Consider the following 288,358-nt stretch of genomic DNA (forward strand, 5'->3'; position numbering starts at 1 on the left):
ATTCCTCCATTTCCCCCACTGCTCATGTCTAATTCATTGACAAGTCCTGTTAATATTACCTCCTAAATAATTTTTTATTTCATTCATTCTCTTCTCTCCATCATCTCCACTGCCAAATACACAAGCCACTTTCCTTTCTTGCCTGGACTTGGGCAGTAGCCCCCTTGGTGGTCTTCCTGCTTTCAATCTTGTGTCCCTTTAACCTGTTCTCCATGTAGAAGCCAAAGTTACTTTTCAAAACATATAAATTGCACAATCTTGTCCCTGGCTTAAAACAAGGAACTTCAATGATTTCTCCTTGTACTTGGAAAAAACCCAAACTCCTTGACATACTGTAGAAGACCCTGAATGATATAGCCCTTGCCTATATAAAACCCATCTTTTCTCCTTGCCCCAACCACGTAGACCAGCTGCATCCTCCTCTTCTTTATTCCTTACTTAGGCCGAGCTGTTTCCTTTCTTCTGCCTGGAACACTTTCCCCAGCTCCTGGCCTCTTCTTTTATGCCAAGTGTCAGCGCAGAGGTCACCCTCTCAGGCCATCCACCATCACCTCCTCTCCTGTTATTCTCTGCCATTGTACATTGTTTGTTCACAGGACTTACACAAGTTGTAATTTTACATGTAGACATTTATTTGTTTTCTTCCTTATTGTCTTTTTCTTTGAACTCTAAGCTCAAAGAAGACAGGAAGAGAGAGTGCCCTGTTCTCCAGAAGGCCCAGCATAGTGTCTGGCAGATATAAGGCACTCAATAAATACATGTGGGAAGAAAGAATGGAGAGAAATACAGGGAAAAAGGAAAAAAAGAAAAGAGGGAGAAGGAATGAAAGTGGGGGTTAGGGAGGGAGAGGAAGAAGAGGAGAAGGAAAAGGCAGGAATGAAGGAAGGAAGGAAGGAGGGAGGGAGGGAAAGGAGGGAGAGAGGGAGGGAGAAGGTCTCTTAGACCAGCATCATCATTAAAATACCAGCTGCTTAGAGTAAGGGAGCAAAAGAGGAAGCAAGACGGAAGCACCTAAAGTTTTCCTCCTTCCCTCCCCCTGTTTCTTCCTCTACCCTATGTGGGGTGCTTTATAAATTATTTCAGCTACTCATCTCTCATAGCCTTATGAGAAAGGTGTTAAAACTTCATTTTATTGATGAGAAAAAGAGGCTCAGCAAAGTTAAAGGCTTTGCCTGAGATCTCATAGCGGGTTCTGAATGTGAGGGGCAGACGCTGTTTCCTTACCTCCTTCGTGGTGTCTTGGGGACTGGCGATTGTTTTTTAACATTTTCGTATTTTTTAATCAAATGCTGTTCCAGAAGAACCTGTTAAAGACCCCTCTTGGACTACAGAAGCAGAATGCAATTGCTGAACCACATCCAGGCAAGCAGAAGAGCAGTCCCCGCCCCTAGACGGTCCCCACCTTGTGAGGCTGACGTTGATTGGCAGGCTTTAATGAGGCGGGCGGGATCAGTTTCCATGGTGTGAACACAACAAGACAGGCAGCTAGGACTCCCTTGGAACACTGAGCGCCGCAGATTTCAACAGACAGTAAGTATTTTTACATTACCTCTGTCTTTAGATCTTTACTGCAGTTATTATAGATCATTCATACTTATTACAACTTATATTTACTGGCCAGTTTTTACACTGAGACACCTGTCATGAGAAAGATGGAAATTCAAGTTCACTTAATCAAATTTACATGGATTCTAGTGTAGGAAATTTTGCTAAATTTTTGTAGTTAGTGGTAGGCTAGTGAATTGTATCTGTTTTCTACAAACAAATTTTTGGCTTTCTGTAAGAAAGCTTCTAATTAATAGTAGCATTGATTTTTAAACAGGTTTATTGAGATATAATTCACATACCATAAAATTCATCTCTTTAAAGTACACAGTTCAGTGGTTTTTAATATATTCAAAGTCGTGAAAGCATCACCCTCCACTACCTAATTTTAGAACATTTCATTGCACCAGAAAGAAATCCCATGCTCCTTAGCTCACTTCCCACCCCCAACTCATCCCAGTCCTAGACCACCAATAAGTTACATTCTATCTCTATAGCTTTGCCTATTCTGGACATTTCACATAAATGGAATCTTTCAATATGTGGTCTTTTGTGACTGGTTTCTTTCACCTAGCATGTTTTCAAGGTTCATGCATGTTGTAGCATGTATCAGTTCCTCATTTTTTTACTGTCAAATACTATTCCATTGTATGAATATCCTGTATTTTATTTATGCATTCATCTGTTAATGGACATTTGAGTTGTTTCCAATTCTTTGCTATTGAGTAATGTGCTGCTATAAACATTTGTGTATAAGTTTTTGTGTGGACATATGTTTTCACTTCTTTTAGGTTTACTCCTAGGAGTGGGGTTACTGGTCATATGATAACTCCATGTTTAACCTTTTGAAGAATTATCAAACTGCTTTCCAAAGTGGCTGCACCATTTTATATTCCCACCACAGTGTATGAGGGTCCCAGTTTCTCCACATCCTCACACTTGTTATTATTTGGCTTTTAAATTATAGTTATCCTAATGATTGTGAAATGGTGTCTCACTGTGGTTTTGATTTGCATTTCCCTAATGACTAATGATGCTGGGCATCTTTTTGTATTCTTATTGGTCCCGTACATATTTTTTTTTGGAAAAATCTTCTATTTGTATTCCATTGAAAACTTCTACTTGAATTGCAACTTCCCCATGAGAACGTGTGGAATATCCTCGATATGAACTCAGTTGCAAAACAAATGGGGTTGATTTCTGCATAAACCTGACTAAAGGTTTGTGTGAAAGGCAAGCAAAGAGACTCCCAGACACATTGTGACTTTTTGTGACTCCTGCAGGTTGGAAATCCTCTAGCACTTCTGTTTACCATTTTCTTTTATCACTGATCAAATGCTCCAGTGTCAAGATTTTCTACTAAAACAAACAAGCCAAAAAGATAAAACACAACCCATGTCATCTTTGGTTACTCAACATATGTACTGAGTACCCACTTCATGCAAAAGACATGTCCTGCACACTCAGAGATTCAGAACCTCTTTGGGCTGAGATCCAAGCATCTATTGTTTTAAACCTACCAGTGATTCTCACGTAGTCCTTCTGTGGAGAACAACATCCTCACTGCCTCTATCTGACTTCAGGTTTCCAATCTTGCTCTCTCCCCTGCCTGTAGAGAGACAATGCTACTCAGAGTGTGGCCGATGCACTAGTAGTTGCCGTGGGGACTTGTTACAAAGGCAGGATCTCAGGCCCATCCCAGACCTACTGAATCAGAATCTGCATTTCAGCAAGATCCCAGCTACTTTATGTACATCAGAGATTGGTAAACTATGGTCTATGGGTCCAATCTGACTCCTGGCCCACACCCTGTTTTTGTAGGCCCATGGGTACCTCCAATGGTGGTGGGCCTCAAGGGGGCAAGGACTTTGAGCCTCGGAGAGCCAGCTGAGGTGACTTTCTCTGCCCCTGTTCCCTCCTCTGCCTCCAGTACTTCCCTCCCAAGCCCAAGGCTGGGCCTAGCCACTGCCCAGGGTCCTACTGGTCACCATCTACACTTTGGGAACTCTGTTGTTGGAACTTCCGGCCACTGAGCTGTGGGATCTCACACAAGGCAAGTCACCTTGTCTCCCGCCAGCTGTCGACCTGAGGTGGTAGGGCTTTTGGAGAGGAGAGAGGGCGTGCTGGGATCTGGGCATCAGTGGGGCAGAGCAAAAGTGACCAACCCATGGACCAGGCCCCTCGCCCTCAAGCTTTTTGCCCTGAGAATGTCTCCAGCTGAGGGCTTCTCGACACAAATCATGCTCACCCACCACCACCAACGCTTCCTCCCCCATGATGGTCCACAACTGGTAAACAGGGCGGGAGTTTTTCTCTTGTTACATAAGAGTCTTGATTTTGCCTCTTGACCTACAGAACATAAAACATTTCCTATCTGGCCCTTTACAGGAAAAGTGTGTGGACTCTTGGTCTACACACTAAAGTTGGAGTTCCTTGCACTTTCCAGAATGTGCCTCCCCGCTGTGTGCCTGAGTTGGGATCCTCTGCCAACATTGGTCCCTAAGATGACTCTTATTTATCCTTTTGGGACCCAGCTTAGGACACTTTGGGAGAAAAGTGCCTTTCACTTCCTAGTCTTGGTGACTGGTCCTTTCCCTTTGTACCAGGAAATCACCGCCATCATAACAACTAGGGCATTTCAGGTTAACTGCATTATTTACTTCTCTTCCAATCTAGAACTCTACTTGCTTTTCTTTTTCTTTTTTTTTTTTAACATCTTTATTGGAGTATAATTGCCTTACAATGGTGTGTTGGTTTCTGCTTTATAACAAATTTAATCAGCTATACATATACATATATCACCATATCTCCTCCCTCTTGCGTCTCCCTCCCTCCCTCCCAATCCCACCCCTCTAGGTGATCACAAAGCACAGAGCTGATCTCCCTGTGTTATGCAGCTGCTTCTCACTAGCTAGCTATTTTTTTTTAAGATTCCATATATATGTGTTAGCATACGATATTTGTTTTTCTCTTTCTGACTTACTTCACTCTGTGTGACAGACTCTAGTTTCATCCACCTCACTACAAATAACTCAATTTTGTTTCTTTTTATGGCTGAATAATATTCCATTGTATATATGTACCACATCTTCTTTATCCATTCATCTGTCGATGGACACTTAGGTTGCTTCCATGTCCTGGCTATTGTAAAAAGAGCTGCAATGGACATTGTGGTACATGACTCTTTTTGAATTATGGTTTTCTCAGGGTATATGCCCAGTAGTGGGATTTCTGGGTCGTATGGTAATTCTATTTTTAGTTTTTTAAGGAACCTCCTTACTGTTCTCCATAGTGGCTGTATCAATTTACATTCCCACCAACAGTGCAGGAGGGTTCCCTTTTCTGCACACCCTCTCCAGCATTTCTTGTTTGTAGATTTTTTGATGATGGCCATTCTGACCAGTGTGAGGTGATACCTCATTGTAGTTTTGATTTGTATTTCTCCAATGATTAGTGATGCTGAGCATCCTTTCATGTGTTTGTTGGCAGTCTGTATATCTTCTTTGGAGAAATGCCTATTTAGGTCTTCTGCCCATTTTTGGATTGGGTTGTTTGGTTTTTTTGATATTGAGCTGCATGAGCTGCTTGTAAATTTTGGAGATTAATCCTTTGTCTTGCTTCATTTGTAAATATTTTCTCCCATTCTGAGGGTTGTCTTTTCGTCTTGTTTATTGTTTCCTTTGTTATGCAAAAGCTTTTAAGTTCCATTAGGTCCCATTTGTTTATTTTTGTTTTTATTCCCATTTCTCTAAGGGGTGGGTCAAAAAGGATCTTGTTGTGATTTATGTCATGGAGTGTTCTGCCTATGTTTTCCTCTAAGAGTTTTATAGTGCCTGGCCTTACATTTAGGTCTTTAATCCATTTTGAGTTTATTTTTGCGTATGGTGTTAGGGAGTGTTCTAATTTCATTCTTTTACATGTAGCTGTCCAATTTTCCCAGCACCACTTGTTGAAGAGGCTGTCTCTTCTCCATGGTATAGTGTTGCCTCCTTTATCAAAAATAAGGTGACCATATGTGTGTGGGTTTATCTCTGGGCTTTTTATCCTGTTCCATTGATCTATATTTCTGTTTTTGTGCCAGTACCATACTGTCTTTTTCTTTTACATCTTTATTGGAGTATAATTGCTTTACAATGGTGTGTTAGTTTCTACTTTATAAAAAGTGAATCAGTTATACATATACATATGTTCCCATATCTCTTCCCTCTTGTGTCCCATACTGTCTTGATTACTGTAGCTTTGTAGTATAGTCTGAAGTCAGGGAGCCTGATTCCTCCAGCTCTGTTTTTCTTTCTCAAGATAGCTTTGGCTATTCAGGATCTTTTGTGCTTCCATACAAATTGTGAAATTTTTTGTTCTAGTTCTGTGAAAACTGCCATTGGTAGTTTGATTAGGATTGCATTGAAACTGTAGAGTGCTTTGGGGAGTATAGTCATTTTTACAATGCTGATTCTTCCAATCCAAGAACATGGTATATCTCTCCATCTGTTTGTATCATCTTTCATTTCTTTCTTCAGTGTCTTATAGTTTTCTGCATACAGGTCTTTTGTCTCCTTAGGTAGGTTTATTCCTAGGTATTTTATTCTTTATTCTTTTTGTTGCAGTGATAAATGGGAGTGTTTCCTTAATTACTCTTTCAGATTTTTCATCATAAGTGTATAGGAATGCAAGAGATTTCTGTGCATTAATTTTGTATCCTGCTACTTTACCAAATTCATTGATTAGCTCTAGGAGTTTTCTGGTAGCATTTTTAGGATTCTCTATGTATAGTAGCATGTCGTCTGCAAACAGTGACAGCTTTACTTCTTCTTCTCCGATTTGGATTCCTTTTATTTCTTTTTTTTCTCTGATTGCTGTGGCTAAAACTTCCAATAGTATGTTGAATAATAGTGGTGAGAGTGGACAACCTTGTCTTGTTCCTGATCTTAGTGGAAATGGTTTCAGTTTTTCACCATGAGAACGATGTTGGCTGTGGGTTTGTCATATATGCCCTTGATTATGTTGACGTAAGTTCCCTCTATGCCTACTTTCTGGAGGGTTTTTTTCATAAATGCATGTTGAATTTTGTCAAAAGCTTTTTCTGCATCTATTGAGATGATCATATGGTTTTTCTCCTTCAATTTGTTTACATGGTTTATCACATTGGTTGATTTGCATATATTGAGGAATCTTTGCATTCCTGGGATAAACCCCAGTTGATCATGTTGTATGATCCTTTAAATATGCTGTTGGATTCTGTTTGCTAGTATTTTGTTGAGGATTTTTGCATCTATGTACATCAGCGATATTGGCCTGTAGTTTTGGTTCTTTGTGACATCTTTGTCTGGTTTTGGTATCAGGGTGATAGTGACCTCGTAGAATGAGTTTGGGAGTGTTTCTCCCTCTGTTATATTTTGGAAGAGTTTGAGAAGAATAGGTGTTAGCTCTTCTCTAAATGTTTAATAGAATTCCCTTGTGAAGCCATCTGGTCCTGGGCTTATTTGTTGGAAGATTTTTAATCACAGTCTCAATTTCATTGCTTGTGATTGGTCTGTTTATATTTTCTATTTCTTCCTGGTTCAGTCTCAAAAGGTTGTGCTTTTCTAAGAATCTGTCCATTTCTTCCAGTTTGTCCATTTTATTGGCATATAATTTCTTGTAGAATCTCTCATGATCCTCTGTATTTCTGCACTGTCAGTTGTTACTTCTCCTTTTTCATTTCGAAATCTAGTGATTTGAGTCTTCTTCCTTTTTTTCTTGATGAGTCTGACTAATGGTTTATCAGTTTGGTTTATCTTTTCAAAGAACCAGGTTTTAGTTCTATTGATCTTTGCTACTGTTTCCTCCATTTCTTTTTCATTTATTTCTGATCTGATCTTTATGATTTCTTTCCTTCTGCTAACTTTGGCATTTTGTTGTTGTTGTTGTTCTTTCTCTGATTGCTTTAGGTGTAACGTTAGGTTGTTTATTTGAGATGTTTCTTATTTCTTGAGGTAGGATTGTATTTCTATAACCTTCCCTCTTAAACCTGCTTTTGCTGCATCCCATAGGTTTTGGGTCATCCTGTTTTCATTGTCATTTGTTTCTAGGTTTTTTGTTTTTGTTTTTGTTTTTGTTTTTTGCGGTACACGGGCCTCTCACTGCTGTGGCCTCTCCTGCTGTGGAGCACAGGCTCCAGACGTGCAGGCCCAGCGGCCACAGCTCACGGGCCCAGCCGCTCCACAGCATGCAGGATCCTCCCGGACTGGGGCATGAATCTGCATCCCCTGGATCAGCAGGCGGACTCCCAACCACTGTGCCACCAGGGAAGCCGTTTCTAGGTATTTTTTGATTTCCTCTTTGGTTTCTTCAGTCATCTCTTGGTTTTTAGTAATGTATTGTTTAGCCTCCATGTGTTTGTATTTTTTACAGATTTTTTTCCTGTAATTGGTATCTAGTCTCATAGAGTTGTGGTCAGAAAAGATACTTGATATGATTTCAATTTTCTTAAATTTACCAAGGCTTGTTTGTGACCCAAGATATGATCTATCCTGGAGAATGTTCCATGAGCACTTGAGAAGAGAGTGTTTTCTGTTGTTTTTGGGTGGAGTACGAGCCTCAGCTCCCAGCCCCCGCCCGCCCCGGCGGGTGAGCAGACAAGCCTCTAGGGCTGGTGAGTGCTGGTCGGCACCAATCCTCTGTGCAGGAATCTCTCCGCTTTGCCCTCTGCACCCCTGTTGCTGTGCTCTCCTCCGCTACTCCGAAGCTTTCCCCCTCTGCCACCCGCAGTCTCCACCCGTGAAGGGGCTTCTAGTGTGTGGAGACCTTTCCTCCTTCACGGCTCCCTCCCACTGGTGCAGGTCCTGTCCCTATTCTTTTGCCTCTGACTTTTATTTTTTCTTTTGCCCTACCCAGGTATGTGGGGAGTTTCTTGCCTTTGGGGAGGTCTGGGGTTTTCTGCCAGTGTTCAGTATGTGTTCTGTAGGAGTTGCTCCACATCTAGATGTATTTCTGATGTACTTGTGGGGAGGAAGGTGATCTCCACGCCTTACTCCTCTGTCATCTTGAAGGTCTCTCTCTCCTTGCTTTTCCCATACATCAGACTCACCTTGAAGGCTTACCATGACACTGACTGCTCCCTCCCCACCCCAGTTTCTAATACTGGAGGTCCGAGTTGGGGCCCAATAATTTGCATTTCTAACAAATTTCTGGTTGCTTCTGCTGCTCAGCCACAGTTTGTATGGTTGACTCCAACCTCTTCTTTTTTTTTTTTTTTGTGGTAGTGAACTACTATAGGTGGCCCACTTTATATTTTAGCTTTTATTGAGGCACGACATCCATAGAGCAAAGCATACAAATCTGAAGATATAATATACAATATTCTTAGCACCCCAAAACTGCATTCTGAAGGATCAGAATGATTTATCCAACCAAAGATCTGGGCAGAGGGAAGCATTCCCGGCAGAAGGGAAAGCAAGTGCAAGATCCTGCAGCAGTAAAAGACCTGGCATTTTCCAGGAACAGAAAATGCTTCCACGTGACTGGCCAGCAGTGAGCTTGGAAAAGAGTGAGATGTGTGGGTGGAGGAAAATCCTACAGACTTTACAGGCCGTTGTGAACATTTTGTATTTTATTCTCAATGTAATGAGAGAGCAGTGGAGGGTTTTAAATAGAACGACATGATCTGACTGAAGTTTTAAGATGATATGTGAGCCAATTTCTTGTCTTACTTCTTGTCTTTTCTTTTTTTTTCTGCTTTATAACAAATTTAATCAGCTATACATATACATATGTTCCCATATCCCCTCCCTTTTGTGTCTCCTTCCCACCCTCACTATCCTACCCCTCCAGGCGGTCACAAAGCACCGAGCTGATCTCCCTGCGGTATGCGGCTGCTTCCCACTAGCTATCTACCTTACGTTCGGTAGTGTATATGTGTCCATGCCACTCTTTCGCTTTGTCACAGCTTACCCTTCCCCCTCCCCATATCCTCAAGTCCATTCTCAAGTAGTCTGTGTCTTTATTCCTGTCTTACCCCTATGTTCTTCATGACATTTTTTTCTTAAATTCCATATATATGTGTCAGCATACAGTATTTGTCTTTCTCTTTCTCACTTACTTCACTCTGTATGACAGACTCTAGGTCTATCCACCTCATTACAAATAGCTCAATTTCATTTCTTTTTATGGCTGAGTAATATTCCATTGTATATATGTGCCACATCTTCTTTATCCATTCATCGGATGATGGACACTTAGGTTGCTTCCATGCCCTGGCTATTGTAAATAGAGCTGCAATGAACATTTTGGTACATGACTCTTTTTGAATTATGGTTTTCTCAGGGTATATGCCCAGTGGTGGGATTGCTGGGTCATATGGTAGTTCTATTTGTAGTTTTTTAAGGAACCTCCATACCGTTCTCCAGAGTGGCTGTACCAATTCACATTCCCACCAGCAGTGCAAGAGTGTTCCCTTTTTTCCACACCCACTCCAGCATTTATTGTTTCTAGACTTTTTGATGATGGCCATTCTGACTGGTGTGAGATGATATCTCATTGTAGTTTTGATTTGCATTTCTCTAATGAGTAAAGATGTTGAGCATCCTTTCATGTGTTTGTTGGCAGTCCGTATATCTTCTGTGGAGAAATGTCTATTTAGGTCTTCTACCCATTTTTGGATTGGGTTGTTTGTTTTTTTGTTATTGAGCTGCATGAGCTGCTTATAAATTTTGGAGATTAATCCTTTGTCAGTTGCTTCATTTGCAAATATTTTCTCTCATTCTGAGGGTTGTCTTTTGGTCTTGTTTATGGTTTCCTATGCTGTGCAAAAGCTTTGAAGTTTCATTAGGTCCCATGTGTTTATTTTTGTCTTTATTTCCATTTCTCTAGGAGGTGGCTCAAAAAGGATCTTGCTGTGATTTATGTCATAGAGTGTTCTGCCTATGTTTTCCTCTAAGAGTTTGATAGTGTCTGGCCTTACAAGTAGGTCTTTAATCCATTTTGAGCTTATTTTTGTGTATGGTGTTAGGGAGTGATCTAATCTCATACTTTTACTTGTCCCTGTCCAGTTTTCCCAGCACCACTTATTGAAGAGACTGTCCTTTCTCCACTGTACATTCCTGCCTCCTTTATCAAAGATAAGGTGACCATATGTGCGTGGGTTTATCTCTGGGCTTTCTATCCTGTTCCATTGATCTATCTTTCTGTTTTTGTGCCAGTACCATACTGTCTTGATTACTGTAGCTTTGTAGTATAGTCTGAAGTCAGGGAGCCTGATTCCTCCAGCTCCATTTTTCGTTCTCAAGATTGCTTTGGCTATTCGGGGTCTTTTGTGTTTCCATACAAATTGTGAAATTTTTTGTTCTAGTTCTGTGAAAAATGCCATTGATAGTTTGATGGGGATTGCATTGAATCTGTAGATTGCTTTGGGTAGTAGAGTCATTTTCACAATGTTGATTCTTCCAATCCAAGAACATGGTACATCTCTCCATCTATTTGTATCATCTTTAATTTCTTTCATCAGTGTCTTATAATTTTCTGCATACAGGTCTTTTGTCTCCTTAGGTAGGTTTATTCCTAGATATTTTATTCTTTTTGTTGCAATGGTAAATGGGAGTGTTTCCTTGATTTCACTTTCAGATTTTTCATCATTAGTATATAGGAATGCCAGAGATTTCTGTGCATTAATTTTGTATCCTGCTACTTTACCAAATTCATTGATTAGCTCTAGTAGTTTTCTGGTAGCATGTTTAGGATTCTCTTTGTATAGTATCATGTCATCTGCAAACAGTGACAGCTTTACTTCTTCTTTTCCGATTTGGATTCCTTTTATTTCCTTTTCTTCTCTGATTGCTGTGGCTAAAACTTCCAAATCTATGTTGAATAAGAGTGGTGAGAGTGGGCAACCTTGTCTTGTTCCTGATCTTAGTGGAAATGGTTTCAGTTTTTCACCATTGAGGACGATGCTGGCTGTGGGTTTGTCATATATGGCCTTTATTATGTTGAGGAAAGTTCCCTCTATGCCTACTTTCTGCAGGGTTTTTATCATAAATGGGTGTTGAATTTTGTCAAAAGCTTTCTCTGCATCTATTGAGATGATCATATGGTTTTTCTCCTTCAATTTGTTAATCTGGTGTATCACGTTGATTGATTTGCGTATATTGAAGAATCCTTGCATTCCTGGAATGAACCCCACTTGATCATGGTGTATGATCCTTTTAATGTGCTGTTGGATTCTGTTTGCTAGTATTTTGTTGAGGATTTTTGCATCTATGTTCATCAGTGATATTGGCCTGTAGTTTTCTTTCTTTGTGACATCCTTGTCTGGTTTTGGTATCAAGGTGATGGTGGCCTCGTAGAATGAGTTTGGGAGTGTTCCTCCCTCTGCTATATTTTGGAAGAGTTTGAGAAGGATAAGTGTTAGCTCTTCTCTAAATGCTTGATAGAATTCACCTGTGAAGCCATCTGGTCCTGGGCTTTTGTTTGTTGGAAGATTTTTTATCACAGTTTCAATTTCAGTGCTTGTGATTGGTCTGTTCATATTTTCTATTTCTTCCTGCTTCAGTTTTGGCAGGTTGTGCATTTCTAAGAATTTGTCCATTTCTTCCAGGTTGTCCATTTTATTGGCATAGAGTTGCTTGTAGTAATCTCTCATGATCTTTTGTATTTCTGCAGTGTCAGTTGTTACTTCTCCTTTTTCATTTCTAATTCTATTGATTTGAGTCTTCTCCCTTTTTTTCTTGATGAGTCTGGCTAATGGTTTATCAATTTTGTTTATCTTCTCAAAGAACCAGCTTTTAGTTTTATTGATCTTTGCTATTGTTTCCTTCATTTCTTTTTCATTTATTCCTGATCTGATTTTTATGATTTCTTTCCTTCTGCTAACTTTGGGATGTTTTTGTTCTTCTTTTCTAATTGCTTTAGGTGCAAGGTTAGGTTGTTTATTCGAGATGTTTCCTAAGGTAGGATTTCTTAAGGTAGGATTGTATTGCTATAAACTTCCCTATTAGAATTGCTTTTGCTGCATCCCATAGGTTTTGGGTCGTCGTGTCTCCATTGTCATTTGTTTCTAGGTATTTTTTAATTTCCTTTTTGATTTCTTCAGTGATCACTTCATTATTAAGTAGTGTATTGTTTAGCCTCCATGTGTTTGTATTTTTTACAGCTCTTTTCCTGTAATTGATATCTAGTCTCATAGCATTGTGGTCAGAAAAGATACTTGATACAATTTCAATTTTCTTAAATTTACCAAGGCTTGATTTGTGACCCAAGATATGATCTATCCTGGAGAATGTTCCATGAGCACTTGAGAAAAATGTGTATTCTGTTGTTTTTGGATGGAATGTCCTATAAATATCAATTAAGTCCATCTTGTTTAATGTATCATTTAAAGCTTGTGTTTCCTTACTTATTTTCATTTTGGATGATCTGTCCATTGGTGAAAGTGGGGTGTTAAAGTCCCCTACTATGACTGTGTTACTGTCGATTTCTCCTTTTATGGCTGTTAGTATTTGCCTTATGTATCGAGGTGCTCCTATGTTGGGTGCATAAATACTTACAATTGTTATATCTTCTTCTTGGATCAATCCCTTAATCATTATGTAGTGTCCTTCTTTGTCTCTTCTAGTAGTCTTTATTTTAAAGTCTATTTTGTCTGATATGAGAATTGCTACTCCAGCTTTCTTCTGATTTCCATTTGCATGGAATATCTTAATCCATCCCCTCACTTTCAGTCTGTATGTGTCTCTAGGTCTGAAGTGGGTCTCTTGTAGACAGCATATATACGGGCCTTGTTTTTGTATCCATTCAGCCAGTCTGTGTCTTTTGGTGGGAGCATTTAATCCATTTACATTTAAGGTAATTAGTGATATGTATGTTCCTATTCCCATTTTCTTAATTGTTTTGGGTTTGTTATTGTAGGTATTTTCCTTCTGTTGTGTTTCTTGCCTAGAGAAGTTCCTTTAGCATTTGTTGTAAAGCTGGTTTGGTGGTGCTGAACTCTCTCAGCTTTTGCTTGTCTGTAAAGGTTTTAATTTCTCCATCAAATCTGAATGAGATCCTTGCTGGGTAGAGTAATCTTGGTTGCAGGTTTTTCTCCTTCATCACTTTAATTATGTCCTGCCACTCCCTTCTGGCTTGTAGAGTTTCTGCTGAGAGATCAGCTGTTATCCTGATGGGGATTCCCTTGTGTGTTATTTGTTGTTTTTGCCTTGCTGCTTTTAATATGATTTCTTTGTGTTTAATTTTTGACAGTTTGATTAGTATGTGTCTTGGCGTATTTCTCCTTGGATTTATTCTGTATGGGACTCTCTGTGCCTCCTGGACTTGATTAACTATTTCCTTTCCCGTATTAGGGAAGTTTTCAACTATAATCTCTTCAAATATTTTCTCAGTCCCTTTCTTTTTCCCTTCTTCTTCTGGAACCCCTATAATTCGAATGTTGGTGCGTTTAATGTTGTCCCAGAGGTCTCTGAGACTGTCCTCTGTTCTTTTCATTCTTTTTTCTTTATTTTGCTCTGCAGCAGTTATTTCCACTATTTTATCTTCCACCTCACCTATCCGTTCTTCTGCCTCAGTTATTCTGCTATTGATCCCATCTAGAGTATTTTTCATTTCATTTGTTGTGTTTTTAATCGATGCTTAATTCATCTTTAGTTCTTCTAGGTCCTTGTTAACTGTTTCTTGCATTTTGTCTATTCTATTTCCAAGATTTTGTATCTTGGAAATAGAATCTTGGATCATCTTTACTATCATTATTCTGAATTCTTTTTCAGGTAGACTGCCTATTACCTCTTCATTTGTTAGGTCTGGTGGGTTTTTTTCTTGCTCCTTCTCCTGCTGTGTGTTTTTCTGTCTTCTCATTTTGCTTATGTTACTGTGTTTGGGGTCTCCTTTTTGCAGGCTGCAGGTTCGTAGTTCCCGTTGTTTTTGGTGTCTGTCCCCAGTGGCTAAGGTTGCTTTAGTTGGTAGTGTAGGCTTCCTAGTGGAGGGGACTAGTGCCTGTGTTCTGGTGGATGAGGCTGGATCTTGTCTTTCTGGTGGGCAGGTCCACGTCTGGTGGTGTGTTTTGGGGTGTCTGAGGACTTTTTATGATTTTAGGCAGCCTCTCTGCTAATGGGTGGCGTTGTGTTCCTGTCTTGCTAGTTGTTTGGCATAGGGTGTCCAGCACTGTAGCTTGCTGGTCGTTGAGTGAAGCTGGGTGCTGGTGTTGAGATGGAGATCTCTGGAAGATTTTCGCCGTTTGATATTATGTGGAGCTGGGAGGTCTCTTGTGGCCCAGTGTCCTGAAGTTGGCTCTCCCACCTCAGAGGCACAGCACTGACTCCTGGCTCCTCAATTTGGGATGATTTGTTGTCCATTCATGTATTCCACAGATGCAGGGTACATCAAGTTGATTGTGGAGCTTTAATCCGCTGCTTCTGAGGCTGCTGGGAGAGATTTCCCTTTCTTTTCTTTGTTCTCACAGCTCCCGGGTCTCAGCTTTAGATTTGGCCCTGCCTCTGCGTGTAGGTCGCCAGAGGGCATCTGTTCTTCGCTCAGACAGGACAGGGTTAAAGGAGCAGCCACTTCGGGGACTCTGACTCACTCAGGCCGGGGGGGAGGGAGGGGCACGGAGTGCGGGGCGAGCCTGCAGCGGCAGAGGTCGGCGTGACGTTGCACCAGCCCGAGGCGCGCCGTGTGTTCTCCCAGGGAAGCCGTCCCTGGATCCCGGGACCCTGGCAGTGACGGGCTGCACAGGCTCCCCGGAAAGGGGGCGTGGACAGTGACCTGCGCTGGCACACAGGCCTCTTGGCGGTGGCAGCAGCAGCCTCAGCGTCCCACGTCCATCTCTGGGCTCCGCGCTTTCAGCCACAGCTTGCGCCCATCTGTGGAGCTCCTTTAAGCAGCGCTCTTAATCCCCTCTCCTCGCGCACCAGGAAACCAAGAGGGAAGAAAAAGTCTCTTGCCTCTTTGGCAGCTCCAGAGTTTTCCCTGACTCCCTCCCGGCTAGCTGTGGCGCATTAGCCCCCTTCAGGCTGAGTTCTCGCCGCCAGCCCCAGTCCTCTCCCTGCGCTCTGACCGAAGCCCAAGCCTCAGCTTCCAGCGCCGCCCGCCCCAGCGGGCGAGCAGACAAGCCTCTCGGGCTGGTGAGTGCCGGTCGGCACCAATCCTCTCTGCGGGAATCTCTCCGCTTTGCCCTACCCAGGTACGTGGGGAGTTTCTTGACTTTTGGGAGGTCTGAGGTCTTCTGCCAGCGTTCAGTAGGTGTTCTGTAGGAGTTGTCCAACCTCTTCTTGAGACCTCGCATGTTGAGATCAGAGAGACGTTCCCCATGGCCTCACCTGAAGTGACTCTCTCTTTGTTCTTTTATTTTCTGTCTCAGCCCCTTATTTGTTTATATCAATAAGTCTCAAACTTTTGAGTCTCGGGACTTCTTTACTCTTAAAACTTACTGTGAACCCCAGAGAGAATTTTTTGATGTGGATTATAGCTATCAGTATTTACCCTATTTGATATTAAAACTGAGAAAAATTTTAAATGTTTCTTGATTCATTTACAAAAGTTGTAATAAACCTAATACACAATAACATAAATAATAGTTTTATGAAAATAAGTATATTTTCTAAAACAAAATATGTGAGAAGAGTGGCATTGTTTTAGTTTTTTTTTTTTTTTTTTTGGTCAAATCCCTTTAATATTTTGCTTAAAAGACGACAGCTGGATTCTTACATCTGCTTCTGCATTCAGTTTGTTGTTTTGGTTGAAGTATATAAAGAGAATCTAGGTTTACCCATATATAAAGTTGGAAAAAAGAAGAATATTTTATAGACTTTTCAGATAATTGTGGATGTTCTTCTTTGATGCTACACCAGAATTGGACATGTGGTAGGGTTTTAAATTATAGTTAGAATCTGAAACGATCGCAATGTACTTTTCATACTCTGTTTCACTAAAACTCATTGGCCTGTCTTGAATAGATCTCTTTACCCACGCATGATTTGGTAACATCATACACTTGTCATATAAAAAATATTGATTCATGAAGTTATGCAGACTTTCCAAATGTTGACACATTTCATTATATAATATGATAAAAGCACTTTTACAAAGTCATGTAATCAGGGGTCAGAATTTAATATAAATAATTCTTACTGCTTTAATTTCTTTACTAAAATTAGCCTTAAAACAAAAACAAAAACTCTGTGTGTGGGGTGGTGAAGAATACCTTGACTGCTAGGTGTTTGGTGTCATTGCCTTGCTTTGTGCTAAGGCACCAGAGGTTTTCTACATCATTGTTTTTGAACCATCAGACCAATTATCAGCACAGGGAACAGGACCAATCACATTTTAATATTATAATGAAAATAGCTTTGACCTCATGGATCCCCCAAAAGCATCCCAGGGAGTTCTAAATGTCTATAGACTGTAGTTTGAGAACTGTTGGTTTGTGTCTTAATGTTGTAAACAATTTTTAGCTATTTTATTTTTAAGTTTTCATCTTGTCCATCTCCTGAATTGGTGTAGCGATAATATTTAATTTCCATGGGGCACCTGCTCTGTATCCAGTATAAACTGCTCACATGAATTGTCCTTGTATTCTCAAAAGACCCTGGCTAATTATACCCATTCTTTTTTTTTTTGTTTTGCGGTACACGGGCCTCTCACTGTTGTGGCCTCTCCCACTGCGGAGCACAGGCTCCGGACACGCAGGCTCAGTGGCCATGGCTCACGGGCCCAGCCGCTCCATGGCATGTGGGATCTTCCTGGACCGGGGCACGAACCCATGTCCCCTGCATGGTCAGGCGGACTCTCAACCACTGCGCCACCAGGGAAGCCCATTATACCCATTCTTTAGATGAGAAAGATAAGGCACAGAATTACACAACTGAGAGTCACACTGCTAGCACTTTTGAGTAGGAGTGGGAAGTAGTACTGGGAAGAGGTTTGAGGCCAATGAGCAAATGTCAGCCCATGAACTTAGCCTATAATCCTATAGGCAGAAAGGAACCATTGGTCATTTTTGGATAGGGGTTGGCAAGCACTAACCATAGGAGCTAAGGTCCAAATACACACTCAGCAGGGCATGCACAGGAAGCAGCCCTGGATGCAAAGGTATAAGGTAGAAAGAAAGTAAACAATCAGGAACCCTATGGAATCACTCCCTAGGAAGAAAGTGTTGCAGAGAATTTCCTAAGTGGCATGCTTTTCCCACAGTTGTTTTTTTTGGTCATGGAATTGACCAAACTGGCCGACATGACAAAACTCCACCAAGCTGTAGCTGCTGGGGATTACAATTCAGTGAAAAAGATTTTGAAGAAAGGTTTCTGTGACCCAAACTACAAGGATGTGGACTGGAATGACCGAACCCCACTTCACTGGGCTGCAATCAAGGGTGAGTAGGCAATGCCTATGTAGATCCATCCCTTTGAGACCACTGTTCATGAGGTTCCCAGTTAGTAGTCGGTGTGGGGTAGTAGAAAGAACATTTCTTGGGAGCCAGATGAATGAATGGGGCCCATTACAATCCTGGCACCTCCACTTATTAGTTGTAGCACCTTAGGCAAGTTATTTAACATCTCCAGGACTTAGTCTATTCATCTGTATGAAGAGAGCAGTAATGCTGCCTTGGAATCTTGTGGTGAGGAGTCAGTAAGATAGCGAATGTGCACTGCCGAGCACGTAGAGACTCTCAATTAAAGTTAGCCTTCTGCCCTCTTGAGGGCAGAACAGGAACTTTGTCCTGTTCATGGCTGGGGCACGCCAAACAAGGCTCAGTTATAGAACTGGAGGAGGATCGTGGCAAAAACTCAGCCAAGGGGCTTGTCAAGACCTTCAGCCATAGAACACCATTGAAGAATGTTAGGAAAGTATTACAGTCAACTTTGCTTTTTAAAAATTTGTTTTGACTCCCGTATGGCGAATGGGTTGGTGGGAAGCAAGCCTGGCTGCAGAGAAATCCGTTGGGAGAATTTTCCAGTACAAAGTGATGGGAGCTATGCTAAAGCACCTGTCAGTGAACATTTGCTATATGCTGGGCTGTGTACTTTACGCCTGTGATTCTTTTGTGCTTCACAAGAACTCAGTAAGGTAAGTGAATATATCCTTAACTGGCAAATGAGGAAACTGAACCTCGGATGTTTGTTTCTCATCTGGGTTGCCATGATTAGCAAGCAGTATTTATTGTCAGGTATAAACCCACATCTCTCTGACGAGAAAACCTGTGCTCTTAATCTGTGCTAGCTTTCATGTAAGTGGGACTTGATGTATTTTTTATTGAGATGTAATTGACATACAACATAATATCAGTTTTAGGTATATAGCATAATGATTCAATTTTTATATATATTGTGAAATACCACAATAAGTCTAGTTAACATCTGCCACCATACATAGTTACAAATTGTTTTCCTTGTGATAACTTTTAAGATCTACTCTCCTAGCAACTTTCAAATATGCAATACAGTATTATTAGCAATAGTCACCATGCCGTACATTACATCCTCATGACGTTTATTTTATAACTAGAAGTTTGTACCTTTTGTACCTTCACCCATCTTGCACCCACCCACAGCAACCACGAATCTGTTCTCTGTATCTGTGAGCTCAGTTTTTTTGTTTTTAGATTCTATATATAGTGAGATCATATGATATTTGTCTTTCTCTGTCTGACTTATTTCACTTAGGATAAAGCCCTCAAAGTGCATCCATGTCGTTGCCAAATATTTGGTTTTGCAGTTGGCATTGAGACTGCCGAAAGCAGAGTGAGCCTTAGGGGTGTTAGCACAGGTCAAGGTAGAGTGACTTGGAAGAAAAAGCAAGATTCCTGGGCAGGGTCTGCAAGAATGGACAGGAGAGGGGGGTGTCCTGGAAGGAACAGAGGGAATCCTTGGAGGGCTCAGACCAAGAGTGGGAGCCACAGGGTAAGAGTGGGGTGCTGAGTGCCTGGTAAGAAGAGGGAGAAGAGAGGAGGGGTTGATGCTTGGAAGCTGGAGGGACCTCAAGGGCAAACGTCTCCCCCTCTTTTGTGCCACCTAGGCTAGCTCTGGCCTTGGTCCAGCAGAGACACTTTCATCCTAACCTTTTGTTTCTTCTTGGGACATCTAAGGACACATGGAGGTGCTGAAGCTCCTGATAGAGCACGGGGCCAGGCCCTGCCTGGTAACTGATGTGGGCTGGACCCCCGCTCATTTCGCAGCTGAATCGGGCCATCTGAACGTGCTCAAAACTCTCCATGCCCTGCACGCCGCCATCGACGCCCCTGACTTCTTTGGAGACACACCAAAGAGGATTGCACAGATCTATGGGCAGAAAGCCTGTGTAGCATTCCTGGAGCAGTAAGTTTCCTTTATTTCCAGCTATAAAGGGCAGAGAAATAGGAGCCAGTGACCAAGGTCTTTGCCAACTCAGTGGTCTCAGGTTGATGAAAATGAAACGAGGAAATCCAACCAATTGTTGTTTGACTTGTTTTTACCAATTCTTCACTGAAATGGCTAGTTTGGGGTGGAAACTATATTGTTTTAGATTATTTAGATTATTAAAATCTATTGTTTGAGAGTAACAGAGACACACTACTATAAATAAAATAGATAGGGCTTCCCTGGTGGCACAGTGGTTGAGAGTCTGCCTGCCGATGCAGGGGACACAGGTTCGTGTCTGGTCCGGGAGGATCCCACATGCCGCGGAGTGGCTGGGCCCGTGAGCCATGGCCGCTGAGCCTGTGCGTCCGGAGCCTGTGCTCTGCAACGGTAGAGGCCACAACAGTGAGACGCCCGCATACCGCAAAAAAAAAAAAAGATAAACAACAAGGTCCTACTGTATAACACAGTACTATATTCAGTATCCTATAATAACCTATAAGGGGAAAAGAACCTGAAAAAGAATATATATATTCTTATATGTAATATAAAACTGAATCACCTTGCTGTATACCAGAAACTGATACAACATTGTAAATCAACTATACTTCAATTTTTAAAAAGTCCTCATTACCTTACAGAAAATAAAAATTAGAGAGGCATTGAACTAGATACTGGAAAGGATTTAAAGATACTTCAGGTACAGTGCTGAACACTAAGAATCTCCCTGTCTGGGAGAAGAGAGAACTTGTTTACATAAATAAAACTAATACAAGATAGAAAGTGACAAGGTCAAAAGAGCAGGTCAGAGGAGGGAGGCTTTGTGGTCTGAATATGGAGAAGTCACTTGCAGCTTGTTGGGGGCACAAGGGCTGAGCAACAAGCAGGTTTGCTGTCCTCTGAGTGAATTGTGCTTTTTATCATGTTTTGTACTTACAATACTGTTTGCCCTGCCTGTATGATCATTTATCCTGTCAAATTTCATTTGTCCTCATACTGGCTCAAATCTTATCTCCATGAATGGGCTTTCACCAGTGTCCATAAGCAAGTCACATACTCACCTTTGGCCTCATATACAAAACAGTGTTTTTGTATGCTTCCCATCGTCCGTGTGTGTATGACGATTGATTCATCTACTTCTCCATCTATCACCTGTTCTAAGATTCTGTAGCTATCATCTACCTATATATATCATCTAACTATTCTTTACATAAATCCATCTATACATACAATACATACGTGATTATAATTTTTATTTTCTTCCCTACCTGTTTCTGTACTTTAAATTTTTCTACAATGAACAGACATAGCTTTTATAATTAGGAAAAAATGAAATTAAAAAATAAATGAAGGAAAACAGCCTCCCCATACTATGCAGGTTGCTCTGTTGATGTGAGCACTTTAAAAATGAGTAAGGGGGCTTAGTGGTGCAGCCACTAAGTGGCTTCAAACTAAGTGCTTGTCTTTGATGCTATGGACATCCCACCCGGGCACCCTGTTTTTCTCCACCTCAGAGTAGTTTCTTTAGTGTCTGAGACCTCCCTAAGTGTATACTTGGAAATGCTTGAACTTGGCCGCCTTTCTCCTCGACTGGACGGCGGAGGTGCCCATGCCGCATGTAGAGGGCAGAGGAGACGCCCCTCTGCAGGCCGGGCAGGCTGTCCAGTCCACGGGCGTTGGGGAGTTGAGAGCTGGTTCCCCTCTCCTAGGGCTGAGCCCCAGTGCCGGGACCACCGCGAGGCCACCAAGCAGAAGGGGTTGCAGCTTGATCAGCGGGATGAAGACTGGGATTCCAAGAAGAGGGAGTTGGAGTTGTCACTTCCTTCCTCAAAGCAAAACACTAATAAGAAAAAGAATAAGACTCGAGGCCCCACCAGGCTCAGCAATACCAAGGAGAGGAGAGTGTGAGAAGGCTGGCATCCCAGGACCTGGAGCTGGGTTTTCTGGCAGGAGACTTTCCTTGGCACCAGACTAGGTGTTGTTTGGTGTGTGTTGTCCTGACATGATTTTACTCCTAGACCATTAATTACCCACATGGCTTCTACCGATAGCTCCTGACCTGTTGTTCAATCTGGAAGTCTGGCCTGGGGACTCACTACATGGGCTGTCTCCTCCTTGCCCATACCTGCTGTCCCTAAGTACTACCAAGAGGGGACAAATGTCAGCTACTTGCATTTTTTCACCAGTGATTTGCACCGTCAGCATCTCCTGAACCCCTAGATGCAATTATAGCATTTCAGGGGCCAAGAAAAATCTCCTAAGGAAACTTGGTTGTTTCAATGAAAAAAAAAAAAGTATTGTAACAGCAATATCTCAAAAATGTCCAACATTCTCAGGTCAGTTAATCTATGAAAAAAAAATTATTTGTTGTCACATAGACCAAGCAAAGTGGTGAAGAGATATAGCTCTGAGTTTCCAGCTATTTTTTTTTTTTTTTTTTTTTTTTTGCTTGGGGTAGAAACCCACAGTCTCAGCAGGGCCATTTTTACCAATGATCCTTTCTACACAGGAGAAACAATTTGGACAATAGATTAGCTCAGTGAGAAATAAAAACCTTAATTTTTTTCCACTTAATAATGGGAGCTAGCATAAAATACTGGAACATGTAATTACAACTCTACTTGGTCAACTGTATATTTTAGGAAATCTAAATACAGATCAGATATTTCCAATGAAAATATTGCATCTAAATTGAGATACGCTATAAATACAAAATGCATATCATATTTTGAAGACTTAGAACAAAAAATGTAAAATACCTCATTAATAATATTGATTACATATTGAAATGATAATATTTTAGATATTGGGTTAAATAAAATATATTACTAACATGAATTCTACCTTTTTCCTTTCAGTGTTTTTAAAAATGTGGCTAGTAGAGTTTTTAAAATTATATAGGTGGCTTGCTTTTTTTCCCCCATCAGACAGCACTACACTAGAAACCAGACAATAGTTAGAGCCTCTACCAGGCAGCTGGCCTAGTGTACTTGAAATGGCACTTTCTAGGTTTACTAATTTTTCTGCCTAAATCAACGTGTTTAGGCACCAAACATCATCTTAATTACACACTCCTCAATGCTTATGTTAATACAGGTCATGTTTAGTTGAATTTTCTGAAATAAATAAATGCTTGAGCATCTTATAGGAAAGCAGTATAGGTGTGCAGGATGCCTTGTCTAGTGTTTATCCATCCCGAGCATCAATTTCATTTCTCTAGTCCCTGCAATCCACAGGGATAGTTCCTGCTTGCCATCCTTCAGTCAGTCCTCAACCAGTGGCCAACAACTCCAGCTGGACCAATAAACATCTTCTCCTGGGAGTATGAAGGAGGAGACCCTGGGCCCGCCGGTTCTGGGGGATGAGGCTAAACTCAGGGGACATGGGGGTCTCTGACTTCCATCCTGACTCACCCTCACACACACATTGCCCTTGACCTCTGTGCAGAGTTTCCATCCTCTCTGCAAGTTCACACTTCTCCCCCACCACCGACCATAGCCCATGCAGAGGCTTGTGGGCCAAGGGAGAAGGGAAAGGGGAAAGGGGGAAGGAGAAGGGGGGGGGAGGGAGAAGGAGGGAAAGGAGGGAGGGGGGGGAGTGTGTGGAAAAGGGCCCAGGCTGCACCACTGAGCCCCCCACATTGGCAAAAAAAAAAAAAAGTCCTATAGTTTTCCCCTTCATCACTCATATTGAGTCTTGTCTTCTCATGGGGCCCCCTCACTGATGGCCCGCCCACAGATAAGCCTCCTCCCTCACTGGGTCCCCATTCCCCTCACTGAGCCCTCTGCCAATTCAGAGACCTCCGCCTGCTCAAGGAGCCCCCTTTTCACAATTTCCCTTCCACCCTCGGCTCTGGCCACATGCCCTCAGAAAGGCCATCTCAGGACCTGTGACTCTGAGCTGGGTCCAGAGGGAGAGGAAGCTGTAGGTTCTGCATCTGCCATCTCAGCTGGGACGCTCCTGGGGTCCTTATGCATCTTCACTCGCACTTCCCCCTTCATCATTGTCTTTGTCCCCTGAGTGACCCCCGGTGGCTCTTCCTCTGGGGCAATCTGTCCTTCCAGGCACTGGCCCCCAGGTGCTGGGCTGACCAAAAGGCACTGAAATCTGGCCTGGAGGTCAGACATGGAGGGTGGCCAGATCTGGTCTGGATCTGGTCTGGGTGTCCATTTTCAGAGTAGCATTGATGACTAGAGCTCGTGGGCCAGAGGCTGGGATGGGAGGGACAGGGAGACACTGGGGCCTGTTCTGCTCCCTCAGCCAGCGGGGGACCCATGGAGGGGAATTAATAGAGGTGGGAGTAGTAAAAGGGAGGGTATTTTAACAGCCAGGACTCCCACAGTAAAGCCGGCTGCCCTGAGGTGTCTAAACAGTCGCCTAAGCAACTTCCAGGGGTACACAAGACTCCGACGTAAGAGTAGGCTGAACTCAGGAATTTCTGTGGCCCTTCATCAGCTTTCACACCCCACATGGATAATAAAAGAAGAAAAAGAATTAAAAAAAATATTCTTCTCCTGGGAACTTGAAGTCTTCATGAGAGCAGGGACAAATAGCGTATAACCTCAGAAGTGTGGAGTAGCTAGTTCTGTAATAGGGCTGAGGACGGGTTGAGGGGTGTTCTAGAAAGAGAAGGAAAAGATGAGGAGAGAGAGAGAGAGATTGGGACGGAGGGAGGGAGGGAGGGAGAGAGCTCGCAAGCCCACAACTTTCTAGTTTCCAGTTCTGGCTCCTTTCTCAGGAAATCTGTGAGATACCACTTTCATAATGAGATTTCCCCTTTTGCTTGCAGCACGTTGAACTGGTTGTTTTTCCCTTACAACCAGTCATTCTTCATAAACACAGTATTTTAAGATCATGGGCTTATGAGTCAAATAGACTTGGGTTTGTATCCTCACCTATGAAATAAGCAAAATAATCCTTACTTCCTGGTTTCTGTGTGGATGACACAATGTGTAACATGCTGGCATCAGCACTGTGTACCTGGTCCATGTAATGGCTGTTGTATTACTATAGGCGTGAGCTCAGTTTTTCCCTGAGAATCCCAAAGGCATCCAGGAAGGATGCCTTTTATAGGTTGAGTGAGGCTCTCCAGTGTTCAGTCCATAAATACCCCCTCTGCCTAGTGTCATGGCACAGAGAATAGCCCATCTTCCATTGGCTGGACAGACCTGGGCCAAACTGCAGTAAGTGTTCTTAGGCTCCTTCACGTGGTCCATAACCCACGGCCTCCCAGTGTCCTCACTGAGTCCCCCTTTCACTGTTATCTTCATCGAGGCATTAGGAGAAGGAATATATTTCTTGTCCCATTAGTTTTTGTATAGATTATATGAACAACAGAAAGAGGACACCAAAATAACTTCCTTGTACGAAGAATTTGTTGCGATGCAGATTCTGTGCTAAGCACTTTACACGTACCATATTATATCTAATCTGTACGACACACCTGCAAGGCAGGTATCATTGTACCCAGCTGACATCACAAACTAAAATTCTGAGAGGTTGAGTGAGTTGCCCTAAACCACATGGCTGATGCTCATAAAACCTTTAAAGCCTGCCTGGATTGAATGGAGCTTTAACCCTTCAGGGTTAGAGATGTTGGACAGGTTGCTTAACTTCTCTGGATTCCCCGTTCGTAACTTGGGGGAGGATAGAGTGTCTATACCATAGCATCGTGGGGAGAATTAAATGCGATAACTCACGTCAAGCGCTTAGTACAATGCTTTCCACGTTTAAGGGTCTTTAAATTACGTGGAAATCTTTTCTTGGCCGTGGAAAATTTTTATATCTTATTTTTAAAAATCAGTATTTACTGAACAGATTCCAAGAACTGTACCACAGAACAGAGCACTTAGGGTGTATCTTCATGAAAGAAAACAGGAAAAATGCAGTCAACAATCCTATTGTTTGGTAGTTATGATATCAAAGAGGTTTGTGGGATTTATTTTTCTTTATAACATCAATTATTTGGCATTGCTTGAGAGAGAAGGTCCCAAACAGCTTGGGTTCAGCCAAAAACATTGCTAAAGTTTTTTCTTACCGGTGTTCTGACTTTCATCCTTGACCTTATGAATTCAGGCCAACACTTTGTTTTCTGTTTCTGTCCTGTATACTCTGTTGGCAGGCAACGTTCACTTAAAAGCCCTGAAAAGAGGAACTTCGTGGGTGAAGACCAAAACATCCAACAACAAAAAAATGAGTTAACCAGATCCCATATTTCACACTGAATCATCCCATAATACTTAAAATGATCATTCAGTTCCTCTTCTTTGATTATTGCAATATTGCCTTAGGAGACAATAATATCTTGACTCCTAAATCCCTCCCCCCACAAACGTTTTTGTAATTAAGTAAAGAGATGGCAAATTCAGAAGGTAAAGTGACTAAACTGTGGATTAAAAAAATCTCTCAATAAGGAGACTCTTAAAGTCACTTGATCAAGAATAATACTATTTATATGGGGCTACCATACTGAGAGAAAAGACAGACTTTTAAAATGAAGTTAATACAGAAATCAAAATTATGAAGAAGAATAGAATGTTTGTTATCTGATCCCAAGCCTGTAATCTAAGCTCACTTCTGAATTCTCATCCTTAGAGACCCCTGGTGCCTGTCAACCTGGGCTGCTCACTGCCTGGTAATATATACCGCATGTGCCAGGCATGTTACTATGTCCCAGTCAATAATTCTGTGAGGCAGATGTTGCTATAAGTGAGAACATAGGGGTTGGGGGGGGTTAGGTAATTTGCCCAAGTCATATAACTAGCAGAGGCCAGAGCTGGGCCTTGGACTTAATCCAGGTCCACAGCCTGGCCACACATCCATGGTGCTACCCTGCCTCTGCACACTGGGCCCTGGTACCTGCTGCCTCTGCTAGACACCCTCCACTTCTGTGAGTTGGGCTGTTTTATAAATGGAATATAAATGGAATCATGCAGTATTTGTCCTTCTGTGACTGGCTTATTTCACATAGCATCATGTCACCCCACTACTCAATCAGGTTGGCAACAGAATTTGTGTACTTGTTTGAGCTGAGCTGATAGGTTGAGGATAATAAGCTTGGGTCTTGAGAGCCACGCTGAGTAATCTGAACAATCCCATATCACACCAGTGCTGACACTTACCCTGATGCACCCTGATGAAACTTCTTTTTCCATTTCGAGAGCATGATGAGCAAACAAAAAGAAATAAAAAAGAAACAGCCAAGCTTGTGAACTGAGTTCCAAAGGCATTGGTTTGTAAAAGCAACAGCTATTACGGAATACACACAAGTACACACACACATACACACACACACACAAAACCAAACTATAAATAGTAAACTTTATGAGAGAAGGGCCACATAATTTATTATTCTCTTTTAAGATACCATGTTTGAATATCATGTCATAACTGAGTGAATGAACCCTGAGTTGTTTTTGTTTTGTCTCGTTTGGCTATAAAAGCTGTTAATTGCCTATGGAGAAAATCCCCAGTGGAAAAAAATGAAGTTTGCTTAAAGTGAAAGCATAATGCCTATGTTTTGGAAAAGTGCCATGTCAGAGGGTATGAGAGCATAAGGGTAAGAGTCAAGGCTTTAGCCCCAGAGAGGCTTGGGCTCCAGTGCTTCCCAACTAAGTGACACTCAGCCAGCTGCTAACTTTTATGAGCCTGTTTCTTCATCTGTAAGGCAGGATAAAGGAACCCAGAGCCACATGATCATGGGAATCCCAGTACAAAACATTAAAAAGGAAATCTTTGTGGCTTAGTTTGCTCGAAGACTAGCATGATGTGCAGAAACAGGAAGATGATGTAGAGAATAGAAGCTGTTCTCTCCAATTTCTTTTGCATTAGCTCTTGTAATGATTAAATGGTATATGACCAGGAAGAAAGAACTGAGAAAACTTGACAGGAGCAACCTTTCTCAAAATTAATCAAAACCAAAGGATTCCACAAAAAATAAGATGGAAGGACAGAGGGATGACTAGATGGCTGGAGAGGTGACAAAGTGAGCAGTAAGAACTAGCAGGAAATAGGTATAACAGTGTTCTCTGTAAATTTCTTTTAATTTTCTGTATATTAAAAGTTTTCTAGATATAACACTGGGGGGAAAAACTACAGCTTTTCTGTAGCAGCGAGTGGCCTCTGGAAGTGTCTGTGGTGCCCCCAAGCCAGGGAATGAGGAACATTCCCTCACACTCTGCCGTGTAGTTGGGGTTTAGGACCCAGTGTAGACAGAGCTGGGCAAGTCCAAGCAATTCAGCTTCCAAGCACTTTGAACTCGAGCAATTCCGTTAGCCTGCCTTATCCCTAGTTTCCTTATTCATAAACAGTGAAAACTATGCCTGCCTCTTAGGAATAAATGCAAGTATCCCTGGCACCATGATTAAGAAATTCGAGTCATTAATATTCTTAGTATCAGAGGCAAAAGGACCTTCAAATCCATCTAACCCAAACCCCTCATTTTACAGATGGACAATCAGGTGCTCAGAGAGGAAAACTCATTTTCCCAGGGTCACACAGCTGATTAGTTGTAGCACTAGCCTTTGAATTCAGGTCTTCCGTGTTCCAGTCTAGTACTCTGTCATTGCATCAATATTCCTCCCGAGAAGGCTTGTTTCTTCCATCTTATAAAATGATGCAGACCAACTACATGGCCATCAGGTATCACCAATGATTCCAGGGCAAAAGAGCAAACACCCAGCAAGAGACACCCAGAGCTGGAGCAGTGGAACTTTCTCCCCCGCTGGCTTTGCTGCTCTGACCCCCACCCTCAGGCAGCCCTAGATTCCATAGGATCAAGGGGCTTTGAGGCAGCCAGCCTTGAGCTCTCCAAGGACCTTGAGCCTGAGAAGTACTGTGATTTTTCTGTTTGGGGACCAGAGCATGGCGTGTGGCAACCCCAGGTCCAGCCGCAGCCCCTGGGCAAGCTATCTTTTGCCCTATCTCATTTGACCAGATCAGGGCAAAGAAGCGGCTCCTTCCTGGAATATGACTGGGGTCCAGGCCCGCCTATTTCCACCTATGTTCTTCCATGTTAGCCTACCAAACTCCAAACTCTTGCTAAATTTGCAGAAGAGAAATCAGAGACCTTCTACCCTCTTAAGAACCATGTGACTGTTTAGCAACTTGGTCCCAAGGGCTCAGAAATCGGAGAAACAACTTCTACTCTCATCTTCCTACTTCTGCACGTCGTGCTGCTTTTCGAGCAAACTAAGCCACAAAGATTTCTTTTTCAATGTTCAGTCCCGCACTTCTCATGATCATGTGACTGTGGGCTTCTTTATCTGTCACCATGAAACTTGATCACAGACCCTGAAGAATCCAAAGCAGTGAGATACCTTCCACTGAGAAGTTAAGGTTTCCTATGAAAGAGTGAACTTTGATGCTGCATATTGCTTTTACAAAAATGTTAAGCTGCATACAATTTGGGGGTATCTTTCCTGCCATCAGAGAAATCTCTGGAACTGGCTGATTCTTTGCTAGCCAACACTAGGTGTTTTTGTTGTTATCGTTAACAATTTTATTGAGGTATAAAGTACATGTCATAACGTGCTCTCACTGTAAATGTAAAATTCAATGCTTTTAGGAATTTTAGAACATTTAGAATATTTTCATCACACCCAAGAGATCCCTCCTACTCAATAGGCTGTCACTCCACATTCCCACTCCCAGCAAACATGACCCTCTTTCTCTATAGATTTACCTTTTCTAGACATTTCATAGAAAATAGATAGATGGATTCTTCACAGTAGATAATCATATCTTTATTACTCATAGATTGGATCCATCATTTAATGATCAACATGGCCCAGGCACTATGCGAGGTGCTGGCCTTAAATGAGCAAAACAGTCTAGATCCTGTCCAGCTGGGAAGGCAGGAAGTTAACCCAAAACAATCACAAGTGAAGATGGGCTGTGAAAGGGGTGACCACGGGGTGGGGAAGGGGGTTCCCTGGAGGGTAAATGAAGGCAGCTCACAGTTGGCCGTGGGATGGCACCTGGATGATGTCAAGAAGCCTCAGAGGGACTTCAGGCCAGGGTGGGGTGGCCTAGTGGCACTGCAAATGGATTGGAGCAGGGCAAGAACACAGACAGGAAGGCCAGCTGGGAAAGTGCTGGCCTAGCCCAGGGGAGAGGAGCCCAGGGGATAAGAACTTGGATTCCCGGTCAGATGGATCTGTGAGGTGTTTAACCTTGGAAACTTAACGTCTCTAAACTTCTCATCTGTGAGTTGAGAAGAATAATATTCTGTCTTCAAAAGAGTGTTACTGTGACAATTAAGTGCCAGAGGCGTGGGCAGCGTTTCACAGGGCGTCTGGCGCAAAGGCCGTGCTCAGCCACTGTGAACTGCTGGGCTCACCCAGGAGCCCCATCCCTCCCTCTGCTCAATAAATATGTATTGAGTCTCTGAACTGTGTTAAGTGCTGTGACTGATGAGGAAGATGTCATTCCTGCGCTCAAGCCATTTTCCTTGAGCAGGGTAAGTTCTTAACCTTTTCGTACCGTGGACTCCTTTGGTTGCCTGGTGATGCTTACAGACCTCTTCTCAAAATCATATTTTAAAAGCACAACATCAAATCTCTAAAAGGTCCCTATGGATTCTCATGAGTAACAAAAGTGGAGGAGCCCCACTGTAGTTGTCTGGTGTTGAGAGAAAAAGCCTTTTGCGTATTCTTAGACAGCCTTTCAAATAGAACAATTTGTTCAGCGTTTACTGAGCACCTACTATGTGCTGGGCAGTAGAAATACAGCAGAGAATAAAACAAAGTTCCTGCCCTCATGAACTTACATGAGGGGGATAGGCAATAAACAAATAAACTCAGAAATAGACAGTGTATCAGATGGTGATAGGTGCTGTGGGAAAAACTAAGCAAGTTGTATTAGTCAGGGTTTTCCGCAGAAACAGAACTGATAGAAGATTTCTCTTTCCCTCTCCCTTTCTCTCCCTCTCTCTCCCTCTCTCTCTGTCAATAGGCATGAGAATCCTCTCTTACCTGGCAGAGACTCAGCCTTTTAATCTGTTCAGGCCTTCAACTGATTGGATGATGCCCACCCATATTAGGGAGGGCAGTCTGCTTTACTCAATATAGGGATTTAAATGTCAATCTCATCCCAAAACACCCTCACAGAAAGACCCAGAACAATGCTTGACCAAATCTCTCAGCACCCCCTTGGCCTAAACAAGTTGACACATAAAATGAGTCATCATCTGGGTTAATAGGAAAGGTGGTAACTGGAGGTGTCATTTTGTAAAGGGGAGTCAGGGAAGGTACCTCCAAGTAGAGGCCATCAGAACAGCGACCTCAGTGAAGTCAAAGCAAAGAGCTATGGAGAAGGATCATTCCAGGCACAACTAGAAAACCCTGTGCCTGGGACAAGATGAGAATGTCGAAGCTATGGTAAGAAGCCACTGTGTCTGGAGCATGGAGTGGGGTGGGGGGCCCCCAGGCAAGGAGCTGTGGTTGGAGAGGTGCGCAGCAGCAGGTTCACATAGACCTTGGAGGCCAAGGTGAGAATCGGGCACTTCTCTTAAAGGATCATGGAAAACCACTGGGGAGTGTGAACCACGTCTCTCTGGCTACTGTGCTGAGAACAGGCTGCAGAGGGGGAGGGTGGAAGCTGGGACACATTAACTGAGCTTATTGTCATAACCAGCTAGAGAGGATGGTGGCTTGGGTTGCAGTGGCCACAGCAAAGGCCATGAAAAGTGGGCAGATTGTGGACATACTTTGCAGGGCGAGCAGAGGACCTTGTTGCAGGGTGAATAGACAAGTTAATAGACACTTTAATAGAAAATACACAGATTCTCAGGATGTGCCCCTCCAACCCTTTTCACAGACCTTGATTATGCCTGATGACAATTCAGCTGTCACAGAGGGAAGCCTTTGCCGGGTGGCGTCTATCCGCTGATTATTTTTCTGAATGGCTTTGCATGTGACTGCTCTTCTGGAAAGTTGCTCTAGCTTTATTCATCGCTCTCTGCTTCTGTCTCTTTGCCAGGGAAGCTATCTCTGTGTGTGCGGTCTCCACTATATCTTGGTAGCTTGGCTTTGTTTTGTGAGCTCATTTGGGCGCGTTAAATATCATAGTCTTGTTTGTTTTGATTTGTTTTGTCTTATTTTTCCAAAGAACTAAAATGTTATTGGGGTTTAATTTACATACATCTAATGCACAAAGCTGACAAGAGCACTTTAACGTGTATACCTGTGAAATGTCCACCCCAAATAGGACTAGAATATTCCTATAACCTAAGATAGTTCCCCCAGACCCCTTTCCAGTCAATCTCTACCATCCCCTTCCCCCCACCCCCCCCCGACCTCTGTTCTGACTCCTGTTTACCATGAATTAGTTTGGCCTATTCCTGAACTTCATCTAAGTAAATCATTAGTATTCATTCCTTAGTGTCTGGCTTCTTTCATTCAGTACAATGTGCTTGAGGTTCATCTATGTTATTGATTGCATCTGTAGTTTGTTCCCTGGATGAACATAGCACAATTTTTAAATTAATTCACCACTTGATGGACATTTGAGTTGCTTCCAGTTTGAGACCATTATGATTAAAACTGCAGTGCACCATTATTCACAATAACTAAAGATATGGAAACAACCTAAATGTCCATCGACAGATGAATGGATAAAGAAACTGTAGTGTATACACACAGTGGAATATTACTCAGCCTTAAACAGGAAGGAAATCCTGCAATATTCACCAAAATGGATGAAACTGGAGCACATAATGCTATATGAAATAAACCCATCACAGAAGGACAAATAATGCATGATTACACTTATATGAGGTATATAAAATAGTCAAACTCGTAGAAGTGGAAAGTGGATTGGTAGTTGTCAGGAACCGGGGGAAGGGGGAAATCAGAAGTTGCTATTTGATGGGAATTAAATTTTATTTATGCAAGATGATTAAGTTCCAGAGATCTACTGCATAACATCATGCCTGTGGTTAACAATACTGTTTTGTGCACTTAAAATTTTGTGAAAAGGATAGACCTAATGTTAAATGTTCCTACTACAAAAAAAAAAAAGGCAAAAAGAAAAACAAACCTGCAATAAATATTGGGTACATGACTTTTTATTTACTCATATTTTCATTTCTTTTTGGTAAATAAGAGTAGAATTGCTTGGCCACAGGGTTGGTGTATGTTATTGTACTTTACCAGAGTTTTGGTTTTAATTTTGTTTTCATGCATGGGACGGCATATAAGCCTTAACTAGGTACATCTACCTCAGGGCTTCCATCATCAAGCCTTAGAAGAAAAACTGTGATGACAATGATACTGATGGTAATGATAGTGATAATGATGAATATAAAAATGATGATGAAGAGAAGGTAGGAGCATCCTGATGATGCTTTTGTAGTACTTACCATGTGTGGCTTTCTCTGTATTAATTCATTAAATCCTTACAGCAACACTGAGAGGTAGGAATCATTATCCTCATTTTACAGTTGAAGAAACAGCCTCAGAGACATTAATTCATGTTCTCAAAGTCACTCAAACCCATACGGAAGAAGTCCATGTTCTTTCTACTAATTCTACAACCTCATATAAGAAGTCCTTGTGAATGTCCTCTCTCACATCTTCTCCTGATGCCCTGACCAGCCTCCTGAGTGGCTGCTTTGCCTTTGATGAGATATTTTAAGTCCTTCTCATGTCTGGTTTGCCTGGCAGCTGCTTTTTGGTGTCTGGGGTGCCGACCTAATGTCTGCCTGCCTGCAGGGTCCCTTTGACTATCAATTTGTCCATCCTCTGCCCAACCCCCTCCACTAAATCCCCCAACTTCTTTCTCTTCCCCTGCCTTTTCCCTGTCAGTTTTACCCCTCCCCCTTCATCATCACCACTCTCCATCACCAAACCCCATTATAATTTACCTAAACTCCATAAGTGAGCATCTTTGAATCAACTTCTCTAAATGTTTGAAAGAGTCTTCCTTCAAAACTACTTAGTTGCTCTCCAAACGATTGTGCTGTTTTTATAAAGAATTTTGCCTTGAATCATTTTTACAATGAGAATGTTTGACCCAATGGCCTTATATTGATAATCACCATAAAAAGCATAAAAAGGATGATGTTGTTGACAGCTAACATGTTATTTACGTGAGCATCTTTCTTCTATTTGATGAGAATTTCAAATAAATACATTTCAAGAAGAAAAACTGGATCTTTTATGATATCATTTGGCCTTTTTTCTCCTACAAATATTGAATTATAATTAAGATAATTAACACACATCCCAAGTCCTGATTTTTCAGCAATAAACTCCTGTCTAAAAACAGTAGCCTACATTTAGGTACTAGTTCAAGTTATTTTCACATGCTTTTTTTTTTTATTGTTAAAATAGGCCAAAGTTTATTAATCACTGTTACTATTGCTGGACATACAGTTTTCTCTAGTTTGGGGCTATTATGATTAAAGATGCTATATACATCTTGGTGCTTTTTTTTTTGCTGATTTTCTTTTTTTTTATTAGTTTCTGCTTTATAACAAAGTGAATCAGTTATACATATACATCTGTTCCCACATCCCTTCCCTCATGCATCTCCCTCCCTCCCACCCTCCCTATCCCACCCCTCCAGGCGGTCACAAAGCACCGAGCTGATCTCCCTGTGCTCTGCGGCTGCTTCCCACTATCTATCTACCTTACGTTTGGTACTGTATATATGTCCATGCCTCTCTTTCGCTTTGTCACAGCTTACCCTTCCCCCTCCCCATATCCTCAAGTCCATTCTCAAGTAAGTCTGTGTCTTTATTCCCGTTTTACTCCTAGGTTCTTCATGACATTTTTTTTTAAATTCCATATATATGTGTTAGCATACGGTATTTGTCTTTCTCTTTCTGACTTACTTCACTCTGCTTTGAGTTAATCTCCACAACAACCCTCTGAGGTAGATCAAGCAAAAGTAACTGGGAGGCACGACGATTGAGTAAGAAGTTGGTAAGTTAAGGAACTGGGGATTCTCTATAGCGTTGAATAGAACTTCAAGCCTGGCTTCATACGAATTTTACATGTTTCATCACTCCAACATCATGGGTAAAATCACAAATTCATCCCATTTGTGAGGACATTCATTTTTTTAAATTGAAATCTATTTGTACTAACAATTATCATTTGAAATATCTAAATAAGTTACCAGTGCATTGTAAATTGCTTATCATCTTGTGCTTGCTGGAATTTCTGTGAGATTTAAGAGAAAGATTTCTGTGAAACCAAGGCTATAATGTCCAATTTGCTAGAAAGTGGGCGCCCTCTTGTGGACCATGTAATACCAAAGAGACAGATTTCAGTCAGGAAGTATAAAACAGTCTAAATACACTAGCCCAGCGGTCCCCAACATTTTTGGCACCAGGGATCAGTTTCGTGGAAGACAATGTTTCCATGGATGGGGGCTGGGGGGCCGGGGGGGGATGGTTCAGGCGGTGATGCCAGCGATGGGGAGCGGCAGATGAAGCTTCACTCACTCGCCCACCGCTCACCTCCTGCTGTGCGGCCCTGTTCCTAACAGGAACCGGTCCCTGGGGGTTGGGGACCCTGCACTAGCCCCACAAATGTACACACTGAATCCCTATGAAAGCAAAAAACATCTTAGAAGTGGATAGTAAGTTTCTTCAAGACATCATAGAACCTTAGAATTTGAGATGTTAATCCTCAAGGTGTGACATCATATTACAGATAGGGAAACCAAAGCTCCAAGAAGTTAGTGACTTGTCCTCAAATCATAAAGCATCACAAATCTGAGGTCCTACTAAGAATTTAAGACACTCCATGAAGACAGCATTAACATAAAAGACCACATAGAGAAACTTGTAGTATGGCAAATATAAAAACAGAAAATTTTTAGTAATGTCTTACTGTTCTGCACTCCTTAAACATTCTTGAAGTTTCTCACCCTAGATTAAGTGAATTGGGTTTGGTGGGGGGGACTTAGGAGGCTGATCCAGTTTTAAAGGGGTTAGTGATGCTGACCTGTGGTGGGGTGGGGATAATTGGGAAGAGTGTGAAGTGGATGGTTTCGAGTGTTGGTTATGAGGCTGAATCCACAGAACTTACTGAAATTGATTGCTATAAGGGAGAAGAGGCAAAGATGGTTCCCAAGTTTCTACTTTGGGGCAGTTGGGTGTATTGTAACTGAGGTAGGGGTTTCTTTGAGTAAAGAATGGCTGAAAAAGTTAATAGATGAGTTGTCTACATGTTTTTAGGACCAGGACGCATAGTCTGAAATCTTTTGTGAGTGTGTATGTCCGCATGGATATTTAATTGACAACAAGGGCATTTGAGAAGGTCTGTGCCTGACTTGCTAGTGTTGATGAGACTCAAAGAAGAAAAAGTCAAGGACATGATGGAGACTTTGTTCTTTGTTTTATCTTTGTTAGTAAACTTTCATCATGCCTGTAATGACAACAGAATTTTAAGATGTAATTACAGGGCCTCCCTGGTGGCGCAGTGGTTGAGAGTCCGCCTGCCGATGCAGGGGATACGGGTTCGTGCCCCGGTCTGGGAGGATCCCATATGCCGCGGAGCGGCTGGGCCCGTGAGCCATGGCCGCTGGGCCTGCGCATCCGGAGCCTGTGCTCCGCAACGGGGGAGGCCACAACAGTGAGAGGCCCGCATACCGCAAAAAAAAAAAAAAAAAAAAAGATGTAATTACAACAGAATTAAGTAGCTCTAAATTATATAATAATTACATTTAGTTTTAATGATGACGACTTATTGATTCAAGCCTCCTTGTTTGATGTTTGTTTGTAATACAATTGCATTGGTGGGCAAACTGATCAGGCCTGGTTGGTCTCCTTATTGAGTCTAGATAATTGGATGCATGTTCTAAATTTCAGGTGGGCTGTACCTTTGGAGAGGGGGCTACACGTCAGATTCCTTGGCTAAAATATTATTCTATTTAGGCGTTTCAGAATTTCATAGGAGGGGGGCAAAAAAGAGAGGAGACTTTGGAACAATGGTGGCTTTTCAGGAACGGAAACAGATGATTAAAGATGTGTTTTGGATCCTAAAAGGGCTGAATAGAGTGTCTCAAATCACACTTGAAGGATAGTCACCAATTTTTCCTACTGGAGAGTCAAAGGGGTAAAGCAGATAGAACATGGGCATCAGACAGAGGTGAATTTAAAAGCTGGTTACTGCTTACTGTGTGACCTTGTACAACTTATTAATTTTTCTCGAAGTTTTCTCGTCTATAACATAGGTGCTGATGATAGTCTCCATGGGGTACTAGCCTACTTGGGCTGCTATAGTAAAATACCACAGACCGGGTGGCTTAAAGAACAGAAATTTATTTTCTCACAGTAATGGAGGCTGGAAAGTCTAAGATCACTGTTCTAACAAATTTCATTTCTGGTGAGAGGCCTCTTCCTGGCTTGTAGATGGCTGTCTTCCTGCTCTCTCCTCACCTGGCCTTCCCTTAATGCATGCATACAGAGAGCAAGAAGGTGGGCTCCGTGGTGTTTCTTCTTATAGGATCAGGGCCCCACTCCTAGGACCTTATTTAACCTTAATGACTTCTATAGTGACCCCATCCTCAAATACAGCCACACTGGAGGTTAGGGCTTCACCACATGAATTTGATGGGGGGGCCAGGCACAGTCAACCCTAACATACATCAAAGAGCTTGAGTGAAGATTAAGTGATTTAATGATGCTAAAAACTGGCTTTGTTCTGGTTGCAGCTACAGGTAACACAAAGTGAATTTCTTTGTCCCTTAAGATACCTGCCGTGTCTATTGTGTTCATAGCCATTATCTCATTGGAATGGTCTACTACAGGAAACACATTTTCTGCTCTTGGTAAATGTATTATTACTTGTATCACAGCATTTAACAAAGAATAAGAATGGACATTGCTTTTCCCATGTTATGAGTCCTAATATCCCTCACTTTCGTGTTGCCTTTTGTTAAGCCTCCAAACCATAGCACAATTACTTTGCTTCCCTCTTAAAGAGTTAACTCCTGCATTCTCAGAGTCTTTGTCTAAAGGAGTTCAAACTACCTTCACGTTTCTGTGACATGCTTTTAGAGGGTGGGAAAATTGGAGATCTTTAGTAATTACATTCCTTTAAAAACGTAAAACTATTCAGTACACTTTGACTCAGCAATTCTACTTATTGGAATTTGTTCTAAGGCAATAGCTGAAAGTACATGCAATCGCAAATGCAAGGATATTTATTGCCACATTGCCTGTGATAAGAATAATCAACTGAAAATAACCTCCACACAAAGCACAGGCTTGGCTGGTTACATCCTATCCATTCATTCAATGGAATTATAAGGAGCCACTGAGAAGTGTGTTGTTGTGGAATATCTATTGACATGGGGAAACATTTATAAGCCAGTCTATAAACCTAATGTAACTAACATTCTTATAAAGAAAAATAAGCATGGGGGAAAATCTAAGACATATACCAAGATGCTGGCAGTGGTTATATTTGGTAGTGGGATTAAAGTTAGCATTATCCTACCGTGTCTTTCAACTTTCTGCATTGAATAAGTATTAATTATGAATATAGAAAAACTTAATAGTCATGATCCTTTAAAAAGCTGAGGCATCCAAGGACCCCCATGTTTTTGGTGGAGCTCCGCATTGGTGAATATCTGCTGGGGGAGGATTGAGCACAAATGAACATTCTAGAGAAGAATAATTTAGAAAAGATCAATGTCATTCCAACTCAGTGACTCCTTGAGATCCCTGGTGGCCAATATTTCAGTGGATAAAATTTTATGTTATTATAAAATATGCATATATAAATAGTAAGAAACTGGAAGGAAACAGACTATATGTCAAGAGTGCGATCAGTGGTGATTTTTTTTCTTTTTCATATTTTAAAATAGTTTAATTATTAAATGTTTCATAATGGACATCTTTTCATGTTACAAATGTTTTTGTTTTCCTTACCCACTAAATGAAGAGGCTTAACTGTCAGGAAAAGTTACATTTAAAGGCCTTGAGGACAAGGAATATGCAATATTATTCTTGTTTTCTCCTCAGCATCCAGCATGAGACCAAGAGAATTTTGGTAACTGGATTGAATACCAGCTGGATGGGTCCTATGCCAAAGCTGGATGTTCTGTGCTACTCATGTTCCTTCTTAGTGTGAATAGTGTAAACCAAAATAAAGTAAAATAAAATAAAATAAAAATTGGTGGCATGAGAGCTGCATTCAGAATTGGAAAGAGAATGTTTCTGCTTCTTAGGAAAATAGCACTAAAGATATAAATCCCTGGATGACGATCAAGGAGCTTTTCTGACCATACAGCCAACCATCAACTGCTTGTTTTGTTCTGTGACCAGGCTCCATGGATCCACCCTCAGCATTTGTCTCTCATCTAGCTAGGCAGGGGACATGGATTTTCTCATGATGTAGGGATGTGTGGTCATTGGCAAGAAGCTTCAGAAGATTTCCATCAGCTCAGCCACTTGATGGTCCAAATCCAAAACAGATGGCTGGTTCTCCACTGAAACATGCTGACCCAGGACTCTAAAGCCCTGTCACAGCCTCCGAGGCTTCCCTTCTTATAAGAAGATGAAAACCCAAAATGTCATGAAACCTATCAAATTAAACTTACTCTAGGCCTCTGAGAATCCAGATAGAATAGTTTTCAGTGAGGGAACAAGAACAATTAAATTTCATACTTACATGGGATTTGATACACCGTAAAGCCTTTCTCCTGCACATTTGAAATTCTCTTGACTTAGTAATAAAAGAGGCAGAACAGCTCTTATGAGCCCCATATTATAAAAGAATAAACCGAACACAGTTTCAGTGTTTTGCCTGATGTCTTCTGGTATGTAAGTGGAAGGGGTGGGAAGAGGACCCATGTCCCTGATTGTTTTAAGTCAGCTTTACTGAGATGTAACTTGTCTGCAATAAAATTCACCAATTTTAGAGCACAATTTCTTGAGTATTGACAAATTTATAAAGCTGCATAACCACCAACATAATCAAGATATAGAATATTTTTGTTACCCCCAAATGTTCCCTTTTGCCCTTTGTAGTCAGTCTCTTTCTATTCCCAACCTTTGGCCCCTGGCAACTGCTGATTTGGATTCTTTTATGATAGTTTTGCCTTTTCTAGTATTTTATATAAGTGGAATCCCACAGCATATGATTCATATCTGACATCTTTCTCTTAGCATAATGCTTTGGAGATTTATTCATGTTGCTGTATGCACCCGTAGTACAATTCTTTTTTTTTTTTTTTTAAATAAATTTATTTATTTATTTATTTGTGGCTGTGTTGGGTCTTTGTTGCTGCCCGAGGGCTTTCTCTAGTTGTGGTGAGCGGGGGCTACTCTTTGTTGCGGTGCGCGAGCTTCTCACTGCGGTGGCTTCTCTTGTTATGGAGCACAGGCTCCAGTAGTTGCAGTGTGTTGGCTCAGTAGTTGTGGCTCATGGGCTCTAGAGCACAGGCTCAGTAGTTGTGGTGCACGGGCTTAGTTGCTCCATGGCATGTGGGATCTTCCCAGACCAGGGCTCAAACCTGTGTCCCCTGCATTGGCAGGTGGATTCTTAACCACTGTGCCACCAGGGAAGTCCCTACAATTCTTTTTAATTGTGCAGCAACATTCCTTGGTGACAGTGTCCTATTGTGATCTGTGAATATGTCACAATTTGTTTATCTGCTTACCCGTTAATCCATCTTTACTTGGGGATCTAGTAAAATGCTGGTAAATGCTTGCCTCCCCAGGGTGTTCACCTGTGTCTAAGCTCCTTGAGGGTAAGGACAGTGTCTGTCTGGTTCACAACTGTTTCCTCAATGCCTGACACAATGCCTGGCACAGAGGATGCACCCAGTAATAACTTCATGGATGAATGCATAGATGAACAAATGAATGAATGAACACAATATGTTGGTGTTTAACTAAGCAACTGAGAATAGAAACTGCCCTAGAAAGAGAAACACATCATTAAACTAATTTCTCTATTTTGAGGTTTTTCAGGTTCTGGGTACTATATATAACCTCTCTGAACTCAACCTTTTATAAAATGAGGGCAACAATTCTTTCCTTATGGGATAGTTATGATAATTAAATGAAATAGCCTGTGTAAAGCATTTTACACAGTGCCTGCCAGGTAATAAGTGTGTAAAAAGTCATCTGGTTGTTATCATAATCATCGGTATTACTTGAATAACAAGAAATGCCATTCAAGGTGGGGAACTTTGTAGGGTATTACAAATTCCTCTTCCCAGAAATTCAACTGTAAAACCGAGGTGTGGCTAGTTATCTTCCTTTCCTGGTGTGTGATCCTTTAGCCCACTTAATTACAGGGCATCAGTGGCTGACATTCTTGCTGGCGTGTCTATGCAAAGCTGTTCTCATTAGTTGGCATTGCTTTGGGAAATGGCTGCCACTGTAATCTTCCCCATTAGTAATGAGAATATAAACTTATGTTTAAAATTTTGATTCAGCCCATGAATATAAACAGACCTGTTCCTAATTCAGGAAGCCTCCTGATTGACTTTGACCAATCATCCTTGGAGTTTCCAATGACGCCTCCCACACAGGCCCTCCTCTTACCTTCCCCTGGTGCTAAATCAGATTCCAGTTGAAGTGGCAGATAATGCAGTTGGGCCTGAATGGACCTGCTGGCCACTTGCATAAAGGAATCAGCTGTACCGAAAACAATTTTGCGGTTTTCAAAGGGAAATGGAATTACAATTCCCATTTGCTTTCTCACAGGGCTGAGCCCCTTGTTCTCTGGATCAAGTTAAACATAAGACTTACCATCATCTTGCTTCCATTAGATGACCTCAAAACGGAATGACTTCCCAGGACAAAGAAAAATCCCCAAGGCAGGCGCCACCTATTTCTTCTCCAACATCATCTCTTTCTGACTAATTTCATCTGTCCACACTTGCCTCCCCCCTAGCTTGTAGCTCTGGCATTATTCTCTGTGACTAACACTGTCTGCCTCCTTGAAACACTTCGGAATCCTCAGATGATCAGGAAGGACTTTGCATCCGACAATTGTGCCCTTTTTTGCAATTTTAGCCTGTTTTCTTGTACCCTAACTTCAGGGACAGTGGCGTTGAAATAAATTTCTAGGCTCAGGACGGAGCCGTTGCTGCCCAGGGTGACATGTCAGCAAACCAAACTTCTGTGTTCTTGTAAGTTCTCTGCTTGATCATAAACGCAGAAAATCCACTCAGCCAAAGCCCAAATGACAAGCCAACTCTGGGGTCTACACTTATTTGTTCGTCCCTTGATCTTTCTAAATTAGGTCAGATATGCAACCCCAGCCAGTCATGCGCTGTTTCCTAACTGCTTCTTCGAACTCTTTATAAAACTTGCTCCTGCCCCAAATCCCTTGGGAAAAGTGCCTCACTGCTTGTGAGGCTTTCTACTCCCACAGCCCAGGGATTATTTCCCCTTCAATAAAGGGCATCAAACTCATTACATATTGTTTTAGTTTTGTCTTTTGACAGTAGATAACGGCTAGACCTCTTCCTCTTTAGAATCATGTCTCCTTTCAGAGAAAAGCCCATCCCAATTGCGCCTTCCCTTTATTTTTATTAAAATAAATTTTTTTTGGAGTGTAGTTGATTTACAGTGTTTTGTTACTTTCTGCTGTACAGCAAAGTGAATCAGTTATACATATACATATATCCACTCCTTTTTAGATTCTTTTCCCATATAGGTCATTACAGAGTATTGAATAGGGTTCCCTGTGTGGTACAGTAGGTTCTGATTAGTTATCTGTTTTATATATAGTAGTGTGTATATGTCCATTCCAATCTCCCGATTTATCCCTCCCTGCTTTGTATCTTCCCTTGAATTAACAATTCAAGGGAATTGTTGATTAAACAATTCAGTGTTTAGTCTCTCCTCCCAGATGCCATGGTCCAACTTGGCATCTTGGATGGTGATAACCCTTGTAATTGGCAGAGGTTAGAGACTTTTCCTGAAATCAGCGGGCACTCTTGGAGCTCTCATCTGAGTCTGCTTCAGTTTCAAGTACTCTATGAGGGCTCAAAAAAATAAGAAGAGAATTGGGGAAAAAATGGAGTAAGCCTCTTGTCTGATTCTTCCCCACCCCATAAAAGATGGGTGACGATCCATCCTTTAGATCCTATAGAGGAGAAAAAGCTGAAATCAAAGCCCAATGAATGTCCACCTAGACGTGGAGAGTAACTTATCAGGGATCTCAGTGCCCAGGAGAGGAAGAAGTCTCTGCTTGGTTCTCCAAAGAGGTCCGCTCGGATTGGTCTCCATACAGCCCCAAACAGAGCTGCTGTAAACGTCAGTGGGTCTCACATTTTCCATACAGGGTTCACCTTCATGCTTGTTAAAAATGTGGGTTCTTGGGCTTCCCTGGTGGCGCAGTGGTTGAGAGTCCGCCTGCCGATGCAAGGGACAGGGGTTCGTGCCCCGGTCAGGGAAGATCCCACATGCCGGGGAGCGGCTGGGCCTGTGAGCCATGGCCGCTGAGCCTGCGTGTCCGGAGCCTGTGCTCCGCAACGGGAGAGGCCGCAACAGTGAGAGGCCCGCGTACCGCAAAAAAAAAAAAAAAAATGTGGGTTCTTGAGCTATACCCCAGAGAGGTTGTCCCTGTGGGTGTTCTTGAAGTGGATTTCTTTCTGCTTTGAAAATCTCTAAATCTTAATATCTGATATGTCCCCACTAGAAAATTGGAGGCTGCTATGATCTTTTGATTTTTCTTATATGAAGGGAACCAGGGGAAGCTACCTAATAACCACACTCTGAGTGGAAGCATCCGGTTAACAGAAATTCCCTAGACCCCTGTTTATCAAAGTGTATTCCACAGACTACCTGCATCAGAATCATGGAAGTGCATAATAACAATGCAGATTCCTGCTTCTCACCCTCTGACCTGCATCAGAATTTCCCTATCCCAGGAATCTGTACTTTAACGAGCTTTCCAGGGGATTTCTGAAAAACTCTATAGCTTGGGAACTGCTTCCCTAAAAAGCAAAGTCTTCTTAATAAACTGTTGGAGATGGAGCTCTGGGGTATATGGGGCTGGGGCTGCTACAACTTGATGGTGAAGGCCTCAACCCTGAGCTGCCAGGGCCCAGGCCGAGGTAGGGAAAGCTCTCTAAAAAATTCAGGTGGAATTTCAGGAGCATCTCTAGGAGGTGTGTGATGTTGGGCAGATTTCTTAATTTTTTTTCATTGAAGTATAGTTGATTTACAATGTTGTGTTCGTTTCAGGTATACAGTAGAGTGATTCAGTTATACATATACATATATTCTTTTTCAGATTCTTTTCCCTTATAGGTTATTACAAAATATTGAGTATAGTTCCCTGTGCTATACAGTAGGTCCTTGTAGTTTATTTTATATATAGTAGTGTATATCTGTTAATCCCAAACTCCTAATTTATGCCTCCCAACCCCTTTTCCCTTTGGTAACCGTAAGTCTATTTTCTATGTCTGTGGGTCTACTTCTGTTTTGTAAATAAGTTCATTTGTATCTTTGTTTTTCTTAGATTTCACATATGAGCAATATCATATGGTATTTGTCTTTCTCTGTCTGGCTTACTTCCCTTAGTATGATAATCTCTAGGTCCATCCATGTTGCTGAAAATGGCAATATTTCATTCTTTTTGTGGCTGAGTAATATTCTATTGTGTATATATATAGTTTCTCAATCTATAAAATGGGATACATACTGCCTACTTCATAGAATTACTGTCAAGATTAAGTGAGTAATTGCACTTTAGATCCTTGGAAGGGTACCCGGCCCACGGTAAAAACTTGTGTGCATGTCAGCTGCTGCTACTGATGCTTCTTTTATAAGTGTTATCACCGTCTGCATCTCCACCATCTTGGGGGGGCAATCAATTCTCTAAAACTCAGGGGTCAGTAAGTTATGCCCCTTTACCTGTTTTTGTCAATAAATTTTATTGGGTTGCAGCCAGGCTCATTCCTTTATGCTAATGTCTGCTGCAGCAGCAGAGTTCAATAGTCACTACAGAGACCACTTGGCCTGCAAAGGCTAAAATATTTATTCTTTGACCTTTTCAGAAAAAAATTTGCAAACTCTTCCTCTTCTTTGAGACCCGGTGAATAGGCTGATTGCCTGGAGGAAGAGCAAAGGCAGTTGTGTTAGAGGTTAGCAGCCGAGGGCAGAGTTCTGTAAGTGAAGCAGAAGGAACTGGCATCTAGAAAGAGGGTAGAAAGTGGAGGAAGCAGAGGGCAGAGGACACTCCTGAGAAGGGGTTGGGGTGAGAGGACGCTGCCAGCCTCCTACCTCAGTCCCGAGCAAGTCTGGCCTGGACTTCAGGAGGCTGGAGTGAGTCTGACAACGCTTAGGGGAGGGTTTTCCCTCTTTCCACCTGCCGATGGCTTTCTTCTTCCAGTCTTCACTCTGCTTTCCCAACTGGTCAATTTGTAAAATGCCCTCACTGAGCTCAAAACCCATCACTACATACAATACCTTCGAAAAGTGCTATTTTACTGTATTTCACCCAATGCAATCACCAATTGTCTACTATATGCCAGGCACCAGGGCAGATACAGAAAATAAAACATGGACCTTGCCCCCGTGGAATGCATAATCTATTTTTTAACTGCAAAGCCATAAGCCCTTTAAACCTAAGGCTTGAGGCTCCAGCCTTGCTCACTTGACACCCTGGGGCAAGAAGTGCCTGGGGTTGCAGGTAACTGGTAACTAATTAACACCTCCAATCAAGATCATAAAAAGAAACTTACCAGGGACAAATATATCTGCTGAAGACCTATGCTCCCACTCCGAGGTTCCACTGAACAAAGCAGGTGTTGAGCTGTGTCCTTACTGACTGAGTTTTGCCAGGAGGCTGTGTATGTGGATAGAAAGAGCTATAGTTTACTAAGTGTTTCCTATGTTTCTGGTACCTGTGGTTTACACTTGTTGTCTCATTGAATCCCTACATTCGACCTGTGAAGTAGGTACCACTCTTTTTTTTTTTACACATGGAAAGTGGATGCTCAAAATGCCACACCTGGTTGGTGGTAGATGTGGAACTATTTCTTATCCATCAGATTCCAAAGTCACCATTAGAGTATATTGTGCAGATAAGACTAAGAAGGAAGGGAAAGATAAAAGCTCATCTGGATGGAAGCAACCTAAATATCCATCGACAGATGAATGGATAAAGAAGATGTGGTATGTACGTGTGTGTGTGTGCGTGTATAATGGAATATTACTCAGCCATAAAAAAGAATGAAACAATGCTATTTGCAGCAACATGGATGCACCTAGAGATTATCATACTAAGTGAAATAAGCCAGACAGAGAAAGACAAATATCATATGATATTGCTTATATGTGGAATCTAAAACAAAAAAAGATACATTGAACTTATTTACAAAACAGAAAGAGACTCACAGACATAGAAAACAAACTTACGGTTACCAAAGGGGAAAGGGGAAGGAGGGAAAGTTAGGAGGTTGGGATTTACATATACACATTACTATATATAAAATAGATAAGCAACAAGGATCTACTGTATAGCATAGGGTCTATACTCAATATTTTGTAATAACCTATATCGGAAAAGAATCTAAAAAAATATATATGTGTGTAACTGAATCACTGTGCTGTACACTTGAAACTAACATGACATTGTAAATCAACTATATGCCAATTAAAAATTTTTAAAAAGATTTTTATTAGAATAACATTGAATATATAGACTAATATCAAAATAATGACCATCTTTATTATACTGTCTTCCCATCAAAATATCTCATATATATAAATATATATGTATATGTGTGTATAGATAGCTCTTTTATTTTTTGTTGATTGCTTTATAACATTTACCTATAACTCTAGTTCATTTTTATTAGATTTAAGTAATTTATGATCATTTTATAGATTATTTTAATTTCTATTGTGAAATGGATCTTTTACCTAATATATTGTATGAACAGTTATTGCTAGTGTATAGGAATGTCATTTATTTTTAAATGCTTATTTCAATATTAACTTTTTCAAACTTTTCCCTGGTCTCTGGAACCTGAGCTTTTCTGTTAAACTTAGTACCTGTCCTCAAGTGGGGCAAAGACATTTTCTTTGACGACTTCAGTGCTACAGAACATATGTAAGGGTCAAAGTTTCTAATATAACAGCCAGAGCAAGGTCCAAGTATTTATCACAAGGTGTCTTTGCTAAAATCTGTTCACTTGCAAAAATGATTTGGAAGAGATCTGCTTGCATTCTCTCTTTCATCTTGTTTTTTGCCCACATAGCAGCTGTATCGGTAAGTAGGTTCTGCTCTTCATGGTATTTAGAAATATTCATTGTAGTATATGTTATCCATTTACTGTATCTTTATTTCTTTTCAGATTAAGCATCTTTCTAAGGGAAATGGTAAGAACTAATTGAAATGTATAGAGTGTTTTCTGAACTTTCTCTCATTTTTCAGCAAGACTGGTAACAATTTTTTCCCCCACTTTTAACAGTACATGATGGAGAGTTTGATGAACAGAAGGATATTTCAGAAATCAATTTAGGTGGGTGTAATTTCTGCCATCATTAATGCCTTTAAGTAATTTAAAATCCTGTGATAGAATTGCTGAAAATCTCTTAACCTTCATAGTATGGTATTGGGTAACTTTAGGAGAGAACTGTTCATTCGTGCCTCATTAGAATTTGCAGAGTTTCTGAAAATAGAAATGTGGGAAGAGAATAATGGTTAGACCAAATTTTCTAGAACTAGTGAGTGCTCAGTGGATCTAGAAATATATAACAAGATTTTTGTTGGTAAAAAATTTATTCTTCCAGTTTTCATTTTGAAAAAAGAAGGGAAAATGGATGATTATTTTGCTTGCTAAAGAAAAATGTAAGGAATATGCCTTTGGTTATATTTAGTGGGAAAAAAACCCCAGTCCCTTTACTGGCCCGTCATATTCACTAACAACTGTTTGCTTTGGACTTGGAGAAGAGTGTAAAGTGTCTCTGTTTCAACATCTTGTCCACAAAAACATTCCTTGAAGAAATCCATTGGTCTCATCCATTACTGAGAGGAGAGAGATGCCAAGTAATCGTCTCTCTTTTCTTTCTCGTCCTGTCTCTAAAATGAGGGAGAAGCCGTGATATTCTGGGTACTTTTGGTTAGAATTGGTGGGAAACAGAGGTTCCATATTCATGATCATAAACCTTATAGTTTACAAAAGCTTTCATATCCAATTGCATATTTATTTGTCAAATTCTCTAATGGGGGGCTTCCCTGGTGGCGCAGTGGTTGAGAGTCCACCTGACGATGCAGGGGACACGGGTTTGTGCCCTAGTCTGGGAGGATCCCACGTGCCGCAGAGCTGCTGGGCCCGTGAGCCATGGCTGCTGAGCCTGCGCGTCCGGAGCCTGTGCTCCGCAGCGGGAGAGGCCACAGCAGTGAGAGGCCCGCGTACCAAAAAAAAAAAAAAAAAAAAAAAAAAAAAAAATTCTGTAATGGGGTGAGTGCTATTTTCATTTTGCAGGAAGGAACAGGAGGCTCCTTTGGGTCAAGTTGACTCACCAAAGATCACAGATGGCAGTGATAGAGCTCACCTCCAGGTCTTTTGACTCAGCTTAATAGCTCAGTCCTATATGAAGAATGTAAAACTAAAAAATTCCATACCTTAGGGGTAAATTCCTCTGGCTTTGTCCCATTTACAGAGAAGCCAGTCTAGGTGATATTTAGTTGGAAAACCTTGAGAATGATTGCAGGGGCAAAGTAGAAATCACTTAGGAAAGTAAATGGGTGAATGGGTCTCAAGACTTCAGAGCCAGGCATCAAGCGACCTCTCTTTAAAGTCAGGCAGTCAAGGTGTATGTAATTCAGAGGATCTGCTGTATCTTAAAGGTCCTGAGGCAGGAAAGCCTTGAGGTTTTAGAACAGTGCTTCTCAAACTTTAGCATCAGAATCCCCCAGAGGATTCAATACCAATGAGATTAGATTTATTTCGCACTTATTAAGGCTGCTCTAACCGTCAAGGCTTTCCTGCCTCAGGATGTTTCTATTTGCTGTTACCTCTGCCTTCAATTCCCTTCCTTCACTCCCCACTCCACTAGATTTCTGCTTAAATGCCACCTCCTCAGGCAGGCCTTCCCTGACCACCATTTATGAATATCAACCCTCCTTCACCTCAGCACTCTTTTCCTTCTTACTCTGTTTTACGGGTTTTTTTTTTTCAATTATGCTTTTCATCATCAGCCATACTTTACATTTATTTATTTATTTGTATCCCCTTCCTCTCCAATCAAGAATGTCATCTCCCTGAGTGCTTTGTTTTGTTCTCCACTATATCCCCAGCATCTATAACAAGGTGTAGGACACATTAGGCACTTAATAAGTATATGCTACATGAACAAGTTGGGTAGTGAACAGGCTGGGGCTTGCTTTCAATGGATCTGTACTTCTTGGTGAAATTCTCCTACTGCACTCCCTCACTCCTCTGTGACCCCATCCATGCTGACCAGCCCTTGGAGCCAAGGTCCCAGTAGGCTTCTTCACATTGCTCTGGGAGAGCCCTACCCTCATCCAGGCCAGGGGTCAAGAAATGCATAATTTTGCCCAGGACCAGCCTAGGCAAGAGTATGGATGGACCAGCCCATAGTAGCCCTACTGAAAAGGCAATTCAAAACCTGGGTCCTGCTGCCTGTGAGGCAGTGGCATCACTGCTGTTTGTTGCTGTTTAATTAAGCTGTTATATGACTAGGTTAGGGTCCTGAGGTTAAGCAAATCTAGGAAATATGTGCGTGAGGAAGGGAGTGATTCAGGGACAGCCTTAGTTGTCATTAACAAGCACAACCAGGAAGCCTCATCATAATAACACCTCCACAGTGTCATTACAGAGCCTGAACCCAGCTCCCGAATGAGCTGTAAGCTTTGCCAAATGAGATCCCTGTTTCCATGTGAAGTTGTGGTGACTGTCCTCTAGTTTGATTTTCCAGCTGTAAATCAGGGGCTGTTCTCAGAATGAAGTATGATCTGACGATTCTGTCTGAAGTAGTCTGTGTTTTCAAGGGAAGGCTGCTTGTCAAATTTTAGGGCTGTAATAAGAAGTGACATTCTTTTAAATGACCTTAGTTATCCCACCAGGATCTTCCCTTTTAAGGATCTTACTTTCAGAAACACTCTGAGGCCAATGCCATCAGGGAGAAAGTGTATTCTGCTAAGGTCCTGACAGCAGATGTTTGGAGCCATGGTTTTGAATGGATCTACCCATATTTGCCAGGTCTTCTTTATTATCAGGGCAGCACCCTGAGCTTGGCTTTGGAGGGCACCATTGTTTTTTCATGGGGAAGAGCAAAATCAACCCATTTAGCTAGGGTGGGGAAGAAGGATAGTACAATAGCAGAAAGGACCCTGGACGGGAAGTCAGAAATTCTATAGCTCACTCAGCTGCTGACCACCTGGTACCTCATTTCCTGTCTCAGGAAGTCCCATTTTGACCCCCAACGTGTGAGAGTTTTGAAGTCAATGAAGTCAATGAACAAAAACATTCCTTCTAACTTGTCTCTTACTTTTAAGATTCTTGGACAAGATTTCTTTTCTTTTTTTATTGAAGTATAGTTGATTTACACCATAATATTAGTTTCAGTTGTACAACAGAGTGATTCAATATTTTCAAAGATATACTCCATTTACAGTTATTATAAAATATTGACTATATTCTCTGTGCTGTATAATATATCCTAGTAGTTTATTTATTTTATACATAGTAGCTTGTACCTCTTAATCTTTCTACCCCTATCTTGCCCTTCCCAACCCCCTTCCCTATTGCCACTGGTAACCACTAGTTTGTTCTCTATATCTATTTCTGTTTTGTTATATTCACTCGTTTGTTTTATTTTTTAGATTCCACATATAAGTGATAGCATAGAGTACTTGTCTTTCTCTGTCTGACTTATTTCACTAAGCATAATGCCCTCTAGGTTTCTTGTTCCAAAAATGACGATAGAGAATGTGACTATATCTGATATTTATTGGCTATTTACATTTGTTCAATTAGAAGAAATTTTTGCATTGTTTCAAAAGAGTTTCACCACATAAAGATTAACAACTAAAGACGTACAATAGAAAAGATTCATTTTATTTTGAGAGATCCCTTTTAGTAATTCTCATTCAAATATTTCTTTTTTTAAAATCCATGTCTAGCTGCAGGCTTGGACCTCTTTCAGGGGGACATTTTTCTACAGGTGAGTACCTGCTAGGAACACAATAACATTCCCCCCAGGACTGGCTGTGTCATAGGATGGTGAGCTTCTGCTCTGTGTCCAGCCACTGAGATGAAAGAATCTCATCTATAATCTGTACCCACAAAGACTTCCACTGTGGTTGCTGGTAAACAAAAACTGATGAAAACATTAGCAAACAGTACAAAAGAGTCTATAATTATTAAATTGCTTGTCCATCCAATTTTCCTAATAAGTGAAACATGAGAGAGAAGGAAATCCACCACCATATTGAAAGTGGCTATTTCAGTTTTGAGGAATTGTAGGTCACCTTTATTTGGTTCTTAAAAAATTTCTCTGGAATTTTCTAAAATGTCTATAATGAACTTCTATTGTTTTTACAATATGATCCGAAGACAAATCGACTAAACCGTTTGAATTGTGTGACAGATTGTTTGTGGTGTGAGAGTTTAGAGAAGGGGGAAGCCAAGGGGACCAGCTGTCCAGTCACCTTTGCCTTTGTTTCTGCAGAATTCCAGAAATGGCCTGAGAGACCCCAACACCAGGTGGAAGTTCCCTATCCCTTACATCCTGGCCGACAATCTGGGTAAGATTAATTGTTCTTCATTAGGAGTTTTGAGTTGAATTCTTCTCTCTCACCTCTCCTCCTGATCGTCAGCTTCAGACTTGGGGTAACTGCCAACGTATAAGAGGGTTTCTAAGCTCTGACAGTTCTTTACCTCATGGTATGAGAGGCATGACATTACATCTGAACCCATGCTGCTTGACCAGTCTGAGATACAGAGTATCAAATAATGATTTTTAAAATGCAGAACACACTAACATGTTAATCAGACCAGGAGCAACACAAAGAACAAAAATGAAATATAATTTGACATCATAGCAATGAAAAATGTGCACTTGCAATAACAGTTTGTTTAGGTGAATCTAAATATGGTACCAGGATACTAGTTTCAACATGTTGATTTCTTCCCTTTCTGTTGCAAGACAAACATGTCACACTTTTGAGAAATAGAAAAGACTATATTTCATATGTTCATTGTCCTTGTTCCTCTGTATTAAAATTTTCTATTCTTTTCTCTCTCTTAATATAAAGGACTGAAATCAGTTGCATTTTGTTCATTGTTGAAAATAGTAATTGGTGGAAATAAATAAATATTAGAAGCCACGCGTGGACACTGGCTGACATCAAGCAGCTGACTGACAGCTCAGCAGCCACCATGATGCAATGCCTGTCTGGGAGGCCCGTCCTCTGTGGATGGGGAAGATTCAAGAGGAGAGGGGAAGCTAGGACAATGTTGCTCAGTTTTAATGAGCTGCTGCACTGCTCCCCTTCTCAGGAGACATAGATTATGTTTCAAGAATTTTCCATCACTCTTTATCAGTGCTGCCTCCCATGCCTTTTCTGGAGAAAAGCTACATAGTAACAAGTGCTGTTGTTCTCAGTTATTTTATGGAAAATTGAGCTGAGTTGTTTTTCCCCAGTGTTTGACAGTGCACTTGGAAATTCAAGGAGCATCCATATTTACATGGACATGATTTAAGAAACATTAATTTTAAAATGGATTTTCTTCCCCATGATGATTTTTCTTCCTATTTGTCTCACCCGTGCCACCACCTTCCCATTAAGACATAAGCGTACTTACTGAATCTCTTCCGTGCCAGATTCAGCTACTCAAGGTGTGTCCCCTGGTCACACCTTGAGTAGCAAGGTCTCCTTAGCTGCAAGGTAGGTGACAGATGAATAGACACAAAAACTGAAGACAGGTGGCCTGAAATAAGGTAGCAGCTGTGAGGATAGAGTGGTGACTCTCAAGTAGCATCACATGAGAATCACCTTCAAGTTAAAAAAGGAGTTCAGGTGCCTGGGCTCATACCATTGCGAAAAGCAAAACATTCTAATTAGAGTTTGACATTTGTATAAATTCCTTTATTAAAGTTAAATTTACATAGGGTGAAATACACAAACCAGGCTTTTGAGAAATGCATAGACTTATGCAACCCACACTTCCAATACTCTAGAAAGTTCCCCTGTGCTCTTTTCCAGCCAATCCCCACCTCCACTCCCCAAGAGACAACTACCATTCTAATTTTTTCCCCTATAGATTAGATTTACCTGATTTACAACTGATTTGCAGATAACTGGAATCTCATAGTATGTCCTCTTTTGTATCTGGCTTATTTTGCTTACCATGTTTAAATATTTCTGTATTGTGGTGGGCCAGTAGTTAATTCTTTTTCATTACTCATTAGTATTCCTTTGTCTGAATATATTGCAACTGTTTATCCATTTTTCTGTTGATGGATGTGGGGCTGTTTCAAGTTTGGAGTCTATTGTGAAGAAAGCTGCTGTGATCATTCTTGTACAAGTCTGCGTGGATATGTGTTTTTTATTTATCTTGGGTAAATAAATGTCTAGGAATAGCATTGCTTGATCCTATGGTAAATATATGTTTAACTTTATAGGATAATGCCAAACAACCTTTCAAATTGGCTGTGACATTTTTCATTCTCAGCAGCAATGTCTGTGTCCCATTTGGTCCACCTTATCACTAACATAGGTGGAGTTAATCTTTTTAACTGTTGCCATTCTAGTGGTTGTGAAATGGTATCTCACTGTGATTTTAAGTTGAGTTTCCCTAATGACTAATAATATTTAGCACATTTTCATGTGCTACTGACTCTTTACCTATCTTCTTTTATGAAGTGTCTGTCCAACTCTTTCATGATTTTTAAAATTATATTGTGGGTCTTTTCATTATTTGTAGAGCTTATATATTTTATGGATAAATTATGTCAGGTATATATGATGAATATTTTCTCCCAGTCTGTGACTTGCCTTCTTTTTAAAAAGCAGTGTATTGATTTTCTTAATCCTTTCAAAGAACCAACTTTTGACTTATTAATTTTCTCTTGCTTCTCTACTCTTTATTTTCTTGCTTTCTGCTCTTGTCTTTATGATTTCCTTTCTTCTACTTTTTTCAGGTTTAATTTGCCCTTCTTTTTTTACATTTAAGGTGGAAATTTGTATCATATTTTTAAGTCTTTGTTTTCCTCATAAAATACAATGCTATAATATGACATCTAAAGCCATAAATTTTATTTGAAGCATTGTTTTGACTACTTTCTTCATATTTTGATATGTTGTATCTTTATTCAAATTTAGTTTAGATATTTTCTAATTTCAGTTGTGATTTTTTAAAACCATGGGTCAATTAAAAGTGTGTTTAAAATTTTCCAAATATTTGGAATTTTTCTAGATATTCTATTATTGATTTCAAGTTTATTTTTTTGAGGTCAGAGAACCAGTTCCCTAAGATTTCAGTCTTTTGAAATTTACTGAGATATGTTTTGTGATCTACTTTATGATCTAGCTTGGTGATATTGCATGTGCACTTGAAAAGAACCTGTATTCTACAGTTTTAGGTCATATTAGCCTATCAGTGTCAAATAGGTCAAGGTGATTGTTGGTGTTGTTCAAATACTTATGTATGTATATTTATAAATATTTATATTAAGCTGTGCTCTCATGTACAAAGTTGTATCAATGGGAATCTTAACCAATGACATTTCCTTCTTTCAAAAATAAACCCTCCTTCAGTTTCTGCCCATTTTAGGCATTTTCCAGTGCCTAAAGTGTATCCTTTCAAAGAGTTTCCTTTCTTAATTTTTCCTAAATTTAATAATTGTTAACTGTGGGAGGGTTAGTCAGATTCAAATTCCTCCCCTATTATCAGAATGAAAAACTCTCTCAAAGCATTCTTTTTTAAAATTTTTATTTATTTTTATTGAAGTACAGTTGATTTACAATGTTGTGTTAGTTTCAGTTGTACAGAAAAGTGATTTCATTTTATATTTTATGTAAAAAGAATCTTTTTCAGATTCTTTTCCCCTATAGGTTATTACAAAATATTGAGTATAGTTCCCTGTGCTATACAGTAGGTCCTTGTTGTTTATTTTTATTTACAGTAGTGTGTATATGTTACTCCCAAATTCCTAATTTATTCCTTTGCCCCACTTTTCCCCTCTCAAAGGATTCTTAAACCAAATATAGTTAGCTTTCCTATGCTAATCTTCCAATATGTAGTCATTGGTATCTGAAATGAACTCTTCTCATATTATTTGATCCAGGTATAAAAAAGACTAGTGGTGGGCCTCCCTGGTGGCGCAGTGGTTGAGAGTCCGCCTGCCGATGCAGGGGATACGGGTTCGTGCCCCGGTCTGGGAGGATCCCATATGCCGCGGAGCGGCTGGGCCCGTGAGCCATGGCCGCTGGGCCTGCGCATCCGGAGCCTGTGCTCCGCAACGGGAGAGGCCACAACAGTGAGAGGCCCGCATACCGCAAAAAAAAAAAAAAAAAAAAAAAAAAAAAAAAAAAAAAAAAAAAAAAAAAAAAAAGACTAGTGGTTTTCAAAACTAACATGATTGTTCAAGACAGATCCATGTAAAACCTACCATGTCAGGGCAGAGTAAAGAACTGGGAACTAGGAAACAATGAGGCAAAAGATAAGGTCGGGCCTCCCTGGTGGCGCAGTGGTTGAGAGTCCGCCTGCCGATGCAGGGGATACGGGTTCGTGCCCCGGTCTGGGAGGATCCCATGTGCCGCGGAGCGGCTGGGCCCGTGAGCCATGGCCGCTGGGCCCGCGCGTCCGGAGCCTGTGCTCCGCAACGGGAGAGGCCACAACAGTGAGAGGCCCGCATACCGCAAAAAAAAAAAAAAAAAAAAAAAAGATAAGGTCCTTTCTCTCAAGGAGTTAACAGAGTCCTAAGGAGAGGAAACCACCTATGTAAAGACAACACACAAAACATCAAGTGTGGTTTTCAGAGGACGTGCACTCAGGGTTGGCTTTATGGTGAAGAAGGAGACTTCAAGTGGGCGTTATTTCCGTTTTTTTCTTTTGAATGATGTCAGGACAGTTTTTACAAAATTATTACAGAGTTGCTTAATTCCCCTTTCACAACCTACCCAGGTGTAGGGAAGGCAGAAGAGATGTGATTTTTAAATCAACCACTCTCAGTGTTTCCACTATTTGGCTTGAAGATAACAAAAGCAACACAATCTTATAGAAAGTGTGACTTTCATTATAATTAAACTTTTTTCCTTATATTTTTGTAACAACCAAGCTGTCTTAGGTACATATCTTCAAATTATAGATGTTTCTCAGTAAGAATAGGTAAAAGTCCGTGAACATTGTCCAATAGTTTTAATGCATGCTCTTGCTATTGCTGTGTGTGCTGTTTCCACAATTAATTTACTAATTATTCCAATGACTTTCTTTAATGACCTGAATATGATTTTATGACATCTGAGTGGTGGAGTCTCCAACTCAGTAGTTTATTAAATAAGGGCCAGAAAAATATGAGATAAGTATATGGTAAACTGCCAAGAATTATAAACTCTTTGAAAGAATGCTGAAAATCAAATGTGCAAGAATATAATTTAATTTTATAGAACTTAGCTTAAGTTGTAACTTAGAGACCTACCTCCAACAAGTTGATGGGATTAAAAACTACACACACACACACACACACACACATGGTAAGAAACAATCTCCTTTCCTTTGGAGTATCTTTCTACCCCACCCATCCTTGTCTTATGCAATACCAAGGTATGTACACGTGCAGATTAGGGAAAAGGAATGATATTTGATCTTTGGTCATTGATCCACAAAGGTTACTAACAGACATCTATAGGTCCATAAGGCTTCTGCTGCTTTGGTTCCAAACTTGGGTTACAGAAATCTTTTCTAAGGCTGCCTGCGGAGCTGCCTGTCTAGGCTTGCCATCTATTGGGGGTCCTACAGGGAAGCAGCATAAATATTACATGTACTTCTTATGCTTTCAGAAGCCATAAACCTCTGTAAGCTCTGCTCTCTTCCTCTAGCAAGAGGGGGTGACTTTTTAGATTGGGGGAAGGAATCCCTTTCTCAATGCTCTCCAAAGCACTTTATCCAGAAGACAGAAATGGCTTGAATTACTTCTGTCTTGTGCTCTGCCATGCAGCTGTCCTGAGGGAAGGTACTCAGAACTTCTGCTTAAATGGGGGATAAGGAAAGGGAGAAAGTGGGGAAGCTATGATTTTGTTCAGCCACACATACGTAACTGTATTCTTATTTTGTAGATATATATATACATTATATATTTAACATATGCACTTAGTGTTTATATCCACAAATAATCTGTCAGTTTTAGTTTTCAAGGAATTTATTTACTATAAAAAAACTGTCATGGACCCCGGTGGATTTCATGTGGTGGCATGATTTTCTATATTTATAGGTTATATATATTATCCAAGAGCTAGCTAAGGCTCATTGATATTTTTATTGCTTTCTGCAGCACTGAATGCCAAAGGAGCTATTCTCTATGCCTTTGAAATGTTCCGCCTCAAGTCCTGTGTGGATTTCAAGCCCTATGAAGGAGAGAGCTCATACATCATCTTTCAGAAGTTTGATGGGTTAGTATGAAATTTTACAGAGTGTGAAAATCACACATCCTTTGATTATAAAAAGTGACACATCTTTTTCAAAGGCTAAAAGAATAAATTGGAAAGAAACTAAAAGCAAAATCAAATCTTTCACTGTGAATTTTTTAAAGTGGCATCACATTTTTAATGAGCTCTGTAGAGAATGAATTGTTTGGATACCATGGGGAACCAGGGAGACTCATCTCAGTTCTTTTCCTGAGTTGAGGTTATGCTTTAAATTATAGTCCTTTTTTTTTAAGTCAGGTTTATTAAAGTATAAAATGCATCCTTTTGATGGCTCTGTTTTAAATTATAGTACTCTGATGACTGGACCTCTTTGAAAAGTTCTAGATGTAGATTTGCTTTTCAGAGTTACTTATTTCTAAGAAGAAATAAATGGTATATCAAGAAAGAAGACCTTTGTCTTCAGCGGTGTTTATGTCAACCAGTCTGAGCTAGATGAAGTTGGGAAGCAAAGCCACCATCTGCCATGACTCTGTAGGTCTGTGTCTTCAAGACCCAGCTGGAGGTATCTCTTCACACTGCAGTTCTCAACATGGCCTCTAGGTGTTGCCTGGATTTCGTTATCTAGTTCCGAAGGTGGGGATTTTGTTAATCATGGATGGATAACAGACGTAAAGAAAGAAGTTAGCACGTTTTAGCTTCTCGAGAAGAGTCTTAGACCTCAAAATGTGTAAGCTTGGCAAGTAGGGGTGGTGGAGTAATAACAAGTGAATAGTTCTAGTATGCTATGGTGACCGCAGAAGCAGGACCTCTAACATAGTGTGAAGTGAAGCATCAGGCAGAGCCAAGCTGAGTGTCAGAGAGATGAAGAAAGGAGAAGGATGTAGAGGCAGAGGAGAGGGAAGGACAAATGGGAGGTGGAAAGAGAGGGAAAACCCGAACTTGAGGGACTCATTGACTGTGGTCGGGAGATGTCTCTATTACATTTAAGTTAGGGGAGAGGAAAGGGGAGGAAGAGGGTCCAGGAAAGGGGCTGGCCCAAAGTGCCCCAAACCCTTCAGGATCCTGGTCCTCTGAAGCTGGAGGTTAACTGGGCTCTTTCAGAAGGACAAGGTCAAAGATTTACAGAGTGGTAGAGTTATGGTATTTTGCAACTTACACCTTTCTTTTGGGGAGGGATGTTAAAAAAAGATAAATAATAGATGCTTCCTCTGGATTGTGGATATTTTGCAGAGTAAGCTCTGAATTGGCAATAAAATGCTACCGTCAGGCAATGTGATAATGGTGATGTTTGAGCAACTCAGTACATTAACTAAAGATCATTGAATTGTACACTTAAGATTGGTGAATTTTATGGTATGTAAAGTATACCTTAATAAAGTTGTTAGAAAATAACTAAGGTTTATCTCTGAGTAGAAATCAAGCCTATTAGCCTTTGAACTTTTATGATGTTAGCAATCTTGGGAAAACAGTGGCAGGTAATTTAATGTGATTGTCACCAAAGAACTCACAATTCACTGGTAGCATTTAAACTATTGTCAGATCTCTTATTCTGTTGAGCATTGGTTAAGGTATAGATCCTTGTTGAGGTGGAAAATCAGATTTACGAGAAAAGACAAAAATAATTGGGAAAAAGAGGGAAAGAGGCTGCACACGAGGAATTTAGAGTATCTGCTAGCAGTTCCTGAGTCCACCATTTTCTGAGGGAATTTATGGGTCCTTCTTGCCTGGAGCTCTTCAGACATAAGTTAGGCCACCTGCTGTGTGTTGTCATAATGCTGCAGATTGGGTAATACTCCAAGAAATGAACTTGATTAACTTGCATTTTTAATGAGGTTCTTTTTTATGATCATAAAATATATGCCTGCTGATTATAGGAAATTTGAAAAGTCATGAAAATGTAAAGAAGAAGATGTAAATCAACCACAGCCACTGCTCAGAGACAGCTTTGTGGTATAAAAGCAATAGTGTTGTCCTTTGGAATGCCCCATGGGTTTGTGAAGGTGAAGAAAAATGCCAATTTTTACTTCTTTTTACCTGATGCATTATTAGGATTGATTTGCCTCTGAGTATGTAGGCATACTTTTATAATGGCCTATCACTTTAAAAAATGGCCACTTTTATAATGGCCTATCACTTTTAAAGCCTGCATAATATTCTCTCCAGGGAATGTTGCTTTTTTCACCAGTGCCCTATGTTGATGAGAATGCTATTAATAGTTTCTTTTGGAAATCAAACCTAAATTTCTGCAAACCTAACCTAATTTGTGTTTTGGAATCCTATGAATTACAGCTGTTTAAGAATTCTCTAGAAGAAAATTTCTTTCTTCTCTTTAAAGGTGCTGGTCTGAGGTTGGCGACCAACACGTAGGACAGAACCTTTCCATTGGCCAGGGATGCGACTATAAGGCCATCATTGAACATGAGATCCTGCATGCTCTGGGGTTCTACCATGAGCAGTCAAGGACGGACCGGGATGATTATGTGACCATCTGGTGGGATGAAATTCTTCCAGGTGTGTATGAACCCAAGGTACTATTATCTTTATCACTTGCTCAGCCCAACCCTGGGATGACCAAGCCAAACCTATGTATGAATGGGAGCTTCAATTTCTCCAGAAGGAACACAAAATATGACCTCTCCTGTAGGCTGTGCTCATCTGGTCACAACTGATCCCATGTAAGTGTCTCAGGGAAAGGTGAATGGTGGTTAACTAAATGTAGGGTTAACTGATAATCAAAAGCTCTTGCTTTGTTTCAATGTTTTTGTTGAAAATCTATCTAAAATTCTATTCTCCTGTCTGAGTGAGTAAAATGAATTAGGTCTCTGAGGATGGCAGGGTCCTTTTTCTGCATGTGAAATCTTGTGTAGCTCTAGAAAACTACATGAGGTCTAGTTGACTGTATGATAATCCTAAGACATGCTCCAGAATTTTTTTTTGGTGCTTTACCAAATCAACAATAGGTGCTTAAAAACAAAACAACAACTACAGCAAAAAACATAACAAAACCAACTTTTATCTGAATTTGCACTCCCAATTGTGTTAATTCTAGCTAATAGTTTTTCTGATTAATCAAAATGTACAAGTCTTTTCTTTCTCCTTTCTAAGCACCTCTTTCCTTCTGCCCCCAGCTCATAAAGGATAACACAGTAAAGGATAACACAGTTTTATTTCACATATTATTATGCAGTTATTCTAACAATTCTGATGAAAATGTTATAACTCAGTTTCCCAATGGGTGAGGGAGAAAATTCCATGCTGTGTTTCTGAAAACACCTAGTTTTTTTAAAAAGATTCTTTTGATTTTAAAGTCTTTATTGAATTTGTTACAATATTGCCTCTCTTTTATGTTTTGGTTTTTTTTGGCCGTGAGGCATGTGGGGTCTTAGCTCCCTGACCAGGGATCAAACCTGCACCCCCTGCATTGGAAGGTGAAATCTTAACCACAGGACCACCAGGGAAGTCCCAACACCTCATTTTTGATTAGGAATTAGTTCAGGAAGTGGAAAAGCATTATTTTGGGCAGTGATAGCTTAATGAAACTTTAATGTATTGGAAGTGCCTTAACTATGACCACACATGGTTTTCATGAAGCAAATCATTGCCTTGTAATTATGTTTCATTTAGATCCCAATTTAACATATGAGTTCACAGATTGCAGTGCATCTCTAATAATTTTAGGGACTTGGAGGAACTGGCCATACTTTAACATTAAATATCTGTCTCCAAAAGACTTCTGCCAGAACTAGCTCATTTTGGAGTAAGCTGTAACCATGGATCTCACAGGAGGCGGGGGTACAGATGGCTAATCCCATCAAAATCACCTCTGGGGTTTCTAAATCTGTGTCCCTCCCGGCACCTCCTATTCTGATATTTCATGAATGTGGAGTAGTGGTGGGAGGAGGGGAAACTATGTGGTTTGTAAAAGCCTAATCTGTTACCAGGATTGGACCCACACATATACTCCCACTCATCCTACCATTCAACCACTGAGCTAGAGGCCAAGTAATATTCTTCTTTGTCCCCCGGTACAATCTAGAGAAGTTCTAGACAGTATTCACCCAAGTATGAAATAATAGATCAAAGACAGTACATTTGTCTCCCAGGGGTAATTGCCTTATATCTGGGTCTGTGTAGATGCGACAGGAGAATGAAGATCAAAGGACCGAATCTCTGCTTGGGAGGCTCCGGGCACTATTAGACTTTGTCTGAATTTGCTAGAGGCCTGAATTTCTTACTTTCTCTTATATACTTAACTCTGCTGAAAATGACATGAGGAAGCAGAAAACATTCGCATTTTTAAGTCTTGAAGAACACAATGCTAGGTGCTTCTAAGATAGTTTTAGGCCATATGAGGTCTCCTTTCACTTTCATATGAGGTCTCCTGTACACTTACAAGGATAATTTGCAGACATGCTCAGCTTTGGGTTGAGCATGAATGACTCACCATCTTTGCTCATCTCCTGTCTGTGTTTTCATTAGGTGTAATTTCATATATCTAAACTGCTTGCAATCACTGGAGAACTCTTCTCAAATGAGACATCAAATCCAATTTAGATCATAAGCAAGGGCAGTATTATTGTTCAGGGTAATTTATGACTTTATTGCATCTCATCTTCAGTTGATGGCAATCTTATTATTTAATCTAGGAAGATACTCTATTGGCAATATAGTTCTCTCCCCAAATCCATCTCTGTTTCTAAAGTCAGAATTGTGTTTTCTGGATCTGTTTCCTTTTATTAAGCAAAACATTTCTGAGGTCTAGCAGGGGTCTACAAATTACAGTCTGTGGGCCATATCTGTTTGTTTTTGTAAATAAAGTTTTATTGGAACATAGCCATGCCCATTTGTTTACATACTGCCTATGGCTGGTTTTGTGCTATAACAGCAGAGTTGAGTAGTTGTGACAGAGACCATACATCTTGCAAAGCCAAAAGTATTTTCTATCTGACCGTTTACACAAAAGGTTTGCCCATGAGCTCTGGTTTACAAGATCACTTCCTCTTCAAGCTCTCGGCTGTGAGTTCCCTGAAGGACCATGCCTGTCCTAGTCACTGCCAGGGGCTACCACTCACCTAGCACACATCCCAGTAAATAGTAGGCATGACAAAAATGTGTTGAGTTAAATTTTAAAATGTATTAAAAACATTTATTTGGTAAAGCATTCTGATAAGTATCGTTGGATAATAAAGAATAAAACGATCTATTCTAACCTGATGATTTTATTGCAAGTTAAGGAAAACAGCCAGTGAATTGAAAGTGCCTTGCTTAAGATACCACTGAGAGTTACCAGGAGATCCCAGACCCACGCCCAAGTCCTCACACTACCTTGATGCTTTTTATAATTTTGCCCCCTTAACGGCCATCCCTGGACCACGTGCTCTGGAAGGAATGAGTTTCCTCCTTCCCTGTTGGGGTTATTTATTTCTTGCAGTTCTATCCCACCTTTGAAAATGCTTTGATCCCTCTTGGATTTAGTCCCCATAAAACCCCTGTGAGTTCGGAGGATGTAACATCAGTATTGTCGTTTTATAGTTAAAACAAGTTTTTTTTTTTGATGTTCAAAATTTTATTTAATAGTTCTATGGATATTGGAATATAAACTTGAGACTACACATTTATTAGAATACAGTGGAAATTTTTGTTAGCTCATTATGTTTATCTTAGGAGACTGATTTTTTTTACATCTTTATTGGAGTATAATTGCTTTACAACGGTGTGTTGATTTCTGCTTTATAACAAAGTGAATCAGTTATACATACACTTATGTTCCCATATCTCTTCCCTCTTGCGTCTCCCTCCCTCCCACGCTCCCTATCCCACCCCTCTAGGTGGTCACAAAGCACCGAGCTGATCTCCCTGTGCTATGCAGCTGCTTGATCAAAGGGGTTCATGGGCTTTTCCAAAAGCATCTGGGGACCACTGCCAGGCTGTACCACACTTCTCCAGTCCTGAGTGTACCTGAGTTGATGTCTTTGAAAGTTGGTCACATTTTCTTCTAATTATTAAAAACAGTTGGATGGGAAGCTAGAAAGGGAGAAAGAGATGATGAAGGTGGGAAGTTTTGACTGGGAGAGTTATGAGTATTCTCATTCAGTTTTTCTATCACTCCCTAAGAAGGGAATTAAAAACCTGTGAACTTCCCATTATTGCAGCTGAACCAGTAAATTCCTGATGGCTGCTGGATTAAAAGAGTATCTGGGTGGTTTCTCATTTCAGCATTTCACATTGCAGGGCATATTCTCTTACTTATGCTAATCTCATTTAAAATATTTTCATTTTCTATTTTGAAAGGAAAATCAGTTTTCTTCCTATTTTGTTTTTCTCACCATGGGGCAATTTCTAGAACAGGAGAGTGTGAGCCTTGATTGACAGGATGCCACTTTCTCTCCAGGTGCTAAACTTTCCTTCTGCCCTTAGATTTCTTTTTCCTAAATTGTTGGAGAGCTGGCCAGGTACAGCTCTTGGTGGATGAGGTACTTGGCTGTTAGCAAGATGCATCAGCCCTGAATATTTTCCTGAGTTCAAAAATTCCTTTTCCTACCATGAGGAATACCTGTCTCCACTTTGATATCTTCTCTTCTCTTTCTTAAATCCTCATACATACACACACACATTTATTTATTTATTTATATGTATAAAAATGAATCTTTGATTTAAATATACATTTAATAACATGCATTGCATATTTGCATTACATTTGCATTATAATATATGTATATATTATGCACATATTTAATAATATGTATATATTTATTATTAATTATAACATGTATTTTTTTTTCTCTTTGGGAGTATTTACCCATTTATTTAATTACTATGCCAGTTTCAAGCTACCACACAATTTTACTGAACAAGGAGTTAGGGAAAGATTCTCAGAATCAGTTCTCCTGACCTGGGGAAAGGTGGTCCCAGCTCATGACTCTTTCCCACTCAAACCAGCTTCCTGTTACTTTTTAAAAAATTTATTTATTTTTGGCCGTGTTGAGTCTTTGTTGCTGCACACAGGCTTTCTCTATTTAATATCCATTAAAATAATTGTATGTACTATTATATAATATATTAGTACATTACAATGTTATTAGTAAAAATTAATATATATTAATTTTATATGCATTGTGCAAATTATAAAATATGTTAAATATGTATATATATTTAAATCAAAGATGAATTATTCTGCCCCCCTCCCTTATTTTGGTCTCTGCTTGAGTATCTAGTCAAAGAGGGTAGGATGGGGAAATGACATGACTGATCAGGACCTGTGGATTCCCTCCCTGACAGGTTATCAGCACAACTTTAACACCTATGATGACAACTTCATCACAGACCTCAACACACCCTATGATTATGAGTCTTTGATGCACTACGAGCCTTTCTCATTTAACAAGAATGCTAGTGTCCCCACCATCACAGCCAAGATCCCTGAGTTTAACTCCATCATTGGGCAGCGCCTGGATTTCAGTGCTATCGATTTGGAGAGGCTGAACCGAATGTACAACTGCAGTGAGTACCTCTGGGTCTGAGGACTGGGTAAACACCCTGACCTTACGGGTTTCCTGTACATTTTCCTTTGTGTTAATTTGTTAATTTTGTTAATTTGTCCATTTCATTAAGGACATTAGTTTCCCTATCCTTAGAAAAAATTGTAACACCTACCTCACAAGATGGTCATGAAAATCAATTATGTGTTTGTGTTCTGTAAAGTGAAAATATTGGGCCAATGTAAGGAGCTGGAATTGTCCAACTTCTTCAGCTTCCCTTTGAAGAGTGCCTCCTTATGTAAAGCCCAAGATAGTTATAGGCTTGAAAGTATTTTGTATCTTAAATTCTTTGTCCAGGTTAGTGGTTCCTGGAGTCCTCTAATGCTCAGAGATGGGATGTTTTCTAAAATGGCCCCACTGGTCTTCAAAGACACATTCTTTAATCCTGTTCAATATGTATGTAGAGAAGATCTACTAAGAACAAAGCCTAGCATAATAGGTACCTCATTCTTGATCTAAAGGAGTCGACGGTTGGCATTTACAGAAAAGCATGATGGTAAGCCTTTTTATAGTCTGACTCTGTGAAGTGTGTAGGGCTGCATCTGTGTTGGCAGGTTCTGCTCTCTAATGCATGACGGTAGGACTTACAATTGAGAAAAATCAAGACAACGAAAGGCTCATAATCTTGCTAAAACAATGACATCTTAGTAGACTAAGTCATTAGGTATTTGACATGAGAGGCCTTAAATTTTTAACCAGGTGACAAAAATATCATTTGCAGCCACAACTCACACCTTTTTGGACCACTGTGATTTTGAGAAGGCAAACATCTGTGGGATGATTCAGAGTACCAGAGATGATGCTGACTGGGTCCATGAGGACAGCATTCCACCTGGACAAGTGGATCACACCTTGGAGGGAAAATGCACAGGTCAGTGAAGGCAGCAGGGAAGTACATTAAGGAGGTTCTCCAGGTTCAAAGGGAAATGGCAGCCGGCATGTTTGGCCTCAGCTGGAATGCTAGTTATAAAACCTGGAACTCTGAATGAGGACAAAAACCATTTCTCATATATTTATTTCATTTTATTATTATTATTTTTTTTTTGGTACGCGGGCCTCTCACTGTTGTGGCCTCTCCTGTTGCGGAGCACAGACTCCAGACACGCAGGCTTAGCGGCCATGGCTCACGGGCCCAGCCGCTCCACGGCATGTAGGATCTTCCCGGACCGGGGCACGAACCCGTGTCCCCTGCATCGACAGGTGGACTCTCAACCCCTGCGCCACCAGGGAAGCCCAACATATCTTTATTATTAACGCAATAAAAAGCATCCACATTTGGGCATGCAAAAGAAAGTTTCATTTAAGCGATGACAAATCTGATACAGACATAATGGTTGATATGACTTTGTACTTGTTGGTTATCTAGTTTATAAAGAGTGTGTGTAACACAGGAAACTGTACTCAATATTTTTTAATAACCTATAAGGGAAAAGAGTCTGAAAAGGAATATCTATATCTATCTATCTATCTATCTATCTACCTGTCTGAATCTCTGTGCTGTATACCTAAAACTAACAACGACACTGTAAATCAACTATACTTCAATAAAATTTTTTTTTAATTTTAAAAAATATATGACTTTGTGGGACTTCCCTGGTGGTGCAGTGGTTAGGAATCAGTCTGCCAATGCAGGGGACACGGGTTCGATCCCTGGTCTGGGGAAATTTCACATGCCATGGAGCAACTAAGCCCGTGTGCCACAACTACTGAGCCTGCGCTCTAGAGCCCACGAGCCACAACTACTGAAGTCCGCATGCATAGAGCCCTTGCTCTTCAACAAGAGGGGCCACTGCAATGAGAAGCCTGCACACTGTAACAAAGAATAATCCCCACTCGCCACAACTAGAGAAAGTCTGCGGGCATCAACGCAGACCCAGTGCAGCCAAATATATATATATATGACTTTGTAAATTAGGGCAATGTCTCTAACAGCAGTGTCCTCCGGTGGAACTACAGTGTGCACCACATACGTAATGTAAAAATTTCTAACAGTCACATAAAAAAGAAACAAGAGAGGGCTTCCCTGGTGGCGCAGTGGTTGAGAGTCCACCTGCCGATGCAGGGGACATGGGTTCGTGCCCCAGTCCGGGAAGATCCCACATGCCATGGAGCGGCTGGGCCCGTGAGCCATGGCTACTGAGCCTGCGCGTCCGGAGCCTGTGCTCCGCAAAGCAGAGGCCACAACGGTGAGAGGCCCGCGTACCGCAAAAAAAAAAAAAAAAAAGAAACAAGGGAAATTCTCTTTAGTAATATACTTAACCCAATATATCCAAAATCTTAACATTTCAATGTGCAATCAATATAAAAACTATTAATGAGATACTTCGCACTTTTTTACAGTCGGTATTTGAAATCTGGTGTATATTTTATCCTTACAGCAAATCTCACTTTGGACTGGCCACAGTTCAAGTGCTCAATCACCATATATGTTTGGTAGCTGCCATATTGGATAACAGCTTCAGATAGTTCCTGTACATGGTTTGTGCAGTGAAAAAGCCATAAAGTCAGGAGAGACCCGGGTTTAAAATCTGGCTCCATCACTTGCTAATTGTGACTCCAGGAAATTGTTTTTGTTGTTGCTGCTGTTTAAGTCTTTTGGCTTTTTGTAAGCCTCTCTGACCATCAAGCTATTGATCCTTCACAGCGAGCTTGGAAAGAGATAATGCATATAGAATCTTCAAAGGCAGACCAGCAGCCTTACTCCCTACTTATTTCCCCCATCATCCCTTTCTCTCCAGAGGTTGTATTTATTTTTCAATTCCTATCTTAACACCCTTTTATTATGTGCTTGTCATTGAAATTGTACCAACCCTATTTGGAAGCAGGTGGGGTTATAGATTATAATAGCCTTTTAAAGATTGAACTATCATCAAGTCCCTTAGTCTCTGCCTGTGGGAGAGTTGGTAGGAGTTCCTTCACAGAAGAGACCCAGCTTATCACCCAGATGCCAGGCCACCAGGGAGAATGTCAGAGGTTGTCAACAATTGCCACTCTTTCTCACGCCTTGGCAAAGAGCGAAAGTCTCTGTTACACATCAGATTATTAAACATATAATCTCCAGTGTCCAAAGGGTGATCTATGCCTGAAGCTCTCTTTAAATTTCCATCATAGCCTCTAATCTAATCTCTCCTGTGGGTTTGCTGCTAGGCTAATGTGCAAGTTCCAGCTAAACAGAAAGGTGATCTCTGTGTGAGAGGAATCTGCTGAAAGAATATTCTAGCATTTTAGTAGGAAAGGAAAGGACCACAGCCCAGAGAGGTAACTAGAAATGCTTTCTCAGGTTAACTTGACCAGCCATTATGCTTCTTCCACAGGAGGCACATAATGGGACGGGGTTTCCTCTGCTAGAGAGCACTGCCTTATTCAGGTAGGTGCATAGACTCAAAGAGCTCGAAGGTTAGAAGCCACTTCCCACTTGAATCCCAGAGAGATGAATGAATACCCAGTTAGTGGCAGCTCTAGGGCAAGAATTCAGGTCTCCTGACTCCTCAGCTTGAGTTATTGGACTTGCACTTCATACTTCTGACCTCAACTGGTGGAATTCCTGAGCAAAAATAACCAGGAGAGCTGCTTAGCCCTGTGAGCTCTTGTTTACCTTAACCGAAGCCCTCAGCAATTCACGACACAAAAGTCTAAGGCTAGTAAGATAAAGTATTGAGAAGAACATACCGGCAAATATAATTTATCCTGATGATATATTAAAGACATATGGTATTTTTCAGCTTTGTGGAAAGCTTATTTAAACATCCTTCCTCATGCCCCATATGTGAGGCAGGATGAGGCAAGGACTCATATTGTCAAAGGACCTGGAACTGTAGATGCTCACTTCATTTTTACTTGATGAAATGTTTTGAGTGGAGCATTTGGTAAGAGGTTGAGTATTGGAGTAAGTTTAGATTACTTCTTTATATGCAAGAATTGTTCATTGCCCTTGCCTTTGAAAAAGTGTGCTGGCTTTCCAAGTGATGTATTTGTTTAGCCACCTGCTCTTGTTTTGGGGGAGAGAATTTTGAGATACATGAGTTGGGCAAACCCAGCTTCGGGCATAAATGTAGACCCTTTATCCCCTCTTTCTTAGTGTTCTTCCAAGGCTTTCTTTACATCCAAGAGAAATCCTCAGTTGGTCCCTAATATGCCTTGAATGCCCCTTCTTAGAACACAGTAAAGGTGATTCTTTACCACTGATAGTACACCCAGTTATTAGGCTACAAAAGGGTGAAACTGAACCCTTCTCATTGTGAATATTTAAAATCCAATTCCTAAAACTTTGAATCCCACAGTTTCTTATACAGCTAGGAGGCCAGCTCTTTTCCTTGGAATGAATCTCTAAACAACAAAGTTAATGTAGAAAATGGAATTCGTCTCACAGACATTAGATTCCATCCACTTTGCTTAAAGCCTGTATTTCCTTAAGTCAGAGGTATACATTTCACAACCTTGGGAACAAAGGCAATCAAAAGAGGCAGTGGAGAGCTGTGACTTTGACCAGCATTTCTGTCCGTGGAGACAGACAGAATATTTACTGACAAACAACCTTTTTATTTTCCCCAGAAGAGTTCTAGCCTTTGTTGCCTGGAGGATGGCTGTTGCTCACTGTTTCACTTTGCCTGGGCTGAGGGCACCCTGGGGTATTTGTGGCCAGAGGTGGGAATTTAAGTTCCTCTCTCCGTAGGTGCCGGCTACTCCATGTACTTCAGTACCAGCTTGGGGATAGCAGAGGAGGCAGCCCTGTTGGAGTCTCGGATTCTTTACCCAAAGAGGAAGCAGCAATGCCTGCAGTTTTTCTATAAAATGACAGGAAGCCCTTCAGACAGACTCGTCGTCTGGGTCAGGAGGGATGACAGTACGGGCACCGTTCGCAAGCTGGTCAAGGTGAAGACCTTTCAAGGTACTTAAAGGCATCCTGCGAGGACTGATTGGGCTTCATATTTGGGATTGTGCTGTTTCTCCTCCTTCCCCTCCCTCTCCCTTTTCGCCGTCCTCCCCCTCATCATTCCTCCCCCTCCTCCTCCTCTGTCTCCTCTTCCTTCCTTTCCTCCACCTCCCTTCTGCCTCTTTGAAATGCATAACGCCTGGCATGTTTTAACCACTCAATGGATGTTTAACCATTCAGAAATTGCGGGCTCAGGTGAGGCTGAAATATACGATTGAAAGAGGCCAATCAGGGAAAGAAAAAAGAAGGCCAATCAGAATATAAAACTCTAGTTCTCACCAGAGCTTTGGAGAAAGCCAGAATAGAGAAAATTGGTGATTCAAAGGTGGAGATTGGAAGGGAAAAGGGAAGCAGGGATTGATGCTGCTGGAGAGAAGTGGTTAAATAGTGGACCACAAGTGTTTCTGCATCTGTTTCAGCAAACTGAATGATGCCATTATTTAATACACTGAGGTAACTTGAAACCTACTTGTGAAGTTGGTGGCAAGCAAGTGACTTGTATACATTAACTTCACTAAAGTCACTTATATATTCCTTAGTGATACTTTACGTATTTCTATAAGAAGATCATGAAAACCTTAAAATGCTAAGGTAGTTAGTTGGTTGTGAGAGTAATCTGACTGAAAATCAAGATCCAGGGTTATAAAAGCTAAGCGCTTACATTCTTTTATTGTGGTGGTAGTTCATTCATAAACAGAAAAGGAGAGATATTTTTCCAGTTTTCCATTCAACAAAGAATTTCTCAATTAAAATGAGATAAAGGAAGCATTCTTTGTGTACTTCTAGAAGAAGCTGCTGCTCTTGAAGGGTGAAGACTTCCTTAGTAAAGCCTACTCAGAAGGACGGGAGCCCAAATTGTCTCTACCCCGGTCACTCTGTGGGTAGAAAATGCTACAAATAATGGTTTTGAGGGGTTCACTTTTCTGGCTGAAATTTACAGAGCATCTTTTTCAAATAGAGGGATGACAACTAGGTGCCCTTTAAGAGTTGAGAATTTGCTGTGTTACCAAGGACTGTAAATATGGACATATGAAATTGCCATCGTTTGACTTTTGACTTATCAAAGGTCTGTTTTATATGGTTCAGCCCAATACTTGTGCATTCAGTGCTAACATTAAGGGGGTGGGGTGCATTTATACCAACAAACCCAGGGGAAAGCCCAGAACCTGCAGAATGGAATAATAATGGAAAACAAATTTGTGATTAAGACTTTTATGATAAATCAGAGTGTGTCTTTTTTTATTTTTCTTTTTTAGCTATTTTCCCATACTAGATATGTGACTTTGGAAAAGTTCCTTAACAAGTTTATAGCAGTTCTCTCCTGTGTTTGTTGTGAAGATTACATGAGATCGTTCATGCAAAGCACCTGCCACAGTACGAGGCTCCAAGTAAGTGCTCCAAAAATGTTGGTCACATTTGTCACCAATTTTATTCTCTGTCCTCAGGAGATTCTGACCAAAATTGGAAAATTGCCCATGTTACACTAAGAGAGGAAAAGAAGTTTCGCTACCTTTTCGAGGGCACAAAGGGTGACCCCCAGAACTCGAGTGGGGGAATTTACCTGGATGACATCACTTTGACAGAAACCCCATGCCCCGCAGGGGTTTGGACGGTCCGGAATTTCTCTCAAGTCCTGCAGAACACGGTTAAAGGGGACAAACTTCAGAGCCCTCGATTCTACAGTTCAGAGGGCTACGGTTTGGGGTTGACCTTGTACCCTCATGGCAGAACGAGCTCCAGGAGCTCTGAGTACTTGGGACTTGCCTTTCATCTGTGTAGTGGAGAGAATGATGCTGTCCTGGAGTGGCCAGTGGAGAACAGACAGGTGATAATGACAATACTTGACCAGGAACCCGATGTCAGGAAGAGAATGTCCTCCAGCATGGTGTTCACTACCTCCAAGTCCCAGACATATACAGGTAGGTGGTGAGAAGACCTGCCCCTCCACCTGGAAGGGCCAATAGACACAGTTCTCATCTGTATAGGAGAGATTAACTTTCTCCTCACATTTCCTCCTTGGGCACATCTACAGCAATGTTGGAGCATTAAGTTAAAATGTCCTTGTTTCTTTTTTCTTTCATTGAAGTGTAGTTGATTTACAATGTTGTGTTAATTTCTGCTGTACAGCAAAGTGATTCAGATATACATATATATTCTTTTTCATATTCTTTTCCATTATGGTTTATTACAGTGATTGAATACAGTTTCTTGTGCCATTCAGTAGGACTTTGTTGTTTATCTATTTTATATACAGTAGTTTGTATCTGCTGATCCCAAACTCTTAATTTATCCCTCCCAACCCCTTTCCGCTTTGGTAACCAGAAGTTTGTTTTCTATGTAAGTGAAAATTTTCAGTGTCATCTTATCTCTTTCTCTTTCTTGAATTCATCCATCAAGCATCTAAGTAAGAGCTTGCAAGGTGCCAAGCTCTGTGCCAGTTCCTTAGGGTACAAGCAAACCAGCCAGTCCCTGCCTCACTGAGCTCAGTCCGAGAAGACAGATCCAGGTAATCATTTATCAAATACTCAGAATTTGCGAGGCTCTGTGCAAAACTAACGCACTGAGTCCTAAAATATTACTCATTGTCAGTAGGTCCATGAAACAAACTTGCATGAATAAAGGAATGGGCAAACTATTTTTTTTTTCAAAAGAAGAGACTTAAGCCTTAAAAGGAAGAAGCTATAACTCTCTCTTCCCCTTCATTGAGAAGTCACTCAGTAGTGGACAATGACCCTTCACAGGGGTGGTTCTCTGCTCCACCCCCCTCCCAATTCTCAGGGTTTTTGGGGGTTTTTTTGGGGGGGTTATTATTCAAACAGAAAGTCACAAAAATTATAATCATCCTCATCAGTTCACTCAGTCCCATGTAATTAATTTTTTTATCTTGATCTTTTGTTAACACTTTTATGAATTCATCAGTTTTCCATTAGAGTTCTGAAAACGCTTATTCATTCAGTTCAGCAGTATAGTCAGTTACCAGAAACCTGTACTCGTCAGAGTCTTTTCCATGAATTCCTTGAAGATGAAAACCTTTTATAGGAACATTTTAGCAAAAGCATCAGAGTACACCCAGAACTGTCTGTAAATGACAAAAGACTTAAAAATGACCACGGTTAAAATTTGATGAAAGTTCATAATAATGCAATTGACAAGGAAATTTAGTTATTTCTGAGATATACATTTTAAAGTAATAACTAGAATTATGACTTATTACACCAGAACATGTAAGATTTTTAGAAATTTCATGTAATGTCTGAAACATTTATATTAATATATTTCCATACAAATAACCCAAAGAGAGTTTAGTATTAGTTGTGTTTTTGGTTTGTTTGTTTGTTTTTTTATACTGCAGGTTCTTATTAGTCATCAATTTTATACACATCAGTGTATACATGTCAATCCCAATTGCCCAATTCAGCACACCACCATCCCCACCCCCACCCCCGTGGTTTTCCCCCATTGGTGTCCGTATGTTTGTTCTCTACATCTGTGTCTCAACTTCTGCCCTGCAAACCGGTTCATCTGTACCGTTTTTCTAGGTTCCACATACATGCGTTAATATACGATACTTGTTTTTCTCTTTCTGACTTACTTCACTGTTTATGACAGTCTCTAGATCCATCCACGTCTCAACAAATGACCCAATTTCGTTCCTTTTTATGGCTGAGTAATATTCCACTGTATATATGTACCACATCTTCTTTATCCATTCATCTGTCAATGGGCATTTAGATTGCTTCCATGACCTGACTAAATAGTGTAAATAGTGCTGCACTTAACATTGGGGTGCATGCGTCTTTTTGAATTATGGTTTTCTCAGGGTATATGCCCAGCAGTGGGATTGCTGGATCATATGGTAATTCTATTTTTAGTTTTTTAAGGAACCTCCATACTGTTCTCCATAGTGGCTGTATCAATTTACATTCCCACCAACAGTGCAAGAGGGTTCCCTTTTCTCCACATCCTCTCCAGCATAATTCTCCTGGAAAGAGTAAATAACCTGATTTTTTTCCAACACATTTTTTCTGATTAACAAAGCTCTTATGGGTAAACAACAAGGTCCTACTGTACAGCACAGAGAACTATACTCAATATCCTATGATAAACCATAATGGAAAAGAATAGTAAAAAAAATGTATTTATTCATATAACTGAATCACTTTGCCGTACAGCAGAAATTAACACATTGTAAATCAACTATACTTCAATAAAAAAAAAGCTCTCTGTACTCCTTAAAGACAAATGGAAAGTGAAAAATAAAGCGATAATGTGATTTTCTGTAATCTGTAACTTTGCAGCAATAAAAGGCTCCGTCATCTGGGACAGGCCGTCTGTCATGGGGTCCTATGACAAGAGCTGTTCCTGTTTTAGAAGCATCGACTGGGGCTGGGGTGCTATCATCTCCCACCAAATGCTGAAAAGGAAGAGTTTCCTTAAAAATGACGACCTTATAATGTTTGTGGACTTTGAAGGTATTTTGCTGGTTTTCCTGAATAAATAATCCTATGTTCTGGGTGTTCTATTGACTTTACATGGATATTTTAAAGCATCTCATGGAAGGTGGGGATCTTTTGGGGTGACTAGGTTAAAAAAAAAAAAAGATGTGCTCTAAGAGAACCACATTGTACTCTTTTATTCAAGGACTCCCATCTCGATTTTAATTGTCCTGGGGAGAAACTAAAACTTTAGTGTCACCTTTTTGTATAACTTATCAAATGTGACAGTTGGCTGACTTCAATTTAGTTTCAATCAGTCTATCCATACTCACTTTATGCTTCTCTTCTCAAGTTAAATAAATAAAATCGTGATTGGACTACTTTAAACATAAACATAGCAAAAAAAGAATGAAATCTTGCCATGTGCAACAACATGGATGGACCTGAGGGGCATTGTGCTTCATGAAATAAGTCAGATAGATAAAGGCAAATATTGTATGTTTTTGCTTACATGTGGAATCTGAAAAACAAAGCAAATGAACAAATATAACAGAACAGACTCACGGATACAGAGAACAAACCAGAGGGGAAAGGGGTAGGGGTAGGGGTAGGGACAAAATAGGGGCAGGGGATTAAGAGGTACAAACTACTATGTATGAAATAAGTTACAAAGATGTAATGTAGAGCACAGTGAATATAGTCAATATTTTATAATAACTTTGTATGAAGTGTAATCTATAAAAATGTCAAATTACTATTTATACACCTTAAAACTAATATAATATTTTAAGTCAACTATACTTCAATAAAAAATAATCAATCTATAAAATAGTTGGCATTATGAAAATCCGCTGGATTCAAAGCCACTTTTCTACGTCACTAAAGGTGAAGACCAAGAAGGGTACAGGCAGCCCAGGGAGCTTTCTCCAGGAGTGGAAGTGAATTGTTGTCAGATTTAATCATATATCTTCCTCACCACCCTTTGTCTCTTTCCTCGAGATATCACCCACCTTAACCACACTGAAGTTCACATTAAAGACAGCAGGCTGATCCCCCAAAGCCTCGTTTTCCAAGGCCAGGAGCAGCCGGCTTCAGAAGAAGGTTCGGGAAAGGCCTCCTTAGAGAAAGCCCTACTGGGCAGCCTGGACCAGGAGCAGCACAGCCGACAGAAGAGGTCGGTGGACAACACGGGCCCCATGGAGGACCACAACTGGCCACAATACTTCAGAGACCCATGTGACCCGAACCCTTGTCAAAACGAAGGCATCTGTGTGAACGTGAAGGGGATGGCGAGCTGCAGGTAGGCTCTGTGGCCTGGGGCGGCAGGTGTGGGTCGGCAGAGGGGAGCCCTATGTCTGCTTACTCTGCTAAAAGGCACAGTTTTCAGGTCAGGGCATCCACGCCATCAGATGGTCAACCGTGTCGGTCCTTGACTCCAAAAAGCCGTGCCTGGAATCAGAGGGCAGAGCAGGGGTCCTGCCAGAGCAGAAGAGTCCCAAAGCCCCTGTCTCTTCACATGTATCCCTTAGCTACCTCTGGGACATTGTCAACATCATCTTGAATGTTGTTGGAATTTTGAACTCCACTGCAGGGCTCAAAAATGACCCAGAGCTTTTTTTTTTTTAATATTTATTCATTTATATATTTATTTGGGTCTTAGTTGTGGAAGGTGGGCTCCTTAGTTGAAGCTTGTAGGCTCCTTAGTTATGGCATAAGAACTCCTAGTGGCATGCATGTGGGCCCAAACCTGGGCCCCCTGCAATGGGAGCGCGGAGTCTTATCCACTGCACCACCAGGGAAGTCCCGACCCAGAGCTTTTAGCATCAAGGCTCCACCACAGGGACTCAGGACAAAGCTTAAACCTTTCCTGACTCCAAGTGTTATTATTGTTATTAATTATTATTTCTATTGTCCATTAGTTCAATTGTACTATTATCATATTTATGTTTTCAATAATAATAAGAAGAATATCTGATATTTGGGGGCTGCTTGCTATGTGTCATGTGCTCCCCCGAGCAGTTTGCATTCATGATCTAAATTATTCCTCACAGCCACCCTGTGACATAAAGGCCCTTCTTATCCCCATTTAGGGCATAAGAAATTTGAAGCTTACAGAAGTAAGTAATTTGTCTGAAATTACCCAGATGGTAAATTCTGGAGCTTAGACTTGCAATCCAGGTCTGTCTGTCTGCACAGTTTGCTATATTTAATAGTTCTTTTTATAATGTTTGTTATTTGCATAAAATATTTCATAAAAGGGTGTATGTGATGACAGAAGCATCAGTTTCATTTGATAAAATAGTAGCAGATGTGGGAGCCGGTCTGCTTGGCTCAAAACACCTACATTTCTTCTCAGCTGTTTTTGATCTCCGCTTTGCTCTTTCTTTCTTTTTTTTTTTTTTTTTTTTTTTATTTGCGTTACGCGGGCCTCTCACTGTTGTGGCCTCTCCCGTTGCGGAACACAGGCTCCGGACGCGCAGGCTCAGCAGCCATGGCTCACGGGCCCCGCTGCTCCACGGCATGTGGGATCCTCCCAGACCGGGGCACGAACGCGTGTCCCCTGCATCGGCAGGCAGACTCTCAACCACTGTGCCACCAGGGAAGTCCCTGTTCTTTCTTTTTTAAACTTTTATTTTGAAATAATTTTAGATTTACAGATACATTTCAAAAATGCAGCAGAGTTCCCCATACCCTAAAGTCAACATCTTACATAACCATCGTACATTAGCAAAGGCAAGAAATGAGCATTAACAAAGGTAAATACTATTAAAAACAGTATTAACTAAACGACACACCTTATCCAGATTTCCCCAGTTTTTCCACCAATACACTTTTTCTGTTCCAGGATCCAATTCAGGACCCCTTGTTCCATTTAGTTTTCATGTCTCCTTAGCTCCTTCAATCCTGAGCGGGTCCTTGGTCTTGTCTTTCATCACCTTGATACTTTTGAAGAGCGTTGATCAGTTATTTTACAAATTGTTCCTCAATTTGAGTTTATCTGATGTCTTCTTATGATTATATTGAGGTTGTACATTTTGGGTAAGAACCAAGACGTGATATGACCTTCTCAGTGTGTCCTGTGAGGGGTACCAGATGTCAATATGTGTTATTACCGGTGATGTTAACCTTGACATCTGGACAAGAGGGTGTCTGCCAGCCCTGTCTCCTGAGAAGTTACCGTTCCTCACTCTTTAATTAACACATGTCTTGGGAGAGACACTCAGAGACCATGCAGACATCTTGCCTTTCCTCAAACCCTCACCCACTAATTTCAGCATCCGTTGGTGGAGTTTGCTGAACCATCACTACTGTGTGTCAGGAAACACATTCTTTAAGTGTCTCAAACCTTCCTCCTGAACTTTGCATGTGGTAGCCAAGAGGACAGGGTCTGGAGACAGACCTTCAGAGATTAGACTTCAAGAGTGAGACACTTACTAACTGCGTGGCCTTGAGCAAGTTATCTAACTTTTCTGAAAGATAAGGATGATGAGAATGGCCTGGTAATAACCACCACCTCAAAGGTTGTTCCAGGATTAAATTAATTGACTTCCATAAAGCACTTTGAATGAGGCCAGGTGCGTGTAACTGCTGAGTGTCCTCTGCCATTGTTGCTGTGTTGGTCTTGTTGTCAGGAAGCCCTTGGGGCTCAGGTGGTTCCCACACGCCCCTGTGTCCTGTCTCCCCAGGTGCGTCTCTGGTCACGCCTTCTTCTACACTGGGGAGCGATGTCAGGCCATGCAGGTGCACGGCAGCCTCCTGGGCCTGATGATCGGAGGCACAGCCAGCATGGTTTTCTTGACCTTCACCATCATCTCCATCCTTCGCCAAAGGCCAGGTAGTGATGCCCACTGACATCAACTAGACTGCAGAAGTACCTCCTGCCCTTGGGCCCTCCCTTTCCTTCCAGTGCTCATTGCAGTTTGGGACAGCTTCTATCGACCTTGCTTTGCCTCCAGCCTCTTGTGTGACCCTTCTGGCTTTCCTGTCCCCACCCTCACATGGTTCTGTTACCCTGCTCTGTGCTCCAAATGTATCTAGTGTGTCCTGTGATGACGCTTTTATCCCTTAGTTGCAAATCCCTTGTTTAATAGACTGTCTTTCCCATAGACCGTAAGCTCTACGCGGGCAGACCCACCTTTATTGTGTTAGCCCAGTGCCTGGGAGTCTGCCTGGCCTGGCATGCATGGTCACTCGGTAAAAATGAATAAGTGAGCCAGTAATTGAATGAATAACTAAGATATAGAAACTCTCTCCTTTCTACTGCAAGTAAGATGTATACAATGAAACGCATATGTTTTTTGTACTAGAATCAAACACTCAAATACCTGTTTTCCATCAGACACAATAGGTTTATTATTCTTTTAGGGTCTTGTGTGTTAAAGAATTTCAAATAAAGCTTCCTCCTAGCAGCAGCATTTGCTTTCCTCCTCTGATTCTAAGGGAAAGTCTTTAATAAATTCAATAACTATTTCGTCAGTACCTTCAAAGGGTCCAGAATTGCATGTGAATTTGTGTGCGTGTGTGTGTGTGTGTGTGTGTGTGTATGGAGGCGGAGAATCATCCAAAAGCTCTTTATCAGATCTTTTTAAATTTTAAAGTCCATGTCCAGTGGTAAAGAATCCGCCTTCCAATGCGGGGGATGCAGGTGCGATCCCTGGTCAGGGAGCTAAGATCCCACATGCTGCGGGGCAACTAAGCCTGGCTGCAACTGCTGAACCCACGCGCCACAGCTACAGAGCCCACGCACTCTGGAGCCCACGCGCTACAACTAGAGAGAAACCCGCACACTGCAACGAAGATTCCGCGTGCCTCAACTAAGACCCAATGGAGACAAAAATAGAAATTAATTAATTAATTAATAAGTTAAAAAAATATTAAAAAATAAAGTATATTTATATACTGTTCGTGTATAAAATTATTAACAAATTGGAAGTATCAGGTAGAAGAGAATTTAAAGGAAGTATTTGTAGATACACTTTCTTTCGTGGTTCCTAGGAGACAAAACTACCCGAGGCAAGAAAGTTCCAAGAGAGATCAAGTAAGAAGGAAAGCTGAGGTTTCCATCCCCAATCAGCACAAGCCCCACAGAGAGCTGGCTCTAGAAGTTTACTAAAAGAAAATATTTCAAGGAGCCTGAATGGTCCAGGCTTTCGGTTACCAGCTTTCTAAGTACATACTTCATGACCACTCTGGAAACAAACGCGAGGGGTTAAGAAGAGTCCCTTTAATGCAAAGGTGTGAGAAGAGTTTGGAGCACGTGCAACCTCCAGTCCCAGCACTGACTCTCCAGCCTGAGGTGCATCAGTATCCCCTTGAAGGCTGGTTAAAACACAGATCGTAGGCACCACCCTAGAATTTCTGATTCAGTAGATCTGGGGTAGGGTCTAAGAATTTGCACTTCTAGCAGGTTCCCAGGTGATGCTGATGCTGAGAACTGCTGCTTTAGTGGATAGAAAAGAGGTCTGGACATCAGGCTCCCTGGCTGCAGGCTTGGATGGGCCATCTAACCAGCTCTGCAATTATCATAAAATCACACATGCTCTTGGTCTTTGTTTCCTAATCTGTCAAATGAAAGTGATAGTTGACTACCTCCTCCCAGCCCACTTTAACATCTACAGGGTTACAGAGTAATAAAATGGGTTATGGATAAGAAGGTGGAGTTAAAAGTATATGCAAAGTGTGCTGTTTAATTTTCAGAGTAGATGAGAAGCTACCCGGCCACCCAGCCAGTCTTCATCTCCAAAAACCAAATTGGAAATAACCTCCAGCTTTGCTTCTCTACATGCTTCACAGCCCTGCAAATCCACAAGTGACCTTAAGGCTGGACTTGGAGAAAGTGTTCCCTCCCCACCCCTGTGTCTCTCCTTAGAAGGGAGCTCCAGGCACTGTGGTTGCTGCTATTGTTTTTCTTTTATTAGAAGGAAATGTGCTCTGGGCCATGCCTGGCTTAGATCTGGTCCAGCTCAGAGGAGAAGCCCCATCCTAAACAGAGGACAACATTTCCTGTACACCTGAGTTCTCTCTGAAGGAAGCAGAAGCCAAACTTTCAAGGGTAACTTAGAATTTTGATCTAGTATTAGAAATGAAAACTGCTAAAACAATGACAAGGAGGTATCAGGCTGAGGGTAAAGCATTTTGATATTTCTCAGCACCAGCACCATACCCACCATCTTGATTCATCTCCATTGATGATGTATGGTCATCAATGTATGTATGATGTATGGTCACCTGTTGATTGCATGATTGATTAGGAATCTGGCTCATCTTAGATCAAGCAGTGTATTTAGCTTTTCTCTGAGCCTGAAGTTCTCCATCATACCAGGAGGATTAGCAGATACTTTATTCTTTTGAGGAGTTGATGGATGAGTAGGCATCTGTCATGGGGAGGTGGATAGAGAAATAAGCATTTCAACATCCTTAGGCAGTGTGGGATTTGGGATTTAGCTAAGCAATGTGAAAAACTGGGAAGCCCTCTCTGTATGCGGTTACTTGGATTCCTTGGTCTTATGTAGTGGGGCTGAATCAGAGTAATTTGAAAGTCTGAAAATGTCTCATGCTTCCCCCACCCTATTCTTTATCCTGCCATGTGGGGCTATGTGGTACCCTGGGAAGGGCAGAAAAAAAGACAGGAAGTACTGAATCCCTGAGAACTACGTGGATCCGAGCCTGCCATACCAGTCTTGGACTGCTTACCTACATGCTTTTTTGGCTAGAGAAATACACTTGAATTTTAAGTGGCCATTATTTTGAATCTGTGTTGCTCACAGAAAACGTAGTCCTCACTGTTAAGATGGCTTCTATGGGGTAGGCACATGACTCAGGCTAAGTCAATCACACTTCCTTGTTCTGCTGTAGACACGTGTACTGTTGGGGAAGAAAAGAGTTTCTCTTCCTTTTAGATCTGAGACTCTGGTTCATAGACCCCATAGATTTTTTTCCTTGAAGATCTGTCTTGGAATGAAATAAACACACAGAGGGAGACAAAGGGAGAAAAAGAACTCTGAGAGCATTGTTTGAGCCCCTGAATCCAGCTGAGCCTGAAGGTGTACCAATCCAGTATCTTCTCCAGTTACAGGAGCTAATAAATGTCCATGCCTGCTTCAACTAGTTTGAGTTGTGATTTCATTATTTGTAACAGAGAGATCTTTAAGTGACTCAACTGCTGCAGCACATAATTGGCTCATCTGTAAAGAGAGGAAGTAACTGGGATGAGTCTAAGGATTAAATAAAATCTTATATTACATAAGATTATAAACTTGAATTGAGATGCATATGCTGGTGAGTCAATCAGCCTCCCTTATTTTGCTCAGTGACTTATTCTTCCTTTATGGCTTCATAATGGGCATGATTTTAAAGTCAAACCTTGGCAAAAGGATGATTGTGGATGTCATGTATCTTCAGGGTTACTTTCAAAAACTCCTAATGATGAATTAAATGCAAAAATGTAGAGGGTGTATGTATTTTGATCTTGAATAGAGACTGTACCTAAATCTGGGTTCTCTCTCCTGTGTGTGTATAATTTCTAAACATATACATACAGTTTGATACAAAATAATCATGGCTAAATTCATTCAACAGTCACTGTGTGCCAGATATTCTGCTGGGGGCTTTATAAGAAGCAACTCTTCACAACCATCTGTTAGACCTGTCCAGTTATTATCCCCTTTTGTGTTGTGGAAATAGAGTCACAAGAGACTTTACCCAAGGTCGCAAAGCTAAGACATGCTGGGCTGACCATTGGAAAGCACAGGGTCTGGCTCCAGAACGCAAGCTCTTCCCCATCACTTACACAACCAAATCGGCTGTCAGTCAACACTGACGAACAACACAATGTGTTCATGCTGCAAACTGAAGCCGAGCATTCAAATAATCCAAGTAGCAAATCAGTTGCTGCTTCAGTCTGCCCATCACGTGGGAAATCACGATGTAGCCAAGTTGATTAGGACCAATGTCAGTTGGTCCACGTGTGTTCAGACACAGCCTCGGGAATACACTTCATCCCTAGGAAATCGTATTTTCCTCCTATGTGTCTAAATGGCATCCAGCATTCTGAGAATGCTTGCTCTGTCTGTGGCAAGAATAAAAATACTACCACTGGTCAGTGGAACCCCATGGAAACTCTTTTGCATGAAGAGTAAAGATTAAAATGGCAGGTGTGGTCAAGCTGCTCCCTTTGGGGAGTCGACCAGTTGGCTAATGGGGGATCTACTTTCTTTTTTCTTAAATTGGTTCTAGTTCTCTGTGTCTTTAGATAAATCTTTTATCATTTCCAAGCATTGGCTTCTTATTTGAGAGTTATTATGAAATCTGAAAGAGATAAATATAAGAAACAAAGTAGAACTGCAAATTATTAGCCATGTCCTATGGCATGTAATTTGAAGAGAGCCAGAAGGCATAACTGCCCCCAAATTGCTAACATAACTTTGTGTTTGTGTGTCTGAGAGGTCTTTATGAAATTTAGGTAAGTTATTTGTGGATGAATTAAAATTAATTATTGCCCTAAAATATCTGCCAGCTAATGTCGTCCTGAGAACACTGGGACACAGGCTAAAAATGTCTGGATGGTATGGAGATGCTTTGATAGATTCCCCAGACAGGTAAGGGCAGACGGTGGGCCATGAACACTTAGGAGTTGGGTTACTGACGGCAAGATGTGGCAAAGTCAAAAGCTCCATTTCATGGCTTCATCCAGGGTCAATGTAGCTATTTCCCATGGTGGAGCAACTCTACTTTCAATAAAGCAACATAGCTGGCATCCTTTCATGCTCCATCAGAGACCAGGAAAGGAAGTAGTTCCATGTTTGCCCAGAACACTGGTCATTATGCTCTGGGCTGCCGTGAGATGAAATTATTAAGCAGGATTAAGGCTGGAGATGCCTTAACGTCTCCATCCTTTCTGTCACCACGTTGTCCCTCTCTCATTTTCTGTGCTCAGAGCTCTCCCTGCCATGGGAGTCTGCGTGTATCACAGGGAAGCAGCAGTGTGGTGGTGACGTGCACACATTCTAGGTCAGATATTCTGCATTCAACACCTGACTCTACCATTCTTTTTTTTTTTTTTTTTTTTTTTCCGGTACGCGGGCCTCTCACTGCTGTGGCCTCTCCTGTTGCGGAGCACAGGCTCCGGACACGCAGGCTCAGTGGCCATGGCTCACGGGCCCAGCCGCTCCGCGGCACGTGGGATCCTCCCAGACCGGGGCACGAACCCGCGCCCCCTGCATCGACAGGCGGACTCTCAACCACTGCGCCACCAGGGAAGCCCGACTCTACCATTCTTGAACTGTGTGGCCCTGGGCAAGTGATTAACCTCTCTGTGCTTAGTTTATTCATCTGCAAAATAAAGAGAAAAAGAATATTTACTCAACCCTAGAAGGGGTTGTTGTCAAGCTTGAATGAGATTCTAGGACAGCACCGAACACATGGTAAGAACTCAATAAATGTTAGTTAACATAGATAGTTAACAGCCATTTTCAGTGGAGGGTAAATTTCATGTCATTTGCTGTGTCCCTCTCCTGGAGCCTGGCACATGTTAAGCCTCATCTCTCCTTGTGATTTTGTTTTCTGTTAGAGGGGTGTCCCATGTAAGGGAGAAGGGCTGAGAGCTATCCTGAGGGTATGAGTAATATCCCAGGCATATGACACTCTCCCGCAGTCAGAAGTCATATGCCTCTTATGCAAGGCCAGGTCAGCTTGTCCCTCTGCCCTAAGGGCCAGCCCTTTTGGCAGTGGTACTGTTTACTTCTCCTGAATCTTCTTGGATCACACTTCAGCTGGCAGAGCCAGCAGTCTCCTCTTCATCGTGTGTCTGGAGACTAGACTAGAAACTTACCAGCTGCTGGCTGGTGTGTCACTTAGCCCTAGGACAGCTGTGGATTCACCACAGATTGAAAATGAAAGCCCAGCCCGCCAGTAGGTTTCTGCCTACTGTGGGTGAATGAGAACAGGGAATAAGACCATTCTGACTCATCCTCTTGAAGGTGCATTGATGGGCATGTGTGAAGGTCCTGTGAAACATGGAAGACACCCATGTTTATTTCTCAAACTACCTTCCACACTCCTGTCTGGAATGGGGGGACTGGGTGATTTCTGGGGCTGCTTCTAGCTTTGCCTTTAGGTCTATAAGTAAGATTCTGTCCATGAGGAAGGAGAAAAAACAGAAGGAGGGAGCTATCAGGGCTAGTATCTCGCAGAAATGTACACCTGCCAGTAAAACCCATCACACCTACTGGAACTATGTGCCTGGAATGCTGGCTCTCCCCATACCTTGACATCTCTTTCTACATCATTTGTTTTCCTCCTGCAAGGATCATAATTTTTGTTGTTGTTGCGGTACGTGGGCCTCTCACTGTTGTGGCCTCTCCCGTTGCGGAGCACAGGCTCCGGACGCGCAGGCTCAGCGGCCATGGCTCACGGGCCCAGCCGCTCCGCGGCATGTGGGGTCTTCCCGGACCGGGGCACGAACCCGTGTCCCCTGCATCGGCAGGCGGACTCTCAACCACTGCGCCACCAGGGAAGCCCCATAATATTAATATAGAAGTCTTAGGAGGTGGGGACAGAGAGTGATTCTTTCGTGCCTGGTTTCTGTCATTCTGTTCATAGTCCCGAGTTACTTGTCCTCTGCACGCTGCCCTCCAGGCTCTCATCCACGGGCCCACAGTAGCTGCACACCTTTGAGGTTCTGTCAAGGGGCTCAGGGAGGCGCTTCCTCTAATGACCACCAGGTGGTGATCAAGCCTCAGGAGAAGCTGGCGGGTTGCTGGGGAGGAGCAGGAGCTTGGAGGCCAACTGTCACTCATCAGCCCAGCTGGCCATCCCGTCAGGACTGCCCTGACCAGGACAGCTGTGAACAGAGCGCCTCTGGGCATGGGAAGCGCTCACAGTTCCAGAAAAGCAGTAAAGGGATGTACGAAATTCCTCAGTGAATCAAAATCAGACGCCTCTTACCACCGCTGCTAGAGGTTGGGGCTACTTGGCAGGATGGAGGACCCAGGATGGTACCCATTAAAATTAGTTTCCAAGAAGGCGGGGCCCAGAGTCATCCCTGGATCCTGGGAAGTGGGCTGTGCAGCAGTCTGCCCAGGACTTGCCCAATCAATTCCTGTTTCTTTTCATGCTGAGAAAAAGCCTTTTTTTTTTTTTTTCCTGGACTCCTGGGTTTGTTCTATTTAGTTTCTAATAGTCACAAGCATACTTCCTTTGGGACTTGGCTCTGCATTAAAAAATAAAGACCCTGGGGTGGGAACGGAGTTGAGTAACCCCCATCCTTGGCCCATTCTTGCAGGGGGAACACTCATGACCTTTCAACTCTTCATCTCAAAGTTTACAGGTGAAACAGAAAGAATAGATGTCTAGAGCATTATTCTAAAAATAGACAAGATGACTGTATGTAGACCACACACAGCCCACATGGGAAAATAGTATTTGGAGACAAGTAACAGGGGTCTGGCACAGGGCGGGCTTTAGTAATCGTGCCCATCTTTTCTTCTTTCTTTTTCTGTCTGCTCCATATTCAGGAAGAATAGGGTCATGAAAATTGTTTCCTCTCTAGAATGTGCCAGAGGATAGACTTAGACATCTGTCTACCAGGACATAAGGAAAGATGGGGTGGTGAGGTTGGTAAATGGGAAGTAATCAGGGGCTTCATCGTCACCTCCTTCAGTACCACGGATGGGGGTACTGGGGTGGGGGGCTATGTCACAGGTCTGGCCCAGGGGGCAATTCCATTCTCGCCTCTTGGCCACTGCTTAACACCGGCAGAGATAAGGGATCGTTTGCAATAAGCCTCCAGAGGGGCAGGTAGCCTGTGAGCAATGCTTCTGCTCCTGGAAGGAGGGGCACCTGAAGTCTGCCACGTGGGCCCATTTGATGCTGGGGAGACAGTGCTCAGAGCAGGCCTCCCATGGGGACCCACTCATCACAGGCTCTCCCACTTCCCCAGACTTTCATCCTCTGGGACCTGAGCTCGAAGGGCCCTGAAGTAGTCACAGCTGGAAGTTGAGCTCCAGGGGGTCCCCACCTGCAGGAGGGTTCTGAAGGCACCTGGGGTCGTAGAGCAGGCCTGGGCCTCTGATGGTCCTCCCTACACTGTTGGGCAACGGAGGCCCAATATATGCCCACTGGGCTGTGTGTGCCAGGGGCTGAGTCACGTCCGGGACTCCAGAAGAGGCACTGGACCCTTTTGGGAAGCACAGAATGTCAATGTAAAGGCATGTCTTGGGGCAACATTGTCCAGAGACTGCCAACCTGCATGTGTGCTTTGGGCCTCTTAACAAAAATCATCTTGTCACATATAGGATTAGCTTGAAGGAAATCTTCAAAGTCAACCATTTGTTGAGTGCCATCTCACTCCCTCATGGGTACGGGATGAAGCGTGCCCTACCCATCCTAATTCGGGGCTCTCCTGATGACCCTCGACACCCAGGTCTAGAATGCCCCTGGACTCCCACTAGGGTCATCAGAGCTAACTGTCCCCTCCCCAAAGCTCCCCTGTGGTCGGCCTCTCTCTGCCTTTCAAAGAGATAATGGAAATAATCTATTATTTGCATGATACTTAGTTTCCAAAACGTGTTCCTATAAACTATGGTTTTGGGGCCTGACAACAGCCTTGAGAGGTAATTAGAATGATCCCTATTTTTCAGATGAGCAAACCAAGGACCAGAGAACTTTAGTAAAGGGCCCAGGGGAGTGAGGAAAGGTGTCTTTCTGTTCTAGGAGCCGTGTTCTTTCTGCTATGCCACACCAATGAGACAGTAAGCTCGTCCTCCAAGAAAGAAGGCTGATGCGGATCTCCCGGCCCTTCCTCCTTTCTGGGAAAGATGCGAGGCTGCAACTTTCTGGGGCTGATACCCCGTGCTTGTCAGTAATCTCCAAGGACAGTTTATAACAGTGTGGCTTTCAGGCCAGCTTGGAGGGGCAGGAGTTATATGGAAGAGAAGTATTTGGGGCCTTACGAATTTATGCCCCTTCCACCTCCCAAATGTGTAAGCATCTCTGCAAAGACCATCCCGGATGATGTGGTACAGGCCTGTTTTAAATTCATTTTCCTACCCTGCTGTTCATATAGAGAAAGGAAGCAGAATAGCAGAACGCATTTATCTCTGATTTATGCTTTAAATATGTGTTTCCCGGTGTAGTAGCTTCTAGATACATGTGGCTCCTTAGCCCTGGAAATGTGCTGGGCACTTGTGGAGTAAAACACACACTAGATTGTGAACACTTAGAATTAAAAGAAAAAAAAAAAAGGAATGTAAAATATCTCATTAAGAAGTTTACATAAACTACATCTTAAAATGCTAAGATTTTAGATCTGTTGGGTTAAGTCAAATGTATTACTGCAATTCATTTTATCAACTTACTTTTTGTAAAGTGGCTCCTAAAAAATGTAAAGTACACATGACTTATCGTTCTACCATACTGTGCAGCGCTCCCAGCGTTCCTGAATAGTTCAAAGACGGCTGCATTCCTTTTCACATAACGTATTCATAGGAAGCATGCTTTTCTTCCTGTTTATATGAATAGACTTCATAAAGCCAGGGGGAAAGGTCTTCAAAATACAAAACTAAACATCTTCCTTTCTGAATGATGTATACATTATCATACAAAGAAAAACATCAGGGCAGGGAATTCCCTGGCGGTCCAGTGGTTATGGCTGGACCATAACATGTTTCCAATGCAGGGGGCACGGGTTCCATCCCTTGTCAGGGAACTAAGATCCTGCGTGCCGTATGGTGCAGCCGAAAAATAAATGTAAAAATATCCACACACACACACAAAAAGAAAAGAAAAACATCAGGGCAAAAGAGCAAAAAATTCCAGACAAAGTCCTGTGACCCATGCAAGCATGTGCTGGGAGGTTAACCCCATGAGAGAGGGATGCGTCTCCTGAGGTATGAAAACTTTTCCAGTTCCAGGCACGGGCTGCAGGTGGCAGCACTTCATTGGGGGTGGGGGGAACTTTAAGGATGAGAAGTGCCCAGCATAGGAGGAGCATTTTGACTTGGTTTTTAAGGAGTGGGAGGTCAGATGAACAAAAGCTTAGAGAACAGGCCAGCACCTGTGTGTTCAGGTCTCTGCCCTGTTGGCCTAAATGTCAAACGTACATTAGACTGAGTACATTAGAGCTCCTGGGCTCACCCTACCTGCCACACCAGACGCACACCGCGTGGGGAAGGTTGTCTGCTACGGAGTTGTGTGCCTCTTTTCATCTGGACAAATCAAGCTTTCCCACAGGGCACTTTCCCTGAATTTCCACACAGCTGGAAGCCATCCCCTTGGGAAGGGTGCCTTCTGTCACATTTGCATATTCAGCAGACAGAATAACATTGACATATTTGCAGCACACAAGCCTTATCACTGACACTGCCGGAGAGACCCTTCTCAGTGTGATTACCCTTATGGACAAAGGAAAGTTTGCAGGTCACGTATCTGCAGCTTAGACCTCATACAGATTCCACAGAGCAGTGCTGGGTCCTTAACTTTTTTTAAATTAGTTAATTTATTTTTGGCTGTGTTGGGTCTTCGTTGCTGTGCTTGGGCTTTCCCTAGTTGTGGCTAGCGGGGGTTACTCTTTGTTGCGGTGCGCGGGCTTCTCACTGCGGTGGCTTCTCTTGGTGTGGAGCATGGACTCTAGGCACGTGGGCTTCAGTAGTTGTGGCACACGGGCTCAGTAGTTGTGGCTCACGGGCTCTAGAGCACAGGCTCAATAGTTGTGGCGCACAGCTTTAGTTGCTCCATGGCATGTGGGACCTTCCCGGACCAGGGCTCGAACCCATGTCGCCTGCATTGGCAGGCGGATTCTTAACCGCTGTGCCACCAGGGAAATCCCTAACTTTGTTTTTTTAAACAATCTGAAGAAATAGCTTGTATCATCTTCTCCCATGCACTGTGAGCCGGACCTGTGACTCTGATGAGATGTCACTCTAATGAGTAGAGTACATCACAGGTCAAAGGTGAAGGAATTCTGCGGATATAATTAAGGTCCCTAATCACCTGGCTTTGAGTTCATCTCAAGGGAGATTATCATGGGTGGGCCAGACCTAATCAGGTGAGTCCTTTAAAAGAGGGTCTGGAGATCAGAGACTGAAGAAGTCACAGAGATTCAAAGCAGCATAGAAGCTCTTCTGTTGACTTTGAAGAAGCAAACTGCCTTATTGGGAGAAGACAACATGGCAGGGGATGGTAGGCTGCCTCCAGGAGCTAAGGACCTCAGTCCTATTAACTACAAAGAATAAAATTCTGCCAAGCAATCACTGAGCTCGGAGGAGGACCCCAGCTTTCAGATGAGACCGCAGTCCTGGCCAACAACTTGAGTTCAGCCTGATGAGCCCCTGAGCAGAGGACCCGGTTAAGCCATGCCCAGAAACTGCGTGATAACAAATAGGTATGGTTTTCAGCTTCTACGTTTGCAGTAATATGTTACAAAGCAGTAGAAAACTAATACAGGAAATACAGGACTGTGTTGCAGAAATATCTGTTGCTAACAGAACCCATGGGGCTCTGTTTTTGGCTGTCCATGAAAATTCCAACCAAGCCACATCCAAATGTCAGAACAGACATTTGTTTATTTGTTTCCCAGACAGTCAGGTCCTGAAAGCATTACTTCCAGGTCCCCTGTTTAAAGCCTCTTAAGCTTCTGGACTCCACATGCTGAGTGGGAGTGTGGATGGTGTGAGGAAAGACATCAGTTCTGTAGCCAACTGAGCTCAGCTGTGAACTTCTGACACCCCTCACCCTCGCCCCCATACCTGGAGAATAGATGTGACCACTCACTGGAGAAGATGGAATTAAATTCTGGTGGACGTGGGGAAGCCTGAAACAACAGCAGTAGCCTATTCCAAGAGCACAGACAATTTATATAAAGAAAACTTCACTCGATCTTGTTAGATTTTTATTGTTATAAGCACAGAAAAGACACAGAGCTGTATGCTGGCATGCTATTAAGACATGGCTGAAAATCCCAAGTCATAATTTAGAAACCTGTAGCATCTCATTTCAAAGCTAACATCTTTGAAATGATGAGACACTATTTTCACTGACGTTCAAAAAATACGTGAGAGAGACAGATCCACTGAAAGCCCCTCCTTTATTTTGGACACTCAGGGAATCAGAGTTCTGTTGGCCTGGGTTATTGACTTTCTCTTAGGGATGCAGAGCCCATTTGACATCACCTTCATCTGCCACAGATAAAATGCATTCCACCTACATGGCATTTCTATGACCACACTTGTTTCCTTTTGTCTTCTCACATGGTTGTGACTTTCTGTTCCACTTGTCTCAGAATAACTCCTTCCCCCACCTCTGTTCTTGCTGGTTGCTATAATCTTTCTCATCTCCATGCAACTTTTTTTTTCAGTCTTCCAACCTCTCTGAAGGTCCCTAGATAAACCACAAAGGGCTATGACTTCCCACAGTGTTTCTTAATTTCTGGCCTTAGCAACCTACATCCTGAAATCCCCATGGACCTGTATTTACCTCTTTCTCCAAGTAAACAGTAAGGAACGGGGAGGAGGATGGCAGATACATGACTCATTCAAGAGATGATGTGTTACACTGGACTTAGAATATTATACTGGGCTTAGAATATTTCTGTAGTGTATATTCATTGCTCATTGGTGAATGCTCCAACCTCACAACCTCTGAAGCATTAGCACAGATCCCTTTGCAAGAAACTGACTTAATAGAACATCCCTTAATGCAAGAAGGTTTTGGTCCATGGAACCGACTTTATACACTGAGAGATTTCAGGGACGTGGGGAAGTATTGCCCTCTTTCCAAGTGAAGTTGACCCCATATCTCACTTTGTATGAAAACCAGAGCCCATGTTCTCCCTTCCCTCGGAAATCTGCTGTGAAAAGCCTTGGAATCCTTGCTGATTGAGAACTGGTGACCTTGGGGCCAAGCAAAGCTCCTGCTTTCATGGAATTTACAGATTCACGGACCACTCTTTTTTACAATTTTGAATTCTGTTGCTTATTTTAGGATCTTCTTGGCAAAGAGCAGTGGCTGAACTATGTGTCTTGCAGTTGAGCAGAAAACCAGCATTTATTGTATTTCTCCAATGTTTTGTTTGTATAGCTTTCCTGGGATTTGGATCCGGCGCTGTGACTTGAAAGGTGGGAGGTACATGCACACGTGTGTGTGTGTGTGTTGCGGGTAAGTGAACGTGCCCACCCCCCATGTTAATGAACTTGGGAAGAGAGCCAGATCCACATCCTGGGGAGCCCTGCTGAAGGTTCCTGTCATTACAGAGGTCCCCTCCACAAAGTCAAACACAATGATTCCCAAAGGATCCCTACAGAAGTGGGTGGAAGGTCAGTGTTTCTTGTCACTTTGTGGTTTTGAACATGAGACCCACAGCCTCCAGTGTGCTGTGCTTTCCTTGGCCGATCACATCAAGGTGGCCGTGCTAACATACTGTCTAACCCTGCCTCAGTCCCCGCTGATAGAACCCCAGAGACCACAGCAGCAACGCTGTTCTTGCCCTAACAGCTAAATCTAATTCAGTTCATCCTCCAACCTAACCTCTGGGTCTGTCTTCCAAGTACCAAACTCTGCCCAAAGTTGATCATTCCCTGAAAAATGTTAAGCCTGACAATCATTTCCTTTAGGGACTTTAAATAATGAACTATTCAGCTGGGATAATGACGTGACAATTTGCAGGCAAATGTGGGCGTAGATGTCTGCGTCGTTTGTGAATAGGTATGAAAAAAGAGTTCATTTCCTTGAAACATTAGGACCTCTGCCTCACCTCCCCCTCTCCATAAAGAAAAGAGAGATGATAATAGAATTTAAAATTTAAAATAAACGGGAGAGGTTTTAAAGAGTTAAAACATTTGCAGAATACTCTTTCGAACCTCAATAAATAAATGGTTGCTGAATCTCGGACTCTTTTGGCCTTTCTTCCTGGTGGTTGGACCCGTTTAAATTTGTCCTTATGAAGACCACACAACCCACATTTTCAGAGAAGCCCCACATTATTATTCTGTTTCACTGTCTCCCTGGGATCCGACTTTGATTTGGAATGTATGGTTGTTGTGGCTACAGTACGTGGTTCACATTTTTTTAAATTAATTAATTTATTTTGGCTGCATTGGGTCTTTGTCGCTGTGTACGGGCTTTCTCTAGTTGTGGCGAGCGGGGGCTACTCTTCGTTGCGGTGCACGGGCTTCTCACTGCGGTGGCTCCTCTTGTTGTGGAGCATGGGCTCTAGGAACATGGGCTTCAGTAGTTGTGGCACGCGGGCTCAGTAGTTGTGGCATGCGGGCTTAGTTGCTCCAAGGCATTACATGGTTAACTTTGATAAGGATGCTATTTTAATCTTTGTATTTTTATGAAATGCACACACACAAGCCAAATACACACATGCACATAATTCACAAACAATCTTCACCATCTGTTCATCAAGGTAAAGTGTCATCAGGAGCACAGACTAGACGGTTGTAAAATTTCTTTCTAGAAGATTTCCAGGTGGTTGGAATAAACACAAATTAGACAGTAGAAAACTCTTAATGTATATTGGTCTAGGAACTTAGGAACTGAAAGAATTAATACATAGAGAGCTATACAACACACCCAGGGCCCCTAAATCCACAGTAAGCACAACAATAATAATATACAACGCTGTAAGGTCATTAAAATCTATTCTATCATGCACACAAAAGTACCTGGTTAAAGCTGTTAAATATATGACAGTTGAGGGGGGTTCTGTATTTCAGTGCAATATATCACATCTGGAAATGAATGGATATAAAAATATATATTTTTTGCTTTCAAAAAGTGGAACAAAGCAAAACATAAGGCTTTTCTGCTAAACTATAAAAGTGTAATCAGCAGTTGGTCTACTGTGATCTAATAAGGCATGGTCATCACATTTTCTCTGTCTATTCATTCCACTTAGCTCCAACCTTAACATACAGTAGCATATATGTATGTGTTTAGCATCAGGATCATGTCTTCTTCCATGAATTTCTTGTAAATATTATCATCCACTTGAAAGCATCTTTGATATAATTTCCTCCTTAATTTTTTCATTGCTTTTGTTTTTTTTGGTCCCTCTTAACTAAGGAAATACCAGGAAGATATTGAAGTTTCTCCACGGCTAAATTTCAATTTCCATTTTGGAGTCATTTTTGAATTTTCAGTGTTGCAGCACCTGAGAAGCGATTGTATTAGGCTATTAACATGGAAATCTTAAAATGTGGTCCTTATGTTGTTCTTCTCTATTTTTTTCTTTTCCTTCTAGTTTCCTCCATCCCTCCCTTCTTTCTTCCTTCCTTCCTTCCTAGAATTCACTGAAGTATTTCCTAGGTCCTAGCCTTTTACTTATTATTTTAATCAAAGCTTATCTTTGGGCCCAGGGTGTGAAAAGTAAAAATGTCTCTGAAATTCTATTGTACAATATAGACAGAGAAGTTGGCTTGAGTTTCACTTAAATACTATACACACTCAGTATCACACAAGGGGTGGGGGTAGGGCTGCAACATAAATGTAACAATTCCTTTTAGTCTGTATTTACAAAAGAAAGTCCCTTCCCTAATGAAAAAGTCTCTTCAGCATCTGCTCCCTGAAGCCTGTGGAGAAAACATTTTATCCATGGCTTGGAAAGGATCTCTTTTTCAGAGAACGTCCACTGTTCCCCAAGAGGTTCCATGGGCTGGATTTTCCTGTTCTTAGTTGAGCAACGAATAAGCACTGGATGTGTTTTCCAGGGATGAGCTGGTTATTTCCGGGGTGGAAACATTGTATGTTCCTGAAAAACAGAACAGCAGCTCAGCTCAAGGCCAAGTCTTCATGATCACTGGGGTGTGAACCTCTGCTAGTGGACCAGGGGGCGCTCTACTCCAGGAGCCAGGTAAGCTCAGGCCATGCCTGGATAGGAACACATGCCTGCCCTCCTCCCCAGACCCAGAAGTCCTGGAGAACAAACAAAGCTGTTCTCAAGCACGCGTGGCAGCCGACAAGACAAGCACTAACTATTTCACATCATACCAGCAGCCAGATTTCTACAAAAGACAGGGAGGTCGCGGCAGGGGCAGCCCTCTGCATGCCACCACATGCATTGGCCTGGGGGCATCCGTGGGAGGGAATATCCCTGGTCCCTTTGGGTTGGTGTGACTTTGGGAAGCTCTTGGGAGGGGCCTGGGGGCTGAGCTGGGGAAAGGGAGAAAAGGAAAGAAAAGAGGAAATTACAGGAGAAGAAAAGGCAGGACCGAAAAAGCAGCAGGAGTCAGAGAATGCCAACAAAAGTGCTGAGGATGAGTGTAGCAGGGCAGGTGGCCCGCGAGCTACTGCACAGGCTAGTGTCAGCAGGGGGGTGGGGACTGAACACAGGGACAGTAGGGGCTGTGTGTTGGGCAGGGGAAGCGATACAGTGCCCACCCTACCATCAGATGGGTGGACTGCCACGGCTAACAGGGTTTCCATCATTGCCTGGGGGGCCCTTTGTCGCTGCTGACAACACAAACCAAAGTTACAGTGATTATGGAACCCTCAAATAGGCCAACCTGGATCTGCATTAATGACCCTGAAAAGCTGAGTGGCAATGGCCGGGGCTCTCAGGCACCGGGACCTCGGGAACAGGACCCCAACCCTTGATCTGACTGGTTCAGAAACAATGAACACATTTTATTGACCTTACATATTGCATAATTCTGATTCTGTGGAATCGTTTCATAGAGTTTTCACTGTTCTTGCTTTAATGCAAATAGTAAACATGATCCAGGGACAGTGCTGGCCAAAGGGAATAGTTCTAACATACCCTGGAGATTTGATCATTTCACAACAGGTCCAATCAAAAGTGAAGGTCCTCCAGTTTCATGAGTAATGAATCAAAATGAAGCTCAAAACACCAAGTTCTCCGGAGTTTCAATAATTAATAGGCATTCTCAAAATTTGCTTTATATGAAAAGCCTTAGTCAGGAAGGCTTTTGATACATTTGATACATTTCTTCATTTGTGAGATTTGTTCAGTTTTGAGGAGCTGAAAGGAAGTCTGGTGCCTATTTTCCTAAGGGGAGGAGGTGGTGGTGACGTGGGACAGGAGTTTCAGTTTGCCAGAATAGCTGAGACCCACTGCCCAAAGTCATTAACATTTTTTATCTTATGTCTACAAGGAGGAAATGTTCACTGTGCCATGCCCCTAACAGAACAGCTAACTTGGGTGATCCCTCATATGTATGCACAGTTTTATAAATGTCGATGTGCAAAAGAAGCACACTCTAAAAAAAAAAAAGGGGGAAAAAAAGGGAACTGAAACTCACAGCATGGGATCCTATGGTAGGATTCTCTAAATATATTCTTCGCTGCCCTGTAACCCATAAACATGACCTACCTATTCTTATATAACAGGAATAGAAGAGAACTCCGTGTTTGACCAGGCCAGCAATTTACAGTTCCCAGTTTTTTGGTGGATACAGTTTTTATGGAGAGCTCTCCACAGGTTGAAGGCAACTGCCCTCTGTACCAACCCCTTGGTTGTTTGGGAAAATATAAGCAAGTATTTAACCTCTGCCCCAAATAAGGCCATTATGGGCCTTATTATAGGTTGACCTATAGGTCAACCCAGGAAACATCTAGAGGTCAGCACGTACCTGTTTTACCAAACAAATTGTTAAATCTTCTTGATATTGGAGAACTCATAGAAAATACAGGAGTAGATGAACCTAGGGATGTTGACTAGAAAAGAAAAAAAAAGAATTACAAAGCAAACGTGTTAGACCAAGGCCCCGTTTTGATCTGTAGGATGATTTGTTTGCTGCCTGCTAGTGGTCACTGATTGCATCTTTCATCTCACTTTAAGGAGAGAGCCTGGATGAGCATGAATTTCTATTTCAGACAAATTAAGCAGGGGAGCCACCTTTTGAAACACTATAACATCACCACGGGTATTAGGGAAATAGCTTCCAAATACATTTTTTACTGTTTGATAGGGCTTATTATCTTCTGACATATGAAAACAAATATATCTAAGTGCAATAGTTATTTTCCAAGATGAACCACAGAAAATTCTATTCATCATTATTCTTCAAATTTTGTTCTTTACGGCCTTGAGTTTCCCCAGAAGAGTGCTTCTCATTGAAATTTGGTTTTAGCCTCCAGTTGATATTATCTGTGCTGTTTGTAACCTCTATTAAAAGATGTGGGGACAGCATCTTAATGCTAGTTCTGTTCCATGACTATGTTTAATAGGCAGAATCAGGTAAGAAGAAAACACAGTGGAATAATCTATGTTATCATTGGTAGTGGAGAGAGAGGGGTTTGTGAAAGTCTCTACAAAGGAAGTATTTACCTTTGAGTGCTGTGAAGACCATCTTGACAGTGAAAACTTATTCAGCAAGGCTTCCTGTACCTGCATCATTTAAAAGAAGCCATTGTCAACTCAACATGTCACTGCAATTTAGACTTTTCTAGGATCATGACTGTCACTGTTCTTACCTTCTGATCCCAGAGGCATCCAAAGAGTAAAATGAATAATCCCTGAAAAAAGAATTGGGAAGAAGTGCATTTTAATCGTATTAATTATATTAATCATATTCTAGTCTAGCAAAATAGGAAGTATTGTTCGCCTGCCATAGAACTTGTACTACCTCTTTCCACATCTGCATTTATGGTCCAGTAGATGACAATGATGTAGTAGGTCCACACCAAGGGAACTTTGATGTTATAATGTCATAAGGGTATTTTCAATTTCCCTATTTCCACCCAATTGTGCGCTGGAGATCGTGCTGGCTATGTTATTAAACATACCTCTTATGTCTACAGTAGCCCTCATGTAATTGTGATGAGAACATAGGACATGAGGTGGAATAATCAGTCCCTTCTAGTCAAGGCATATTATAAACATAATTAGACATGAGCCTTAGAGTTTGGAGCCATGGACCCAGTAGCAGAAGTTAGGATTTGCATGGTCTTGGCATTAGCATCTAGGGCAATGTCTCGGCATCACCTCCAGATGCCCTGGGTCCTCACCAGCTCATGGGGACCTAGGCCTACCACTGATCTACTGGTTGAAGCAGAATTAAGTATCCCCTTCCTTGTGCTCCAAAGGCTTGTTGTCTGTACCTCTGCTAAAGCTCACCTAACAACATGGCTTGTATTATAGTTACGGGCTGCTGGAGAGCAAAGAGCATGTCTTTTTTGTTTTCACATAATGGAGCAAAATGTCTACCTTATATAGAGCATTCGTTCTTTCATCCTTCAGAAAAATGTTTCCTGAGAACCCACTATGCGGTACAGAGCCTTCATTTCATTTGCCAAATGGTTAGTGAGCACCTAGTCTGTGCCAAGGTTTTTGCAGGCACTAGGAATGTACTGATAAATAAGACAGATGCGGCCCCTGACCTCACCAAGGCAGAACTCATTTAATGCTTGTGGAAATTAACTGGAGAGATTGTTTGGTTTAATGGTGGTATTTTCATTTAGGAGATAATAAACGGCATCAAGATAATGTTAGATAAATAGCAAAATCCAGTGTAGGGAAGGGACTTTCCTCCTATTTGTATTATCAGGGCATTTAGAAGAGAGGTGCATATGCAACTAAATTATAATGCAGGTGATAAGAGCCATACGGTTCCATGGGCACAGAGGAATGTGCCCTTTCTATTTCATTGAGTTCTTGTCATTACCGTTCTTTAGGGCTAGGGCCTCCTATGAACAAAAGTCCTTCCCCGTTCCTACCCCTGTTTGTGTTTCTATCATTATAGATCCTTCCTGAGAGCGCTGCCCTGCAGAACGTACCTGGAAGGCATTGAGGAGGGTAAATACGATATGGAACACAGCATTGCTCCCCTGGAACACGGTGGCGAGACCAAAACCCCAGGTGAGCCCCAAGAGCGGTGTGAGGACCCCAATGCTCTTGGTGATCTGGAACAGGCTGCTTTTTTCCTGCTTGCTTGGCTTGTCCCCGATGGAAGGTCTCAGGATCTTGGTGATGACCACGACTGTGATGGTCACGTTGACCACCACAATGAGCAGTGCTGGGATAACGAAGGCCAGCAGGGCCTTGGTATCCTCCCAGTTGAGCCAACAGGCATTTTTCCTTGTGTAGACCTCCCGGGGCTGGGTGGCCCCCACCGTGATGACGGAGATGACCAGAGGGCAACCGTAGCCGAGAGAAAACGCAATAGCCTTCTGAATGGACTTGCTCGTGTCATGCAGGATGAAAACCAAGCGGTAGAAGAGCATGAGGCCCAGAGTCAGCATCCAGAAGAAGACGCTGAGGTAGGAGAAGTGGACAAAGAAGGTGGAAGCCACACAGGCCGCCTGGTTGAGTGGGTAGCGGTAGTTGTGGATGGCGGCGGCCACGATGAACCAGACGTCGGCGACCAGAAGGGAGGCGGCAATGTTCACGATGCAGATGTGGCGCATGGAGGAAGTCCGGTTCTTGGTGACCGATTTCCACACCACGGCTTCCACAGCGAGGCAGGCTGTCAAGCTCAAGATGGAAAAGCACAGCCCGATGTAGGAAATGATATCCAGTAGTATTTTCAGGAGAGAATCAGGGTCTGGGGAATCAGGGGACATGAGGATGGAGAATGATGTGAGGTGGTCACAGCTGCAGGACACACTGTCCTCGGTGACTTCTTTAACATAACATCCACTGCTGTCCCACCCCCCTGTGTGGTTGGCGAGGTTGAAGTTCCAGAAGACACACCTCGGTACCCCGCCCAAAGGGTTGTTGTTTTTGAAAGTCATCGAAATCCTGAATGGCGTGGTTATATTGTGGCTGACAGTGGTTGTCATTACTAAACTGTTTGCAAAAGTCTTTCCTGGAACATCCTGGGCGAGGACGGTTTTGAGAGTTGGGAAAGCCACGGTGACGATAAATGAATCTGGTTGCAGGTGTTCCAGCTGGCATTCATTAATGGTCACATTGCCCCAGAGGTCAGAGTCTAAGAAAACAAAGCTCTGTGTGTAGGATTTGGGGTGGCCAGATTTTATGACCATGCTCTTCATCTGAACATTAGGTTGAGAGATGGTGCTATCTTCTGACCGCAAGGCTCGGGAAAATCTTTCCACTGAATCCAGTAACTGTGAGCTCTGATTGGTCTTTTGCTGTCGTGACATCATCCAGGTATTCAAAACGGGTTTGCCGAGGATGACGTTGACCGTGGAGAGGACGTGCTGTAATTGACAAGGCATGGGATCAAGCCAACCAGATGTTTTCAATCATAAGAGAGAAAAAGAGAACATCTCCCTGGAAACTGGTTCAGTGGGTACAGGGAAGAAGAAAATAGAAGAGAAAAATGCAGCATCGCAGGCTGTGGAGGACTGTGATCCACCTTCTCATGGAGGGAATTAGCAGGGGATGGGTCCTCACAACTGCGAGACTTACTAAACATTTAGCAGTCGTGACGGTGAGAACTGCCCCCACCTCTCACTAAGGTCGACTCAGCAGGCTGCCAGAGATATTTATTAATTGTTTTATCTTATTTTAAAGCTCAAGCCTGTAAAGGCTTTTGGGTGGGTGGTATCTCACCAGCAAGGGTGAGGTAGTCTCAGAAGACCCTCTCAAATGCTGAGCATCAAATACGCCATGGGAGTGTTGTTAAAGACATCTTTCTTTTTAGCTCAACATTTTGATTCTCTCTCCCATAAACTTGGAATTGTCATTTGTGGCTTCTCTCCATGGAGAGAAGTGGCTTTTTCTCTCCGCCCTTCTTTGCCTGGTTCTGTTCTCTGAAATGATGAACCCTGCAGTTAGTTGAATGGTGGCCCTTATTTGGAGAAAACCTTATTTGGAGAAAGCATCTTTGTAGATGTAATTAAGGATCTTGAGAGAAAAATCAACCTGGATTACCTAAATGGGCCCTAAATCCAAGTATCCTTATAAGAGACAGAAGAGGAGAAGGTAAATGGAGAAGAAAAGAAGGTCATGTGAAGACAAAGTCAGAGGTTAGAATGAGGCAATTTGTTACAGCAGCCCTAGGAAATCTGTATAAGCTCCTTAGACTCCTGGTACCCAAGCTGCTTGCCAGTTACCTCTGGTTGGGTTTGGCCAATGAGAAGCATCTGCAGGAGATGAGAGGGTGAGAGAAGAAAGAAGCTGAGATATATTTTTCCTGCTACCCACTGCACCTTCATTTCACTCTCAGCACACCTTTGGTGATAGTTACATACTTCCAATACTGTAGTTCCTGCTCAGTGATCCCTCCTCCAACACTATGGGTGCACTATTTCCTCTCCTTTCCACATTAATCCTCAGGGTAGTAAGGGCTTCTAAATGTAGCTGGTCTCTGGGTGCCTTACACCTTTTTTTTTTTTTTAATTCCTGGTTTTACCTCTGTAAGTATCCCTTCATTAAAGTCTCTTCATGTGAACTCTGGTGGGTGAATTCTCTTTCCTCTCAGAATGCTGATTGCTTCAAAGATCATGTTTTGTGAGAGACCATTGAGAATCCCACCTTGTACATATTCTGAAAACCTTTCATTCCTAGTTTTCTTAGAAAGCAAGTAAGAATTCATTCTCTTTTAATGAAGAAACTAAAACAGACTTTCTCTGAAGAAATCTTAAGATCCCAAAATGTACACTGAAAATATTCACTGATATGCTAAAAGCCAGAGCTGGCAAAGTGTTGCTCAGGAAAAGACAGAGAAGAAGTTGCAATGGAGAGAAGTTATGTTTCTTGACCCCAAGTCCTGAGGGATGAAAAGACAAGACCCCAAACTCCTGCAAGGCTTAAGCAAACTCACCATCATCATTTCTGAATTCACTTGGGTTGGAACTGTTGAGAGCAAATCAAGGATGTTAATAATGGCTCCCAGGCTCCCAGGAAATGAGTTGACTTCAAGCTTCACCTGGTTTGTGCTAATGGAAAGATTCTTTAGGTATGAAGGGAGCTTCTGATCCTGAGAGGGGCTCTTCATCAAAGCCTAGTAAAACAAAAGCCAACACAGAAAAAAAACAAAAAACGTGCCCATCAGTCATCAAATACTGCTGATACATCCATGACAAAAATCTCTCACATCTGAGTTTCCTTTTTGATTCCTCCATTCTCATAAGTATATCCCATAAGGTAATGTACTTATCTCTTAAACTGTGCTTGCTCTTCAGAATGGAATATTACATGAGACCTCACACATAGAAGGGGAACAGTAAGGCATACGTCAACCTGATGACTAGTTGAAAAGGAAAAGGAAGGGAAGTAGATATGATCGCTAGAGAACTAGATTAAAGTTGCATAAAATTGTCACTTGATTGTCTGTATGAAAGCACATTTGCTACTCTGCTTTTTCTCATCACTTACCTCGCTGGCCATGAGAGTGGTTTCTATCCCAAATTTCCTGGGACAGTTCTGGTTTATATCTGATGTCCCAGTGTAATTATAAGTAGTGCCCTCTTTTATTTTCAAAAATGATACAAATGAACTTATTTACAAAACAGAAATAGACCCATATACATAGAAATCAAACTTAAGGTTACCAAAGGGGAAAGTGGGGGAGGGAAAATTAGGACAAACAAGGACCTACTGTATAGCACAGGGAGCTATACTCAATATTTTGTAATAACCTATAAGGGAAAAGAATCTGAAATATTCTTTTTTAGATTCTTTTCCCTAACACAACATTGTAAATGAACTATACTTCAATAAAACAAACACACACACACACACAAACAAAAAAAACAAAAAGCAAAAAGTATCCTGGTTTGGATGATAAATTATATGTCACCTTATCTATAATGATCACATTTGTGTTTTCTAACTATCTGACTCCTCACTATAATTAAAGAATGAACTAAAAGTTGGTCTTCTCCTTAAAGAACTTTGATGAGTGTTCTAACCCAGGGGAGTTTCCTCCTCTGAATGCAGAAGTATTTGTTTTACTTAACAGAATTTACATTTGTGACATCACTACCAATGTCATCCTGTGTTTTAATTTCAATGTCTCTCCCATTAAATGATAAGCTCCTTAACAAGAGGAACCATGTGTTGCATTTCTTTATATCCTTCTCATATCCCATAACCCCTAACATAGTCATTTAACTTCATATGTAGTAGGTATTCAATAACATATGTTGAATGGATAAATTAGACAGAGCATGATAGGTCAGCATGCCCCCTTTCCATTGAAAGGGTATGTAGTATCTCGAATTGGGACCAGGGTCCAATGTTGAGTTCAAATTATAATTTCTATCTTCCTCAGTTGGGATAGTTTATATTCCTGATGCTTTACCCACCAAGGTCTAACTCAGATGCCGAGTTTTTCAAGCAGAATTTCTTGATTATCCTAGTCCCAATTAATACATATATAACATCTATATTCCATATCCAATCAGAGGTCAAGTTTTGATTTGGCCTCTTTACCCTGATAGCACCTATAATAATGCTTTATACATAGTCGGTATTTTAATGAATTTGATGTGAGACAAGAGATAATTAGATAAAATGCAAACCAATATCACCCTTTTTTCTCAGTCCTTCTTCCCAGGATGTGAGGATTTGGAGCTAACCAGATGTTAGCTCCAAATATAGCTCAGGGTCTGAAGGTGTTACCATGAGCTATAACCCCACTAATTGCCTCATTTATTGTAACTCATGGAATTTTAGGAGTCCTGAACTTTCAGCAACTTAAGTATGAGAGGTAATTTATATTTATTTTGATGAAGTGAAACATGTTTTTCCTACCACATGGCAGTAACCTCTATTCTAGGTGAGAGAGGTCAGCTAGGCCCTTCTATAACTATAGGTTACCTCTAAGGATTAAGGAAATCTCAGACTTGTAATAGCGTAAAGCCCAACTATTTTTTTTGACTGATGAAACTTACTTTTTGTGTTGCTCCCCTTTCTGAAAAGATTAGCGTTATTAGCTTGATATAAAAATTCTTCAAAGCAGAGCAGTTAGAGGGGATAACACAACTTCCATCTTGGAGGTAATGGACACAAGGTATTAAGAAGTCAAGGTGAAGCTGTACAGCTGGTCCTAGGGCAGAACACGTATTTTGCTGCCTCCATATTTGGATTCAAGTGAAATATTCAGCATTTCTAGAGTTGCATCTTCTTTGGAATTAAATAAGTATAGCTTTGAGAGCAACACAAAACAGCTGAAAGCCCATTTTCCTAAGTGCTGAGAAATAGGATCAGCTAGACACATCTCCCCACCAAGAGTTCAGAGTCAAGTGTTTAAGAATCACCTCAGCCAGCCGGAGCAGAGTATTTATTGGGGCAGAGATGCAGTCGTTTTTCTTGACCTTCCACTGGGACCCCACACATCTGTAAGTTATGGTCCCACCAATAGGACTCCCAGGGATTCTGGGAACATTAGAGAACTGGCAAAGCTTCTGGATGACTTTTCCGGGTTCCCCAACACCTATGATAGGATCTTGGCATGTGACGTTCTCCCCTGCATTGGAAAAATGGACATAAAAAGGACAATTGAAAAGAGGAGAAAAGATAGTGGAAATAGGGTCAGGCTTGGGTAGAGTTTTGATCTTTGAACTCATCTTTTTTCTTTTCAGTGACCTTTTCGGAGTTGCCCAATTTCTTTATTTTGCCCCTGATTTTCTAAAGCCCCTTAGGGCTTTCCATGCAAAGCCAATTCTAATCTGCGCTGGCTTTTTCTAACAGAATTTATTTCCTCAATGCCTCATTCCCACCTCTGACCTCCAGGAATCTTCTCTCTGATGCCTGTAAAATCTAAGCCATGGAAAGTAATGAGAGCTTGATGTGTACTCATCCAGATAAAAGATAGGCAGGTTAACAAGGGTCTTAGGGACATAATGACTTAATCCAAGGGATTCTCAACTCTGGTGTATTAGAATCTTCAGAGGAGCTTGGAAAATACCAATGTCCAGGCTCACTCCAGCCCAAGTAGATCAAAACCTCTTGGGCTGGAATTTAGGCATCAGCAGTTTTTTAAGCTTCCCCGGTGATTCTAGGGTGCAGCCAAGTTTGAGAAGCACCACTTTAATCCAAGGATATAATTAGTAGGAGGAATTCCAGGCACCCATGACCTGAATATTCTGGGCAATATTCCTAAGCATTTATTCCTTCTGGTTTCCCTTAAGGATGACTTTGCTTTACCTGTACTCAAGACAAACTTGAATGGGAAAATGGCATTTATTGCAGAATCTCTAGTCTCCAAGGGACCCTGACTCTCTGATGAGCAGACCCCCTCTCATCATCTTTTAAATTTAGCATGAATTGAGTTCTTAGCCATTGTGTAAAATCTTAGAATACTTAAGTAATGTTCCATTAGGAAAAAGAAGAGGAATCAGACTTGGTATGAAGAAAGAAGAGCAGAACAAAGGTAAGTGAATAAAACATGATGATGCCTAGGCTAAGATGGAGGGACAGTGGAGAAATGACCTTGGCTTCCCCCTGGAAGAGGTGTGCTTGGTGGGGTCCAGAGGACAGTGACCCAGAGAGATAGGGAGCTCTAAATTGCTTCCTACTTTGTTGTCTAGGGCTCAGATACCAACAGATGTTGAGAAAGACCTCAAATCCCTCAGTAAACTCAAATAAGCTTGGTAATGGAGACATGGATCCTACAGACATCACGGGTTCTATTAGAGAGAAGATTTCTGCGGGGAGGGGATTGCTTATTGTGCAAGCCCAGGAGCATCCTTTATCCACTTGCCCCTCGGTTGCTACTGAGGAGAGCTCTTCGGTATGGGTTATTACAGAGATGGCTCCACAAATCACGACCTTTTACCTTGAAAATAGTATTTAGGGGGATATTGGCTCAGTGATGACAAAGGATGGGAAAGACAGTTTCTGATTCTTTTACGTAGCCCTTTTTTACATAGTTTCTGATTCTTCTTGCGTACAGAAATATGGCGTCATCTGCAAGGTTTTCTTGATCCATTTCTCCCCACCTAATCACTAGCAGAGTTAAACCAGGCAGCCTCTTCTATCCACCTACAACTGTCTCTAGTTTAGAATCTACCACATTATATGTGATAACATTTTAAAATCACATTTCTCTCTCCCCTAGGCTTGAGGCCAAGAAACATAGCTTACTTCTTTTCAAAGCCCCATGCTTAGCTCAAGGCTTCCTACATGAAAGTGATTAACATATATTTATTGATGGATGAATGAGGGAGTGAATGAATACATGAATCCCTGCTCGTGACTATAACATTTAAAAATAATTTAAAATGCTCTCACCAGGAACCAGATTAAGCTTCATAGATGGGCTCCGGACTGAATTATTAGCGGTATTGGTAATGTGACAAAACACATCCATATTTTCTGGACAGGAAATTGAGTTTGCCACGAAATGGTGTTTGTAGCACACTTGCGTTCCATTAACTTCTTTTGCTAAGGTACAATGAAAGAATGAAGTCACAGCATTAGTATTCAAAGCACAAATTTTGTTAAAATCATCCAATGTGGATAAACTTGTCCAAACTTTTCCCAAGAATGTGCCACATTCATTTTAATGTGGTTCTCAAAATGCCTCTAGCTTAGAAGTAAGAAAGCTCACATTGGCACGTGTGCTAGCCAAAACCTTACCTCCACCATTCACGGCTCCAAATCTGTGCCTACCCAGTTCTGGACAATCAGAATGCTTTCTCAACCTCCCTCTACCTCTTGAAATCCCCACCATGCTCTGTGTCTTTATCCTATCCTGCTTGTGCAGCATAGGTTTGGAGGTCATCTTTTTACAGATCTGTCTCCTCCACCAGACCCTAAGGTCTTGGAGAGAAGGTATCTGGTCTTATTTATCTTTGCATCTCCCCGTGCCTAGCTCGGTATTTGACACAAAGAAAGCAGTGAATGCGTGCGTGTTGAACACAGAATGTTAAAACCCTTAAATAGTTCGGTACCCAGATTGATTTCATATCCCCCCTACCATGCAGCCTTCTCTAAATTGTCCGGTCTTTATGGGATTCCCATTTTTCTGAACTTCCATTGTTTTTTCTATCTGTAGTGCTCATTTTGTATATTTAATGCTCTATGTATTGTCTTTTACGACATATGCCCTTCTAGATATTGATATATATGCCCCACTTCTTTCGTCTCCTTTTCATTGCCTACTGTTATGTTTTGTATTAAGCATAGGTCCCAAAGAACAGTTCTTGAAAGTATGAATGAGCTTATAAATCCCTCGTGAAGGTGTCCATGCATTCTGATTTGTGGTTGTGAGTTCATATTTGGTTGACCTTAATCTACAGGAATCCTGAGGGATCTGGATGGAGGGTACATTCTACCAGAGAGGATTTAAAGTTTTTGGCCAGGTACCCCTGAGTGCTACCAATGGACTACTTTAAGTTAATTACTCCTCAGCTTGGAGTTATTGGACCACATAGGTAGTATAAATTCAAGCCCCAAATCTGAATGAAGGCAGGACAGTTATACTTCTCAGGGGAAATTGTTGCCCACCCAGCACTGAAGCTCTTAACTCTGGCAGATGAATTTTGTTTTTCTTGCTTCTTCTTTTACTGAGCATGTCACTGTCTGAGGGTCCTGACATTGTGCTGATGGGGTAGGTTGCCTTAGTTACTCCATTGGGAGCAAGGCCTTTTCTTTCATACACTTCAGAGCCTTCAAATTCAAATTCAAGATTCTGAGGTTTCCGATATTGGCAGATGCCCTCAGGGGAACTCCAGCATTAGCTAAAGCATTACCTCTATTTTTCTTTTCTTCTATGTTTTTGACCCTTGGTTATTTCTCTTACTCTCGTGCCTGCTCAACTGTGCATTTAAAAGGATTTTTGCCATACTTTTATTGCATGCTGATTCATAGCATAGAGGGAGAGGTGATCAGAATATCGAGTCTACTATACTGAGCACGTAGAAGGCTTGTGACGGTAACTTAATACTATCTTCAACAGCTCTCACTAAAAACAGCGGGCTCCACCCTCACAGACTCTCAAGATTTTGTCACAAACCAATGAGCCACTGGTCACCTAGCAAAATAGAAGGCAATAAAGCCTCATGGGCTTCCCCCTGTTACATTATGTCTCTGAAGCAATCCCTCTGTCTCTTTACCCCTATTTTAAGAGTAAATTTTTAGACTCCCCATATATGGAATCATGTGTCCTTACAATTCAGCAGTGGGCATCTTACCAGCTGGAAAGGACGAGGAACCAGCTTGGAAAATGACCTTGTAGTCTCTGTCCTCCTCAATGCAGCACTTGATGTGACGGGAGCTTGTGCATGGAATGGCAGCTTCCAAAGGATCAACCATGATATTGCGCTCTAGGGGCAGCGGGTGGACGATGACATCTTTGGCCATGACACTGTATGAATTCTTGTATCGAAATATGCAGTGATAGGTTCCTGAGTGGAAGGAAGCCAAGATGAGATGGAACAAAGTCATCGCTCCAAATAGACATTTGCTGAGAAAGTTGAGAAGAGGCTTGGCTTTCCTTGTCAAGCTGGGGCACAGGCACCGCACCCGCTCCTGGGCCCTGGACTAGAAAATGCTCCATAGTTTCCCCTCCTGGGTTTGCTATGCATTTGAAGGACTAGCTCATCGCCACCTAAATATTCACTTACTTTCGAAGAAAATCAAGTGGCGTATCCAGAGTCATATAGCCTGTTGGGGGTGGAATTGAGTTTCAAATCTGGTTCACAATACCTACTCCAAGGCTCTTTCTTTAATCCGGGTTGCAGGGGGCGCAGAATGCGAATTTTGGTGTGTGCTGGGCTGGGGAGTTCTTTGAAGAAAGTTGCTAGTGAGAGGGAGATAGAGCACTGTGGTCTCACGAGGCCCCCTCTCCCCATCTTTAAGGGAGTAGGTGCCTCTGGTCTGGGACCTCATGGCACCACTAAAGAATGTGGGGAGGGAGCGGGGAAGGAGGGAGAGAGGTTGACTGTGAGTTCTTGGGAGAGCTTGGTCTGTGGACTCTGAGATTAGATGTCTGACTCTTATCTAGAAAAGTCTAAAGAGGAGAGTGGGCCGACTTTGCAGGAGTGAAAAGAGAAGGCTGCAGCAGGAGTTGCCTGCATGCCCAGTGCTTGGTGAAGCAGAGTGGACTGTGGACAGGGCTTGAGTTGAGCTTCATGAAAGGAACTCACAATCGTCAGAGGATGAACCATCATTGGATCAGCTGTTGTCGGGACAGTGGAAGATTATAACAGCATCTACAGTTAAGTAGGACCTTTCAATGTTCCTGACATTCCTTCTCTTTGCCCCGACTCTGGAGGAGCCAGAGTAGCTGCTAGCCAGAGGGAAAACACGTAGAAGGAGAACAGAGAGGAAACACTTTCTGATTCCCATTGGGAGGGAGGGGAAATTTACATTGAATATAAAATAAAAGTGTAGTTGATTTAGATAAGAATAGATGAATTTTAGCACCTGATTCTGGGACTGTTTAATAGTTCAGTGTGACCAGAACAGCCACAGCTCTTCCTAAGTTATTGGCTGATAGTAGGAAAGGGCAGTTGGGCAGAGCAACTCTCCTGTGTGAGTTCAGCACAGGAGAAAAAGACTCCCATTTCCTGATTGTATCTACCAAGTCCAGCCAGATAATAAGTAGTTATTTCTACAGTATTGCCTAGGCCTTATATGAAAAAGTAAAGAACTCACAGGATCTGGACTGATTAAGCTTATAATGAATGAAAAGCTTTAGAATAGAGTTGTTAAGAGTTGGCCTCTGTAGCAACACAGTCTCTGTTTCCCTTTGACTTTGCTGTCTACTAGATGTATAACCTCAGGTAGTTTCCTTAACCTCACTGGGCCTCAGTTTCCTCATCTGTGAAATGGAGATAATAATAGCACTCTTGATTCCTGGAGTGGAGCAAACAAAGAAGCAGTGAAGCAAAGCCCTTGTCCTATTCCTGTGTTTTCCTGGGACAGCGAAAAGAATAACAAGGACTCCTGGAGTCAGCTTTGCACCAAGGATTCTCAGGGCCAGTGGGTCATTGCCCACAACTCTAGAGCTCCTTTCCAAGATGTAACCGATGACCGGAATCAGGGCTTAGGGCAGCTTCCTAACAGCCCTTGGGCTCAGTGCCAGGATAGGACCACTCAGTTAAATCTGCAGCCTGGTTTGCTCTTTACCCAGGACTCTGAAGGTAATCAAGTTATCAGGCACCAAGTCTAAATGTCTTTGTGAGGGTTTGGTTCTATAAGTGTCTTGAAATGACATATAACAAAGTATCTTCAGGGAGTGAGTATATTGGAGTAGGGGAATGTAAGATCTCTGTTTTAGAAAGGTCATTCAGGAGAATGGTCTTGCGGGGGAGGGAGGCATGGGATGATGCTGTTACTACTGAACATTTACTTTGTGTAAATAAAGCAGGTGGTGCCGCTTGTTGAGACAGTATGATTGGCATCATGTCCCTCCCTGAGGAGGAGGTGGCTGGTATATTCCCTGCATGAGTCTATGGTGAACACGGAGGAGGCGGGGCAGGTGCTCATCTCCCCACTGAAGAGCCTGCACAGAGCCACCTCTCTGCCCTTTCAGATGCCTGACTGGGATACTGCTTCTTACGGATGTGTGGTCTTTTCATCTCTGGCTGTAATGTTACCCACGCGACCTAAGCTGTGACCATTATTCCTGACACTTTTTTGAGTGATGAGGCAAATCTCCCAGACCCAGGTGTACAAGGGCAGGGAGGATGGAGAGAGAGGTAGAATGATTAGGTAGTTTTGTTATTTTATTTTTGTGGTAACTTCACAGCATTTTAAAGTTATATACTATATGTTTAAACATCTCCCTAAAAAAGGCTGACCTATATAACAATCTAAATGGGACTGTATCCTTCTTCTACTACAAGGTGGGAGAGAATTCCCTTTGTAAAACTATGAATCCAAATAAATGACTGTTTACAAAAAACAATAAAATAATAGCACTCTCCTCTAGGTTTATGGTTTTAAATTAATTCATACACTTAAATACGTAAAACAATATCTATCACATAGCAACAGCTCAAGAAATGTCAGCTATTATTGAAGCAATTCCTTCCAATTCCCTTTTCTTTCAAAAATTTGCATTTCCTCCCAACCTAAACAAGGTCTAGGGATAAGTAGAAAACAAAAATGTGTTTTTTCCCCCTTTGGAACCAGGCATATAAAATCTTTAGGCAGAATTTTTATACCTCAGTTGGGTGAAACACAAGAGTCTGGTAAAAATACTTTAAAAAAACAATCCTCTTAAGAGTTTGGAATTAACATATACAAATCACTAATACAGTAAGTCCCTTACATACGAACCTTTAAGCTGTGAACTTTCAAAGATGCGAACTTGCCCCTGTATGCCAGCTGTTGCGCTGTACTACTGTACTTTTCAAGGTACTGTACTGTAAGATTAAAAATGTTTTATTTTTTGTGTTTTTTATGTAGTTTTTGTGTGAAAAGTATTATAAACCTATTACAGTACAGTACTATATAACTGATTGTGTCAGTTGGGTACCTAGGCTAACTTTGTTGGACTTATGAACAAATTGGACTTACGAACGCGCTCTTGGAATGGAACTCGGTCATGTGTAGGGGACTTATTGTATATAAAATAGATGAACAGCAAGGACCTACTGTATAGCATGGGTACTATACTCAATATCTTGCAATAACGTATAATGGAAAAGAGTCTAAAAAAGTATATGTGTGTGTGTGTGTGTATAAAACTGAATCACTTTGCTGTACATTTGAAACTAACACAACATTGTAAATTAACTATGCTTCAATAAAAAAAAATCCTCTTAACTTAATGGCAAAGCACAAACTCTAGAATCAAAGAGACTAGTTCTAATCCTGGCTCTACAGCTTAAACTGTGGAAACCTAGGCTCATTTTGCACATCTGTAAAATGGGAATAGTGACATCTTCCCCCAGAAGGCTGTTGCATTTAGTGTGAGTACATATGTCATATAGAGTGGCTGGCACAGGCATGGCCCAGGGCAGGCCCTCCATGGATGGTAATGATTACAGTGTGTTTCCAGGGGTCCAGGCATCTGGGTCCAGAGTATCTGGGCTTTCACTCACCGTTCCACTCCCTGGTGGAGGTCTTGACTGTCAGCACCGACTCCGCTCCATTAGGATACCTCCTCGTGGTATAAAACCTTTTGTATATTTTAATTCCAGCAGAAGTGTTCCAGTACACCTCATCATAATTACTCATGTCACTGATGCACTTTATAGAAAAGCTTTGTCCCTCAGAAACAGAAATTGGGTCCGGGGTTATTTTTAGGTTGGCTAAAAGAATGCAAACAAAACAGACAAAAGAAAACCAATAACAAGTAAAATGTTTAGTCTTTCTGGTGACATCAACACCTGAGTGAAATTTCACATAGAGACAGAAAGCATGGGCTGTCCTGACTCTACTTGGGTCCATGCGGGATTGGTACCTTGCTGCTCCGGAGCTTTACTTGTTTCTAGGCTGTTCTCGGTGGTGCTCTGAACTGTACCCATTTCCATCACATGCCTTGGGAACTCGCGCACTTCCCCTTTGTGGCTGGAATTATCTCCTGATGATCAGCAGGGCAAAAGGTTGTAAACTACAGTGTCGACTTAACCCAAACTCCCCTCCAACCTTTTCCAGGCACCTCAAGGGGGACTCAACGGCTCAGTTCTTATAACCACATCATTCTCTACTCTTTGAAAATAACTTCAAAAAATGCCATACTGTATTTTAATTTCTTTCTTCTGTATCTCTTCTCTATAAAAATGTGAGCCCCTTAAGAGTAGGACCCTCTCATCTGAGTCTTCACATCCCCAGCATTAGCACTGGGTCCAGTACCCAGCCAGTGCTTTTCAAGCAGACAAGTGGTTTTTGGAATTACATGTTAAGTACAGGGATCACAGCGTTTACTGCCCAAATAATTATACCTGGGCTGGGAAGTACAGGCACCCTAATTTATGTCCCTATTTACTCCTATTTCTGAGAATTTCCTTGTAAGTTCATGAGGAACTAGTCACTGAAACTGTTAACAAGATCCTTATAAATATAAAAGCTTCTATGAACATTCTACTGGTTTTGCCTCTGGTTCTCTTTCTACTCCTCTTTGAGCATAGCTGTCATTTCAAAATGCCATTCACTCTGTCTTCTCTACATGAACCATGTCATACCTTGAGCCCACAGATGCTGGCCAGCTTTTCCAATCAGTGTGGAATCTTATTCTTACTCATAAACAAAAGAAATCAGGGCTTTCCATAGTACCCTCCAGAAGCTGGGATTCAAATGTTCAGATGCAGCCCCAAAGTCACAGAGAAGGGATTCATATGCCCCTCATGTTGCCCTCCCTAGCTATAAGGATCTTGAGATGGTTTTCTAAGGCTGAATTGTTTCTGAGGGTGGAAAGGAAAAGGCGCATGGAAGCCTCAATCTGGTTCTCTTGATTCTCAGATGAGAATCAAACTACCAGACCGGTGGTTTTCAGCGAAGACTAAGCATATCCCTGAGACAGCCAAAAGCCCACAGAATCAACACAACTCTCTGAGTTAAAACTTGCAGGGTATACCTGCTCTCATTCTAGAAAACTGCAAATACCTCAAAAGACCCTGAACTTTTCTATAGTAATAATGTTTCAGATAAATCTAATCTTGATCTTTGTAAAAGTGCTAAGTCACGATAGTAGAACATGGAAACAAGAGTAACAAGTATGTTTATCTCAGTCCTTTCTCCAAATTGTTCAGAAAGGGGAACTGAGCATTTATCTAAATATAACAGTTTGTTTTTGTAAGATGGGTGGGTAGAAAAACACGTTTGTCTGCTCCACTTTGGCAGATAGGGATGAAGTTATAATGCTTTGTGATATGAGCAGAAGAAATGATACTTTTAAGAGGCCTAGAATTACTTAAAATATTTTTAAAAACCCACTTGTTACAACTGTAAAATAATCACAAAATACCAGACTCTTAAATCTTCCTGCAGCATTCTCTCTGGAAAAGATGAAATGGGAGAGAAAGAGGGGGTGAAGGATGGTGGGGAGTGAGCCAGGCTATTGGAATTCAAAGGAGGGAGAATGGGATTATGGGAGGACAAAGTGGGAAATCAGAGGTGTTATCCTCATTCAGGGACTCATCTGAGTGTGAAACCCTACTTCCCATCCACTTTCTGTCTTTCTAGTACAATGCAGGCTGTTCCTTCCCTGCAACCGCTGTTTCTTACCCCTACCCTTCCTGCTTTTAAAGACTTCATAAGAATTTAAATGGCAGAGATGGAAATCCCATTATGTGGTTGACCCCCATCGCACTCTCACTACCATGGAAGGCCCTGCTTTACTGCTCATGGATATTCCCAGTTGATTGGCAGCCCTTAGTTTGAAGAGCAAGGCAAAAAATTCAAGCGAAAGAGTCCTTACCCACAGAGACGAATGTCACTTTTATGTCTTTACTGCCTCTGGCTCCGTGGGCGCTGATGAACTCACATGTGTAGATCACTGTCGTTCCAGACAATCTGCTCGGACACTGAGTGCCATCGGCCATGAGGGTGTATCTGCTGCAGCCAGTGTCTGTGTCTGTTTCAGGGCTTCCTGCAACAACATAAAAGAGGTTCTTTTACTGTCACAGTTGGCTGACTGTCTGAGTCGGTAGCAAAGAAGCCAAATCAGTGAAAAAGAATTCTTATTTCATTCAATTTCTTCTCTTTGAAGGGAGAGGCAGGGTGGTGTAATGGTTAGCCCTGACGCCTCAGGATCCACGTGGCCCGGCTGCAGATTCCAACTTTACTACGTACCAGTAGGGTGTTACTGGGAAAGTCACTAAACCACTCTGTGCCTCAGTTTCTCCAGATGTAACATGAGAATAAATAATAACAGCTGTGACCTGGGATTGTAGTCAGGTAAAAGGAGTTACTGTGTAAACACTTAGAACAGTGCCTGGCTGGGGCCGACCCCTAACAAAGACCCTTCGTGATGGTAGTTGGAGTGTGAAAAATAAAAAAAGAATCCATGTGTTTGGATATGACTTCAACTGGAAGGAAACAAATGTCAGATTATTTTGACTATTATTATTGTTGAAAGGAGGAAGAAACGGGACACGGACTCTGATATTCATCTCATTTGAGACCTGTTTTCATAACTTGTTCCTTCTTATTAGTATATATGTTTTAGTGGAAGCTTCAACGTCATGCTTTCTCAGGGTAACAGCAATTTACCCTTCAGAATAGCTGTTCACTATCTTCCTTTCCATTCCCAAGATGCTGTGCCCTCCAAGCCATCCTGCCTGTGGCTCTATAACAGCCCCTTGGCCATTTTTTCTAGTCCTGTTCCTTTACTCTCTCTCCTCCAACGCTGCCTTCTGCCATGTAGTTCTTTATTTATTTATTTTTTGTGAAGATGTTGGGGGTAGGAGTTTATTAATTAATTTATTTATTTTTGCTGTGTTGGGTCTTTGTTTCTGTGCGAGGGCTTTCTCTAGTTGCGGCAAGCGGGTGCCACTCTCCATCGCGGTGCGCGGGCCTCTCACTATCGCAGCCCCTCTTGTTGCGGAGCACAGGCTCCGGACGCGCAGGCTCAGCGGCCATGGCTCACGGGCCCAGCCGCTCCGTGGCATGTGGGATCCCCCCAGACCAGGGCTCGAACCCGTGTCCCCTGCACCAGCAGGCAGACTCTCAACCACTGCGCCACCAGGGAAGCCCCTGCCATGTACTTCTGCCAGGCATTCTTCAAACACTGGCAATCTTCCAAACATTAAAGAAAAAAAAACCCTTCTGATGAACTCCATCCAGCCTTGGCTGGATGATCAATGCTATTTAAAATATTTTGATTGATAAGTCACCAGTTTTTCTCCCCAGTCCCCAAGATGGTTGTTCAGAATACCAAACTGATTTCCCACCTTGAGTAAATTACCTGCTAGTTCATAGGTACAAATGTCCCTTTCATCTCCAAGGCTCACCCCTCTACTTACTTTTGGAAAACCTACTCTCTCTAATTCCCCCAGGACCTCACTCCATCCTTTATCGTTCCTCTCCCTTGACTGCACAACAACGGAAGTTACTGAATGCAGCCTACACGTTCGTGCTCTGTTTTCTGAAGTAGAGCTGGTAGGCAGTTATAAGGACGCTGCTCAAGGTTAAAGAATATCCAGTGAAAATTGCCCATGATGCTGAGGATACGTAAAGGCACGGTCTGCAAAGCTTTCATCCTTACCAGAAAGCAGTTATTGTGGCAGATGCAAAGTATGCAACTCTGTTTTAAATGTTGACATTTATCTTCTTTTTTTTTCTCCTCTCAAAAGTCTCGCAAAGTGGGTACCATTGTCACTATTTAAAAGATGAAGGTCTGGGACTTCCCTGGCGATCTAGTGGTTAGGCTTCAGTGCTCTCACTGCCGCTGCCCAGGTTCAGTCCCTGGTCAGGGAACTAAGATCCCTCAAGCTGTGTGGCGCAGCCAAAAAAAAAAGAAAAAAAAAGATGCAGTTCTCAGAGTCAAGATGACCCTAGTTGCTCTGCAGCAGAAACAGGGCAGAGCTGGAATGACAGCTCTTCAGGACCAGATTCTGTCTTACTGGAAAGCACGGGTGGTAAGGCTAATTTTTCTAGAGTAAAAGACTGGGCTCAAGTTCTTTTTTTTCTTTTTCCTTTTTTAAGCCCAATTTTCTGTGCATTCCTACAAGTAGAGAAATCACTATTTAAAATCAGATTTGTCGGGCTTCCCTGGTGGCGCAGTGGTTGAGAGTCCGCCTGCTGATGCAGGGGACAGGGGTTCGTGCCCCGGTCCGGGAGGATCCCACATGCCGTGGAGCGGCTGGGCCCGTGAGCCATGGCCGCTGAGCCTGCGCATCCAGAGCCTGTGCTGTGCAACGGCGGGGGCCACGGCAGTGAGAGGCCCGCATACTGCAAAAAAACAAAAACAAAAATAAATAAAATAAAATCAGATTTGTCTACGGCATCATTAGGAACACAGAGGGAGGCACAGAGGGGGAGGAGAGAGAGCAGTGGGTGAGGAGGGGAACTCTTGGTGCTCTCAGGGAGATGGTGGGCAGCTCACGGAAAGCCTCAGTCTCCTCATGTGGAAAATGAGGGATGGGATGAAATCCGTGGTTCTCACAATAACATCTCCTGTGAAACTGAAGAAGATTAAATTGCCTGGAGCCCAAACGTGGAGACTGTGAACAAGTGACTCTCAGGTAGAACCTTGACAGCTGGTCTTTTTCAAAAAACAACTGTGGACACCCTGAGGGGCAGCCAGGCTGGGACAGGCCGCCTCTGACGGGGCTGTTTGCCACTTCTAGCTGCTTCTCTAGGTCTCCCGTCAGCCCCCGAGGCAGGCCTGTTTCTAGCGGTCCTTTATAATGTGACTTGAAGGCCACAAGGCCGATTTCTACTCAATAAAGAAAAAAAAAGTCTCACTTATCTCTTACTTATGCCCTCCTGGGCTACAAACATAACATTTCAGATGGCACAGAAGCATAACTAATAACGCACAATTAAAAATGTCAGTGGGGTCATTGGGAAGAAAAGACATAAGAAGGGAGACCGTGGCGTTTGAGCCTGTCTCCCCACCATGAGTCACTCAGGGAGCTGAGTGTTCCGTGTTGTCATCTACACCCTGACAGTCAGCTAAGAGAGCTGACTTTACACCCTCTTGTAAAGACTCAAATCTCTTCTCAATACTCCGCGTAACCACGGGCCCAGGGAGCATGGCAGGCAGGGAAAAGAAGAAGTTGACGAACTCGTCTGGAAACTGTTTTGTCAAAGAGGGAATTAGACTGTTATTTTTTCATCATCACATAACAAGAGCTACGGTGAGAATACAACCGCTGTTGCCTTCAAATTTCCCCAAGTGGTCAGTACCTTCCCGTACAGGCAAAGCTAGCGCTAAGCACAGGCGAACTAGAAGCCGCGCTAATGACTATTAGTACCTCTGTTATTACTACTAGTACTCTTAATACTCTTACTTCTGTTACCATTACCAGTTATATCATCCACCCATGCCCCACGATTTGAAAGAGGCGCAGAAAGCCCTCCCTGTTCGAAAAAGACCGCCTTCTTAAACCTAGGAATTCTGGGCCTCCCTGGTGGCGCAGTGGTTGAGAGTCCGCCTGCCGATGCAGGGGACACGGGTTCGTGCCCCGGTCTGGGAGGATCCCATATGCCGCGGAGCGGCTGGGCCCGTGAGCCATGGCCGCTGAGCCTGTGCGTCCGGAGCCTGTGCTCCGCAGGGGGAGAGGCCACAGCAGTGAGAGGCCCGCGTACAGCAAAAAAAAAAAAAAAAAAAAAAAAAAGCTAGAAATTCTGTCACTGCAGATTACTTCCTTTCTGTCTTATCCTTTGCCAGAAGTGCTTTGAAAATCCAGCGCAACCGTTTCTGAGAAGATGTAATACGTTCACTTCTAGATGCTTTGGGGTGAATTATCTAGCTAGACGGCTTTCTGCTGAGCTGGAAAAACGGGTGATAAAAGAACTGGTGGAATCTGGAGAAAGACTGCCGCAGAGAGGGGATGGCAAGGGAGGTGGAAGGAGGGCAGGGTGTTGAAAGCAGGGGCTAAGTTCATCCGAGAAGAAACCCTGCCGGCCCCCGGCGGCCAGCCCTGTGGCAGGAAATCCACTGTTCTGCCGGTCGGTTCAGCCCACCCTGGGCATTACGAATGTCTGTAGCAGCGGTGGCCACAGCGAGGTTCCTGAGCATCTGCACCGCAGACTTCCTGGTTCTTTTGCCAGATGGCTAGGCTTTTCACCCCTCACAGTTGAAAGCGTCTAAGTCAGTACTCCGAGAACTGTGCAAGGTCCTTCTCCCATCTGGCAGTTCCTCCAGGATGCCTGCACCTCCTCTTCCTTAAAAATTAGGGAAGTGACTAAATGGACCATATGTCAACATGTTCAACAGTTACCAGATGCTTTTCCCATTCTCTGGAGCACTTTAAGGTAGAGAACAAATGTGCTTTTCAAACTAGATGTGCTCAGAAAACGTTACATCCAAATTGATCCTTATTTTATTTATGATTTAATAATGTCTGATAGCAACGGCTTTATAAAATAAAAGCTCCACCACACTGATGTATTTCATGGGTAAAGCCACATTTTCCTTTAAGGATTTTTTACTAAAAATGTGAGCAAATAATACTGTCATTTCTTAAGGGAAAGATTGGATCTTGTTATGTGAGGTTTCTAGGCAGAAAACAGTCTTCTGTTTCAATACAAATTCTGCCGGATCAACTCACTCTAGTGTTGGCTCACCAGGCATGTGTGATATAGTTTGACCAAGGCAAAGGCTGTGAAACAAGATGAGTCCCAATTCTTTCCTTTTCCTAATTATGACAACCTTGGATAAGTCATTTAATGTGAACCTCGATTTCCTTATTTGAAAATGGGAGGCAAAAAAATGCCAGCTTCAAACTTGTGGTCAAGTTTAAATGGGATTAAAAGTGATAACATATCTTTTAAACATTGGTTGATCATAAACTAGTATACAAAACAGAATCACCAATGTTATTTTAATTTCTTCTTCTTCTTATCATTCACCAGTATAAACTGGAAGGCGGGGAATTCCCAGTGATATCTCAGATCTGCAAACAGGATCAGAAATTGACATTGGTTGAGAGACACACAGGTTGACAGAGAAAGATATAAAACCAGAGGCATGGAATCAGATAATACAGAAAGAGACATGGCTACAAAGGCAGAGAAGTGGGAAGGACAGACGCCAAGAGGAGATACACAGGAATGAGACTCTCGGAGTCAGACCCCAAAGCAAAGCCAATGACCTCATCCTTGGCTCTTTGCTGAAGAGGGAAAGGAGAGGGCAGTGGGGACAAGCTTGTCTTGTCTGTAGGCAAGACACCATGGACCTACGCCATCCCATCACTCCCTCTTGGGTCTTCTCTGTCAGAATCTTGTCTACAACCCAAGCATGAAAATTGTGTTTGTATATTTTGGGAATTTTGTTTTAGAATGGCTAAGCTGGAGTTGCCATCAAACCTCATACTTTTTCAGTCTGGAAAAAAACCCAGCCACCTGACATTTGCTCTTTCACCGACCGCATCTCCCATTTTTACTTGGCCAAGAGGCAAAAACCTGTTTGCAAAAGGGCTTCTAACAGTCTCACCTGGAATGCTTATATTCCCCTCTTGCTTCCATTCCACTTGACTCCAATTCACCGTCATCTCACTGCAGCAGCTCAAAGACACAGGATTGTTGTCACACGTCACCTTCATGTCTTCATTTGCCAAAATCCGGATGGATGTAACATCTATTTTTTTTCTGGACCCATATTCAAAAATATCTAATGTCAGTTTGCAAATATATTCACCTGTATCGAATACACAAAGGCATTTATTATTACTATTACATATGTCTTAGAAGAATGATATTACGTATTTCCTTAGAAGAATGATAGCCTCATCTCATGGGTCATGATGGAACTTCATAAAACATCACTTTCAAAAGCATCTGAGACTTGGTCTAAACAACCCTAAAGGAACATTCAGGAAGTGCAGAAGGTCAAGGCAGGTATTTCTGAGGCCATAAGGTAAAAGAGAAGAGAGCTGTTCTCAGGCAAGAGCAGAAATCTGAGTCCTCGCTAGTAAGAAAAAAAGTGTGGGGATGCTTCAGAGGTAGAAAGGGAAAATGGGAAAACCTTGGAGAATTAGGAGGTCATGGATAATTTTGGCATCCTATTTAACTCTGGGGCAGGTCAGAGTCAACAGACATATGATAGAACCCATGTGTCTGCAGCCCAGTTTCTCATTCAGAGAAAAAGAGATGCTCCTGGTGACATCTAGGTTACGATGGGGCTATTAAATTCTAGAACGTCAGGTAAAACTTATGCTTCTGTGGTTGCTGGGGAGGGACAAGTGGGAGGGATTGAAACAGAGGACAAGAAAATGGGGAGGGGGAGAGCAGGGACCCATATGTTCACTACCTTGATTGTGGTGATAGTCGTACGGGTGTACACACATGTCAAAACTTATTAAATTATACACTTCACATATGTACAGCTTACTATATGTCAATTCTACCTCAACAAGGCTCTTCTAAATTTTTTTTTAATGTTAAAAAAAGGAGTTTACTTTTTGTCTTAGGTTCCAACTCATAAGCTTCAGTAAATGTGGAAAATTATATTTGTCTCCCAAGGTTAAATTTGCTTTGCATCATGGGATTAATTTTCAGTTTTGAGAAGCTGAGCTTGGTGACTTCCTTTTGAAGAGGAAAAGGCTGTCTACACACACCACCGTGGTTTGATTCTCTCTTAGCTCTTCATTCCTCTCCTCGCCCTGGTTACTGGATGGCAACCCACCCGCGTCATCCTGAGTGATGTTGTAAATGGTGAGGCGGGACACGGAGGTCATGTTGTTGAGCACGTAGGTGTAGATGGAGAACCTGCTGCTGTTCTGGATGTCGAAGCCTGTTTCCACGTGCTGCCAGGATATGTTGGAGGACAAAACTTCATTCTCACACGTCAGAGTTACTGTATCCCCTTCAAATATGATTTCTGGGCTGATGGAGAACTTCGTTTCATCTGGAAACCCAAACAGAAGATATTAGGGTCCCAAAGCAAATAAATGGAATTAATGCTACTCCCTGAATGCCACCACCACTGGGGTTTTCAAGAGGTCTCCATGGTGATGAATGAGGCAACGCGTCTTCCTCACTCCACCCCTGGGCAGCTGGGATCTGAGGCCCCTGAGTGACAGTCTGCCAGCTACTAGGGACATGGTTCCCAGTTTGGGATCTTTGCACACTTAACAGTCCTCAGTGGTACTAATGGAGTCCCAAAGCTATTTTCAATATTTCAAATCATCTGTCACAGACATAGAGAACAGACTTGTGGTTGCCAAGGGGGAGGGGGGGAGGGGAGGGATGGACTGGGAGCTTGGGATTAGCAAATGCAAACTATTATATACAGGATGGATAAACATCAAGGTCTTACTGTATAGCATGGGGAGCTATATTCAATATCCTGTGATAAACCATAATGGAAAAGAATATGAAAAAGAATGTGTAATATATATGTATAACTGAACCACTTTGCTGTACAGCAGGAATTAACACAACATTGTAAATCAACTATACTTCAATAAAATTTATAAAATAAAATAAAAATGCCAAAAAATGTTTAAATAGTCTGGTAGAAAATTGCACATTTGCTTATGAAAAAGCCACCACAGCTAACCTAAACATCAAGTTTCTTTGCTACTGATTTGAAAGATATCAACTGCTTCTTACTGATAACTGATACCTCATGCTGACTGAAAGCTCTGTCCTGTGTCTTTGATGAATTAAGAGTGGGAAAATAAATTAATTTTTACAATAAAGTATGCTTGGGAAATAAGCATGTTTTTAAAGACCTAACACCCATGGGCCCATAAGAGTGGGAGCTTATTAGATACACAGGTCTGTATTTGAATCCTGGTTCTGTGCCAGGCATAGCTGTGTGGCCCTAGGGAACTTGCTTACCATCTCTGAGCCTCAGCTCCCTTGTCTGGAAAATAGGGGCAGTGAGCGCTACCACGGGAGGTGACTTGGAGGAATAGTAACTATTCTTATTGTTTTCACAGTAAAATTCTGGGGAACCCTGGTATTAAGCCATTTCACAGACAGAAATGAAAACACAGTATTTGCTATTTTTGTGTGTGTTTTTATGGCTGTCCCTTGTTTACACAACATGCAGATTTTTCCCTCTAAGCTGTGCTATGTCCTTCATGAGTTCCATGTGTTGAGAAAATCAGAGGAGTTGGGGAAGGAGGTTTGGCCACTCCTCTTTTGGATGGTTCTTTATGCTCACGCCACACCCTGTTCGTACTGTAAACATGGGACTAAAATACCATACAATTAATTTAGGGTGCTATGATGTTCTGGTCAAAATATCAAGGTATCTAAAAATTTCTTATCCCGTTTTTTAGGCTCCTGGATAAAATAAGATTTCAGAAAATTGCATTCAACTATTAGGAAGCAAGGCCATCTGTGAATATTTCATGTGGTGAACTGACCAGGAAGGCACACAAACTTACGTTACTTACTATGTGGCCTTGAGCAAATGATTTAAATATAAGCCTCCATTTCCTCACCTGTAAGATGGTGATAATAGTATCTACCTCACAGGATGTATACATACACAGGATGTATGAAGATGAAAAATGTGTAAGACACTGGGTTGAACATAGAAAAGATACAATAACCGTGCCCGCTTTTCATCAGTACCATTGCTAATTACAATGATCAGGAAAACTGCCGGTTTTCCATGGTTATATGGAATTGATCATAAATATATTGGGAGTGATTAAAGAAAGGGGTGTTCTGGTTAAGGGACCCTGCTGATTGATCAAACATCACTAGAGGATTAATATATGGCAAAATAAAAGGGACTATTCTGAAGATTGCCATGTGCCTTTCCTGTTTCATGAAGATGGACTTAAAAATAATTTCCTGATACCACCTCATTCATTCAGCATTTTTCTTTCTTTTTCTCTTCCTCTCCCCTGCACCCCTCACTCTTACTGCCAGATAAAATTATAATTTAAGAAAAACCCACCCAGGGACTTCCCTGGCGGTCCAGTGGTTAATATTCTGCGTTTCCAATGCAGGGGGCGTAGGTTCGATACCTGGTCGGGGAACTAGGATACCACATGCTGCGCAGCCAAAAAAAAAAAAAAACCTACTCAGCTACTTGACTTTTTTGGATACTTGTATTCTGGATAAACCCCACTAACCCTATGGAGAGCAGGCTGGTATTGAAGCTCCCGGGGGGTGGAGTTACATGTGACATAGTTCATGGTCATTGGTCTAAGGCTGTGCGTATCAAGGACAGAGATGAATGTAGATTCTCTTGCAAAAAGGGGCACCGAGTGTCATTCACAACAACTTCACGGCTCTTTGGAAGAAGAAGCCACAGACACTAGAGCACTTTTGTGGTTTTGGACTGTCAGCCACCGGTCAGGAAAACTGCTGGATACTTATTCCTGTAAATGTCTGATTATATTCAGCACAATTGAAATTTTGGGGAAAGAGTCATCATAATTGAAGCTCATGTATGCTAGAGCTTGCTATTCTCCTGTGCCCTCAGAACCATAAAGAAAAAATTTTTTTCAGGCCAAAGCATCTGCCGGTTGGTGGGATGGCATTAGGGGTCAGGAAGGGGTTGGTGATGCTGGGATTACTTCCATGTGAGTCCACACCTGGAGGCCACTTATTTCCCTGACTTGAATTTTTCAGTTTTCATCTATGAGGTTGCTGCCTTATTCATTCTGAATTTTTATCTTGCTGTTTTTCTCTTTCTTATGTTGTAGCACTTTCTTACCATTGTGTATATCCCTTTCAATGTTTTATTTTTAAAAATGATCCGATGTCTAAAAATATTAGCAGCGAATGTAAAGAGAAAGAGTATGAACCTGTTGTAAGGATGGTCTGACTCCTGAGAAGGGGCACTTTTCCTTCCAGCTGTGCCTCAGACAATCCCTTCAGTGCCCTCCCCATGGTGAACTGTGTTGTTCCAAAGAGGAGTCACCTTCACTCTGGAACCACGGACCTGAGTTAGACAGAACACCTACCGGCCAGTGCTGGTCCACCAGATCTCTGCTCAGTTGGCTCCCCTTTCTACCCCCCAAGTAACAATCGTTCCACCCACCTAATTCCACAACAGAGCTCAACTCTATACCCCATTTGTAAAATGAGGGAGAACATCTACAATACCAGGACTCTTACCACTGCTACATCTGATCCAAAGCAGTGTTTCTCAAACTTTCCATGCATCAGAATCACCTGGAGGGCTTGCCGAAACACAGATTGGTCCAGGTTGGTCTGGGGTGGCCCCAAGAATTTGCTTTTCTAACAAGTACCAAGATGATGCTGATGCTGCTGGTCTGGGGGTCACACTTTGAGAACTACTGCTCTAAAGTAACAACGGTCCCCCTAGTCAATATCAATGCATTTCATGAATATCCCCCACTTCCACCACCACAGTGTTAGTTCTACTTTTGTGGATGTTTTGGGTCCGTTAATTTAAAAAAATCCATAAACCCAAATGGCTCTGTGGCCCCCTTGTAAAATCTCTCCCTCCTGGGACCCCTGCCCCCACCGCTTCCCCAGTCGCAGTGATATTAGCAGTGTAAGGAGGCTCTGAACAGGCCTAAGATGGGGAGAAGGCACCAAAACTCTATGCCAGGGACTGGAGAGTCTCTCTCCACCGACGACACTGTAATGTGATTTCCCAGGTTTATGCATGATGATAAATGCCGTTACCATCTCTAAGTAGAATCTACATATTGGAAAAATGTAGCGATGGTCTACTTACTGCTGTAAGTAACTTGGAAGGAACTGCTGTCCATCTTGTAGGTCTGATTGAGGTTCTGTGTTACTTGCTCGTTTGCTTTGCGCATTAATTTAGGCGATGCTGCTGTTGTCGTGACTTCGTACACCACAACCACACTTCCAGGCCTGGATGGAGACCCGTCAGTTCAGTAACGCAGTAAGTGATCTGGAAGAGTCTAGATCCTTATGGTTTATTTGCATAAGAAAACAAAATGGCAGGACGAGCCTGGGGACTTTATCTTCAAGGGTCCACTGAAATCCAACCTGTTTCTAAGCTCTAGCTGAAAGCCTGAGGCAGGGCTCGAACACTCAAATGTCTGCAGATGGGTAACATCAATGACTGGAATAGCCAGATGGGGCGGAGTGAATTGAATCCTACAAGTGGGTCAAAGGATATAAGCCACAAGGTAGAGACTGTCGTCACACAGTCTGCTGGCCCAGGTTACCAGCTATGCTGAATATCCAGTGAAGCCAAAATCCTCAACGTTTCTGTAAACATCCTTCGTTTTTTAATTGGCAGCTAACTTTTTGAAACACTGTGCAAACACACTTAGGGCTGCCCGGTGCCTAACTCCACAGGAATGCATTCCCATGACAGTGTGCAACTCTGTGGCCATGGCTAGCTGACTAACTTTTTTTAATAAAGGCATCATTGCACGCATGACTTTATTTCATTTTTGTATTTCTGACTTCCCTAGATGGCAAACGTATCTCACAGCTTTGTTTGCAAAATTCTTGCATGCATAGAATGAACACAAGTCTTTTTCTCACCTTCCTTCTAAGTAGGTACATCTCTAAGGAGTGAGCTACTGTTCTCAGTGTTTCCTCTCACTTGAAGCCCTGGAAATCTGACATTGTCTTCACCTTTACCAAACTGCCCCCACTGGGCATCCCAGATGGTGCCCTTCTAACGGGCTTTTGCTTTTTCACTAACGTTTTGGTATCTGCCATTGGATAAAAATGACCCAGTTATAGCATTCTTACCTGAACTCTGTCACTGTCACCAATTTGAAGCCTGGTAAAATACTGTAACCCTTCCAGAACTGGAAAATAAAGCAAGACAAGTGTCACGGATCAAGGTCCACTGAGAGACGGGTCAACGATTTGCAACAGAGTGAAAAGTGTCTACCTCTTATCACCCTGGGTAAAATGCTCTCCTGCATATTTTGTTAACACTAGCAGTGGCAGATCTTTGAAGAAGTAATTCCTACCTACCTAGGTCATTCTGGGTTCTCCAGGAAGCAAACACCAGAGTAAATGTGCAAAAAATTTACTTAGGGAAATGCCTCAGGGAAAAAAATGAGAAGGCAGTGGGGAAGGCAGGGAGAGCCATCAGACCCGAGTGAAATTGTACAGGAGGAGAAGCTGGATGAAATCATCCTAGACTGAGCCTGGGAAGGTTCAGTACAGCCTTCAAAGGAGTCCCACGTTTGCTAGACAGACCCGCCCTGCTCATTCACTAGCAGCAGGCAGCCAGCACTGCCATGCGGCAGCAGCCGGGGCCCTCAATCAATTGCATTTCCTGTAGTTGGAAATCTTCGAGGTGCCTTCTTGCGGCTGCCACACTGCCAGATCGGATCCCTCACTTAACATATCACAGCTTTGGTTGAGCCAATGTGGGTTGTTTTTTGGTTTTTGGTTTTTTTGCGGTACGCGAGCCCCTCACTGTTGTGGCCTCTGCCGTTGTGGAGCACAGGCTCCGGACGCGCAGGCTCAGTGGCCATGGCTCACGGGCCCAGCCGCTCCGTGGCATGTGGGATCTTCCCGGACCGGGGCACGAACCCGTGTCCCCTGCATCGGCAGGCGGACTCTCAACCACTGCACCACCAGGGAAGCCCCGCCAATGTGGTTTTTACTGATGTTTTTACTTCATTTTGTTTCCCTGAATTCCAACCCCACAGGAAATTCAATTTGAATCAAGTCATATTTACAGGGCGGATGCCATGTGCAAAGTGCTGTGTTAAGTATAAGTAGCTGGATGGGTGAGATCCAAAGATTAATATGTAACTCTCCTTTTTTCCTCAAAAGTGTATAATTTAGTGTGTCATGTGTGTGCATGAGGATTCTCATGCTGTGCAGAACTAGTACATGTCGGATATGCAAATCAGATATCCTACAGCTCTTCTGTATCAGAGTTTCATCATGGCGCCCATGAACAATGGTAATATTTGACTGGGTAAGCAGGAGGCTGCTCCTGGCTTGAGGCAGAGGGCTGGCTGCCCAGAGGGTTAAGAGGAGTCATTACCTCAGCCCACCTGTAACAATTTGTACCACACCAGTTGAGAAGCTCTATTCCAAATGAATTGACTCAAGCAAAGCATTTAGGTTTAGATGAATTAATCCAATGTAAAGCCCTTAGAATAATGTCTGGCACACAGTTTACACTGAGAGAATATCCTCTTTTTTTGCATGAGTAAATTTACATGTGTGTACAGCCTTTTTAATATTCTTTTCATTACGGTTTATCACAGGATATTGAATATAGTTCCCTGTGCTGTACAGTAGGACCTTGTTTATCCATTCTATATATAATAGTTTGCATCTGCTCATCCCAAACTCCCAATCCATCCCTCCCCTTCCCCCACTCCCCCTTGGCAACCACAAGTCTGTTCTCTAGGTCTGTGAGTCTGTTTCTGTTATGTGGAATCTACAATATGACACAAATGAACCTATCTACACGAGTAAATTTAAATCTGCCTTACGTGTGAATGCCTTGGGACCTCCAGTGTAGAGTGGTGTGGAATCCTCTGTGCCAGACTTGGGGTGGTCTGCACAAAAGATGTTAGGGGTTTCACCCATGTGATGTGTGAAGACGAATAGAAATGCACCATCTGGTGCTTCTAGACCAGGTTCTTGGACCTTTTAGTAGGTTTCTGTGAGTTGATGCTGCCAAATTTTATGTGAATCAATTCTATCCTGGGAGGAAGTTCCACGTATAGGTCAAGATGGTGTCCAATCATCCCCTGAACACTGTCTGATTTGAGCGCTTCTTAAGTCGTCATCCCAGAGGTATAGAAATAATTTCAACATTCACATTCATAAGTTCTGACAGATTCAAGCAAACGACCCACTGTAAATGCAATAGATTCAGTTCAGCTCAGAGTCTGTTGGTCAAGAGCCTCCTGGGACCAAAACTCACCGCTGTTTCCAAGTCAGTCTTGTAGGACCTATAGAGGGCAGAGGAAGAGTTCTTGAGTTCTTCTTGAAAGCCCACATTGAGTCTGACTGACATTCGCAGGGTAATATCTGCTGAAGAATACAGGGCAATATTTTAAAAATCTCATGTCAGCATTTGAGTACACACAGGACAGAGAAGTGTTTGGTTGAGTTGATATCAAATAGCCACTCAACAAACAAACATTCAGTGAGCAGTGACTTACCTCCCTGGAGCCGGCAAAAAGGTCCCTTGGGAGGCAGTCCCTTAAGGAGACTGCAGTGATGCCCTGAAGGGGAGCCATCATGCCCTTGACAAGTGAGATTGTGGAGGCACCTTTCCTGAGGCCACTTATAGCCTTTCTCACAGGAGCACCGGATTTCATTTCCAGTAGGTCTGCAGACTGTCATCAACCAGAACAATGAGGAGAGAAAAGGTAGTTACCGCCTTTGTGTTTATAGATGTCAAGTATTTATACTTGTAGGAAACGCTAACTCCACTTCATATTGCCCTTCTGGGAAGTTCAGTAGTACTGCATGAGATTCTCATGATTGCTGTACATGTCACCTTGCTGTTAGGCACAGCCATCTAAAAGATGACAGCTCTGACTATCCCAGGGGCTGCCTACAATGATAAAGTGCTAAACAGATTCCCGGACTAGAGGGTATGGCAGCCAGCCTCCAAGATGGCACCACCCATCCCTGCCTCACACCCTTTTATAACTCCCTCTCACGTTGTACTAGGGTTGGTCTGTGTGACCAAGAGAATATAGAAAGAAGTGGTGGCGCATCACTTCTGAGATTAGGTTATAAAAGACACTGTGGCTTCCCTCTTGGTTATGCTCTCTCTCTCTGATCACTTGCTCTGGGGGAAGCCAGCTGCATTGCATGAAGACATGTCATAGAGAGGCCCACGTGATTAGGAACTGAGGTCTCTAGCCAGTGAGGACCTGAGGGCTGCCAACAACCGCAGGCGTGAGCCTGAAAGTGGGTTTTCCAGGCTCAGTTGAGCCTTCAGATGATTGCAACTCTGGCTGACGGCTTGACTACCACCTCATGAGAGACCCCAGAGCCAGTGCCATCCAGCTAAGCTCTTCCTGGATTTTTGGCCCTCAGAAACTGTGTGACGTAATAAACATTTGTAGCTTTTGTTTGGTTTGTTTTGGGGTTTTTTGGGGGGCCATTCTGTGCGGCTTGTGGGATCATTGTTTCCCAACCTGGGATCAAATCCGGGCCCTCGGCGGTGAAAGCGCAGAGTCCTAACCACTGGATCGCCAGGGAATTCCGAGTTTTTTCTTTTTTTGGCGGTACGCGGGCCTCTCACTGCTGTGGCCTCTCCTGTTGCGGAGCACAGGCTCCGGACGCGCAGGCTCAGCGGCCATGGCTCATGGGCCCAGCCGCTCCGCGGCATGTGGGATCTTCCCGGACCGGGGCACGAACCCATGTCCCCTGCATCGGCAGGCGGACTCTCAACCACTGCGCCACCAGGGAAGCTCTGAGTTTGTTGTTTTAAGATGCTAAGTTTGGGGGTAATTTATTACGCAGCAATAGATAGCAAATATAGAGTATAAGTAAAAATTCTAAACTTGTGCCTTTTACATGTCAAGTCAAATGTGAACAGCCCAAACAGACTCCAATCCCATTAAAAACTGACACTGAAAAATGCTCTGAAAAGAGAGGGGTTGGAATTTATGTCTAAAACTGGACTAAAGCCACATCACTGTGAGCTGTTTGTTCTGCAGGTGGGCATCTAGGCAAAGGCCCACAGAGTGACCACCCAAAGGAAAGCCGTCAAATAATTGTTCCTGAAATAGGAGGGACAACCAAGTCCCCTGGAATCCTTGGACTCCGCTCCTGTCCTGTGCTCCAGCAGCGGGAGGGGGTGAAGCAGAATCAGAAGGAAAGGAGGAAGTCAAGGCTGCTAGTCAGTGTGGTGAACATTGGCCGGGGATAATTCGAAGGGAGCCAACAAGATCCCCTTTGTCAAAATCTCTCTCCAGCTGCAGTGAAAAGCATTTTTTTGGTTGTATTATTTTTGTTGTTGTTGTTTTTCATTTACTTATTTTTGAGATGGATGTGGAGGTGATATTCGCAGAACTTTTGACTCCATGTAAAATACAAATGTGCCTTAAGCGGATGGCAGAAGCGACCACCCCTGGACCACCTACCGCATTTAGGGCTTGACACACATTGGTCAAAAAAATCCTCAGTTTTCGGGCTTCCCTGGTGGCGCAGTCGTTGAGAGTCCGCCTGCCGATGCAGGGAACACGGGTTCGTGCCCCGGTCCGAGAAGATTCCACGTGCCGCGGAGCGGCTGGGCCCGTGAGCCATGGCTGCTGAGTCTGCACATCCGGAGCCTGTGCTCCGCAACAGGAGAGGCCACAGCAGTGAGAGGCCCGCGTACCGAAAAACAAACAAACAAACAAACAAATCTTCAGTTTTGTGTACTATGATTAAAAATGCCTTTCAGATAACTAATAAGAACGTACTGAATAGCACAGGAAACTCTATTCACTGCTTTGTAATGACTGATATGGGAATAGAATCTAAAAAAAGAGTGGATATATGTGTATGTATAACTGACTCACTTTGCTGTACAGCGGAAACTAACATTGCAAATCAACTATACTCCAATTCAAAAAAATTGATTAAAAAACATGCCTTTCTTGAAAGGATCATAAGGTAAGCTGTTGGAAGAGTGGGTGGGGGAGGCACAGGAAGAAGGGAACGGAGAAAATTTGGGGTGCTTAGATATGAGTATCATGGTAAGTCTAATCTTCCTCACCCAGCCATCCCATTACCTCCTCTCTGAGGTCAACTCTCCCCGGGCTACCCCCATCCACACCCCACATCTCCCTCTAACAGGAAGGGGCTCAGAGCAACGTTTCTCCTGATTGGCCTAATCCTCCTATTTCAAGCAATGGGTCTTTTACTCACCTGTTGTCACCTCCATGCTCAAAATGTTGGTAGCTGGGTCAGTGTCATCCCCTTGAACTGGAAAACTGAGGCTTTTCAAGTAAGCTTTGCTAGGCCCCAGGAAGGAGGCATCTTCAAAACTGACCTCAACATCAACAGTGAACTCTTGGGCTGCAGGACTGCTCATGGCAACTGGAACTAAAGCATATGAAGGCTGTGAGAACTCACTGTGGTGGGCAGAGAGAGAACATGATGGACCTTTCAGCGCTTAAAGCCAATGACGTTTTAATTAGGTGGTTGGGTTGAACAGACGCACACTACTATATACAAGATAGATAACCAACAAGGACCTACTGTGGAGCACAGGGAACTCTGCTCAGTGTTCTGTGATAACCTATAGGGGAAAAGAATCTGAAAAAGAATAGATATATGTACATGTATAACTGAATCACTTTGCTGTACACTTGAAACTAACACAGCATTGTAAATCAACGACTCCAATATAAAATAAAAAGCAGAAGTTTCTTGGGAATCCCCTGGGGTCCAGTGGTTAGGGCTCCACGCTTCCACTGCAGGGGGCATGGGTTCGATGCCTGGTCGGGGAACTAAGATCCCGCACGCCGTGTGGTGCAGTTAAATTAATTAATTAATTAATTAATTAATTAAAATTTTTAAAAAAGCTAATGACGGGGACATGTGGATGCCGGACACATCAGCCTTTAAGAATTTCTAATGAACTTTTTTAGAGAAAAAGAAGTTTGTTTACTGATCACCACCAAGCCCTCCCTTCATGATTCTTCCTCTCTACAACTCTGCTATATTAGAGGAGAAAGGAAAGAGATCTAGCTTGTATCAGTGCTGTGGTCTCTGGCCATTTGAGAGCTTCACAGGCCAAGCTGAGGACTTGTCCATCCTCTCCATTCCCACAACCTCCTTGGTGTCCAAGGCCAAGGGTGACTGTGTGGAAAATGGACTCAAATGGGACACGAATAGAAGCAGGGAGACCCAGCAGGGAGGCTCGGCAACCGTCTAGACAATAAAAGCCACGGTCCTGACTCACCAGCATGAGTCAGTATGTTTCTGACACCATTCAATGGTCATGCATGTGTTTTGAGAGCTGAAGGATGCACGCATGGCTTGAAGACCTCTGGGAAAAGTCATGTAGTTAATTCCCTTTGTTCTTAGCCTGTGTGCTCAGCATGGGGTCTTTGTTCTTACTCTGTATCTCTGGTGTTCAGCACATGCTAGGTACTCAACAAAAGCAAAATTGGCAAATTGGAAATTAAAATAAAAGAGATCTTCAGCAATTCATTGTTCTTCCAAATCGTCTCAAGACTGGTTGCCTGGCTGGCATTCTAGATGAGTCTGCTTCCCAATCCAGGCAAGCCAGACAATAGATCTATTGGAATGTTCCTGCATAATTACCACTATTACATCATGTCTGGGCTGTTGGTTGTAAGTTCTCAAGGGCAGGAACTGTTTCTTTCACTTCTCACGGCCTTACCCACTCCATCTGGCATGGAGCCCAGCACATAATAAATTCATGTCCAATCAATTCTTGATAAACCTGCGATTTCTGAGTTGAGTCACAGATTCACCTTTCTGTCATGGCCAGAATCTTTGGCTCACTCTTGGTTGAAATATATAACTGGAGCAGAAGCCATGGGTGTGGTTAGTAGCTAATGAAGAACCTTCAAAAAATAGGAGAATTTTTAATACTGATGCCTTGAGAAGACAAGTTGTGGTTTATCTTATCTTGTCAGTCAAATAAGGAAGAGATTAGTGAATACTTGCAAGACTTTTACTTTAAAATATAAGTAAAATCTGGAAGTACGATACATATGTATATGTATGTATATATATAAAACCATAACATTAAAATTCTATGTCTGTTTTCTAAAAAGACAAAGAATTTCCCCCATAATATCACAAGATTTGTTTTAAATATTCCAAGGATTATTTATGAGAAACACTAAAATGGAGTAAGTTTACTATGGGAAACTCCAACTGATAAATGTTTATTGTAGAAAATGGTCCACTTACAGCTGTCAACTATGTTTGTCTAGGAGTTTGGTTTTACTTATCAACCTTGTTGAGAATTATTTCATTTTGGCATCCTTCAACTTGCTGTAATTAACTCAAACTGTAACAAATGTCTGTGCACATTTTCTTAAAATTAGGAATGCATTTTACGGTATGTTTCCTCCTTATAAAAATGTATTTACAAGCAGAACACAGTGACTTTTAAAACCCAGTGCGGAATCTCATTTGGTCAGGATATTATGGCATTGCTTGAAATTTCCTGTTTTCTTTCTGATTTGCAAATGGTTCTGTGATGCAAACAAGCTTCCTGGAAGGACTGCTAATCTTAATCGGAGTGATCCTAATCCTAGACATAGTATGTGGCCTGCTGGGAACATTTGCAAGGAGGGCGGCTGCATGATATTTATAAGCTCTGTTTTAGAGCACATTCTTTTTCCTGAAAAGTAATGCAGCAATGTTTATACCTTCCAGAGGATTCAGAAGCTCCAGGATCCCGTTTGCTGTGGTCAGTCTACTCTCCTCCCAGGAATGAATGTAAACAGGATTTCCTGGACGGTAGCTGCTTTTGAGATGAGTGAGTTCAGTAACAATCCTGTATCACCCACTCCATCACCTGCATTATTGCCTCCCAGGGTCTGATCTCAGCATGATTTCAATGCCTGTCTGAGGGTCGTTAGTATCACCCATGCCTGAGCCCACCTCTCTCTGCTCTTTACAGAAGTAATTGGAGAACGAGCATGTGCCTGAAAAGCACATGGTGCGTCCTGGATGTCATCATTCCCCACTGAAGCCAAGGTAGTTCTTCCGCTGAGATCCTACAAGGAGCTGAGCCAAAAGCTTAAAATACCACTAAGAGGACAGTTCCTGTGACTTTAACGAGTTCCAGTCTATGGCACTTGTGCAAATATTCATTGAAGCACCAGCCTCTAAGACCCCCTTCCCCTCAGCACCTTTTATGTTCTTGACAACTTCTAAGGGAGTTTCAGAATAACCCTCAGCCTGAGCATCAGTTCTCCATAGAGACTGATAAGGATGGGGAACATTTAACAGAGAAAGAAATGTCTTCTTGAAAATGGTCAATTCTTCCAAACAGGCTCAAAAACACCATAGTAACTCAGGAGGCTACAGGCTTGCCCTTGGAAATCATCTATTCCCGTGGTCCCCACTCCTGACTGATGATTATCCACACGTAGGGATTCTACACACACAGATATTGTGGAGCCTCAACCCAGGTGAGTCAAAGTAGAATCTTTATAAGTTAGTCCCAGAAATCTCTGCTTTTAGGCATGAGAAAAATGATTCCCCCAAAGAGTAAATGACTTGCCCCAGTTTCTGCTGCTTGTTGGTGGTGTCCACAGGCCCAGAACTTGGATCTCTGGACTTCTAGAATAGGGTTCTTTTCATTACCTCACTCTGACAGTGTGACTGGTAGAATCATTTCTCCCTGAATGGTGCCATGTGTTCCTCAGGAAAAGAGAATAAAGGATGTTTTGGAGGTGGGGTGAGTGTGCAGTAATTAATAACTTGAAAGATAGAGATAGCTTGGCTGGACCTACCAGTGACCATTGGCTTGGCCCTGAACCCAAAGCATCATGGTGTTATGGGCAAGCAGAACACAGAAACACCACTGGGCCTCCAGTCCCTGTAATGCCCAGGGAGAGCATCTGAGTTTAAGGGAAGAAGCCCAGATGCTCAGGATTAGTATGACTTGTGTAGGGTGGGGTCAGGGGCCCAAGATTTGGGGTCGAAAGGCCAAGCCCTGTCCACCTCACCTCCTCCAAACCTGAAGACTTCAGAGCTTCGGAAAGTGATGCTGGTGGCCTTGCCCCAGGCTACAAGGGACCCAGGAGGAACAGGAAGGTTCCTCCCACTCTGTGTAAGTGTGTATTTTAGAGGCCCTTCCATGCTTCTCTGCTGCCTCTGGACCACCTGATTCCAGACAGTTCAGTGTGTTCTCTTTGCCTCGGGCTCCTTCGCCCTGGTGGTGTTTGTCTGAGTTCTTCTGACTCACCGATGCCCCCAGTGGAAGGTAGCACATTCCAGGGGTCATCAGTGTCACAGACACAGGCCAACCCTGGCCTGGGAGGCACAAACCAACCAGGATTTCCCCTCTCCTTTCTCATTAATCACTGCCCGCCACACAGCACTTATCTTAAAGAGACATTTCTGGAAAGTTGGCCACAAACTGTGACAAGCAGTTCTGGGTCTTCCTCACAGCTGTTTAAGCAAACAAGACTTTTTTTTTTTTTGCAGTACGCGGGCCTCTCACTGTTGTGGCCTCTCCTGTTGCGGAGCACAGGCTCCGGATGTGCAGGCCCAGCGGCCATGGCTTACAGGCCCAGCCGCTCCGCGGCATGTGGGATCTTCCCAGACTGGGGCACGAACCCGTGTCCCCTGCATCGGCAGGCGGACTCTCAACCACTGCGCCACCAGGGAAGCCCAAACAAGACTATTTTTGCCTGGCCACTCTACTGGTAATTACAGCTTCTCAGAAGTCGGGGCCTAAGTCAATGTATAAATGAATCTCTCACCTGCAAGAGAGTGAAGGCTGCTGACATCACTCAGGAGAAATGAGGTTTGTGTGGTTTTCTCTTGACCAAAGGGGCCCATGCATCTTTATCAGTGAAGATTTGGCTCTCATTTCTCCCCCTTAGTCCTGTAGCAGGTAAATATTAAAAGCTACCTGCTCTGCCTTTTTCTTGACATGTTCTCGTAGGTACCAATTTGGCAGCATCATCTGGATCTGCTGTACCTTTGTCAGGAGAGAGTCAAAGGTCCTGTTCTCCCTTTAGGTTTTGAAAGGTTGGTTCACACAGAGGACAACTGCCAGAACCCCAGGCTATGGTCTGGGGGGCAGGCATGGATGGGGGAGAGGGAGGGCAGCACTGTGGCACAAAACAATGGGCTGTGAGGCCTGGAGAAAAGAATCAATCCTACTAGCTCATCATACACCCAAATCATCAAAGTCAGCCCCATGTACAGTGATGCTAGCACCCGTCACTCAACAAACCTGCTCCGAGAATCACAGCTGCGTAAACTTCCTCTAAATGTGGTTAGAGAGAACGCAGTTTCCTTCTGCAATATATGCATAAGAAAAAGCCCCGGACCATCAATAACCTCCTCGTATTCCCTCTGCCTGGAGCTCCCTCCTCCCTCCCTTCGTCTGTCCCATTTCTGCTCCTTCTTTCGTGCCTCAACCTCAATCAATTCTTTCCTGGTCGCTCTCTCAGCCTATGTGTGCTCAGTGACCTGAGGACTCACAGAATCAAGGCATCGTGAAGTTGTTTGAGTGTTTTCAAGATCATCTTGGGTAACCACTCATCAGATGCCGTGATGCCCCCTATAAACACTCCTGCTAGGTGTTTACTCTGATTGGCTTAAATACCTTGCATGCCATGAAACTCACCATATAACTCACTCGTCCATATAAGACGGTCCAACCCACCTTTAGTTAGTTCTGTTGGAAACTTACATTTAGCCCAGACCTATCTCTCTGTAGCTCCTACCATTTTCTAGGCAGTAGCTTTGCCTTTTTCAGGCTCCCAATATGGGATGACTCTGCTTTTGATATTACAAACTTTGAATTTAACTTATGGTGTGTGCATATCTTATCCTTAGAACCAGATTAAAAGTGGATAGCAGCAGTCAGCATGTTTTATGTTCTTTGTACCCAACAGGTGCTTAATAAATGTATATTAATTAAATATTAAAAACACTTCTTGGCTAAAAAAAAAAAAAAATCATGGCACGGAATCTCACAGGCAAGATCCAGAAAGTCATGTTGAAAACTCTGACTCTTAACTATGAGCTAGGACTTGGAGCCTAGGGAGCTGGGGTAAATGCCCTCTCACCTGGGAGGCTACTGAACCCCTGTGAGCCACGCTTTGCTCATCTGTACATTAGGAGCACTATTTTCTCTGCAGAATTTGTTGTTAAGGAGTTGGGGTATGAAGACCCCTAGCAAATTGCCTGGCATATAATAGCCATTCTGAAACAGCGTGTAGAAATAATAATACTGATCATAATAAGTGTAAAGATGATCATCTATGAAGCCATCTGCTGGTAGGTCAACTAAACCTAATTCTCTTCCAATCAGGTCTCACTTTTGAGATAGGTAAGCAAAAAACAAAAAAAACAAAAAACAAAAAACCCACCAGGCAGAGAGCACCAGCCTTCTCTTCTTACTTTGCCACCACTACTGCCTGCTCAGAGCACGAAATGCCACAAGTTATCATAAGAAAGATTAAAGCCAGGAAAATCCCCAAATCTGTTTCTCAACCTGGAGAATGCACAGCATTTCCTGAACACAGATCAAGAGAGAGCACACCCGGCCGGGCTGCAGGTCTGCGGAAAGGTCAGGATTTCCGAGCTGGCAGCTGGCAACCCAATCTGGTAGGAACCTTGTTCTCACTGAATCTGTGAAGATGTAAGTGCCTCCAGCTCGGGCTTAGGACATCCTGGGTCTCCCTTTCTCCTTCCAGCCATTCCTTTTGAAACCAAAGAAGAACCAGTGGGGACTCTTCAGCCCAGGACCCAAGACACATTCCCAGTTAAGCTCAGAAATCTGACATGCGGAACTTCATAATTGATGCTGAGGACACATTTGCGTTACTTCCAACCTAAGAAGCCTCTTTTTAGAAAAAAAAACTTTAAAATCAGTCCGTCCCGGCACTTTATTTATTTTTGGCCGCACCATGCAGCATGCAGGATCTTAATTCCCCAACCAGGGATCGAACCCGTGCCCCCTGCAGTGGAAGCACGGAGCCTTAACCACTGGACCCCCAGGGAATTCCCAAGAAACTTCTGCTTTCAGTCCCCTGTGAAGATTGCCCTTAAGACTAAATTTCCTGCTGACTGTTGTACTTCCAAAATAAGATTTTCATTCCAGCTCTGGCTTCTACTTGTGGCCTCCACCTCCCCAGTCACCCGGGTCTGTGCACTCCCAAGTATCATATACATCATCCCTCCCTGTCACCCCCATGTCAAGTCTGTCCCCAAGTCCTTTTGACCCAATTCTCCAAATGTCTCTCCCAAGCGTTCACCATGTTCCTTTCCTAACGTCATTCCAGGTACCAGGGCCCATGACGGTCCACACTGCTGAGCATCCTTGCTGGTCTCCCAGCACTAACCTCTTCATCTAATTCCTTCAACCGTAACCATCTGGCAAGTTTTCACTTCAGATGGCTTCCACCAATGCCTTCTCTGTGCCAGCCTCTCGGCTGGTCTAGAATCCACTTCCTGGTGGAATCAGGACAGAATTCTGGAGGCTTTGACGGATGCTTATTTCCCTCTGCTCCCCAGTAGCCACTAACAAGCAGGGTCATACTCTTCTTGCCTCTGGCCTCCGAGTTTTTGGTGAAGGTTTCTCTGCTCCCACAGAGTTTTGAGATAGTTTTCCTAAAATGCTAATATTGTGGCATCCAACCTCCTGCCTTCAGTAGTTCTACAAAACCTTCTCTGTACCAGGTATATTTCAGGTTCTGTCAAATGCAATATTTTTATAAATCAGTCAATTAAATTTGTTTTTAATTTTAAAAACCATTAAAACAAACAAAAACCTCAAATACCCCCCCAGATAACTATATTAACATTTAAAAAATAAGTACATAATATTATTTAATCCTCTCAACAACCCTGTACAGTAAAAATATATTTGTATATTTGTATGTATGTATATATACGTGTGTGTGTTTGGATGTGTGTGATATATTTGTGAGACATAATATATGATAGAGGAAGAAGTCCATAGCTCTGAGAATAAATGTGAGTATTGATCCTACCTTTAAAGGATCAAACTTTAAAGCTCTAAAGAGTTGGTCCAGTGCCTCAAAAGGAAATTCCTTTTGAGAATTCTTTCTCTTGGAAACTTTGTTTGCCCCTTTCTGGCATGAAAGCTCCAGAACACAGACACTTTTGTGTGGCATCTGCTGAATGTAACCTTCCTATTGCTTTCCTAGTTTTCCTGGAGAGCGATGCTCTTAACTGCAATTTATATTCTGAGTACCTGCGGCCCAGTGCCTGGGCCTTTCCATGACCAGTTCTTACTTCAGTAATTTTGTACAAGTACCAAGTCCAATCCATCTTCTTCAGATGATGGGTTGAGTCATTAACACTTCCAAAATGACCCTAGAGGCCCAAACCATGTATAAAAAATGGAAAACATGTTTTCATGGTGATTTATCATCATCGTGACTGTTTTTAATGAAAGCACGTCTGGAAAAATTTTGGAATGTCAAATCCAAAGGAGTGGAAGTGGTTTCCTCTCTGAGGGCTAACCTCTCATGCTGCCACCAAGTATCACAAATAGCTAGGCCCGGAAGTGCAGAGAGATGTTACTTTTCCAGGTGTAGGGTCACCGGCTGGTTCCGAGGCAGGTGGCAGCCTGGGCCCTAGAAGAAGCTGGCAGAACCTGGAGCTGGAACTTAACTCAAGTGGTTTTATTTTAAGAAGAAAAGTCTTTCAAAATATTGAGTGGGGACATCTCTGGTCCTGTTCCCGTCATGGGGGTGGGAGGGTTCAGGGGGTTGTCGGGAGCGGGGTGGGTAGAAGTGATAATGCTTGTTTTAAAGCACAGGAAGTACAAAGTACAGTCTGTGCTGTAGATCACTTTAAGGAAGGAGAGGAGGGCGAGTGAGGATCCCATAGGGATATAAAACAAGGTTAAAATAGAAAAAAAAGGGAAGGAAGGGAGGGAGAGAGGACCAATGGTATGAACTTCCGGCGAGCATTTCAAGAGCTTAATACAATATGGTTGAATTCTCATTTCACACACAGGGCAGCAGGCGGATCTTGTTATGGCCCTGTAAGGGGCTCTACGGGATGCCTTTATCCTGCCCTCGGGGCAAGCCTGCTCCCTCTGGCAGCCTAAAGTGTCTTTTAGACCACCAGACTGAACAGACCAAGTCCCAACATGCCTGGAAAAGGATTCAGTCCCAATGTTACAAGTGAAGAAGTTTCTAGATGGTTGGTCCAGCCACGAAGCCAGCAGACTCTTAGCAAAAAGGAACATATCCTCTGAACTCACACAGGGGCAGCTATGACAGAGACATGCCTTCTCTTTATTTGTTCACTCAACTGTTGGGACACTGGGCTACATGCCAGGTTGCAGAGAGGAAGAGGGTTCAAGGGAGCTCATGTCTCCTGGGAGTGGCAAACAGGAAGCAAAAGAATTACAATGCATTGGGATAAATGTTGGGCTATGAGAATGTATTGTGGGTAATGGGAACCCAGGAAAACAGCCCCTCCCTATCTGGGGAATTGATGGAAGACCTTCCAGGGCAGGAGCCTATGTGAATGAGTCCCCCAGACAAGCAAAGTGGGGTGGTGGGTGGGATACTGACTCTGTGAAAAGCAGAAGGAGAGTGAGTGGGCAAAGCACATAGGGTCCAGTGAGCGGATAATCAGATTTTATCTCCAAAGCAATGGGCAGCCCTTGAAGGATTTTCTGCAGGGAAATGAGAAAATCAGGTTGATGCTTTTGCAAGGTTGCTGTGGTGGGAGGAGCTGGTCCTTGGAAAATGCAGCCTCCAGATGTACCCACCTGCTCAGGGTCCCACACGAGGGAGGGGACACTGACCATCACCATGCAGGTGTTCACAGCTCTCACCTGCCCCCAGCCCTCCAAATGGCAGAGCCCTGTGTTTTCCAGACAGCTTCTTGGGAATTCAGTGGGAAACTGGAGTGGCAGGCAGAAAAGGACTTGGGTCTAGCGATTCAATTGATCCACAAAATAAAGTGCTGAGCGAGAGGAGACGCGGTTAAAAGAAAAAAAAAAAAAAAACAAGAAGAAGAAAAAAGGCAAGGCTGCTGGGTTGAGAAGAGAGAAGTAGGCTTTTTGGTGGTGGCGGAGGGCAGCTGAAGGAAGGGGCCTCGGGGAAATCTTCAGGCTCTGAGGAGAGGTGATGGGAGAGGACACGAGCCTTGAATGTGCTGATAAGACCCTTTTAATGTCATTTGATAGAGAATGGAGTTCCTTTGCAGTTACTTCTAGAAATTGAACACTGAGGCGCTCAGAGACTGAATTATGTGGATCCCAGTGTTTCAAGAAGTAACAACAAATGTGATTTGATGGAATTTACTAGAAAAATGGCCAAGCAAAGGGTTACATACCGGCTCGTTTTTGCCTTACTGGGTCCTCCCCTGCTAGTTCATGTTCACGGAGAAGCTGAAAGAACATTTTAGAAAATAGTCAGTGAGTGTTAGAGACGTCTTTTCACAGTGGTTCTCTGTTCACGTGCCCCGGGATGTTCAAGCTGAGGGTAGGGCTGCAGATGCTGGGTCAGCACCTTGTGCCCCGGGGATGGCGGGCAACCGGCGATTGAAGGGTCGGGGAAATGAAATGGATTCGTCTCTGTGGTATGATCTGGGCATCGACTTTTTATAGACCAGTCTCTAGATGCAGGAGCGGAAGAAATCAGCCTATCTGAGTTTCTCAGAGTTCCTGCAGCTTGAGGCCTGTCAAGAAATATAAATGAAGCTGTCCTCCACTGTACTGAGACTTGAACCCTGAGTCATTCGCATGACCTTTTAGACGAGTCTCACGACCTCTCCTCCACACTCAGCCTGTCCCCACCCCAATATTTCTGCAGCATTAGGGCTGTTTAGATTGTGCATGCTTAGAAATTATTTTCTCCTCCTCTGGCCCTTTTTCTCCTAGATGGTTCGATGGTTGCCTTCTGAGGCAGGGACTTTGAGAGCCAGGTCTAGAGCCAGAATGCCTGGGTACAGGCCCTTACTAGCTACGTGACCTTGAGGAAGTTACTCGTCCTCTCCGAGCCTCAGTTTTCTTTTCTGTAAAATGGAATAATAATAGTGCCAACCTCATAGAATTGTTACGAGAAATAAGCCAACCGCAACGTGGAACATAGTAAGCTCTTAATAAATGTTAGTTAGATCATATAGTACAATAACTAAGCATAAGGACTCTGCAGAAATTGAATTCAAATCCTAACTCTGCCATAAAATGGCTGTGTGACCTTGGGCAAGTTACTTAACCTCTCAGTGCCTCAGTACTCACCTAAAGTAGAGCGATAAAAATAGCTTACCTCATGAGGTTGTTGTGAGGATCAAATGATTAATCAATGTGACACACTAGAATAGTTTTGATGACAGAGTAAGTGCTATTCTGGGACAGGGCATCATGCTGCTCTGGGGGCACCATTCACATGGACCCCCCCTATTTGCATACTGCCACTTGCTTCATCTCCATAAAGCTCATCTACTGTCATCATGTGGCTTCTTTGTCTAAGAACTGACATCGATTGGCTTTGCTGCTGAGTTCACTGCCAGCTCCGTAGCTTATAACCTTACCTTGACCTGATATGGGGCTCCTAGCTCATCCCTGCCTCCAAGTGAATTTTCCTATGATGTGTTTCCCAATCCAAACTTCCTTAAGTCTCAGTAGAAGAGCCAGATAACCCCTGCCCTCCAGGGTGTGTGCTTTACCATGAATCCCATGCACCAATGAACACCACCCGAGAGAGAGAGAACTCTGCCATCTGTGGTCTCTACCATTTTTTCCTAGTTATCTCACATCATAATGATAACAAAAATAATAATTCCTAAGACTTCTTCAACACCCTGTGCCAGGCACTGTTAAGTACTTGGTGTGTGCTTATTTATTTAATCCTCATGACAATCTAAGGCGTAGATACCGTTATTATCTGCATTTCATGGATGAGAAAACACAGGCACAGAGAGGTCAAATAACTTGCCTAAGGTCACACGGCCTTGAAATGGCAGAATCAGGACTCAAACCCAGCTAGCCTGCATCCTAAGTTTGCACTTATCCACATAGGTATGGCTTCGTCTTATCAGGAGATACCCCGGAAACTGTGGGGGAACTGGGTTCCTCTCGGTGACCCAGTATCTCTTAACTAGTGCCTTTCTCTTTCTTTCTCTATTGTCTCCTCCACCCCCTCCTTCTTTTCAACGACTAGTATTCACGTCCACAGGAACTGTGGAGGGACCTAAGAGTTCACAAATATTCTTGAAGAAATGAATAGAGGAATGACGGCTGATGATTAGAATTTCCAAAGCCCAGAGTGCTGCTTCATTTGCAGTGAGATTATTTCAGGTCTACCGAAATGTGCAGAAACCAAGAAATAACAAAGTCAATGTATAGGGCTGGTTCCTGTGCGGCTTGCCCTGGAGCCTTCTCTGGCTCTGTGCCTGGGCAGAAGGAAGAGTTCTTCCTCTGCCTTGCTGCCTCCATCCTCCCTGGGGCTTGGGGGTGGGGAAGGGAAGCCACAAGGAAGCTTTCTCTGTCCACTCTTCATGGCTTGCTGCTGGGGGACTCAGCCCAGGAGAAGGTGACTACTGGTGGTCACTTTTGGGAAGCTCTCCTAAGCTGAGATTTCATTTCTCCCATTTTCCAGGGGTGCTAAAAAACTAAGGACTTGCTGCTGGCAGTTGTGGGTTAAAATCAAGGTACATTTCAATCCTCTCATGTAGAGCATTTCAAATCTTTGTGAGCATAAGGGTCACCTCCCTCCCTCCCCTAATCCGATTTAGCAGGTGTAGAATCGGGTGAAGAAAGCTGCTTTTTTTAGGGGCTTTCCTGGTGGCGCAGTGGTTAAGAATCCACCTGTCAGTGCAGGGGACACAGGTTCGAGCCCTGCTCTGGGAAGATCCCACATGCCACGGAACAACGAAGCCCGTGCACCACAACTACTGAGCCCGCGTGCTACAACGACTGAAGCTCGCTCGCCTAGAGCCCGTACTCCGCAATAAGAAGTCCGCGCACCGCAACAAAGAGTAGCCCCCGCTTGCCACAACTAGAGAAAGCCCGCGAGCAGCAACGAAGACCCAACGCAGCCAAAAATAATTACATAAATTAATTAATTTTTAAAAAACTACCATACGATCCATTTGATGGATAAATGGATCAACAAAGTAGGATATACATACAATGGATCCATATTCAGACTTAAGAAAGGAAGGAAATTCTGATGCATACTACAACACAGATATATTTTTAGGACATTATTCTAAGTGAATAAGGCAGTCGTGAAAAGACAAATACTATATGATTCCACTTGTATGAGGTACTTGGAGTAGCCAAAATCATGGAGACAGAAAGTAGAACAGTGAGTTCCAGGAACTCGGGGGTGCAGAGCTAGGGAGGTATTGTTTACTGGATACAGAGTTTCAGTTTTGCAAGATGGTTCTGCAGATTGGCTGCATGAAAATGTGAATATATTTAACACTACTAAACTATACACTTAAAAATGGTGAAGATGGTAAATTTTGTATTTACCACAGTTTTTTTTTAAAAGCTCATCACCCCATGTTGCTTTTAAAATGGTAGAAGTGGGAGCTGAGTGGCAGCTTAGGGCGGCATGAGCTGATAAGGCAGGTTCAAGGGCACCTCTCCAATGGAGGTCTTCAGCCTCTAGGTTGGATGAAGATATTATATCTTGAAGGCAGATCTAGGCGGGACAGTTGGGGCCTTTTGGCATGGTGGTGGGAGCTTTCAGGAAGACAAATTTAAAGTTCCACCAGCAGTCCTGGGAGGCCTATCCCCTGATCAGCCTGGGCCACGAGGCAGATGGAGGGGCTTTGTTAAGGATGCTGTGATGAAGGCCGAGCTGGCACAGTGGGAGGGCACTGCTGCAGCTAGGAGCACTGGGAAACTCTGGAACAGAGGTAAGGCTGACCCCATTGCTGAGATCACTTCAGGCTCCGGCTTTCTCCCCACATGCTTGGGGTAAGTAGAGCTCTGTACTGACCGTGCAAACTCACAGGAAAAGTAATGTTTCCCTCCTCTATTTTTAAGAGCAAGCTGCTGCATATGATTGCATGGGCTGTATCTCGCATATCGGAATTTGCAAGAAGACATACAAAGTATACCTCCCAAGTCATGAGAGAAATAAAAAAGACAAAACCTAGGTCCAAACAAAGAAAGACACAAAAACAGAAGAGAGGAAGGAAATGGATAAACTCATAAAAAAAATCCTGAAAGTAAGAGCAAGCATTTTAAATATGACATCAAATGTGAATAAATTATACTCCTCAAATCACAGATTAAAAAAAAAGAACCTCAAACATTCCTTGTTTATAAGAGAACTAGTAAAACAAAGGAATATACTGAAAGCTAAACAAAAAATAAAGAACAAAGATCAGGCAAACACAAATAAAAAACAGAACTGACCACTGGAATATAAGACAAAGAATTAAAATTGAAAAGTATCAAGCAAGGCAAAAAGAGACAATTTATCATGGTAAAATCTACCAGTGAAGCTCTAACAATAGTGACAGACTGGATAAAGTAGCACTAAAGTATCTTTTCAAAAAGTCAGTAGAAAAAAATACTATTACAAGAAGAGAAATCATAATAGCAAACACAGATAGAGCCTTTTTTTTTTTCTTTGTGCAGTACGCAGGCCTCTCACCATGTGGCCTCTCCCACTGCGGAGCACAGGCTCCAGACGCACAGGCTCTGGACGCACAGGCTCAGCGGTCATGGTTCACAGGCCTAGCCGCTCCACGGCATGTGGGATCTTCCCGGACCGGGGCACGAACCCGTGTTCCCTGCATTGGCAGGCAGACTCTCAATGACTGCGCCACCAGGGAAGCCCCGATACTGGGTCAGTAGATGGAGGGTGGTCAGGACTCATATTTCTTTTCTTTTTTTCCGAATGACTGTTGGAGAAAATCTCATGTAACCTGTGTGAGTCAGTCATGAGTGTTTCTGCTTCTGGAGGAATACATCTGTGACTATATTCGAGTGTATCAGATAGAGAGACCCTGCATTTTACCCTCTCCAGAGAATAAACTTCCAGACTTCTGCCCGGGTGGAGGAAGGGCAGCTTGCCCAAGTTAATGGCACGGGAGAGGGGATATAGGGACCCAACCACTTTTCACACATCCTTCAACCAGTTTCCTTGTATCAGCATTCTCTTCATACTCCACTTTCAGAGGGTTTCATCAATTCTTGGACATTTTGATGAATATTAAGCTAGCTTTCTCCACTGTTGGCTTAAGATTCAACTTTCTTGAGTTTTCCAATTTGACTGACAGTTGACTATTTGTCTACTTGTCTCCAAAATTCTGTTTTATAATTTCCTTTTCTGCTCCATCATTATAATTTTACTTTTATTGATGCTGCAGTCAGATTTTAAGAGGACTGTGTTCAACATTATTTTCTTGACCAAGCATATTCCTGGCTCTGCTCACTGCTGCTGAAAAGACTTATTGCAAAAATAAAAACTATATTATCGGGACTATTGGAGGGCTCACACCAAAGAGTACTTCCCAGAAATTCTGCTGCCAGTGACGTGTCCCTGCAGGGAGCCACAGCCACCCCCTGCCTCTGCAGGAGACCCTTCAACACTAGCAGCTGTGTGACTGCCTGAAACACAGATGGGAAGTAGAGCTGTGGGAAATCAGAAGAATTAAAAACTGTGTGTCTGACAGGGTCTTGGTGCTCTGGCCAGGTGTCAGGCCTGAGCCTCTGATGTGGGAGAGCCAAGTTCAGGACACTGGTCCACCAGGGACCTCCTGGCCCCACATAATATCAATTGTCCAGAGCTCTCCCAGAGATCTCCATCTCAATGCTAAGACCCAGCTCCAATCAGCGACCAGCAAGCTCCAGTGCTGGACTTCCCATGCCAGACAACTGGCAAGACAAGAACACAACCCCACCCATTAGCAGAGAAGCTGCCTAAAATAATACTCAGTTCACAAACACCCCAAAACACACCATCAGATGTGGTCCTGCCCACCAGAAAGACAAGATCCAGCCTCATCCACTAGAACACAAGCACCAGTCCCCTCCACCAGGAAGCCTACACAAGCCACTAAACCAACCTTAGCCACTGGGGGCAGACACCAAAAACAATAGGAAATACGAACCTGCAGCCTGTGAAAAGGAGACCCCAAACACAGTAAGTTAAGCAAAATGAGAAGACATAGAAATACGCAGCAGATGAAGGAGCAAGGTAAAAACCCACCACACCAAACAAATGAAGAGGAAATAGGCAGTGTACCTGAAAAAGAATTCAGAGTAATTATAGTAAAGATGATCCAAAATCTTGGAAACAGAATGGAGAAAATACAAGAAACATTTAACAAGGACCTAGAAGAACTAAAGAGCAAACAAACAATGATGAAAAACACAGTAAATGAAATTAAAAATTCTCTAGAAGGAATCAATAGCAGAATAACTGAGGCAGAAGGATGGATAAGTGACCTGGAAGATAAAATAGTGGAAATAACTACCACAGAGCAGAATAAAGAAAAAAGAATGAAAAGAATTGAGACAACATTAAATGCACCGACATTCAAATTATAGGAGTCTCAGAAGAAGAAGAGAAAAAGAAAAGAACTGAGAAAATATTTGAAGAGATTATAGTTGAAAACGTCCCTAATATGGGAAAGGAAATAAGTCCAGGAAGCTCAGAGAGTCCCATACAGGATAAATCCAAGGAGAAACACTCCAAGACACATATTAATCAAACTATCAAAAATTAAATACAAGGAAAACTATTAAAAGCCGCAAGGGAAAAGCAACAAATAACGTACAAGAGAATCCCCATAAGGTTAACAGCGGATCTTTCAGTAGAAACTCTGCAAGCCAGAAGGGACTGGCAGGACATATTTAAAGTGATGAAAGGGAAGAAACTACAACCAAGGTTACTCTACCCAGCAAGGATCTCATTCAGATTTGATGGATAAATTAAAACCTTTACAGGCAAGCAAAAGCTAAGAGAATTTAGCATCACCAAACCACCTTTACAACAAATGCTAAAGGAACTTCTCTAGGCAGGAAATACAAGAGGAGGAAAAGACCTACAATAACAAAAACAAAACGATTAAGAAAATGATAATAGGAACATACATATCAATAATTACCTTAAATGTAAATGGATTAAATGCTTCAACCAAAAGACGTAGACTGGCTGAATGGATACAAAAATAAGACCTGCATATATGCTGTCTACAAGAGACCCACTTCAGACCTAGGGACACATACAGACTGAAAGCAAGGGGACAGAAAAAGATATTCCATGCAAATGGAAATCAAAAGAAAGCTGGAGTAGCAATTTTCATGTCAGACAGAACAGACTTTAAAATAAAGACTATTACAAGAGACAAGAAGGACACTACATAAGGATCAAGGGATCAATCCAAGAAGAAGATATAACAATTGTAAATATTTATGCACCCAACATAGGAGCACCTCAATACATAAGGCACATACTAACAGCCATAAAAGGGGAAATTGACAGAAACACAAAAATAGTAGGGGACTTTAACACCCCACTTTTACCAATGGACAGATCATCCAAAATAAAAATAAATAAGGAAACACAAGCTTTAAATGACACATTAAACAAGATGGACTTAATTGATATTTATAGGACATTCCATCCAAAAACAACAGAATACACTTTCTTCTCAAGTGTTCATGGAACATTCTCCAGGATAGATCATACCTTGGGTCACAAATCAACCCTTGCTAAATTTAAGAAAATTGAAATTGTATCAAGTATCTTTTCTGACCACAACGCTATGAGACTAGATACCAATTACAGGAAAAAAAACTGTAAAAAATACAAACCCATGGAGGCTAAACAATACATTATGAAATAACCAAGAGATCAATGAAGAAATCAAAGAGGAAAACAAAACGTACCTAGAAACAAATGACAATGAAAACACGACAACCCAAAACCTATGGGATGCATCAAAAGCAGTTCTAAGAGGGAAGTTTATAGCAGTACAATCCTACCTTAAGAAACAGGAAACATCTCAAATAAACAACCTAACATTACAACTAAAGCAATCAGAGAAAAAAGAACAACAACAAAAAAAAAACCCCAAAGTTAGCAGAAGGAAAGAAATCATAAAGATCAGAGCAGAAATAAATGAAAAAGAAATGAAGAAAACAATAGCAAAGATCAATCAAACTAAAAGCTGGTTCTTTGAGAAGATAAAGAAAATTGAAAAACCATTAGCCAAACTCATCAAGACAAAAAGGGAGGACTCAAATCAACAGAATTAGAAATGAAAAAGGAGAACTAACAACTGACACTGCAGAAATACAAAGGATCATGAGAGATTACTACAAGCAACTATATGCCAAAAAAATGGACAACCTGGAAGAAATGGACAAATTCTTAGAAAAGCAAAACCTTCTGAGACTCAACCAGGAAGAAACAGAAAATATAAACAGACCAATCACAAGAAATGAACTTGAGACTGTGATTAAAAATCTTCCAACAAACAAAAGTCCAGGACCAGATGGCTTCACAGGCAAATTCTATCAAATATTTAGAGAAGAGCAAACATCTATCCTTTTCAAACTCTTCCAAAATATAGCAGAGGGAGGAACACTCCCAAACTCATTCTATGAGGTCACTATCATCCTGATACCAAAACCAGACAAAGATGTCACAAAAAAAGAAAACCACAGGCCAATATCACTGATGAAAATAGATGCAAAAATCCTCAACAAAATACTGGCAAACAGAATCCAACAGCACATAAAAAGGATAATACACCATGATCAAGTCGGGTTTATCCCAGGAAGGCAGGAATTCTTCAATATATGCAAATCAATCAATGTGATACACCATATTAACAAATTGAAGGAGAAAAACCATATGATCATCTCAATAGATGCAGAAAAAGCTTTTGACAAAATTCAACACCAATTTATGATAAAAAACTCTCCAGAAAGTAGGCATAGAGGGAACTTACCTTAATATAATAAAGGCCATATATGACAAACACACAGCCAACATCATTCTCAATGGTGAAAAACTGAAACCATTTCCACTAAGATCAGGAACAAGACAAGGTTGCCCACTCTCACCACTATTATTCAACATACTTTTGGAAGTTTTAGCTCCAGCAATCAGAGAAGAAAAGGAAATAAAAGGAATCCATATCAGAAAAGAACAAGTAAAGCTGTCACTGTTTGCAGATGACATGATACTATACATAGAGAATCCTAAAGATGCTACCAGAAATCTACTAGAGCTAATCAATGAATCTGGTAAAGTAGCAGGGTACAAAAGTAATGCACAGGAATCTCTTGCATTCCTATACACTAATGATGAAAAATCTGAAAGAGAAATTAAGGAAACATGTCCATTTAATATTGCAACAACAACAACAAAATACCTAGGAATAAACCTACCTAAGGAGGCAAAAGACCTGTATGCAGAAAATTATAAGACACTGATGAAAGAAATTACAGATGAGAGAGGGCTTCCCTGGTGGGGCAGTGATTAGGAATCTGCCTGCCAATGCAGGGGACACAGGTTCGAGCCCTTTTCCGGGAAGATCCCACATGCCGTGGAGCAACTAAGCCTGTGTGCCACAACTACTGAGCCTGCACTCTAGAGCCCATGGGCCACAACTACTGAAGCCCACGTGCCTAGAGCCTGTGCTCTGCAACAAGAGAAGCCACCGCAATGAGAAGCCCGCACACTGCAACGAAGACCCAACACACCCAAAAATAGATAGATTTATAAAAATAAATGAATAAATAAATAAAGATGATAGAGACAGATGGAGAGGTATACCATGTTCTTGGATTGGAAGAATCAACATTGTGAAAATGACTCTACTACCCAAGCAATCTACAGATTCAAAGCAATCCCTGTCAAACTACCAATGTCATTTTTCACAGAACTAGAACAAAACATTTCACAGTTTGTATGGAAACCCAAAAGACCCCGAATAGCCAAAACAATTTTGAGAAAGAAAAACGGAGCTGGAGGAATCAGGCTCCCTGAGTTCAGACTATACTACAAAGCTACAGTAATCAAGACAGTATGGTACTGGCACAAAAACAGAAATACAGATCAATGGAACAGGATAGAAAGCCCAGAGATAAACCCACACACATATGGTCACCTTATCTTTGATAAAGGAGGCAAGAATATACAATGGAGAAAAGACAGCCTCTTCAATAAGTGGTTCTGGGAAAACTGGACAGCTACATGTAAAAGAATGAAATTAGAACACTTCCTAACACCATACACAAAAATAAACTCAAAATGGATTAAAGACCTAAATGTAAGGTCAGACACTATAAGACTCTTAGAGGAAAACATAGGCAGAACACTCCATGACATAAATCACAGCAAGATCCTTTTTGATCCACCTCCTAGAGAAATGGAAATAAAAACAAAAATAAACAAATGGGACTTAACGAAACTTAAAAGCTTTTGCACAGCAAAGGAAACCATAAATCAGACAGACGAAAAGACAACCCTCAGAATGGGAGAAAACAGTTGCAAATGAAGCAGCTGACACAGGGTTAGTCTCCAAAATATACAAGCAGCTCATGCAGCTCTATATCAAAAAAACAAATAACCCAATCCGAAAATGGCAGAAGACCTAAATAGACATTTCTCAAAAGAAGATAGACAGATTGCCAACAAACACACGAAAGGATGCTCAACGTCACTAATCATTAGAGAAATGCAAATCAAAATTACAATGAGGTATCACCTCACACTGGTCAGAATGGCCATCATCAAAAAAATCTACGAAAAAAAAATCTACAAACAATAAATGCTGTAGAGGGTGTGGAGAAAAAAGAACTCTCTTGCACTGCTGATGGGAATGTAAATTGATACAGCCACTATTGAGGTTCCTTAAAAAACTAAAAATAGAACTACCATATGACCCAGCAATCCCACTACTGGGCATATACCCTGAGAAAACCATAATTCAAAAAGAGTCATGTACCACAATGTTTGTTGCAGCTCTATTTACAATAGCCAGGACATGGAGGAAACCTAAGTGTCCATCGACAGGTAAATGGATAAAGAAGATGTGGCACATATACACAATGGAATATTACTCAGCCATAGAATGAAATGAAATTGAGTTATTTATAGTGAGGTGGATGGACCTAGAGTCTGTCATACAGAGTGAAGTAAGTCAGAAAGAGAAAAACAAATACCATATACTAACACATATGTATGGAATTTAAAAATAAATGGTTCTGAAGAAACTGGGGCAAGACAGGAATAAAGATGCAGACATACAGAATAGAGTTGAGGACACAGGGAGGGGGAAGGGTAAGCTGGGATGAAGTGAGAGAGTGGCATGAATGTAAAATAGCTAGCTAGCGGGAAGCAGTCGCATAGCACAGGGAGATCAGCTCGGTGCTTTGTGACCACCTAGAGGGGTGGTATAGGGAGGGGATATGGGGTATATGTGCACGTATAGCTGATTTACTTTGTTGTACGGCAGAAACTAACACAATATTGTAAAGCAATTATACTCCAATAAAGATGTGAAAAAATGTATCAGGCACAGTTCTAAGGCATCTTATAAATATTAACTAATTTAATTCTCAAAGAGATCAGTAAATAAATACTCTTATTTTCATCATTTTACAGATGAGAAAACTGAGACACAGAGAGAATCACATCAGTCTCATGAGATTTCATAACCAGTAACACGCCCTGTCTCTGGTGCATGGAGTAGCCCAAGGAAAGAAGATCCCAAGGATTCCCACAAGGAACAAGGGGGTACTTATCACCCTCTTGAGTTAAGCTAAACTCCCATTAACTTCACAAAGGCAAACGACCTGGCTAATTTGTTAGCAAAAAGCTTGGATGATATCTATGGCCCTTTCAACTATATCAGTCTGTGATTATAACACAGACACAAATTAACACCTTTTGAAATGTGTTCTAGTTTGATGCTCATGTTCAAGTGAATACTTTGAGAACATAGGTCCTGCTCAGTCCTCAAAATCTGCTTTATAGGTGTTGTTGTCCATTTCACAGTGTGGAGCTTCAGGCCTAGAAGTGGCAAATGTTTAAGGAGGGAAGCCAGGAGGATGTTCCCTTGACACTACCACTGATTTCAGAGTGTGGCAAGTTGTAGCCCAGTAGATACCTTAACATCCATTTATGTTCACCACCCCCTCCCACCATTTGTGACATTTTCTCAAAGACCTTAAACATTTGTTTAAAGCAATTTCCGTCTGTGACATTCCCAGGAAGTCAGAAAAATGTGACAGGGAAAATACAGCAGACATGGATTTACTCACCGAAGGATAAACAATAGACTCTAAATTCAAGTTCAGTGTAGCTTGGGAAGAAAACATCACAATAACCATGAAGCACAAAGTGGTTCTCCTTGGGGACTTCATGTCTTCAAGTTCGAGTTGCCTTGCCTGAAATGGAAATAGGATGGTTTAGAGATACAGTAATTCATGTATCAAACACAGAAAGCACTAGCAAACCCTGTCTCAACGTTTGCACTACAAAAGGACCTTTTCAGTGAAGGGGAGAAAGGAAAGAGCATAAATACATCAACTGTAGAGAACAGTGTCTGCTCCAGACCCCGGGTGAGGGAAGGAGGATGTTGGGAAGGATGGGGGTTGGGAGGGCTGGGGATGGTACCTGCCAACAGGACAAAGATGGCAGATGTTTGGGTACCTTTCCTAGAGACATAGAGAAGGAGAGAGAGAAGGAAAGAGAAAGGAGAAAGAGGAAAGAGAGGGAAAGCAAGAAAAAGGGAAAGACTACTCAGTACAAAATACTTTTAACCGTGGGGGTCAGTACATAGCATATGAACAAAAGGATTCAGAGAACAGTGCTTTCCTTTGCTATGTGCAACACAGTCTGATATTTTCAATCCTATTCTATTATCTTACCCTATTTTTTTCTTTTAATTCTGGTAGTAAACCATTACATTGACTTTATGACCCACATTAATGGGCTATGACCCCCTAGTATGAAAAATCCTGGACTCAGTCATAAAAATACAAGTTGTATTTTAGAGATTTTTAGAGTGTATAATATGGAATGTTGATATATATCTCAATATATTGATTTTTTATAGCTACCTCTTTACAATGCTAGTAATGAAAACAAAGTTTTTCAGCGACCAGATTAATCCTTGTTGCATTTGAAAGTTAGAGTATCGCGTGGAATAATCCCACCTCTCATGGGTCTGAGGACCACGACAAACTACTTGGTGTAGATTCCTTTCCTTACTGACATTTTTATGTCCATGTGTTTTTGTGAAAAGAATACTTGACTAAGGAGATATGGGTTAGGATCCAGGATGACTACAAACTAATTGCATCCTTGACACTTCTCTGCCTCCAGTTTGCTCATCTATGAAATGGGGATACTTAGATCTCCTCTAATTCTCTCACAGACTTCTCTGAGGCTCAGATGTGACTAAAAGCTATGCAGAGCTCCAGGGTTGCTGGCTGCAGTGGTTTCACCCTGACCTTAGTGGAATCCAGAGGGCCGCCATCAAGGACAGCCCTTGGTCCAGGCATTGCCGGGGACACCAGGGGACCTGGCCAGGATAACACACGGAGAGATAGCCAAGACTTACATGCCAGGGAGGATTGTGTTTCAATCACCAGCTGTCGCTGCCTCCTTTTCCTCTTCCCCAGTGGAAAAGAAGGAAGGATAAGGGCCTGGAAAACTGACCCAATTTGCAGATCTGGCAATCAAATACATTTTTAAAATTCTACAACTCAACAGCTTTTGGAAAACGCTTTGCAATTTAGGTTACAGAAATAGATATTTAAGACCAGATCCATCTACTGCAGGGAAAGCATAACCACTCATTCCTTGTTGAAGGGAGTAGGCTTTTGTGAGTGTGGAGCAGGCTGATTTAGCCTGGGGATAACAACTGTTTTGGCGATGAATCGGGTATTTTGGAGGGAATTTAATCTTTTTAGGCATTGACTTAGTGCACTGTACTGGCTGGTTCCATTTTGAGGCAGTTAATCAAGGAGACCAGAGTTAGTAACTGAATAGTTAATGAGCCTCCCTTAGTACATTCAAGCTGACTCCACATCTTTTTTTTCTTTTTTTCTTTTTTTTTTTTGCGGTATGCAGGCCTCTCCCATTGCGGAGCACAGGCTCCGGATGCACAGGCTCAGTGGCCATGGCTCACGGGCCCAGCCGCTCCGCGGCATGTGGGATCCTCCCGGACCAGGGCACGAACCCGTGTCCCCTGCATCGGCAGGCGGACTCTCAACCACTGAGCCACCAGGGAAGCCCTGACTCCACATCTTTCTCTCGTTTCCCAATGTTGGTCTTTGTCAGAGTTAGCAAGGATTATCTTGGTCATGATAATGACCAAATAAATGGTCACAACCTAAATGGTCATGTCTGGTCCCTTTGTATAATAGCCACTGGCCAATACTGTCCGCTGTCCCCATCTTCCCCCAGCCTCCCTGGACATAGTTCTTGATGAAATTGACATCCTTTTCTCTGTTGACCTATTTTGTGGCCACAAAATCAGAATTCAGTAGAAATACGGATGTAGGAAGGACTGCACTGTGGGGAGGGGATGTTCTCTGGATACAGAAGAAAGATAACAGCTACACACAGTCATCAGTTACATGGTAAGGGTGAAGGGTGGGTCCTCCACTTGAAGGAAGAAGGCCATCAGTTTGAGGGAGAGGTAGTATTAAAAATATTTGACAACCAATATGGCGCGAGCCTGACCAATCTGAACAGTGATACCAGCTGAAGATCAGTTCAGTTTTTAGGGCTCCTGCCATGTTTGGGGAGAGCCTTCTGAAGACACACTATTCTCACCTATATCAATAACGTCTCAGTAACCGTCCAGCTGTTCTCATCAGTGAGGAAGCTAGTGGAGGCTGTTTAACTTGGCTAACGGGGAAGAGAATCCAAATCCATGCAACGAAAAGCCCAGAGTAGCACCCCATGTCAAGGCAATATATCTTCAGTAGGGCCCCTTTCATTGTAAATCCCTGAGAAGTTTATATTTATTCCAAATTCCTGGAGTAAATGGCAGACCACAGCTAAGAAACTCAGAGACAAGCAGAGGCAGAAATGGAAAGAAATATATCTGATGTCATTTCCAATTTCTTTCTCCTTTTAAATTATAAATTCTGGACACTGTCTATAAAACTCACCAACCTATATGAGCCTGCTGTTATCTTAGAAAAAGCTGGGAGATATGACCTCATGCTTAGTAGTCACCCTGGGGTGATGAGCAACTTCCTGGTTCCTCAGACTCTGTTTTCCTGTCTGTGAAGTTAGAAGAGAGGGGGAGGGAAATCAAGCACCCTGACATCATAAGCCTCATATGCCGAGAAGAAGTCGCCCGGATTCTCAGCATCACTGCAGTTGGAGGAGGAGGGTCTGGGTTCCTTGGAGCAGTCTTTAACAACATTCTCTTTTGGAAGGATGTGCACCAGAAACATTCATTGTGAAACTGACCTGAAACACATCAGGGAACAGTTCTCCCAAATCTTCTAAACAACCAGTGCTTCAGATCAACTGGCCTCCAGGAAACCCTTCATCAGCCCTGAGCTGCCGCAGTTTGATCGAGGGGGTGGGTGCAGGGGTCAAGAGGCTTGTACTCCTTTTGCAAATTTAGAAGCCTGTTCTTGAAATGGCCACATCTGTGTGGTCTGATGACCCAATGTCATCATCAATTTATGATTCCAAGCTCCGTATAAATAGAGCAATCGTGAGACTCGTTCTGGGAATGATTTCCTAAGCTCTACACAGCTCTGCCCTCCTGTGCTCTCTGGTGTTCTCGGCCCCTCTCCCCTGGGGACCCCAGCCTTGATACTCTCCTTGGCTCCCCCTGGGGAGAAGGAAGGCAAGAGGTGAAAGCAAGCCCACATTTGATCAGCCTCTGCCCAGGTGCCTCATCCTTCCTCCAGTCCAGGGCTCTGCTCCTGGCTTGGTCCCTGAGCACAGCCCCTCCCCTTAACATTGCCTGGGTACCACCACCCTGGAAGGAAGTTCCCTGGAGCATGTGAGCATCATCTGCTTAAATGGTTCTTATCCCTGGCTGCACATCAGAACAAGCACCTGGGGAATTTCTCTTTTTTTTTTTCCTCTTTTCATTTGTTTATTGGTTGTTTTAATATCATGCCAGACCAACTGAATTAGCATTTCTGGCAGGGTAGGGAGCTGAGCGTCTGGATCTGTCCCAGCTGTTTCTGATGCAGAGGGAGGTTTGAGGTCTGCAGGTCCACGTTTTCAGCATCCCATTGCTCTATCCACACTCCTGTCACTTTCCATCACCAGCCTATGGTCCTCTGCCTACTAAAGAAACTACATAGAAACAGAATTTTAAGGGGGATGCATTTAGGAGGCAGTCAATCAATGGTGGATGAATGATGGTTTCATGGGAGTATGGACTCAAATGTGATCTACCCAATAGTTTTTGATGCAATTAAGCAGCCAAGTCTGTTATTTGAGGTTGTATTATATATCTCACATAGAACCAATCATGGTGCACAATTACGAACCAACAAACATTGAAAACTTTCGGTAGGCCTAAATTCGTGCTACGCATTCATGAATTGACATGAGTCATGGTCCTTGCCCCTAAGAAGTTCTCAATCTCATCGGGAAGGCATGCAAACAGAGACTGGAAGAAAAAATGTAAGTTTAAAAATGCTATTTACTAAATGCCTACTAGGTACCAGGCACAGCCCTCAGTGCAATTAATATGTTCATTCACTTAATTTGCCTCTCACAGTAAGCCTGTGAGGTAGGTGTTTTAATCCTAATTTATAGATGAGAACGTGAAGGCTCTCAGAGAGGTTACCGAACTGACCCAGGCCACCCAGCTAGTAAGTAACAGAGTGAGAATCGCCCCCAACTTGGCCTGTCTCCAAAGTGAGCTGCAGCGTGAAGGGATGAGATGACTGGAGGAAGTTGGACAGGGGGAAGTTGGGTGAGTTTGGGAGTGACCGAGGTCTCCAGCCAGACCCTGAAGTGTGGGTAATGTTTTAATGTAAAACGGGGCAAGAAAAGAGAATCCCAGGCAAAGGAGATGAGCATAAGCAGAGGCCCTTGTCTCTTTTTAAAGGGAACAAAGCAGCCCAAAGGGTGATGTTTAGCTGTCCCTTGAATTCCTTGTGGACGTTGCCTTGGTCAGCTTGTCCAACCACTGTGATGAAGGCTCAGCCACGGTCCCTGGGAGTGCATTGCTCTCCTGAGCAATCACCATCAACAGAGAAGGCAGAGCTACTTTTTGCTTTGACTTGGAAAGAAAATGAATGTAATGACATTAGGTGTCCAGTGATTCTCTCCTTTCTGTAATAGACTGTAGTGGAAAGAGCACTAGCTTTGATGCAAAACAGGTCTATGTTCTGATTCCAGCTCCATCACTTAGTAACTGTTGGTGAGACACTTAACCCCATGGAGCCTCAGTTTCCTGATGTGAATAATGGGGATCACAGTACCTGCTTTGCAGCATTGTTGTAAAGATTAGAGATTGTGCCCACGAAGCACAAAAAAGCCTGGTCACAGCTGAATTTGTTAAGGGCTGAGTTGTGTCCTCCAGAATTAATGTGTTGAATTCCAACCCCCCAGCAGCTCAGAATGTGACCTCATTTGGAGACAGGGTCTTTAAAGAGGTCATTGCATCAAAATGAGGTCATATGGGTGGGACCCTAATCCAATATGATCAGTGACCATATAAGAGGAGATTAGGACACAGACCCACGCAGAGGAATGGCCACATGAAGACACCAGAGGAAGACAGCATCTACAAGCCAAGGAGAGAGGCTTCTGAAGAAACCAATTCTGCCAACACCTTGATTTCAGACCTCCAAGCTCCAGAATTGTGAGAAAATAAATTTCTGTTGTTTAAGCTACCCAATCTGCAGGACTTTATTACAGTGCTCCTAGCAAACTAATATAGAATTCAATAAAAATGATACCTCTTTTTATTTTTTATCACTCAAAAAGTGTGAGTGTGGCCCTCTGGTCTGCTGCCCAGTATTTACTATTTATTCTGGGAATGTTTTTATGAAAATTGAAAAATGGATTATTGGTGTGTCTGAATAGAGCATAAAACATACACAGTTTAAAACTGAAAGACAAATGAGAAGTCATCTCTAGTTCAAGCACTCTTGCCAGCCCTCTACAAACACACACACACTAACACACACACACACATGCACACACACACTCCTCTTAGTTTTTTAGATGAGAAAACTAGGGCCTGGCAAGGGCTCTGTGTCTCAAAGGCAGCTAGGGGTCGAGTCAGTCAGGACTGAAGAGCTCAACCAAGGATTCTTAAAATTCTATCAATAGATAATAATGTTGTCCTACAGTCAGACAAGTTGTTTGTGATAGGATGCTGGAGAATAATTATCAGCAATGGTGATGGTGATGATGCTGCTGATGGTGATAGATCCCTGTCATTTACTGGATCTGTTTCAGGCATGGTGCTAAGCTCTCTCCAAGGATTATGTCATTTAACCCTCTCCATGATCCTATGATACCACTAAATTATCCCTAATTATTCCATATTCAAAAATGGAAAGGGAAGGTTAGAAGGATGAGTAGCTCACCAAGATTGCACAGTTGATATGTGGTAGTGACAAAATTATAAATTTTGCAACCTATTCCATTGGGAAAAGATACCATTTGGCCTATGAGATCTTCTCAGTGGGATATCAATAAGAATAAATGAAAAACTTTCTCTATATGGACCTTAGACCAGGCAACTGAATTCTAGCCTCACTTTGGCACTGATTGGTTCGTGAACTGGGGCAAGTCACTTCACCTCTCTGAGTCTCAGTTTTCTTTTCAGCAAAGCCAGGGAGCTGATGGTCCCTGGTGATTTCAAATTTGGGGCAGAGGAATTGGCCTGTGAAGGTGCCAAAATTTCTCACAATTATTTCAAATCCATTGTAACCTCACTTAGGCTTCTGAGCCTAATCGTAACTATCTCTTGCACTTATCTCTCACATCTCTGGTTGACTACACAGTCCAGGCCTTCACTGCCCCTCACATGCACCACTGCGATGGCTGGATTCTTTTCCTCTCTGCCCATCACCTATGTAGATGCAAGATTGACCTTCTGGAAGCGCTCTTCTCATGTGTTACCTCTGTTCAGCTCCCAGCTGCCTTCGGAACAAAGGCAATGGCTTTTGCTGATGCTGAGGGCCCTCATGACCTGGAGCTGGCTTATTTAATAAGCACCTATCATATTTTCACTACTGTAGCTGGTTGCTTTTTCATAATTTAAAATAGTGCAAGAGATTTCCCAGTGTTCATGCAAAAGTAATAATATGAACATTAATCTTTGAGACTTAATCCTGGAGTGGGGAAGGGTAGTTATTATGGTCAAACTATTTTTCAGTGTTTGTAATCCTGTCATCATTTACTTGGTTTCCTGGTCTCCCTTTTTTTCCTGTCCCTTTGACTCAACATAATCACCACATATTCAAATTCTATCCACCCTTTAATGCTCAGGCAAACGACTGCCTCCTGGTTGGAGATTCCCTGCTCTGTTCAGCTATAAATGGGAGGTCAGGACTTGTGAGTGTGGTGGGCACATAAAACTCAAGATATTTGGTTAAAAAGTGGAGGAGAGAGAGTAGCGATTCTTCCCATAGGTAAACTGCTTGGTTTCTGTGTCATACACAGATGGTGATGTTATATGCATGGTTTTCTTTTTAAGAAAGGAAGAATTGCATTGCATGCTAGGACACTAACAGGGGAAGCCATGCATCTTACTAATCCTTGGCCTGTGTGTGACTAACTAGACAGGTATTGTATCCTTTGAAAAAGCCAATGGTATATCTTCCTATGCCCTGTTCCCTATGTTCTGGGGCACATATATCTATGTTATACTACTACTAGAGAATAATTCAAAGCAGAGTTCCTCTTGATGGCAGATGATGAATGGTAGTATGAAATTTCAGGACTTCCATTGCAAATTTGACTGAGATTATTATTCTCTGCTCAGGGTTGCAATTAAGACAGGATGTCATCAATAACCTCCCTCCTGAATTGCAGAAGTGCAGATTAAAAGTCCTCAAGGACTACTTTAAGAGCCCGCCTTCACAGATCTGTATTTTCAAACACAGAAGTGATAAAACTTACCTTTGCTGACCTTATCTAATGAGATGATTCATCCGTCACACATGCAGAACTATAAGCTAAATATTTATTTAACACAAACACAATACCAATGAAAGAACTGCCTTGAAATTTTTTTTTTCTATTTAATTTTCCTTTGCCTTAAAATAAAGTCCTGCAGTAGCATTGTGTCAGGGTAGCTCAGTCCTATCAGATTATAGAGGAACATTTGTTTGTACACAATGGAGTCAAGTTTTCTAAAACACACTGCACATGTGTGTGGCATTGATAACCTTTTATCCTTCTTTCTTTGTTGTAAATCACTGGAGGATTTCAACCTTTGAGCAAGAGATTGCCATCTCCACGAAAACATTAAGTTCCTAACTCTGCTCTTATCTCAACCATCTTGCTACTTTCATTTACCACATGGAGGGGTTTCCCTAAGCCCTGGCAAGACAATGCATTTCCACTGCCATGGAGGGTGGCCCTGGGGTTGGCTGCCAGGCTGTATAGAGCCTCAGGGGGCTTGGGTGTTGGTCCAAACCTTTACAGTTCTGTGGTTCTACTCTTTACGAGGTGAGATTCAAAATAATACTGAGCGTTCTAATAACAACAGTAGTGACCCAATCAGAGCAGTCCCTGGTCGCTGCAAGAGCAGAGGCCTCAGGGCCCTCATTGCCAGTGAGTGGGGAGGTCTGTGCAAGGGCCCAAGGCAAGCAACTGGGTGACCGAGGCAGAGGTGGGAGGGGGCACTCCGGACACTCCAGGGGCCCCGGGGCAGCAGTTATTTATCTACCTTGTGGTTTCAGTTATTCCCACATTTTAATAATCGGCAGGGCCATCTTAGCCCTCTGCGCTGCCTCCCTTCCCAGCCCCCATTCACTCCATATCTCTGACATCAGGCCTTGGTGTCCTTAGCCAGTGACTTCACTTCTCTTAAATTTCCATTTTGTTAGACTTTAAGAATAATGTATGTATGTGTGCTACTTAAAATGAAAAAAGTATTATTTTTCCCCCCAAATACAGTACCCTGAGAAGTCATGGCCATTCCAAAATTTCCTTAATCTGGATAGTCTGACTTTAGTCCTCACCTTATTATGAAAAGTATTTTCTAAAGGGGAAGCTGGGACGAAGTGAGAGAGTGGCATGGACATATATACACTACCAAACGTAAGGTAGATAGCTAGTGGGAAGCAGCCGCATAGCCCAGGGAGATCAGCGCGGTGCTTTGTGACCACCTAGAGGGGTGGGATAGGGAGGGTGGGAGGGAGGGAGGGAGACACAAGAGGGAAGAGATATGGGAACATATGTATATGTATAACTGATTCACTTTGTTAAAAGCAGAAACTAACACACCATTGTAAAGCAACTATACTCTAATAAAGATGTGTAAAAAAAAAAGTATTTTCTAAAGTGTGATATTCTTCACTAGTGCTGGCCCTCCCTGGTTTCTTGTTGATTTCTGACCACATTTAACACCTCCTGCTTCACAGCCCCCTCTTTTCCCCTGGGGTCTCTCCTCGCTCCAGTCTTTGCTCCTTTCTCTCCTCCTATGATTCCATCCTTCTCATCCTACACTGACTGTCTCACTGTAGGCCCTCCAGACCTCCCTTGGGTCCTTGGATGATCTCCCTTGACACACTTTCTCTTAGGGAGCTTGTCCACATCTATAGTTTTTTTTGTGTGTGTGTGTGGTATGTGGGCCTCTCACTGTTGTGGCCTCTCCCGTTGCGGAGCACAGGCTCCGGACGCGCAGGCTCAGCGGCCATGGCTCACAGGCCCAGCCGCTCCGTGGCATGTGGGATCTTCCCAGACCGGGGCACGAACCCGTGTCCCCTGCATCGGCAGGCGGACTTCCAACCACTGCGCCACCAGGGAAGCCCACATCTATAGTTTTAATTATCAGTTTACATGAAAATTCCCCAAACTTTATTTCCACCTTGATCTCTTTGATAAATATTAGGAACATCTTTCCAACTAGACTATTTCCAGCTGGGTCTAAATTCAGCTCATCCAGAAGTAATGTGTCTCTTCTCTCCTAACCCACCTCTTCCCAGGTTTGCCAGCTGCTGGCTTCATTCTTCAGTTTCACAGACTCACAACCCCACAGGTATTCCTGGTTACAAGAATCGAGGGCAGGAGTTGGGGAAGCAATTCAACCATTCGCTAAGTCCTGTAAATACCTCCACTGCCATGTTTTCTTTTCCTCGGCCTCCATATTGGTGTGGACATTACCATCTCGTCACTATCCTCACCGGGATGACTGCAGCAATCTCCTGAACCCTCCCTCCTTTCCTCCCTGTCCAATATCCAATACCATCAGCTGATTCATTTGCCTAGAACACTATTTTTCATAGATTGCTACTGTACCACATTCAAGTACTCTGAACATTCTCAAATGCCCAGAGAATATTTGGGGTGATTCACCTGGCAAGCATGGTCACCGCAACCTAAGGAAAACCCAGCCCTGCTACATTTTTCTTCCATGACACTTGGATACAGAACAGGCTGACCTACTCACAAGCTTTTATTGTACCATTTTTTGCAAAATGTGTCCTAAATATTAACAACAAATATTGGTTGAATGGATTGCTACCTCTTAGCTTCTTCTCACACTATTCTTGGCAGTTGAAATGACCCATGCCTCCCTTCTGAGATGTACTCATTATTTCAGGTCTTGCTTATTCCCTTAGTAACAACAATTGCTATCATTTATCAAGCCCTCGCTATATGCTGGCATTAGATTAAGCGCTCTGCATGTACTAGGCTCATTTAATCCTTAAATCCTATATTGTTTGAAGTAGCAATATCCCCATTTTACTGATGGAGAAACTGAGACTTCGGTAAATTAAATCACACACCCCAAGTCACACAGTATGTAGCCAACTCTGTTGCCGAATCTGAGCTCTTACCCTTTATGGCACATGCCTCTTTTCTTGTCTTTTCGAGCAATACATCATTCTTTGGAATACACTGCATTTCTCTCCTCCACTACTCTGTTGGCCCTGGCATTTGGATTTTTTTGCAGCACTATTGTGGTTTTTGGAGCACAGCACAGTAATTAGGCCTCTGGACTGGTAAGTCAGACTGCCTGAGCTGGAATCCCGGCTTCACTACTTGCCAGCTTTGTGTGCCTCGGGCAACTTACTTAAAATTGTGTGTCCTTTTGTCTATAAAGTAGGTATTATAATAGTACCTGAGGTATTGGATTATTGGAATAACTATATGACTTAACAGTCTTTGTAAAGCACTGAACACCGTGCCTGGCACATAATAAGTACTCAGTAAATATTACCTGTTATTATTAAAATTCCCAAGGCCTGAGCCCTGCCTCCCATTCTGAGTATAAGCTGATTAAAGGAAAGGATTCTCTGTCTTTGTAATTCTACAGCTCTTTGCACACCTATCACCGTAAACGCTTCCACTAAGCTGTGACTTTAAAGGTTTCACCTTTGTGATTATCTTTTAGGAAATAGGCAAGACTCCAGTTATTTTAACTATCATCACTAGAATCAGACAAGGTGAGTTGAAATGCTGAGCTGGTAAATAACGTGTGAATTCATAGCGCCTCCACAGTCAACACAGATATTTAACCCAACAAGCCTTCCTGCAGCACCTACTCTGTGTTGAAACTCCCAGGACCTGGGGAAACTGAGGCTGAGAGGGCCCCCCCACCCACCCAGTTCTCCTTATAAAGGAGACAAAGATTACAGCGATGAGTGATACTAATTTGGATTATACTGAGAAATGTCGGCGAGGAAGTTTCTAGGGACACATCTTCTGATTAAAAAACAGCTCTGGGGATTCCCTGGTGGTGCAGTGGTTAAAAATCCTCCTGCCAATGCAGGGGACACAGGTTTGATCCCTGGTCCAGGAAGATCCCACGTGCCGCGGAGCAACTAACCCAGTGAGCCACAACTGCTGAGCCCGCGTGCCACAACTACTGAAGCCCACGCACCTAGAGCCCATGCTCTGTAACAAGAGAAGCCACTGCAATGAGAAGCCCAGGCACCACCACGAAGAGTAGCACCCGCTCTCCACAACTACAGAAAAGCCCACGCGCAGCAACGAAGACCCAACGCAGCCAAAAATAAATAAGTAAATAAATAAAATCTATTTTTAAAAAAAACAAATAGCTCTGAATTATTGTCTATCCACCTATAGATCAATCCAGAAAGTGGCGGATCATGCAAAGGATAATGAGTATTTCTTTTTCTGGGAACTGAGACACGTTAAAATGACATTGAGTAGAATAGATGACCTCCACCCCCGTAGTCATTTGGCGGTAGAAGAGCACGTCCTGTTTACCTAGAACATTTCATCTGATTCTGTAAACTCGGCAAGTAACAGGGAGCCAGTGAATCTGCAGGGAAGCCAGTGGGGTTGTTCTGATTTAAACTTGAAAGGCAGTGCCATTGTCTGGGGAGTAGAGATGCCTCTTCATTCTCACCTGCAGATGTGAGAGGGGGCTGTTCCTCTCATAAATAGGAGCCGCCAGAATCCTAATACGTGATGTTCACAGCTGCTGGGACTTCTGGCCCCAGCTTCTCGGCTCCATGAAGCGGTATCACTTCTGCTTCTCAATTTAGACTTTATCTCTTACAGTTTGGACTCAGTGGTTCTCAACCCTCACGGCATAACAGAATCACTTTGGAGGTTTAAAAACAAACGAACCAAACAAAAAAACTATGCCCGAGCCCTTTCCCCAGAGATTCTGACTCAGTTATTCCAGGGAAGTGTCTGGGCATCACTTTCTTTTTGTTAAGTTTCTGGGGGTGATACCAATGGGCAGCAGGCATTAGAATCTGCTAAAATCTGGACCAGGCAATAGCTTAATCTGTCTACAGACTTCCAGCACAACTGGGAATCCATGTTGCTACCAAGTTTATAGAATCTAGCCAATCACATTCATTCTCTATTCCACATGACTTTTATCCTTATGTTGGAAAGGCAGAGATCTGGGCTTCTTCTTATTTCAGTGCCCCCAAAAGATGAATTGTGAGATGCTGAGCAAACAACAAAACCTCTGAGCCTCTCATTTTTGTATTCCATAAAATGGGAACAAGCTACCTGCTTTACCTATGACATGGTGAAGGATGAGGAGGTCTCTATCAGGGGCTAGCCCTGTGCAGTAGGGTGAAAGGATTCATTGAATTACCCTGAGAAAGAGTCAAGGCAGGCAAATTTAACAGGAGGGTCAAGAAAGCACAGAGAATGTCCAAAATCAGCAGGGCCAACTGGCCCTCTAGTTTGGGGTAGAGAAACCTTGGGAAGGGCAAGAAAATGCCAAATAGCAACTGACGGTATTTTGTGATTATTCTTGGACTTGACATTGCTCATGCAACTTCATTCCGGATCCTCTCTCCATGACCCATACCAACTTGTTCACAGTGTTTTTTTCTTATTCACTTGTCTCATAATACTGTATGGAAGGAAAAAAAAATAAAAGGCCACCTTTTTACAGAAAGCTAAAAGAAATAGAAAATGAACCCATCTGTTAAACCCAACTATTATCCATTAAATAAAAAGGGAATCTCTCCCACACGCTCCCCATTTTCCCAGAGCCAACAACTTAATCTAGCCGGCTAGCTATCATCTATCTATCTATCTATCTATCTATCTATCCATCCATCCATCCATCTATCCAGTTAATTTTCTTTTCTTTTATTTTCCAGAACAGAATGCCTTTGATGGCCTTCAGGAGAGAAGCCAAAACTACTAGTTGAAAAATCTAGAATTTAATCCCTGGGAAATTGTTATGAATACTATTAGTTGCCAAAGCCAAAACCAACACAAAAATAATAATGCTGAAAATGAATAAAACTCTTTCAAACTTTTCTAAATATTAAAAGCGCTGTTCACATTCCCCATGTATTATTTTTTCTTTCCAGTGAGAGGAAGGTATTGTTAAAGACCAATACATGGATCTGACAAAGAGAATTTCTTGTAGTCCTATATGCCCTGACTTGTCCTAAGAGCTGGGAAGACAGAAAAATACGTCATTTAACTGATAATATACACAGCAAACAACTGATGGGATAACTTTGGGGAGGGAAAAAAACTAATGCATATCGGGTGTGCGGGGCTTGAAAAATTGTTAGACATAGTCTATTATAGTACGAATATAGTCATGCATTACTTGTGTAATTCAAAAATGAAAGGCCCCAAACATTAGCCCTTTATGAAGGAAAAAACTGAGCTGCAGTGAAGTGGTGTGGCCTGGATTTCTATAAAGTACAAGAAAACATGGCTTAAACCCAATCCAAAAATGGGCAGAAGACCTAAATATACATTTCTCCAAAGAAGATATACAGATTGCCAACAAACACATGAAAGGATGCTCAACATTACTAATCATTAGAGAAATGCAAATCAAAACTACAATGAGGTATCACCTCACACCGGTCAGAAGGGCCATCATCAAAAAATCTAAAAACAACAAATACTGGAGAGGGCGTGGAGAAAAGGGAACCCTCTTGCACTGTTGGTAGGAATGTAACTTGATACAGCCACTATGGAGAACAGTATGGAGGTTCCTTAAAAAACTAAAAATAAAACTACCATATAACCCAGCAATCCCACTACTGGGCATATACCCTGAGAAAACCATAATTCGAAAAGAGTCATATAGCACAATGTTCACTGCAGCACTATTTACAATAGCCAGGACATGAAAGCAACCTAAGTGTCCAAAGACAGATGAATGGATAAAGAAGATGTGGCACATATATACAATGGAATATTACTCAGCCATAAAGAAACAAAATTGAGTTATTTGAGTGAGGTGGATGGACCTAGAGTCTGTCATATAGAGTGAAATGTCAGAAACAGAAAAACAAATACCATATGCTAACACATATATATGGAAACTAAAAAAAAAAAAAAAAGGTTCTGAAGAACCTAGGGGCAGGGCAGGAATAATGACGCAGACATAGAGAATGGACTTGAGGACATGGGGAGGGGGAAGGGTAAGCTGGGACGAAGTGAGAGAGTGACATGGACGTGTATACACTACCAAATGTAAAATAGATAGCTAGTGGGAAGCAGCCCCATAGCACAGGGAGATCAGCTCGGTGCTTTGTGTCCACCTAGAGGGGTGGGATAGGGAGGGTGGGAGGGAGACACAAGAGCGAGGGGATATGGGGATATATGTGCACGTATAGCTGATTCACTTTGTTGTACAGCAGAAACTAACACAACACTGTAAAGCAATTACACTCTAATAAAGATGTTACGTTAAACCATAAAAATGGTTTAAGCAAACCACACATCATAGGGCATTTCCTTCCTTCTAGAACACTCGAGACAAGCCTGCCTGCTCTTGATCCCAGCACTTTTCCTGACATCCTTCCCAGCGCTGACCTGCAAACCCCTTTCCCCTCAGTCTGGGTGGAGCAGCATCTTACATTTCACATTCCCAGGACTGCCTGGGACCTGAGGATACCCGTGCCCCTCCTGCTACGCTCAGGGTAGCCTCCCCTGCTGCCTGGCATGGAAACACTCACATAGCAATTCAAAAATGCTCTGGTTTTTATGGTATTTTCTGGCTCAGGGATGGGAAAACTCATTAAAAAGAAAGGAAAAGAAAAGGAAAGCTTTTTTTATTTTAGAGGAAATCCTAAAAGCATCTCAGCTCACTGCCAGACACTGAGTCTCCCTAAATGCAGTCTCACCAACTTAACCAACAGCCTGCATGCAAACTGCCCTTGACCAGACATGCTTTGTTCTCCCAACATACATGTCACAGCTACAGAAAAGAAAATCAGGCAGAGGGTCGTAACTGAAAGATGACTTAAAGGAGTGTCAGAGTGACCTAGCTGCCCCTGAGGTCTTGCTACAAAGGGAGACAGACCCCCATTAGGAGAAATGCCTGTTACCTGCCCAGCACCGTTGTCCCAGGCCGGCTCCTGCTCTGATCAGACGTCTAACAAACTTCCAGGTCTCCAGTACGAGGCCATTCACCCCACAGCCTCATGCTCGGTGAAGGGAGAGCCAAGCAGGACTCATCGGGAGGACTCAGGCAGGTCCGGCAGCTCCAAGCCGAGCTTAGTCTCGCTGCTGACCAGTGCCTTCCTGCCGTGGTCCTCCGAGCCTCACAGGGCCATCCCCGATGGCTAGCCGCTGTTTGGAAGCAAGAAGTGATTTCCTGGTCCTCTTCCCTGGATGGCGTATGCGATTTCCCTCACGCCCATGGGAAGTCCTTCAGGTCATTCTTATCTGGAAACCTATTCACTGAGTGGCCAGACTTGTTTGGCCAATGCCCTAGTTTTTGTTTTCCTTTCTCCAAGAAAAAGTTCAGAAAATGAAACCAGAGAGAACCCCAAATGTGTTCGAGCCCATGGCCGGTGTAGGATGCCTGGTTTAAACCTTTGAAAGATGTTCACTAAATGAGATTGTGTTTTCAGAAAGGAAATTAAAATTATCAAAGAGTTTCATTTCTAGTGGCACCAAGAAATCAGAGATTTAAAAAATCTTGAATATGAGACCTAGTGAGGTTCTTTAGTCCTAGCCCTAGGCTTAAGGGAGGGTTACACTTCAAATATGTCACATTCAGGGGCATCCAATTCTCCCAGATTTCCAGGGAAACTCTATGAATATTTGTGCATCTAACTACAAATTCTGTAACATTTAAAATATCATCTCAATAACACTAATGTTTAAAGATAAGGAGATACCTGGAAAAAGGCAGGTTGGCAGGCTGCAGTCGGGTGGTTGGGTTTAAAATGAATTAGAATCACTATGTATAAAATAGATAGCCAGTGAGAACCTACTGCGTAGCACAGGGAACTCTACTCAATGCTCTGTGGTGACCTAAACGGGAAGGAAATCCAAAAAAGAGGGGATATACGTATCAGATATACGTATATCAGATATACGTATACGTATAGCTGATTCACTTTGCTGTACAGCAGAAATTAACACAACATTGAAAAGCAACTATACTCCAATAAATTTTTTTTTTGATGAATTAGAATCAGAATCAGAGTTTTTGAGCTGAAAGTGACCTTACTCATCCTCTTTTTACAAGGGAGGAAACTGAGGTTCAAAGAGAAACAGTGACTTGCCCAAGGTCAGAACACAGATGGGAAGCAATAGGTGGTCATCCAATTGTTCTTAAACTTCAGCATGGGGAAGTTTCAATTTCCTACTCTAAAACTCTGCCCACAGAAAGTCTGATGAATGGCTCCTGTCCTAGAGCCCAGGAATCTGCATTGTAAGTGCTCCATTAAGTCTGACGCAGGCCGTCCCCAGACCTCATTGAAAGAAACCCTCCTAGTGTCAGGACTGTGTGTCAGTGCCAGGACCCCAGAGTCAGACTGTAGGGGTTCAAACCATAGGGCCACTGATTCCTATTTCTGTGGCCTTGGACACGTTATGAGACCTCACTGAGACTCAGTTTTATTATGTGTGAAAGTGGAATAATAATACTGTTGAGGCAGTATATTCTATAGGCTCTGGTAAAAGCCTGGCATAGAGGAAGAGCTCCAGAACTGGAGACCTGGGCTCGAATCTTCCAAGCTCACGGGCCTTCCCTGTCCCACACCATCTCCCTCCCTCCTTGCCAGCCTTCCTTTCCAGCCATAGCTATCGCCCCGAAGGCAAGTCAGCAACCACCAGTCGTACTCAGGCTGGGGACAATGGTGAAGTATTCTGGCAAAAAGAAGATGAAACTTCAAAATATTATTATTCTACTTCTCGGTACTGATTCTAAATTGTATCCTCCAGCCCACTCCATGCCATTGTGGAAGACGTTGTTGGTTGCCCCCTGACAGCTTACCCTCCATTTCCGCCCTGCTGCCAGCCTGGGCCTGGCTGTGCTCAGAGGGTGCACTGTGATAGGTTTAAAGCACAGTGATGTCATTCTCCTTGCTGGGCCCTGGGTGTGCTTGGACATGTGGCACGTTGTGGATGTACTTTACCTCTAGATTTACTGTCAGTGGCACAGTAAAGGGCCTTATTATTTAATCCAGTTCTAATGGCATTACCTATAGTAAAGTGTGAATCACTATAAAAAATAAATCTTTTGATTCTATAGAAAATACTCACTGTCATACAGAGTGAAGTAAGTCAGAAAGAGAAAAACAAATATATAATTTTTCTTACATGTGGAAACTAGAAAAATGATACAGATGAACTTATTTGCAAAGCAGAAATAGAGTCACAGATGTAGAAAACAAACTTACGGTTGCCAAGGGGGGAAGGAAGGGTGGGATGAATTCGGAATAGGGATTGACATATACACACTACTATATATAAAATAGATAACTAATGAGAACCTACTGTATTGCACAGGGAACTCTCCTCAGTGCTCTGTGGTGACCTAAATGGGAAGGAAATCCAAAAAAAGAGGGGATATATGTATACATATAGCTGATTCACTTTGCTGTACAGCAGAAACTAACACAACATTGTAAAGCAATTATACTCCAATAAAAATTTTTTAAAAAAGAATAAGGAACAAAACAACATCCTTACAGATAAGAAAACATGGCCTAAACTTACCCACAAACAAGAACTGTGAATTTCTATTTCAAAATAAATTTAAATACATTTTTAAAAAACATAGTCATCAACTATACTTCAATTTAAAAAATAATTCTATAAAAAATAAATAAATAGGGCTTCCCTGGTGGTGCAGTGGTTGAGAGTCTGCCTGCCGATGCAGGGGACACGAGTTCATGCCCATGTCTGGGAGGATCCCACGTGCCGCGGAGCGGCTGGGCCCGTGAGCCATGGCCACTGAGCCTGCGCGTCTGGAGCCTGTGCTCCGCAACGGAAGAGGCCACAACAGTGAGAGGCCCGCGTACCGCAAAATAAATAAATAAATAAATAAATAAATCAATATAAATAAATAAATAAATACATACATACATACATACATACTACCCTTGGCCAATAAGTAAATAAATAAATAAGAAGAATATTAAGACACATACACACAGAGCCAAATAGCTTAAATCATATTTTAGAATACAGTTGATCCTTGAACAATGTGTGTTTGAAGTGCATGGGTCTACTTACGTCCCGATTTTTTTCACTTGCTACAGACGACTGTATGACTCAATCCACAGTTAGCTGGTTGACTCCTTGTATGTGGAACCAGGATACAGAGCGCTGATTGTAAAGTTATACACAGATTTTCGAGTGTGCGGGGGGTGGGTCCCCTTAACCCCTACGTTGTTCAAGGGTCAAATGTATTCCAAATTTCTTACACTAAATATTTGTGGTATTGACTTTTTCTATACGAAATGGACAAAGACATTCCAGATTCTTTTTTACACTAAAAACCTATAATATGAAATTTAAGTAGTAGAAAACACCTGAGTCTTGAAAACGCAAAGTAGCCTGGGGTTAAGCGTGTGGACACCAGACCTGCCCACTAGTGGCTCCTCAGAAACTCAACCGGTTATTTCATCTTTCTGTGCTGCAGTTTCCTCATCTGTAAAATCAGATTAATAATAAGACCTACCTCAGGGTTGTTGGGAAGATTAAACGAGTTCCATACATCTATAAAGGCTTATAACAGTGCCTGGCAATTAGTGAGCATGCGTGTTAGCTATTGTTATTTCTGCAGAAAAGAGGTTTTTGTTGTAACATCATGTAGGGATTTGGTACTGTCTTTGTCTTTGTTTTCTGCTGGCTTTGCCTCTGGTCCCATACAGACTGACACTTTGAAGATGCCTCTAAAATATACCTTCTTGCGTTTGTCATGAGATATGGTTCCTTTGGGGGTATCTTGAGTGGATTAGTATAGATGTAGATGAATGACACCAGCTGTGTTGGAAGGAATGAAGAAAACATAGGAGGAACCTGTACATTATCATGGGGGTAAAGGACACTAAAAGAACTTTGCAGGCTGACGGCTTTGGAAAGTAATTGTAAGAGAGAACTGAATATCTGGTGGCAGAGTTCGCCCACTCCAGGAGAGGAAAGCTGGCAGAACTTGATACTTCAAAAAAGAGTGACAACGTGGGGGACCTTGACTCAGATGCATCTTGTCTTAAAAAACACCCTGCTGTCAGTCAGCTCCTGGGTTAACGCTTCTTTGAAAGCGCTGTCTTTTCCCTGTTTGCGCTGGTTTGTGGGACGCCATCAACTCTGACACGGGACAGGGCGCTGTCAAGGTGGCTGTCCCTTTGCCTCACTGAAGAGCAATTCCTCTCTCATCCATAGTCCTGTTTGTTGCTAGGAGCACTCTATGCTCGTGGCACTCACTTTACAACGAAAACAAAGACAAATAGAAAACGGGACCACCATATGGTCTTGGCTGCAACCCAGAATTCACTGCTGATGGGAAGACTGCCCTGTCGCAGCTACAGCTGCCCTGCCATTGGCTGGGACGGAGCCCTTCTCCTGAGTTCTAAGATGTTGTAGTTGGTGGCAAATTGAACCCAGACTTCAACCAGACTGCGATGGTGCAGCCTGAGTAACTAATTCACTAGTCGTGTTAATCTATGTTTGCGTTAGTATGAGGCGTCTCTTAGGGCTTGAGGGGGTAACCTCATTGGAGACAGAGCTATTTGCTCAGGCAGAAATGTCAGCACCAAATAAGTGTGTCTTTCCCAGCATGCTCCAGGCTGTGTCACACCTCTGCCCTTGCCCCTTCTTCATCTGGCTAACTTTTAATGTCCAGTTAAGTTGCAGATGTTATTTCTTCCAAGGACCCTCCTAGCTCTCCCCGGCTGGGTCATGTGTTTCTTCTCCCTGATCCCAAACTATCAGGTATGTGTCATTCTGCAGGTACCAGACTGCACTCAAATGATCATTAATACTTAATGCATTGACTGTAAGTGCCTTGAGGGCCGGGCCCCGTCTTATTTATCACATGCCCAGCTCCTCACTCAGTGCTGGCATGTCCTAGCTGATCCATAAAAGCAAACAAAAGGACTACCATATGGTCCAGCAATCCCACTCCTGGGCGTATATCCAAAGACAACCATAATTTGAAAAGATACATGCACCCCAATGTTCACTGCAGCACTATTTGCAATAGCCAAGCCATGGAAGCAACCTAAATGTCCAGTGACAGAGGAACGAATAAAGAAGATGTGGTACATATATACAATGGAATATTACTCAGCCATAAAAAAGAATGAAATGATGCCATTTGCAGCAATATGGATGGACCTAGAGGTTATCATACTAAGTGAAGTAAGTCAAAGAAAGACAAATATTATATGATATCACTCATATGTGGAATCTAATTTAAAAAATGATACAAAATGAACTTATTTACAAAACAGAAACAGACTCACAGATTTCAAAAACAAACTTATGGTTACCAAAGGGGAAATGTGGGGAGGGATAAATTAGAAGCTTGGGATTAACATATGCACACTACTATATATAAGATAGATAACCAACAAGGACCTACTGCATAGCACAGGGAACTCTACTCAATATTCTGTAATAACCTATATGGGAAAAGAATCTGAAAAAGAATGAATATATGTATATGTACAACTGAATCACTTTGCTGTACACCTGAAGCTAACTCAACTATACTCCAATAAAATTTTTTTAAAAAGGCAAACAAAAGGAAACTGCTTCATCTCATTCCATGGCTGCGTTCTCCTCTTAACACTGGCATGTCCCATGGCTCAGTCTTTGGAACTCTTTTCTGTTGACACTTATTCCCCAGGTGATCTCCACCAGTTTTGTGGTTTAAATCTTTGTGCTGATGACTTCCAAACATCTACCTCAATCACGGACCTCACTCCTGCACTTCTGACCAGTACATCCAACTTCTCACTTGATAAATCCTCTTGGATCTTCAATAGGCTCTCAAACTTAACATGTCCAAAACAAAACTTCTGATCCTCCCTCCCAAGCTACCTTTTCCAACAGTCTCTCCCATCTCAGTAAAGGGCGTCTCCATGCTTCCAGGTTAGCCAGACCAAAACTCTAAGACTCATCCTTGAGTCCTCCCATGCACCCTTTATATTTAATTTGTCAACAAATCCTGTCTACCTTCAAAATACACGCGTGGTTGGGTATTTCTTACCCCTTCCACTGCTATCACTCTCATCATACCATCATTACCTCTTGCCTGGATGATCATCATTACCTCTAATTGGTCTCTGTGTAAGACTGCAGTTAAAATGGTCTTCATAAGATATAAGCTATGTAATGTCCACGTGTGCTCAGCCATGCTCTCATCTCACACAGTCAAGGCGAAAGTCTTTTCAGTGGCCTGTAAGGTCTACACCATTGGCAGCTTTGCTCCTCCCACCATATCCTCCCTTAATTCGTCTCCTTCTTTCCACGTTGCTCCAGCCATGCTGGCTTTCTTGTGAGCCAACTTGTTCCATCCCAGAGTCTTGGCACTGGCCATTCTCTCTGCCTGGATGCTTTTAGCCCAGATATCCTTGTGTCTCACTCCCTCACCTCATTCCCACCTTTGCCCAAACACTGCTTCCTTAGTGAGGCCTTCCCTGACCACCATATGTCACACTTCAGTCCTCCCAACCCCCTTCCCTGATGAATTTTTTCCATATCACATATCACCTCTAATACACTATAATGTATTTATTTATTTCATTGGCTGTCTCCACCTTCTAACCCTCGACTAGGGTGTAAGCTCCCTGAGGGGAGAGATGCCTATTTGGTTCATTAAAGAAGCATATTTGAAAGTGTAACATGCAAGCAAAGGTAAGAATGCCACGATGTTAGTATATACACAGCAGAAGTACACACCAAAGTCCTTAATTATTCTACTTGTAAAACACTCACACCTCCATGTCTTGGCAGGGTAGGCCCTGTTTGTTTGTTTTTAATCCACAACCAGATGTTGGTAACGCTTTTGACCTAGTGTGACTCAGGGTCAGCTCTCCTTTGTTATTTCTATAATGAGGCCAGGAAAATTCCCCTCTGGCACAGACCTGTCCTTATGCAAGGAAGAAACCGACAGAAAATTGGGCGGTTTTATGGTATACAAAAGGTCTTATTCTTATCTTTTGTGTGTATATCTTGGCAGAGACTCTGCTAATTGGAGCTGGTCATATTTGTACTCAGCTGTGGCCTCTCAGGTTTTATTTGCACTTGCTGTTACTGGATCCATTCCACGATAGACAGATTTATTATGCCTTCTTGGCATAAGTATCTTTCAGATACTTATATTATTTTGCTGTGGTAGATCCCAAAGCTTTCCATCTTTTGGACCAATTGGATACAGCTGACTGCCATATTCTACCCACCTTCTTATGTCTCCAGTGATGGTCCTAGCTTTGGTCAGAAATCCAAAGCACCCTCCAAGTGAAGTCCTATTGTGCACCACTGCCAAGACTACCTTCCCTGCCTTTTCTTGGAAGAGGGAGAGACAGCATATGGGAAAATGGAGACAGATTCAGGACACAGATCTGTAGAGGTGTCATCAACAGCCTTCTCTTGGCCTTTGTTGACCTTTTCTTATGCAGGGTTGACCATCAATGGCCTGGTAACCATCCCTAGCCTTTAGATTCCACCTTTGGCTCTTATAGGTGACCCACTATCCCATCCCTGTAGCAGGAAGTGCATACTGTTGCCCATATGTCAGCCACATGCTGCAGCCTTGATGTGCATGGATGTCAGAGTTATTGATGGACCACATGTATCATTGACTCCTTCTCCTTTATTCCCACCCCCAACTCCACTACCCTCACTTTCAGCAACATGGAGAAGAGCTAGGTGTTTGAGGACATGGGCATTCCTTCTTGTCTTGGTCTGGGAAGGAAGCTATTTTGAAGGAAGCTGAATCTGGTCTCAGGTGTGCAAGTTCCTTTGTACATGAACATGGGTGGTCACTCCTCTTCTAACTTCTGCTCATTCACTGTGTGTCCTGGGTGCAGGTGCTCTGCATCGGCAGGTATGATATGCCTCAGGCAGCAGTGAGGGCATCTGCTAACATCCAGCAGACCCTAGTCCCCATAAGGGCACTTTCCATCCAGATTCCCTGGCTCTTTACTGTTTTCAGGGCCTCAACAATTCCTCTGCCACCAAAACAAAGGTTCCCCCATTTTTGTCTTTGATTGGAGAGGTGATTTCCTCAGAATTTATCAAGTCAATGAGTGAATAGCCATGATGCTAAAAACACCAGACAAGTATGAGCTGAAGAGTCATACATGCCAAGAGAAAAATCAGAATCACAGGATTTGAGAGTCAAGGGGACCTGGTGATCATTCATTCCAGCGACCATGCTAGAGGGAGTTGAGAGGCTTCACCAAGGTCACAACACCCATTAGTGTCAGAACCAGAATTAGAATTGATATCTCCTGTCTTCCCAGGCAGGACTCTTAACATTGTGCCTCGGCGCCTGCCCCAACCCCCTCTGGATACTCAGATACCCTTTCTTCTTACCTCTAAATTAAGACAATTCCCCAGGTACAGGTAAGGGGTTGATCCCTATACCTAATGCCTAAGATACAGTGATGATTTCTGAGTAGAGAGAGACAGTATTAAACTTGTGTTAAACCTGTAGTCTTTTCTTTATGATGCTTGGTCCACAATTTAATTAGTGCCAGAAATGATGCTCTAAATAAATTATGCCAATGCCTATATTCTTTCAAGAAAGACTGTTAACTGATTCTTTCTATTGTATTAGGATACAGCTGAACTGAAAGTGTAGTGAAGGGCACCATAGTGGTCTGAAAAATATGGCGCCAGGTAACATCAGCAGTGTAGACTGTCACCTCTGTGGGAGGATTTGAGAAGCAATAGAAAAACCTATGTCTACCTACCTCTAATTCCTAAACTTACACTTTTAGAGACAAATTGCTTTAAGTGAAGGAACAACCTCTGCTCTGATTCAAATGCCTTTGAAAGGTGGACATATTATCCATTTCCAATGAGTTGCATATAAGTATGAATTAGTTTAAGTCATCAAAGAGGCTTTAATAACAAGAAGGCAATTGGGTAAGGGGGGAAGGGATAAATTGAGAGGCTGGAATTGACAATACACACACTACAATATATAAAATAAATAACTAATAAGGATCAACTGCAGAGCACAGGGAACTCTGCTCAAAACTCTGTAGTGGCCTATATGGCAAAAGAATCTAAAAAAGAGTGGATATATGTATATGTATAACAGATTCACTTCACTGTACACCTGAAACTAACACAACATTGTAAATCAACTACACTCCAATAAAATTTTTTTTTAAAAGAGGGCAATGGGGTTAGAGAGAAGTGGGGGATAGTGGAAAGGGGGGAGTATTTCAGAGAGCAGTTCTTATCTGTGTCCGAGAGCAGACAAACAGCTTATTTATTAAAATTATCCTGCTAATTGTTGGTGGAATTGCTACAATCACATGGCCCGACAATCCTCTTATTTATGTTAGTTTTCTCACTCCTCAAAATCACCATTTCACATTTTCTCTTCTCTCCTCACTCTTGGCTGTAGTCTTGCGTCCTACTTCATTGAGAAAACAGAATCAATCAAATGCTCATCTTCCTATGTGCAAACTTCCCACACTCTTGCACCTGAACTGCCCTTTCTGCCCTCTGGTTTGAGAGGAGGACTCAGCCCTGCTCCTGCCGACGACCTGCCTCTTCCTCCACTCGGCTCTGGGTGCCATTTCCTCTTTCATCTTCAGCACTAGATCAGTCCCAGTAGCACACAAACATGTTCTAGAATCTCTCTTGAAAAGCCTTTGACATCTGTCTCTTTCCTCATTGACTGCAATATTTTTCTGCTCCCCTTTACAGCAACTCTTGACCAAAGAGCTGAATACATTGACTTTGTCTCCACTTCTTCACCCCTCTTCTTTGGCTCCCAAGTCAGTCAAAGCCTTCCTTCCTTCCCTAGTTCTGCACTAGCGACTCTCATGACAGTCACCATGGTTTCCACATCCCCATGGTCAATGGTCCATTTGCTGTTCTCATCCTCCTTGACCCTGCAGCACCATGTGACAGAGTTGGCTGCTCCTACCTCCTTGAAATCCCATTTTTTTCAGGCTTCTGTGGCATCCAGTCTTCTGATGTTCCTCCTACCCCACGGGTTCCTCCCACCTCTCAATCCCCTTGGTGCCCTTTCTTTCTCTACCTGCCCTCTAAATTTAGCCTGCCCCAAGCCTTGTCCGTGGTCCCACCATCCTTTTCCACCTGTACTTTCTTCCAGGGTGGCCTCACCTTGTTCCACACTTGAAAAAACATTCATGGATGAGGACAAAGTAAAGATATTTCTAGACATATCAAGACTGAAAGAGTTTGTATCTCCCTGGCCCTGGATGAAAGGACTGTAGGATAAATTAAAAAAATGATTTGGGGGCATGGACCCTTTTGGCCATCTGGTGAAGACTATGATTCCTTCCCAGAATAATGCTTTTAAATGTATAGAACAAAATATATAGGATTACAAGAGAAAATAGTTATACTGAAATATAGTTATCAAAATATTAAAACAATGTGATTTAGTAATATATTTACTTTTTTCTTAATTTATTCAATTAAAAAATTTAATGAGGCAGCTTTAATAATTATCACACATTTCATGTGGTGATGGGAATAAACTAGATTTTTGAGGGTCTGCAACATAGTAATGTGATACCAAAATATCTGCGATCTCTATTGGTGACAAAGTCATAGGCAGTGCTAATACTGCTGTGGCTTGTTACCTAGGTTCCTAATTAAAGGAAATCCTAAATTGCAGTTAGAGGTTAGTAAAAATAAACATATATTTTTCCCATTCAAGTTTGTGGACCCACTGCCCAATTTTATTCATGTGACGTCCATGAACTTAAGATAATGTAGTTAAGAAAGAAAAATGGACACTCAAGAACTGATCGCTTAAAACCTATTTTTTAACTATTAGTTTTTAAAATTATTAGTTAAAAATGACTAATTTGGAGGTGAGTTTATAATAGAAAATATGAAAATACTAAGTAGCTGTGACAAGGAAAATAGTAGGTATTCAACGAATACATTTTTAATGACTAAATCAAGGGGAGATTTTGTTTTACGGCTCATCCCTTTTTCAGGGGCTAGGATGTCTATACAGTCAGTAGAATCCAGTGCTTTCAAGGGCACAGTCACGGCGTGGTTTTGGCTGCTAACACACCATGCCCACCAAGGCCCCCCAGTAGGGTTGCAGGAGTCCCCCTACATAGATGGGGAGGTATTCCACCATCTTAGCCAAAGAGTGAAAATAACTTCTAAAGTAGAGCTAGAAATCCCCAACACATAAGAGGTGCTCAATAAATTTCCCAAGACCTACAATGCAAAGGTAACACTACTAGGTCGATATCACCTTCTGGTCAACCGGCAAAGACCATCCCTGTGCTAAAGATGGCCACCCCCCATCCCCCAGGGACACATCCCACCTCCCTCCTGAGTCCCCGCTCCATGGCTCCTGCTTCACATCTTAACAGTGGGCTCCCTCCACCACCACTTCCCTCAGTTCTTCAGAGCCATGATGTATTCTTTTTAAAATGCTCTTTCAAGAATACATACTATGCCAGGCACAATGACAACATTTGTTTGAGAAGGAACTCAGAAAAGGTTGGGCTGATGCCTGTGTCTGTGAGCAACAATGGTTCTGAACTCCAGCCCCAAGAAGGGGCCTAAAATAAGCTCTCCGAGGAGAAGCATAAAGTTGGGAGAACAGTGGTGAGAATGGAAAATGAAGCACAAATGGAAATTAATCAACATTTCTGAAGTTCATCTACTTGGGGAGCAGGAAGAATGTGCTTTTAAAAGCCTAGAGATGTGGAATGCTTGAAAACCAGATGGCTTGTGATTGAGCCCTGGGGAAACGAGCTATTCCATCATTAGCAAGACCTTGTTAGACCACGAGCACCACCTTTTATTTTACCTGAAGTGAATCTCTTTTAAAGAAAATGGAAAGGCACACACTTTCCAGATACTACACATATTACTCAGTAAACTAGCTCCTGTTCAAAACAACTTGCTTGTTTTAATATTAGGAAAAGCATTAGTTGTTCACTTCGAGTGCCCTACCCATAGGTTTATGAAATTCTGTCTCCCAAAATCTAAGGTGGCAGTCTAAGATGGCATAAGCCATCTCTTTGGAATCTCCTTTATTCACTGGTCTGCTCCATTTCATACCATGATGGCAAACTCTTGAGACCCTGTCTGACCTTCCAGTGTGCTTGGTGATCAAGTTGGTAAACCCAAAATTTAGTTACCCTGCGTGCTAGCCTGTACTTTTTGAGTGTTTCAGGGACAGACAGAATTAAGAGATGAAGGGAAAGGTGTTCACAGTGGCTGCTACAGCCCTTGGCAATGGCCCAGCACTGTGCAAACTGTCACTGTGCTGCATGGAAGTTGCCCAGCTCCCCACAGTTCCACGACCTATATCCCAGAGCAATGAGTCCAGGTTTCCAAGTTCAAGACCGTTCCTAACTACATCACCACCTATAATTCAAAGCTGGCCTCTTAGGACCACTGAACTATTTTTAGACCTGATACATAGTACACAAAACATAGCTACCTATTAACAATTACATGGTGATTCCAGGACCACACCCCTTCAGTTTACTTTGTCTGACCTGGAACATTAAGAGAGGGAAAACAACATATATTGATATTTTTAGTCTTTTCCTGAATTCCTCAAATGTTCCATTTTCCATTTTACTTAGGGTCAATGAGATCTGGACTTTGTGCTTTACCCAGTGGGATATTCACACACATACCTCTTCCTGGGACTCTTTATTTGAACCAGCTGGACCCTCACTAAACAAGGGCACGCTTATGAATGAGCTCCAGCCCTTGGATCACTTACTGGTCTACATGAGAAATGTTCCCATATCGTCCCTTCTTAAGTGCCAGAATCACCTTATACATCAAATGCCTGATCAGGGATATTTATGTATACTAACAGGAGCAATATTTAAGTATAATTCTATGGTTGACATCATAAAATTTCCCAGGAATCACATAATGACAAAGAGTGAAAATTGGTTCCCTAAACCCATGAACACACACATGCACACGGGCACACACATGCACGTGTACACCTCCCTCTCTCTGTCTCTCTCTGTCTGTCTTTCTCTCTCTCTCTCTCTCTCTCTCTCTCTCTCACACACACACACACACACACACACACACACACACTTCTCTGCATTGTAAAATCCGATTGAAGAAGGCAACAGCCTGCACTCATAATTCTGGACCATGGAAGCATCTAGTATATTTGACATCTGGACCAGATTTTTTCTTAACTCTACCCTCTTTTATATAAGAACATTATTTTCAGTAATAGTCCTTATTTTCTTGATTAATTCTTTAGATTTAAAACAACTAAAAAAGAGAAAAATTTTTCACTTAAATATTAATTTTCGGTAAAACATTGAGGTGTGAGCTAAAATGTGTAGTTGTCAAATGAAAAGAGTACACTATGCGGGTAGCACTCTCCTTCACTGTTTTCAATTTTAAACACAAATCAAAATTCTATGAAGTCCCATAGAATGACAGAATTGAAGCAACTCTTGTTCCGTTTATTTGTCTATACAATTACTGTGCTAACGTTACTTATTTTTAGCCTACTGTTCAAATGCAGGGATATGTCATGCCCCAGGGCACAGAGTCACTTCAAGCAACCTCAGACAGTTCCAAACCATTAGGAACTTATTCTTGGAACAAGAACATCTAGTGGAATCTCTCTGTGCCAGGAGTCAGTATGTGACTGAGTTTTCTGAATCAACTTCTATGTAGAACACAATCTTTATTAAATGTATGTGGAATCCAGAAAAATGATACAGATGAACTTATTTGCAAAGCAGAAATAGAGACACAGATGTAGAGAACAGACATATGGATATGGGGGGGTGGGAGATTGGGATTGACATATATACACTACTATGTATAGATAACTAGTGAGAACCTACTGTATAGCACAGGGAACTTTACTCAATGCTCTGTGGTGATCTAAATGGGAAGGAAATCCAAAAAAGAGGGGATATATGTATACGTATGGCTGATTCACTTTGCTGTACAGCAGAAATTAACACAACATTGTAAAGCAACTATACTCTGATAAAAATGAATAAAAAATAAGTAATACAAATATGGTAACTAGCAGCTTAGATTCTATTACTGAAACTCACCCGTGATGACAGCAACTGTTTAGAACTTAGACCAACAAAAAAAAATTTTTGGAAGAGTATTTTGTCACTGACATTGTTTGGAATTGCCACTGCATGGTGATCATTAAAAAAAAAAAAAAAACTTTTACTTGGTTTTATTATTGATTTTAAGTTCACTCCAGACATGTACCACCTTATTGCCTGCAGTCGGAGGGACATTTCCCCACCACCCACCCTCGTGCCCCGGATTCCAGAGTGTTTCTTGTAAGCTTGTCATGCAACCACAGGAGACCTTGGTGTCAAAGGGTAGCTCGTTCTCTCTTTATCAGCCTCCTCTGTTTTAACTTGGAGCAGTCTTTTTGTTTTTCAGTGGGAAACTAGCTAAATTAATTATAGTGCATATACACAGTAAAATACCATGAAGAACGCAAACACATATATAGTCTTTGGTTGAACCATATACCATTCTAAGTGCTCTAGATTACATATACTATCTCACATAATTTCCCAACAATACTACTACTATCCCATTTTACACATAAGACAAGAAGTTAAGTAACATGCCCAAGATGACACATATATATATATTTTTTTTCTATGTCATAATATTGACATTCAGTCCAGTAATCCTCCACTGTAACAGCTTGGAGCAGTCATTTTAGCGATACAGACCCGAAGAGCGTGGAGGAAGGACTTGCCACCAGCAAATGTAAGTGGTGGAGAGCCCTTGGCAAAGGAAGACCACGTGAACCCTCAGACTCTAAAGGCATTGCCCGTCTTCTCCAAGGGAAGCTCATCTTCCAGAGTCCCCCACCTGCTCTTCATTTCAGCTCCCTCTGGAAACATCTCCCTGACCCTGAGGAAGGAAGAACTGCACAGTCTCTTTCTCAGTGCACTTCTAAGCCACCCTAGGCCACCTGGAAAAAAAAAAAAAAAAAAGTGTGTGTGTGGTGCTGACTGGGCGTCAGAAGGGAAACCAGCTTTTGCTCCACTTAATCCTGAAGGAAGGAAGCAGGAAGCCCTGCTTTGGGGATTGGGCAAAGCCTCCTCCAGGACGGGCTATCCTGTTCCCTCCTGACCCTCTCCCTGATCAAGGATCCAGTGCAGAAAACAGAGCCTTTGCCACATGTCCCACGCCTCTCCCAGGAGCAGAGACAAGAAACAATCCTTAAGGCTACTAATAAGTGTTTATATACTGCCAGGCAGTGGGTCAGTACCCAGCTGGGCCTCACATCTCTGAAAGGGGGGGGACGATTGTCATCCCCATTTTACAGAAAGTCTGAGAGCCTCTGAGTTGGCAAAGATAAAACCAGAGCAGCCCATGTCCTAGGCCTATCTGTCCTGCCTGGGGTAGGGTTGGCTGGGGGTGAACCCTCCCATGCCTCTAGCATCTGTAGAAACCAGAGCATGAACCTTCAGACCCCTGCTGTTGTGCTGTTGGATGTACAGCACTGGGGCCCATCTATTACTGTGAATCAAGTCTGGCTGCTCACAGAGTAAGACTGAGAAGTGGGCATGAAACTAACACAACATTGTAAACCAACTATACTCTAATATAAAATCTTTTAAAAACATAAAAAAAAGAAATGGGCAAAGTGAATTTCTTGATAACTTATTAGTATAATATGTGTATAATCAGATGCCGGGCATCTTCTCATTCTTACATCCAGGTCTTCCCGCTGTACCTGCCCCTCAAAATATCCCTTCGCATGAAAGCATTGTGAGCAAGGATGAATTGAGTTAAGTATCATAATAGGGACGGTGGGGGGGGGGTTGCATCACACATTCTGTGGAATTCTTTCAATATGCCTCTTCTTCCAAGTCATGCATCATTCATTCCTTCACCAAATGTTGTTGAAAACCTGTGCACCAGACACTCATGGAGACCTTGGAGATAAGCAGTAACTAACACAACTGTCCCCGAGGACTTTCATTCCAGCTGGAGGAACGTGCTGGCTGGCCTCTCCGTTCATCTCCACCCTTCTCTGCCATGCTCTGTGCCCCGGGGGACCCACCCCACACCCTGCAGTGCCTTGTCATCTGGGAGAGTGGGAGGTGCCAACAGGAGACCGTAGGATGGGAGGAAAGGGGAGCCAGGGATGTACTCCCCCCCTCCTTTTGGGGCTACAGTTTGCCAATGGCCTTATTGTGTTGCTCCACCCTCAGCCATGGATTCCGGGGGACCCCCTCTCCCACATCCACAGGTCTTGCCAGGCTCCTCTGACACCCCACCCAAAACTTTTGGCCCCTTCCTGCCCTACGGGAGGTGATCAAGGGCTTCCTGGTACTGTTAGTGGCTTGTTGACAAAATGCCTCCACCTTTTCAGTTAACCTTTGAGAGTGATTTCCTTCCTGGTGTGGCCTTGACTGATTGTCAAGTAATATTGACAATAAACAAACAAATAAGTTATGTACCAGATGAGCAAAAATGCTACGTAGAAACCTAAAGGCAGTAAGGAGTATGTGTGCGTGTTCACGTGTGTTGGTGGAGGTGGCATCACGCCCCTCTTTCTACCAAGTTACTGGAACCCTTGCCCCCTCCCTCCCCAGCCTCACTAGCTCAAATCTCACGTTACTGGGTGTTCCACTGGGTCCTCAGTTTTTCTTATCTGTATTAACCAGAGCAGGTCAGCCTATGACAGCGCCAGCCTTCAAACGTGTATCCCGATTTCCCAAGCAAAGTGCCCTCCACCAGTTACCATCCTAGTTCCGAGGTGATAGTACAAATTATCGACAACCAGAAATGTTTCTTATGACATGTAGTTTGTGAGTCAACATGATTTATAATTTAATTTTCTGTGTTTGGGAAGCCTGTACACTCTTCAACCATGGAAAGCCTGCAGAACAAATTCCAATACTTGCTCTGGAAACTATTTGCTAGAAAAAGGACAGCGCTCAGGGTGCCTTCAAAGTATCTTCCTCTCCTGCCCTGCCTTTCTGCTGGCCTTAGACTCTACCACCTGTTGACTGCCAAGTCACGCTCATCTATTTCTCTATTTTTTGTTATTCTCCTCCCCTGCACCTCAGATCCATGGGTGAGACCTTGGGGCCCACTGCTCTTCCCACCATATGAGGGAACCTCTTGGTGGGTACCGATCAGCACCTGGACTGGATCCCAGTGATTCTAGTGGGGAGGATGCTTAATAAGTGTATGTGGTCCACTGACCGGGACTTCCTGGTCCTGCCTGCAACCTTCTCACCAGAATCTCAGGGTGGAGTCCAGAATCATTACGAACAAGCTCTCTGGGTGACTCCTGTGCAAACTAAACTCTGAGAAGTACTGTCGTAGAGACCACCCACCCTGTTCCACCACAAAGGGCTTTGCAGGGGCCTTTACCTCTCCCCCCAATTCACCTTATTTTTCCTTTTCTTCCCCCATTTTTCAGATGACTGCAAAGCAAAAGACACTCACTCTTCACTCATTTAACTAGTGATTCTTTTCTATGTGTAGGAATCCTGCCATAACATGGTCAGCCGAGTGGCCAAGCTCCAGGCATTTAGATTGAACACAAGCAGGCAGGGCTAAGCTGGGGCTGGAACACAGGTGAGTTCAAAGGTGTGGGGGAGACATTAGGAATTGTGAGAGAACTGGGCACCTGTGAGCTTGGGGAGGCACAGGGTAACTAGACAACCAAACTGGTGTATTTAGGGGGCTTCCACTAAAATCCCTAGGTGAAAATTAAACAAATGAGGGGAAAGAGCAAGTTAATAAAAATTTATTGTTTCTTGGACTCAATGAAAGTAGTTTTCTGCTTATTTCCTTTTCATACAATCACAGTTCATTCCAATTATTTTTAGTAATTTCCCTTTGACCTCATTGTTTCAAAACTCCAAAGTGACTTTCAGTAAAGGTTGAATTTTATTGTAAGGATAGAGAATGTGGAACCCCACTAATTAATTTGCCTGGTAAACGAAGGCGAAAAACTGTGTAGTACTGAAAAATCTTAAAGCATATATTTAGCCCATTTCTTCTTTTTGAAACAGAGATAGTTAATAGAATTGATCCTACTTTGGATGAAAGAGATGCTTCCAGATATTCAGAATGGCATTTGCATTTCAATACTCCACATAGAGGAGTTTAAGATACCAGACCGGTAATAAAACCCTCAAAGGAACTTGGATTTTTATGATTTGTAGTTATTTCTGTTCCAGGGAGCCTTGCTTTGATTCACCACTCACTTGTACTAAAGATTGTTAAGTTGGTCACATGAATATTTTCTTCTAAATCTTTGGTGTGAGAAATTTAGTTTGTGACCATGACATTTAAAAAAATGGTAGTTTGGGGGGGTTCTGTTTTTTATAGGCAAAGGGAGACATTAAACATCCAGGATTCTTTTTTCCCATCTATCCTTTCCCTCCTTTCTTGTTCTAGGTGACTTTGGGTTTCCCAGCCTCTTCCTGCCTTATCTATGAAGGAGGAAATAACAACCCTTGGGACACATGTTGGCCTTAGCCATGGCTACCCTCAAAGACACCCATATTTCTACATTCCACATCTCACATCTCCACATTCACAACCCATTCCATCAAGACTCAGATACAAGTTGTTCTAAAAACATAGAGAGACCAGTCCCTCCCATCAGGGAACTTGCATAAGCCTCTTAGATAGCCTCATCCACCAGAGGATGGACAGCAGAAGCAAGAAGAACTACCATACTGCAGCCTGTGGGACAAAAACCACATTCACAGAAAGATAGACAAGATGAAAAGGCAGAGGGCTATGTACCAGATGAAGGAACAAGATTAAAACCCCAGAAAAACAACTAAATGAAGTAGAGATAGGCAAACTTCCAGAAAAAAGAATTCAGAATAATGATAGTGAAGATGAACCAGGACCTTGGAAAAAGAATGGAGGCAAAGATCGAGAAGATGCAAGAAATGTTTAACAAGACCTAGAAGAATTAAAGAACAAACAAACAGAGATGAACAATACAATAACTGAAAGGAAAAATACACTAGAAGGAATCACTAGCAGAATAACTGAGGCAGAAGAACGGATAAGTGACCTGGAAGACAGAATGGTGGAATTCACTGCTGTGGAGCAGAATAAAGAAAAGGAATGAAAACAAATGAAGACAGCCTAAGAGACCTCTGGGACAACATTAAGCTCAACAACATTCGCATTATAGGGGTCCCAGAAGTAGAAGAGAGAGAGAAAGGACCTGAGAAAATATTTGAAGAGATTATAGTCGAAAACTTCCCTAACATGGGAAAGGAAATAGCCACCCGAGCCCAGGAAGTGCAGAGAGTCCCATACAGGATAAACCCAAGGAGAAACATGCCGAGACACATATACTCAAATTGGCAAAAATTAAAGACAAAGAACAAATATTAAAAGCAGCAAGGGAAAAATGACAAATAACATACAAGGAAACTCCCATAAGGTTAACAGCTTATTTCTCAGCAGAAACTCTACAAGCCAGAAGGGAGTGGCATGATGTACTTAAAATGATGAAAGGGAAGAAACTACAACCAAGATTACTCTAGCCAGCAAGGATCTCATTCAGATTCGATGGAGAAATCAAAAGCTTTACAGACAAACAAAAGCTAAGAGAATTCAGCACCACCAAACCAGCTCTACAACAAATGTTAAAGGAACTTCTCAAAGTGGGAAACACAAGAGAAGAAAAGGACCTACAAAAACAAACCCAAAACCTATTAAGAAAATGGTAATAAGAACATACATATCGATAATTACCTTAAACATGAATGGATTAAATGCTCCAACCAAAACACACAGGCTTGCTGAATGGATACAAAAACAAGACCTATATATATGCTGTCTACAAGAGACCCACTTCAGACCTAGGGACACATACAGACAGAGTGAGGGGATGGAAAAAGATATTCCATGCAAATGGAAATCAAAAGAAAGCTGGAGTAGCAATACTCATATCAGATAAAATAAAGACTTTAAAATAAAGAATGTTACAAGAGACAAGGAAGGACACTACATAAGGATCAAGGGATCAATCCAAGAAGAAGATATAACAATTATAAATATATATGCACCCACATAGGAGCACCTCAATACATAAGGCAACTGCTAGCAGCTATAAAAGAGGAAATCAACAGTAACACAATAATAGTGGGGGACTTGAACACCTCACTTAAACCAATGGACAGATCATCTAAAATGAAAACAAATAAGGAAGCAGAAGCTTTAAATGACACAATAGACCAGATAGATTTAATTGATATTTATAGGACATTCCATCCAAAAACAGCAGATTACACTTTCTTCTCAAGTGCGCATGGAACATTCTCCAGGATAGATCACATCTTCGGTCACAAATCAAGCCTCAGTAAATTTAGGAAAATTGAAATCATATCAAGCATCTTTTCTGACCACACTGCTATGAGATTAGAAATGAATTACAGGGTAAAAACCGTAAAAAAGACAAACACATGGAGGCCAAAAAATACGTTGCTAAATAACCAAGAGATCATGGAAGAAATCAAAGAGTAAATCAAAAAATACCTAAGAGAAATGACAATAAAAACACAACAATCCAAAACCTATGGGATGCAGCAAAAGCAGTTCTAAGAGGGAAGTTTATAGCGATACAAGCCTACCTCAAGAAACAAGAAACATCTCAAATAAACAATCTAACCTTACACCTAAAGGAACTAGAGAAAGAGGAACAAACAAAACCCAAAGTTAACTGAAGGAAATAAATCATAAAGATCAGAGCAGAAATAAATGAAATAAAAACAAAGAAAACAATAGCAAAGACCAATAAAGCTAAAAGCTGGTTCTTTGAGAAGATAAACAAAATTGATAAACCATTAGTCAGACTCATCAAGAAAAAGAGGGAGAGGACTCAAATCAATAAAATTAGAAATGAAAAAGGGGAAGTTACAACGGACACCGCAGAAATACAAAGCATCCTAAGAGACTACTACAATCAACTCTATGCCAATAAAATGGACAACCTGGAAGAAATGCACAAACTCTTAGAAAGGTATAATCTTCCAAGACTGAACCAGGAAGAAACAGAAATATAAACAGACCAATCACGAGTAATGAAATTGAAACTGTGATTAAAAATCTTCCAACAAACGAAAGTCCAGGACTAGAGGGCTTCACAAGTGAATTTCATCAAACATTTAGAGGAGAGCTAACACCCATCCTTCTCAAACTCTTCCAAAAACTTGCGGAGGAAAGAACACTCCAAAACTAATTATATGAGGCCACCATCACCCTGATACCAAAACCAGAGAAAGACACTACAAAAAAAGAAAATCACAGACCAATATCACTGATGAATATAGATGCAAAAATCCTCAACAGAATACTAGCAAACAGAATCCAACAACACATTAAAAGGATCATACACCATGATCAAGTGGGATTTATCCCAGGGATGCAAGGATTCTTCAATATAGGCAAAACAATCAATGTGATACAGCATATTAACAAACTGAAGAATAGAAACCATATGATCATCTCAATAGATGTAGAAAAAGCTTTTGACAAAATTCAACACCCATTTATGATAAAAACTCTCCAGAAAGTAGGCATAGAGGGAACCTACCTCAACATAATAAAGGCCATATATGACAACCCCACAGCAAACCTCATTCTCAATGGTGAAAAACTGAAAGCATTTCCTCTAACATCAGATACAAGACAAGGATGTCCACTCTCACCACTATTATTCAACATAGTTTTGGAAGTCATAGCCAAGGCAATCAGAGAAGAAAAAGGAATACAAATTGGAAAAGAAGAAATAAATCTGTCACTGTTTGCAGATGACATGATACTATACGTAGAGAATCCTAAAGATGCCACCAGAAAACTACTAGAGCTAATCAATGAATTTGATAAAGTTGCAGGATACAAAATCAATGCACAGAAATCTCTTGCATTCCTATACACTGATGATGAAAAATCTGAAAGAGGAATTAAGGAAACACTCCCATTTACCATTGCAACAAAAAGAATAAAATACCTGGGAATAAACCTACCTAGGGAGACAAAAGACCTGTATGCATATGCAGACAACTATACGACACTGATGAAAGAAATTAAAGATGATACCAACAGATGGAGAGATATATCATGTTCTTCGATTGGAAGAATCAATATTGTGAAAATGACTATACTACCCAAAGCAATCTACACATTCAATGCAATCCCTATCAAATTACCAATGGCATTTTTTATGGAACTAAAACAAAAAATCTTAAAATTTGTATGGAGACACAAAAGACCCCGAATGGCCAAAGCAGTCTTGAGGGGAAAAAAAGGAGCTGGAGGAATCAGACTCCCTGACTTCAGACTATACTACAAAGCTACAATAATCAAGACAATATGGTACTGGCACAAAAACAGAAACATAGATCAATGGAACAAGATAGAAAGCCCAGAGATAAACCCACGCACATGTGGTCAACTAATCTATGACAAAGGAGACAAGGATATACAATGGAAAAAAGACAGCCTCTTCAATAAGTGATGCTGGGAAAACTGGACAGCTACATGTAAAAGAATGAAATTAGAACAATCCATAACACCATACACAAAAATAAACTCAAAATGGATTAGAGACCTAAATGTAAGACCGGACACTATAAAACTCTTAGAGGAAAACACATAGGAAGAACATTCTTTGACATAAATCACAGCAAGATCCTTTTTGATCCACCTCCTAGAGTAATGGAAATAAAAACAAAAATAAACAAATAGGACCTAATGAAACTTCAAAGCTTTTGCACAGCAAAGGAAACTATAAACAAGATGAAAAGACAACCCTCAGAATGGGAGAAAATATTTGCAAACGAATCAACGGACAAAGGATTAATCTCCAAAATACATAAATAGCTCATGCAGCTCAATATTAAAAAAACAAACAACCCAATCCAAAAATGGGCAGAAGACCTAAATAGACATTTCTCCAAAGAAGACATACAGATGGCCAAGAAGCACATGAAAAGCTGCTCAACATCACTAATTATTAGAGAAATGCAAATCAAAACTACAATGAGGTATCACCTCACACCGGTTAAATGGGCATCATCAGAAAATCTAGAAAAAACAAATGCTGGAGAGGGTGTGAAGAAAAGGGAACCCTCTTGTATGTTGGTGGGAATGTAAATTGATATAGCCACTATGGAGATCAGCATGGAGGTTCCTTACAAAACTAAAAATAGAATTACCATATGACCCAGCAATCCCACTACTGGGCATATACCCAGAGAAAACCATAATTCAAAAAGACACATGCACCCCAATGTTAAGTGCAGCACTATTTACAATAGCCAGGTCATGGAAGCCACCTACATGCCCATCGACAGACGAATGGATAAAGAAGACGTGGTACATATATACAATGGAATATTACTCAGCCATAAAAAGGAACGAAATTGGGTCATTTGTTGAGACGTGGAAGGATCTTGAGACTGTCATACAGAGTGAAGTAAATCAGAAAGAGGAAAACAAATATCATATATTAACGCATATATGTGGAACCTAGAAAAATGGTACAGATGAACCAGTTTGCAGGGCAGAAGTTGAGACACAGATGTAGAGAACAAACATATAGACACCAAGGGGGGAAAGCAATGAGGGGTGGGGATGGTGGTGTGATGAATTGGGAGATTGGGATTGACATGTATACACTGATGTGCATAAAACTGATGACTAATGAGAACCTGCTGTATAAAAAAATAAGTTAAATAAAATTCAAAAGTTAAAAAGAAGTAAATATCACAAGAACTTTAAGGATTACCTTTTCCTCACTTATTTATAAATAAAATCTAATAAATTAATTAAGGTTATTGATAACTTAAGGAAGTAACTATCCAGGGAATCAATAAAAATTTTTGAGTGTAGTGATTTTATTGTTTGTTTATTTGTTTTGTTTACTGTAATGCAAGTGCTGTCTCTGCCTCAAGAATGTACCTAATGGCTGGGTCACTGGTGGCCAGGTACAGCATGTGCACGGTGGCTTGCTGTTCCAAGATATCGAGTTCAGATCACTAAATATTTCATATTTTAAGAGCAGCAGGCATTACTAGTATTCATTTATACAGTACACTTTTGGTCTTTCACTATAGATAGATAGATATAGATAGATAGATAATAGATGCATGTATATATATATATATATATACACACACACACATATATATATATATATATATATATATATATATACACACACACACACACACATAAAAGCAAAAAAAACAACATAGAGAAACTCGATCAAAAGCTGCAGAGCTAAAGCCTCCAAAGGGACAAACCCTCCACCTGAGTGTTTGCCCTGGGTAGCAGGTGACGTCCTGCTTTGCAAACAAACGTTTCAAAGGGCTAATTTTTAAAATTCCAAAGAACCCTACATGTCACCATTTTTTGACCATTTACAGAGCAAAATGAACCAGAATATCAGGAATATTGGTGTTCGGTTTTCTTAAGCTACAGAAATATTTAAAAGTTAAAGGAGCATTACAGCAAAGAATATAAGAGATTTCAATCACTCTACCTCCCAGGAATTTTCATATTTTAGTGCAGCTTAAGAATCACCCAAATGCTATGGCCTAAGTTCCTGGCTTCCTGGCTTCACACTCTGAGATTCTGCTCTGTAAAATGCCAAAGACCAGCAGCCTTAGCACCACCTGGGAACTTGCTAGAAATGCAAACTCTTTTTTTTTTCTTTGGCCGCACTGCTCGGCTTGTGAGATTTTAATTCCTTGACCAGGGATTAAACCCGGGCCCTTGGCAGTGAAATCATGGAGTCCTCTAACCACTGGACCGCCAGGGAATTCCCTAGAAATGCAAATTCTTGAGCCCACTCCAGACCTCCAGAATCTAAAACTCTGGGGGTAGGATCCAGTCAGCAGTGTTTAAACAAATTCTCAGAGGTGATTCTGATGCACACAAAAGCTTACTAATCAGTGAGATATAGCATGATTATTTTTACCATGGTGGTTCTCACTTTGCAAGAGTACTGATGCCTCGTCTCCAAGTCCAGGCCAGTAGAATCAGAAGCTCTGCCTACATTTAGAGAAACACTGGCAGATAGATAGCTGCTGGATTAGTTTGTGGAAAGTCTCTCCTCTCTCTAAAATGACATACAACTATCTTCAGCTAAAACCCTGAATAATTATAGCTTCTGCCTACACACCCATCTTCACTTCTCTCCATCACTTTCTTCTCTTCCTACTCTCCCCTCTCTGTAGCCCCTCAGTGCCCTGCATGCACTGTGGCCTCCAGCCTCTGCCTAGAACTGCCACTTTGCCCCATTTTCATTGGTCTAATACCCATTGTCTTTCAAGGCCCCAGTCAAGGTCATTCCAGGCAAGAATCTGCATTGACTCCATCTAGTTGTGTGTACATCTCTGCCCCTCACTTCCTCCATCAAGGCATTTCCTGAACTGCATTAGAAAGGTTTATTTGTGAGCTCCTCCTCTATCCTATGATTCTCCTAGTCCCCACCTTCACGGCCAAGGCAAGGCCTTGTTTGTCTACTGCTGTGTGCTTAACATCTAACACAGTGTAGGCTGGCGCTCCATCACTGTTTGTTACGAATGACTCCCCAGGTGGCACATTATTAGAGGTGCTATAAAATGTTAAGAGCATGGGCTTTAGCACAAGACTACTTGGGTTCATGTCCTAGCTCTACCATTTACTAGCTATGTAAGTTTGGACAAATTACTTCATCTCTGTTCCTCAGTGGTTGGTGTTGATGAAATTTTGTTGTTATTTTTTTATTGAAGTATAGTTGATTTATAATGTGTTAATTTCTGCTGTACAGCAAAGTGATTCAGTTATACATTTATATATACATTCTTTTTTTATATTCTGTTCCATTATGGTTTATTATAGGTTATTGAATATAGTCCTCTGTGCTATACAGTGGGAGCCTGTTGTTTATTTGTTGTTATTTTTAACTGCTCTCTCTTGCTGAGAAACTACTCTGTCACAGGGTCTGTGCTGAGTGCCTTTAAAAAAAATTATGTGTGCATGATGTCATTTAATTTTCACAACAATCTGGGAACTGGTTAGCTATTCCCACTCAAGGGAGGGAGGCTTGGAAAGGTTAATCAACTTGCCAAGCCCCGTTTAAAAAACAACGTAGATTGGAGGTCACATGGAAGAATTTGAGGCAGAATCCAAACTCCAAACCCAGCTCTTGCCTCTATACTATCTCGTGCTCTGAGACAAGCTGCCAAGATTTAAATACACAAAGAGTTAAACACACGATGGTGTGAAGGATGGTACAAAGTGGTATAGGATTCTCTTCCAAACCTGTGGCCCAGAGAAGGGCTATAAATTCAGCAGGAAGGATGTCGCAGCAGAGATGAGCCCAGATGGCAAACTCATTAACCTACCCAGTGGGATGCACCGAGGGTAAGGAGGCCCAGTGTAGACACTTTTCTAAACAGAAGCTGGCAGACATTTCCTAAATATTGTTACTGATGGGTAATAAAATGTCCTTCCCACCCCCAGCCTCACTTCCCCCCACAGGCTTGATTTAATAGATCCAGGTAGAGCCTGGCAATTTGCATAATGACCAGTGCCCCAGTCCATTCACCTCTTGGTGATCTCTAGACCACACTTGGTCAAACGATGCTTTGTATCTCTCATATTTTACATGCCATTTTCTGTTGTTTTGTACTAATATTTTACATGCATTATTACAAAAACCTAACATAGAGAGTTAAAGGGATGACCTTTTTCAACATAAATAGCGATTCTCGTATTTTTCTCCTCATAGCCCCAGGGAGGATGCAGAATACTGTCACCGCCCAGGGTTGGGTGAGCCTCTGCCCTGCCTTCTGAGACCCATCCCTGCCCTACACGCTCCCAGGAGACAGGACCTTGGGTGGATTCAGCCCTGACTCAGTGATCAGGCTGATTCTCCTGGGGTCCCCCTGGTTCTCCTTCAAACAACTCGGCAAATCAATCTCTGTGGCTTCAACGGACCTGCAGGTGCAGCTGTGGAAAGTTTACATAATGCCAGCTGCACAGTGAAGTGGTAAAACCTTGACAAAATATTAGCTCTGTTCCACCTGACAACCCCACTTCAGGTGCACGAAAATACGGTGTCATTCATGACACATTCAGACATTTTCCCTGAGGGGAAATTTAAATTTAACATGAAATCAAGTTGTCATTCCTTTCGGCTTTTAAACAAAGATTGAACACTCAGATAGGAAGTGCTCGGAACTGTGATTTTGATTTTAAGGAAAAGTGAAATATTGTTAGTAGTCTAAATGTGAGTAATTTAACTTTAAAGATTATATTTAAATATAATTTTTATATTTTTAATTTAATTATATATTTAAATAAAAATTTACTAATACTTTTATCCTCAAACAGTAAAGATGTTATTTAAGCTCAGGGATAAGTTCACCAAAATGTCTGTTTGTTAAATGACACTTTGATGTTCCCAACTCTTTATTAAACATTTATCGAAAACCCAATGCGCCAGGTGCTGTGCTGGGGTTAGGAATAAAAAGATCAATAAGATGGCATCTCTATGTCCTAGGAAAGAAGTGCATGGGAACAATTACTGAGAATACAAATACAAAAAGCACTATAACGAAGGACTGTGAGGGCTCCCAGAAGAGAGGTCAGATCTGCACGTGGATGGAGAGGCTTGTAAAAAGGAAGTAATCTGGTGACATTTAAAATAAGCTTTGAATAAGAACCTGCTGTATAAAAAAATAAAATAAAATAGGCTTTGGATGATCAATAGATTACTTAACAGAGAAGGGAGAAAAGATGACTCTGGACAGAGAGATGAATTGCAGCAGGGTGGTGATGTAAATGGAGAAGGGAAGGTGGTCCAGATCATGGCCATCAGGAAGTGGAGGGAACAGCAGAGGGAAAGGAAGTGAAGGGAACAGCAGAGGGAAAGGAACCTGCAAAGAAGACTGAGTAGTAGTTGGGAAGCCAGGAGACTGTGGAATTCCAGAAGGCAGGACAAGAGCAGACAAGGTGGTAGTCCATGAGGTCACAGGCTGTAGACAATGAAGTGAGAGTCTTGGCAAGACTAAGGTGCCAAGGTGCAGCTAAGGTGCCCCAGTGGGTCGGGCAGATGAGGAGACAGAACAGAATGGTTTCCTGGGTGAACGGCTGATGATGACACGAGGATGTCATCAACAGTTCTTTCATACATTTCCTGGTGGGGAGGAAAGGAAGATGGAAGAGTAGCTGCATGGTCGGCAATGGTTGTTTTGCCATGAGGAGGTCTTAAGCAGATTTAAATGACAGTGGAAAGAGCCAATCAGAGGGGAGTGTAGTGAGGTCTCTGGGAGGGTGGGAGGGGGTGAGAGCCAGTTTTGAATGCAGGGAAGGGCCGTCTCTTCCCTTGAGGCAGGAAAGGAGGAGGAAGAGATGGGTGTGGGAGGAGATACTTTCGTGGAGCTGGTGGTGAGAAGCGATTTCCTCTGAGATGGCAAAGCTGTCTCCCGAGAGTGAGGTGTGTGTGCATGTGCGTACGTGTGTGTGTCCCCCATGCGTGGGTGGGGAAATGTATCTGGGAATCATGAGCGTCTCCAGCAGCACGAGGGCTCAGGTGCCTCTTCTGATATTTCTGGACTTAGATCACACTGTTCCCTGGCTGCTTTGTGCTCTCCCGTACAACGCATGAGTGTGTGTGTCTGGATGCAGGTATAAAAATTCAGGTGTGCTTGCACTTTCTTGCCGGCAGAACTTCTACTTTCCCTCGGTTCCTGGTGGAGCTCAGGTACGTAGCATATGCTCCATAAAGAACTTGGTTCATGAAAGGTCTTTCCACTCATCGTGCCCCTGCTTTAGCCTGACTCCGAAGAGCAACTATCATTCTAGAGGGATCCCGCCCTGGGGACAGGGAACTGAAATTGCGTCAGCATTTTTAGTACAAAAGTCTATTATGGTAAATAAAGCAGAAATTTTACCTGGTCTGAACAATGACTGGGTGTATGCTGTGATATTGAATGGGAGCTTAAAAAAAAAAAAGTTTTATGCTTTATTGCCTATCTCCTCCACACACACACACACAAAGCCTGTTCTGCATAGGCATTTGTGGGTGCCCACACACAACCCAAGTCTGAAATCTTTCTGCTCCTTCAAAGGCTGGCAGCAGGATTTGTCTGCAGTGTGGCAGGCAGACAGGAGAAAGGGTTAAGTAAGGATCTGGAGCAATGCTTCCACTTGTCCTTTGAGGAGTAACAAAGAGAGGAAGCACAGGCTTTGTGGAAGGAAATTCCCAAGCCCCACGTGACCTGCCCTGTGAACCCCTGAGGGGTGTCTGATAATAAACACTTGCAAAGAAAACAATCCATAAAGGTGTTTTTTCACTAACATTTGCGCATTTTTCACCAAAGGGCTAGAACAGCTTTTCCTGCATCTGCAGACCCCAGAGGGGGCCTGGTCATCCACCTGCTGGCAAAGCCCAACCATCTTGTCCAGGCTCAGGGCTGGCGTTTCTATGTGCAGGTCCCCTGGCCCCTGGGGTCTCTGATTGTGCAGGGGCCCCATCCTCCCAGCGGGCTGCTGGGATGCAGATGGTAGACCCCACACAGGGTGGGTATGGACCACTGTGTGCAGACCTGAGACCCACCTTTCCTCTTCCGTAGTGACCCCCAGACGCAAGCCTGAGCATTGCAACCTTGACTCAAGAGTGCAGTGACCTTCCCCGGAGTGGGGAGCAGTTTGACAAAGGCATGAAACCTCTCCTAGTAAAGTGTGTCCATTAAGTAACAAATTAGGCTTCCTCCTCTGCAAGGAGGAAGAAAAAACAAACCTAACCAAAACCAAAACAAAATAGCAAACCCCCCAAACAACAACAAAACCCCCTGGAGACTTGATGGCAAATATTCTTACAAAAATTTCTTGGAAGGAGCTCAAAGCATATTAAGACCAAAATGCAAAACTTTGAGCAAAAGTCTAGTTTGAGTCAGTTTATTTGTAATTTTGCACCTTATTTCTCCCAAACCTAATAGGATGTGAGGTTTATTGCATCCATTTTGTAGATAAATAAATCAAGGATCAGAAAACAGTCTAGGATAATAGGAAAGATCTAGGTGACTCAGGTATCTTTTCTCCTGTGTGTGTTGGCGCTGTGTGTACATGCATCTATGCTTTTTAAAAACTATAATATGCTTTATTAATTGCAATCTAACCCAGAATCTTAGCATGACAACCCCGTTTCTGGGTTAGACCTGAATCCACTTCACGACAAGGGTGAGGGTTGAGTAGATCCTCAACTACAAATAGAAAGCTGAAACTTTATTTCCGAAATGTCATTACTGATCTCTGGGATATTTTTAGATGAGATAATCATACACGTCTACTCATTTGCATGCGCCCAGAGCTGCCGGACGACCTGCATGGTGACCCCAGCACCGAGGACCATGTAGACCGAGGGAACGATAAGTTCCAGATTTCATGGGGGCAGGGTTACCCGGAGCCTTGCACTCAGGCCCCCTGCTGCCCTTTGTACTGTGACAATGAGCGGAAGCACAGGCTTGTTAGAGGAAATTCCCAGGGCCTTCGTTTGGACATTAGACCGCCGCTTTGCCGTGCTGGGCCGGCATCTAAAAATAAACATGCGGGTCTGCACGGGTTTCTGTGATTTTGTCCCGCATAGTTGATTATATTTCAAGGGATTTTTTAAAATTTTGTTTTCAAGAAAGTGAGCCTGGGTAAACCTGGAGAATAAAATATATTGTAGTTTCGTTTCAATTTGACAAAATGCAGCATTTGCTGACATCCACTTCTACTGAAAGAACGACAGCTTTTTTCCCTGAGATTTCAAAACAAAGATGGAAGAAATGAAAAGCACGTGGAGATGCTGCCCAAGCAACCGCAGAAAAGATGGGAGGGTCCAAACCTGCAAGACCAGAAAGTTCTTCTGAGTCCTGGAAGGATGAAGTATTAGCAAAGCCTCCGAGGGGACCTGGAGCAGTAGGTGATCTGTGCAGGCCTCTCTCCCCCTAAGCTAAATTATCCCTTTTGTAAAAGCCTCCAGGTCCTTAGCTGGCAGAGAGGCTGTTATCATGTGGCTCATTTAGCAGAAAAGGAAAGGTGGGTGGAAAACAATGGCTGATGAACTTGACTCAGCAGGCAGCCAGCTGCAGCCAGCTCTCCTCTCCCCCCAAAAGTCAAATACCACATTCACAGTCCCCGTAATTTAGAGGATGGTAGAACCATTTATTATGCACTTTTTAAAATTAGATTTCGGGATGGCAAAGAACACATAGACATATCGTCGTGCTTTCATTTTATACATAGAGCAAAAATCAGGGACAAAGCTCGGAGTCTTGCTGTTAACTTGCTTGATCCCAGTTTGGCTGAAAATGTACCAAAATGTGGCAGTTTTCCATCAGATAGGAATGTGATTGCAGCACAAGAAGTAACCCACGATCTAGTTAAAGAGTAACCCAAGAAGAGCGGTTTGGAGTGAACTTTTCCCATCTCATTGTTCTCGTTTCTTTTTTGCTTTTTCCTGGAAATCCAACCTTTTGACTGTTGCTGCAAAGACCCTATTTAAAAAGCATCTCAGCTGATGGGTAGGGCTAGCTAGTCAAAAGGCAGCCCCGATCACTCTGTAGTCTGATGCTTTTTTTTTTTTGCAGACTTTTATTTGGTGGCTTGGGCTGGAACCCTGACATCATGAGACTCTTGGTAGCTTTGAGTGGGAAGGACCTCGAGGTCATCACCCAGGCTCCACCCAGTGCGGGCATCCCTTTGGGAACACCCTGGCCATGGTCTTCCAAGGTGCTGGAACACTGCCCAGGACAGGGTGTTCACCCTGCCCCAAGGCAGCTCACCCAGTTTTAGACAATTCAGATGGTGGGTAAATCCTTCTGTACATTGAGCTACGACCTGTTACCCTATAATTGCCCCTGATCCATCCTCTGTCGACCCCTTTTCCCACCTTGAGCAATCTTTAAATATTTGAAGGCAACCTTCATGGGCTGCAAGACTTACTTCTTACTTCAAATGTCCTCTGGTTCTTTCAACTATTCTGCACATGACAATTTTCTCATTTTCACCATCTTGGTCAGTCTCCTTTTATCAGATCTGATTTTTTTTTTTTTTTTTTTTTTTTGCGGTACGCGGATCTCTCACTGTTGTGGCCTCTCCTGTTGAGGAGCACAGGCTCTGGACGCGCAGGTTCAGCAGCCATGGCTCATGGGCCCAGCCGCTCCACGGCATGTGGGATCTTCCCGGACCGGGGCACGAACCCACGTCCCCTGCACCAGCAGGCGGACTCTCAACCACCGCGCCACCAGGGAAGCCCCTGATGTATTTTTTGAGGCAACATACTAGGTACTTAAGCTAATTAATCTTCTCTACAACCTTGCTTGGTAAATATTATCTGCATTTTCAGAAACAAATCTAAGACTTGATGAGATACAACCACTTATTGAAGGAGATGGCAGATGGAGGATTCAAAAGTGGGTCTACCTCTTTCTAGCCCACTCCATGCCGCTGATGAAAACACAAATGTTGGTCAAGTACAGGCAAGGTTGATCTCAGATACATCCCGAGATCTGCAGTTGGTCATTAGAAACCTCCCATGCAGGTGAGCCTCCTTTTTTTTTGTTGCTACAAGGTGTGCCTACTGATAGACATTAATGTTAACTTGAAGAGTTAGGAAATGACCATCAGAAAACACTGCCTGCTGGGAGGCAACTATACACAAGGTGGGTGTGCAGGAAATTTGGAGGCAAAGAGATACACGAGGAACAGGAAGCAAGAAGGAACTCAGGTTTGGAAGGCATTTCGTTTGGAAGCTGCACACAGTGATGAAGCAGGAAGGGAAGGCTCAGACAGGGAAAGGGTGAACCCTTGCGAGCGCCTGAAGAGTCTGCTGCAGCCTCAGCCTGTGGTTGTATCTGGAGAACAAATAGGAAGGATTTGTTTCCTCCCAGCTGTGCATGCACCCCATGGGGGTGCAAAGCTCGGGGACAAAAGATACTATGCCCGGCCCCCAACTTCTGATTCTAGGTGAAATGAACACAAATTAGAAAGAACCCAAGTGTAATCAGAAAGGGAGTCCTTACAACCATGCCACAGTAGGGGTCAGGGATCCCTTCTTTGCTCTATGTCTATACGTTTCCAGATTTTTTCTGCACGATTTGGTGGAGCCACTTCCTTCCCTTCTCCTGACTGCTTTCCAAAAGCAGAGACTGCCTGAGGATGGCACTGCCTTCCTCCTCAGCTTCCCTACTTGAAACCAGCTCTCCACCCAACAATGAATACCAAGTAGATTCCTCTGAGCTGCAGGGCGCTGCTCCCTGGAAGCCATTGCCACATAGTGTTTGATGGAAGGTGCCAAAGGACAACATGAACGTCGCAGCTGAGCTCATGGGCATAGTCATGAAATGTCTCCCTTAAGGTCTCCTCTTTGCCAGTTTGACCCAGAGAACGACAGAGCCCTGCCCTTCAAATCATCACGTAACATGACAGAAGTGAGTGCAGAGGCTCCCTGGATATTATCTTCTCTGTACACTCACGAAGGCAGGGGTCTCTTTTCCTTCTAAGTCTCCATCTTGTTCACCACTTGAGAAAATCCAGGTCCAGCAAATGGATCTGGACCCACCCAGGGTCACCTGGCTAGGGAATTGCAGGTGCTGGACTAAATCAAGGTGCTGAAACACAGCCCAGCTTCCTTTCTACTAAATCACTCTGCCTTCAAGCTCCTGCTGTCTTTACTTGGATGTGCCAGCTTTGGTTAAAGATAAGGCTTTCAGTTTTCCTTCAGACTTTATAAGGAAAAGCAAGACAGAGGATGATAAAAGGCCCATCTTCTCTTTGGGGAGCTGCATGGAGGCAGGGCTCGCATTTGTCATCATATTTGTAGCAGGTAGCACAGTAACTGGTATGGGAAAGGGGTTCAGTACCTATTTGCTGAAAAATGAGTAAGTCTCTGACTTGGAGTGGTGGCGAGTGAGGGGCACTGATAGAGAAACACCTTCTGGGAGAGACTATTCACAACGACATAAAGAAATAGATTCGAAAAGGAATGACACAGGGTAGGTACTCAAAATATTTGGTGAAAAAAATGAATCCAGCAAGTCTCATAAAGGAGAGTGTGGAAAAATATGATAGAGAGTGGCAATCTCCTTGGAAGACTTCAAACTACAGACCTCGATCTGGGGATGATTTGGGCCTCTTCAGACAATGCATCCATTCACTTGTTCATCCATTCATTCATTCATGAATTCAAAAACACTGAGCACAGGCTATGTACCTGGCATTGGCTCAAGTGCTATGGATTCAGAAGTCAATCTCCAGTAACTCCTCAAGGATGAAAATAATAAACCTAGCAACGATCATTTAATGTACTAAGGGCTATGGCAGAAGCACTTCGCTAAGTTGCCATAAAATAGCAGACTTGATGGACATTTAGTTTAAGGTGGACTGGATGGGGGAGGGGGGAGGAACAATCAGGCTGCAGTGGGTAGTTGGGTGGAGAAGATGAATGAAGTTATCGGGGACAGAGAGAACAGCACACACAGACATAGGTAGGCATTAGAGCTCTCTCATATTGGGGAAATGGAAGGTATTGGGCACAGCTGGAAAGCCAGAGGGTGAGAGGTAAGGCTGGCCGGATGATAAGGACCAGACCTTGAAGGTCTTGTCTACCTTCCTTAAGTTGGGGCTTCACAAACTTTAATGCATGTGAATCACCCAGGGACCTGGTTAAAATGCAGATTCAGTAAATCTGGGGAGCAGATAGAGAACCTGCATCTCTCACAAGCTGCCCAATGACGCCTGATGCAGCTGGTCCCTGGACTACCCTTTAGGAAGCAAGGCTGTAAGCAATGGGGTGCAATGGAAATATTTCACTGAAGAGAATGACATTAAGAGAATTGCATTTTCCCAAGAACCCTGTAGCGGAGTATGGAGGATGGAATGGAGGGAGACTCTGCTCGGGTAAAATACAGAAGTGGCAAGAAATTTTGAGCATCGGAACTAAATAAAGTTAGGAAAGAACAGTCAATGTTCAAATAAACAGCTGTAGACTGGTATTCTATGAAGTCGCTATAAAATATTTCTCCCAGAGGAAAGGTTGCTTGTGAGGACGAAGATGAAACAATGAAAAGCATAATAGGCAAAAAAAAAGTCAAAGAAGCATGCAGTGTTATTTGAATAAGTCTAGACGCCCCTCTGGGTCTCAGTGGACACGTCATCTCTAGCCCCAGTAATGACTGAAAAAGCAGCCAGCTAAGGGGAGCAGCATCCCTGCAGACAATTATCACAACAGAGCAAATAAAATCAGCCTTCACAGCCATCACTTGAGAGACACTTGAATCTAGTTTCAGGAAGCTTCAGGAAGAACAATTGTTTCATAGCAAATTCTGGAAAATAACATGGCAGTCCACCTGATCCTGAACACCGTGCTTGTTCATTTCTCATAACTCATAGGTACCCGAAATTAGAAACACCTATATTTATACTGCTGTCAGAAAATACCCTATCAGCTCTAAGGCATCTTTAACTGAAAGGAAAAACTCAGAAAGGAGTAAAAAAAAAAAAAAAAAAATCAAGGGAAGGGTCTACATTGTTGAAAAGGAAAGGCAGGTGGTAAACTTTTTTCTCATATACTGAAGCCCCCCAACTGCAACTTCTAATGGGATTTCCCTCCAAAGAAAAGAAGAATCAGCTTCGTGTTCTAGGTACTATTCTGGGTGGCATTCTGTATCCAAAGATGTACAAAAGCAAAACCCCCAAGAGTCATCTCCCCTCTCACTCTTTTTCCCCACATTCTGTAAATGAGTAAACCTCAACCAGACACAGAGGTTGAAAACATGCAGCCAACTGGAAAAGCCATATGGACACACACTTCAGAACAGCTTGGTTCACAGTACAAGGCGAAAGAAAAGAGTGCAGGAACCTACCTTTCTCGTCTGTGCTTTGCAGCCTCCTGAAGTTTAACCCTGTACTGGAGAGCTTCCCAAGAACCTCTTTGGGGAGGTGAAACTGAAGGGCCACGCCTTCAATCACAGCCGCGGAGAGGGTGGGGTTGCCAAGACCAGACTTCAGCTCCTTGTCTCACGGAGACCTCAGGGGGCAGAGGTGAACTGCCGTCTAGTCTCTGCTGCAGGAAGAAACTGGGTGACTCGGTGTGGCTGGAGGTGGGGGGTGGAGGCTGGGGGAAGGGAAGTAATCTGGGAACCGTGTTAAATAAGAGATCCTCTCCGCATGATTTCCTGTAGTAGGTGCCTGTTGCCTCTCTCTAGGCTCCCCAGAGGAAATAAGACATTTAAACATGTCCTTTGGCCACTAGCAAGAAGAGAATAAACATGCTAAGAATCGTGGAAATGAGAATTAGCAGGGCAGCAGGCAGGGGGCTGATGGGCCTGCTAGCTTTACCTTGTACCAAGTGCTTTCTTCCTGAAGTTTCTGAAAGTGTTGAACTCTACAAAAGTCAAGCATGTCCTCATCCTCTTCCACCGAGCTGAAGAATTTTCTGGCCACACTCCAGATGCGGTGCTGCAGCGCCGTTGGTAAGAGGCAGGCCGAACAGGCCTGAGAAGGGTCCGCTCGCCAGCGGAGGCAAAGACTCTCTCAGCTCTGTCTCTGGAAACGCTGATGACAGTCTGTGTCTAATTCTGGAACACTTCCTCAAGTCCTTGGGCCATTTTACCCTACAGTTTAAAGAATTCTCTGAAGGCAAACATCCGTAGATTGCTAGAAGCAGGACTCCCCGCTACATAATTGGTAGGGCTCCGTGCAGAATGAAAATGTGAGGTCACTCCTTCAGAAATTAAGGATTTCTAGATGACAGCAGAACCTTAAACCCAGTGCGGGCCCTTCTGAGCACACGGCTGTTTGCGGCTTATGTAGGTGGTACATCTGTGAAGCCCATCCTGCCAACGTGTCACCGAATGCAAGTTGTGTGCCCGACGCACAGTGAGGCCAAACAAACCGAAACATCGGAGTGTGGAGAAGAGAAAGGGTTTCTTTTGCAGGGCCGTGCAAGAAGAACGAGGGGCTTATGTCCCCAAAACCCCACATTTCCCGAAGGGTTTCAGCAAAGCATTTTTAAAGGCCAGATGAGGGGGGGGGAGGGGGAGAGGAGGGGGGGAGGGGAAAGGGAGGGGGGAGGGTCGCAGGGTATGTGATCAGCTTGTGCACAATTCTCTGATGGGCCGGTGTCACAGGGGTGAACATTGTCAGTCATTAGGTGCCAGAAGGTCCTGGGGGCTACGTGCTCATGATCATTAAGTAGTTAATTTCTTCCATCTGGTGGTTGTTTTTAGCATCTAAAAAACTCAGGAAATATGCATGAAATACGATTATCTGAGTACTTCAGAGAGGAGCTAAAGCAGAGGACATGGGGGAGGGGTCTGCCCTGGGATGGCCCCATAGGGCCCTGCTCGGTTCCAATAGGAAGAAGGCTGGAACTGTGGGCGTGTTGGTTTTAACAAGCTGTGTTATCAAGAGGCCTGGACTATTGCCACCTTGTTCCGAGGGGTGACAGTCAGCCTTTGAAGAGCAATGTATTCAGAAGCTGGTACAAAGAGGGGGAAAAGCTGGGTTGTGGGTGTGAGCGGGCACAGACTACAAACACATCCCTGGGTTAAATTCCCACCAGTGGTCTCCTCAGTGCTTTTGGGTCCAACCCTCACACCCATCCATTCTCTTCCCCGAAGTCAGAGCAACCTCTCAATTGCTGTCTTCATGAAATTATCACATGCTTAAACTCTTCCAGTAGCCTAAGGATAAAGGCCACATGCTTGAGCATGGCTCACAGCCCCTTGAGAACCAGCACTGGCCATCCTCTTGCACCTGACCTCAAAGCCCACCTCCCCCCTCTCTCCTCACCCGCCTTTTCCTTCTCTCCATCTCCACCTCTATCCTCTCCTGGAAATCGCTCTCTGAAGGATGCCCTCTACCAACCCCTAATCCTTTGAATCTCACATCTTCTAGAAAGTCCTTTTCTGATTCCTGGGCCCCTTCTGTGTTCTTCCGTAGCCAACCATGCTTATCTCTCCCGGAACACGCATAACTTGAAGTGGTGAAGGTCTGTTACTTGTCCACGCCTCCTGCTGGGCTATAAATTCCATATAGTCCTGGATGGCGTCTATTTCAGCATCACACCCCTAGACCTAGGACCCATGAGGGTGTTATTTGTGTAAGGTGAGCATTAGCAGGAAAAGCACTATGAATTACAGCTCTCCACTTTTTGGAAAAGGGAAAACATATGACTCAGAGGAAAACATAAGATTGTTGTTATGGTTTTACAGTTTAAACCCTGGCAGACAAAGTGGAGCGATTTCACAGGCAATACGGCAGGGCTATTATTAAAACACCACAGTTGGTCATGTGCTGTCCGTCCCTGTTCTTACAGGGACTGTATTATGAGTAGAAAATGACCTCTATTCAGAAACTGAAGCTCTGGACATGCCAAGAAGATGGAGGACTGAAGTTAAAAGAAAGGGTGAAGGAAAATGGGAAGTGGTTGGAGGTGAGAAGGGGGTGGGGGGATGCCAAATGGGAGAGAGGAAAGGAAAGAAGGAAGGAGGAGGGAAGGGAAGACGGGTGAAGATGGAGAGGTGGGAAGAAACACCGGGTCCAGCAAAGGCTGGGAAACTGGGGGGTAGAGGGACAGAGGGATGGAGGGGGGTGACTCTCCAGGTCACCATTTCATCTAGAAGCATCTAGAAACTCCTTGTTCCCTCCATGACTCCCCAGTGCCTTTCCTGTGCTCCCTGATAAATCAAGCTGGTGTTTTCCAAAACCCAAAATGCAGAAGGGGGTCAAGGATTGTGCCACAGAGCTGCTGTGATGACACAGAAATTAGCTTCTGTGTTTTGCTTGGATTTGGAAACATTTTGAAAGTCGCCGAATTAGTTTTCTTTTCACGGTTGTAAATGCTTCGTGACAATGTTTCTGCTAGAATTTCCGAGCCTGTATTCGTGTGTTCTGGTCATTTGTCATAGTTCCTATGAACCAAAAGGTCACTTCATGTATGTATAAGGGCTGTGTTTAGCTGAGACACCTCAGCTGAGGCTGTCGGATTGGAGCACAAGCTGTAGTAGTGGAGATGCAAAATCTAACATCTATAAAGATAAGGTAAAAGTGTGTTATTCTGAATATCTAGTTTTGTGCAGTTAATTGTAATTTAGTATATGCAGAGATCTATAATAAAGCAAAGATATTCCCTAAACCAATGGTTTAAATTTTCTTCATGGAGTCTCAATTTTGTTCCTACTTAATAGGCATTACTTCCACTGAAGATGGAATAATCGAGAAACATAGTGAAAGACGTTAAGGTGGAAAAAGATGACTGGGTGTCCTGTCAACAGGACGTTGAGTATCGTCTGCAGACCGTTTGTGAGGCGCTGAATCTATAGAGGTCTATACCTTTGATTACTTTGGCTATTTTATAATTCTGAAAGATGTAGAAACTGACAGAAATGCAGATGATTCTTGCCATAGAAACACAAATTACCTTTCTCCAGTAGAGATAACCGTTGATTTTTACACGGTAGAAATGACTATCCCAAACATGGCATTTTAATGCTCTATAGGCTATGAGTCAGTTTTGCATCTATGAGCCAATTCGGCTCAGCATTCCTGATTTGCCTGCACCAATATGTCTGCTCTTGAGATTTGTCTTTGAATGAGCTTTAACATCTTACCATCCCTTCATTAATAGATGAGTTAAATAAAAACTTTGTCACATGCTCATTTTATATTTGTATGAGAGTGACGATTTCACCTTTTGATAATGATCTTTTAACAGAAGTCAGGTGATAATCAGTGAATACAGTAAGTCATGGTAGGAGTTTGCTGTAGCGGAACTCTTTTCCCTCAGGGAAAGAATGAAGTATGTTGATTACCAAAGTAAGTAGAGAAACTGCCTCAGCTGAACAGTTAAGAGTGTACAGAGTTTCCGGAAGGGCAGAAGTATAGGCAAAGCCCAAAGCGGGATGTTACAAAATGTAACTGGATGTGGATTTACCAGGTAAGGAAAAAGTATCAAAGCTGGACTCATTGAAACTAGTAGCTTGGAGGAAAGAGGACCTTGATAAACAAAGGGCACACATTTCAGGTGTTTGATAATCCTTTAAAATGTTATTTTCAGAATCTGTAACCACATAGACAGCCATCCAGAAATATCTTACTATCAATATATTTGTGTGGTTTGGTTTTTCTTTAATTTTGGTATTTGTTGTGTTTTTAATTGATGTGACTTGCAAAATACATTTTTTAATATCAAAGATGTAAAGCCATTTATCTCTAAGGAATGTTCTGGTCAATCAATCCAATCTGCTCCTTAATGCTCTTGGATCCAGATAAGCAGGTCAACATAAAGGCTTTTAGGTTTTGTTTTGTTTTTCACTTTTGAAATTAATTTGTCATTGATTCCATTATTTTGAGGGGGGAAAAAAACATACCTAAGAGCTCAGTGTGGAAGTTTGGATGTTTTCCTGAGAAGAATGGTTCCTCATTTGGGAGGCATGGTGAGAAGTATGAACAATCATGGTAAGTAACAGAACAAGTGTGTCTGCTGGATGCCCAAAGATCACTTCCTGCAAAATGGGGCTCTTTCTGCACAAGCTCGAAGTGTCTCCTGAAAAGAGAGTCAGTACCACCAGCTTTGGCTCCACCTACATTGGAGGTGAAATTAGTCACGTTCCATTAGCCTTATTTTCTCTTTGCCAAATACTAATATCACATGTGTCATTGAAGACAGAGCACTGAGAGGCGACTACCAAGGAGTTCTATGACTTGCATTGTGTCACTGAGAGATAAAGAGGAAACGTGTGTTCCATAGTATCAACCCTGTCAAGGAGACAACATACGCAAGAAACATCAGTAGGATTGTTCTTGGAAAATAAATGTTCACCTTAGGTAAAACCACTGTCATATGCTTCCCTGGAAAATTAAGGTGTTAGGAAAAATTAAGGCAGAAAGAAAGAAGGAGAGAGAGAGAGAAAGGAGGGAGGGAGGGAGGGAGGGAGGGAGGGAGAACTAAGTCCAAGTATTTTGGGAAACTAGGAATTCTCATACACTGCTGTTTAGGGGGGCAATTAGGAACTCACACCGCTGAGTGCGTGTTACTTAAATCACTTGCGAGGGCAATTTGGCATATCTAGGAGAGTTCAAAATTCTGGATATATACTACTATATATCTGAGAGAAATGCTTGCCTATATATACAAGGAGAAAATACAAGAGTGTTCAATTTCATTATTATTATTAATAGTTAGAATCTGAAGAAACCTATATGTGCATCAGTAGGGAAATGGATAAAATATTTTAGTATTATTGCAGTAATAGTGAACTAGATCTATATGTGTCAACATGGATAGATAATTTTTTAAGTGAAAAAAAAAAGGCCAGAATGAAAAAAGCCAGCTTCAAAAAATATATATCCAATGACATATAATGGAAAAAATGAACTATACAATCCAGGAAAAAGAAGGTATGGAATAGGACTAAGCAGACGATATAAGATTTTGCATTTTATTCTATGTCTTTGGTATTAAAAAAAGAAAAATCACAAAATATTAATAGTTCAATTCTGTTTGGCATGTAATACAGATGCTGGTTTTTCTCTATAGTTTGTCTTTATAAAAAAAAAAGAAAAGTCACTAAAATATTATTTTAAAAAATAGAGACATGTTGAGTCATAGACTAGACACATTCTTTTCACATCCTCCACCTGCAACTGGGGTAGAAAAAAATTAAGGGAAAAGAACTCTGGGAGAATGAGAATTATCTCTAATCCTTGATGGAATTGCAGTACTATTCTTGGCTAGATCTCAGATTCTCTCACTTCTTCCACGTGAAACAAAACCTTGAGGGTCCTCAGGGCCCCCTTCAGGTACACAGTCACCTGCATGTTTACTGACAGCTCAGCATTGTCTACCACCTGCTCTTTGATGTAGTTCACAAGAGAACCTGTAAAACCTCCATGAATACATGTAAAAATTTCCCGAAGACAACGTACTTTAAAAATGTATGTATCCTAGGAAGTTTGAAAGAGAAACCATTTTATTTGGATGATGTAAAGAGAAACTTGTTTTTAAAAACTAAACTTAGGCATTCTGCTTCTGAGCATAAATCCTGCTTCGTTTGTTTGGTTGGTTTGGTCGATGGAGTTTTAGCAACAAACTAGTGTGGGTTGAAGAAAATTGGGGGGGGGGCGTGGAGGAAGAAGCTGTGGGTTTGTGAGATGTGTCCTAAATTTCTCTAAACTCTGACTCTCCTACCTGGTAAGCAATGAGAGGTGAGTCTCAGACTCACCTCCATCCTTGCTAGTCAACATCTCCGATGTAAAAGTGAATAAACAGAGACCATGTCTCTTTAAAGATGTGAGAGGGAAATCACTCATCATCCAGGAGATATTACTGTGATGATGTTACAGCCCCTGGTGATGCAGGGCTTCCTGGGTCTCTGCACCCTAGATTGTCACCCTGAGGCATTTCCGTGCCCCATCAGCACACACAATGTGGGTCTGGGTTTAAAGCCTTCTCCCTTCTCAGGAGCTTCTGCCCCCAGTTCCCTTTCAATCTCCCTGGGTGTCGAATCCTGGTCATCACACCTGCCCCACCCCGTGCCCCTGGGCACAAATCCTTCCCCCTCCCAGTTCCCCTCCATCCCCCTCGTACTTACACATCACCACTTGCTCTTCCACTTTTCCTTGATCGCTGACATCTAGCTCATGCTTTGACTCTTTCCTCTGCAACTGTTCTCTGGGATTTCTGCATCCTCACCTTCAAGACCCTGGTCTCTCACCTCCTGGAGCTCCTCCATGCCAATGACCTGCATCCCACTTTAGCGAATTGCCATGTTCTGCCACAATGTGACCATCAGAAACTGCTCTAATCTGAAAATACATGATTCTAAGTTTGAATATTTTTGGTGGTGAACACACCCTTTGACCGCCTCTTCCTCACTTTCATGGGACATCTGCCTTCATTGAGAGGCCCAGCTGTGCCACACCTCCTTCTTTAGCTTCCAACTATTCAAGCTACAACTACCTTCCTATTAAACCAGATGCCATGCAGAGCTATTTAAATACTCTCTTTGTCAACCTTCCCTATATCTTTCCCGCTTGACAGTCCACTGTGCCACTGGCCACTCCTGGTCCTGGGGGACCTACCAATCCTCCCTGCTCTCTCTGTGACTGATGGGGAAGGCCACAAAACGTTAGTGAAGAGATATTCCCATTGCAAAATACAACTGGATCCTCATAGCTGCTTGACAAGGATGTGCAGGACCCAGTAGCCTACTTGAGCTCTTGAGAGCTGACCTCTCACACGTCCTTTGTAACAATCCTCTTCTAGCACATTAATCTCTTCCTTTGTACTTGCTCCTTTATCCTTTTGCCTAAAAAGGTGTTCATACCTCTTACTCCAAAAACATTTCAACAACAAACTGTCTGTTAACTCCGCCTACTCTTGAATTACCATCCTATCTTTTCCCTTCCATTTTCAACCAAACTTATGGAAAAAAAAACAATTATTAATCACCCAGCCTCTTCCTCCTCTCTCTGAAGTGCTAGTAATCCATCCCTCTCTCTAAATCTGACTCTTAAAGTCACCAATGACTGCAGGCTAACAAGAGCTTTTCTCAAGTCTCCTGTTTCTCAACTTGAAGCTTTTAACATGTCAATCAATTCTTTCTTGAAACTCCTCTCTCATCTTCCCTGCATCTGTACCGCTCGGGGCCTCTATCCTAGGACTTCCCATTTCTTCCCTCCTAATCTGGCTTTTCTTCATTCCTCTTTAAATGAGGGCGTTTCCCAAAATATCTCACATCCCTTGTCCTGCTTTTGGCACCACCATTCTTCTAGTTCTTCAGGTTCAGAGCTGGGGTGTGATAATTAACTTTGCTTCTATCTTTATTTTTCCAGCCCCCCCATCCTTTCCCCAACCCCAAATCAGTTTCCAAAACCTGCTGATTATGGTTTAGACAGACAGCTCCCATATGTCTCTTTCTTTGCATATTCCCTGCCATCACTTCATGTTTTCATTTATCTCTTCCAGCCTGAATGACAAAAAAAAAAAACCATCCTCAGCAGTTCCTCTCCTGGATTCCCTCCTCCCGGACACTGACACTCTGCTGTCAGGTGAATTTCCTTAAAGCAGTGCTGTGATTTTGATACTCCCTTCTCAAATATCTGTCCATGACATCTGTGTTGCATATACACACTACCTATCAAGAGACTTTGCTCTTTGTATTGCTATTCAAAATGCTCCCAGGGGTTTCCCTGGTGGCGCAGTGGTTGAGAGTCTGCCTGCCAATGCAGGGGACACGGGTTCATGCCCCAGTCTGGGAGGATCCCACATGCCACGGACCGCCTGGGCCCGTGAGCCATGGCCGCTGAGCCTGCACATCCGGAGCCTGTGCTCCGCAACGGGAGAGGCCACAACAGTGAAAGGCCCATGTACCACAAAAAAAAAAAAAAGGAAAAAAGAAAAATGCTCCCAGTCTATGCCCAGTCTGCCTTTCCAGTGTAACTTCTGCTCTTCTGTACTTAGCCTTGGCTCCAGACCCAAATGAATCTCCTTTCCTCCCTCCAACAAGCTTTGTCTTTTCCTTTCTACAAAGAGCTGGGCTTTCAGGTGGATTCATCCTTCAGTCTCACATAAGTCCACATGCACAGCATGAAGCCTGGCTCTTCCATAAACTTTTCCCTGATAAATGATGCCAGAGGTAATCTCTCCCATCACTAAAATTCTAGAACACATATTGTTTGTACCATTTAGTAACTTTTCCCGGTCTTGTATATTATCTATTTATGATTTCATAACCCAGCTGTTCAAATAATAATAAAATTAATAATACTCCAAACCCACTAAGAGTTTACTATATGCCAAGCCCTTGACATATTAACCTACTTGATTCTCCCAACACACAATCTTTTGGTATGATTTCAGCCTTTCCTATACGATAGCAAAAGGAATGGCTGGAGTTTCCATCCCATGCACTGTGGGAAATCCACCACCAGTCTTCCCACCCTCCATTCCTCTGGGATCCTCAAAGAAGGAGGTGGGGGAGAGAGTTGAGTTCTTGTGAGCCATCCTCACTGGAGGCTGTGCTGGAACCAGCACTAAATGGCTTGCTGCCAGCTTATAGCTCTTGGTTCCTGCCTTTGAACCCTAAATCCTTCATTACCCCAGAGTCTCATTAGCATAAGGCTGCTGGGTGGAATTCTTGTTGACAGTCTGAGAAAAGAAAGAGTGTAATTACATCAAAACCCAGAAAACAACTTACATTGATCACTGGAATCATTGTCCTATAGTCCCTCTGCCCTACCCCATGTGGAATTTTCCTGGTTAATGTTCTCCTGAAGCCTTTATCTATCTCATATGTCTGGGCTCTTCTTCCTTCCCAGAGCCTCTGACATTTCCTTTTTCCCATCCTCTCACGGATGAATAAATTCCTAGTTCTTCTCACCCTCAAGATACAGAGTAACTCATCTCTCCTTTTGTTTTGCACTCACTCATCCGAATGCCCAGTGGGTTTCAGCTTTCACCTCCAAAATGACCCAAGTGAAGTATCTTCTAAAATAAGCTTCCATCTTTATGCTACTCCCTTAGAAGGCTGCTGTACTTTTATCAATTTAAACAGCAACATTTTATTTTTCTTCCTTACCTGTGTATATCGTATCTTCCTGGCATATGCATGGCTTATCTTTTTTTTTTTTTTTTTTTTTTTTGCGGTACGTGGGCCTCTCACTGTTGTGGCCTCTCCCGTTGCGGAGCACAGGCTCCGGACGCGCAGGCTCAGCGGCCATGGCTCACGGGCCCAGCCGCTCCGCGGCACGTGGGATCTTCCCGGACCGGGGCACGAACCCATGTCCCCTGCATCGGCAAGCGGACTCTCAACCACTGCACCACCAGGGAAGCCCTATTGTAAGCATCTTGCCTGCATCTTTTAATCAGCTTTGTTCCCCTCTTTGTGCCACATACTTATTGAATAAATAAATTAATAAGAGAAAGAAAAGGCATGAGGGCAGATGGCTTTTAAGATGGATAAAGAGAAGCGACGACTGGTTTCTATCGATGGCTAAGAAAGCTTAGAAAGCCTCTTTTTCATGGTTGCAGATAACCCAAAGCTGGGAGGTAGAAAGTACACAGAAAAATTCAGCAAGGCCTTGAGAATTCTGTACTATTTCCAGAATATACTGACTCTTACTAGGGCCAAGATGACAAAAAATGTATTCTGTAAATACTGAGCATCTCAGGAAATGACATGAGGTATTCTCCCCCAACTCCTTTTCTTTCTGGAATGAGAAATGTAGGGAAAACTAAGCTGCCATCGAGGTCTCCCTGGACTAAACCCTCACACCAAGGCGTGGGCAGCCCTGGGTTGAAATCACTTCCTCTGGTTTATCGTTGTTGAAATGGCCACAAAGTTAATGATTCAGTTCATTCCCAGGGGATAACTTTCATTCTCTCTGCCTCAATAAGCTGTCATTTCTTCTCACAGAAGCAGCAGTGTTCCCAGATCTTAATTCTTCACATCAACTGGAATTTATAAAAACATGTTCTTGATTCCTCTCCGAAAATCATAAAGAATCTTCTTCATTTAATGTTTGTTCCTAATCATTCCCAGCTACCTTAGGGAGAAAACCTGCCAACAGCACCAAAGATGTGACAATTCCAGCCCAGTCTCCCTCTGAGCAGATTTTGTTCCCAAGACTAGAGACCCAAGAACTCACAGTCTAAGCGATTAAGTAATTTCATAACCATTTCAGTTTAGAAACATTTTAACCTCAGGATGTTAATGTCATCCAGAGTCGGCATACAACTTTAATGTCATTTGGAAAAATTTACTGTCTACTATTATTTCAATTGTTCCCCTCAGACTTCCATATCAGATGGAAATAGGATAGAAATGAGGATAAAGCAGTTTAGAAGTCACAAACAAAGCTCTACCCCAAAACATAGTCCTTTATTTGGGAATGCAGAATGTATTTTTAACAGAAACAAAATTTCTAAAATAACAACAACAGCAACAAGAAACAATGCTATCCTTTTCTGATACCAGATACTCTACTAGGTTGAATGATATTTCACTCAATTCTGATAACAACTCTGAAAAGGGGGTATGAGGCCTTCCATCTTTGCTAGGAAACGAAAGCTCAGAGAAGTTGTGTAACTTACTCATGGACCCTTAGCTGTACTTTAAAAATATAGAGTTACTTTTTGACTCTCATAGTAAATACTGAACAAATAAATTAAGAAAAGAAATAAATGAACCAGTGGCTTCTTGAAACCATCCATGAAGCCTATGTAATTGTCCATATGCAAAGAAAAATAAGCACAAAAATTAAGTACAATCTTAGTAATAAGATTATGCAGAAAATCAATTATTTTGGATAAAAAAGATTTTAACATGGAAGTCTGATGTTTGAGAGAAACTGGTCTAAATAGAGGAGGGAGATGAATATTTTGGGGAGATAATTCTAGTCACTTTGAATTGTACTAAAAAATTTTGGCTTCACTTTTCTTTAATACATAAGTCCCCTACACGTGAACTAGTTCAGTTCTGAGAGCACGTTCGTAAGTCCAATTTGTTCGTTAAGTCCAACAAAGTTAGCCTAGGTACCCAACTAACACAATCGGCTATATAGTACTGTACTGTAATAGGTGTATAATACTTTTCGCACAAATAATACATAAAAAACAAACAAACACAAACAAAAACAAACACAAAAAATAAACATTTTTAATCTTACAGTACATTACCTTGAAAAGTACAGTAGTACAGTACAACAGCTGGCGCTTCTTAGCGTACCAGCTACATCACCGCTGATTTTATGCTTGTTTCTGGACATCCTGGGCTTGAAATAAAGACTCTGTACTATTGTACTCTATACAGTACTGTACAGTAAAGTACACAAAACACAACCACTTGTAGAGGATGCAAGCACATGACCATGTACACCACACACGTGAACTAACTTATGTGATTGGACATGTGAAATGCACGCTTGCATCTTTGAAAATTTGCAACTTGAAGGTTCGTATGTAGGGGACTTATTGTGCTAGTATTTCTCTTCACACTTTTATATTTATCAGCATGAGAGGTTTCCTTTTACTGTCATATGGAACAAAATGAAACATATCTAGTTACAGGTGGCAGAAATCCGGGCAGTGACTCTTCCATATTTTATATCTTATGATCCTTTGTCATTATTAGAGACTCTGGATCAAATCCTGATATCAACAAAAATCCCAGGCATCTCTCTTCCCTCAACCCAAAGAGAGAAATAAATCAGCTTTGTGGTTACTGGGGGGAGGGGGGAAGGGGGAGGGAGGAATTGGATGCAGGCAGTCAAAAGGTACAAACTTCCAGTTATATGATAAATAAGTACTAGGGATATAATGCATAACATGGTAAATATCATTAACTCTGATGTGTAGATTATATAAAATTAAGAGAGTAAATCCTAAGGGTTCTTTTCACAGGAAAACATTTTTTTTCTATTTCTTTAATTTTGTATCTTTAGGAGATGATGGATGTTCACTAAACTTGTTGTGATCATCATTTCATGATGTATGTAGGTCAAATCATTAGGCTGAACACTTTAAATGTATACAGTGCTATATGTCAACTATATTTCAGTAAAACTGGAGGAAAACAAAACAACTACTTTACAAAAAAAAAAAAAGACTCAGTGTCTGGAGAGTCACCAGAACTAAGGGAAGGTCTGGGCAAGACACTGAGAGAACAGGGACCCACACCAACCAGAGTCCCACACTCCTGGGGAAGGGTGGCCATTTGAGTTTCAAAAACCTTTACTTGCCTCACCCAGTTCCATATGCAAGTGTCCTGGAGGTGTCAAAAGGAAGCTGCTGACAGCAAAGAAAGGAGAAGGATGGATTCTTCTTGGGCCCCTGGAAAAGAATTGGTAGCAAGGAAGGCAAAATAGTATTAGAAGCTGAATGGTCATGGGTGAAAAATAAGAGCCTAAGGAGTACCTAATTCACAAGTAAGTGTCAAAGATATTAGCTTATGAGGGGCTTTGCTGCCTCCCCAGCCCAACTCTCACATCTGAGGAGCATTTGTCCTGGACCATCAGCATCTGGGCTCTCAGGAATACTGGGTAAATCTAGAGAACAGAGGAGGTCAGAGAAGATATCTTGATTCTCAATGGAATGGTCAAAATCCTACCAATGGGCAAAACGGAACAGACACAGTAAAGAGAAGATAAGGAAAGAGAAAAGGTAGCTATTTCAGGTCAGATTTGGAGAAGACATTTTTGGGGAGAAGTACCGTGCATGTAGGCCTGTCCCTCCATCTAGAGAGCTGAGTAGTGGACATGTGGAGACTCACACACTCTGTGTGCCAAGATTTAAAAAATTATCAATTAAGCTAATTGTATCATGCAGCATTCCACTGTTGAAACAGATCCTGATGGAAATGTATATTAGGAGATTTATTGGAAAAATTAGTTTATGCAGTTGGGTAGGCAGGTGAGTCCAGAAGCTGTAGGGCAGGCGATCAGGAAGCATAGGCTGAACACTTGGGCACCAGCTGAAGCCCCTGCCCACAGGCAAAATTTCTTCTTGCTCAGGAAAACTCAGCTCTGCTCTTAAAGACTTTTCTACTGATAGAATCAAGTCCACCCAGATTATCTAGAATAATCTCTTTTCCTTAAAGTCAACTCATTATAGATGTAAATCATATCTACAAGATACCTTCAGGGCAATACCTCCATCAGTATTTGATTGAATATCTGTGGACTCTAGCCTGGGCAAGTTGACACATAACACTGATCAACACACTGACAAACTGTTCAGAAATAATGCAACAACTATCTACCTTGACAAATACGCATCACGATGATAATATTAAAAATATATATTGAGTAATGGTTTTTAAATGAGTGAAAAAACAGCAAAATGTCAAAGATGGTTGAAAATTATTATTACCTATTTCTGGGTATTCTCTTGACCAGTCAGGGATGTTTGGATGCTTCATAAAATAAAGATATATGTAACTTTCCAATTATATATTTATTTCATAAAATCTATTTTTCTTGTCTTCTTGCCTTTTCTTGTCCACAAAATCGCAAAATATGTTGTTATCAAGATTTTGGTATGTTAATAATAATGTCACCTCACACAACTTTTCTTGAGTCATCATCAGCTCTAGGTAGTTTTATAAATTGATTTACATTTGGAAAATTTTGCTCTGTAGGGGAAGAGGCAACTAGAATTGCCAATAGATGTCTTAAAGAAATGCTTAACTTCCGGGTAAGATGGCGGAAGAGTAAGACGCGGAGATCACCGTCCTCCCCACGGATACACCAGAAATACAGCTACACGTCGAACAACCCCTACAGAACACCTACTGAACGCTGGCAGAAGACCCCAGACCTCCCAAAAGGCAAGAAACTCCCCACATACCTGGGTAGGGCAAAGCGGAGAGATTCCCGCACAGAGGATCGGTGCCGAGCGGCACTCACCAGCCCGAGAGGCTTGTCTGCTCGCCCTGGCGGCGCTGGAAGCTGAGGCTCGGGCTTCGGCCAGAGCGCAGGGAGAGGACTGGGGCTGGCGGCGAGAACTCAGCCGGAAGGGGGCTAATGAGCCACAGCTAGCCGGCAGGGAGTCCGGGAAAACTCTGGAGCTGCCAAAGAGGCAAGAGACTTTTTCTTCCCTCTTGGTTTCCTGGTGCGCGAGGAGAGGGGATTAAGAGCGCTGCTTAAAGGGGCTCCACAAACGGGCGCGAGTCACGACTGAAAGCGCGGAGCCCAGTGACGGGCGTGGGACGCTGGGGCTGCTGCTGCCGCCGCCAAGAAGCCTGTGTGCGAGCGCAGGTCACTGTCCACACCGCCCTTCCAGGAGCCTGTGCAGCCCGCCACTGCCGGGGTCCCGGGATCCAGGGGCGGCTTCCCTGGGAGAACGCACAGCACGCCTCGGGCTGGTGCAACGTCACGCCGACTTCTGCCGCTGCAGGCTCGCCCCGCACTCCGTGCCCCTCCCTCCCGCCCGGCCTGAGTGAGCCAGAGTCCCCGAAGAGGCTGCTCCTTTAACCCTGTCCTGTCTGAGCGAAGAACAGACGCCCTCCAGCGACCTACATGCAGAGGCGGGGCCAAATCCAAAGCTGAGACCCAGGAGCTGTGAGAGCAAAGAAGAAAAAGGGAAACCTCTCCCAGCAGCCTCAGAAGCAGCGGATTAAAGCTCCACAATCAACTTAATGTACCCTGCATCTGTGGAATACATGAATGGACAACAAATCATCCCAAATTGAGGAGCCAGGAGTCAGTGCTGTGCCTCTGAGGTGGGAGAGCCAACTTCAGGACACTGGTCCACAAGAGACCTCCCAGCTCCACATAATATCAAACGGCGAAAATCTTCCAGAGATCTCCATCTCAACACCAGCACCCAGCTTCACTCAACGACCAACAAGCTACAGTGCTGGACACCCTATACCAAACAACTAGCAAGACAGGAACACAACGCCACCCATTAGCAGAGAGGCTGCCTAAAATCATAAAAAGTCCGCAGACACCCCAAAACACACCACCAGACGTGGACCTGCCCACCAGAAAGACAAGATCCAGCCTCACCCACCAGAACACAGGCACTAGTCCCCTCCACCAGGAAGCCTACACAACCCACTAAACCAACCTTAGCCACTGGGACAGACACCAAAAAAAACGGGAACTATGAACCTGCAGCCTGCAAAAAGGAGACCCCAAACACAGTAACATAAGCAAAATGAGAAGACAGAAAAACACACAGCAGGAGAAGGAGCAAGAAAAAAACCCACCAGACCTAACAAATGAAGAGGTAATAGGCAGTCTACCTGAAAAAGAATTCAGAATAATGATGGTAAAGATGATCCAAGATTCTATTTCCCAGATCCAAAATCTTGGAAATAGAATAGACAAAATGCAAGAAACAGTTAACAAGGACCTAGAAGAACTAAAGATGAATCAAGCATCGATTAAAAACACAATAAATGAAATAAAAAATACTCTAGATGGGATCAATAGCAGAATAACTGAGGCAGAAGAACGGATAAGTGAGGTGGAAGATAAAATAGTGGAAATAACTGCTGCAGAGCAAAATAAAGAAAAAAGAATGAAAAGAACAGAGGACAGTCTCAGAGACCTCTGGGACAACATTAAACGCACCAACATTCGAATTATAGGGGTTCCAGAAGAAGAAGAGAAAAAGAAAGGGACTGAGAAAATATTTGAAGAGATTATAGTTGAAAACTTCCCTAATATGGGAAAGGAAATAGTTAATCAAGTCCAGGAGGCACAGAGAGTCCCATACAGAATAAATCCAAGGAGAAATACGCCAAGACACATACTAATCAAACTGTCAAAAATTAAACACAAAGAAATCATATTAAAAGCAGCAAGGCAAAAACAACAAATAACACACAAGGGAATCCCCATCAGGATAACAGCTGATCTCTCAGCAGAAACTCTACAAGCCAGAAGGGAGTGGCAGGACATAATCAAAGTGATGAAGGAGAAAAACCTGCAACCAAGATTACTCTACCCAGCAAGGATCTCATTCAGATTTGATGGAGAAATTAAAACGTTTACAGACAAGCAAAAGCTGAGAGAGTTCAGCACCACCAACCAGCTTTACAACAAATGCTAAAGGAACTTCTCTAGGCAAGAAACACAACAGAAGGAAAAGACCTACAATAACAAACCCAAAACAATTAAGAAAATGGGAATAGGAACATACATATCGATAATTACCTTAAATGTAAATGGATTAAATGCTCCCACCAAAAGACACAGATTGGCTGAATGGATACAAAAACAAGACCCATATATATGCTGTCTACAAGAGACCCACTTCAGACCTAGAGACACATACAGACTGAAAGTAAGGGGATGGAAAAAGATATTCCATGCAAATGGAAACCAAAAGAAAGTTGGAGTAGCAATTCTCATATCAGACAAAATAGACTTTAAAATAAAGACTACTAGAAGAGACAAAGAAGGACACTACATAATGATCAAGGGATCGATCCAAGAAGAAGATATAACAATTGTAAATATTTATGCACCAAACATAGGCGCACCTCAATACATAAGGCAAATACTAACAGCCATAAAAGGAGAAATCGACAGTAACACAATCATAGTAGGGGACTTTAACACCCCACTTTCACCAATGGACAGATCATCCAAAATGAAAATAAATAAGGAAACACAAGCTTTAAATGATACATTAAACAAGATGGACTTAATAGATATTTATAGGACATTCCATCCAAAAACAACAGAATACACATTTTTCTCAAGTGCTCATGGAACATTATCCAGGATAGATCATATCTTGGGTCACAAATCGATCCTTGGTAAATTTAAGAAAATTGAAATTGTATCAAGTATCTTTTCCGACCACAATGCTATGAGACTAGATATCAATTACAGGAAAAGATCTGTAAAAAATACAAACACGTGGAGGCTAAACAATACACTACTTAATAACGAAGTGATCACTGAAGAAATCAAAGGGGAAATTAAAAAATACCTAGAAACAAATGACAATGGAGACACGACGACCCAAAACCTATGGGATGCAGCAAAAGCAGTTCTAAGAGGGAAGTTTATAGCAATACAATCCCACCTTAAGAAACAGGAAACATCTCGAATAAACAACCTAACCTTGCACCTAAAGCAATTAGAGAAAGAAGAACAAAAACATCCCAAAGTTAGCAGAAGGAAAGAAATCATAAAAATCAGATCAGAAATAAATGAAAAAGAAATGAAGGAAACAATAGCAAAGATCAATAAAACTAAAAGCTGGTTCTTTGAGAAGATAAACAAAATTGATAAACCATTAGCTAGACTCATCAAGAAAAAAAGGGAGAAGACTCAAATCAATAGAATTAGAAATGAAAAAGGAGAAGTAACAACTGACACTGCAGAAATACAAAAGATCATGAGAGATTACTGTAAGCAACTCTGTGCCAATAAAATGGACAACCTGGAAGAAATGGACAAATTCTTAGAAATGCACAACCTGCCAAGACTGAATCAGGAAGAAATAGAAAATATGAACAGACCAATCACAAGCACTGAAATTGAAACTGTGATAAAAAATCTTCCAACAAACAAAAGCCCAGGACCAGATGGCTTCACAGGTGAATTCTATCAAGCATTTAGAGAAGAGCTAACACCTATCCTTCTCAAACTCTTCCAAAATATCGCAGAGGGAGGAACACTCCCAGACTCATTCTACGAGGCCACCATCACCTTGATACCAAAACCAGACAAGGATGTCACAAAGAAAGAAAACTACAGGCCAATATCACTGATGAACATAGATGCAAAAATCCTCAACAAAATACTAGCAAACAGAATCCAACAGCACATTAAAAGGATCATACACCATGATCAAGTGGGGTTTATTCCAGGAATGCAAGGATTCTTCAATATACGCAAATCAATCAACGTGATACACCATATCAACAAATTGAAGGAGAAAAACCATATGATCATCTCAATAGATGCAGAGAAAGCTTTCGACAAAATTCAACACCCATTTATGATAAAAACCCTGCAGAAAGTAGGCATAGAGGGAACTTTCCTCAACATAATAAAGGCCATATATGACAAACCCACAGCCAGCATCGTCCTCAATGGTGAAAAACTGAAACCATTTCCACTAAGATCAGGAACAAGACAAGGTTGCCCACTCTCACCACTCTTATTCAACCTAGTTTTGGAAGTTTTAGCCACAGCAATCAGAGAAGAAAAGGAAATAAAAGGAATCCAAATCGGAAAAGAAGAAGTAAAGCTGTCACTGTTTGCAGATGACATGATACTATACATAGAAAATCCTAAAGATGCTACCAGAAAACTACTAGAGCTAATCAATGAATTTGGTAAAGTTGCAGGATACAAAATTAATGCACAGAAATCTCTGGCATTCCTATATACTAATGATGAAAAATCTGAAAGTGAAATCAAGAAAACACTCCCATTTACCATTGCAACAAAAAGAATAAAATACCTAGGAATAAACCTACCTAAGGAGACAAAAGACCTGTATGCAGAAAATTATAAGACACTGATGAAAGAAATTAAAGATGATACAAATAGATGGAGAGATGTACCATGTTCTTGGATTGGAAGAATCAACATTGTGAAAATGACTCTACTACCCAAAGCAATCTACAGATTCAATGCAATCCCTATCAAACTACCACTGGCATTTTTCACAGAACTAGAGCAAAAAATTTCACAATTTGTATGGAAACACAAAAGACCCCGAATAGCCAAAGCAATCTTGAGAACGAAAAATGGAGCTGGAGGAATCAGGCTCCCTGACTTCAGACTATACTACAAAGCTACAGTAATCAAGACAGTATGGTACTGGCACAAAAACAGAAAGATAGATCAATGGAACAGGATAGAAAGCCCAGAGATAAACCCACGCACATATGGTCACCTTATCTTTGATAAAGGAGGCAGGAATGTACAGTGGAGAAAGGACAGTCTCTTCAATAAGTGGTGCTGGGAAAACTGGATAGGGACATGTAAAAGTATGAGATTAGATCACTCCCTAACACCATACACAAAAATAAGCTCAAAATGGATTACAGACCTAAATGTAAGGCCAGACACTATCAAACTCTTAGAGGAAAACATAGGCAGAACACTCTATGACATAAATCACAGCAAGATCCTTTTTGACCCACCTCCTAGAGAAATGGAAATAAAGACAAAAATAAACACATGGGACCTAATGAAACTCAAAAGCTTTTGCACAGCAAAGGAAACCATAAACAAGACCAAAAGACAACCCTCAGAATGGGAGAAAATATTTGCAAATGAAGCAAGTGACAAAGGATTAATCTCCAAAATTTATAAGCAGCTCATGCAGCTCAATAACGAAAAAACAAGCAACCCAACCCAAAAATGGGCAGACGACCTAAATAGACATTTCTCCACAGAATATATACAGACTGCCAACAAACACATGAAAGGATGCTCAACATCTTTGCTCATTAGAGAAATGCAAATCAAAACTACAATGAGATATCATCTCACACCAGTCAGAATGGCCATCATCAAAAAATCTAGAAACAATAAATGCTGGAGAGGGTGTGGAAAAAAGGGAACACTCTTGCACTGCTGGTGGGAATGTGAATTGGTACAGCCACTATGGAGAATGGTATGGAGGTTCCTTAAAAAACTACAAATAGAACTACCATATGACCCAGCAATCCCACTACTGGGCATATACCCTGAGAAAACCATAATTCAAAAAGAGACATGTACCAAAATGTTCATAGCAGCCCTATTTACAATAGCCCAGAGATGGAAACAACCTAAGTGTCCATCATCAGATGAATGGGTAAAGAAGATGTGGCACATATATACAATGGAATATTACTCAGCCATAAAAAGAAATGAAATTGAGCTATTTGTAATGAGGTGGATGGACCTAGAGTCTGTCATACAGAGTGAAGTAAGTCAGAAAGAGAAAGACAAATACTGTATGCTGACACACATATATGGAATTTAAGAAAAAAAATGTCATGAAGAACCTAGGGGTAAGACAGGAATAAAGACACAGACCTACTAGAGAATGGAGTTGAGGATATGGGGAGGGGGAAGGGTAAGCTGTGACAAAGTGAAAGAGCGGCATGGACATATATACACTACCAAACGTAAGGTAGATAGCTAGTGGGAAGCAGCCGCATAGCACAGGGAGATCAGCTCGGTGCTTTATGACCGCCTGGAGGGGTGGGATAGGGAGGGTGGGAGGGAGACGCAAAAGGGAGGGGATATGGGAACATATGTATATGTATAACTGATTAAATTTGTTATAAAGAAAAAAAAAAAAGAAATGCTTAGATTGAGAAATAATCAGGAATTTTATATATTTTGTTCAAATATTATAATAGAATCACATATGATAAATTAGCATTATAGAAAGTTCTATGTTTTATCATATAAATTGCTATCATATATTGTGATTTTAACCATCTCAAGGCAAAATTTAGATCCATATGATGTTTTAAAATTGCCTTTCCTTTCAAGTTTTTCAAAGTTGGGATAGTATAAAGAAAACTGAAAATAGCACTATGTTGCTGCATTTGCCCAAACCGCTTTTTAATAGGAGCATGCCGTGATCCATAAAGACCAGGAAATCATCCTTACAGAAATACGTTTTGGGATTATTTGTACATGAATCTTCTTTATATTCATGTACACATTTTTGTTTCCTTGTTCTAATATTTTATTGGAATGTCACTTTACTTGTACAGGTTATATGCAGTTTCTTTTGATTTATAAAAATACTTTTCCCTTAAAAAAAAACTTGTAACCCTTTTAAAGTGAAATGGCCAAACTGATCTTTTCTTTTTATAAGGTTTTGCTTAAATGCTTATACCAAATAAACAAAGTTCATTCCAAATAACAAAATAACATGGGAAGCTCACGTTCAAACTGAATCTAATTTTCTGCTGAAGACCACAGTTGGCTGTTTATTTGAAACTCTTCTGTTATTTAAGTTAACTCTGCTATACATCTGACATCTTGTCTAAATTAAATCTTACTGCTTTAACAGCATTCAGTTAACATTGCCATGACATATTTAAGGATAGTTGCATGGCTGAATTTGACATTGGTTTCTTCCATTTTCCCCCTTTTGGCAGATATAGAAAATAACATATATTATCTTTAAATTGGTTCATAGAACGCCGTTGTTATCCACAAGTTGAAATCTTGTCTCTTGGTAACAAATTCAAACTATGTTGAGTTCTCTTCTGGCTTAAACGTGTTTTTCCTTCATCTGAGCACAATTCTCAGCAAACTTTAAATCAATGCCTAAAATTAAAAGTTTTTTTTTCAGCTTCTTATAAAAGTCAAAACTTAGCTTTACAAAGAATGTAAAAGCCAATGAAACATTTATAAATGTTCATTTCTTTATTTCTTCATCTAGTAGTTTTTAATAATTTGTATGATAAATGTACACATACAAGAAGACTTTTATTACTAATATAATCCAGTTGACCTGAGATATGTATTCTTAAAAATTTTATATATTAAGTATTCTTATTTTACTACTGTTGATTAACAATCCCTTTTACAATTTTCCATTCTAGATACTGATCATTTGTTTCATTATTTTTTAATCTGTGTTTTTAATCTGTGTTTCGCTATTTTAGCATCAAAATTTGAAATCATTTCCGCTTAACCTAGAAATTTTCCATTGTTTTCTGTAAATATTGTCCCGTTATTGCCACAAAAACATCATTATGCTTGGATAAATATTAGACACAATATTATTCTTTTAATAATATCACCCAATGCCCAGTGGTCTATTTTAGTGATTAAATACTATGAATTGTTTTCCAGTTATTCAGCTTTTTTTTTCAGTTCTAATAATTGCTATTTTTCCTGTGTGTATCATTTTTGTTCCTCTTATTGAGAGTGTAAGAGTTTGCAGTCACAAATATCTTCATTGGCCAAAGCTGATCTTAAAAATGGATTATAAAACTTGCACCAGTAATATCAAAACACTCTGTTTCTGAATTTAAAATAAAAACCAGTTACATAGTTAGAAGGCATAGGTTTTATTTCTTTTGCTAAAATGCCCAGAAACTTTCATACAAAGATGCCTGTGGATTTTAAAAAGAAAAAATTTAAAGAATATCTCTAATTAGGTGTTTTAGGATCCAGTCTAATATTTATATCTGTAAATAAATATGTTTGGAAGATAAGGCCATTTTGTCATACCATTCAAATGACCAAGAAGGTCTAAGATGAAAGTTATAAGCTTTTTCAGTGGTAGTTCTATTTATTTGCAAAGACCAAATTTTCTCCTTTCAAATTATTTTGCCTGCTATATTGGAATTTCAGCCTATTTCAAATGTGTTAATGAAGCCACTTCTTCCACATTTAGCCCTTCTGATGATAGCATGGCCATTTCTCCAGTCCCTTGGGCTGGACACTCATTCCTCTCTTTCACCCCATGATCAATGGCAGTTGTTAAGCACCGACAGTCTTATCTTAACAACATCTCTCCTATCTGTCCTCCCCTTTCGGTTTCTACTAACACTTCCCTAGTTTGGGCCATCATTACAACATGTCTAGACTTTTAAATAGGTTTCTAAGTTGGATGCTCTTCTCCTGCTCAAGTCAATCCACCCACTGGTACACATTCATTCTCCACAATCTCAGCCTGATTTTCGTTTGTGGATATCCTATGCATTCTTCAAAATTAATCTCAGTTGCTTCCTCTTCCGTGAAGCTTTAGCTGATCCTCCCAACCAGAGGATACCTCCCATTTGGAATCTCCTAGTCTCCTCTGGGAAGAACGTTCTTCTTGCTTTATTGTTGTCTGATTCCTTCTCTTATTCCCCTTATAAACTGTGAGCTTCCTGTAGTCAAAGTCTTTCTCTCTATTCTTTATCTCCCCCATATCCCTGACATGATCCCATATATACAGACAGTATCACTAAAAATTTGCTGAATTAAATAGTGTACGGGTGTTCCCCTTTCTCCACATCCTCTCCAGCATTTGTTATTTGTAGACTTTTTAATGATGGCCATTCTAACCCATGTGAGGTGGTACCTCATTGTACTTTTGATACAAGGGTAACAATTTAATTGCCGATTCAGAGAAAGATATCTGAGTTTTCATGGGAATGAAAACACCTGTAGAAAAAGAAATAAATACTGCTTTTCAGAGGTGGGAGACTGTGGAACACATTTGTTTTCAAAACTTCTGTTTGAAAAATCTCAACAGGAACCATAACATCAAACAAGCGAAACTCTCTCCAAGCATGTTTTTTCCTGTTTGTTTCAATGAGAATACGCTATGATATTTTGGCTACCTGGTCTGCTTGTTTCCATGCTGAGGGACATTCTGTCCTCTGGAAGGAAAAAGGAAAGAACAAAACTTGAGCCTGGGAAAAATGGAAGTAATCTCTTTCCCTAAAGCTACTCTTTTTGCAAAACCATAAATATGACACATTATTAATGGAAGATAATTAATTCATTCTTCATAAATGTCATTCTTATTTCATCAATGTGGCTATTTTCTCCAGTGCTCTTATTTGACCCAAAAGTACAGACAACTCCTGATAAGACGTGGATTGCCTGATGAAATTAAGTCCCTCCCTCAAGAAAGCAAACATTTAGAGATTTACTAGGGCAATTCACATTGAAGACAAATGATACATTTATTTCAACCCTTTGCTCCTATCTCTCTGAAACTTTAAGGCAAATATGTAACCACGCCATCAGGAAATATGGCTGCCATCAACACAAAATTGATTTTTCATATACAAGTCAGTCTCAGAAAGGTAAGTTATAAAAGAATAGATTCATGGGTCCACAGGGGACTTAGTAAAAATTTGAAAAGGCAAGCTATTTTTCCTTATTCTTAGTTTGAGGGGAGGGGGCTTTCAAACAACATGATTTTAGCAGTATAATTTTAAATATAAAGTGAAAATCTTAAAAGTCTGCAGTCAATTATTAGCTTGTGTGACTTACACATGACTTTATCACACAAAGTCCTGATATAATACAAAATATTTGCAGAAACAACAGTATAACACACCTGTAAAGGGCAATGGAACAAAGTGAGAGCATTACAACCTTGAACTGTTCTTCAGTCCTTGACACTTTGGGCACTACTGGTAATCTCCAGACCTGGCCTTGAGAACCCAGGGCTTAAGCCAAGCCGGGCTTTGTACATTCATCTCCAGAGTCCTTCTCTGAACTAGTGGATGCAGTGGTGATAAAGAGGAGGGGGCAGATGGGAGAAATATTTAGGATTTGCTAGTAGACTGGTTGATAGAGAGCATGGTGAGAAGTTGAAGGAGCTGAGACAACGCCCAAGGTGGCTAGAGGGACCGAGGAGATAAATGATGGGGACATTTTCTGAGACAGGGAATATAAGAGGAGGATCCTGTTTGGTGTTTAAGATCAGAAAGAATCATGGATGCCTGCCCTCACTACAAAAGGCTTCCTACATAGGTGGAGGCATTAGCATAGAATCTGGAAATAAGAAGAATCTGGAAATCTCCCAGTTAGATTGTAAAGCCTCCCTACACCTCAGACTCCACCTGCATCACTTCTTGTGCCCTTAGCCTAGCCACATGGGTGGTCACAACACATTTAACGATCAAAGTTAAACTGATTCAACTCTGCACCATCAGCATAGTTGGTGTGAATAGGTACATTTTAATTGAGGCTTGGAGAAGTTAAATACTTGCCCAAAGTCAGTCACACAGTTAGTAAGTGACGAAGCTAGTATATGAACCATGCTGTCACTCCTACGCAATGGGGGAACCACCAGGCTATACCACTTTCCTTTTTTTTTTTTTTTTTTGCAGTACGCGGACCTCTCACTGTTGTGGCCTCTCCCATTGCGGAGCACAGGTTCCGGCCGTGCAGGCTCAGTGACCATGGCTCACGGGCCCAGCCGCTCCGTGGCATGTGGGACCTTCCCAGACTGGGGCATGAACCCGTGTCCCCTGCATCGGCAGGCGGACTCTCAACCACTGCGCCACCAGAGAAGCCCTATACCACTTTCTTATTCAATGTCCTTATAGTCTGAACACAGTTTCATACAGCTATCACTTCTCAAATCCTTTGAAATATAGTCAAAAAGTGAGAGAGCTGAGCATGAAAACTAGAGAGGAGACAGCCTTTTGCTGAGAGTGAGACCTTTGTTAAGAGACATACATGCTTGAAAAGAAAATATATTTCTCCCTGGTTACTTAAGGGCACAAAGTAGGCTCACTTTAGGCTTGACCTTGGTTCCAAATGTAGTTCCAACTGTCTCTTCTTGGAACTCAGGGTTGCAACTTCCAGGAAGAATACAGTCTGCTGATGACATTTTCATTCTCTTGTGAGGAAATATTTAATACGTCATCCAGATGGAAAACTCACTTGAATGAGCTTTTTCTCCCCCATAATGCTAACAGCGCAAAAACAAAAGTTTAGCTATCCAAATGAAACAATGTGATAAAATACATTTTCTCCTAGTAAGTTTTGCTCAAAACATTTCTTTTGGTGAAACTAACATTTCTCACACCAGTTAGTCTCAGGAACTCTTTACATTAAAAATTAGAGCTTTTGTTTTGTTTATGTAGTTATTGTGCAGTTGATGTTTATCAATATTAACCATATTGGGAATTAAATCAGAATTTAAAGTATATATATTTAGTAATTCATTTCATTTCTTTACAGTTATTTCAAAATATTGACTATGTGCCCCATGTTGTACAGTACATCCTTGTAGCATATTTTACACTCAATAGCTAGTACCTCCCACTCCCCCACCCCTATATTTCCCTCCCCTGAACCACTGTAGCCACTAGTTTGTTTTCTATATCTGTGAGTCTGCTTCTTTTTTGTTATATTTACTAGTTTGTTGTGTTTTTTAGATTCCGCATATAAGTGATATCACGCAGTATTTGTCTTTCTCTGTCTGACTTATTTCACTAAGTATGATGCCCTCCAAGTCCATCCACATTGCTGCAAATGGCAAAATTTTGTTCTTTTTTATGGTTGAGTAGTATTCCATTGTGTGTGTGTGTGTGTGTGTGTGTGTGTGTGTATAATACATCTTTTTTATCCCTTCATAAAGGATGGACATTCAGGTTGCTTGCATATCTTGGCAATTGTAAATAATGCTACTTGAACATTGGGGTTAGTAATTCATTTTAAATGGCAATAGTAAACCCATTACATGTTAACAAAAATTTTTGTGTGTGAAAAATAATCATGCTTTCCAAATAACAAAACAAACTGAGTGACTAGTGTCACTGTTTTATATTTTTGCAAACCTCTTTAATGTCTTTAATAGGAGACATGGACCCTCATGTTTGCTTCTGTATTCAGTCTGTGCTGTATCACACTTCGTGCAGCCTTTAGACAGACCCACGTGTGGGAAAATGAGAGTAAAAAAAGGCAAGTTGTATTCTCTGTTTCTCCACCTATAGAATCTATTCCTCATTTCTTCTTTCATTGAACAAACCCCATGGAATGTGTTCAAGACTGGGGCTATAGAGATGCATGAGCCATGTGGGCTCACACTCAAAACACTGGGAATCTGGTGACAGAAGGAAACATATAAGGGCTATAGGACAGTGGTGTCCTCTCACCCCCTAAAACCCAAAGTGCCACAGCAAGTTCCAGTCTAGAAACTTACAAAATCAATGAGAGCTTACTCTAGCTGGAGCCATAGAAGTAGGGCATCCACAGTAGAACTCACCTCTCTCCATAGGTCCTATACCTTCCAGGCCACAAACAGATCCCAGAGTGCAGTATTAGGATGATGACCCAGGCATCTGCCACCTTATGGACCCAGAATCCCAATTATCTTTCTTTTCTTCTATTTACTTTGGAGTTTGACCACTTGCTCCCCTTCCAACCCTCATACTCAAAAGGCATATTTCATTGCTATTCAAGACATTAGAATAGCAGGACTGACACTTCAAGGAGGTGCTTCCAGTGACTCCAAGGTTTCCACACCTAATCTGTACTGATTTCACGGTCATTCACCTGGCACCATTTCTGGTTTTGCCATTTGTTGCAGAGCAAAACAAACAGACAAAATGAAACAAAATAAAATATAAAGCACAAGTTTATTTTCCATCAAAATACAAGATTGATTGAATGAAAAAGTAAGTTCTAAAAATATTCTTCAATATATTCAGGTATACACACACAAAGTGGAAAATACCATAACATCTGAAAAAGGACTATTAAAATACAGAAAAAAATTGGCATATCCTACTCAGGAAATAAGATGTCACTCCCCACCCCCTCAAACACAGAATCTGCCCCAATGTCATTGGGTTTGAGGACCCATAAAAATTGTCTTTGACCCTGTCTCTAAGGACACTCACTGCTGCTATGTGTCACATCTAAGTCAGCTGTTTTTGATGCAGCCTTAGGTATTTTCTCAATTGCTTTGTAACAGCATTGTTGTTACTAAGTTAAAAAACAATCTCCACCTTTCTGCTCTATTCAAAGGCCAAGGGCGTGGGGGAAATCTGTCTACCTACCAGCTGGGCAGTGCACACACAAACACACGCACACGCAGGTCTACAGACCAAACAATCACCGAGAAGGAAATATGTTTCATTTTGCCTTGTCCAGAAGGACTTGGCAAACAATGGGGAGACCTGAGATGGGAAAATACCAAAAAGCTGCTTGAAGTGCTTCTTTGTGTGTTTAAAAAAAACAGGGAGCTGTGAGTGTCTCTATATCGTGCTGTGTTGAGGTGAATATACAGTCATTAAATGAATGAGCTTTACTTTCTGCATCTCCTCCAGCCATATTTTCTCTCCCATACCCAGAGCCACTTTCTTCTTACTCCAAATTTACAAATGAATTATATAGAAGGCAAAATTGTTTTGACCAGAGTGATGCCCATTTTTCAAATTGCATGAAGAGGGAGATGCCTGTGAACAACTGCTGACTTAGTTAGGACTAGCTCATGAATTAGTAGCTTAGTATTGAGAAGATGCAGGTCAATCTTCTAGTGGTTTCTTTTCTATGTTTTCAACATCTGGATAATCAATTAAATCTCTTTTAGCTTTTATCCAATCACCTGGCTTTCCTGTAGAAAATTGTAATGTATATGTATACGTGTAGATGATTCACTTTGCTGTACAGCAGAAACTAACACAACATTGTAAAGCAACTATACTCCAATAAAATTTTTTTAATTTATTTTATTCAAGTATAGTTGATTTACAATGTTGTGAAAAGCTTTTTAATTCACAAATGAAAATGTATACTTCAAAGGTATGCAATTCATTTCATTTTTATTGAAGTAGAGTGGATTTACAATATTGTGCTAGTTTTACATGTACAGGAAAGTGATTCAGTCATATATGTATTTTTTTCAGATTCTTTTCCATTACTGACATGATATTGAATATAGTTCCCTGTGCTATACAGTAGGCCCTTGTTTATTTTCTATATAGTAGTGTGTATCTGTTAATCCAACACTCCTAATTTATCTCTATCTCCCTTTCCTCTTTGGTAACCATAAGTACGTTTTCTGTGTCTGTGAATCTGTTTCTGTTTTGTAAATAAGTTCATTTGTATTATTTTTTAGATTCCACATAGAAATGATTATCATATAATAGTTGTCTTTCTCTGTCTGATTTACTTCACTCAGTAGGATAATCTCTAGGTCCATGTTGCTGCCAGTGGCATTATTCCATTCTTTTTTATGGCTGAGTAATATTCCATTGTATGTATCAAATATATGCAATTGATATTCAAATCTAACATCAATGAGTCAGCTATCATCAAAGTGTAAAGCACAGTCTTCATTGGTGAGAAATGCATAATCCAGCAGGTGAAACAAAGTTAATAGGGATAAAAAACAGCAAATGATAGAAAAACTATGCAATCAATACCTCCTGTAACATCTTGGTGGCTGCTTGAGTACGATAAGATTCAGAGGACAAGGGAGTCGATTTAGGCAGGAGCAGGCAGAAATGTTTTCAAGCAGGACGTAGGCTGCCATCTGAACCTTGAAGAACCAAGGAGGTTTGCAAAGGTGGAAGGGAGAGTGGGCGGGCTTTCTAGGTTGAATGAAACAACATGGGGAGTGGTAAGTTTTTCCTTTGGAAGTAGAGCATAAAAGTAGATGAATATCAGATTATTTATTGACAGGGCCCAAGTATTCCAAATCAATACAAAATAACCTCTCGAAAGGTAGCAGAGCCTAGGAGAGACTGACCAGACAAGCTGAAAAGTTGTAGACTTGTGATGGGTTTGTACCCACATGGATGGTGAGAGGCACATAGGAACCTCATCTCTTCATCTTGTTCACCACTGTATCCCCAATACCTAGAACAGTGTCTGGCCGATAGTAGGTGCCCAATAGATTTTTGTCAAATGGATGAATGAATCTTGGAAAGACTCAAAGTGAGACCTGGGCTCATACACTGCCAAGCAGAACCATTTCAGACCTACAGAGCTACTGTTACATTTGTTTTCCTGAATGGATTGGTCTTCAGTGGTGTTTGCTAAGAATACAAGCCCATTTGCCCATTGGAGTAAAGGTGAGAGAACTCAAGGAATGTTCTCTTCCCTTCAGAAGTATGTGAGAGTAAATGTCCTTTTCTAAGCTGACCTGTTCCCTGCCCATGCCTGGAAGCTTGAAGTTTGACTGCTCACTCCAAAGTCTGCATGACTACTAATGTTAATAAAGGTCACACAAGTGTTCAGCCCTTTACAAACAACTCAATTATTAATTTTGCTGGAATCATCTGCACACTCTGAGGACTGAATATGTATGGTAGAGTTTATTGTGCATAATGGCTCCAAATCTAGTCAAATCCCCTGACTGAGCTTCAACTAAGAATAAAGGAAAGATCTGTCCCAAGATTTACAGGATATATTTGGAAGGAGGAAATGCTCCAACTAAGAAAACATGGCGAGTTCAGGTGCCCCTTCATAAGACAAAAATAAAAAGGAGACCATGTTTTATTCCTTCTCCTAAAACTAAGGGTAACTGTGATATTTCAGGGTTGTTGTTGTTGTTTTTCTGAAAATGGCCCTTTCCTCTCCTTTCCACCTCTTCCACCTTGATATTTTACTTCTGACAAATGGAAGAAAGTAAAGAGATTCTCCCAGTACAAATCTCTTTTTTCTTGTGTGGTCTCATAAGCTCTTCAAGAAAAGAGGAAGGTCAGTGTCCTCCGTACAGTAATCCCCGGTGTCTGCACTTTGTTTTCCTTCTAGGAATATAGAACCCTTTGCAATTTCTCCACAACGTGCTCTCAGTAGCAGTAGAAATAGAAGTGATTTCTTTTTTCCCTCCTTTTTACTTTTTTTTCTCCCCCTCATGCCTCCAACATCCAATAAAGGTTTTTTTTTTTGTTTTGTTTTGCTTTGTTTTACATATTTGATTGTTTGTTGGACAGCTCTCCCCTGTCCCTATCTCTCTTGGAGATGAGGTGAGAATGAAACTGGAAGGTTTCCTAGGGGCTTCTCAATGCCTGTCTTTGACTTTTCCACTGGGGGAGAAAGAACAACAGTTAACCTTCTCATTCAAGAAATTCAGCCTGGAAGTGTGACTTCCTCAGAGTGTGTCCTCATGATCCTAGGAGGTAATTCAAACTTTTTGGCCTTCTTGTCTCTCCATTGATTGTGGACACTAAGGTTGGGGAAGTGAGGAAGGAGTTTTGATCCCTGAAATGGCTGCACAGACTGTGAAGGATGTAGGTAGACCCACCAGTAGAACCGTCAACCGTGAAGTCCATGGCCAGTATGTTAGTGGCTAAGTGATGACATTTCTTGCTGAGGCTGAATGAACAGGTTGATAGGAAGACATTAACCAAAGTAGACTAATGGGATAGATACCAGAAGGCATCTTGGTAATGCCTCCCTCACCAGCCTTGTGGCGAGTCTTGAGTCTTGAATAGTTTTGGGAGTAGGAAGAACATGGGTTTTGAGGTGAGAGAGTCCCTGGGTTTAAATCTCACTTTGGTCACTTTCTAGGTGGACTTGGTCTCTGTTTCCTTGTCTACAGTACTGAAAGGGGAACTATAAGGAGGACCAAGTGACATTCTCTAGGTAAAGAAACTGGTATTGACAATAGTACCTGGAACACAGAAGACGTGCAATAGAAGTCTTGTTGACTCTAAAAGCACTGATTTTTTTTAATTTAAAAAGCTTTTTATTATAGAAGTTTAAATATATATATACAAAAGTAGAGGGGATTGGATGATTCCCTTCACTTGGATCAACAAATGTCAACATTTTGACACACTTCTTTTATCTTTTTTTCTTTTATGTTTTCTTGTCAAATTTAAAGCAAATCTCTGCTACCATATCATGTTACTCCTACATACTCCAGTATTAAAAGCACTGATTTTTAATAAGATGTGCTGTGAGAGGACTGGATAAGGTGGAGGTGATAACTATGAATATCACTAAGTGATGGCACAAGAAAAATGTACTTGTATCTAGGCAACTGTTCAACCAGGAGCCAGAGCCGTGTCTTAAAGTGATACATACGGACCCTAACTCCTGGTCTGCTTGCTCCCCCTCCTCGCCCTGGGAATCTTGTAAGATAAATGAGCACATGTAGGAACCATACGCTCTCATGTACTGTTGTTTATCCGAAAGAAACGTTTGCAAGGGAAGAGCTGGACTTCAATAGTGAAGTCTCACCTCTTGGCAGTAGAAGCTGCTGGTCCCTGCCAAGATAATGTCAGATCTTGAACAAAATTACCCATTGCCCATTTCTGTGTCTACAGTGTATTTTTGCACATGACCATGGGGTTATTGGCTGCGCTGGAGGGAGAATCTGAGTTAACACTTTGATTTGGGGCTTTACAACACGATTGGGCTGGCAGGGATATGGGAGAAGAAGGGCATGTGTGTGTAGAATTAACATTTCCCCACCATCAGGGCCAGCATCACAATCTTCTAAATATCTGCTATGATGACAATATCAACAACTTTGAGAAAGGTATGAACTTTTTGAGAAACTCACATGTATCCAGACCCATTTTTTTTGTGAATAATTCAGTAGCCATGTAGAACAAGGCAGTTTTTATTTTGAAAATTAAGTATAACTCCAAAGCTCTAATGTTATGAGATCTGTTCCTTCTGTATTTCATACCTGGTTCAGTCTCATAGAAATTTTCCAAATCTCTTCTGTGATTTTTTTGAAGTAAACATCAAACTCGAGCTGACAAGGGAGAATACGTGCACATATAAAGTGGATCCCATTTGTGTGGAAGGATAAAGTCTTGAAAGATATAGTCCAAAAACAATGATTATTTACTGTGGGTGGCGGGGTACTGGGAGGCAAAAGTAAAATAAGGAAATGGGTTTTTATATCCTATCTTATGTATTTTTTTATTTATAATAAAATAAAAGCTAAAAGTGATTATAGCTAACATACATTGAGCACATACTATGTTCCAGGAATTTTGCTACATGTGTTATTTCATTTACCGATACTTCTCACAACAACCCTATAGGCAGTTCCTATCACTGTCTCAATTTTACCATTGAGCAAATTGAGGCCTTGGAGGGACTAAATCACTTGCCAGAGGACACAGGGCTAAGTGCAAGAGCTATGCTACAGTGCAAACTCGGAGTCCAGATTCCATACTTCCTGCCACGGTACTCAACTTCCTCAAATGAATAAACTTAAAATTCCTTTTTGGGAAACAAAGAATCAATGTCACTCACTCATAGTCACACCTGTTATACATCTTATGCTCTATACTTGGAATGTACACTTTGTTTCATTTAGACACCCAACCAAATGTCTATGACTGTACTACATAAGCGCTCCCAGCACCTGCAATGCCAGGATGAGGAAAATGTACACACATTGGGCTGGGGAGAGGCAGAAGGGAAGAGAGGCCGGAAAAAGACATCTGAGGCTGGTGACCAGTCTTCGTTAAAGTAAAAAACAAAAAGCAAAGAGAGATGGGCTAGAAAGGCATTGTAATTTAGGAACCTGAGAGTCCTGTACATTTGGAAATGTCCTAAGTGGAAGCTGTGGCAATGCTTTTGATATTCTTAAAGTCTATTTTATATTAACAAGGGAAAAATAATTAGACATTTCTTTTGGTTGTGGGTCTTCAGGATTCTTCCCTGTAAAGGCTTCTTTGGTCTGGACTATTTTTCTTTCTACTTGTCAAGGGTCATTAAACTTTTCTTTAGGATAATGAACAAGAAAAAGAAAGATACATCCAGGGTCCTTCTCTCCTTCACAGCTGCCCATAGCCTTTTTCCTCAGCTTTAAACAAGTATTTTGTAAGCCACCTCGACAGAATGCTCCGATATGAATGTTCTGCATGATTAAATCGCTGACACACTGACCTTCATACCCTTGAAAATTGGGTTTCTTTTCCCACTGAAAGAAGAGGAAGAAAAAAGAAAATGTATTGAACTCCTATAGTGTTCAGGCATTAAACAAGCCTGAACATGATGACAATAGATAATTGTCATCTTTCTGATTTTTAACAAATAACTAGAAATAAGATAGCCTGTCCAAGGTGGTCAATAGCAGGACTGATATTTGAACCCTTGTCTCTGGACCTTGAAGACTGTATCTTTCCTCTAAGTGCACTACTTTGGGGCCGTGACAATATCATACAGAATTCATGCTGCTTTATTAACATCAGCATTATTAATACTAGTAATAGCCAGTATTTGTTGGAGGCTTACCAAATGCCAGGCAGTATGCTGAGAATTTTCAGGCTTCTCTCATGAATTCCCAACACTAACTTTACAAAGAGTTATTACCCTTAGCTTACAGATGAAGTCACTGGGCTTTGGGAATGGAACCAAGTTAATACTGTTAGTAAGTGTTGGAGCCAGGCCTCAACCCTTTTTCTTTCTTATCAGTTCTGTTACATTACACATCTATCATTAACACTTCTCTGCTTGCACCTGTACCAAGACTGTCTTGATTCCTGAGGCTCACAGAAGTGCTGTCATTAGAAAATGAAACAAAAAAGTCCTCACTCCCTGCTCTACCCTCCTGCACAGGGCAAGGTTTATTCAGATCCTAATCTCCTGCCCTCAGCTTGAAACATTCCCCCTTTGAGTTCTCTAAATCGGTGGTTCCCAAATCTAAGTGTGCATCAGAATCCCCAGGAGGGCTTGTTAAAACAGCACTCCCTGGGCACCACTCCAGAGTTTCTGATTTAGGAGGTCTGGGGTGGGGTCCAGGAATTGGCATTTCTAACAAGTTCCAGTCATGCTGATGCTGCCAGTTGGAGATATAGTTCGGGAAGCATTGCTCTAGTGTAAAAGAAAGCAGGGCAGGTGCACTGCATGTTTGCAGAATTTAATATGTAAAAAATTATCAACATAAATTTTGAAAGTGATTCCATGAATGTGACTTCTTACATATTCCTTTGAAAGCTGACGGGGAGGGGGGCTGTATAACATTCCCCACATCAGGTGACATAGAGGACAGGTGGGGCTGGCTCCCCACACCCAGCCTACTTCAGGAAAACAAAGTCACATTATCACCAGCACCAGGCAAAGCTTTCATGCCACAAAGAGTTGTCCTTGGCAGTGCCTGGCTGTGTGTTGTCATGGAATCCACAGCTGCCTTGCCGTGCCCTACTGGGGGACATGGCTGAGATCTAAGAACCAGGAAACCTTATCCATAAAAGCAATGTGTCCCTTGGCAACACATCACACTGGGGCACTCCTCTGCTCTGGTTTCAAGTGTCAGGTCAGAATTCCAGAGGGTTGTTGCCTCCCATCTGGCTGGCATAAAAGTAGCTGTTGGCAATGCTTTATCTGTGGTTCCTACCCAGCAAGATAAGGTCTTGCCAAACCCACTTGGTACTCTTTGGCGATAAATTTCTCTTCTCCCAGGGTGTTACCTATGAAGAGACACAGAATCAGAGAAAGTCAGGACTGGAAGGGATCTCTGAGCTTATCTAATTAATGCAGATCTGTGTTTTACTGATGGGAAGTTGACCCACAGAGAAGTGATTGAGGCAAACTAGAGGTGAGCCTCCCAAGGACTCCATCCCAGAGAGAACCCTCTACATAAGCCCCATGGAGCCCATCAAGGAAAGGTACATGGGCACTTTTTTTTTTTTAGGATCAAGCCAGGTGAAATGGAGACAAATTACAGAAGAGTTTGTGGTCATCAGTGGACTCTTCCCCCATCACTTGTCCTTTTCTCAAATTCTAACCCTTCCCTGACCTTGCCCAGGTTATCAGGAGAATCTGGAGTCAAGTGTCTGGATAAATTACTTCATGGTACAGCCTGAGGGTCCAATATTTATCCCAAAGCAATAAATCTCTATTCACAAAATATTAGGAATGGTTGCTGCTTGCATAGAGTGAAGCAAGGAGACTTTCTGAACAAGGGAAGTGAGGCAGGGTGGAGTGCTCTGGACCCTTCCTGCTGTGTGCAGCTTACCCAAACTCTCCCAGTCCCAGCTTCCTTATCTATAGAAGGGGGAAAATGATATGCAACTTACTGTGTTGTCTTGAGGATTAAAGGGCATGATCTATGCTGAGTCTAGCACAGAAACTGGAATCCTGAGGGCTTTGGTCACCTCTGTTCCCTTTCCTACCCTTTCTTTCAATAATGTAATAGGGAAGAACAAATCTGACTCCATATTGGATCTGTCTCTTTTATTTTAATCTTTGTATTCTATTGCTTTTGCTACAAGTTAATCACTAAAGGGATGTTGCCTAAGGCTTAAAGTACACATAATGGCCCATCCTGGGGAACCCTGCCTCCCATGCCTGAGGATTAAGCTAAAATACCTTTTTTTTTAGCTCACAGGAAACATCCTGACCAGGCCAACCTATGAATGGCTGCAAGAAAGAAGAAATCAACACATCCCCTCTGGAGTCTGGCTGGAACCAGGAAATATTTGCAAAACTTAACACTTTTTTTTACTTTACCTCCTCACCTTCCCCTCTTGGCTCTATAAAAGAAACTAGCACCCAAATCTGGGCAAGATGGTTCTTTGGGACACTAGTCCACCAACTTCTTGGTCTGCTGGCTTTCCAAATAAGGTCACTATTCCTTGTCCTAACACCTTATCTCTTGAGAGCAGTATGAACTTGGACTGCATAACACTAATGCAAGACCTGGCAGCAAGAAGAGGGCTGAGGAATAAATTGCAAGCAGCCCTGATCTTTCTTGATTAATCTTTGAGGGCCTAGTAAATCTTTGCTCTGAATGAAGTCACTATTTTATGTTTCTTTTGTTTTGTTCCCTCCACCCTGAAGAGTTAGGGTAATTCGTTCATGGAAGCTCACGTATGACAAAACTGTACAAAATCTGCCAAACCATTTTCCCCCAAAGTAAACAATGAATCCAAAAATCTAGGAATATCCCCAACCTATTTGGTGCCACATACTTGAATTAACTTACATTTGCCCAAGTTACTCAAGGTATATCCTGTTAAGACAACCTACATTTTAAATAAAACACTGGTTTTCTAGCAGGCAAAAATCCCCTGCCAACCATGGTTAATTCCTGCTTTGCTTAAAAGCAGCCTTCAAGTGTTCCTCAGCACCCTTGGGCTTAAACCCAGGAAACAGAGGTATTGTTTCCCAACCCCAGACGGAGTTATTATGTTCTTAGCTCCCTAATCTCTTTTACTAGACAAAACACAGTAGCAACACTGTAAGTTGTTCCTAATTAGAGTAGTTGGATTAAAACGCCTTTCACCTCGCTACATTCCAGGCTGGATCTCAGGTGTATTTAAGCTTTGAGCAATTTGTCCAGGCTTTATTTCTTGGTCAGAGCCCGCCCCCTGAAGTTTAATAAAGGTAAGTACAGCACAGTTTTGCTGCCTTATTTTAACAAAAGGCACATTGTCTTTCCTCATAAGAATCATTTAGAAACAGATAGATTTGGGACTTTTAGCAAAATCTGCATCAGGCTGGGAAACATTCTAGGTGTGACAAAATGAACATCCCTCAGCCCCTCCATTTGTTCTGGAAGCATCCAAAAAACAGAGAGAAAATTAATCTTTCTAAAATAGCTAGTTGCAGATCTGGAAGAGCTTATCCAATATGAGGGATGGCAACATCTAAACACGATTCCGTTCTCTGTATTCAGTGTGAAACTTTCCACTAGTGGAATTTCTTACTCTGAGTACCTATTATATTCATACATTAAAGATCTTCACATTCAAACTGGAATGGGCAAGTCGGGCTCTTTATCTTTCTTGACTCTCAGCCGTAGTTAACCCAGTTGCTGTCCTTGAACTCCTTCTTGAAATGCTTTCCTTTGCTTCTGGGTCTCATTGTCCTGGTTTCCCTCCTACTTCACAAGCTTCCCTTCTCCTTCCTCTTTACTGAATCCTCCTCCTCTTCCTACTTCTAAATGATGGGGGTACCCTCAAAGCTCAATGCTTAGACCTACTCACTTCTTTCCCTGTACCTGCTAGGTGATTTCATCTGGTCCCATGGCTTTAACCATAATCTCCAGGGTGAAGACCCTAAGAGTGTATCTCTAGCCCAGATTTTCCCTTGAACAATAGATTGGTATGCCAAGTGGCCTACTGGACATTACAAATTGAAGGTTTCATAGGCATCTTCAAGAACTGAAGCAGCTGACCAAGGCTACATAAGCTTGTGGCCAATCAAATCAATCAAGGTGACTTCCTATTTCAGGATGTCCCATGCTGTCCCCAATTATACACACACACACACATTAAACCAGTCACATGGATATGATTTCAAGAGTCAAATAACTCTATAATTCCCTGCTTCTCAGAGACAAACTCTTTTAACTGATTTAGTTGATTCTTTTGATATTTATTTCTATGTTTCTAAATAACACGACTATAATGCTACTTCTTGGTTTCTCAGTTTTATTGATTTCCAAAAACAAAGAATGAGTATTTAGATCTCTTTTCCTATCCTCTCAAATATACTTCCTATTCTCCACCTTCCCAATACATTGTTATTATTTTGGTTATATCAAAATCATTTCACATTATTGGCACTCTGTATGCTCTATTCATAGCTGAGCCAAGTAGTATGCTTAATTGCTCTTCCTTTTCTGCACAAGATTTTATTTCTGTTAGGTGTAACTTTTTTTTACTTGCTTAGATTTCTGTGTTCTTATGAAAAATCCATACCCAACCTACCTCAAAGTATGTAGGTCTCTTCTAAATAACACTCAAGTATATCAGGTATCCTATCATTTTCACCTTGTTGAGCAATTTCCCCTGTGGGTCCAGCCTGGACCTGCCCCACGGCAGCTGTCTGGCTAGCGACTCCCTTATTCCCACCCTAGAGGTTCCCTCTCTCTCTCTTCTACTGCATCTTGTGTCCCAAGTCTTTCTGGGCTTATTGCTGCCTTTGGTGCAGCCTATGCCCCAGTAACCTTTGGGAAAGGAAGTACTGCAGGAAAACGTGTCAAGAATTTCTGCATCTGAAACTATCTTTATTCTTCCTCACACTTAATTGCTTTTAGGTTGCAATCTTTTCTTCTCAACACTTTGAAGACATTTTCCATTGTTTTCTAGCTTATACTGCTGCTGTGAAGAGTCCTGATAATCTTCTGATTTGGATCCTTCAGGTAAATCCCACTTTTTCTCTCTGAAAATATTTGCATCGTCTTTTTTTTTCTTCTGTGACCTGAAATTTCACAATAATGTTGTCTCAGTCCATTTGGGCTGCCATAGAAAAATACTATAGACTGGATGCCATATAAACAACAAATACTTATTCATCACAGTTCTGGAGGTGGGAAGTACAAGATCTGGTGAAGGTTCTTCCAGGTTGCAGACGTCCGGCTTCTTGCTACATCCTCGGGTGGTGGAAAGGGCTGGGGAGCTCTGTGAGACCTCTTTTATAAGAGCCCGAATCTCATTCATGCAACATCCACCCTCATGGCCCAAACACTTCCCAAAGGCCCCACTTCCTACCTCCATCACCCTGGGGACTAGGTACTAACATATGAGTTGGGGGAAGACATATTCAGATGATAGCATGTCTAACTGTGGGTCTATTTTCACTTATCATACTGGGCATTCTGTGGGCCTTTTCAGTAGAGAAACTCATGACCCTAAGTGACCAAAAATTGTTCTCTATTTATTACTTTAATGATGCCCTTCCTTTTGTTCCTCTAGTCTTTCTTTCTGAAAATCCTACGATTCAAAGGGTGAAATTCTGGGTCTAGTCCTCTAATTTTTTTCTCTTTCATTTTACATCTTTTTCTTTTATTTCTATTTTCCAGGTCATTGCCTCAACTTTCTCTTCCATCCCCTCAGTTGAAGTGTTTTAGTGGTTATGTTATTCTATTTTTAGTTCCAAAGATTCTTTTTGTGGCCCCAGTGTGCCTTTTTATAGCACCCTGTTCATAAAGGCAATGTTCTGTTGGAGGTTAGTATTGATCCCTGCCCTTCCCCCTCTTTCTAGTCATGTCCTCCCACCCGCCTACCCCTGCCCCAGCTTCCTTTCTCTGTTTTCTCCTTCATCTTCTAGTCGAGCTCATAGAACTGGATTCTAGGTGACACCATACTGGCTCTTTCTGTTTGTTTTGGCTTCTGCATTTAATACTGGGTGCTTTCCTAGAGAGCCTAGTGGGCTGTGACAGTTTGGCTATACTTTTCAGAGTAGGACATTGAAGAGCTGATTGGAAGGTCTGTGAACAAAGTGCGTCTGATGGCTCTCGGCTTCACTGTAGGGTGAGCTGTGTGAACATTTCATTAGCAAACACCCAGAGTCAGTATCTTTCAGTGTTTTCTCCTGGTGATCAGATTCTCCAGAGAGGACCGTTCCAGTCTCTTGCCAGGAGGAGGTAAACCTCGTTGCTGGTGTTATATGTTAACTTTCACTGAATCTCTCTGTTTTGGAGATGGTAAACTCTCCCTCAAATGCTTCTGGAGTCTCTCAGTCCCCAAATCCCATGTTTTCCCCACATATCCATATATTCTATTGCTAGGATGGAAGAAGGGATGGTTACTTGGTTGCTTGGGCTGAGGGAGGCATCTGAGAGTCTGTTTCCTAAACTGACTTTGAACAACTGTACGGTTTAGTTCCACCTTCACTTCACTTCTTACGGAAGCACTGGTGCCGCCAAGTCTCAAGTCTCTTGGGGGATTCTGCAGGGTAAAGCAGCTTGCTTCTTGGCTTCCCCCGCTTCTGGCTTCATATTTAGCTTTCTTAGGCAAGCTAAGTCAGTTTGCACTCACCCCACCTGCTTTCCAAAGTTCTATTGCTGTTGCTTCCTCTCTCTCTCCTTATCCTTAGTAGTTCAGGTCCGGTAATCCCCTCCTCCTGCTGTTCACACCTTTAGAAATCCCCTTCCCTTGAGTGTGGCCAGGACTTGTGACTCACTTCTAGCCGATAGAATATGGAAAAAGTTATAGGATGTCACTCCCCTGATTACCTTATATTGTACAAGACTCTGTCTTAAAAGCAGACTGGACTAAGAGACACTCCTTGCAGGCTTAATGACATAAGTGGCCATTTTGGAAAATCCCAGTGGCAGGGATGTGTAGGTGACCTCTAGTGTCCCAAGGTAGCCTCTGGCCAATAGTCAGCGAAAAGCCAAGGTTCTCTTTACCACAGCTGCAAGGAAGTAAATTCTGCCCATAAACTGAATGAGTTGGAGGTGGATTCTTCTCCAGTCGAGCCTCCAGATAAAGATGTAGACCAGCTAGCTCCTTCAGTCTTGTGAGACCCTGAGCAGAGGACCCAATTAAGCTGTGTCTGGACTCTTGACCCAGGGAAACTGTGAGAAAATAAATGCAGGTTGTTTTAAACCCCTAAGTTTGTGGCAGTTTTTTACACAGCCATAGAAAATATTCTAATGTCTTTCTCCTTTTTTAATTCTTTTATTGTTGTTTCAGTAGCATTCTGGAAGGGAGCTGAGCTGAATGTGTGTGTAGTCAGTGGGTTAGACAAACATGATATATGGTATGTGATCCAACACACTTTTAAAAGACCCTAATTTCAATTATACAGGCAAATAAAAATTCTAGCTACTTGTTATGGACTGAATAGTGTCCTTGCAAAATTCATATGTCGAAGCTCTAACCGCCAATGTGATTATTTGGAGACAGGGTCAGTAAGGAAGTAATTAAGGTGAAATGAGCTGATAAGGGTGGGGCCCTAATTTGATAGGATCGGTGTCCTTATAAGAAGAGGAGGAGACACCAGAGAGCTCTATTTGCATGTGCATGGAGAAGAGGCCATGTGAGGACACAGACAAGACAGAAGAGCAGTCTCACTAGAAAACAAGCCCAACGGCAGCTTCAACTTGGACTTCCTGGACTCCTGAACCATGAGAAAATAAATTTCTGTTGTCTAAACCACTGGTCTGTGATGTTCTGTTATGGCAGTCTGAGCTGACTAATATACTCCTACAGATAGCAGTAAATGTGGACTTGACTTACTTTTGTAATCACAGGCTGCTGAGACTTAGGACATCAGGGCTACTCATAAAATAGTAGCTAGATGATGCCTGAGCTCCCTTGCAGCCAAGGAGTCTAGGATTCTAATTACAATTAAATTAGCAGTTCCAATCCTGCTAGGCTGACTTATATAACCCTCTTCTTATTGTAATTCAACTTCCATAACTACTACCCTGGCATAGCCATTTGCCATCCATGTTGCCCTGCTCACATCTCACCTCTCTGTGCCTTAGTTTCAGCAGCTGTAAAACAGGGATAATATTATTCCCCCTTCACAAGCTTATTGTGAAGATTACATGGGTTAATAGATGCAAAGCACTTAGAATAATGCCTAACACATAGTGAGCACTCTCTACATGTTGCTTCTTCTTTTATGACTTCTTACCACCACCGTCATCATCATCAACACTGCAATTGTTATTGAAAAAAATCAACACTTGCTTTAAAAATGCCACAGCAGATTTCTAGGAGACTCTGGAAGCAAGGATGAATCAAAGGGCTTAGTTCTTCTGGGCACTGTGGTCAGGACTGAAACTCAGGTGAGCCCCAAGTGATGGTAGTATGGAAGGGAAATGTTGCTTCCTACAGTGCCTTCACCTGCTGCTCTCTATCTCATCCAAAAGTAGCCATACATGTAATAATACATGTATTATTACATGTAATATATATTACATGTAATATATAATACATATATTTACATGTATGGGTGATACATGTATCGGCCATACATGTAAATAACTTCCAAAAGTGCCTATAGTGTATTATGAAAGAAAACCAGGTGCTTTAAGGTCTTTCTGGATGTTGACAACCAAATTCTCCCTCAATTTTCCTCTTACATAGAGAGAATTCTGGGAGTGATGAATCTCGTATCTAACCTCATAAGGCTTGCTTAGGATTGCAGGTAATTTTCAAGACTGTTATGAGGTTGTAGAAATGGACTAGGAACCAAAAGTCCTAAAAGCGCCCTTTACTGGCTTCACTTTGGGAAGTCACTTCACCTGTCCAAGCCTCTATTTCATCATCTCTGCACTAGGTCTGCCTGGACACCTCACGTCATTGGATGGGGGACCAGATGAAAGTGACTTGTAAACTGAAAACTAATGCATTATACTTCCTAAGTAACGACTATGAAGCTATCTGAAATGGACACTTCTATTTTGTTTCTGATTAACTTTCAAAGTTCAGTGACTGTACCTAAAAAGCAAAAACAAGCATAAAATCCAACTGGAAGTTTTTGGAGGAAAACGCCTTTTCTCTAGGAAATTTCACCAGTGACTTTTTTATAAGAAAGTGAACATGGTCCATCAATGTATCTAAAGTGATTTCATGACATTTCCTTACTCCAATTCAGGTGATTAGAAATGTCACATGAATAATGCTATTTTATGAAAAAGGAAACCATAGTTTGTGGCAGTGAGGGGCTAGTACAACTGACATAATTTCCGACAAAAACCTGATCTTCTACATTTATGAAGCAATTCCTTTGAACCAAAGCCCATGGAAGTAAATCTCTCCATTTAACTGAAAATAAAGATGGCTGTCATGAAACTGCTGAGAGTTCCTTATTATATTCTCAGACTCCAAAATCAGAAAAATTCATTGAATATTGAGCATGATTTCTTCACTGACACTGAGCTCTAATGTCAATTTGCTCCAAAAAATTTTCCTTGATTTTAGGGTTCCCGGCCTTATTCAGTTGATGAAAACTGAGTTAGCATGATGTCATTTGAGGACTCTCCGGTATAAGAAAGTACATAAATGCCTAAAAGAGGAAAAAGAGGATAAGAATTATTGCTATTATGTTGGAATCAAGCATAAGACCAAAATAAAAATAAGCCTATGCAATTCCTTACAATTCTGGACAGTGTTCGGAAGAGGTTAGGGTGTACAGCATTTTATTAATGCCATAGAAGCTTACATTCGTCAGACATCTCTCATTTGAGAAGAGAAGCACCGTATTTTCAGACGTTGGGGAATGAGATTGGTTTGAGATCACTGAATGTTACTGCTGGAAGGAAACTTAGTGATCTCTTAGCTTTTCTTTTTACTGATGAGGAACAAAGGTCCAAAAAGATAAAGAGATTTATTAAAAGCCCTCAGGCTGGTTGGTGGCAGTGATAACAGGACCCAAAGCTTCTGGATGAGCACATGGAGCATTTGGGGAGGGAAATATGCCTTTTCAAGTTCCGACACTTGAACTTTATCCGAACTTCAAAGAATTTTGATTGGACTCTAAAGTGAGTTGCCCATGATGGATTCATGCTCTTTCTTCCTACCCCTTAGAACCTTTGGTTTGTTGTAACTCACCTTTGTGTTGGAATGGGTTGAAAGTCTTTTTGAATCTGGGTTTGACAGATGAATCTGATGAGTTTTGCTGCACAAAAGAAAACCAAGTCATTTAGGCATTCAAAGTATTCTTCTAGGTGCCTGCTTTTTCATTCAAACTCCCTCAGAAATTACAAATACTCATTTTTTTCTTCTGCCAAATGTGCATTTACTTTAAAGCAAATGAGCCACCTACCCAGAAAACAAAATCTCATTTTTGTCACCTAATTTGAAAGTGAAACTGGAGAAGGGGTACAAATCCAGAAGATGCAAAGCCCTCACTGACCACTGCTGCCTTCTGAAAAGGGTCAACAATTTACATTAAAAACAGGGAGATAAACCACTGTCAGGCATCTTTACTTTTGGTTTTGGTGTATTTTATGTTTCAGTGTTTTTCTCTCTTTGCCCTTCCAATGAGAAAAACTCTGACTTCCTGCTTTGTAGGGTGGGGAGTGTCCTGTCTTGCTTTACCAACTAAGGTTCGACTTTAATGCAGTCACACATGCTGTTAACTCCCTCCTTTTCTTAAGAGTAGAGAATGATTCATTAGTTTCACATTTTCTGGTTCAAGGGATTTTAGTTCTTCAAGACATAAAATCAAAATCACAGAATATTAGAACTTCTGCTTTGAGTAACTAGTCTAACACTTAATTTTTACATCTTGAGAACATTGAAACCAAAAGGTACTAAGTGACTTTCCTGAGGTCACACAGCCAATTGGTTACTGAGTCAGAAATACAGGGCAGGTCTGCCAGCTCCTGGGGTCACAGCTTCCTAACCCACAGCCCTCTCCTATGAAATGCAGACCCAGGAAAATTATTTTATAAAAATGCCAGAGGCTAATTTCCTCACTGTTTTTTTTATTTCAAAACGTTATATTATCCCTTGTTAAAAATCTCTAAATATCCATGTAGTTTTTCATGCACTTAAATTGGCTGATTTTTATCACACACAGAAATTTCTGCTTTAGAACCCTTTCTGAAAGGCCCTCCGTGTCTTGCTAAAAGACAAAAGTCTGAGTTAACGTCAAAAATACAAAACCGAGAGGCAAGTACTTTTGATCCTAACTATACTGTTCCTTACATGGATTGCACTTTTGTGGCAAAGAATGAAAACAAGAATCCTTTGTTTCCATACAAACTTGTCAGTTTGTAGACTGAAGAGCTAAAATTGCAAGGGACAAAGTCAGGTACACCAGCATAAGAGAAAATTCATAAAGATCCTTTTATATATTAGAAGTTAATGAAGACTTCCCCCTCTGATTTTCTGGAGAAGGAAAAGGGGTCTGCAGGAGATCTAGACAGGCAGGCAGAGAAAAGGACCCTATTGATTCTAGATATTGGGAGACAAGTCAGACTATAACAAACAACACTGTTGAAATGTATTTGCTCACAAGAGCACCACAGAACCCCATGCCTGAGCATCCTTGAAGCTTTCCACACCTTCGCATCCATTCATCCATTCACTCATTCACTCATTCATTCAACAGCTCTTTAATGAGTATTGACCATGTGCTGGACATCGTGCCAGATACCAGGAATATAACGTGACAGAAACTCAAGGGGTTTACACAAAAGTGGGCTTGCCGTGGGACTGTGTATAAAAGTGCAAAACTGGAACTCCACGAATTGCCTCCACCACTGCAGGAGATGATTACCTTTGATGCTTGGTTCCAAAAGCTTAAAGGAGACAACTTGTTGAGTAGCAGCTTTTGCAGCTACAGGGCAAAAAAGAAATAGTGAGGAACTACACATAGGCAATCATACAGAGGCAAATCAAGAACAAAACTGCAGAGTGTAATTGTTATTTAGTAGTAGTATTTCCCAGAAACATTTACTAGACTTTAAGCATGTGGATCTGATGAAAGGATTGCTTTTCTTTTATTTCTTTTCTTTACCTGTAAACAAATCTAGAATGAAACAAAGAGCAACAGTACCAAAAAACATAATAATTCAGATTCTAGACATTAGTAATTGGCAATAGTGGCTAAATCGAAGTTTGTCTTTGAAGTGGAGAGTGTTCTCATCAAGTGAATGGTGCCAACAACAGAATTATTTAGTCCAATCAAGAAGGAGGCAAATTGCTTCTTTGTAAACAGGGGTTTGGAGGCATGTGCAACAATTATGATAATTATAAAATATCCTTATCTTCTTATTAAAACAGAGGCTACATTTTTTAGCTTATTGTCTTTACCTCTCTCTGCAGAATTGCTCAAAGCTTAGAAAAATAATGAAAGAAGTTTAAGGTTTTTTCTATTATCATTTACTTACATTGGTCATCCTTCATTAGGAATTCTATTTAATGTTAGAGGCTATGTAATATTTACTATATAAAATTCTAGAAACATACAAATAGATAGGCCTTTCAGCATATTCTAAGTGAATGAATAAATTAAGTAAAGGAGCAAAAAGGAATTCACCCCTAAGGAAAGTTTTTCTGCTGGTTAATTATGCCAAATCATAATTTAAAAGTAAAAACAAGTTTCCCCTTTTTTTCTACAATGTTCACATTATATGTTGTGGTTAGTTCTCTACAGCTCTATTATCAGCAATGAGTGTTTAGTTTCTTTGTCTCCTGACTGAACCTGCCTTTTGTGAAATTATAGAATTTTATTATGCAGGTACCCATGGTCTAACTTCTTATATATGAATAAGGGCCCTAGAACTGAAGGGGAGGGACTAGATGCCTGGGTTAAAGGAGAAAGAGAGAAATGAATACACATACCTTACTATCCAAGAGCATTCCAAAACATAAGATGAAAAAGCCCTTAAAAAAAGGAATAAGGCACATGTATTATCTTTTCCTTTTCCAGTAAAGAAAGCATTTTTATGTATTACTATTCTATTATATCCCCCAACATTGAAATTATTTCCTTGTCTGTCCCCCTGTTGACTGTGGGTCCTTGAAGGTAAGGATACTGTGTAAACTCCACGATGCCTGGATTAACACAAAGTATGCAAACATTTTTTTGGTTGAACATATAATTAAATTATTGCATGAATAAAGTCTGAAACACACATGGAGCATCATTTTCCCCTTTGTGTCATCCTAAACCCAAAACAAAGAACTTCCATTTGCTTCTATGTCTTAGTCTTTCTTTAGGCATTAAACAAACGTTAACTAAGCGTCTATGATGTCAGCAGTCACTGAAGTCCGACCCCAAGGCCAAGTAGAGGAAGTTGACTATATCAGCATCCTTTCCATCAGGTCCATCCAGCCCTTCTGTAACCCTTGGCAGAGTCTTTCTTGGACCTTGAAATTCTCCTCCCAGGCAGAGGACCCTCAATTGGTGTCTGTTCAGACAGCATGTCACCAAGGGCCCTGGACAGAAGTTCCCTAAACCTGTCACCATTAGGTGTGTGCTCTCCATGACTGCCCTCTGTGCCACCACCTAAATGTACCCTGGTTTGTTGCAGTAGGTGGAGAACCAACTGGATTCAGGAGATACTTACTGAGCACTTACTCTGTGCCAGGCACTGCACTAAGTGCTAAATGATCTCATTTACTCTTCACATTTACTCTAAGATACAGGTAATAATATTATCCCTGTGTACCAAATGAGAGAATTAAGGTATAGAGAAATTAAATAATTTGTTAGCAGTCACACAGTTGGATAGCATGACATATTTGAGCCCAGAGCTATTTAACTCCAGAGCTCAAACATTTAACCACCACTACCCTGAGTCATTGTCCAGAGGAGAACCAGTAAATATTTCTTGAACCAGGACTGAACGCTCTCTTCCAGATTCACCAAAACCTAAGGATTGCTTTGCCCACCTACTCCCTGAACACTCTCTGATCATGGCATGTAAAACCCAGCCTTGGCAGCAGAGTTTGGCAAACTTTTTCTGTAAAGAGCCAGAGAGTAAATATTTCAGGTTTTGCAGGTCATCCAGTCTCTTACAACTGCTTAGTTCTGCCTGTGCAAGGAAGACAGCCACAGACCCTATGTAGATGAATGGGCATGGCTGTGTTCCAATAAAACTTTATTTACAAAGACAGTGCTGCCTACAATTGGCCAGGCCCTGCTTTATGGCACGTTGGGGACTTCCCTTGCACCATTCAGACTCAAAAAGCACTCTGGATTTATTTCCCTTTCCCTGTGTGCTTTAACAGACATCAGCACAAGACAAAGAGGACTGGGTCAACGGCAAGAGAGATGAGAGTTAACTACGTGAACTCTAACAGATTTAAAACCCTGGAATGGATTACTGAAGAAGCCTAATATTCTGCTTCAGTATGAGAATAACTGTTGGGAAGACGGGATCTTTTTTTATTTTATTTTTTTCTATTCACTGTTGCCAGGCAATTTGGGTTATAATAGTCCTGCTAGAGGCAGGGAAATGAGATCGCCCCCAGAGTGGTCTTCCCATCCTCACTTCTCTACAATTATTCCAATTACCTGATGATATAATAGGTTGTTCTCATCGCTCTTACCTGGGATGCATTGAGTGATGCGAAAATAACATGCCAGGCCAGATTCTGGCTGTCAACCATTGTTCCTATGCCAAACCCCCAGGTGAGCCCTAGCAGGGGGGTCAGAACGAGAAGGCTCCTCCCTATACGGACGACAGTGGCCTTGCTCTCCTGAGTCAGCCTTTCTCCAACAGCGGGTCTCCAGAGCTTCGTGAGAACTAACAGGACCACCACCAAATTCACAGCCACAATAGTCAGGGCAGGACCCACAAAGGCCAAGAGAGGTTTGCTCCCATCGGACCAGTTAAGCCAACACACATCTTTCCTTTCATAGCCATTGCTGGGTTGTGTGACCGCAATGGTGATGATGCATATAATGAGAGGACACCCGTAGCCCAGGCAGAACCCGACAGCCACCAACAAAGGCGTGGCCATGTGGTGGAACACGAGGATAACCCGATAAGCCAGCAGGAAGCCGAGCATAAGCATCCAAAAGAACAAGGAGAGGTAGAAAAAGTGTGTAAAGAACACTGCAGCTGTGCAGACTCCAGAAGGGTTTGCCGTGGTGTCCACGGAGGCAGCGACAATAAACCAGATGTCTGCGATCAGAAGGCACAGGGCTATGTTCACCATGCAAATGTGACGCGTGTGTGAGGTTTGGCTTTTGTTGACCTGCTTCCAAAACAGAGCTTCGATGGTCAGGTATAAGATGAGACTTCCGATGGAGACCCCCAGTCCCACAAAGGTGATCCATTTCACAACGGGAACGATGGGAGGGGGGACAGAGGGTGACATCAGCATGGAGAAGGAGGTCAGGTGAGTACAGCGGCACGTCACAGAGTCTGGAGTTTCATTCACTAGGTGGCAGCCATTATCGTTCCACTGCAAATGGTTGAAATCCCAAAACATACAATGAGGCTGGCTCAGATTTGATTCTATCTTGGAAAAAGTCAGGAAAATTTCATTGATGGAATAGTTTGCGATAACTATGGATATCACGGGCCCATTGACCTGAGCATTTCCATTTTTGGTAACAGGTAGAATGTTCCCCAGGGTCAAGGAGGTCATGCTGATGATAGTTTCTGGAAGGGGTTCCCGGAATTGGTCTGACCTAATTAATGCATGGCCTCTGATGGGAATGGAGGGGTTTTGGGGGAACATTTCAGTCTGATAGTTATAACCCAAATTGCTTTGATTTGAGGATGCTGGAATCCCTTTCCAGTCAATGAATTCTCGAGAAAATTCCAGAGGCAGAGCTGTCGAAGGGACTAGAACGCTGATATTTTCCAGTGACTCTAGTAACTGGGATCCAGCATTCTTTTCTTTCTGAAGTAACACTGTCCAGTTGGTTACCGAGGCAGAATTAAGGATGTGGTCAGATATACAGATGACATTCTGAAATACAAGGGTGAAAGTCAGGTTGGATTTTGAGTAAACAGGTCAGAGGACTACGGGTGGATAGTCATTAGTCTTAAGCTCAGGAAAATTGCCCAGAGAATTGGCTCAGTTGAGGACCACATTAAAACTCAGCAATGAAATTCAGCTCTGGTGCTCCACGCAGTGGAAGCATTGGGTTAAGAAATGAGGGTCAGGGCTTCCCTGGTGGTGCAGTGGTTGAGAGTCTGCCTGCCGATGCAGGGGACACGGGTTCGTGCCCCGGTCCGGGAAGATCCCACATGTCGTGGAGCGGCTGGGTCGTTGAGCCATGGCCGCTGAGCCTGCGAGTCCGGAGCCTGTGCTCCGCAACAGGAGAGGCCACAACAGTGAGAGGCCCGCGTACCGCAAAAAAAAAAAAAAAAAAAGAAATGAGGGTCAGCAGAATCATGTCAGTTCCAGGGTGATCACCCCTGGGTATTCATACTCCGGTTGGGGCTTTGGCATAGAGGAGGAGAATCCTGCAATGGGTGCTGCAGAGTTTGCATTTTCTTCCTTCTGAGATGCCAAACGGGACTGCATGACTCCTCAGGCTGAGGGTCCAAGAGTGAAACGTTACTTGCAATTGCTTTCCCATATCATGTTTTTCTGCTAATATTAGAAGTTCTAAATTCATGTCATGAATGTTCAAGTTTTAATTCATTTGTATTTATGACTTTTCTTTAATAGAGGAGAATATATAGCAAAAATCCTTAAACACTGGACATGCAACAAGGAAGCATTGAATTGTTGTGGGTTTTAAGGGTCAGTCTCAGTTTGAGATTCATTTTAAAGGAATTCCCTGGCAATTCAGTGGTTAGGATTCTGTGCTTTCACGGCTGAGGGCCCAGGATCCATCCCTGGTTGGGGAACTAACATCCCTCAAGCAGTAAGGCCAAACAAACAAAAACAATTGCAACAACAAAAACCAGGTTCCTTTTCCAAACGTACCTGGAAGGCAGCGTTTTCTCACCCAGGACCCTCACTCACTCTTACGGGTCTGGTTCCCAGGAATCTGCTGCGGGTGTCTATCCCTCTGGCTGAGTCTTACCCTAACTGAGCCCTCTGTGGCTTCTGGCCCGAATCCCACAGTGAGCTTCTCCTATTGCCCCAGCAACCTCTGCCTTCTTTTTGTTTGTGTTTGCTGCTCTGTTTTTGTCCTTCATTTTATTTTTAGCCTTTTTGTGTCATCTTGTTTTAGTTAGTCTCTTGTAAACAATGCATAGCCAGACTCTAAAAAACAAAACAAATCTGAACATCTTTGATTCAGGGGGTTTAACTTATTCACACTTAATGTCATCTCTGATGTTATGTTCACCTTATATAGTTAAGCAGGATTGTGGGATTATGTAACATATACATTATATAACCCAATTTTGTAAAATATTATATGCTTTAACATACAAAATGCACACATCCAAAGTGTTTGGAAGGATATTTATTTAACAAATATTTATTGAGTACCTGCTATGTGTCCTTTGTCAATTTTCTAGGCACCGAGGTGACACGTAAAATGTAAGCAGTGGCTATTCTAGGGTGACAAGATTACATATCACTTATTTTTCTTTTTGTTTATTTGCATATCTTATAGTGAGCATGTCTCATTTGAGTAATTTTTAAAGTTAATTTTTAAATATCCAAACTAAATCATGAATGCCCCAGTCGAAAAAATGGAGTTCTTAAAATATATTAAATATGATATACTAAAGTCAGAGCTTATGGCCACGGGAAGGAACAACTGCCAACTCAATATTAAATATTAAAAACTTGGCACCTGTGTCATTCAGAGCAGAGGCTCACGCCTTCCCCTCAGCCAGATGCTGTCCAGGCAGTCTGCCTGGAGGCAGCTCCCTCTCACATTGAATTCACATAATTGATCCCGGAGGTTGCTTATACACTGCTGAGGAAGCAGTGAAGCTCACGTCAAGACTGTTACATGGCTCTTTGGTCCTTTTCAATGGCACCCCATCAACTGGGGCTTCTGCCATTCCTCCTGCAAGATCGAGCATTTAAAGTGAGCCATTCAAGCTCAGGCAGACCTTACCTCCATTGTCGAACTGGACACATTGAAGTGTCGTCCTAGGGACAGGGATGAGATATTGCCCAGAATTGACACCACAGAAGCCAGATTCCCGGCTGTGGTTGATAGGTTTTGCTGAATGACCACTGAAAGATTCTGCACCAAGGAAGACACGGTTGCCTCAGTGGCGTTGCTGGCCATCACACTGAAATTCTAGGAATAGAAATGGTTATGTTCTAGAAAACAATGAAATGCTTGTGCTTCATCAGACTTAAATCAGATTTCATGGCCACGAATAACCAGAATTTGTATGGTGCATTATAACGTAGGATAATCATATAACAATAATAACAACAATATAATGGTTGTCATTCAGTGTTTTTTATTTTCCATACAGTGTGCTAAATGTTTTACTGGGGATTCACTGATTTCATCTTTATACTACCCTTTAAAGGAGGTACCATGATCATTTTCATTTTATGATTAAGGAAACTGAAACTTGAAGAGATTCACTAAGAAGCACTTTTATATAAATTGTTACCCTGATGATACAGAACCTGATGTTCAGTGAGATTCAGTGACTTTCCAAACAGTACCCAGCTAGGAAGTGGAAAGGTAGGGTCTACTTGGCACTAAATCCTATGTTATATCCATTATACTATGCTGAGAAATCCCTAGAGAGGATTTAAAGGGACATACAGGGAGATTTTGCTACACTTGGTCACTGGATTTGGGGTTTTACTTCTTCCTTGAGGCTCCCATCTGCTTCCAGGACACTGAGCTAATTTGGAAGGCAGCCGAGAGGGATATTCCCTTTGTTGAAAGCACATCAACCCAGGATCCCAGATCCCCCCTGCTTTCCTTTTTTATTCTTCTCAGCTGACAGAGCTGTTTTCTGCCTAGGGTGCCTGGGATCTGACTGTCCTCACACCCTGGGGTGACCTAGTCCCAGCTATGATTCATGTCCAGAAACTGGGCCAAAGAAGGCAAGAACAAGGATACACCTCAGAAGACATCTGCTCCAATCTCCCTCCCCAGTTTACAGATGAGAAAACTGAGGTCCAGAAAGAGAGCCGTAAACCTTCCACAGTCCCTTGGTGAATATCGTGGGGTCCTCTGCTTCCAAAGCAGGGTCTCTGGCTGGGACTGAAGTTCTCCTCACTATGAACTATTTGCAGGACAGTGTCTGTGAACTGGTCTTGGAGTTCGTCTTCCATGACTTGAGTTTTAACTCCTCACCGTTTGCTTCCATCTTCTTTCTATCTACTACGTCTTAAGTACTTGAAACTTCCTAAGAGAGCATCATGTGGAGGTCATAGCACTGGACTGGAAATCAAGGGACCACGTTTCTAGTTCAACACTACTGCGACCAGAGGGGCCACTAACCCCTCAGTCTCCCCTTTTCTGATCTACAGAAGGAAGCTGGTGAGGCACGTGGCCCTGGAGAGCCACTGGAGTTCTATCATTCTATATGGCTGACTCAGTCCCTGCCCCGCTTTCTGACAAATGTACTAAGGTTATAGCTTCTGACTGATACCTTCACTTGGATCTTTGATTCCCAGGCTTTCAGAGGCCAGCTTACTTGCTGTTCTGCCATCTTCAGCTCTCTTCAGCATCGATTCACACCTCTGCAGCACCCTCCCCCCAAAACCACCCAATCTTACGTTTCTGAGGTTCTTGGCTGCTACCTAGACTCACGACTCACGCCTACACTCCCTGGGTTTCCCAGGGTCTGATGTCACTGACTTCTGACCAATGAGACAAATGGATACATTTTACCTTCCACCATGAGCCATGCTCACTGGGAGACACCCACTGTGAAACTCAAAACCAGGGCAAATCTTCAAGGTGGAAATGCTTTTTTTACCTTCTTCAGTTCTTCCAGCTCAGAGAGCACACACGTCTCCCTGAGGACATGCCACCCAGAGGGTTGGCACCTGGCCGTGATGCTTCCAGAGTAGCCGCTGCTACAGGGAAGAGTATACTCATCATTCTTAGACCCAAATCCAAAGAATATGCTGTTACACTGGGCTGGAAAAGAATGGAAACAAAGAAGAAAAATGTCTCAATATTTTGACACTCTCTATAAACTATAAAGCAGTACTTTTTAAGTCATGTTTTCAGACAAAACCCAGGCAAAACTCAGGAGTAGGAGAAGTTTGTCTTTGATGCCCAGCTTCACGCCATCAGCCCCTTTTCCCCTTTCCTGATGTGCTACCCTCCCCAAGGCTGGCCCCCTTTCCCTCCAGGTGTCTGATCTATGCCAACAATCTGAATTTAACGGGCTATCAAATAGTTAACTATTCGGTGAAAATAAGACAGGGTGTGATCCTTCCCAGGAAATATTTTCACTCTTTAAGAGAATGCTAGAAAACCAGAAAATCTTCAAGACACTATGGGACAAAGCAGTCATGATAGGGTTAAAAGATAGGCAGTTGCCATTTGGGGATGACATGTCCTACTTTGTGCCCCTTTAAAGGCTTCTCACATGGTGATCAGCCACTAGTTCCTCTTGCAACTGGCCCTTCATAATATATTCTTACCACGTGAGGACTGCGAAGAGGAAGCCTTGAAAGGAAGAACCACAAGGGCTATGAATTTTGTTTCTTTTCCCCACTGCTGTGTCTTAAGTGCCTAATCACTTTGGATACCTAGTAAATATTTGTTGAATAAATGTTGAAAGGGGCACAAATCTTGGTAAGAGAGGTTTAAAACTGAATGTAAAGAATTTTTTAAACATCTGAGGAAAAGAAGTAGGGTGTGTATGTCTATGTATATCTGTGTGTGTTTGTGTGTCTGGGTGTATGTGAATGACCTGGAAAAAATGCTTTCTTTCCTGGGTCCCTTGGATTATGATTTAGGAATTTCATCAGCCCCAGGGCTCTTCCAGCATGTATACCAGGAAACTATTGCTGAATCATTTCCATCAGTGCCTGCAGTGAATCAGTCTTGTGTGATGTTTACACTAAGAATTGGAGCTCAGCTGACCCACGAGCAAGAGCCTGAAATAGTGAGCTGAAAGTGAGCTTCATCCTGGTTGGGAGGAGAAACAGCTACTTGTTTCTACTAAAATTCAGTCTTAGAACAATTCTGTGTCAGGAACATCTCCAAAATATAATACAATCTACTAATTAGGCTCCCCTAATCTACTTCCCTACAGAGGACGGGAATCCAGTGTTACCTTTTCCGAACACTCTGAAAGAGTTGTCTTCTAGTGGAAAAAGCTGATGCAGGCCTGTCTTAGCCTTCTTAGCCGCCTGCCCAATGCCTGACAGCAGTTCAGATGTGTTGCTGGAACCAACAACTTCATACCCAGCAATGATGCTTCCATTTCTACAATGATGACATGGAAAGAAAAATGAGATTCATTCATTCAGTCACTCAAGGCTTATTCTGTGTGGGGATGGCATTGGGTCCGTGGGAATAGATCAAACAGATTTGGTCTTTGCCTTCTTGGAGCTTATGTGCCAGTGGAGAAGGCAAGGCAAATAAGAAACAAATAACCACCAAATATACATATACATATATATATATATATATATATATAAAATTCCAAGTTTTGTTAAGTGTTATGAGAGACAAGTTCAGGGATAGAGTTACAGATGTAGAAAACAAACTTATGGTTACCAGAGGGTAAGGTGGGGGGAGGGAGAAATTGGGAGATTGGGATGGACATATACACACTCCTATATATAAAATAGATAACTAATAAGGACCTACTGTACAGCACAGGGAACTCTACCTAATACTTTATAATGGCCTATATGGGGAAAGAATCTAAAAAAGGGTGGATATATGTATATGTATAACTGATTCACTTTGCTGTACACCTGAAACTAAGACAACGTTGTAAATCAACAACACACCAATAAAACTTTTAAAATAAAATAAAGGTTTCTTCATGTAGATCTTAAAAAATATATATATCAAGTAGACGTGAGGCCCACTTTAAATAAGACTGGTCAGGAAAGGCTTCTCTGTGCAGAGGAACTTTGAAGCTGAGACCTGAAGGATGAAAAGAAACAGCCAGTGATGCAAAGAGAATTGGTACAGCATGGCCAGCACCTGAGAAGGGCTGGAGGCAAGAAAATGCCTGTGAGTCTGACAAACTTCAAGGCTAACGTGACTAAAATTCAATGAGCAGGTGAGAGATGGATAGGAGATGACCCTCGAGAGGTACCCAGGAGCCAGATGGAGCAGTGTGAATTTGAGTCTGAATTTCATCTTTTATTAAAAGGTTTTATTCTTTTTGAAAAGGCATGGCATGATAAGATTTATAGTTTAAGATCATCACTCTGGCTGCTGTGTAGAAAATAGGTGAAGGCAGGAAGCAGAGAAGCAGGAAAACTAGTTAGGAAGGAGAGGGTGGTGCCCTGAACTGATTGAGTAGCAGTGTGTGGGGGGAGAAAGTGAACTGGTCAGTTTCAGGTTGTATTTGAAGACAGAGCCAGAAGACTTGCTAACTGAGCAGATTTTGGGTGTGGGAGAAAAAAACCAGGCAAGAACGACCCCAAGGAATTGAAAAACAAATTGTAGTATATTCATACAATGGACTATTACTGGGCAATAAAAAGGAAGGAGTCACTGATACTCAAAAAGCCAAGGATGAGTCTCAAAGGCCTTAGGCTGAGTGAAAGAAGCCAGGCACACACAAAAAACTATACAGTAGATGATTCCATTTAGGTAAAGTTCTAGCATAAATAAAACCAGCCTGTGGTGAAAGAAATAAGATCAGTGGTTATTTCTGGTAGGGAGGTAGGAATGTGCATGGAGATTGGCTGGAAAGGGGCACAAGGGAACTTTGGGGATAATGGAAATGGTCTGTCTTGATAGGAGGTGGCGTGTATTAGTATTTGTCAAAGCTAATAAAGCTGTACAATTAAGTTTTGAGCATATCACTGTATGTAAATTATACTTCAATAATTAAGTATAATTTATTGTAAAATAAATTAAGACAGGATACCTCTAAGATTTGGGTCTGTGCAATTAGAAGAACAGCATCTCTGGAAATGAGATGGGGAAGGCAGTGGGAGAAGGAGATGAAAGCTTATGACGGTGGGGAGTTGGAGGACTCCCATTTTGGACATGTTACATTTGACATGCCTACTAGAAAATCACCTGGAGATGTTAATAGGCATTGGATATTGGAGTCCAGAGTTTAGGGGAGAGGCTGAGGTCAAGTAATAAATTTAGAACCCATCTGTATACAGATGGTTTTTGAAGTTATGAAAGCAAGTGGGATAACATGGATTAATTTAATCCTGCAACTCCATGAGGGTTAGGGTTAGGGTTATTCTCATTTTATAGATAAGAGAACTGAGTCTTAAAGAAGTTGGGTCAAGTCATTAATGATTAATTGATGGATATGAACCTCTGGCTCTCTAAAGCTCAAATTCTTAATCACTACATTGAACTAACATTGAACTACATTGAACTCACAATAAATAAACCCAAATACCCTTTTAGGCTGTGAAGATCACAATGTCTTCTCATTGATATGGCCCTTCTATAGTCTTTGAAAAGTGTTTTTCTATTATTTCATTTTATGTAATGAGGTTAAATCAAATTCCACAGGTATTAACAGTCCTGTTTGACAGATAAATAAATTGAGACTGTGAGAGACTAAGATTTACTTTAGATCATGTATGTAAAGAGTAAAACCAAAATAGTTTTATTTTATAGACTTATGTCTACTTTTACTGTGATTTTGTCTACAAATTATTGGAGACAGTTTGTAAGATATAGATAGATAGATAGATAGATAGATAGATAGATATGATGGGATATAAATTAGAAATATAAATAGAAAACCAGGACCAAGGAAAAGAAACATGTGAATATTGAATACAAAACTGTTGATTGAGTTTCAATGCTGTCTATGAATTCAATGACAGCAAAGTCAAAAACAGAAGTTAGATTAATTATATAGACCTTGATATAAGAAAAAAGAAGCAGTGTTTTTCCTAGCACTGAATTTTAAAGAATATTATACATGTGAGCCTTTTTATAAGTACATGAGAGGGCTTAAAGGATAATGTCCAGGACAGTATATTTATAGCAAAAGTTACTGAAAATTTCCTTTAGCTATTCTTTAGCTGTGAAAAAAGTATATAAGAAGTTAAGTTCTCTGACCTCTAAGTCACTTCCTCTATCAAGCAGACTATAAATAGCTGGTAATCAATACACACACGGGTAACTAACCAAATAACTTTTGAATTAAAGTATAAACAAAAGGCTAATTTACTAAATATCTCTTTATTTGCTGTAGACAATGACTACTGGGCTTTGAACTATGGTGCATCCATGATATCTACACAAAAATATAATATTCTACCCAAGGAGCCCCTTCTGGCCCCCAGTTATACAACATCACACCCTCTGTGTTAATGGAAGGAGAAAACCCATCCCTCCTCAACCCACAACCTTTGTCACCACCACTCGCCCCTTCCCATGCATGCACACCACGTCCTCCTGCTTCCTTCCAAGCCATGCGGGTTTCCAATTCTAGTTTCTGATCCATAGCTTCGAGAATGCCATTTAATATTTATATTCGCAAAGGCATTTAAATGAGAATATAGGCTTTCTTCTTAAGATTTTTTAAAGCACCACAGACTTTTATCCAGTTTTAGTAAGAATTCTACTTCAAAAAGCAGTTGACTGGGCTCCCCTGGTGGCGCAGTGGTTGAGGGTCCGCCTGCCGGTGCAGGGGATGCGGGTTCATGCCCCGGTCCGGGAGGGTCTCGCACGCCGCTGAGCGGCTGGGCCCGTGAGCCATGGCCGCTGAGCCTGTGCCTCCAGAGCCTGTGCTCCGCAACGGGAGAGGCCACAGCAGTGAGAGGCCCGCGTACCGCAAAAAAAAAAAAAAAGCAGTTGACTTATTTTCTGTCAAGGTCACTTGGAAACAGCATGAGGCATCCTGCAGGACGGGTGCATGATTCCAGGTATGCCTTTCTAAGACCATTGTATTACTTACCGAAATTGGGTGACTTGAACTGACTCAAAACCTCGGATACTTCTGTATGCTTCTTTAAGCTTTACAAAGAGAGCAAAGAGCAATATGTTGATCTTTGTCCCCACACAAGCAAGACATTTCAGCAAAAAATGGTCGCAGACAATAAATAACCAACGGAAGCACCAAGAAAAGAAAAGAGGTAAGGCGAGAGGTAGTTGCACGTTATAGAAATACATTTAAAATGATAGCAGAGAATGTACGCACACACGCCTGCACACACACATATAATTTAATTTTGAGGTTGCTAATAAGGAATGTAGAACCAACTGCTTAGGCTAGAGGATGGGTCGGGTGCCAGATAATGTAATAAATTCATCCAAAATCTATTTTCTTCTTCCCCTAAATAAGCCATTGATTTCAATAGATGCTTAAACTGAATCTACCTGTGAAGTGTTTGTGCATGTCTTCAGTTAGAACCACATCTAAACCACCATCCTAGGTAGAGGTAGTTTTATGTGACTTCATTATGAAGTCCAAAATTTTGGTCAGTAACCCTCTTTAAGGAACAAATCCCAAATGTTAACAATTGAGCTTAGATCATGAAAACTTTCTTTTGACAAATAAAAATAATCAGAAAATAATCAAGAAGGCTTGATTCACTTATCTTGTTATGAGAATAATGTGTAACTTTGCGGCTGAAGACTTACAAAGAATGAAGATAATGGGAACTTTTATTCTCAAAATAGTGACATTATCTGCAGCCACAGATTCAATATCAGACCTGAGAATAAAGATCCTTAGTACTTAAAAAAAAAAAAAGAAAAAAGAGAATAATCAAGATGGCTTGGTTTAATATTACCCTAACAAATGAGCAAAACTAAACACTAAAGAAATGGGAAGAAGTCAATTGCTTAACGCTCCTTGGAAGAAAATGTTCAAAGTAGATCACTTGTGGGCAGAGTGATTAACTGTTATGTAATAACTCATTGAAAATGAATAATTAAGAATATGTGTTAAATAAATATGTTGAATTGGAAACATCTGAACTTACGTTTAGGCAACGATTTCTTTTGTAATAAGTAGAAGGTGCTTACTTGACTTTCAATTCCAGTGGTATATTTGGAGTATATAGCAGAAGATGAATCCAAAAGGTCTTTTGTAAATGTTTCATTAATCTTGAAAGTACCCCAAACCTCTATGGAAAATAAAAAGAAATTTACAGAGATAACAATTACTCACTTGATATATTATAGCTTAAAATTACAGAAGTCTAATTCAGCCCATCTATTTGACAGTGGTACTTCAACTCCTTTTTTTCTTCTTTTTTTTGTCAATTTCTTTTTATGATGAATGTTCACCTAAGGTAATATAGGAAGCATCAATAAAACCAGAATTTTCTTTTGTGGATTTGGAACATAATGGGAAAGTGCGATCATCAAGATGACCTTATAAGCAGGTAAATGAGTAGCCACTCACATGTGGTTATAAAAGGCAGTCACTTATCCCAGTCTAGGCCCTGAGCATAAACGTTGTCCCTATTTAAAAATTAAAAAAAAAAAATCACTACTTGCTAACTCCAACTTACCCCTTGCTTACCCATCACTGGTGCTTTTCTCCTCTGGGACAGGTTATTCCCCACCTCTGGATGGACAAGTCCTGTGTATCTTTCATTCAGGACTTAGTTAAATGCACCTCTTTAGCAAGACCTTCCCTGGACCCCAGATGAAGAGTCTTCCTCTCCTTTAAATCCTTACAGTACTTTATCCATACCTCCCTTCCAGCCTCTTCACCTACACATCCATCTGTGAACACACCTCATGTATGTCTGTCCCCACTCTGCTTTGGGAAGCTCCTTGTCAGTGTAATCCCTGTCTGATCCATCTTTGTATCCCCCAAAGATGGATCAGACTTGGACCACTTTTCAAAGTGTAGGCTGTCATCAAAATTTGTTGAAGAGATCACACTGTCTTCTTTCATGTGTTAACAGCCTGGCCTCCCCAAGTAGCTTGCTAATTGATCATGGTGACCTCCCAGAATTTGCCCCAGATCTGGGTATAAAGATGGTGTTTAATAAATACGTGTTACTTGAGGCGGGAAGGATTAGGAGTCTGGGATTAGCAGATGCAAACTATCATATACAGGATGGATAATCAACAGGTCCTACTGCATAGCACAGGGAACTGTATTCAGTATCCTTTGATAACCCATAATGGAAAAGAATATGAAAAAGTATAGATAGATAGATAGATAGATATAAAACTGAGTCACTTTTCTGTACAGCAGAAATTAAACACAACATTGTAGATCAACTATACTTCAATCAAATTTTTAAAATAAATAAACAAATAAGTGTTACCTTAACCTGAACTGCTGTGGTTCTGGAAAAGGGACCCAGGGAGACCCAGGAAAGCTGGGCTATTTCGGGTCCTCCTTCACTCTTTGCTCCACTCTACCAAAATCTGGAGCTTCAAGATAACTGGACTAGTCTTTGGGGATGTTTCTTAAAGTCCTTCAAGCTGTTGGAGCCCTCGTCATCTGGCTCACCCCATCATCCACTGAACATCAACCTAAGTCAGCAGTAGCTCCCTCAGCGTCCACTGGTTCCTAAACTAGACTTTCAACTTTTGTTTGGTTTTGGCAATTCATTCAACACACATATTTGTTGGCAATTTACAGAATATCTTTCAATATAATCACTAGGTAACCATCCCTGCTTGCACACCTCTAAATTTTTATTTTCTGGAAATTGATGTTGGCCAAAGAAGTAAACAGAAGGTGGGAAGAAAAATGTTATTTAGTCAAGCTGTTCCCCTACTTGGAATTTCAGGGAATCTCCCTAAGTCTCAGAAGAATCGTAGAATTGTCGAGGTGAGCTGGATGTACCTCCAGGTTGAACTGGCGCCCAAACATCAGCTCACGTTTCTGAATTTTCTGCACTTACGAAGCTCTCGCTGTGTCCAGCCAAGCCTAGCAGGGTACGTCATCATTGCCCTTCCAACTCCCTGTAAACACTGGCTCTTCTCTGGGAGGCAGAGAGAAACATTGGGGCACAGACCAAGTGGTCCTTCTCTCTCTGTCACATGTGGAGGTAGGAGGGGCCCCAGCTCCCCTCTTGGTATCCTTACACACTTACTTGTTCTCTCACAGAAATGGACACTCTGGGTGAGGTTGTTGAGATGACAATCACAGCTCTGGAGAGATCCCTCCGTGTGAAGGTAGCATTTCTGGGGATCAAGGCATGAGGGAGAAAACCAGGAGTAGCCGTCGTCACAGGCACAGCGCAAGACCCTGTTCTGGATGCCACAGTCTGCACAAGAAACAGAGCTTGGTCTCACGGGACCTGGTTAATAAATTGGCTATGGCTGAGTTCTCACCTTTGGTTCTGATATAGAATCTGAACCAAAAGCTAGAGATATTTCTCTCCAAAAGCTATAAGGATGAAAACAAGATGGAAACAAGTATGTTTAAGGTTAAGGAAACGTCCCACTCAATAGATACTGAGATTGGATCAGAAACCCAGCTAACATAACAATCAAATGTCTGGGGCTAGCATCTAAAAGAAGGATGTGTGCCCAGTCGGTACCACTTACATGGAGAAAGAAGCAGAAGAGGATATGTCGAGAGTTAAATATGAGAGTTATTTAAAGGGTTCCAGATGGTATTTGTCCACTGTCTTATCGGAGGCTCCCATCCACCTAGCATCACTCCCCCAAAGTCCCTGTTAGCAATATGGCAAAGGCAGAGAGACCTTTATGGTGAGAGTCATGATGAAAAATTTTATTAAGCAATCCTGTATGCTTGTATTGGACCTAAAACTCCCACTAAGAAACCTTTCCTTTTCAGTAGACCAAAAAAAAAAAAAAAAATGGGGCAAAGTCACCACATACGGTTGTGAAAATATGCACAATGGTGTGCAGTAAATGGTTCTCAAACTTGATCATGCATCAGACTCTTTGGGGAGGGGTCTCATCCCAAAGTTTATGATTCAGTAAGTCTGGAATGGAGCCAGGAATCTGCATTTCTTTTAAGTTTCCTGATGCTGCTGCTACTATCGGTCTGGGTACCACACTCTGAGAACCCTTACTTTAGATAAATCATTTAACTTCTCTTAACCCCATTGTGGTGGTCATTAGTGTTGTTGGCCAGATATTTTTTACAAGCATTTATTCTTTTCAGCCACAGATATTGGGGGGATGATTGATTCCCCAGCATAACCTAACCTCTCCTGACTCACACACCACCTTCCCCATTTCCACTCCCAGTTACCAGAGACTGACTCACACGTGGTGGCCTTTGCTCTGATAATCTTCACCGACCCAGGTAGAAAAAAAGGGTAAGGCTCCAAAAGCTTCAGAAAGTTCTTCACATCTCTTTTCTCCTTGGAATCTCGATAGGCTACCTGAAGCAGCAGCTCGTACTCCTGGATTGGACCTAGAGAGAAAGAGAGACAGTCAAAGGCTTCTTTTCTCAGGCTGGGAGGGAGATATTGCAGAGCAAGTGGCCTCAGAGCACTTGTCAGATTCAGCCTGAGGGTCAGGGACATGGCTTGGTCACTTCCATTCATCCAGACATGGACTAAAAATGAGCATCCCGAGCAAAGCATCAGATGGTCCACAGGTGCCTAAGACACCTCTCTCCTCTGACTTCTGCCAGGCCAGCTGCTCTGTGCTCTCTGACCCACCCGAGCATCGCCCTGCTGACTTTACATACTTCTCAGGTCACATCCAGAGTCAAGTTTCAGGGTCAAGACTGAAGGGAGAAGAGGTGAGAAAGTCCTGGTCACTCTCCCCTCCTCCTCCCCCAGCTCTGGTCTCCTGAACGTATCTCTGATATAAAACCCCCAGTCCCCTCTTTCCTCTCCAAAGAGCCCTTCCTTCTCCTGTACAAATGTTCCACTAATTCGCTGAACTTGATACTGAGATGAAATGCACGAGTAAAACCAAACCAAACCTTACTTGAGCCTTGATGCATCCTCACCTCCACCTTATCGTTTCTGAGAAGTACCTTTTGTTTCCCTAAGAAGAGACCATTAGGTGTTTTGGTCTGGGAGAGAAGAGGAATCCCACCCAGAATTCACTTAGGCACATTCACATGAAACTCTGTATGAAGTTCCATGGGGTCTCAAGGTCCTCCCAAGGTCCTCTGTGGACCCCAGGTTAAGAATGTGAAGGGCCTCAGAGAAAAAGAGGCAAAAGGTGAATATCCTTTTTTCTGGGTCTCATTTTGTTATCATCGGCAGTGAAACCTCTTAGAATCCCTTAGATCTCTCAGGACGGGACCATGCTTTCTACAGGCACAGGTGAGATGGGGAGCTTCTATGAGACTGTCCCATTTCTTAAGGGTCCGGAGGAGCTGGGAGATTTATAGGGAAGAAAAGCAGCTGCATCAATCCCTAGGCTTCTCAGAAGGAAATCCAGAAGCTGCAGCATGTCCCAGGACATTTACAGGAGACCCCTGCCTGCTGTAGTTGCCACCAACTCACCCTTCCCCGCATCTCCTTAAGGCCGGAAACTCTGTCCCGACCTTGGGAATTACTCCAAGGGATGTAAGCTAAGGGGATATCCACTCCCGTGGCCCAAGCAGGTAATAGGTGGGGAAGGGGGGAAAGATTAATGGCTCTGGTCCTGGAGCCAGACTGACTGGGCGTTGAATCCTGCCCCACCTACCCACCGGCCTTGTCAGTTTCACTATCTGTAAAATAAAGATGGCGATTGTACCTAACTCAGGATCTCTGTGAGGATTTAATACATCGAACACACTTAGAATAGTGCCTGGCACTGGTAACAGTTCAATGTGTACTTGTGCTTTTACCTTTCCATGGCATTCCAAGTTGAAGTTCTGGTTTCATTTTCCCAAAGAATTGTAGCTTTGCTACAATGTGGTAAGGTTTATGGCCCTATTAGCACATTGTTGGATGGCAGATTCATGGCACTGTAAAAAGGCTTTTGAGGACTGACCCAGGCTTGAAACATCAGACCCGCAAATCAAATTTCAGACCACAACTCATTCCTAGACTGAAGTCTGTGCCATTCATTACATTATTGGGATCAAGATGAAGAAGGAAAGGAAGAGTATGGAGCAGCTACTGGCTGGTTATGGGACAGGATACTATGCCTTTATTATATTATTTCATCCTCACAAGGAATTACTATAATTATCGTTTTACAGATTTGAGGTATTTAACGATGTGCCACAGATCATAAAACCCATCAGAAGCACTCCTGGGATTTGAGCCCTGCTCTCTGGGCTCCCGTGTGTGCTGTACCATGCTATCTGAGGGAGTCTCACCTAGAGGCTTTTTCTTATTCAAAATGAGTTCTTGCTTTGTTTTGATGCCATCATCACTCTGTTAAGAGGAAAAAAAAAAAGAAAGAAGAATTACAGCAAGACTTGGTCATATTGTATTTCATAAGGCCTTGTTGGATTTCCCAGATAAACTGAAATCATGGATCTAAAACGCAAGCCAGGGATGGTGGGGGAGGGGGGCAGAAAAGGACATCGCTGAGGCACCTTTTGAGCACAAACCTGAAGGAAGAAGGAAAGTGAGGATCCCTGAGAAAGAACTTCCCAGGAGGAGGGAAGAACAGGTGCAAAGGCCCTGGGATAAGAATATGCCTGGCACGTGAAGGCCAGAGTAGCTAAGTGGAGTCGGGGAGGCGGGGCAGGAAGTGACGTCAGAGAGTAGCTCTGGGGAGGCAGATCCTGGAGATCCTTCTGGGCTGTGGCAAGGGCTTAGCTTTTGCTTGAGTGGGATGGGAGCCCGCTGGAGAGTTCTGAACAGAGGAAAGATGTGTTCTGCTCCACTTTTTAGAAGGCTCAATCCTGCGGCCGTTTTGGGAATAGACAAGCACCGAAGCAATGAGAGCGTTTCAGGAGCTATCGAAGTAATATAGGCGAGAGATGATGAAGGTGTGGATCAGGATGGTAGCCATGGAGTTGGTGAGAAGTGTTTGGAGTCTGGATATATTTTAAAGAGAAAACCAGAAAAAAAGATCTAATGGTTTAGACATGGATTATGAGAAGTGTCAAGCGTAATAATAAGTTTTCTGCCTAAGCAGCTGGAGAGACAGTGATACCACTTGCTGAGATGGGCAAGGAGAAGCAGGTTTGGTGAGAAAAAAACGAGAGTTTAATTTTGGACATACTAAGTTGAGGGGATATTGGCACCCAACTGGAGATACCAAGTAGGTAGTAGATAGGTGAGTGTGGCGTTTGGGGGACAGGTGTGAGAAGGAGACACAGATTTTGGAGTCATTGGCATGCAGAGAACAGTAAAACCATGACCCCAGATGAAAGCATCAAGAAAGTGAGTAGAGTGTGGAGAAAAAGGAACCCTCCTACACTGTTGGTGGGAATGTAAATTGGTGCAGCCACTATGGAGAGCAGTATGGAGGTTCCTTAAAAAAACTAAAAATAATGTTGCCATATGATCCTGCAATCCCACTCCTGGGCATATATCCAGAGAAAACTCTAATCTGAAAAGATACATACACCCCAATGTTCACAGCAGCACTATTTACAATAGCCAAGACATGGAAACTACCTAAGTGTCCATTGACAGATGAATGGATAAAGAAGACGTGGCATAGATGTGGAATATTACTCAGGCATATAAAAGAATGAAATAATGCCATTTGCAGCAACATGGATGGACCTAGAGATTATCATACTAAGGGAAGTGTGTCAGAAAGAGAAGGACAAATATCATATGATATCACTTATATGGGGAATCTAAAACAATGATACAAACAAACTTACTTACAAAACAGAGACAGACTCACAGACTTAGAGAACAGACTTATGGTCACCAGAGGGGACAGGGGCGGGGGGGAGGTATAAATTAGGAGTTTGGGATTAACAGATACACACTACTATGTATAAAACAGATAAACAATAAGGACCTACTGTATAGCACAGGGAACTATACTCAAAGTCTTATAATAACCTATAATGGAAAGGAATCTGAAAAAGAATATGTATATGTATACATATATATATGTACAACTGAATCACTTTGCTGTACACCTGAAGCTAACACAACATTGTAAATTAACTATGTAAACTAAACTAAAATATGTAAATTATTACTTCAATTAAAAAAAAAGGTTATTGGAAAAAAAAAAGAAAGTGAGTATAGGTAGGAAAGAGGCCAAGGACTGCTAATGTCGATCTATATGCTTTTTCTCCATCAAAGAGGCCATAGGAGAGGATGTGCTGAGTTAGAAAAGATCTCCAGTATGGCTTAGTCCAAGATCCTGGTTTTTGCAGTCAGGTCATCTAAGCTCCAAGAGATGAAATGACTCACCCAAGGCCACACAGCTAATGCTGGTAATGTTGAGACAAGAACCCACCACTTCTGATGCCAAGTCTATGAAATTTTGTCATTGCAGTTGCCTAGAGAGTGACTGACGCTCAAAGTGCCAGAAGGACAGAGGGGAAGTGGTAGAGAAGAAAACAGGATGTACACAAACTCACCCCCAGGAAGCCATTCCAGCCCTTGGTGATCATGAAGAAGGAGAAGAGCCCGAGCGTAGGAACTCTCATCTTCCCCTGGCCCCTCCTGCTTCTGGACAGGACAAGAACAGCTGGAGTCACAGTCTGTGACTAGACGTGTGCGCCATGCAAGGCTGAGGCACAAAAACAAGTCATTCAAGCCAAAAATTTTAAATGCACACAGGGGTAAAGCCTAGCTGGGCTCATCAGAAGCCCTGAGCATTTGGTTATTTTTTTCCACTGGAGACATCACTTCCACTCCCACTGCAGAGCTAGTGAATTTTTCTCTTTGCAAACCTACTGGAAAATTTCTCCAGAACTCTCTTCTAAGTTTAAGTTTGATCTAACTGATCACATTTGACTCAACACAGGCTATTTTAAAATCATGGCTTGCTTAACTTTGTAGCTGGGTGCATTTAACATCCAGCCTTTTATATTTCACTGAGGTTTTCTTTTCATCTCAGTAAAGACAAGCATTCAAATAACCAAGGACCCTAGAACCATTAATATAAAGATAGACTCTGAGTATTTCAGCATAAAAATAATAGTGAACCAATCCAGCAACTTTCCTTCTTCATAGTTCATGTAATTAGCAACCAACTGTGCTCAAGTTCATGGGTATCTTAGAATAATTTAGACAACACTCAGCCCATAGTCATGGTCACAAGATTTAATCATTTACACACAGGTTATTTGGTGGCAATGAAAAAAATCACGAGTTAGAACTGTTCTGTCCAATGTAGTAGCCACTAGCCACATGTGACAGTCTAATTTTAATTAGAATAATTTTAATTTTAATTAGAATAAAATGAAATGAAAAACAATTTCTCAGTCATACTAGCCACATTTCAAGTGCTCAATAACCACGTGTGGCTAGTGGTTACCATGTTAGGCAGTGTAGACACAGAACACTTCCATCATTGCCAAAAGTTTTATTGGGTATGGAACATTATTCAGCCTTTAAAAAGAAAAAAAATTCTGTCACATGCTATGAACATGGATGAACCTTAAGGGCATTATGTTAGATGACATAAGCCAATCACAAAATGGCAAGGACTATATGATTCCACTTATATGAGGATCTAAAGACGTCAGACTCATAGAAATAGACAGAAGAAAGCGGTTGCCAGGGGCTGGGAGGAGGGGTTAGAGGTGAGTTGTTATTCAGTGGGTATAGAGTTTCAATTTTGCCAAAAGGAAAAGTTCTAGAAATCTGTGGCACAACGGTGTGAATATATTTAACACTGCTGAACTTTACACTTAAAAATGGCTAAGATGGTACGTTTTATGTTGTGTGGGGTTTTGTTAACAAAATTTTTTAAAATGTTTTATTGGCCAGTATTGACAGAACAGGAAGGAATACTTCCCTGTGGCCTTCTTCAGAGCTGATGTGGTTAGCAACAAATTGTCCTCAAGTTCAGAATAATTTAGACAAAATAATTTAGACAAAATAATTTAGAATAACTTAGACAAAAGTCCATAGTCATGGTCATAAAATTCCCTTTCTCTTTACATCTCCATAGGAAAAGATGAAGAGTTATGATTCCCAAGCTCAATAACCCACCATTGGAATAAGTGCCTGGGGTCAGCAGCACAGAAGCCCAGGGTTGGTTCTCCAGCCCTTACCTTGCTTCCTGGGTGCACTTTACACTTCATACACGCCCTGCCATCCCAAAAGTGCGGCCTCAGGCTTTGCTCTCTGACCTACAAGAAAAGAGAACAGGTGGGGAAGGATGGAGTGAGAGGTGGGGATTAGCAGATGTAAGCTTTTATATATAGAATGGACAAACAACAAGGTCCTACTGTATAGCACAGGGGACTGTATTGAACGTCCTGGGATAAACCATAATGGAAAAGAATATTTTAAAAAAGAATGTATATATACATATAACTGAATCACTTTGCTATACAGCAGAAATTAATACAACATTGTAAATCAACTATACTTCAATTTTAAAAAATATTGATTAAAAAAAAGAAAAGAGAAAAGGCATTAGAGACAGGGTAACGACTCCCACAGATGTGGCCTACATGTCAGCAGAGATTCTTTCTAGGGCTTTCTAGGGCAGCATGAAAAATAAACCATGAGACACATACCCGTTTTGTACTTACCTTCTCCCCTTAGTGAATGGTCCTCACGTGCTCCCATCCACCTGCCTGCCAAGACTCCCCCTAAATCGACTGCTTTAACTTTCTCGGGGCAGCTGTCCAGTCTCCAGATCATTCTTCCCCATCTTGCTTCCCAAAACCTGCTCTGAGTCCTATTCGCTCTGGTCTGTGCTTTCTGCTTTCCAAAAGTGATGGATATTTGTCTCTGGAGTAGTGTTTTTCAAATATTTTTGACCCCATAGAAAGAAACATATTTTATAACATGAGGATATAGATACACACATGATAAAATGTGTACATATTATCTGTATTATGTATATATATATATACACTCACATATAATGAAAATTTTATATATATGTAAAATAGCTGAGCAGTTTTGTGAAATAGAACTTCTTTTTCTGTGCCCTTTGGATATTTTCTGTTTTTATTTATATATGTTATTTGTTTATTTATTGGTCAATTGCCACATCCTGCTAAATTTTTTTCCCAGTACCCTCCTGGAGTGCAGCCACATTGCAGACAGAGCTTGTGCTCTTTCCAGCCCCTTTCCCATTTTCCTCCACTTCCAGGGACAATTTTTAACATGATCTACCCTCTCTCTTGTGCCAGGGCCTGCTTCCAAACGGGAGGCCTGGCCCTCATATGGCTCTTTCTCTCCATCTCTCTCTCTTTGAAAAAATCTCTTTCTCGCATGTAGCATTCAGGCCTGAGGCTGCAAACCCAACGTGAGGAGGCCTGGGTGTCAGCTCCAAGCATTGTGAGGAAACTCTCTCATCCTCTCAGCCTGTTAATTCTCTCTTCTTCCCACACTGGAGGGTGGAGCCTGGGCTGTCTCCTTGGACTGGCTAGAAATGGTAAACTGGAACTTAAAATCAGGGTTTCAGACCAGTGATTCCCAGTCACTGGTCTATAGGCCAGTCATGAATAGCTGGACTATGAAAAAGGGGGAGGAACTGGGAAGGAGACAAGGAAACACTTAGGGACTCATTTGAAAATAATGGTGCCCCTATCCCACAGTAAGCCTACTAAATCTCATGCAGATCAGGCACAGCCATGTGCATTACTAAAGCTTCCCAAGTGAGGCTGACCCCCAGACAGCTTTGAGAGCTGTTATTCTAGACTGCTTCTAGGAGAGGGAAAAAGAGTTCTGCCCTGAGGCTAGTACTGAGATTTGAATTCTCCTTTGGGGTTTGGGACCAAACGTCAAATTTATCAAAATGTTTTCTTTTCTTCCTTGGTGCACTCAGCTCCCTCTGGGGTAGGGTTGGAAGATTGACTTTCAGATAAATAACAAATAATTTTTTAGTGTAATTATGTGCCACACAATATTTGGGACACTATTCATTGTCCAGAATTACAGCTGTTTTTCTGAAATTCAAATTTAACTGGGCTGTATTTGACAACTAATCAAAAGGAGGAAAATCGTTATCTCCAGGTGCATGGTTCAAAACAGGTCTGTGGCTAGCCTGCAAAGGCTTCAGGTCCTGGTGTTTATCAACCGGACACCTTTGGACCTTTTTTTAGGCTTTCTACGCCTCGGTTTGCTCATCTATAAGATGGGGAAAGTTGTATCTAATTCAGAGGTTCTTCGGAGAATTGAATGAGTAATTGAATATAGAGGATTCAGAACAATGCCAGACAGGTGGTGAGCCTCAATGATTGATAGCTGCTAATATTAGTACGACTAGCATTTCAAGCTCACCACCAGTTTTTGTAGTTACTTGTTGGATTGTGTCAGAATTTGACTTCAATCTGAGTCAAATTAACTGATCAAATAAAAGGTGCTCCTGGGTTGATGGCTAGCATTGTATAAATGCAGGGATCCCAGCTTGGAGGTAGTAAAAATACATTTTTACAGTAACTCAGTTATCTGACTCTAAAGAGGGTCAAGAAATATTGTGTGTGTGTATGTGTGTGTGTGTGTGTGTGTGTGTTGAGGAGGTGTAATCTGAAATCCAACTTAACTTTACCTTCACTAGAGGCAAACCCCGTGGTATTTTCAGCACGTCCCTTCTAAGCTGGAAGGGTCTTGATTATTTTAAAAAAAAATTCGCAGAATCCATGTTCCCTTGCCATAGATGAGAAGCTGTTTTTGTCATCAGAGTGTGTGTGCTTGTTTACAACACACGTCTCTCTGTGCAGCTGGGGGCCAGCAATGCCTGACCTACAGCTGTGTTGGCCCCGGCGTCCATGGGAGGCCCTGGCATCCATGGGAAGGCTTGGCCGTGGTGGGACTCCCCTCACTTCCTTGAATTCATTCAAGTGAATTCATTCCTGATAATCCCTGTCCTTCAGTTTTTAGAGAACAATCATTAGAATTTGCTATTACGCCTCTGGAGACAGCTGCCCATTGTCTCCTCAGTCTTCCAGTTATGTATTTATGGATCCAAATATCATGTATTTATATCAACAGCTGTCTCCTTATCAACGGTGGTGCTTAACTGGCACTGCTCTCACATACATTTTCCAGCATTTTTAGCAACATTCTATTCTTAGGCAGAGTTAAACTCTTGGGCTGTTTTCCTGGCATCAATATTTATGGGATTATGTTTCTTCCTCTATAAATAGAAGAATTCCCAGTAGAACTGTCACCCTCCTCTCTGCCTTGGACTCACATGTGCACACATGCATAACACACACACACACACACACACACACACGGAAAGAACAGATCTCCAGCTGGGATCTGAAAGAAATCAGGATTCAAATAGAACTGATTAATAGGCAGAGGACCTTTAAAATCTTGGTCTTATTTTATAAGTTTTGGGTCACATTTTCATTGGGATCTGCCTTTGTATAGGAGTCCTTGGGCCATTTGCCTTTAAGAAGAGTTTCTTTGCATTCCTTTCAGTAGGTAGATATGGTAAAGACAGGTGGGAATATAGGTGGGAGACAGAAAAGATAACCAATGTCATATATGGAAAAATGTTTGGTGGCCTGGTAATTTTTATGAGCTAGACCAACTTCTTTTGGAAGGACTATAAAGTTATTTAAAAGTTCAGTGAGGGGGCTTCCCTGGTGGCACAGTGGTTGGAAGTCCGCCTGCCGATGCAGGGGACACGGGTTCGTGCCCCGGTCCGGGAAGATCCCACATGCCGTGGAGCAGCTGGGCCCGTGAGCCACGGCCGCTGAACCTGCGTGTCCGGAGCCTGTGCTTAGCAACGGGAGAGGCCACAGCAGTGAGAGGCCCGTGTACCGCAAAAAAAAAAAAAAAAAAAAAAAAAAAAGTTCAGTGAGTGTCTGTATAAACATGTGTTCCCAGTAAAATTTTAAACACATATTTTATATTTCAGCATGTTTTTAGTGTGTTCATGTTGAATAAACTTAGTGGGGAAAGACCTAGATGAATTAGACCCTAACTTCAGCATTGTCCCTTATCTGCTAGAATTTATGAAAGTTAAAAAGAAAACTTGCTGGACTCAGTTTCCTTTTCTATAAAGCAAGCAAGAAAATAGGGTGCACTCAGATCTGTTCACATTCAGATTCCATTATTATGTGCCCATTTCCCAGTTTCTAGTTGTATATGTAATTGTTCTTTTCATTAGTGTCTGTCAGTCATCAAACCTGAGTCCAGAAAGATTAAGTTGTTTTCACTGGACTCTGCTCCTGTGTCCTTCTCAAACTGGTTATTACCATTCCTGAGCATCTTTTGAGCTGGGCTGAGAACCTGATAAGAATTAAGCCCTTTTGTTGAGAATAGCGGTAGGTTTTTGAAGAACTACGGAGTTATAAGGCTGGAAGAGACAAAAGGAATTACTTAGCTAAGTTGTGCCTTTCCTTGCGACACTTTACCAATCTGCTAAACTTTGATTTGTCCAATCATTTGTGTATCGAGAGCCTTGTGTATTGAGCACCTCCAATTTCCCAGGCAGGGTGTTCATGCCACCCACTTGGGGAAACTCCAAGAGCCATGATCAGACCTACTTTTGAAAACAACTGCTGGGTTGCTGGGGTCTCTCTGTTCCAAGGTCCCTATTTAAACTCTCTGATGTTTCATTGAACGGATCTTCTTTCAGAGTCCAGTTTGTGACCATGCCTCTTATCTGATTCTTTTCCATCCAAAAATTGAGATACGTGTTTGACGAGGCCTTCTGTCCATTGCCACGAATGGGAACTTCAGCTAGAGAGCATTTCTCCTGTTGCTGGTGCTGTCAGCCTAGCTCAGCTGTCTGCTCCCTCATCACAAGGATTCTGGTTTGGTTTTTTTGTTTTTGTTTTTGTTTTTGCTGTACGAGGGCCTCTCACTGTTGTGGCCTCTCCCATCGCGGAGCACAGGCCCCGGACGCACAGGCTCAGCAGCCATGGCTCACGGGCCCAGCTGCTTCGCGGCATGTGGGATCTTCCCGGATCAGGGCACGAACCCGTGTGTCCTGCATCGGCAGGCAGACTCTCAACCACTGCGCCACCAGGGAAGCCCGGATTCTAGTTTTTTTTAATTCATTTATCTCTGCTTTGTTTCTTAGAAGAGATACAGAATGGCTTGTCGTTCTTAGCTCATCACCCAATACTGCTTTGGGTGTATTGGTTGAGTTTATCACTCACAGACAAGTCTAGCTCAATTCTGTTGTAAAAAGCCTGACTGCCAGCCTCAAGGGTTGGCTCTATTCCAACCCCCTGTAACTGAGGATTTGCTCCTGTCACTCATGGTTCAGTTGAACACAAGTTACCACCAAGCCCTTAAAGCATGATTAATGGCATTCCAGAAAAGGTGCCAAGCTCTTTCTTCCGCCAAGACTTCAGCTTAGCAACTGGGGACTCAGCCTTCCTGGAATCCCCAGGTCATTGTTTCCCATCTTCCCCACTCGAATTTGCTTACTGACAATCAGTAAAGCCCAGAGAATTTGACCTTCCTCTTGGACTTTTTGCTTGAAAAAAGTACCAGAACCGCACTCAAGGGCGGGGATATTTACATAAGAAGAAATAGGACAATTCTTTCTAATTTACAAAATGCTTTCATACGTAATGCTTTGATTATTTTGGCAATTAAGTGGGAATTATTTTGGTTTTACACTTGTGTAAAATGAGAAGGGTAAACCTAAATTCTAAATAAAAAGAATGTATTGACTATTTCCTTCAGTTTCTCTCCCCAAAGAACCTGTTATTTCTCTTGGACTCTGGGCCCAGTTCGTTTTGTTGCTTGGGCCATGATTTTAATAGAGTCATGATTTTTTTTTTTTTTTTTTTACGGTACGCGGGCCTCTCACTGTTGTGGCCTCTCCCCCGTTGCGGAGCACAGGCTCTGGACGCGCAGGCTCAGCGGCCATGGCTCGTGGGCCCAGCCGCTCCGCGGCATGTGGGATCCTCCCAGACCGGGGCACGAACCCGTGTCCCCTGCATTGGCAGGCGGACTCTCAACCACTGTGCCACCAGGGAAGCCCTAGTCATGATTATTAACATGATCCCCAACTGAGTTCCTGACAGTTAAGCTTTCTTTATTCAGGAAAAAGAAGAATATATGTTTCAAAGCTATCCTCCTAACAATGTGAGTGTCACCAGTGTCCAAGGAAACTCAGCTCTTCAAGGGAGAAAACACAATTCATCAGGCCTACTGGAAAGAACCTACAGAACAGGCTTTGTGGGATCTTCATGGGTGAAATGTCAGATTAAAGATGTTACAAACTGTTCTTGCGTGATCTATTTTTAAATAAGAGTAAAACAATATCTGACTTTTCATTCAGTGCTCACACTGATAAACCTCAATTGTTTCAAATCTACCAAAAAACACTCATTCTTTAAGCTTCCCTAAGCATATTAACAGTGTTTTCATCATAATTTCCTAATAAGTAAAAGCACATTTTCCAGTCATATTCCCCAAATGATTTTTCTAGAAATAAAGCCAGTTGCCTGGCATTCTACCTATCCTGCAAATATCATGCCAATCCACACTCAAAAACCTCTGGGCTTCACGTTACGTACAGACGAAAATCTAACACATTATCATGGCAAATTTGTTACTTAAACTCCTATAATCTGCCTCAAATGTTCCTTCTGTTAACCTTCTTGTGCATCTTTAATTCCAGGTTATTACATTTTGAGTTTTGATAGACATGGCCAAATGGTCCTCCTAATTTTTACCCATTTACAGTGCCTGGTAAGGTGTAGAAATGCCCGTTTCATCACACTGGCCCCAACATCTTTTTAATATTTGCCAAACTGATAGGCAAATATTTATCTAATTGCTTTAATTTTTATGCCTTTGATTATTAATAAAATTAAGCATTTTTTCAGATGTTTATTGATCATTTATATATATTTTTTTCTGGCTTGACTATTTAAGTCATTGTCCAAAGTGTTTCTATTGGAATGTTCACCTATTTCTTAAGAACTGCTTCTAGGAGCTCATCATAGCATGGATATCAGCTCTTTGTCACTCGTGTTATAAATATGTGCTCGTCATTTGTCTTTGGTCTTTAACTTTTTACATTGTCTTGTTCGGCACAAAAGTTTAAGACATTCATCAATGAATGTCTCTGTCAACCCTTTCCATTGTGGATTTTAAACTGGGGTCATGCTAAGAATTTTTTTTCTATAAAAAAGATGGTAAACATATCCTCCTATATTATCTTCTAACACTTCTTTCAGTGAGTTAGCTCATTTGTTTGTTATATACTTTTAAATTCTCAGTCCTTCTGGAGTTATTTTAGGTTTCGGTATAAAATAGGAGTTTACTTTCATTTTCCTCCAAATGAATAACCAGTTACGCTAACTACATTTCTTGACTAAACCATTCTTTATCAAGACCACCTGTAAAATTCTTTATCAATTTTAAAGGTGCACAGTCATATAATAAAATTCTAACCTAAATATTTTTTAAATTCTATGCTATCTGTGTCTTTTCTTTTGCTAGTGACTTGCTTAATTGGCAACTTGGCTGACAATGTAGAAGAGTGTTATACGCCTAAGAAATATGTCGTTCTCTTCTTAGAAATAATTAGCCCGATTCTCTTAAGAGATTAAGCATAGGAATGTCTTTAAGCAAAATTAGGCTAACGTACAAACACAAGTGTGATAGGTCGTCATGGAAAATATAATCTGCTTAATACAAAACCTCTTTATCCAAAACTTTGCAGGTGTGAATCTGTTCTGTTGTGACAAAGCTGTCCTAACACTACAAATTTAGAGTAAATGCCTGCTTATCCCTAATAATAAAGGAATTCTTATGATCAGGTTTTTAAAAATTATCTTCAAGACTTTATTTAAAGTCTTTAGTTTAAAAGACTTTCTTTAAAACCACAAAAAAAAAAAACCCACTAGAGTTTCCATGGTTTGTGGGCCTCTGGGGATTAAAGACTGACATTCTCACTGAGGACCCAGAGACATGATGAAGACCAGATAACCTTCATCAACAAGATTTAACTATATTTTGCACATTTTAGGGTTACATACCTCATGGCTGTTCACCTCTTTGCATTTTATTCATTCAACTGACTGTGCATGGGAAATTTACTATAATTCTAAGAAATGCCAGGGCACTTTCACACTTATTAATTCTTATGGATTTTTGGCCTCAACATGCCAGAGCCCAGGTTTTCCCTGGTGGCACAGTGGTTAATCTGCCATTTAACTGGAGCCTTGATGAGATTATCTGTGGCTTGCTCTAGCTATCTGTAGCTACAGTGGTGGAATTCAGCAAGGCTAGAACCAGCTGGGCATGGGAGAGAGGATGATGTTCTAGATCTTTTGCACCATCCCTCCAGGTTTCTAAGATTATTTTCATAGCTATCAAGACTGTGTATCCAGTCCAGAACTACGGAGACCTTGACATCCTGTGAGCATGTCTTTGCTCAAACACACTCTATGTAGCTATGGATATTCCCTGCCAAAGACCTTTAGAAAGAGAACAAGGCAGACTATTTTGAAAGCGGCGGAGACATATGTTTAGATTGGGTAGAATGTGGTTTCTTAAGGAGCGGCCGTAAGCAAAACTGTGAATTCAGTGACATTGTCCTAGGGATGCCATCCCTCTACTTTCTGGGTCGTTCACCCTGGGGACACATTGCTGCCACTGCTCATGTCCTTCTGTACCCCGTACCCTCTTGCCTCCAGTTCACACTTGCTCCCAGCCAAGGTGCTAAAAAATGTCACTGACACCCTAGTTTGAATGAATGTGTTCATTTACTTTTCCTAGGAGGATATTTGTATCCCTTTAATTGTGGAATGAATGACACCAGAGGGCACATGGATACCAAAGTATTATGCTCACCTAATCCCCAGCACCACAAGAGATAAACCCTGTGATGGAAACCCTGTCCTTGCTTTTAAAAAGGAATAAAGAAATACACTGTCTTTTTAGAGAAGCAAGACTTATGTACCTTTGAGGCCTGTTGGCAACAATTTCCATCAACTTATGGTCATGCACAGAATAGGAGTGTTTGAAAGTCAAGTTTCTAAGACTCAACACAGGCAGGCTCTCATTTTTTTTTTTTTTTTTTTTTTTACGGTATGCGGACCTCTCACTACTGTGGCCTCTCCCGTTGCGGAGCACAGGCTCCGGACACGCAGGCTCAGCGGCCATGGCTCACGGGCCCAGCCGCTCCACGGCATGTGGGATCTTCCCAGACCGGGGCACGAACCCGCGTCCCCTGCATCGGCAGGCAGACTCTCAACCACTGTGCCACCAGGGAAGCCCCAGGCTCTCATTTTAACACTTCATGTTCATGGCTATCATTTTGCAAATCAAGTGACCAGAATAAGAAAAGCTAAATAATTTGCTCAAGATTATGTAACTTGTTAATGGTTGAATAAAGTACTATATGTGGCTATATAACATACAATCCTTTTAAATTTGGGTTATGGTTGAATAATTAATAGTGGTTTTATTAAGAACATAACAAAAGGCTTGTGCTAATACTCTGATAAATTATAGAATGTACTTTTATCTATTTTTGTTACTTCTCTTGTCTCTGTAATTTCCAGCCTATGTGTGTTATTATCAGGTTTAGTTTAATGGACTTCTCCATGGAAATGCCAACGTCATCATTTTTCCACATTTCTCCACCCTGATCTTCTTCCTATACCTCCTTTGGCAATTTCTCATTATTTAGTATCTGGCCTGGATAGATTACATAGAATATCAGGTTTGCATAAATTAATTCTTCATGAAAAAGAAGAAAAGGGAAAAGAAAAATGACTAATTTTCAAGGACTGTCAGAAAATATAGTGTATCGCTTTATATTTGGGGAGGGAACAGAGGAAAGGATTAAAAGGGTAGTTTGTGGATTTTTTAGAGTCTACGGAAGGAGTTAAATCGGGAAGCACTTCCTGGAAATATACCAATTAGGTCAAAGCTTAAACTACTTCATCCTAAAGTGAAAATAAACTTGATCTTACCAAGAATATTTTTATTTCAAGAGATGGCTAGGGGAAATCTATGACTAATTCATGGAAGCCGCGAGATTGACGTTTTTAAAAATTACCCTTGGCCGAGCCTTCTTTATTCCAGTCAATCCATCTCCCAGGCACACCCCCAAGAATAGGGGTTACCGTGTTGCAATCGACAGAGAGAAGGCTGTGCTTTGAGTCAGCAAACCTCTAGTCTGAGACTCACCAAACATCTTGATTTATACAATTACCGAGAAGCTGAACTCTGTTGTATCTGCTCATTGTTTTTTCCACTCTCTGTTCCTTTAGTTACCCTTCTTTAGGAAATGGGATATTGAAATCAGAGTTTTCCCCATGAGGAGGGGAAAAATCATCTCAGATTAACAGGTTGTAAGGATGATAGTAAGATACATTCTAAGGAATCAAATCACAGCTTTGGGGCTTACCTGTGATTCCTCTCTTCACATCACAGCCCCAGGGAGCCCTTCCTCTGGTGTAACCATGGCTCAATCACTTCTTGTTCTGTTTGGAAAGATAATTGTAATATCTGAGCCACAGGAGCTCGCCGGCAGGCGTAGAGGCCACTGATTCACCAGCAATTCCTGCAGCACGTTGCTGCCCAGTAGGCAGACAAGCCCAGAACACACCCCCTTCAAGAAGGAAGAGAGAAATACCTTTATGTTGACTCTCCCTCCCACTTAAGTCCCTATCAGGCCTGGTAAGAGGAAAGAGCTCAGAGCCCAAGACCTAATGATTCTCCCAGCACAGAAATCACAGAAGGAAAATGGGAGAAAAATGCTCTAGGGAAATGCAGGACACTTCTGTCCTAGATTCATGTGTCACACGATGCCACTCTGTCAAGCTTTCACATCCAGCCTCTGGACACCCAGGGCTATAGCCCATAAAGCAGAAGGAATGTAGCCTTTCATGCATAAATTTCAGCTGGGGAGAGGTGGGTCTTTCCAGTGAGGTAGGGGGAGAGGTAGATATTATTTTTCCTTTTCCCACTTTCTCACTCAAAGCTGAAGAATCAACATGCTACTTTCCCAGACAAAGGCACCTCGGACTTCTGGGTGGAATACTATGGAATGGGGGTGGGCAAAAGAGAGCAACGGCATCCATGCCCAGTGCAAAGGCTTTCGGTATGTTCTTTGTCCTTAGAAAACCTCGTGCTAAACCTTACTAACTTCTTTCATCAGTTTCTTTCTAAGGAGTCATCTGATTTGAAAGCTGACACTCCACATTTACCAATGACCTGAGGTAGTTGACACTTTAAACCACTCTATAACTTACAAATGATTTGAAGCAGCTTACAATACTAATGCATACAATTACATTAGAATAGAAATAAAGAAACATAAACTATAAAAGTTCTATACATAAACTATATGTATGTATAGTTCATATGTATGAACTATAAAAAGGGGAAACTATAAGAGAGGAGAGTCACAGGAATAGAGACGTAGACACCGAGACCAGACATGTGGACATGGTGGTGGGGGGAAGGGAGGGTGGGATGAACTGGGAGATTAAGTTTGACATAAATACACTACCATGTGTAAAATAGATAGCTAGTGGGAACCTGTCGCATAGCACAGGGAACTCAGCTTGGTGCTCTGTGACGACCTAGATGGGTGGGATGGTGGGGGGAGAGAGAGGTCCAAAAGGGAGGGGATATAGGTATACATATAGCTGATTCACTTTATTGTACAGCAGAAACTAACACAACACTGTAAAGCAATTTTACTCCAATAAAAAAAAAAGAGTAGGGAGTCAACTAAGAAAAAGAATGTAAATAAAAACCTATGAGGTAGTTACAGTGTTTTGTAAATTTAAAATGTAACTCTAGGGACAGAGCTTCCTAGCAATGAAAAGAGGAAGCTAGTCAGATACATTGTTCTTATTATCAGAAAAGAGGAAGCATCCATTTTCTCAGGAAGGACAAAATGGTCTTCGGGGCAATAAAACCTAACAGAAGTCTCTCTCTCATTTTTTTTTTTAGAGTGAACAATATTCCCAATATATTAGGATCCATATTTTCAGTTTGAATACCTTTCGTGCCAATCAGGCCTAAACTCAATGTGATCCTCTTGTTTCCAGCACCATCTGGGCCACTTGGTCCTCATCCTGTCTCTTCATGACCAGGTCTGGATCTGGTCCAGTGGAAGAGCTGTGAAGAGAACAAAGCCATTCTGACAACCTCCAATAGTTCAAGGGCATCAACCATCTCTCCTGTGTCCCCCACCAGCCTGGGTGGAATAAAGCTGATCTCATCATTTAGTCAAGTTAATTCCTTTCTCCTCATGTGCTTTTTCTGCAGGGTTCTGCCTGTTTTTAGGATCCACCAATGGTACGTGGAGACCAAATTTCCATTCAGTTCGAAGGGTCGAGGACTTCTAGAACTTCTACTTCTACTCTTACTCAGTTGATCCAATGTCTAACATTCTAGGATTAGATGCCATATTTTCAGTTCAGTGCTGCCCTTTTCCTATTGTCTGTATGAAAATGCAGGAGCTTGTAGGAACATATAAGTCACTGACGTCTCAGTGGGAATGTGTCTATAAAATGGACTAATAATTTATTAATTACTTACGGAGAAAGTAACTATGGAATTGGGTGGTGGGCGAGGGGGAGGGGTAAGGAAATAGCAGAAGAGCAGACCAAGTGGCCGATCAGTGTGGAGCTCAGCGTGGTGAGGGCTGGCCGCTCGCATGGCAGCTCTGTTATTCACTTCCAGCTCTTTTTGTCATGAAGCCCAGCAGCTTCCTAGGGGCTGGTGTATAGCCCTCAGAACCAAAGAGACCCCTACAGTTTCTTATTAGATCAAAACAATTTAGCAGATACTAGAAAATTAGGCAACCAATAAACATCAGTGATTTCATGAGTACATTGATTTTGGTGAAACCTGAATTCAAATAAATGTATATGTTTAATAGCTAATTCCATATTTTATAGAAGGAGATCATAGTATGCCCAATATTTAGGTTGTTTCACAAAGAGGGTTACCGATGACTCACCACCAAGCCATTTAATCACCCCTTCTGGCTTCCTCCTAATATGCTAACACACGCGATGCTCAATTTTTCAATATTTCCTGGTTAGGGGATGGGGCTCCCCCATCACTGCAGAGGACAAAGACCAAAAGGAAGAAGCATGCTTTGAGCCTTGTGGTGGCATTGTGACACGTCTTTGTTATGAACCCAAGAAGAGCCACGTTCTGCGAAGGCAGAGATGAGGAAGTGTTGCTGCTCTGCTGTGATGGCAGTGCTCCTTCTGCCCCCAAATCTCACACACTAACCTATGAAGCAGAAACAAGGTTGTTCACCTGAGGGTACAAAGGCAGCTAAACCAATGCGTTTTGGTCCATCTGGTCAACTTGACATTTTTTTCTCTGGTGAACTTGACCACAGAGCTTCCTTGGCGAGTCTGGGTCCGGCATCCTGCAAATGCCGAAGAAGAACGAGAAGGAAGACCGGGGGCTGAGGAGGAGCTTCAGGCCTCCTAACTCCACCTGTTTGTTTTGGTCTGATGGCTTGGTTTCCCAGCAAAAGAGTAGAGTCGCAGGAATAAGCAGCAACAAGACTGAGGCCTAGGAGAAAGGAAATAGCAAAACAGAATCGTGTTCCTGGAACTAGTTATCTAACTCTTATGACCTCAACAATCTTTCCCTGAGTGACGGCTGTGGGTTTGAGACAATATCTGAATTTGATCAGCAGGTGGACCTGCGAAGGACATGTACCCATGCTGAGGAGTTTCCTTCCATCAGAAGTGCTGGGTATCCTTTGCGTTTGGTCTTTGAGAAGCTCTGATCCAGGGGCTGCAAACACAAAGGGCCACATTGAATGACATGGTGATTCAAGGGAGGGATAGGTCCTGAACTGTTTCCAGTGGCTTTATTCCATAATTGTGAAAGGGTGAAATGCAATTTTTAAAATTCAGGTATAATTAGAAAGAAAAACTGAAAGGAGGGCTTCCCTGGTGGCACAGTGGTTGAGGGTCCGCCTGCCGATGCGGGGGACGCGGGTTCGTGCCCCAGTCCGGGAAGATCCCACGTGGTGCGGAGCGGCTGGGCCCGTGAGCCATGGCCGCTGAACCTGTGCGTCCAGAGCCTGTGCTCCGCAACGGGAGAGGCCACAACAGTGAGAGGCCTGCGTACCGCAAAAAAAAAAAAAAAAAAAAAAAAAAAAACCTGAAAGGAGAAGTAAAGAGGGGAAGAGTTAACTGTAAAATGTAAATTACAGTGAGTAATATGGTAAGTCTTACAAATATGGTAAAACAATCAAAGTTGATGTAGTCTCAGTGATGGGCCAGGACACTAACACAGCCTGACTTCAAAGTCTGTTTTCTGAACCTACACTCCATTGCTTCTCTAAGACAGATGAGAAATGCAAAGAGAAGTGTCAAACACTTGCAAAATAACCAAAGAAAAGACAAAGGCAAGGCTATGTCTCAGGTGCTAATGAGACACAACGTTCTTACCATCTGAACCTTCCATAACAAGTCAGAGAGCCACCAGAGCCCCATAGAATCCACAGTTCCATTTTATTCAAGTAGCTTCAAGTATCATTAAATTCAAGGCCCTGGGTGCATTTAACAGGGTTGGGCAATCTTCCATCCATTGCCCTTAATCAGTTCAGAATGTACTGTGTTTGAATGCCAGAGGTAACACTGAGAAGAGAAAGCCATGGACTATAAAAGTATTGAGATTTTTTTTACCCCTTACTCCGCCTGTCTTTAAAATGCGAATTATAGAGCACTAAAAAAAGAAAGGGAATTCCATGGCAGTCCGGTGGTTAAGACTCCGTGCTTTTACTGCCAGGGCCCAGGTTTGATCCCTGGTCAGGGAACTAAGATTCTGCAGGCTGTGTGGGTGTGGCCAAAATAATAATAATAAGAAGAAAATAAGAATTATACAGCACCAAGCAGCCCACCTTTCCAAGCTCAGCAGACCCTCACTGGGCACATGAAAGACACAACCACAGGCACCAACATATCCCCTGTGTTCACGTGATGCTCAGGAATTCAGATGAGCATCTGGGCAGCCTCAGTGGAGAAGTTTGTCCTGATACAGCTTACAAGAATTCTGCTTTTACTACACAGGTTCTAGAGTCCCAGACCCTAACAGTAAGATGCATTTCTCCACCAGCCGAAAGCAGCAGAGAAAAGTAACACCAACGAGACTTCTGG

The 288,358-nt window shown here is 42.1% G+C and overlaps 4 protein-coding genes across 12 annotated transcripts; 2 read left to right on the top strand and 2 right to left on the bottom strand.

The window, feature by feature from the left end:
- Positions 1–1,494: 1,494 nt before the first annotated feature.
- ANKRD66 (ankyrin repeat domain 66) lies at positions 1,495–21,746 on the top strand (the record flags this gene model as incomplete). Its single annotated transcript, XM_082638729.1, has 4 exons — positions 1,495–1,530; positions 17,698–17,875; positions 19,589–19,817; positions 21,548–21,746. The coding sequence occupies exons 2-4, from the start codon at positions 17,713–17,715 to the stop codon at positions 21,744–21,746; spliced, it is 591 nt and encodes a 196-aa protein (XP_082494855.1). The 5' UTR covers positions 1,495–1,530; positions 17,698–17,712.
- Positions 21,747–46,972: 25,226 nt separating this feature from the next.
- Positions 46,973–78,958, top strand: MEP1A (meprin A subunit alpha; the record flags this gene model as incomplete). Its single annotated transcript, XM_082637765.1, has 15 exons — positions 46,973–47,041; positions 47,127–47,151; positions 47,244–47,294; positions 50,924–50,964; positions 51,472–51,547; positions 57,298–57,415; positions 59,727–59,902; positions 64,670–64,891; positions 65,651–65,800; positions 69,602–69,817; positions 71,308–71,781; positions 74,161–74,334; positions 75,298–75,598; positions 77,985–78,133; positions 78,897–78,958. The coding sequence occupies 15 exons, from the start codon at positions 46,973–46,975 to the stop codon at positions 78,911–78,913; spliced, it is 2,259 nt and encodes a 752-aa protein (XP_082493891.1). The 3' UTR covers positions 78,914–78,958.
- Positions 78,959–92,794: 13,836 nt separating this feature from the next.
- On the bottom strand, positions 92,795–204,476 carry ADGRF5 (adhesion G protein-coupled receptor F5). Of its 7 annotated transcripts, XM_082638019.1 has the most exons (23): positions 168,177–168,409; positions 152,508–152,633; positions 140,591–140,645; positions 130,460–130,636; positions 129,691–129,879; positions 127,750–127,926; positions 127,509–127,618; positions 125,354–125,412; positions 124,353–124,495; positions 120,360–120,581; positions 119,169–119,372; positions 113,484–113,654; positions 111,166–111,375; positions 107,305–107,517; positions 105,401–105,553; positions 103,426–103,634; positions 100,986–101,165; positions 98,032–99,417; positions 96,730–96,771; positions 96,584–96,643; positions 95,886–95,970; positions 94,680–94,746; positions 92,795–94,045 (listed from the first exon to the last, which is right to left on the bottom strand). In XM_082638019.1, the coding sequence occupies exons 2-22, from the start codon at positions 152,607–152,609 to the stop codon at positions 94,682–94,684; spliced, it is 4,212 nt and encodes a 1,403-aa protein (XP_082494145.1). In that variant the 5' UTR covers positions 152,610–152,633; positions 168,177–168,409; the 3' UTR covers positions 92,795–94,045; positions 94,680–94,681. The 7 variants fall into 7 exon arrangements, with proteins under 7 accessions (XP_082494145.1, XP_082494143.1, XP_082494144.1 ...); XM_082638017.1 differs by lacking the exons at positions 94,680–94,746; positions 168,177–168,409 and adding an exon at positions 204,171–204,476; XM_082638018.1 differs by lacking the exon at positions 94,680–94,746 and having other exon boundaries at positions 127,509–127,615.
- Positions 204,477–247,671: 43,195 nt separating this feature from the next.
- Positions 247,672–283,744, bottom strand: ADGRF1 (adhesion G protein-coupled receptor F1). Of its 3 annotated transcripts, XM_082638832.1 has the most exons (16): positions 283,618–283,744; positions 273,365–273,442; positions 271,721–271,811; positions 269,534–269,591; positions 267,527–267,676; positions 266,379–266,552; positions 264,340–264,440; positions 263,267–263,325; positions 259,475–259,626; positions 258,161–258,324; positions 256,318–256,506; positions 252,882–254,255; positions 251,169–251,210; positions 250,102–250,161; positions 248,427–248,493; positions 247,672–247,881 (listed from the first exon to the last, which is right to left on the bottom strand). In XM_082638832.1, the coding sequence occupies exons 3-16, from the start codon at positions 271,787–271,789 to the stop codon at positions 247,808–247,810; spliced, it is 2,733 nt and encodes a 910-aa protein (XP_082494958.1). In that variant the 5' UTR covers positions 271,790–271,811; positions 273,365–273,442; positions 283,618–283,744; the 3' UTR covers positions 247,672–247,807. The 3 variants fall into 3 exon arrangements, with proteins under 3 accessions (XP_082494958.1, XP_082494960.1, XP_082494959.1); XM_082638834.1 differs by lacking the exon at positions 269,534–269,591; XM_082638833.1 differs by lacking the exon at positions 283,618–283,744 and having other exon boundaries at positions 271,721–271,872; positions 273,365–273,400.
- Between the last annotated feature and the right edge of the window lie 4,614 nt (positions 283,745–288,358).

The sequence above is a fragment of the Mesoplodon mirus genome, assembly GCF_964341445.2.
Source record: "Mesoplodon mirus genome assembly, chromosome: 12".
NCBI classification, from domain to species: Eukaryota; Metazoa; Chordata; class Mammalia; order Artiodactyla; family Ziphiidae; genus Mesoplodon; species Mesoplodon mirus.

Coding starts and splice junctions, on each gene's coding strand:
- ADGRF5 (XM_082638017.1), bottom strand. CDS start 152,609: ATGAAGTCCCCAAGGAGAACCACTTTGTGCTTCATGGTTATTGTGATG. Junction 105,554..107,304: donor TTCCTCGTCCTTTCCAGCTG/GTAAGATGCCCA, acceptor ATTGTACCTTAG/CAAAAGAAGTTAATGGAACG. Junction 96,644..96,729: donor GATGCCTCTGGGATCAGAAG/GTAAGAACAGTG, acceptor TAAATGATGCAG/GTACAGGAAGCCTTGCTGAA.
- ADGRF1 (XM_082638832.1), bottom strand. CDS start 271,789: ATGAGAGTTCCTACGCTCGGGCTCTTCTCCTTCTTCATGATCACCAAG. Junction 269,592..271,720: donor GCTGGAATGGCTTCCTGGGG/GTGAGTTTGTGT, acceptor TCCTCTTAACAG/AGTGATGATGGCATCAAAAC. Junction 263,326..264,339: donor CCACTGGAATTGAAAGTCAA/GTAAGCACCTTC, acceptor CTCTTTGTAAAG/CTTAAAGAAGCATACAGAAG.